The sequence below is a fragment of the Cetorhinus maximus genome, chromosome 22 (assembly GCF_964194155.1).
Source record: "Cetorhinus maximus chromosome 22, sCetMax3.hap1.1, whole genome shotgun sequence".
Taxonomy (NCBI): Eukaryota; Metazoa; Chordata; class Chondrichthyes; order Lamniformes; family Cetorhinidae; genus Cetorhinus; species Cetorhinus maximus.
The window spans coordinates 30,938,385-31,226,742 of record NC_135900.1 but is presented as its reverse complement, the minus strand read 5'-3'; the positions used below and the strand labels follow the sequence as shown (position 1 = coordinate 31,226,742).

Here is a 288,358-nt window from a genome sequence, read left to right as displayed (position 1 = left end):
AATCTTTTCCTTTGAGGTCCATTGGCGATAAGGATTATATTAAAATTAATTAAAATAATTGCATGGATAACTGGGAGAGTAAAATGTTGAATATTAATACAATGCTTAGCAAAGTTGGCACTTGAATATCAGGTTTCATTTCTTTGATATCACACTGGCAGAAATTGCTGATTTATTGGTTAATAGCACTGGAATCTAAATAAGATTCACAGATCATTGTAGTATATTTCTCACCTACATTATACAGCATGTGCTAGGAAATAACAATTACACAGATGCAATTTACATGTTTGTATATTGTTGTGTATTTGTGTTTGAACTTATTTATATTTAATTCTAAGCATGGTGCAAACAGCATTTAATAGCTTTTATTAATAGCTTTTATTCAAGATCTTGTACTGAAATAACTATAAAACGACAATGAAGAATCGGGATGAACTTCACATTGCACAGCTATGAAAAGCATGGAACAGCATTATTTAGGCATGGAAACACTAAAGTTAGTGGGTACGTTGCTAGGGGAAAGGGGAGTTGAATACAAAGCTTGTCAAATCAAAGCTAGGGGAGGTATTACAGTGTTTAATGGTTATCAGGTGACCCCACCAGCCTACTGAATTTATGAGAAGGATCAAGGGAGGTAAATCATTGAGACAATAAGTTAAAGTGGCTCTGACAGACTGGGCCCCCGATCTTGCTCTAATAACCTTACTCTCCGCTTAGCGAAAAGCTGTTTGTTGTTGTGATTGCAATTAATTCCTGTTTAAATCTTACCATACCATTATTAAATTTTAATTTTATTAAACAAGTAGCTCTGTTAGCAGGAATGCTCTCACTTACAGGAACAATTGTTTAGATGGAAATCAAGTACTTACCAAGTTCCACAGTTTGTTTAATAGGAGTGACCACTTAAATGGGGAGATTGTTTCTTGCAAGGGTGCATCCATTGTGTTATAACAAAAGTGTTGCCCATCAACCTGGAGCAAATTAATGTTATAAAGAACTTGTTTTATTTATATGTTGCTAGTTTCAAGTTAAATCATCCTAGGTCATTGATATCGAAAGGCCTTTGACAAGAACACATAATGCTTAATCAGTTCTCTTGATATTAAACAATGATATTAGAAGGACCTGTCCTTTCAAGAGGTCAATGTTCCTGTAGTGAGTAAGTGCACTATTTCTAAATAGTCTAAGCTTTGGGCTTGTTTGCTCTGATTTCTCCTTCCAAGAGACTGGAAAAATTCCAAATGCTTTTATTTGCTTGTAATTTGTGCCACTGCCCTTCAGACTCTCAGTAACATTCTAAATAAGCATTGAACATGACCTTTTAAATAATTAAACCCCTACAGTGTGATATATAGTTGGGTGTTTTTAATCTGCCAAAAATGTGGCCCAATTGGAATTTGAACTTTCATTCAATTATGATGTTTGCTAAGGTTAGATCTTCAAAGTCTCCTCCTGCTTTTATTTTTTGCTATCTAATTAGTTACCTTTGCCAAATCTCCCTGGCTATGCTTAAGCAGAATAAAATATTTCAGAGATCCCCGTTGCTCCTTAAAAGACTTGTACATTTGAATTAATCAACTTGTTTTCATTTGTTTGCAGAGAATGGGATAGAGAGTTAGCAACATCAAAGAAAAATCCCAAACTTGTCAATGCACTTCGCCGATGCTTTTTCTGGAGATTTTTGTTTTATGGAATCCTGCTTTATTTTGTGGTGAGATTTTGTTCACTAACAGATGCTACTAACTGAACAATGAAGTGTCAAATTGTTGTGAATTGCAGCAAAACTACTTGATGATTAAAATGCATTTTGCAACTGTGAAAATAATTTATGTCGCCTGATGAGAATGGATGATTCTGGAAGTACACAGCAAGTCAGTCAAGATCTAAAATCTGTGTGGATAGATTTGGGTAGAATCCCCTTTCTTGTCCAACTGAGCTGCTAATGTGCGATTTCTCTTTTCTGATTGTGTGGCCGGAATCTTCCTCTGCAGCAGGTTCCCCAGCGACGGGGCCGGCGAGCTATTGAAAGCTCCATCCACATCGGCGGGACTAGAAGATCCCGCCGGCGTGAAGGCTGGGCAACTGCGGCCTGTGTTTCCAATATTTTATTTGTAACTTTTATTTTATTTTTTCTCTTTAGTTATTCTCCTCCCTTCCATATACCATTGTGTACCTCTTTTACAATTTACCATGAAGTCAATGGTACAAACTGGGTGCCTATGCCATCAATGAACTAAAAGCAGCACACCAACATATAACATAATATTCAAGCTTGGTTACCACTTTTTTTCCTGTTATACTTTAAGATATATGTCACATCAATCAAAAACTGGCTAGAATTTCCCCTCAAGCTAATATTCTATATAAGGATTGAGAGAGTATGGATTTAATAAAATAAACATTGAGAAACAGATGCGTGCTTAACATGGATAATGGTTAGTTTATACTGTTTCTCTTTTAAGACTGACCCATGTCGGACAAAGGGGGTGAAAATTGGGCTTGGTGGCTCCCATTTATTGGGTGTTAAAAGTTCACTTAGTGCTCCAAAGTTACATCCGTGGCACATGGGATGAATCATGCTTGATGCCATTTTTGTGAGGGCATTAGCACAAATGCAGTGAATGCCTCTCAGAAGTAAGCAGAACAGGCAGACCATGACGTCAATAAGTGTGCATCGCTGATTGGACTCCAGCGCTGCAATTTTGGAGCTCAATGCTCCAGCTAATTCCCTCACTTAATCTCTCATGGCTGAACATGCATTCATCAGCAGGAGGGACCCCACAGCAGCGCTTTTTAAAAGGATCATCAACTACTTACAGGTTAGTTGGTAGTTGCTTTCCCCTGGTGGTTGCTTTGATTCTGCGGATGTTTAGAGCTTTCTATACATGTTTAAAGTTGAAAACATTTACAGGGAGTGGTGTTGGAGGTGCTGAACAAGTTTTTGCTGACCTCAAAGCTTCTGCGTAAACCAGCTGCTCCAAGATATGGATGCACTAGTACATATCTCCCTTTCAATACAGCACAACTGGGAAAATGAACAGAGCTCACGCAGAGCAGGACAAACTACTGGAAGAGTAAGGAGGAGGAGGAGGAGAAGGACAGGAGGCCAGATCTGTCCAGGGTGCTTATGGTTCAATTATCCACCTGAATCAGTGAGGAACAATGTGTCAGACATCCATACTTCAGTAAGGGTGTCCTCGCTGAAATCTGCTGCTGGCAGCACCCCAGGTGCAGCCTCAGAGCAGGGCAAGGACCACATTGCCAGTGACTGTGAATGCGACCATGATGATGAACTTTTATGTGTCTACCTCCTGCCATGCCCAATAACGATGTATTCCTAACTTGTTAGATACAAGCTCTATTTTTTAAAAGCAAAGGAAAAAACATGGAATAATGGACACTGTACTCTCCCAAAATCACTGTCAGAAAGTCAGATGACTACTGTTTGTCTTTTCTAAACAGACAAGAATTAATTCATGCCTGAACATTTTTCTCGAAAGTTATGAAAATATAAATGTCTGTGGGTGGAGTCCCTTCCCTTGAAAATAAATTCAAAATGCAAGATCATTTGTGGAATGTACAGCTCCTACTGTCTGGATGTTTGCTGAAACTTAAATTCAATGGTCACTCTAGACTCAGTGTCTGTGAACTCAAAACTTAAGAAGGGAGGTATGAAGAAGCCAGTATCACATGCAGGTGTGAATGGCTACCATTCATCCCCCATTGTCTAGCAATGTCTTCTAACTTCAAATCATTTGTGTGGACAATAGAAGTATTGATCATGTGGTCACATGATCGAAACTGACTTCAGATAACATATTATTCCAAGGGCTAGCCAGGGCAGTTCAGTCTGGGAGTGGCATTTTGTTGCTTTTACATTGCAGGTGTTGTATGAATAAATGGTTATTTTCTTTTCTGATTTAAACTTTCTAGAAAGCCTATTTCCTGCCGATTATTAAAAAATCATAATACCTAATAGGGTGATAAGAACACTCCCTCCAAAAATATACATCTTGTTGCGAACACCCAAGAAGTGAGAAAACAGGGGCAAAGTTATCCCACCATCACCTCTCTGCATCTGTCACACTCCTTCTACGCTGGAGCTGGAGATAATTGCAACTTCTCAACAGTTTGCAGTCCACTGATGTGTAAGGGGGGTCACTGAGGCTCCCTACTCAAGGAAAGCTAATTGCATTTTATTCTCTCTTGCCAAAGAACAGCAGGTAGAGCAAGTAGGTGGCTTCCAGATAATTGCAACCTTCCATATAATGCAGGGTGCAATTGACTGCACACACATCACTTTAAGTTGTCAAATCTTCCCTATATTTAAACTGAAAGGGCTGCCACTCCCTCAGCGTCCAGTTGGTGTGCGAACATATGCAACATATCATGCAAATGTTTGCTATCCTAGCATTAGTTAAGATGCCTTCATTCTGTACCAGTCCGCTGTGCCAGCTGAATTTCAGCCACCACAGCAAACCAAAGTGGGGGGCCGTGTGGGTGCTACTGAGCAAGAAGGCCTATTTGCTGATGATTCATGACTCTGATGCCCAACTCATGCACACATCTGCAGCATGCCTATGTCAGTCTGGAGAGCTCTGCGGTGTTTGGCAGAGCGCCTGTCAAGATTCATGGTGGTCTGCTCCATGCTGCTCAACATCACCATCATAAGGGCACAGCCCTTGGCATCAGCAAAATGATGTGCAGTTCAGGGGCACAAACATGAAGAAGAAGAAGTCTCCTTGAAGAAGTTATCCAACTGTGACACCAGCAACCACAACTCCAATTCTCCAGAACAGTCCCTCATCTTGCCTTCCCTCTCTCACTGATCATCCCATTGTCCTCTTGGCCACAATGCAAAAATAAAAGCTGCCATGAAAGAAACATACAAAACCAAATTTATAAATAAAATCATGCCAAATTGCATGCCACCATCAATAATTGCCCTTGTGTTTTTCCTTATAGCCTGTATTCCTTGTGTCTTTGCCTCATTCTCCTATCCAGTGTTACCCCAGTGGCTACAGTATGGCTGGCGAAAGGCTGTTGATGGGCTCGCAGGAAGCACTAGAGCAGCCCTGAGCCTAGAAGGCCTGGCTTTGGGCTGCACTATCTCGACATGGGCAGCAGCACTCTGGGCTGGCTGGCTAGCTGGCAGGCAACAGCAAGGGGCATTGGCAGAATGGCAAGGGTGGGAGAATACATGCTGTCTCCTGAGAGAGGACAGCAGGTTTGATCTCCATAGGCCACTGCCACTCCCCTGTGGTGGTGCCTCAGCTACCCTAGTAATCTTTCGGAGGGCAGATTGCTGGATTGCTGTGACACCCTTCAAGCCACGTTACACCTTTAATCCACAAACTTCACATCCTTAACAGAGTGAAAGGGAAATCTAGGGGTGAAGATTTGTAGATCTTTGCAGGTAGAAAAGGCTATAAAAAGGACAATAGGATTGGGCTTGTATGTGTAAGGCAAGCAAGGGAGTGATGTTGAATTTGTAGAAACATTTGTTAGTGCACCGTTGGAGAATTGTGTGCAGTTCTGTGCACTACATTATAGGAAGGATATTAAAGCCTTTGAAAAGCTGCAGCGGGTCTAAATTTAATGTATTTGTGCCCATTTTCTGGGGCTAGAACAGGTGCAATGAGAGCCAATCTAACAGGTCAGAGGCCCACACCAGTCTGCAAAGTTTTTAGACACCCCCAGAGGCTACTTGAAATGATCATGGGCTTTTTCAATATTATAAAGTGACTCCTGCACTAATTTCTGACGTGGATTGGTATATTCATTAACACTAGTCAGATCTTCACAAATACTTGTACTTTGTGACCTCAGAAGGAAAATGTGTTCTTCTCCAGGTCCATTTCAGGCCATTGTCAGCAGACCCTCACGCTCCTCTCAATTGCCTCCTTCCCACACACACTTGTGGGTTGTAAGGAATTTAGGTTGTGTTGTGTCTTTGATCTTCTGCTAAGAGGGGCTCAGATCTTAAATCTTAAGATAACTACAAAAGCTAGATTTGAGAACTCTTAATTATAGAGAGCTTGCCTGTTAGACCCAGTCTACATGAGCTGTCTATGATTGCACACAAACTGATGATATGATAAAAATACCAGTAACTGATTGAGTTTCCTTGGCATAATCTGTCTAGTCAATATGATAGCCTGTGGATTAGCTTGTGTACATTTTGTCTTAATAGTGAATTTTAGTATTATTTTTATAATTTTCCATTTGATTTCAACAGGAATTCACTAAAGCTGTACAGCCTCTCTGTCTTGGACGAATAATAGCATCATATAATGTCAAAAATACCTATGAGCGTGAAATAGCATACTACCTTGCCTTAGGACTCTGCCTGCTGTTTGTTGTGAGGACTCTCTTTCTACATCCTGCTGTCTTTGGTCTCCAACATCTGGGAATGAAGATGAGAATAGCACTGTTCAGTTTAATTTATAAAAAGGTACTAACATTCATTTGCATTTATGTAATTTTGTTTCATATATCTAGTCAGCTTGATTTGTAAGATAGGAGAAGGAGGGATTGGGAGATTGCCCATTCCTTCCTCCTGTCTAGTATCATTTGGTAGATTTTTCTAGAATACTTGGCTGCAATAGCAGTTCCATGGCACCGTCCTTACCTGGTTTCACCTAATATAGCCAGCACACCTCCTGTCCCACACAGTCACCTCAGGACTATTCCAAGGTTTCATCTTTCCTTTGTTACATATTGCTGCTTAATGGCAATATCATCAAGAGGAATGGATTCAGCTTCCATAAGTAACTTGACAACAGTAAGTTCTACCTCTCTGACACCATTCTTGATGCAATGACCTTAATAAGCTAATCAATTGTTTGTCCAACATCAAATCATGAATTTACAAGCGCTTTCTCCAACTCAAGGTCAGCAAGCCTAGAACCATCCTGTCTATCTCTGCATCCTACATTCAACCATCAGCAGACAATCTTACTGCCCTGTTTGACAGTGAACTGAACATCAGACCTCTGCTTTTATTTTGTAGGGATTCGCTTATGAAGAGTGATTATGTAGATAGGGCTTGTTCTCACTGGAAAAGAAAAGCTTGAAGGGGGATATCATTACTGTTTGTAGGTTTCTAAAAGGCTGAGTTAATGTAGACCACTTCAAGCTGTTTCATTTCGTCCAGACAGCGGAACCAAAGGACACAGTCTGTGATTGAAGAGGGATAAATTCAGAACTAATTTGCAGAAACAGTTACAGAACCAGCTGCCTACCGAGATATGGAAGTAAATCATTCAAATGCAAATTAGATACATTTCTTTCAGAAAGCAATAACTTACAATAGAATATACAGGTAATTTGAGACATTTGCATTGGACAATTCTTTTCATCCTTAACAGCTGCCTTTAATAGGCTAGTGAGTCAGAGTTTTTAAATAAATAACTGCGTGGAATTTTCCTGCTGGCGTTGGGTGTGTTCAGCAACGTGAGCGGACAATATGGCGAGAAGGCAGAAAATCAGCTTTACAACGTCGTGAAAGCAGTTTGCAATCGTTCGCTTTACCCGTCGATGGCGGACTGCATTTCCCACCGTCAGACATCGGGAACCTCATTGTAATACATCTGCACCTCATTATAAACTCAGCTTGCCGGAATCATCCCCCCACGCGGGATTGTTCGATCCCCCATGGAAAACACACTGATGTGCTTCACAACAGCATATAAACGGCGTGCACTTGGCAGGCTGCACTTTGAGGGGAACTCAGAGGTGAGTGCACAGTAACATTGCGCAGCATTCGCGAGTGTTGCCTGTTGGATGTCGAGGTTGAGGTGAGTTGAGGTGGAGGGGGCAAGGGCTGCCCTGCAGTTAATGGTGGTGCACAAGCACGTGTGGGGTGGGGGAGGGAGGGACCCAACCATGCATCAGGGAAACCTTGTATAAAGTGACTATTCCTCCACAGCTGAGACAGTTCAGACGCAGCCACATTGACATGCTTTGAGTCGGGCCTCTAGATTATCTGCCCACCCAAGCAAAGCAGAGGCATGAAAGTGTCACCAAATGCTCCAGAGCTTTTCACCCCTTGGGCACAGACTGCAAACTAATGAGCATTTTTGTGGACTGCAGAATAGTTGGACGACTGCACACGTTGTACAATCTCTTTGCTAAAGCTGACCTTGGAGCAGTCACTGGTGGAGGCACTCACAGCCCCTTGTAATGTCATAATCCCTGCTTGGACCAGTCTCCCCCTTGGTTAAGCTAACAGTGCAGCTTGCAGCATGGGTTAGGAGAATGCCTGTGCCTGAGCTGAGAGCACAGCATGCAGTCCAGTGGGCAAAGCTGCTGCCAATCAATCAGGTGGAGTGGGGCAGAGGAGGGTGATGTTTTGGGCAGCACACTAAACTCTGACCATCCAAGTGGTGGCCAGCACTCTCTGGGATGCGTTAAGGGGCCTTCAGACTTAACCAAGAGAGGTTCTTAGAACACCCAAGCTAACCCATTTGTCTCTCTCTTTCATCCTGCAGGAGGAGTACATCAGGAGCATGGAGCCTAGTGAACTAACTGTATGCCTCGTGGCATACAGAGAGCAAAGGTGACAGAGGAGAGAGTGATGGAGGAGTTTGACTGTGCAGACAAAGAAACAGCACCCTCAGGAAGAAGGGTTGGCTGGGGGGTCCCGCACATGCCTCTGAAGATCCACAGCGAGCAATCACTAGTCAGCACATAGTTAGACCTGGGTCTATAGATGCCACCTTTCATTCCTGCAGATGACCAAGAACAAGTGTCGCTGAAGACTAGGGAACTGGTCGGTCACATCTGCCAGCTACTGCAGGATTTGGTGCTAGGTGGACATGGAGGGCTTCCACTGCCAGTGGCTGGGAAAGTGACTGTGGCGCTCAATTTTTATGCCAGTGGCTCTTTTCGGGGTTCCACAGATGACCTCTGTGCGATATCGCAAGCTTCTACCCACAAATGCATCCATGAGGTCACAGATGCCATATCCACGAGGGCACACAACTTTGTGTATTTCGCCTGGGATCAGGAGAGCCAGGATGCAAGAGCAATTGGATTTGCCCAGATCTTGGGTTTCCCACAGGTGCAGGGTACTATCAAGTGCACTCACATGGCGCTCAGATCTCCATCACAACAGGTGGTCAACTATGTCAACCGCAAGGGTTTCCATTCGCCGAATGTGCAGCTGGTGTGCGACCACCACAAACACATCCTGCAGGTCTGCGCACAGTTTCCAGGGAGTGTCCACAACTCCTACATTTTCAGTCGGCCACAGATCCCTGGTTTCTGTCAGGGTCCACAGGGGCTTCAGGGATGGATCCTTGGGGACAAGGGCTACCTGCAGAGACCGTGGCTGATGACGCCTGTGTGGCGGCCTCAGACTGCAGCAGAGCGAAGGTTTAATGGAGGAGTAAACTGTTCGGGATGCTGAAAATGGGTTTCCGGTGCCTGGACCAGGCTGTGGAGCCCTGCAATACAGTCCACAGAGGGTGTCACGCATCATTGTCGCCTGCTGCACCCTTTACAACCTGGCAGAGGACCTGGTCGAGGAAGAGCTGGAGGTCTCCTCCGATGAGGAGGATGTTGATGGAGATGAGGGTGAGGAGGTCCTTGAAAGTGACGATGAAGGCGATGAAGGCGATGAGGCCATTGCACTGGTCAGATGAGGCAGGCGCACTTGGGAGACCCTCATAGCTGCTAGATTTGTGGAGGATGATGACGGCATGCAGCGAGCAGACACTACAGATCCTCACATTGCATCTGTGAATGCTTGACTCCATTCTGGCTGACGGCAGCGCACATACCCTCTGTGATAATGCTCCTGTAGTGGAGATTCAGTGGAGGCCTCAATAGTTGCTCGATCACAGGAGGATGTTGACAATATGCAGTGAGGACACTCCACAGATCTTCACATAGCCTCTGAGAATGTCTGACTCCTGTCTGGCCGAGGGCAGATCGCTTATGCTCTGTGGTCAGGGTCATATCATGGAGATGCAGCTGTGAAAATTTAAATGCACCTGATCCTTTGTCCACCTCCAGCACCTGACCCCTTCAGGAGCACAGCGTCACTGGTCACAGATGCTGACGAGATGGGTGCAAGCCCCACCTTAAAGGTGCTGACAGCACACAGAGAGAATGCCAGAACTCTGTGACGCTTGCCCATGACATTCTGGCAGCAATAACGAGCATTATTGAGGTGCAGGCAACACTAATGTGTCTAGGGAGTGTGAGGCTGGGCCATCACTTTGGCCTGAAGGCTGCACAAAGCACAGGGAAGAGGCCCTGGACTGAGACACCTGTCTCTATCTTGTGCAGGAGTGACATGAACACTGCTCATCAGAACAAGGAGCCTTAGACAACCACAGCCGAGGTAGAGACAGCCTGCTGACCGATACGCCCTGTCTGTGATTATCTTGGCAGGCGTCCTTTGGAGGGCCGAGACCTGGAGAGCCCCAGCCTGCTGTCAAGGTCCTGCTGTGTGGCAGTGGCACCCTCCTCGGCCTGTGGAGCTAGAACTACTGGGGTCACAGGAAGAGGGGATTCGATGGGCCAGGCACTCCTGGAGTCACCTGGGTGGATGGTCCTGGGGTGTGCAGCTGCTGATCCTCCTCCCTATGGGTGCCCAAGGGCCCCTGGCTGACTCATTGAGGAGAAGGGGAAGCTGGAGTGAGATGGTGCTGCTCCATACCCCTCTCACGTTGACACTGTTGGAGGCCAATTATGGCATCAGCAATGGAGCTCACCCCGCGCAGCAGTGCAGGAGTGACGTCCTGGACCAAGGCCCCCATGGCGGCTGCCATCCTACCAGTGTTGACCTCAGTGCATTGGCAAGCTGGCGCTATCACCTCAGCCTGAAGGTGGACAGACTCCTCCATCGTGCCTTGCAATCTGAGGAGTGCAGTGGACATCACTTCCTGTTGTTGCCTTTGCAGCTCCAGCAATTGAGATACGACCGAGTCCAGAGGTTCCTCATCTGACTCGGACACAGCAACCTTCTGCACTCCAACAGTCCTCCAAGTGCTGGAAACCTCGGAAGTCCCTGCTGCCGCGTGCTGTGGATCAGACAGTGCAATGTGCTCACCAGATTGTGATCCTGAGGCTACTCTAAAGGTAGGTCCCACTGAGGGGTGTGTCTCTGCACTGGTGGAGGGTGTGGGTGAGCACTGTGACAGGTCTTCAATGAAGGTGCCTTCAGATTCATCTTCAGAGGTTTCTTCAGGGCTTGAGTCGAGAACCGGGGTTGTGGACCCCTTGGATGTGTCTGCAAAAGCAAGGAGATAATTAGTGCATGGCAGTGGCCTGTGAAACAGGACACATCACTCACAGCATAATTGTCTAATGGATGTTGCACTGCTGGATCCTCACTTGGTAGAGCACTGCCGACCTCACCGTCAGCGCAGGAACGGTGCAGATCCTCGCTGGCCAGCTGGATGGATCTATTTTCAAAGTTTGTGAGGACCTTGCTTTCAAGTATTCCTCCAACAGTCTGCAAGCTCTCCCTCTTGTTGTGTGCCAGCTTGTCCTGCATGAATGGAGATGGAGAGAATGTAAGCAGCTGCTTAGGCCTGATGATAAGTTTGCCCAGCACGTGTGGATGGTGTGTGGCCCCAAGGATGGGATGAGGACAATGAAGGTGCCTATGAGAGAGTGAATGATGATGTCCCTTGAACTGGCAGTGAGTGAGGGCTCTGTGGATGTGTGATGGGTTTGTGAGTGTGAGTTGAGAGTGATGAGAAGAGTGAATTACCTTGGCAGAACGGAGGAGATCATTCATCCTTTTTTGGCACTGGGTGGCTGTCCACTTTTGCAGGACATTGGCGCTGACTACTGCTGCCACGGCCTCCCATGCTGGATTGGCGATGTTGCTGCCCATCCTGCTGGGTTGAGCGGGGAGAGGGGACATCACAATTGGCCTCCACTGCGTCCAAAAGGCGCTTGAGGGATGTGTCATTAATCTGGGGGACTGCAGTCTCCTTGCCTTTTGAGGCCATGTCTTCTGTGCAGCAGTCCTGGTCTGAAAGCACTGAGAGGTGTGCGCACGGATGCACTTTAAATATGGTGCCTGGCATGAGGAAGTGGCAAGGTGATGGTGTGGCAGGTGAATGAGAGCGCGTCCGCCTTCGAAATGGCGCGTTTCCCGGGAATGCGTAATTAATGCGGCAGGATTGGGATGATACAGTGTGAGAAGCTGTCATTGCGGCTGGCTGGTAAAACATCGTTTATTCTGCTTGCTACCACACAATGCAAATCTGGGCTGATTCCCCCCAGTATCTACCTACTGCCTTGAAGTTCAACAGACACAGCACTGCATAGACAGAGTACTCTGACACATTTCTACTTGTTTAATATAGCAGACAAAATTCTATAGAATTTGTGGGTGTCTCCCAATGTAGGGTATTATTCTGAGTCCTTTGCCAGCTCAGAAATTTCCTGGAGAACATTAACAAGCCTTTATATGACTTCAGTTTTCAAAAGTGAGGACAAGCTATATCAGTTTGGCCAACTGAACAGTGCCATTGAGCAAAGCTATCCTGTTGCAGGACGATTATAATCAACTCCTTTTAATGTATATTTAAAATTTTGAAATATATATTTATTATAATTTATATGTAATATAACCTTTATAACTAATATCTAAATTAAACAGTATTTTCCAAGTAAGTCCCTATATTAAATTGCGATCATGAAAACAACAACACTTTAAATGCCTGTTTTCCTAAATTTTCAATGTTCTTTCTCAACAGATCTTAAAAATGTCAAGCAGAGTGCTTGATAAAATTGACACTGGACAACTTGTTAGTCTCCTATCCAACAATCTCAACAAATTTGATGAGGTAGGTAAATAGTGTGTGCAATTCACATGTACAAAGAAAGGTTTGTTTTGCAGTAGCCCATTTTAATTGAAGATGCCATTCTGATTTTAATATACAGTGTGAACACAGGGTCAAATTTTCTTCTGCACTTCATAAAGAGGTAAAGCCTAAGCCTGGAACCATTGTCCATGCTGCTGAGTGATTTAGCATTCACATTTGATGACATTAATCTCAGTCCCAGCAAGAGTTCTCCTTATTAACCTAAAGCATTGTAATATGAACTTACCTTACTAATTAAATATGTACCCAATATTATTCATTACTAAATTCACTTTATCAGAACTTTCATTGGAAAATTGTCACTGTCCATTTCTGTAATAAAATCCCAAGTACCTGTAAGAAATATAACAGGGAGACCACTTTAAACATTGTGTCTCAGGTCATCCTAGGTAATGTATCAGCTTTTGTTAATAAGCTTAATTAGTGACTTCCTCAGGATCCTAGTTCTACCCTATCTTTTACCAAAATATTTCTTAATCTATTAAATATTTGCCCATGTAAATTTGTATACTAACAAAAAGACAAAGGCAGTGTTGGAAGAGCATACACATAGCAGTTGTGTATTTCTGTTGCTGCGTAATAAACTTACAAAAGTTTATTGTTCAGTTGATATAAAAATAGGTATAAAATATCACATTAAAAACACTACGTAAAGCATTGCAGTGCAACAGACTAGTTCAAAAAAGAACAATCAATCAGTAAATTAATGAATCAATTTATCAGCCATTTGATTAGTTGCAAAGTCCCAAACTAAATTTAATGCTCCAGCATCTCCCTGTCCTCCTTAAAAAGATTTTGGTTATCCCTCCTAATATCTTCTTACTGAGCTTGGTGGCTATTTTGTTGATTGCAGATGTATAAAGAACCTTGAGATGTTTTCCTACATTATTAATGTTGACATTTCTCCTTGAATTCTCCATTCCTGATACAAGGGATCAAATTACATAGGCACAAAAGCTCTCTCTCTCTCTCTCTCTCTATTCTCACTTTATTAACTTAATGGGTAGAATTTTAACCGCCAAGGGGAGGCGGGTTTGAGTGTGGGCTGAAGGGTAAAAGCTCTGGAGAGTGCCATTGAATCAGGAACCTGACATTGTCTTGCCCGCTTCAGGCTTTATTCTGGTGAGTTTGCAGCCAAGCAGGGAATCCTTGTAGAGCTGTTGGGTAAGTAAGTAAGATATTCCAAGAGGCAATTAATTCAGGAATTAACCCAGCTTTCTGGCTTTAATAACCAGTGCATGGGTTTCCCGAGCTGTGTGGAACTCAGCAGGGTGAACAACGCAAGGGCATAGTGAGGTGTGCTACTTTATTGAAACTGGCAGGCTGGGAAGTCTTGAAACAGTAAAACTGAGTAGCTGTAGCCCTGCTTAGGTTAAAGATTGGCCCTCGCATCACCTTCTGGGAGCGTGCTCTTACTATCTGACAGGTGATTTTCATTTTCTTTGGCTTTAGTTTTGGACTTTACTCACCTTGATCTGGTCTTCCCTACTGCCAACCTTCACTGCAGCATGGCAGCAACTTATGCAGCCCTCCTTTGGACCTCTGATGTAGAACAAAAGGAGCAGCACCAGCAATATCAACAGCAGCAGGGACAGCACCAGTAGCAGCACCAGCTGCCTGCTCCTCAGCCACATGTCACTCCACAGGGCAAGGGGACGGACATTGAGACCCAAGTGGAAGGAGGCTTGACCCCAAACACAGGGTCTAAAGGCAGAAGATCAGATCTCTTGACATGTTTGAGCACGAGTGCCTCAGGAGACTCAGGTTCTCATGGCAGATCACTGCTGACATTTGCAGCCTCCTGCAATAAGACCTCCTTCCCAGTGAACCAGGTGAGCACACATTGCTAGTGGCGGTCAAGGTGGCTGTCACTGGAAGGCCACCATAACCTTCCCATCCTGGTGATCTCCCTCCCTCTGGAATTCTTTTCTACCTTCTGCATGGAGAGAAGGCAGACAGTTGTGAGTGTGAGAAATGGACTGAGAAGAGGAGGCATTGACAACATTTGCAGAGGGTCACTGTAAGGGATGGGTGTGAGGTGGCACAAACATAAGGCTGAGTCGGAGAGTTGGCTGTTCAGATGGAGATGTGAGGAGGTGTCTCGACAAAGAGGAATGAGCTGAGCTATAAGGTGTGTTGATCTGAGGAGTTTGAGCAGGAGAATGCTGAGGAGGTAAGGATGTGGTTCATGGCACCTGAAAATGGGATGCCACTCACCTTTCCTACCCTCATGAGGTCCTTCAACATCTTGTGCGCTGCCTCCAGGTTTGCGGGACCGACTCCTGCTGCTCTCTTCCTTGACCACTTCCATCCATGCCTGCTTGTCTTCTTCCCATCTTTGGCAAACATCCTCTCAGTTTAGTTGTTCAAATCTCACAGCAGGTGAGAATTGGAGACCCAAGAACAGCCATCCCAGGTCTCATTCCCATTCCTGTAGTTGCTGAAGACTCACGGATCAATGTGCAGCTCCGCCATTCTGACCCTAATGGGGTCCCTTTAACTAGAAATCCTCCCTGACAGATTTGGCACATCATCCAACCTGCCCTCTCTGATTGGACAGGAAACCCGAAGCAGGATGTTAATACCCTGGCCATTCAAGAGCCATGGTGGATCCCACTACTGGACCAAATGGTCCCTGGCCTGCTATCGGCCTCACTGTTGCATGTTAAAGATAGTTTATTGTTGAAATAAGAAAAAATTTTCACCCATTCTCTCTGTCTACCATCCATTTCTTCATTTTATGCTTACTGTTTTTTGACAAGAATTGAATGGGCATTCAGGGCCCAAAACGCCAGTGGAAGTACAATGGAGCAGAAGTCTTTTCCATTTAGGAAGCCTGCTATAGACCCCACTTCAAATTGATTGCCTAGAATCATTAACATATCCAGGGCAGGCTACTGGTGCCTGTAACTATGAATGACATCTTCCCTGATAGTCAGAGGTTCCTTGTAGCATCAGGGAATTCACCAGGAGGCAGAAAGGGAAGAATTTCCTGGGGAATTTACCAGATGCAACCCCTTGATGGAGGGGGTAAGTGGAATATTTGAAACCTCTTCTGAACTGCAACAGAATCCAAGAAGAACTGTGTTTCACCCCATTTTCTCACCGCCTCTGGCATTTACCCTAAAAATGAACCTGGGCCTGGATCCACTGCCACTCACTACCATGGGTTATTCTAATGAATAGGCATTAAATGTCAGTTTATCCATTTGTGCTCTTAATTCCCTCGACAAACACATATTTGTCGTGGATTTATTTAGACCACATTGCCTGTGTGTAATACATGGACTTGTGCTTTTTTTTTTGCAGGGCTTGGCAGTTGTTCACTATGTCTGGATTGCACCAGTGCAAGTAGTTCTTTTAATGGGATTACTCTGGAATGAACTGACTGAATTTGCATTTTGCGGATTGGGATTCCTAATAATGCTTGCCCTTTTCCAAGCCTGGCTGGGGAAGAAGATGATGCAATACAGGTGACAAATTCTTTCAGTAATTATTAGCAAGAACTAATTGATTAACTGCAGTAAAATTTACAGTATAAATCATTCCTTTGTGCACGTTTTCATGGCTTTTATATGTACTTCTACACAAATGTCAGTTTAGCTCAGTTGGCACTCTTGCCTCTGAGCCAAAAGATTGTCCGCTATGACCTGAATGTATTATGCAGCTAGGGTGTTTTTGTGAAATACAGAGAGAATGCTACATTGGTAGAGATACCGCCTTTTGGACAAGGTGTCTGCCAGCTCAGATGGGCATAAAGATCCCATCGTCGGTTTTGAAGAAGAATTTGGTGTTCTTCCTATGTCCTGGTCAACATTTTTCCCTCAAACAACAGCAAAAAGAAATTAGCTGACCATATAGTTATTTATTGTTTGTGGATTTTGCTTCACACAACTTGGTTGCTGTGTCATCCTGCATGCCAACATTGACTGCACTTCAAAAGTAATCCATTGAGCATAAAGTACTTTGGAACGTAGTGAGCATGTAATAAAGAGCTATACACATAATACAAGTATTTTTCATCCACTCTGGTTCCAAAATCACAATCACAATGTAAAACAGCTATAATCGAATTCAGGATTCTACAGTCCTTTTCAGAATTGGGGCTTATAAACATATTCATTCAGTAGATATTTTGTTTTGAAGAACTGCCAAAACTCAACAGTCTATGCTTAAAAAACATGCTAAGTTTAACTAGTTTTGCTGGAGTGGGGCATCTTGCAGCATGCTCCGTTACTTAGACCTTACCCAACACCCTTCTACTCGAAACACTTCTGTGCTACAAGTGCAAGCATGGTGAGGCCAACAAGACAGCTGAAGCCTTGGTAATGGTGGGACCGACAACCTATTTCCATAACCAATGAGAGTTAAGTATTACAGAAGAAACAGAGGAATGGCAGAGAAGGAATTCGGGTGAATTAGAGTCAAATCAATTAGGTTAAGAGAGAGAGAGATAAAAGGTACAAAAAGGGGAATTAGGAAATAATATTAAAGTCTAAAATATAAATTTTAAAAACCTTGAATAACAATTTACTACCTGAAGGAATGAGATGCTACAGTTTCCATTATTCCCTTTCTATTGTTAGAGAGGTTGAGTGGCATTACAGGAGCATACACCTAGTTATTAAAAGGGTCCTTATGCTGTTAAGTGGCAGCCCAGACATTTTGTGGCAATTTTAATTGGTGATGAATGTACAAGTACAACAATCCCTTGAATCTCATGGGGCAGAATTTAGCCCTTGTTGGGTAGCCCCGGTGGGGGCGGTTGGGAAGCCGCCCGCCGCCCGAGATCGAGGCTGGAAGGTGATTTCACGATGGCGGGCCAATTAAGGCCCACCCAGCGTGAAGCGCGAGCGGAGGCACTCAGCGCTGCCTGTGCAGGCCGGGGGAGGAGGGCAAGTGGGGCGAGCGTGAACTTCACACATGGGTGTGAGTGCACACTTCAGAATCTCCCTGAGGTACAGAACTGCCTCAGGGAGATGAAGAGTTTTCAAAAATAAAAAGAATTGGAAAAATGTAATAAAATATGTGAGGATATATTATTAATTAAATTTTAAAACTTTTATTTGAGTTTTATTTGCTTTAGGGAACCTCATCCCGCTCACAGATAAGGTTTCCTAAAAATTGCAAAGGTCTCTTGGCCTTTTCTCCTGCCTGCCAACCTTAAGGTTGGACAGGCAGTGAAAAATGTAAATTAATAACCTTGTTAATGGTCTTAATAGGCCTTTTAATTGTCGGCGGGCATGCTGCCGACTCCGTTGCGCGCCTGCTGACTGAAATATCGTGCGACTGCGCATTGACGTCAGGACGCTTGCCTGATGTCAACGTGTGTCATTTTACCCTCCAGTGAGTCACACACGTGCCCACCTGCCGAGCTAAAAATTTTGCCCATGGGGAGGTTGACAGTGAGCTGCCATCTTTGTGTGGCTAACAGTGGAGTAGTGCAAATCGTCCAGGAACTCATAGCGATTCACAGCTCTTCTTCACCACAAATTATTGAACGATTTACACATTAATAACAGTATGCTCATTAAGCACCATTATTTTGCCAACAAATTTTGGCCCATGAATCAAACAATATCCTTAACCTAAGCATTACACTTTAAAATTAGATCTAATCGGAACTTTTTTTATTCTTACAACTTGGTCCAATGCTCATAGCTATTGGCAGTACTACAATGCCTAAAGATTATTCACTTTGGCTCCTCGAAGGGTATTTTATTCTGACTGGATAAATGATTATATTCCAATTTAAATCTCCTTGTGTAGTATTTCATGAGAAATGGCCATAAATAACATTCAGTTATAATAAATAATTCCCTATTCCCAATTGAAGAAAGTCATTTGTTTATTTAAAAGTTAAAAAAAAAAGCTGTAAAGACCCTTAGATCATTTGCCTCATTGTGGCATCAAAACCTCATATTTTCTCCCTGTGTTATTGGAAGTTAGCAATGGAGACTCTAAGGTGGCATAATTAATAATGTCAGACTTGAGCTTGTGCGTCACTGAAAGCAATTACAGAATGACGTGATAGGTGATTACATCTTGCAATGGTGGCAGTTCCTCTGCGTGTGGGCCAAATGTAAAATACCCCACCTTCACTGTGTGATTGAGGGGCTAAAATGAACCCAATTATTCAATTAAATACACTGCTGCAAGTCATGATGTTCTTCTGCTAATGACTCTTTCATTTATTAATGAGTCTCTGACGGACATAATTATAGCCTTAAGCCATTCCTGCATTTTCCGCTCTGTAGAATACCAATTTAAAGTGAAAATAATAATCCATTAAACTTGTCATTGATGAAATCCGATAAACATTTCAGGGTTTTGTTATTCACCAATGTGCGTGTTCATGATTAAACCTTCCTTTTTATTTCCATTTTTTGATGTATTTTTGTGCATAAAATGCTTGGAGTTCAGAGGCAAGATGAACTGGTGTCCCAATGAGCTATCACTGGGCAGCTCCAAGTAGAAGTGAATGACTGTCTAAACTGAGAAACAGAAGGAGAACTTAAGGGTGATCATACCTATGTTGCTGTAGTGCATCCAGTGTTCAGATACACAGCAGGTTTGGTAGAGGCTTGTAGCAGCCTGACTTCCTCTTTTCTTAGTTTAGAGTATGATGCATGGTGTGTGTCGGGTAGGAAGCGAGGTAAAGAGAAGGCAAAGACACATTGAAAGTAAAGGAAAACATAATTAAGTGATTCAGAACAGATCATACTGTATTAGTAAATACTATAAATATATTAGAAAATAATTGGTTACCTTTTTACAAATAAACAGAGACAAACGTGCAGGAAAAATAAACGAACGACTTGCAATCACCTCTGAAATTATCGATAATATCCAGTCAGTGAAGGTGTACTGCTGGGAAGATGCTATGGAAAAGATTATTGATAACATAAGGCAGTAAGTTACATTTTGATTCTGTTCTATAATGTACATTCAGAAAATATCTAGTTTCTGAATTAATGTATTTCATGGAAGTCAACTATTTTTGTCATGCTATTTAAACCTAATTAACCATAGACTGGTGGTAGGCTTTGGGCAGGCCATATTATTAATTTTTAGTCCATGCTCCATTTTCGAAACCATAGCCAACACTCAAATCAACAATAAAAAGTGTTCTTGTTGTGCTCTCTTGCTTATTATGTTATCATGAGTTTTACATAAAAAGGTCATTATGATGTTTCCAGCGTAATCTTTTTTGTGTTCATTCTAATCTGACAGGGTTGAACTAAAGCTGACCAGAAAAGTTGCCTACTGCAGATACTTCAGTAGTTCAGCTTTCTTTTTCTCAGGCTTCTTTGTTGTGTTTCTGTCTGTGGTGCCTTATGCTTTCACTCATACCATAAAACTGCGGAGGATATTCACCACCATTTCATACAACATTGTCCTTCGTATGACAGTCACCAGACAATTTCCATCTGCTATACAAACGTGGTATGATTCTTTGGGAGCTATACGTAAAATACAGGTATGTCAGTAGAATAATGCTGGGAAAGGAGTTTATAAAAATAACAATACCTCCAACATAAATACAAAATATATTTTCTACTTAATAATTCTGTGGTTAATATTCAGAACTCTTTTGTGGTTGTTGCTTTGACCAGAATAGGATGCAACTGTTCACCAATTGCTCATTTTATTATGTGAGCGCTATAAATGTATGACATTTACATACATTCATGCCTTTTTGTTTCAAACCAGCATAGTCAGTGTAAGTGTTTTCAGGCTTCCTCTAATCTAGATTTAAAATACTCTGCTAATTTATAGTGGAGCTCCCTCCAAGACTAGTGGGAAAGATTGTTATGAAAGGAAGATTACTTGCTTTGTGAAATGAGATTAAATTATTTCGATTGGTTAAACTATGCATCACTTTTTTTCAAAGTCTCAGGAGAGAAGTGTTTCCATGTATCCATCTAGTGATAAATAGCACTTATATAAATAAGATTGTTAATAATAGAAAAATAAAATGGATTGAAAGCATTTTATATTATAACAGGAATTAATCTGGTTTTCCAGCATTTTCTGGTTATATTTACTGTAGGAAATTCTCCACGCACCTCCTTGAAAGATAAACCACGCTTGGTTCCCATCAACCAAACTCCTGTCTTAACGTTTGCACTGTATGCTGCACAAACTAATCCTTTGGAATATTGCATGCATGGACCTTGATTTTTACTGAGTCGGTTTGACTTGAGACCCCTTTAAAAATGGTGGGCAGGTGGGTCCTGATTCCACAGTTCCCAGCCCCATTCCTAGGCTGTCTGGTTTTAGACAGTGCCTTTAAAGGGTGCAGCCTGGTTCCTGTTAGAACCCCCCTCACTTGGCCAGCTGTCTTGCAGAGATAGGCATATTCAACTCCTCTGCAATTTTCATGGAGTCGGGCCAGGGTTTTAAAGAGTTTTGGTTCATGGCCCCTCAGGGGAGCTCTGAACCTTTGTCTGCATGAGGCGGCTCTTTAAAAGGTGAGTTCAAAAAGTTCTCCTCATGCACCCCATGCCAGGCTGTGCACCCCCACACCCCCATGGCCCCTCATGTGCCCTATGCCAAGCTGTGCCCTTCCACCCACTCCCCAATGGCCCCTCATACCCCCAATGCCAAGATATAGCACTTCCATGCCAGCTGACCCACTATACACTGTATAGATTGAATTAACCCTATAGTGACAGTAGGATATGGAAAAAGAAGCTTTAAAAAAGAAATTCATTCATAACTTTCTACTATGTTAAAAAAAGAGCCATTTCACTTAGAAGGCTATGAAACTGTCAATCATCCAGATCCTTTAAAATATCAATAACAAAAAAAACCCGCAAGCCCTTGAAACCACCTAACCTTCCATAAATATACATTGTGAAATTGGCTGTAGAGATCAGAGTGCCCGAGCTGCCAATCAAGCAATGTTTTCCCTGGGGTGCAGCTGTTTCAGTTGTAATGGGTGTCTGGGGTCTCAGCTAAGCAGTCAATTTCACAAAGCTTATTTACACGCGGTTAAATGGTTTTTATTATTGAAGCTTTAAAGTGTCTGGATGATTTACACTTTTATTGTCTTCTAAGTGAAATGACATTTTTTAACATAGTAGAAAGTTATGAATGAATTACTTTTTTTAGAGCATTTTTTTTCACACATCCTACTGTCACTATAGGACTCATTGGTTCTATACAGTGTATGGGAATGGAAGTGCCATAGCTTGGCATTGGGGTATGAGGAGCCATACGGGATGGGTGGGGGCATGGGGAGGTGGGGTGAGGGGGTGTGAGGAGCAAAGGCTGGGGGATCTTTTTGTTTTTATTTTAAAGGAGAAAAAGTCCCATAGTACTGAGGCAGCCCTTTGAAACAACCCACCTTGACACTCGGCAACCCTTGTGGCTGTATCCAAATGTTTTCCTGGGTTGTTCCCTTGGCAATGAAGATCCCACATTCGCAGGCACTTTCTCCTGAGGCGGGTGGGCTGGGCCGGGAATTTTCCCAACTCCTGCTACCCGCCTCGAGGATGAACATTCAGGCCATGATGTTCAAATCCACTTAGAACAGAGAACTTAAGACTACAGTTATGCCACCATTTTCTTTTTTGATGGAAAGCTGGTGTGCCCTATCAATCAGTGATAGTTTCATGCTTTTAGTTCCAGGTTTTTAATTAATTGCATTTAACTTCCACCAGCTGCTGTGGTGGGACTTGAACCCATGCCCTACAAGTTTAGCCCGGGCCTCCAGATTACCAACCTAGTGACAGTATCATGACCTCACCGCCTCCCCAGCTCTGTAGCCTCCAGACTTTTCTCTAATGACATAAAGTATTAGTGGAGTTCTTTGCATGTGTTCAAGCTGGCACTGGCACTGATGGGATAACTACAGTCTAAGTATTACTTTCTGATAGAGCAGTTTGTAAAAATAATCACACCCGTGACTGAGTAAAGTTCATTTAAAATACATAACAATCAACTTTTACTATCATTTAAATTGTTGGATGCATACAATATAACTATAAATTAATTGAGCTATTTTCAAATTATGATTCAAACGATCTATCATACCCTGTTGTTCGTTTGTCAAATTCTGATTCTTACAGATGGATACAAAAATCGGCCAACTCAAACCATTGGCCATACCTAATCTTCAGATGTCAACAACCAAGGCTCAATAATAATTTTGTCTTTCAGGACTTCCTACATAAAGATGAACACAAGACTGTGGAATACAACCTAACAACAAAAGAGGTTGAGATGATAAATGTGACAGCTTCTTGGGATGAGGTTAGAATTAATTCTCTAAAGTATTTGGAATCTTTTGACAATTCCTGTAGATTTGTGATTATATAAACAGTGAGCCAACCAGTTTTTGCTTTGCAGCTCTTAAGCTGCCATATTGAGTAAGTTGAAGATCAAATTGGAACCCATTCCAACATACCATCATAAATTTTCCAATTAAATTATGTCCTCTATTGGCTGTCTGGCAGGAGGCAGAGAATGGGGATAAGGGGGTCCCTCTCAGGATGGCAGCCGGTGACTAGTGGAGTTCTGCAAAGGTCAGTGTTGGGACCACAACTTTTTACTTTATACATTAATGATCTAGGTGAAGGAACTGAGGGCATTCTGGCTAAGTTTGCAAATGATACAAAGATAGGTGGAGGGACAGGTAGTATTGAGGAGGCGGGGAGGCTGCAGAAGGATTTAGACAAGTTAGGAGAATGGGCAAAGAAGTGGCAGATGGAATACAATGTGGGGAAATGTGAGGTCATGCACTTTGGTAGGAAGAATAGAAGTATAGACTATTTTCTAAATGGGGGGAGAATTCAGAAATCTGGAGTGCAAAGGAACTTGGGAGTCCTAGTCCAGGATTCTCTTAAGGTAAACTTGCAGGTTGAGTTGGTAGTTAGGAAGGCAAACGCAATGTTGGCATTTATTTCGAGAGGACTAGAATATAAAAACAGGGATGTGCTGCTGAGGCTTTATAAGGCTCTGGTCAGACCACATTTAGAATATTGTGAGCAATTTTGGGCCCCGTATCTCAGGATGGATGTGCTGGCCCTGGAGAGGGTCCAGAGGAGGTTTACGAGAATGATCCCAGGAATGAAAGGCTTAACATATGAGGCACGTTTGAGGACTCTGGGTCTATACTCGATGGAGTTTAGAAGGATGAGGGGGGATTTATTGAAACTTACAGAATACTGAAAGCCCTGGATACAGTGGACGTGGGGAAGATGTTTCCATTAGTAGGAGAGACTAGGACCCGAGGGCACAGCCTCAGAGTAAAGGGAAGACCTTTTAGAACAGAGATGAAGAGAAACTTCTTTAGCCAGAGAGTGGTGAACCTATGGAATTCATTGTCACAGAAGGCTGTGGAGGCCAGGTCATTGAGTGTATTTAAGACCGAGATAGATAGGTTCTTGATTGGTAAGGGGATCAAAGGTTACAGGGAGAAGGCGGGAGAATGGGGTTGAGAAACTTATCAGCCATGGTTGAATGGCGGAGCAGACTCAATGGGCCGAATGGCCTAATTTCTGCTCCGATGTCTTATGGTCTTATGGTCTCTGTAAGTAATTCCTGGAATCCACCTAGGATTGCAGAAAACCCATTGTTAGAGGTTCAGCCCAGCACAAACTGCCCCCAGCTCAGCAACCCAATCATTGACTATAAAGGACTATAAAGCAAACCAACATGATCGTTTATATACAGAGCCTGACCCTATCACCCTCACTCCCATTTCTAGGCCTATTAGTCCCAGAAATTAAGAATGAACAAGTTGATTCAATGCCTTAACTTGCATTGCTCCCAGCACAAGCACATAAAGACCTACACCAGGATTTTCCCCTCGGTGATTTGGGGGTGGGGCCCGTTCACCAAGAGGAAAATGACGCTGGATGACGTCAGGAGAAACCCATGACATTATCCCGGTCCCTTTAAATATTCAGGAAGGCGGGCAGGCAGCGAAATCAGCTGTCCACCTGCCAACCTGTCAATGGTCAATTAAGGCCATTGACAGGCTAATTAACCTTGTTAAAGACCTGCCTGTCCAAGCTTAAGGCTGGCGGGCAGGCCAGGAACCCCAGTGGGCTCCAGATTATTCATGAAACTTCATTCACTGGCGGGATGAAGTTTCATGTCCGTTTTATAAAAATTTAATAAACTTTATGTGTTTCTTATTAACATGTCCCATCTCGTGTGACATTGTCACATGAGGGAGACATGTTAATAATTTTAATATTTCTCTATTTTTTTGACTTTTCTTACCTGTCAGTAAACTCCCTGAGACAGGACTTTGTCTCAGGGAGCAGTGCGCTCTTTCGTGCACATGCGTGAAAGAGCGCATTTTGACAGGTGGAGATTCCCTCCCCCCCGCACAGGAAGCGCATAGCCTTAATTGGCCCGCCCACTCAAAATGGCGGCGGGCCCCGTTTTGGCGGCGGGGGTCGGCTGTCCGCCCGCCGTCAAGCCGGTGGGGCCCACACGCCCACCAAGGGAAAAATTCTGCCCCTAGAAACTTGCATGCTACTATGAACTTTGCACAGATGCTGTACAAAGTATACAATGGGAAGAATTTTCTGTCGGCGAGCGGGGGCGGGGCCCACTCGCGGATGTGTAAAATGATGCGGGATGATGTCAGGTGGAACTCCCGACGTCAGCCTGTGTCATTTCCATTTTCAGGTCGGCGGGGGCGCAGCCGAATCAGCTGTGCACCCGCCGACCTGTCAATGGCCTATTGAGGCCATTGAGAAACTAATTACAATCATTAATGGACCTGCCCGTCCAACCTTAAAGTTGGCGGGCAGGCCGGGAGCCCTGGCAGGCTTCAGAAAAAGCACGAAACCTCATCCACGGGCGGGATGAGGTTTCATGAGGGTTTTAAAATTTTTAGTAAAGGTTTCAAAAAATGTTATGGACATGTCGCAACTCATGTGACAGCGTGATGTGAGGGGACATGGCAGGGAAACAGGGAAATTTTTCTAACATTCGTATTACAATTTTTAATTCGGAACCGATCTCCCTGAGGCAGCACTTAGCCTCAGGGAGATCAGTGCGCGCTTTCACGCACATGTGTGAAAGAGCGCACTCCCAGCTGAAGGTATTCCCCCCTGCCCGCACAGGGAGCGCATAGCGCTTCTTGACGGACATCACGCTGGGTGGGCCTTAATTGGCCCGCCCACGTAAAATGGCAGTGCGCCCCCGATCGGGGGCATCGATTGGAGGCGTACCCCCTCCCGCACTTCCACCCCAACGGGGAGAAAAGTTTTCCCAATAGCTTCATAAAATATATATATAAATTTACACTTTTAAAACTCCAATAAATTAAGAAAAAGGAATATCATTTGTTAATAATATTGCTTTACATTGATGCTTGTAGTGGATACCATAAATATACTAACCCAATTAGCAGTTGCAATGCCATTTATATACACTAAATCAAAAGTCAGGTCCACTCGCTGGATTAGCACTGTATTTCATGAGTCACTGACACACAGCTTCCAGTATGCAATAACTTGGGGCTGGGGCAAGATCCTTAGAGAAAGGTTAGGAGAAGTCTGTTAGTGCATGGAATGCTTTAGTAGTTGATGCAGACATCATTTTATATTTTAAAAGAAAATTAAATAAATATTTGAAACTGAAATGTAATATTAAGGTGTTCAGGGCTGAAAGGGTTAATGTGTGGGGCTGGACAAACAGTACCGCCCACATGATGATGTAAGAGAGAGTCACATGACTAAGAGTCCAGAAGGAGAATGCTCATGCCTTATACCGAGTAACACCTAGCCTTGTATATCTGTAAATAGTTCTGTTCCTCCAATAAACCAGTTACTGTTCAGACATATCTATGTCTCTGCAATCATTCCTTAGTCAGTAACATACAACTTGGTGTTGGCAGTGAAACACCCCAAAATCTCTGAATATCAACTTTAAAAAAGCAATAGTTAAGGGCCCTGAAATCTCTGAAAATCAACATTTAAAAAAAAGTTTGCAAGCCTGACCTGAAAGAAAGGCTCCAAAACTGAAGACTTCGGTAAGAGAGTTGAAAATCGCCAAAAGAAGCTCCATAGATGGTGTGGAGGCTGAGAGGCAAAGGAAAAAAAAATCAACTGTTCAGCTTACTAAGGACTACACAATAACATTTGGTGGTCCTTGAAAAATCCCGATCCAGCAACAGGTTCGAGGAACTTAGCCACAATCAAGGAAGATTGAGAAAAGCTTGAAAAAGGCTCAAAATCTTCGAATTAGCAGCGCAGTAAACAGGCAGCACCGGGAAGGGCAGGTCGATACACCCCACAGCCTCGAACCCGAGGTCGGCGCCATTACACATGGTAACCGTGTGGCAGCATTCGAAAATAATTGGCTGCTTAAAAACGATTCCCCCAGTGGGAGGAAACAGTGTACAGGGCTTAATAGTCACTTCCAGTGATAATTTAAAAAGCAAAGTTTAGGGTCAATTACCATTAAGGGTCAGCAAAGGTCGCAGGTATCAGAGAAAGGCTGATCAGTGCAGGAAAACTCCATTACTGCAACAGAGTTTTAAAAAATCCAGGCAGAAGTGCTAAGAGCTGAAAACAGTTATGGATTCCAAATTCACCATGCCAGATCGATTTGGTCGCATGAAAGGACCAGAACAGACATAAAATCGGGCATTATGGAGGAAGAGATTTTTAAGATTCAGAATTTCATCCAGTTTGAACAATAAATCAGAGGCTGAACAAGTCAATACATTATTTTACTCCATTGGAGCAATTGCTGATGACATGGTAGCAAGACAAGGCGGTAATGAAATTTTTCATCAAACAACGTCTTCCATCTTAAAAGGCCTCAAAGGGGTAATGTGCCACATGGATGAACTCCTGGTCCACAAAGCAACTGCCAAAGAACATGAGCTGAGACTTAAAGCTGTCTTGAACCATTTGCAAGAAGTAGGACTGACACATAACGATAACTGTGAATTCTCCAAAACATCCATTTGATTTTTAGGCCACATTGTGAGCAGCAAAGGCATAATGGCAAACCTGCAAAATATAAGGGCCATCAGTGAATTTCCAATCCGTCATCCATTCAAGACATTCAACAATTCCTGGTTATGGTAAACCAGCTGGCAAAATTCTTGTGAACCTGGCACAAGTCAAGGAGACCTTGAGACACCTATTGAAGAAGGCTCAAGTATGGTGTTGGGATGCACACCAGGAGCAAGCATTCTGCCAGATTAAAGGCATGCTGGTCCCACCAGACATCCTGGCTCACCACAACCCATCCCTATCAACCACAATCGATGATACCAACCACTGCTGATGCCTCATCTACAGGGCTAGGGGCAGTACTGTTTCAAAAGCAACTGAATGGGTGCCGTTGACCAGTCTCGGGTGCTATCTGACACAGAAATGAGATAAACGATTATAGGAAAGGAGGCTCTCACAGTCACATGGACTTGTGAGAAATTCTCAGCCTATATCATCGAGCTGAAAGTGAGACCACAAACCATTAGTTTCATTACTGGACAAAAAGGAACTTGCCTGAGGATCCAGAGATTCCGCTTGTTACTAATCCGTTTCACTTATGGGACAGTGTATGTTCAGAGCAAACTATAAACAACAGCGAACACATTGTTCAGGGCCACAGTCGACAATCCAGCAACACAGGGCATTAATCTGGTCAACCAAGTCGCATCCTATTCCCAGTTCGTGGCAACACAATTGCCAGCAAAATTCAAAAAGATACAACAAATACGCCAAGAGCAGATGCAGGATGAGGATCGCATCCACATCTGTCAATACGGCATGCGAGGTTGGCCACAGCAGCAACCCAGTGGAATGGTCATGAAAATATACTTCACACGACGAAAACACTTTGCTGTAATTGATGACCTGCTGGTATACGATGAACGGTTGGTAACTCCCGTCTCACCCTGACCAGAGCTTCTGCAAAGAATCCACCAGGGCCACATGGGCAGTACATATTGCAAAGCCTGAGCCCAGTCTGCTGTGTGGTGGCCGGGAATGTCAAGAGCGATAGAAGAGATGATTTCACAGTGCTAAGTGTGCACACTGCACAAACCAGACCAAAAGGAGCCCTTTATTCCCACTCAGTTCCCTACCAGACTGTGGAAAAATCTGGGAATAGATATATTTATCAATGGGAAATCCTTCCTTATCATTGTCAACTATTTCTCCAGGTGGATCGAGGTGAAGTATTTACACACAATGACCACAGGAGTCGATCATGAGGCCAAAGACAGAAGTCTTCACAACATGTGGCAATCTGGACCAGGTGGTGTCTGACAACTGCCCGCAATTTGCTAATGACTACTTCACCCATTTCGCTGAGTGCCATGGATTCCTACATCTCACCAGTTCCCTAAGGTATCCTCAATCCAATGGTGAAGCAGAAAAGGGTGTCTGCACTATTAAAACTCTCTTGAACAATGAGGATTTTCCAGTGGCACTTTTAACACACAGGTCTACTCCACTGCAATGTGGGGGGAAGGGCAATAAATGCTAGCCTAGCCAGTGACACCCTCATCCTGTAAATGAATTTTAAAAATGTGAATTGGCACCAACTGAACTGCTGATGGGCAGAACGCTTCGAACTCAGATCCCAAGGGCTAGCAGTCCGGAACTATCAGAACGTTTGGGAGCAAGAAGAGTCTAACTGAAAACAACAAGCCTCCACTTACAATAGAAAGTACCATACCAGAAACCTGCCCAAGCTGAAAAAAGGAGACAAGGTTTGGATAAAGGACCTAGGCAGAGAGGGCATCATTGTCCAAAGGGATGACAATCAACAATGATCTTACTTGATACATATCCCAGAAGGCACGACACAAAGGAACAACTTATCTTCATTCCTCAAAGAGAACCTTCCATTATACATTTGGGAGAACCAGATGTTGAAAGTCAAACTGAATGCACCAGATACTCCAAATCTTACTGAAGACCAACCAAGCCACAGCAAAGATGTCCAAAGGGAGACTACTGATCTACCAAGCCTCACAGGGAGAGTCATGAAACCTCCAGACTGATTAAACCTATGCATTCAGAGACCTGGTGGGGTGAAGAGGTAGTATGTAAGCATAAATGTAAAATACATTTGGACCAAGACTTGGGGGAGATGTAGTATTGGGGCTGAAAGGGTTAATGTGTGGGACTGGAGAAACAGTACCACCCACATGATGATGCAAGAGAGAGTCACATGATCAAGATTCTGGCAGGTGATGCCCATGGCTTAGAGTGAGTAGCACCTAGTCTTGTATGTCTGTAAATAGTTATGTTCCTCCAATAGTCAGACAGATCTATGTATCTGCAATGATTCCTAGTCAGTAACAACCAACATACAACAAGGAAGGTGTAGGACTATGAAAGACAGTAGTTAACATTTAAAATTTCACAGCAAACAGCTGGCGCAGACACTATAGATTACATCATATCCTTCTACATTTCTGTGGACATTTGCAATCTTCAGATTTACACCCTGTACAAATAATGTGCATTATGAGGAGGGACATATAACATGATTTACATCCCCACCTTTCCTCTTTAATCCCCACATCAGAAAGACAGAAGATAGCCAGTATGAGAGATGCACCTATTCATACAGGTGTATTAGGGATTAGGAGGAAGGATTCAGAAACTTTATTTGGGCAGAATAAGAGAAGTTTTGTTTTGTACATGATTCATGCTATTTCTGAGCTGGGTCCTGCTGGGATTAGGAGAAAAGGGATCATTCTTCAATGAAGAAATGATAAATGAAGGAATAATTAAGATATTTGTTTTTGCATTGCAACACTTTGAAGAAAAGCTATTAAAGGACCGCAAGCAATACCAAAGACTTTTTTTTTAAAAAACAAACAGGGAATTGGAGAATTGTTTGAAAAGGTAAAACAGAATGACTCCGAGCGTAAGATGGTGAATGGGGACGATGGACTGTTTTTCAGTAACTTCTCTCTGCATGTTACACCTGTCTTGAAAAACATCAGCTTTAAGTTAGAGAAAGGAGAACTGCTGGCAGTGGCTGGATCCACAGGATCTGGAAAGGTAAGAGATTAAATCTTTAATAATGCATTTATATTAGTAATGTGTCACTAGAGGTACCTCTGAAGGTAATGGTAAACTCAAAAAATAAGCAAGGCAGTTTTCATACACTTAAAAGCAGCATACACTATTAAACATGCCAATGTACTGGTTGCATGAAGCAGTGATAGTTGAAAACAGAACTGGACCCAGTGCCTGAAAGGGCTCTGCCAGCTCTTAAGACTACATTTAAAATGAGCCTTGAGTGTTGGAGATTCTCAGTTGATGAGGACAGATTCCATGTGTTTGCAGGTGGGGGGCCCTGCAAAAGTAATGCCACGCCATGGGTGTCATACCCACCACCCATCCACCCTATTGAAATATTACTAAATGGCGGGAAAGGCGTTGGGAGGTCCATCTGCCTGTGGGCCATCCAGTGGCCACTGGGATTTAAACAGTGGGAGCAGAGGCCGACTCCAAGCATCCACCCTGGCAGCTTTCACTGTGTGGGCTGGTGGTGAGTGGGGGGCCTCCTTAATGGGCCCCTGGGCTATCAAAGGCCCCCTGCCAGGTTCTTCCTCCCCCCCACCCCAGCCTGTCTACCCTGGCCCTCCCATCTTTCTCACCCCCTTCACTGGGGATTTCTAGCCTAAGCTCACCAAAATCTACTCCCCACTTGCCTTTAACTTTAGCTCCATGGCTCCTTGCTGTTGGGGACTGGATGCAGTGGCACTACTGGGAGCGGAGAACTGCCAACCATTTGGCCAGTAGCTCTCAGAAGCAGGACTTTCTGCCTAGCTGGGGGCAGAAGTCCCATCTTAAACAGCCCAGTGTTAAATGGCTGTGGGGCAACTCGCCAGAGTGGGAGTGGGCTTGCCGCCCCACCCCCAGCTTTTTTGCTGAGGGATGGGGACCCCAGCACATTTTTAAACCAAGCCCAGTATGTATATGTGACATGTATCATGGGAAATGCCATTTTCACTCTGTTCCCATGGAACTACAATACCCAGTGTATCTCTGTAAGCTTTAACGTATGACAACGCGGTGGAACCTGACTAAGGGACTATAGCTCTAGTTGATAAATTGGATGTATGGTAGAGATATGTGTCTCAAAAGTTTAAATTCAAGTTTTCACACTGCTCTGATGAAACTACAGTACTTAGAAAGACAATCAGGCAAAAAAAGATCAAAAGCAACTGATGCATGTGTATTTGCAAAAATACTGACAACCAATAAGTTTAATTTTTCCTGTGTTTTATAGTTTAAGCCATTAAATAAAATATCCAAACAGGAAGGATGGTTTAGGCTGAGTGTTTTTTGTGTCACTCAGGAGATTAACATTTGCACATGAGCTTCAGGCATTGGAACTGGAGTCAGCCAATCAGCCACATTCAATTCAGGGTAAGAGTCATTGGAAATCCAACAGTGGAATACCATGTCTCTGCAGCACTACATCAATGAAAACTTCAACAAGAATTGCATTCTAATGTAAACATAAGGGAATGAAAATACCTTTTATATTCAGGAAACTAAGTGAGAAAAAGGTAAAAAGTTTTATTGAGGAAGCAAGGAAGAACTAAAATAAAAATGTCATGCAAATATTGCAAATTCAAAGTTGGAAATAAATGTAAAAGATGGTGACTACTAGGAATAAGGGTTTAGTGAGAGAAAGGCTGTTACATGTAACTTAAGCAAGTTTCGTATAACAGAAAATTAAAAAGTATCACAAAATATCTCTGAAGCTTGTTTCAGTGAGATGCATAGGTCTAGAAATTGGTCTGTGCCATTTTTTGGGCATGGGATTCATGACACGTGACCTGCCTTGCCTTGCCTTGCCGTGGAGGTAAGTAGCATGGAAATTTGGTGCTGCCTCTTTCTTTATGTGATCGCAGCCTTGGTCCGAGCACACCCCATGCTGTCAACTGCCTGAGCGCTCAACAGGAAACCATGTAGTACATACTGATAGCATGTGTTGCAGCCAGCCTGCTCTTCTTAAAGGCAGTCGGACCTCTTAAAGGAAAGTTGCAGTGAACCACAGGAGGCTGTTGCTGAAGTTACTGCTGCAATTCTGAAAAAGGAAAATGGAGCCCCAGGGGAGAGAGGGGGATCCCAGGTTAATGAATGTGACACAGAAGGCAGCGAGGTGGACAGGAAGAGAGGTGCCATGGTTCCGTGGGGCCCAGAAGACCCACAAGGATCACACTCAGAAGGGACTGGGAGCAGGTGGCTAGGGAGATCAATTCCCAGAGTCCGAACCCAAGGACTTGGCAGCAGTGCCACAAGAGGTCTAATGACCTTATATGGTGGTTAAGGTCAGGGAATGCATCTTCACATGACATCTTCACATGACACCACCAACCTCTCAAATTGCTCGCGGCACCACACACCCATAATTCAGCCAGCAGACACTCCCTGACCCTCAGGATTCCTAACATCCAGATACTCCCCCTTGTTCTCACACACATGCCAGTGGTGCCAGACTCTCCCCATCTCCCAGTGCTTCCACATATTTCCAGCTATTCAGTTTTGGCAGGCATGTCATCCAAAAATAATGTAACACAATCATTGACATTCTGTTCTCTCACTTGCAAGACAAGGTGGCACCCAATAGAAGGGAGCTGAGCAGAAGCTGGTAGGTACAAGGACACATCTCATGAGCCCTAAGGAGGGAATCTCCACATCATGAGGGGGGCCCGCAACAGAACCTAAAGCATCTGACATCACTGAGAGAGTTGTGAGGTTATTCACTTTGGTAGTAAGAACTGAAAAGCAGAATGTTTTAAAAAGGCACGAAAGTTGCAAATGCTGATGTTCAGAGGGACTTGGGTGCACTCGTATAAAGAACACAGAAATTTAGCATGTAGGTGCAGCAAGCAGTTTTGGAAAGGCAAATGGCATGTTGGCCTTTATTACAAGGGGTTTGGAGTACAAGAATAAGGAAGTTGTGCTACAATTGTACAGGGCTTTGGTGAGACCACACTTGGAATACTGACTGCAATTTTGGTCTCCATATTGGAAAAATATACTTGCGTTGGAGGCAGTACAGCAAATGTACACTAGGTGGGTTTTTGGTGTGAGAGGGTTGCCCTCTGATGAAAGGCTGAGTAAATTGGGCCTATACTCTATTGAGCTTATCAGAATGTGAAGCAAACTCATTACTGCGTTGGAGGCAGTACAGCAAATGTTCACTAGGTGGGTTTTTGGTGTGAGAGGGTTGCTCTCTGATGAAAGGCTGAGTAAATTGGGCCTATACTCTATTGAGCTTATCAGAATGAGAAGCGATCTCATTAAAACAAACAAGATTCTGACAGGAATAAATACAGAAAATGCTGGTAAAACTCAGCAAGTTTGGCAGCATCTGTGGAGAGAGAGACAGAGTTAATGTTTTGAGTCTGTATGACTTCTTCAGAGCTCTGAGATCTGTTTCTCTCTCCACAGATGCTGCCAGACCCGGTGAGTTTTTTCAGCATTTTCTGTTTTTATTTCAGATTTCCAGCATCTGCAGTATTTTGCTTTTAAGGTTCTGACAGGACTTGACAGCATGAGCGCTGAGAGGTTGCTTTCCCTTGCTGGGGAATCTAGAACATTGGGGCAGCCTCAGGATTAAGGACTGATCATTTAGGACTGAGATGAAGAGAAGTTTCTCTAGTGAGAGAGTTGTGAACCTTAGGAATTGCCCATGCCTGGCTGTTATGAGTGCTCCAGTGCTCTGAAATAGGCAGATTTTTTGTGTCTCGTGCAATCAAAGGATATGAGAAGCGGGTGGGAAAATGGAGTTGAGGCAGAAGATCAGCAATGATCATATTGAATGGCAGAGCAGGCTCAATGGACTTTATGATCATCTCCTACTCCTGTTTCTTATTTTCTTATCAGAGCATTGAGGATGATGGTATGTTTGTGACTTATGCCCCTTCTCAACTTCCAGCTCACCCTTACCCTGCTATCTGACACAACAAACAGTCTGGTGATGGTGTAACCATGGACCTCTTGCTTTCTACCCCACCACCCCCGACCCCACACACCCCACCCCTCCCCTCACATCAACCTTTCCCTTTCTGCTTTCCTACTTTCAGACGCCAACAAACTGCTGCCTGCCCAGCCACAGCAGCTCCCAGGAGGAGGAAAGAGAGCAACAGCATAGCACTACTGAAGAGGTCGCGTCACTGGACCTGACACTTGCAGCCATCAGCTCAGATACTGGCACAGCACTTACCTTAGAGGCTCGTATAGAGGCAAAATCAGCATGTGGTGAGCCACTGGGCACAACTGGGCTGCAGTCTGACTGGGGGAAAGGATAATTTGTGTGCCAGTTCACCGGAGGGCAAGGTTGCAAATGAGTTCTGCTACTGAGGACTCAGATGAGGACCTCGATGGGGGAGCATACATGAGAAAGTTGTTGAGGATTCACACTGAGATGCTGGGAGCATTGGTTGGCTTCCCAGGCAGCCTTCCGTCACTGTCAAAGAACGTGGAGGAGTCCTGCTCCAACTTGGCAGAGGGCTTCGCCCAGACTCTTGGCACACTCGACTCTACCTGACTGTCGTGTTGCAGACCCAGAGGCACTGCAACTGCAGCCCCCATACTTGTTGTAGTCTTTGTGTGGACAGCTCTTCAAAGCCTCTGCCCTCCCTGGGAGGATGCAGCAACATGCCCTGCCAAATCCTGGAATTCACCACACCTCCAACGACACTACAGTACTCCCAGAGGTTTTGCAATGACAGGAGTGATTCCAGATTTCCTTACCTGCAAATTGGATGCTTGGTCCTTCCAATAATGCTCATTCTAGCCCCCTCTTGCACCTGAAAGTATGCTCTTTGGTGACTGACAAGTGAATACATTGAATGGACATGCACGGCCCAAGTTCACAAATAGAGCATCAAATCAGCTGATACAACTGAGTGACGTCACAAAAGCACCAATTCGAAGGTTTCTGGTGCATGTGGGAATGCCGTGTGGGCGCCCTTTCTAGCATGAGGGTGGCACGTGGGCTGCTATGGAAGCAGTTGAGGTGCAGTACTCTTCACTTGGAGGCCCTCCACCATCCACAAAGCTACAGATTTTGCACCCATAAAGTTTTTAACTTGTCTCAGTCATGCAATATCTTTAGGAAACTTGTGATATGTTGAGTGAATAGTAAGTGTTTTGGGTTTATTGGGTTTGCAATAGATGCTAGAATTGCACTCCAGGCTACCATTGAGCAATATCCAGAGCTTTCTACTACTCTTCTCCCAATATGTGATGATTTTCTATTGCACTGATGTCCTGTTGGTTCCGATTGTTGTAAGGCAGAGAGGAAAAAGCCCAAGTAAGTCGCTTTGGAGTTAGACTGCAGGTTCAAACAGCAGCTAAATTGAGAAATTACTTATTTTAACTCAAGCAATGGGGTTTTGTGCAATAATGCATTAACAGTTCTTATTTCTATCATGTCTTATTTAGAGCTCGCTTTTGATGATGATAATGGGAGAGTTGGAGCCATCAGAGGGTAAAATTAAACACAGTGGCAGAATCTCCTTCTCACCCCAGGTGCCTTGGATCATGCCTGGAACTATTAAGGAAAACATCATATTTGGACTTTCATATGATGAGTACAGATATACCAGTGTTATCAATGCATGCCAGCTTGAAGAGGTAAGCTTGTCCTTTAGCATTCATTAAAACAATGCATTGGAGTACAGACTGATATTTCATAATATTTTATTTATAATATATAGTGGCAAAAATGTTTTTACATAAAATGTTTTGCTGAGAAAAGAAACATGTGATCAAAACTTTTTGTCTTACACTCATACCACTGTAAAGGGAACAGGAATTTATATTACATGAGAAGAGAGTGCTAATTGGTTGGCAAGTGGACTCAGATTGGTAGAGGTATTGCCGTGGAGAATGCACCAATGAACAGTTAACTGCCAAGCTTTTGTTTAAATTCAAAACAGGCAAGTTGACTCTGATTGGTCAAGGCATTGCCATTGGGAATGAACCAGGGAATGGCTTTCCCATGAGCTTTTGTTTCATTGGAAGAGGTGCAATTCATGGGCATGCTCCTTCTGGCTGCAAAGGACAGGACCTTGTGTGTGAATATATGTAGCTTCTAGCATGTGTAAGTGAGCCACATGGTCAGCCTGACTGATAATCTTAAATTGGGATTGTCAGTGTTTTTTTTTAGCACAATCAAGATTGTTTAGCAAGTGCTGTCCAACCGCGGTATCACATCTAATGTTGGGCACTACGCTTTGAGTTTTCAAGCACTGGCTGGCTGGGTACACTGAGTACTTTGCCTGTTGCGAATAGCCGAAGAGACATGCTGTTTGATACAATCCACCAGTTGTTGGGACGTACGACCTACATACCTGGCATCACACCAGCACTGAAATTCATATTCCACATTACTCATTTGTGTGATAGGCTGAACATCTTTCTGGCTTGACAGCAACATTCTGTTAGCGGTGAATACCACTCGTGTTGCTACTGCATAGTAACAGCGTGAAACAGCTAGCTTCACCAGTTACTCAAATCTTTGAGGCACCTCACCTTTCCAGGGTAATCTGAGGTGGACTGAGCACTTTTCAGGTTGATGAGATAATAATGTGACCAATTGTTCATTCTTTTCTATGAATATCACCAAGCAGCGAGAAAATGACTCTCAAACCATTCCTCATACCAAAATTGACCAAAAACAGGATAAAACCCCTAAAATGAATTATAACACATTTCAGAGAGGAATACAAATCTATTCTGATTGAATAGTTCAGTTGACAGTTAATAGCTGCACAACCTTGACTCCAGTGAATTATGACATTTCCAGAATGCTTCCATTGGTTTCCCTGCCCCGTTGTCACCTCTGGGTACAAATTAATCTCCATAATGTCAGTTAAATAAGTAAGTTCATTGGTTTGGTTTGATCTTTGGTTTTCTTTCTGTAGCTTTTATAATAATAACATTTGTAGTTAAACAGTAGAAAGTCAGCTTCAAGCAGTTTTTTATATCACTGGTTTTATTGTCATTAACTCTTTGAGCGCTCTGTTTCTTTTATATAGGTAATTTTCATGTCTGTTACAAGGTATCTATTCTGTAAGATTTCCGTGTCAATGTTGCAAACAGAGGGTAAACATTAGCTGGAATTTTACACCCCCCCGCCCCCCCTGCCTTGCCCCCGCACTCCCTGCTCTGCCACCCGACAGGAGCAGGCTGCTAAGTGGGTGTGACGTAAAATTGGTTAACATGGCAGGAGGTACCTATGCACTTCTCCTGGAATTTTACCAGTAATGGGGTAGGTGTTGGGTGACCCATTCAGCCTTATATAACTGGGGCCCTTAAGTGGCTAATTCTTCCACCATTAAAAGTATTTTACTAGCGGTGGGGGGGCCCACACCAGGTGGCAAGTCCATCAGGTAACCTTGGCAGCCCGGCTGCGGACTTGGGGACTTTCCTCCTGTTTGGGCTTCTTGTGCTGAACAGATGATCACCCAATTACAGCCTTCCATTCTATCCCCTCCCCTCCCCCCCACCTTCGCCAGGACCTGCCTGACTGGCCCCGGTGAGACTGCGATACCTGCCTTCGTGGCTGGCCTCCAGCGACTCTTCTCGTGGAGGACTGGCTGCAGTCCCAGCTGTGGCCACCCCTCCAGTGGGGCTGCTGGGACAGGGGAGCTGCCAACCATCTGATTAGCTAGCGGCTCTTGGAGGTGGGACTTCTTTCAAGATGGGGCAGAAGCCATGACCTGAGCCAACTAACAGGCCTACGGCCTTTAAATCAGATCAGGGCTTCCTGAGCATATAGAGACGGGCTCACCTCTAACTTTTCAGCCAGGGGGCTACTGCCTCCGCAAAATATTTTGGCCAGAAAATAATTCTTAAAAAGTTAACAAGGCTCTTCTTATAGTATAAATGTTTTTTGTCTATTCACCTCCCACCCTTCTACAGGTCCATGAGCCAATGGGAGGGGAAGGGGCATAGATTGCTTCAGCACTACTAATGTGCATTTTCCACAATAGCACGAAGATTCAAACGAGATAGCAGTAAAGATGGAATGATTAAGGAATTAATGACACCATGCTTTGGTTCTCAAAGCCTGAAAACTGCAGAGAAAGGAAAGACTAAGTGATAGGAATATGTCCACCATTTTAAAGCTCAGGAGAGATGAGTTAGTTAGAGGACTGGATTTGTAGGATGGCGTATCTAAAGCTTAGAAGGAGCTATGACCACAGCATGGAATTGTAGAATCGTAGATTGATACAGCACAAATGGAGATCATTCAGCCTTTTGAACCTGTGTTGGCACTTTGTAGGGCCATCCAATTAGTAATATTGTCAATAAAAGAAAGATTGCAATGGAGAGAAAAGATAACTCTTTTCTTGGATCCTGTCCCAAACCTTCCCAAATATGACAACAGGATCCAAATCTTGGCAGACTTTAGCTGAAAAGGAATTGAGGGGGAAAAGAAATGTTTGGTAAAGAGAGGAAACCAGGGGTAGAATTTTGAGGTCAGCGGGCAGGTGCGATCGGCAGCTCTGGGATCGGCCGGGGAATGGGCCACCCACTGCGATCGGCCCCCAACCACGATTTCACACTGGCTGGCTCAGCGCTGCCAGGGTGGGGGTGGGAGGTGGGCGGGTGCTGACGTCAGCGCGGGCATGGACGAACTCTAAGAGAAAGCTTCCTGAAGGCAGAGAGCTGCCCCAGGGAGCTGAAAACCTGAAAAGCATTAAATAAAGCTTTGAAAATCAGGAATAAAATGTGCAAGCATCATAATCAGTCACCTGAACTTGTACATGATAAAAATGATGTCCGTAGATTTTTATTTTTATTTTATTTCTTCACAGAAACCTCATCCCGCTCTTGGATGAGGTTTCAAGAAAAATGTAAAGGCCGCCTGGCCGATTGGCCTGTCTGGCCAATTCACCCGTCTGCCAACTGTAAGGTTGGATGGGCAATGTAAAATTAAAGACAATCGCGCCATTTATGACCTTAATAGTCGGTGGGCGCTCTTCCGACTTTTGCGCGCGCCCACCAACCGAAATATCGCTTGAGCGCGGGATGATGTCAGGACGCTCACCCGACATCTTCTCGTGTGATTTCCCGTCCACTCGGGTTGGGCATGTGCCCGCCTGCTGAGCTAAAGATTCTGCCCCAGGTTTCAATTTTCGTGGTACTAGGCAAATATGGGTAGTAAATAAGGCTTTGGACAGCATCACCCATGTCCTAAGAACAAATAAAGAAAGACACATTCCCCATATTCAAGTCCTTAACCACCCCAACCACAATCCTCTCCCACCTGTCACAGGAAGGGTTAATATCAAATACCTCAAAGGCAAACAAAATGCTTCCTTTATCTAATCCCCACTTACTCATTTTCCACTCGCAATAAAAAAACTCAACCACACAATAATTTCCCAACCTCTCTAGCAATTCTGTTCTACACAGGGTGTGAAAATTAACCATAATCATATATAAAACCATAAAAGTAGGAAAATCACTTCTAGGTGATAAGATTGTCCAAGGTCAATTACTCTGCAGAAAACATGGAACTTCCTGTAGCAAACGGCATGTAAGATATTGGGCAGAATTTTGCTCTTGTTGGGTGGGCTCAGTAGGGGTGGTGGGGTCTGATTGGGGTCTGAAACGTGCACTGCAGTGCTGCCTGTGGGGGGGGGGAGGAGGAACGAGCGTGCAACTTTGCGCATGCGCGCGGGTGCCTGCAGGAAATGCTCCCTGAGGCACAGAGCTGCCTCAGGGAGTGAAGATTTTGAACAATGAAAATAATGAGTTTAAAATGTTTATAGCATGTCCCCTCATGTGACTCATGACCAGGGACATGTTAGAAATTCGCATCAAAATTTTAATTTTTTAAAAATTACTGAACAAAACCTCATCCCGCCCGTGGATTAGGTTTGGCAAAAAATCCAAAGGCCGCTTGGGCTTCTCGCCTGCCCGTCAGGTTGGACGGCCAGCGAAAAATTTAATTCAATTGGTACTTTAATGGCCTTAATAGGCCTGTTAATTGTTGGTGGGCGCGCTGCTGACCCCCAAGCACGCCTGCCAACCAAAATCTTGCGCAAGTGCGCGATGACATCGGTACACTCGCCTGACGTCATTGCGCGTCATTTTACGCTCGGTCGGGTCGGGCGCGCGTCCACCTGACGAGCGGAAAATTCTGCCCATTGAATGTAGGGGAACTGATGTGAGTGCAAAACAATCGCATTTGTTTTGTGCTTCATTCTGTTCTTACCAGATGCAATGGGGTAGAAATCTGTCCTGGGCAATGGTACAATATGGGCATTATTAAATCAGCCACCTGCAATATGCCTCACCCAATATTCAGTCAGGTTCCATTGTTTGAAGAGGGAGGAGAGACTGAAATGTGTCACAGGGTTCTTGAACCTCCAGGATCTACTTGAACTCACCTGCATTTAAAGATTAATCTCCTTGAAAACTGCTGCGAGTTCATAGAGGCATTAAAATTGTGTTCTATTTTCCATTTTCTTTGATCACTTTTATTTATTAGTCATAATAATGTGAAAGATGGGGGAAAAGGCTGTATCACCGACAGCTAAGACTCATCCAATTGGATAATTTGGGTAAGGGCAGAATTTTGCCTTTGATGGGCAGGCGGGCCCCACCGGCTCAGCGGCGGGCGGGCAGCCGATCGCCGCCGCCAAAACGGGCCCCGCCGCCATTTTGAGTGGGCCAATTAAGGCCCGCCCGGCAGGCCACCTGATGGGAAGCACTTCCTGTGCGGGGGTGGTGGGGAGGGATTCCCCAACTGTCAAAGTGCACTCTTTCGTGCATGAGCGTGAAAGAGCGCACAACTCCCTGAGACTAAGTGCTCTCTCAGGGAGATCACTGAAAGTGTTATATACTTAAAAAATAGAAAAATAAAAAAAATATTAACATGTCCTCCTCATGTGACAATGTCACATGAGATGGGACATGTTAATAAATATCACATAAAGTTTATTAAAGTTTTTTAAAACAGACATGAAACCTCATCCCGCCAGTGGATGAGGTTTCATTTTTTATCAGAAGCCCGCCGGGGCTCCTGGCCTGCCCGCCAGCCTTAAGGTTGGATGGCCAGGGCCTTTAATTGGCTTAATTGTCCTGTTAGTGGCCTCAATTGGCCATTGACAGGTCGGCGGGTGGACAGCTGATTTCGCTGTCCGCCCGCCTTCCTGAATATTTAAATGGACCGGGATGACATTGTGGGTTCCCTCGTCATTTTCGCGTCGGCGAGCGGGCCCCACCCCCAACTTACCGCCGGAAAAATTCTGGCTGAAGAGTCAGTTTGTTTCCTATTTGGTGTGCAAAGCTGATCACACGTGTGGATGCGTCAGGCAACCAGTTGTGGAATTGTAGGAGTGAGGTAGTTGGAAGCCAGAGGAAATGACAACCCTAGTGCATCACCACTATACAGCATGTTGTTGAGTTTTTGCATTATTTATTCCAGTGTTCCTATGTTGATATACTTTTGCATGAAGAAAGTGGCCTAGAATTTGGTCTGCAGGGAGCTTTGTGCAGGAAGGCTGTTGTGAGATTGGTAAACCCGGAAAAATGTCCAGCAGGATTCATCTGCAGGCCTCTCTTAAGTGAGGTACCCACCTACAGGTAGCCTGAGTGACAGGCTGGAGATCTCTCAGACAGGGAGCCTCCTTCAGAAGGCCAAAGCATGTGAGGGCAGGTAGGTGTATTTGGAGAGTGATAGAGATCATGGGTCAGGATGCGGCCCTGGACCATTCGGATGATGGAGAGGATGGGGTCCAATGGTGAGCTATGATGTCTGGATTGTTGGGAGCCCCCGATTGTGGAGAACAGATTGTATTCTGGTCTAGGACTGTCCAATTGCAGGGGGATGGTCTGATGATGGTCACAAGACCTGATAGTTGTATGGAGCAGGTGGTGTTCGCAGCGGGGGGATCCGATTCTGCTGGTGGGTGGGGAGCACACTGATCGCAGTAGGTGTGTGGATTTTACTGGTAGCTTGATGGGCCTGGAGGAAACACTCCTGCTCCTTCTGACCCCCAAGTAGTGCTGTAAAGGCACTTAGCTCATGAATTCAGCCCTTGTCGTCTCATTTAAGCTGCTGAGTATCCTGAGGTTTGTGAAAGCTGGCTGCTTGTGGTTAAAATTGAAAAAGCTAGGCAGCCGTATTATCATATTTAAATGATCAATCTGCTTCTTCTCTTGTTCTGCCTCCATTAAAAATGAAAATGGACAGCTTTCAGACAGGTTTGGTTCCAGTTCCAGACTTTTTACATCTTAACCTTTGACATGGCCCCAGCCAAGGGACTTAAGGTTCAGCCCAGTCTTCCTTTAAAATGCATTTATAACGATCTTGCTGTTTACTGTTTTCCACAATACTGTACATTTTTCCATGGCAATCATAAAGTACGAACAATTAAAGCAGTGAGAAACAGGCTCGTGGCGAATTAGTAGCCTGTTATTCACTGCTCCAGCTTTTATTTTCTATTGACTTGAAAAATATTGCCACGATTTTTAATTTCAAACTAAGTAAGAGTAACAATGAGACTAGGAAATGAGTCTCCAAAGAGCCTAGACTATTATTCTATGACCTTCAGTGGAAAGAAGATCAGACTTGGTAAACAAAATGGCTGCAGGTTCACTATGAGCCTGTTTCATGTTGCTGCTGTAGACAAATTTCACCCCCAGGGATTTCTCTGATGATTCCTGGCCAAGACCTGTGTGCCATGTGAATGAGAAGAATGCCTGGCTATTTATTTGATTGAAATTGGTGCAAGAAAGACGATTCATGTTGCATTGTTTCTGAGACTGTCACGCATCATGGATAGTTTTATGTCTTGGGTAAATGAGTTTGTTGGCCAGCCAAACTCTAGCCTTCCTATGTTCTCCTCAATTGCTGCTTGCAATCAATAATGGGGAGAGACTGATGTAAGAATAAGCAGTGATGGTTTTTTGAGACATAGGGCAGAGCACCAGATCATACATGCTCACTCAGAAACCTCCAGAACTAAACTTCCAGTTCCCAGTTGCCCACATTGTACAGTGATTTGTCAGTGTTGTCACATGATCAGTACACTTGCATTCTCTTAAAGGGACAGGGTACCTCACTTTACCACTGATAGCTTATACCAAACCTTCCCACCACTCATCACTTTAGATTCTGTAGAATATAAAAAATAAGTTGAACAGGTTAATTCAAAGATAGAAGAACTTAACCCCCATCAAATTGCTATTGGTGATATTAGTGAATGAACGGTTTGCATATCCACGGAACATTCCTCTGTCCACACTTGTAATAAAGATTTTAGCCTCTTTATTTTAAAAGTGTTAATGCCTCAAGCAAGGTAATATATTGTCAAGTGCCACACAAACTCATTAAGTGTTTGCTAATATTGTCAATAGTGTTTATTTGAGAATATTATGCCCATTAAATAAAAGACTAACAGGATTGGAAATTGTTTTGCCTAAAACAACTAATTAGTGTTGAGCTATCAGACAGTCAAATACATGCCTCCCTAGATAATATAAAATTTCCCTTCAACCAATCAGCTCTCAACTATTCACTCATATGGTTTAATATTCTGGGATAATTTTTGCCATTAAGCAAAATGATATGATGCACAGGTGAAAATATTAACAATGATACACATTTACAAATTAAAAATTAACTCATATCATCTGCTGGCGATGAAACAGAACATGGTAAGCCTATCCCAATGAAGGCAAAACAAAGGAGAACACTTACAATGGGCAGAGTGGCTCACCAAAGGTCATGTTAACCTGCAAACATTTATTTGAATGATAAGCTTATTTAAGTTAAATCAGGCATCTTCAACACCAAAAAAGGACTATACTTAACAATTTAAAAATCAAACACTGGCTCGCTATCTTTTTAAATCTAATTACTAATAATTGTTGCCACAAATGTATTTAACCATTCCAAATGGCTAAAATAATTAAAGCACAGTTATATTGATGAAAGCATGATTCCATTGAAGCCAAATATCAAAAATGCCTTTAAATTTTATTGCCATGTACTTAGTGTTCCTGGTGATACTTGATTTCAGGGAAATAAACCATAAAGCAGGGAAAAGGTGAAGGAAAGAAACAGGAAGAAGCCTGCGTAAATATAAACAATAATAACTGAGTTGCCTATAATAGGATTGAACAAACTGGAAAACCCTTTCTTCACAAATATTGCATAGTGATGCACCTCCATGCCACTTCTTTACATTAATAGTCTCTTCCATTTATCACCTAACTCTTATCCAATCTTGTTTACAATTACCTCTGCATGCAACAATGGTGTTCACATTGCATTCACTCAGTGCTCTTTGTCTTCGCTTTCAGTCTTCTCACTTTTTATGTCTTCAGTCTATGAGTTCACTATTCGAGTAAACTCGAATTGCATGCCTTCGTATACACTTATTAGTTGATGTTCGCTATCAATGACAGAGAGAGACCAACATAAGAACAAGCTGTGATTGTTTATTGCAACAGTGCGCTAAATCCTTGCATGCTCCCCAAACCACCTCCAGCTCTAGACTTACAGTCAACCAGTAGTCCGTGCTGTACATTGACTGTCACATGGTTAGTCCACTTGCATTCTCTTAAAAATACATGGTACTCCACTTTACCACATCACTGCAATGGCTGAATAGCTGCATATTGTTCTTCTCCATGCCCTTCGGTGGGGCAATGGAAATTTTAGTTTTTAGAATTCAAAGAGAAAGTTTAATCATCTACCTTACAAGTCTAACCAACAGCCAGCATCACCTGACCATTAATGGCTTCATTAGTCATTATTTATATCAACATTTTTAGTCTCACTATTGTCTCTGACCTTGAGTGGGACTCCTATATCTAGTCCATTGCTTAAGCTGCTCCCAACATGCTTAGGTTTCCTATTTTAAACACTTCTTCTCCCCTAAACAAGCCCATCCAAAATGTAATTACTGTTCCTTTATTTGAGAAGACGTTTGCAGCTCCTCATTCTCACTGCTTTCAGGATATAGCCAGCAACTAGTTTGCTCTTTGTTAGCTGATTCCTCTCTTAGCTTCTTTTTTGAGTGTACTTTGGTTATACTCTATCAATACCATTATGATCAGTGATCCTCTATTTCTATATTTCTATTTTGTTCCTTCTAGTGAACACTATCCTACATGCTCTGTCTTCCTCTGCACCCCACTGCGTTCAAGTCAGGGCTCGCTCCACATACTCCTTCTTTAACACATTCTTTCCAGCATCTCAAAATTTTGGAATGATCTGAGTTTTGCATTATTCCTACAATCCTTAGGTTTTTAAAACCAAAGTTTCCCATCACCAAAATACAGGCTGCCAATTTCCCTAATCTTTGCTTGTAACCTTTCAGCCTAGGTGGTGTTGTGCACAGTGGACCTTGGTCTTTCAGCTTAGTTTCTCCAAAAAAAAGACAATATATTTTTTCCCATATTATGCAATATAGAAACGGTTTTGATGTGATTAGATTTATTGCGAAAAGGGCCTGGATTGTAACTTTTTAAAATCCTTGAGAACTTTGGACCAAATAGGTAGTCACTCCATGTGACTTCCTTTTACAGTTTGAATTGCGTCCATGAGGCTGAGTCAAACATGTTGGCACACAATAAGAAAATCTTGGTGATGTCACAATATTGCACTCCAGACACCGTTCCCTGGATGCACATGACCGATATCAAAGTGAGAGTCTGAAATTTCTCTATATCCATGTTTGTACAGCAGTATCTCCAGTCATTCAGCTTTAAATGATCTCAGGTCCAGCCTTTGGGAAATGTAGTATTACCATTTTTCTTCTCGGAATTTATGATTTAGTTCATTAACAAACGAATCATTTAAGTTGATCATTTGTGCTTTGCTCTGAATCACAAGCAGTTCATTTTTTAAATTACTCTGACATGCAATATTCTTTTATGGTTGATGGTTTAATAATTGACAATGAAGAACAATGAGGCCTCAGAAAACTCTAACCATTGTGGCAAAATAATTCACAAGGAGCTGGGTTCATCAAGCAATAAGGCCGCTGTATCAATTAAGCCTTCATGTTTTCACACCATCTCCTCTATTTTGTGCTAGCCTGCATCATATGGGAAAAATTTTCCCCCCGTTGGTGGGGGGGGTGGTTGTGTGGGGGCGGACGTGAGCCCAGTTGGCACCCCTGATCGGATGCACGCCACCATTTTACATGGGCGGGCCAATTATGGCCCACCCAGTGTGACGCGCGTGCGGAAGCGCTGTGCGCTCCCTGTGCGGGCAGGGGGGGTGGGGGGGGGGTGGATTCCCTGAGTCGGGGCCTGCGGTCTTGCGTGCATGCGCGCAAAAGAGTGTAGAAATCTCCCTGAGGTATGGAGGTGCCTCAGGGAGATCAGTTTAAGTTCTGGAATATTTAATAAAGGTGAAAAAAAATTTTAAGAACATGTCCCCTCATGTGAAACTGTCACATGAGCTGGGACATGCCCATTAACTTTTTCAAAAAATTTTATTTAAATAATAAACCCTTCATGAAGCCTCATCCCGCCCGTGGATGAGGTTTCATGAAAAATGTGAAGGCTGCCTGGGCTCTTCGCCTGCCCGACAACCTTGAGGTTGGGCGGGCAGCATTCTTAACAACTTTAATTACTTTGTTAATGGCCTTAATAGGCCTTTGACAGTTCGGCGGGTGCACAATCTAAATGATGCGCGGTGATGTCGGGACGCCCGCCCAACCTCACTGCATCATTTTATGCGTCAGCGAGCGGACCCAGCCCGCGCTCGCCAACAGGAAAATTCTTCCCATAAAAAAATACAGTAATTCCTTGGCTGCTTAAAATGATTTTATCACTGAAAAGCAAGGACAGGCTGTTACTGAGCAAGTTATAAGAATCCCAATTTAAATGAATAAGTATTTAACACTGAATACAGAGCACACTTCCAAACGTGACCTAATGTGGAAATAAATCATAGCAAGTTAACATCAATAAAGCAATTTAGAATGCAATCTATTATAGGCTGTAAACAGAAAGGCTAGCCAAGAAAGAAAAGCATTATTATACAATATATATCGCCGTTCCTTCACTGTTGCTGGGTCAAATCGTGGAACTCCCTTCCTAACAGCACCATGGGTGTACCTACACCACATGGACTGCAGCGGTTCAAGAAAGCAGCTCACCACCACCTTCTCAAGGGCAACTAGGGATGGACAATAAATGCTGGCCCAGCCAGCGACACCCACATCCCGTGAATGAATGAAAAAAAATTTTTGCAAGTGGACACTTTTTGATCAATTAATTGTCATTTCTTGATGTGGTCATCAGTGTGTGAACTTCAAACACTTATTAAATATCTATTCATTTGATATGCCAGTTTTTGGCTTCAGGTTTTCGTACAATTTCCACACTTTATTTCTTCCTGTGATAGTCAAAGGTAAAAATTCACAACTCCTAAATTAAAGGTGTGCTTCACACCCACACAAAATATCCTGTAGCATGAAGGGCTTGGCTAAAATTTTCTGTCAAGAAACGGTGAGGCTAATAGCACTCATTGTTATTTATGTGCAAGTATCCCAGAAACTTCAGGTGAGAGACAGATGAGAACTTGGCTGTGAATATCGAAAGGTTGTTCTTTGAGTTGTGACACTCTGCCATTAGCATGGTGAAAACGATATCTCTCTGTCTGCCTCACCATTAGCATGAAGCTCCTGGATTTGCACATTAAATACAAGCTGAACTCTCTACGGGAAGTTTTGTTATTTTAAGTCTAACTATCCTTTTAACAATGTGTTAATTACTGCCAATCAATCTCTTTACCATTGAAAATTAACTGTTACAAACATGGAGTCTCAGTCCTTCAGGAATGAATAGTTGTTAGCGACTTCAATTTTCTTAATTGAAACTTTTCTTTTTCACTTTTTCTTTCCATCCTTTTCTCTCTTTTTCTCAATATAATCTTTCTTTCCTTCTCTTTATTTCTCTTTCTGCATCTGATTTGACATTGAATTCACCCATTCTAATTTACACGTCCTTCCCAATCCTTGTGTGGTTAATTTCACAATCCTTCAATCTGATTTGTTAAAGAGATACCAAGTTGCTTGCCTTGTTCACTCAGTACCAAATGTCCAGTTTCCCTAGTTGCATCATTATCAGCTTGCACTTCCAGTAACTTATCATGCAAAAAACTTAAAAGCCTTATCATGCAAGAACAAGTTTAACTAATGAAAGATGATGGAGTGCAGCCGGTACAGAGCGTAATTACTGCGAGTTTGGAGACCAGAGGCTGAATTTTCCGTTCGTTAGGCAGGCAGAGCTGACCCAATCGTGGGCGGGTGCGGACAATTAAGGCCCGCCCAGCGTGACGTCCGCAGGAAAGCGCTATGCACTTCCTGTGCGGGCGGGGGGGATTCCCTAAAATCGAGAGTGCGCTCTTTCTGCATGCACTCGAAAGAGCCCACTCATCTCCCTGAGGCTAAGTGCTGCCTCAGGGAGATCAGCTCTACTTTCGACAATATTAAAAATAGAGAGAAAAAAAAATTCCCTTACATGTCCCCTCATGTGACAATGTCACATGAGTTGGGACACGTTCATAATGTCCATAACAACTTTATTAAAATTTTTTAAACCCTACATGAAACCTCATCCCGCCGGTGGATGAGGTTTCATGTTTTTTCTATTTGCCGCTGGGGCTTCTGGCCTGCCCGCCAACTTTAAGGTTGGATGGGCAGGTCCTTTAATTGTTTAAATGATCCTGTCAATGGCCTTAATTGGCCATTGACAGGCCGGCGGGTGCGCAGCTGATTTAGCTTAGGACCACCTTCCTGAAAATTTAAATGGGGCGGGGTAATGTCGGGATTTTGACCTGACGTCATCCCGCGTCATTTTACGCTTCGGCAAGCGGGCCCCGCTTCCGCTCGCCGACGGTAAAATCCTGCCCCAGGAGTTGAAAAGCTGCATGAGAGGGCTGAGTTTGAAAAAAAAACCTAGGAGTGACATCGCGGGAGAAACACAACTTCATTGGCTGGTGAGAAACTGCTCTGAGGCAGTGTCTTTAAGTAGCCGAAAATTAGACTACACACCCTGTTTAAGGCAACAGTCCAAAAGAGATTTTAAATTTGGATAGGCAATCCAGCAAATTTACCACAGCACCCATACAACAGTGGAATTCCAAAGGCTTTTCTCCAACTTTGGTTACTGGACCCAGCAAAGCAAGGGAATACTCAATAAATGGGAGGATATCGAGGGGAGTAGAAGAAGTGAGAAACCTTGGAGCGCATGGCCAGGATTTTCCATGCCTGCCGGTGTCAGGCATGTTTGTTGGCGTGAGCGGACAATATGGCGCAATCAATTTCACGACAACATGTAACCAGTTTGCGATCTTCTGCTCAGCCCGCTAACAGAGGGCCATGTTCTATGCCATCAGACATCGGGAACCTCATTGTAATACATCAGCATATCATTATTAGGCATACCCGCCGGAATTATCCTCCCTCCGCTGGATTGTCTGCCCATGCTGGCGGGAAAACACGTCAGTGTAGAACACGTTTTGACAAGTGTGATGTGCAGAACTTGGGATTTACCCGCCAGGGCCTTGCTCACATCGTGGACATCCGAGGAGCAGAAGATGCTGGAGCCCAACAGCGACGGCACACTGGAGGAGTATCCATGGCATGCTGGGTGGATTCTCATGGGCATGGCTCTGCTGCGAAACAGCTCACGGAAGTTGGAAAGTCACCTTTGTTGCTCACAACAGATGATGGTCGAGGGGGTGGGAGAGGAAGGTGTAGGATCGGTTGGGAGAGGAAGAGGGGTCGGGGGTTGAGGTTGGGAGGGGGGAATGAAGGTGTCGGAGGGTGAGATTTGGAGGGGAGCGAATGAAGGTATTGAGGGGGTGAGGTTGGGAGGGGGGAATGAAGGTGTCGGGGGGAAATTGGGAAGGAGAGGGACAATGAGGAGAAGAGGGGGTAATGGGGGAGAAGATGGCAACTGGGAAGGTAGGTATAAGGGGGGTGGAAGATGTAAGGAAAGGAGTGTGGAGAGGGAAGGAGCGCAGAGAGGGGAGAGTTTCCAGGGGGAGGAAGGGTTTGCTGAGGGGAGGGTGTCCAGGGGGAGGAAGGGGTGTGGAGAGGGGAGGGTGTCCGGGGAGGGAGGGAGGGGTGTGGAGAGGGGCGGTTGTCCGGTGGGAGGGAGGGGTGCGGAGAGGGGAGGGAGTAAAGGTGGAGGAAGAAGTAAGAGTGGAGGAAGGAGTCAGGAAAGAGTTAGGAGTAAGGCTGGAGGAAGGAGTCAGGAGGGGGGAGGGACCAATGGTGGAGGAAGGAGTCAGGAAGGGGGAGGGACTAATGGGGGGGAGTCTGGGGGTGGGGGTGATAGGAGGACTGGCGTGGGGGAGGGAAGGGGTTCCAGGGGAGGAAGGGCTGCAAAGGGGGGAAGGGTTGCAGAGCGGGGGATGTGCAGTTGAACGTGCACGGGAGGGGTCAGATAGGTCCATGTCTGCCTCCTGGGGAGCGGACTGAGGGTGGGCGTGGTATGGAGGAAGGGTGAGAATAGCTGAGGGCAGAGTGAGGGTGTAGAGTGAGAGGATGGGGGGCAGACAGTAGCGACAGAAGGGACGGCGAGGGTGGTTGGTGGGGACCTGGAGGTAGACATGGACCCTGGGGGTGAGAAGGAGGAGGTCGGGGAGGTGAATATGGATGGGGGGTGGGATTTTTGGGAAGGAAGGGAACGTGCACGTTCACCTGGACATTTCCAAAAGAAAAGGGTTGTGGCTGATAGGTCATGAAGGGGAGGTGGAAAGTGATGCCGTTGGGGGGTCAACTACAATGGGGGAAAGGAAATGGGTGACTGGGGGAGGGGAAAAGACAGGGGAGCACGCAATGCAGTGAAACCAGACCACGTTTGTTGAATTGAAAGTGAACTGAGAGTTGTGGTGGGTGAGATCAGGTGCTACATGGGAGTGTGATCAGTGGATGGGCGGAGATGCAGGTCGGCTCAGATGGACAACTGAAAGTGAACCCCAGCAGGCAGCATTCAAAATGCACAGGACCTTGGAGATGAGTGTGAATCGTGAAGGATCCGTGTGCATGGGAGAGTGCTTGCACAAGGCTCCGACAGGCCCTGCCACACACACACTTCTTCCTCTAGAATCACTCGTGGGCCAGCTGTTCCCCTTGCGTTGAAGGGGCACAGGCAAAGGGGACTCAGAGGGAGAGGACAGTCTCTGAGATTCCTGAGTGGATGACGCAGGGGTGTCCAGTGTCACTCCTCCTCCTCTCGGGTGCCCGAGGGCCCCGTCCTGAGCCCTTGAGGGGAAGGAGCAGCTGGAGGGATGTCAAGGTGCCCTGTTTCCCTCTCGCATTGCCAATGCAGGAACTCACCCATGGCTCCCGTGATGGAGTGCAGGTCTGCACACATCTCTGCGTTCTGCTGGACCAGGGTCTCCATGGCATCTGCCATCATTCCCATGAAGGCCTCCATATGTGCACATGTGGGCACCACTGCATCAGAGAGCAAGCAGATGCACTCCTCCAACTTGCATGCCACTCTGTTGAGAGTTCTCAACAGCTCTACATGATGTTCCCCTGCCTTCTGCTGACTCTCCACGATGAGTTGGAAGGCCAAATCCAGAGGTTCAACATCTGACTCAGATCTCACAGATGCCTCCTCCCTAGCATGTCCTCCGAGTGCTGTGGAGCTCGGCTGAACCTGCTGTGGACACATGTCCGTGCAGTGACCACCGGGTTGTGAACCTGAGCCTGCTCTAGATTTAGGTCCCACTGAGATGTGTGACTGCGCTGGTGCAGGGTGTGGGTAAGGGCTGTGACGGGTCTTCCAGGCTGCTTATTTCCACCTCTTTATTGGAGGAGGTGTCCTCTTGGCTGAAGATGAGGATGTGGATGGGGCTGAGGGACAGGCTGGCTGAGGGTGTCAGTCCCTTGGTAGAGCTCCCTGTGAAGCAACATAGAGATCATTAGTCATGGCAGCAGAGTCAAAAGCAGGAGGGAGAGAGCACTCACAGTTGCGTTGAGGGAGGGATGATGGGGCGCAGGATCCTCAGGTGGGTGTTCACCACTGACCTCACTGTCGCCGCAGGCACGGTCCATGTCCTCATCAGTCAGCACGATAGCACGCTCCTCAAAGTGAGTGAAGGGTCTATTGTGGGCCACTCCATCCCCAGTCTGGGACCTCTCTCTGCTGTTGTGAGCCAGCTTCTCCTGCATGAAAACAGATGGAGAGAGTGTGAGCAGGAGGCATGGAACATTTGTGTGGTGAGCGGAGCCATGGACGGGATGAGGACATGAGCTCGAGAGGATATGAGCCTGATGGAGATGTGAGGGTGAGTGTGAGAGTTAGTGGTGTTGTCCCTTGAGGTGTGAGATCCCTGTGGATGTGAGATGGATTTGTGAGTGTGTGAGTTGCGAGTGATGAGCAGAGTCAGTTACCCTGGCGGAACGGATGAGACCACTCATCCTGTAGCGGCATTGGGTGGCTGTCCTGTTTTGCGGGGCATTGGCGCTGACCTCCTCCTGCCATGATGGATTGGTGATACCGCTGCCCATCCTGTGGACGGAGCGGGGGTAGAGGACGTTGTGGCAGACCTCCACAGCATCCAGAAGGACGCGTTAATGAAGCTTGGGGCTGCAGTCTTTTTGCCTTTCGTGGACATTTTCCCTTCAGCAGTCGTGGGCTGGAAGCACTGAGATGTGTGCGTGCAGTTGCACTTTAAATATGGCGCTCGGTGTGATGAAGCAGTGAGGTGATGGTGTGGCGGGTGAATGGAAGCCTGCCTGCCATGGAAACGGGCATGCATAAGTTTCCCGGGAATGCATAAGTAATGCGGCAGGTTAGGGATGTTAGGGCGTGAAAACCCGCCATTGAGGCTGGCAGGTAAAACATTGTTTTACCCACCCACTACTGCACTTAAGTGCAAACCTGGGACAATTCTGCCCCATGTCCACAGGTCCCTGAAGGTGGCAGGACAGGTGGATAAGGTGTTAAAGTAAGCATATGGAATGCTTTCCTTTATTGGACAAGATATTGAATACAAAGCAGGGATGCAATGCTCAAACTGTATAAAACGCTGATTAAGCTACATCTAGAATTTTGTGTACAGTTCTGGTCACCACATTACAGGAAGGTCATAATTGCTCTAGAGAGAGTGCAGAGGAGATTTACAAGAATGTTGCCAAGGTTTGAAAATAGCAGCTATAAGGAACGATTGGATAGGCTAGGGTTATTTTCCTTAGAATAGAGGAGGCTCAATTGAGGCGTACAAAATTATGAGGGGCCCAGATAGGGTAGACAGGAAAGACCTGTTTCCCCTAGCTGAGGGGTCAATTACCAGGGGGCATAGAATTCAGGTTATTGGTAGAAGGATTAGAGAGGACATGAGGAAAAGATTTCACACTAAGAGGGTGGTGGGTGTCTGGAATTCACTGCCTGAATTGGTGGTTGAGGCTGAAATGCTCAACTCATTTAAAAGGAAACTGGATCTGCAACTGAAGTGTTGTAACCTGCAAGGCTATGGACCAGGAAAGTGGGATTAAAATGAGCGGCTAGTTTCTTTTATTTTCTCTCTTTTGACCCTGCAGACATGATGGCCTGAATGGCCTCTTTCTATGCCTGAACTTTTCTATGGTTCTGAGATGCCTTTAGATGCCCTGCAATAGGAAATTATGGCCCATTATTATTTAATAGTAATCTGAATGCTACTGATTTACATTTCACTTTGTTATGTATATGTCCTTTCTATTTTATCATAGAAACATATAGAATAGTGCAGCACAGAAGGAGGCAATCTGTGCTGACTCTTTTGAAGAGCAATCAGCTAGTCCCACTGCCTGACTCTTTCCCTATATCCCTGTATTTTTTTTCTCTTTCAGGTACTTATCCAATTCCCTTATGGAAGTTAATATTAAATCTGTTTCCACAACCCTATCAGACAATTTGATTCCAAATCCAGAATACTGATAATGTAAAATTTTCTTCCCTTTTCTGCACCACTTTCTATTCTCTGGATAGGAGATTGGACCTCTAACCAGCTGCTAAGAGGTTGATGAGAATGGCCCAAAGAAACTATCCAATTTTCCCTGATTTTTCCTGTTGAACATTATCTTCCAATGGCACAGCTGAGGGTGTGAACACAGGAAACCCTGAGCATAAATCCACATGTTACTGCACTGCATTTATGTTGTACCAACATCCCACTTTGGCCAAATTGCTCACCTTGAATGTTATTCCAAGGAATTCAACATTGAACTGGATTGGATAGCCATTATTGGCATTTTAGTCAAACGAAAGTAACAAGGTCACATACCCAGTTGCTCAGAACATATCATTGAAAGTGACCACTTTCATTACTGCAAAATAAGGATTGCTGACACATTGGCTTTTCACTCTTTTCCCCTAGGATATCACAGTGTTTCCTAACAAGGATAAGACTGTTCTAGGAGATGGAGGGATTACTCTCAGTGGAGGTCAACGGGCAAGAATCTCCTTGGCAAGGTTGGTATTACAAATTAACATTGTAACAATAAGTTTTTTAAAAAGGGAGCTGATGTGTTTGATTGTGAAGTTCTTTCTACTGAGAAACTCATTGTTCCTGGTATGATCATCCTTTTATAATAGTACCCTCCACAGATGATTTATTTTATCAACAAGTAGGATATAACAGGAGCCTAGTCTTGACTGACAATTCTCTCATCAGGAGATTGCCTTTCCACTGTGGCTGATTCAGTCAGAATATTACAGAAGGTAAATGCATTTTGTTACGTGGCTATGGATCATTACAGGTTGATTCCTAAGACAGATTTAAGAATTTTAAAAATCGCATGTTTTTTGGAACCAATATAATAATTTGTATTTGTTTTTACTCTGAATGGTTTCCATTTTAAAATGCAGTCTCCTAGTGCGTGCCATGCTACATTTCACATTTGTGAAGTTGGGCAGGTCACCAATAACTGAACATTACTAGGAGCTGTACATGAGCAACATTATTAGTAGTATCACATTTTACAGTTGAAACCATTAAGAGTAAAAACAAATACAAATTATTATATCAGTTCCTAAGAAAACACGGGATTTTTAAAATTCTCAAATTTGCCTCAGTAATCATCCTGTAATAACCTAGAGCCATGTAATAAAATGCCTTCTGTAATATTCCGACTGAATCAGCCACAGTAAGGTAACTTTGTCCACCAAGTTACCTCTTTCAATCTGACTCAAGTGTATTGGAGCACCTGCATCTTATACTATAGCATTCCTCGCCTCAAGAAAATATTTGTAATTGTTTCTATTAAATACATATTTAGTGCCATAAAAATGAACAGGGAAAAATGCCGTCACATGGATTAAATTTGCTCTTTGAATAGTGTAAAGGCATGTACTATTGTAAAGCTGTTGCTGCTGTAGTATTACTAGCTACTTTTGGCCATCATAATGTTATTCACACTGTAGCTGATGAGGCTTCAACTCCATTCTGAGACAATAGTTTTCTCTGGTATTTATCTCAGCGAACACAGAGAGACAGGAAAGCATTTCATACAGTCCAAATGGCACTAATGTAAGAGTGAGGATTAACATTACTGAAGTCATTAAGGGATGCTAATGCAGTACTGTGTAACAATATATTCCCAAGTACAGTTTAATGTTGAGTCTGATGAACTGGGACAGTGCAGTAATTAATACAAGTGACTGAATACATTTTTTTTGATTGGTGTTCAGTAAGATAATGCTATAGTTTATGAACTAAAATCTATTCAGTCTGTACCTGCAGGCTGGCAACTAATTTTAGATTCCAGAAACAAGGTAGTGGTGTGTTCCCCAAAATAATCTAAGTGGTTAATGAGGATTTGTTATTGTGTGCAGTTTCTGACAATCTGTCACTGCTACCCTTGGAACAAATAAAAGAGCAGCATAGGGCTTCATCTGAGCAGCTCCTGACATGCTAGTGTTACAGGTCACAAAGTTAACTTTATTCAGGGAGTGCCTCAATCTCACAACTAGTGGGTTTCTTAGTTAGCACTAAAAATGTCAATAACACATTGTGGCTACATACAGTTTTTGCTTAAGGTCTAATGGAAGTTCCCATCAAAAAGTGTATAAGAGTCTAACAGATTGTTGTGTATGTGGACTGCTCAATGTTTTCAATGAACTGTAAATTAAAAGCCAAAAAGCATTAATCATAACATGTGATAGCTTCTCAATAGGTTATACTGCCCTTTCATGTTCTAGGTATTCCACAGTTATTTACTCACAGCAGGAGAATCATAAGCTATGGACAGAATCTTCTGGTCAACGTGCGGGGGTGGGCCCTGCACACCGATGCGTGAAATGACGCACGGTGACGTCAGGCGTGCGTCCCGACATCACTGCGCGTCATTCCGATCTTCAGTTCGGCAGGCGCACACCGGAGTTGGCTCTGCGCCTGCCGAACTGTCAAAGGCCTATTAAGGTCATTGATCAACTAATTGAAGTACTTGTCAGTACTTCTGACCTGTCCAACCTTAAGGTTGACAGGCAGGCGAAGAGCCCAGGCGTCCTTCGCATTTTTCATGGAATCTCATCTATGGGCCGGATGAGGTTTCATGAAGGGTTTATAACTTTAATAAAATATTTTTATTAAAATTCTAGGTTAATTATGACCTACAAATTTCGCCATCAAAAGGAAAAATTACTTCTTGAACAAGTAACCAGTCAATCATTGTTACATGAAAGAAATTAAAAATTGTATTTTTTAAGAACAGCAATATTTTTCTGCATTTATGGGTCAGAATTTATGGACCCCCCCCAGGCAGCAGATTGACGGAAGGGGTCCTCAACTGTCATGGCCCCTGGCTACTCGCCTGCCCCATTGCAATTTTACCAGTGACAGGAGAGCCATCAGGACTCCCGCCCACCCATGGGCCATAGAAATATATAAACATAGAAAAATAGAAGCAGGAGCAGGTCATTCGGCCCTATGAGCCTGCTCTGCCATTCAATATGATCACGGCTGATCCTCTATCACAATGCCATACTCCTGCTCTCTCCCCATGCCCCTTGAAGTCTTTAGAGTCTAGAAATCTATCTATTTTCTTCTTAAATATATTCAGCGACTTGGCCCCCACAGCCTTCTGTGGTAGAGAATTCCACAGGTTCACCACCCTCTGAGTGAAGAAGTTTCGCCTCATCTCAGTCCTAAATGGCCTACCCCATATCCTGAGATTGTGACTACTTGTTCTAGACCCCCCAGCCAGAGGAAACATCATTCCTGCATTCAGTCTGTCCAGCCCTGTCAGAATTTTATACACTTCAATGAGATCCTCTCTCATTCTTCTATACTCCAGTGAATACAGGCCTAGTCAGCCCAATCTCTCCTCAAACAACAACCCTGCCATCCCAGGAATCAGTCTGGTAACCTTTGCTGCACTTCTTCTATGGCAAGTATATCTTTATTTAGGTAAGGAGACCAAAACTGCACACAATACTCCAGGTGTGGTCTCACCAAAGACCTGTATAGCTGCCGTAAGACATCCTTGCTCCTGCAGTCAAGTCCTGTCCATAAGACCATAAGAAATAGGAGCAGAAGTAGGCCATTCAGCCCATAACGGTCTGCTCTGCCATTCAATGAGATCATGGCTGATCTGATGAGTCTTAACTCCACTTTCCCGCCTTTTCTCCATAACTCTTTATTCCCTTACTGATTAAAAATCAGCCATCTCAGCCTTGAACATACTTAACAACCCAGCCTCTACAGCCCTCTGCGGTAAAGAATTCCACAGATTGACTACCCTCTGAGAAAAGGAATTCCTCCTCATCTCTGTTTTAAATGGGTGGTCTCTTACTCTGAGATTATGCCCTCTGGTCCTAGACTCCTAGACTCCCCCACAAGGGGAAACAGCCTCCCAGCATCTACACTGTCAAGCCGCCTAAGAATCTTATATGTTTCAATAAGGCTACCTCTCATTCTTCTAAATTCTGATGAGTACAGGCCCAACCTACTCAACCTCTCCTTGCAGGAAAATCCCTCCATATCTGGGATTAACCTAGTGAACCTTCTCTGGGCTGCCTCCAATGCCAGTATATCTTTCCTTAGATAAGGGGACCAAAATAGTTCACAGTGTTCTAGGTGTGGTCTAACTACTGCCTTGTATAGTCTTAGCAAGACTTACATATTTTTATACTCCACTCCCTTTGAAATAAGGGCCAACATTCCAGTTGCCTTCCCTATTGCTTGTTGAACTTGTATGTTAGCTTTTTGTGATTCATGCGCAAGGACTCCCAAATCCCTCTGTGATGTAGCCTTCTGTAGTATTTCTCCATTTAAATAATATTCAGCTCCTCTATTCTTCCTGCCAAAGTGCATAACCTCACATTTTCCCACATTATATTCCATCTGTCACGTTTTTGCCCACTCACTTAACCTGTCTATATCCTTGTGTCATCCTCACTACTTGCCTTCCTACCTATTTTTGTATCATCGCAAATTTGGCGATAGTACATTCACTTCCTTCACCTAAGTCATTAATATATATTGTAAATATTTGAGGCCCCAGTACTGATCTCTGTGGCACTCTACTAGTTACAGGTTGCCATCCCAAAAATGCCCCCTTTATCCCAACTCCCTGTCTTCTATTAGTTAGCCAATCCTCTATCCATGCTAATATACTACTCCCAACACCATGGGCTCTTATCTTATTAAGTAGCCTTATGTGCAGTACCTTATCAAACGCCTTTTGGAAAACTAAATATATTACGTCTACTGGTTCCCCTTTATCTATCCTGCTTGCTACCTCCTCAAAGAATTCTACTAAATTTGGTAGGTATGATTTCCCCTTCATGAAGCCATTTTGACTCTGCTTGATTAGATTATGTATTTCTAAATGCTCTGTTATTATATCCTTTATAAAAGACTCCAACATTTTCCCAATGACAGATGTTAAGCTAACTGGCCTATAGTTACTTATTTTTTTTCTCCCTCCCTTTTTGAATAATGGTGTTAGATTGGCCGTTCTCCAATCCTCTGGGGCTTTGTCACATGAGGTGGGACATGATTTTTAATTTCAAAAGAAAGTTTTTATTTCATTTGTAATAGCTTTAGGAAACCTCATCCTGCTCGTGGATGAGGTTTCCTCAAAAAATGTAAAGGTTGCTTGGCCTTTTCGCCTGCCCGCCAACCGTTAGGTTGGACAGGCAGCATAAATTTCAAGTTAATTAGGTCTTAAAGGCTTTAATAGGCCTTTCAATTATTGGCGGACGGGCAGCCGACTCCAGCTTGAGCCCACCGAGCAAAGTATTGTGCGAATGCGCGATGACATCGGGACGCACGCCCGGCGTCATCATGCATCATATTACGTTCCGGCGTGTCGGGCATGCACGCCCGCCGAAGGTAAAATTCAGGCCAATTTCATCCTTGGTGGATGGCTGCGTATGTTAAGGTTGTTACTTCAGCTTTCCCATTATCATTTAGAGTGATGTGTTTTGACACAAGTATAGTTTGCTCTGAGGTTCCCCCAATGTGGGTGAGACAAAAAGATCTACCCTAAGATGAAATGTTAATGTGGCATATTTTAATAATTTTTTTTTTGAATTTCTGCTAATCGGGATACAAATCTAATATTTTGCTGCAGAAGCAGACTTAATCCTTGCAGATGGTGTACCATAAAACATGGAACCCAATCATGTTTACATAGAATATTTGCCTGGTGGCTAACTTTTCTACCATGCCTGTTTGTGTTGATGAATAGTATAATGTAATTCATCAATTAGTTTGCTGGCATTTTTATCAATCCACAATTGTGTTGAAATTGAAAATAAATTGGCCTGCCATTCATTTGCCCCAGCTTAGAGTCAACTTTGACTGTGTCAACCTCAGGCTGGATCAGTGATATAGGCATAAAATATGGCCAAAGTTTGCGGACAAGTTACAAAATCTTCCAAGTAGATAGTACCATCACTGATATCCACAAAGCTGAAGGGTGTGCTGAAGCAGTATACTAAGAAAATCCAGCATGTATCATTAGAGGCAGAGCAAGATATAAAAGACAACACTCAGACACAAGAATATGACTGAAGGAATCATTTAATACCACTGATATTCCGATGCACTCTTTAAATAGTCGGTTGAAAGCCATATGTGTGCAATGAATTGACCTAAGGACACCATCTTATTTTCTAATGTACTGGGTCATCAGTTGATAGCATATAAATCCATTTCTCTGACATGAGAAAGTTAATGCCAGATGTGCTCCTTTAGCTGAAATGATCGAGGAAAAGGTCAATTCCAATCTGACTGTTCCATATACAACGAAACCATGATGTTCAGCAAGCCTCAATGTGAGCTCTCACTTGAGCCCAATGCCTCTTCTCCTATAACCATGGCAGTATCTCTTGATCAGCTGGTCCTGGAAATTATTGTATAAGGCTACATGCATAAGGTTGATTCCAATCTTTTTATTGATCCAATCAACATCAGAAATATTAAGCTAGCACTGCATTTCCGTTTAGGGAATGCTTTCTTAGCAAATGTCAAGATTTCAAAAATTTCTATTTGGTATCATGAAGTTAAAAAACTCAACTGAACTGAAAATGTGCTTAGTAACTCCGGATTTATCACAGCCTTTTAAACACAAGTGGCTATTGTTTTGCTAAGTTTTATAAGACGAAATAGTGGTTAAAATCAACAAATTCACAGAAGTGATTGTTAAGACACTGCCATAGTTGCCAATTTACCAACAAACTGGTTGCTTGACTGTAACTTAATTTATCTGGGGTCATATAGGTTCTTCTCATTTTCAAGCCAAGCTATAAAAACATTATTGGCTAACCTGTCTATTCCTGTTTCTTCCTGTCTGTAGAGCACTATATAAAGATGCTGATCTGTATCTACTGGATTCACCTTTCAGTCATCTTGATGTAACTACAGAAAAGGACATATTTGAAAGGTATCTTGTAGAAACTAATAAACAAATACAACAATTCTCTGCAAATGTATTTAATGTCATTTTTTTAAACACAGAATGTAGTACCTATAAATAAATCGAATTATAATTGAGATGGGAGCTCTATAAATGTATCATTACAACGTGAACAAGGTACAGTGGTATTAATGAGATGTGACTTCCTTCAACAGTAGTCCACTTTACAAAGTAGCAGGAGAAATAGGATTCATAGGATTAGGTATTCCAATAAGGGTAGAAGATGACAACTTTGTTTGTGAACGGCAAATACTAATCTAACTCTGCTACACAGATAGGGTATACAGTTACTTTAAACTAAACATTTTATTTAATTTATTCAAATCTGTTAATAACTCACTTGCTCGAAAACGGTAAATTTCTTGCTGAAAGTAGTTACTTGGATTTTTAAAAAACATTTAAATTGGCCATTCCACCCATTCAATACTTTCTGAAAGATGGAAGTGGTGGACTTTAATACTGACGTTACAATAGTTCTGAATGGTTTTCTTTTTAGAGGTTAGTCTTCTGGTAGCCAAAAACAATATCGTGGTTTGGTAGATCTTTGACATGTTAGTTATGCAATAGTTTTCATCTGTGTTGCACTTACAGAAAGCTGGTTGTTTTATTAAATCAACAAGAATGAGCTGTGATATTATTTTCCAGTGTTCACTGATTGGGCCATTTCCAATTGAATTGGATTTCTATAAATTATTTGCAGATTTGGTCATTTCATATTTGACTGGCCTGTTGTTACTCCCCATACTATTCCAGGGCACTGCAGTTAATATGATAATCAGCAACAAATAAAGTTACCCGGAAAACTGATTATATGATCAGGAAATTGGAATAAAATAGTCAATTGTAAGATTGTTGCCTACCTTGCCTTCATTGTGTATATTTCAGCTGTTAAATTGCACCCTCAAACAAATGATATATAATCCATTCACTTTATGTCCAAGTACATCAATAAATACTCATAGCACAAACATGAAGCTTTAATTATACACAATTGCTTACATTTAGATTAATCTCTCAGAAATTTAATGAATTAATTCTAACTACTATGATGTAAATGGGCCAGATTATAACATATTTCTTTTTAATAGTTGTCTTTGTAAGCTGATGGTTAACAAAATTCGAATCCTGGTGACTTCAAAGTTGGAACACTTGAAGAAGGCAGATAAAATTCTGCTCTTGCACGAGGGGCACTGCTATTTCTACGGGACTTTTTCTGAGCTTCAGGGTGAAAAGCCTGACTTCAGTTCACAGCTGCTGGGTTCTGAGGGTTTCGATAGCTTTAGCGCTGAAAGAAGAAGCTCGATTCTCACTGAAACCCTTCGCCGGTGCTCCGTGTCCTCTGGAGATGGGGCAGGTTTGGGAAGCTTCAATGAAACTCGAAAAGCATCATTTAAGCAGCCACCAACAGAATTCAATGAGAAAAGAAAATCATCACTTATAATCAATCCAATAACATCAAACAAAAAATTTTCCCTCGTACAAACAGCTATGTCATACCCACAGGCGAATGGTATAGAAGATGCTGTCAGTGAGCCGAGTGAAAGGCATTTTTCTCTCATTCCAGAAAATGAACTGGGGGAACCCACACAGCCCCGGAGTAATATATTCAAAGGTGAGGTTCTATTTCAGGCACACAGACGACAATCTGTACTGGCACTCATGACTAAGTCTTCAGCATCTCCGAACAAGATTCATGCACGACACAGCACTGTACGCAAAATGTCTATGGCTTCTCAAACCAACTATAGTTCTTCTGAGATAGATATTTACTCAAGGCGCTTGTCTGAAGACGGAAATTTCGAAATTAGTGAAGAAATAAATGAAGAGGATCTAAAGGTATGTTAAAATACTCCAACACTTAAAGTTATAATTTGACATTTTCCATGTAAAACAACAAAGCCTCTCAATAGTCTTCCAAGAATCACAGCCAAATTTTTAAAAAAACACAACAAGCTAATATAAAAGAAACAAAATCCTGTTTAGAATATTGATGACCTCTACAAATTGGCTGCATGAAGAATTAGTACTTTTTAAAATATCAATTCATGGGATGTTAGCATTTAGTGCCCATCTCTAATTGCCCTTGAGAACGTGATCCTCTTTCGAGTTATCAACAGTCACAGATTGCAACTCTGTCGAGTACAATCACAGTTCTTGGTTTTCTGGGAGTGGGACATGAACCCACAACCCTCTGATTCAAAGGCGAGGGTGCTATGAACTGAGCCACAGCTAGTGGACTGACCACCTCCTTGTGTATAACTGAGTGTCTTGTAAGCCAATTCAGAGGCTAATTAAGAATCAACTACGTTGTTGTGGGCCTGGAGTCAAATATAAGCCAGATCAGGTAAAGTCACAGATTTTCATTCTAAAGGATGTTAGTGAGGCAAATTGGTTTTTATGACAATCTGCTTATTTCAAGGTCACCATTACTGATTTTATTTCCAGATTTAGTTAATTCATTTTGAATTCTCCTTGGGACATGAATGCGTGACTCTGCATTATTAATCCAGGTCTTTGGATTATTGATCCAGTAGCATAACCATTACAGTACCGTGCTCCTGCAGTACTGAGTTGAAGAGTCAAAAAACAAAAAACTGTATGTCAATGTTCCATCGCAAAACAAGAGTTCAGGATGGCCTGAAATATTTTAACAGGATTTTGTTTATGTTTTGTGTTGAACTTTAACAATTGACTTGGGATGGACGTATCAGGAAAACATTTAGAAACAATTCTTGAACAAAGATATATAGTTAGGAATAGAGTATAAGGAGCTTACAGGAACTATGTTATTTCACTGAATTCAATTTGCTTACATGTATCAATGCAGGACACATAGATTATGCCGTCTGTAGCAGAATCAATTCAAATTGTCTTAAGAAAGTAATAATGAACTTATTCTTCAAAGAAAGGCAATGAGTACGTTGTTTTTGTACTGTAAACATAACAGAGATATGTAAAGATAACATAAGCAGAGTTATTGGATTTGTTAATAGACTGGAACAGTACAGCACCTAAAGCTTTAATATAGAACTGCAACAGCAAATGTACCTCTTTTCTTTACATTGGTTCACAAAATGTTAATATTTTAAAGGCTTTTTCAACATTTAATGTTCATTTCAATCTCAGCAACTTTTGTTTGAAATTTCTATGTGTCTCTATCACAAGCCATTTATGCTGCTGATGTAAATGGCATTTATTTTAGCAGCAATTTTACAAATATTTACAACAAGCTAAATCTTGCTGTGATGATCTGGTATCTAGGTTATCTTAAAGTAGTTTGATCACAGGGTTCTAAAAGGTTTACTACAGCATGACTCAGTGTCAGTAATGCTGAAGCCACCAATGTTGGCAAGTTTTTCTCCTGTGTTGGTTTTATGTCACCATAATTGTGGCAAGGCTCTTTTGATTATTGCAACATAATGGAACTTTAATTACAACTACAAAAATGTTCCCCTTGTTTATCTAATCTAGTGTGTCCAATATGCTCCCAACTCACCCATCATATGTGGCAAATTGATGCTCTTCATCAGGTGAAAGATTTTAACCAGGAGGACATAAGGATCCTGTGGCTCCCCATTTGAATGAGGATGTTGTTCCAGATTCTGTCTGACACAATCCGTGGCTATGCCAAAAGTAATTTGAAAATCCCGCAGGACAAGCAATCCTTAACATCAAAAAACTGCAACCTAGCTCCATGAAAGCATGTGGTAAAGTTGCCCTCCCCTGCCCACCCCCTTGAAGGAAGTGAAAGCATGTTGAAATATTTTAGCTGCTGTACCATGGCTGGATGCTGTGTAGTGATTGGTTGCTGCTAAAAATATTCTTTGACAGAGCTGCTGTCACAGTGCAGCGCACTATTGTTCATCTTATGTCCTGTTCCTCAATCTCAGTTCATCTTTGGGAGATTGTTACAAGGTTCCCCTCATTCTTAGTGTATATTTTATACAATGTGACAAATATGGTGACCTGACTGTCACGAGTTTGGTGAGCATCGACATCCTATTGGACAACACGGGTCTAGACATCCCTTTGGTTAATTTCTAGTTGGACCTTACCTTGGGCACAAGAGGCATTATTTCTGCTAGTCTCAATGTAACTGAAGTGGAGGATAGCAGTGATGCAAATTTATGTCATTTAATTGCAATGTTAACATGATTTAACTAACACGCGACTCACATCCATGCAACAAAAGTAAGAGGTAAAGACGTGGAGGTAAATTTTCTGCTTTGGGTGCAATTGGTGATTCCAATGCAAATTGTGCACAAAGTTGCAACTGTTTTGAAAAGTGTTTCCCCCCTCCCCACCCCCACCCCCAACGCGAGTTTCTGTTCAATCTCATTTGCAAGCCACTGGGTGCAAAATCTGGAATGAGCCAGTGCAAATTAAAACATAACTTTTTAAAGTAACTTTTTGCTTTAAAATATTCCTTGGTAATATTCAAGAGCTTAAACTTGGTAAAGTTTGATCAATACAGCTGCAAATGGACTTATCACAAAAATGATCATTTTCAATCAGTGCACCTGATTTTTAAATGATTGAAAATGACTTTTGAAAAATGTACAAAACTATTTTCTAGTTAGATTGTGGTACAGTAGTCAGTTACTTAGCAAATTAAAAGAAAAACATTTAAAACCTTTTAAAAGTAGTGTACCCAAATGATCCGGCTTCATTCTGGAGGCCTGCCAACAAGTGCAATTAGCAGAAACTCCCAATGGTGATTAAGCTGATTTGGGGGCGTGGCTAGTTTTGTGGGTGGGGTCAACCTCTGGTGCAATGTTTTTGAAACAAGTGCAAAGGATTGTGGAAACTCGAGTTGCGTAAAACGCAAATTGCACTTAAGATTCCACTCTCTTCTGTGTCATTTTGAATGATTTGGGTGAAATTGCACTGAAAAGGACCAGCATAATTGAGCAGGAACTTTGCAAGGCAGACTTGATTTGAACTGACGTAATGCTATATGGGACCTGAATGTGTGGCAATGATTGTCAAGAATAAAAAAAACCCTTCACAGCATTGAGCTTTTTCATATTTCCATTCATCAAAAGCATTAAATTGATTGGGTTTTGTCATTTTTCATTTTTGTTCCTTCCTGTGAAATCATTCTGAGGTGCAAGAGGAAATGAAAAATAAATCCTTTATTTGTACTCATAAATATAAAGAATGCTAGTGCTGGAAAAACATTTTGGCCACTCAGTATCAGCATAAACATAAAATCATAAGAACAGGAGTAGTATTGAGCCCCTCAAACCTATTCCAACAATTAGTGAGATAATGGCTGACATGTCTTTTAACTCTAACCACCTGCCTTGGCTCTATAAAACATTGCTGTGCTAGATAAGACATGGATAGATAACAAGTAGCACTCCCTGCACTTTGCCTTACATAATGTGCCTTGACCTACCTTTATTCAGCAGCATCACATTCCACTAAAATGAGATTTTCTATTGTGAAATACAAATTTCAATTGGGAGACTTTTATGAAAAGCATAAATCAGTGAAAAATGTTTGTAAAACCAGTGTCATTCTTACACATTGTTTATAATACTAAATGACTGGTACACTTAACACACCTATTCCAATTCCCTCTTAAATGTCATTGCACACTTGGGTTTCCCTTTTGGCAAGTTTAATAGCCTTGGGCAGGTCACCTGAGCCAAACAATATAAACTAGCCAGAGTCTCCTTTTCATACCACTCAAGCATTCTACTGGCAGGTCAAGAAGTGACATTGACCCATCCATGGAGAAGTCCATTCTCACACCTTCCAAAGAAGAGTAGCATAGCGACTAAAAAGCTCACTTTGTGATGTGGTTGGGAAATAGTTTCAAAATGTCCTTTAAGTAATCCCTTTTCATCCCCTCCTTAATTGTGTACTATATGTATAATCAAAGCTTTAAGAACTGGCAAGTTTGCTACAGATTTAATGAGTATTTGCTCACGGAACTGGCAAACAAGGTGTCAGCTAAGTTCAAAGACGGTTCAACAATTAAAGAGCTTCTATGTTTAGATTCAAGGATGTGGCAAACACGTTACTGGGATTGAAATTAATCCTTCAAAAAAAAAGTAATTCTGCAATTTAAACATTGCTGAAACTGAAGAACTCAGTAATTATTGTCTAAATAGTATTTTATTTGTTGTTTGAGCACCTCTCTGTTTTGCTTTAGGAATGTTTTGTTGATGAAGAGGAAATCTGTAATGTTACCACCACATGGAGCACTTACCTCAGATATGTTACAATTAATCGCAGCTTGGTTTTTGTCCTCATCCTTTGCCTTGTTATATTTTTAGCAGAGGTAAGATAATAAGTAGAAATACAGTGGAAATAATGAGCTATTTATCTTTTCAGCGTTTTCCTTTTTCTCCATATAGTTCCATTTATTTAATGAAATGTAAACATATTTTATGCTCTGTACAAGGACAATTAATATAAATTGTCATCTTAAAACAGCCATTGAAAATAAATGCAGAACAATTAAAACCAAAAAGTATTTAACAGACCCTTTATGTTTGAGAGGGAGATGGGCCGTTTATCATTTAGATTATAATAAGCTCATGCACATCCGATGCAGTTTTGCATTTTTCACAACTTATATCATTGTGGTATGAATTTGTAACACAAAAAATGTTTTTCCAAACATCATTATTACATATTTCTCCTTTAAGTAAAGTTAGTACTTAAATTCTTACCCTTTGCATTTTACAAGTTTTGCACACCTGGATTTTTCGGAAAAAAAATTATTTTTGCGATGCCTTTGAAACTAGATACTGGAATAACCATGGAGGGCAAATTCAAAAATGCTGGATGCAACAATGGTAAAGGAGATTAATTATGTTAATTATTTTCCAATTAATTAACTGCAGAATGTTTTGAGCTAGAGTAATGCAGTAAAATTTGACCAGCAGGTTTAGATTGGAAGTCAGGAGTCTTTGCCTGGATACTATCTAGCCATTCACTCTGTCTCTGAACATTGACAGGCTGACATTTCATAGCTCATTATTATTGTTCCTTACTGCTGCCTCTGATGTCCGCCCTTCACTGATATATTTCGCTAGAACTCATTACAATACCTTTTGGCACTATTTTTCTGATTCATTTGAACAAGCTGTAGATGCAAAATTATTAAATCATTACCTTTGAAATGTTGCCTTCCACATATGACATTCAAGTTTTGCACCATATTCAGTTAATGCAGACATACATGAGGTGCAGCAGCAAATTAATAGAAGACCCTATTGAGGAAATGCTTGAACAAAGTAGATGTTGGATCTTCTTAATTTACCAACAAAAATGAAAGCCACGTTTAGAAATCCTGAAACTTTCTTAAAGTGAGATAGACAATCACTTTACCATTTTCTGGAAAATTCATCCTGTTGTACTTGCACAATTGATTATAGCAATAATAACATATATTTATATGGCACCTTTAACATAATAAAATGTCCCAAGGTGCTTTATAGGAGCATTATAAAGTAAAACTAGACACTGAGCCAACTATGAGAATATTAGGGAAGATGACCAAAAGCTTTGTCAAAGAAATAGGTTTTAAGGAATGTTCTAAAGGAAGAGAGAGAGAGTATCAGAGAAATTTAGGGAGGGAATTCAAGAGCTTGGAGCCTAGACAGCTGAAGGCACTGCCACCAATAGTGGAGTGATTAAAATCAAGAGGCCAGAATTAGATGAATACAGGGATCTGGCACATTTCTTGAGGGGTGGATTTGGTGGATTCAGGACATAAGAGTCTTTACGCTCACCTCCTGGATCAAGGTGCCTGCCTAAGGACCCTCCACGATCGATGGCCCGCCCTCAACAACTTGCCCTCTGAGAGCTATGACCTTTTCACGACCCTCATCAAGCCCCCATCCTCCCCCCACCACCACCACAAAGCCCTTATTTCCCACAAACCCATACTCGGGCACAAGGCCTCTGATCTCCCTGCACCCTGACCTCCCCATCCCTTGAGGTCAGCAGCCCCCAAAATCACTGCCCTCCCCGATTGACCCCCCTCTATGGATCTGGCCCACCACCCTTGGTCATGTGCCTGTCCCCTGATCAAACACAACTTCAGTTGACCCCACCTTGGCATATCCCCCCTCTTGACTGATCACTCACCCATCCCCAACCCTGATTAATCCCCATCGCAGGTTGACACCCTGTTCCCAGTGCAAACCTATATGTTAATGTGCTTGTCAGAAACCAGCTCCCTACCCAACTGAAGGTGCAGCTGTCAATCAGGCGGGGCCTCTGGTTGAGTAGCAATCCGCGATATCGGAAACACACTGCGGAGTTGAAAATCAACAGTATGCAGCTCAGGTCAGTAAAATTCTGCCCATTGTGTTTCAAAGCAGCACAAAACTCATCTTATAGAATGCACTAAAAACCCACTATTGCTTTGATTTGGCCACACAATAATTGTATCCACCAGCTTTTGATCCTGTTTTGGGGCTAGATTGAGGAATGTAACTGTGTGTAGTTTTATTATTAAGCTTTTGTTCATGAGCTAATAATAGCTGGTTTTAATGCAGACTGAACAGTGCTTAAAAATAGAATTTTACAGCATATAAACAGGCTATTCAGTCCACCAGGTTTATGCCATTATTCATGATCCACATGAACTTCCTCCCACCTTACTTCATCTCAGTGCATCAATGTATCTTTCTATTCATTTCTCCCTCATGTATTTAATATTTACCTTAAATGCATCTATGCTGTAAGATGCCCACAACTCATCCAAAAGGAAGCCTGGCAATATTTCACAGGGAAAGGAAAACAAAGTCACTGGCCTGACAGTTCTATTAAATCTATGTATGAATAAGTCCCTTTTGTGTTATGATGCCAGGATATTCCTGTTCCAAATAGCAATTGCTTGTTTCTCCTCATTGGTCATGAGGAGGAGAGGAAACAGTGCTGAATTACAACTCAGGCTCTATTCCAGACAGGTAGGTCAAGCGCAGGAAGCTCAGAGACACATGTAGGGCTTAACAACTAAACTTGAATTATTCACCCTACCTTATAAATGCATAATGTCAGCTACAAAGTAACCTGTAAGAACGTTTGTACACATTTTTAAAGTCTTCATCCAATTTCATAATCACTTTAGCCTTATCTGCTTTCTATTGTCTATTCTCCATGTAGCATCTTAAAAACACAAAAATGTAGGTAAGTAGAGTTTTAGGTTGCAGGAATTAAAAACTCAAAGATCTCACTAAGCAACCTATACATTTCTTGTGTGATTGTGTTGTCAACATTTCCAGTACATGGATCATATTTATTCTTAAAATTATCATTTAATGATTCATGCTTCCTTGGAGATGAAAACACCTCTCCACCAAAAACAGATTATTCCTGGTTATTCATTATTTACTGTTTATGGAATCAAGCTTTGTGCTAATGACCTGCTGCATTTTCACACATTAACAACTATTTCACCATCTCAAAAGTAATCCATTGGTTGGGATGTCCTAAGGACAGCAGATCTTAAGCACTGCACTCAGTGCAATTTTTTAATGTATGTTGGCAGTAGAGTCAGAACAGCAACATCTTGAGTTTTTATAGTGCCTTCAACAAAGTAAGATGTCCTGAGGCACTTTACAGGAGCCAATATCAAACAAAATTTGACACTGAGCCACATAAAGAGGTACTAGGGCAGCTGATCAAAGTGCTCATGTACACACGTGACAATCAAGAGTGGTTGTTCTTTTACACTCTCGCATATCCTGGAGTCTCTGAGACCAGGGGCTGAATAATACGGGGTGGGGGGTTGGCCGTGGTGGTGGATGGCACGCCCTCTCCCAGAAGCCATGTTGACGTGAAGCCGACTGAAAACAAGTCAATCAACCCCATAGCCATAAAGTGCTGCAGGTCTCATTAACCAGGGCTGGGTGGGACCTCCGCCCCCTCATTGAGGCAAATCAGATTGCCTGGCAGCTCTGTCAGATCTGGCAATGCCAGGAGGGCATCAGTGGCAGCTGCCAGGGTTGCAGGTGAGAAGTGGAGCCCAAGGCCTAGGATCCCTAAAGAAGGTAAGTGTGCTTACTTGAGCTGCGGGGGGGTTTGGGAGCATTAAGGGCAGGGGCAGTGGGTGGGAAGAGGGTGGGTTTAAGAGAGGGAGCGGGTAGAAACAAAGGGGGGTTCAGTCTAAGGGGGGGCTGCCCCGAGATTGGCTTAGGCCAACCCTCAAAGAGCGACTCTCCACCTTCCTTCCTGCCTTTAACCATTTCAGGTTAAAAATTGTGCTTCCCACTTCCAAACGTATATATGTGCAGTATATTATTAGTGTTAGAAACTAGAGACAGTTTTAAATAATTATAGTTTTTTTGTTAGGAATAAGCTATAGCTTTAAGTTATATATTGAGAAGGGCAAGTTTGGAATTTGGTTTCACTTTAGAATGGAGGCAGCAAGTCTGAATCTCTGGTTGTATGCCCTTTTTTATTCATTCATGGGATGTGGGCATGACTGGCTTGGCCAGCATGTATTATTCCTAGTTCAGAGGGCATTTAAGAGTCTCCAATGCCGGTGCAAGCGAGAAGGGAGCACCTAGACATAGCACCCGTAAATGTAAGTTTAAAGCACCTTAAGCACAAGAGGGACTGATCACAGGCGATCTTTTGTTCCCCCATTTTGTTTATCTTTTTTTAATAGTGTGAAGACCAACACCAGATATTGTTCCGTTCAATACTATGTGAGTTGCAACATTAAAGTACAGTTGCTTTTGTATTATTGGTCTGAATATGCTTCATTTGTTTTGTAGGTGCAGGGTAGGCCAGTATGTAATGCTGGACGTTGGTGGCTCGAAACTTTATTGCACAGGAACTGAGTGTATCTTGGGGGCCAAGGAAAGGGTTATTTCTGTGATCCAGGATGGAGGCGGCAGCCATGGCATGAGGTGGTAGTTCTTAGGCAGCCTAGCTGAAGGAGCGTTGGATCAAGGTGTCCCTGGTGTTCCTGCCTCCCTGGAGGTTACTGAGGTCTGCCTCCACACCCTCAGCGTTCTCCTCACCATGCTCCTCTTCTGACTCACAACTGGATTCATCATCTGTGGCCTGTGGAGCTGCATCAAGACCCTCTTCCTCCAGTGGGTCCACCCTTGCCAGTGCCAGTTTGTGGAGAGTGCAGCATGCAACCACTGTCAGTAACACCCACTCTGGGGAGTTATTACAGTGCACCCCCTGAATGGTCTAGGCATTGGAAGCGCATCTTGAAAAGACCTGTGGTTCTCTCTACCATTGCCCTTGTGATGGTGTGGCTCCTGTTGCACCGCTAACTGCCTCTGTTCTTGGGTGGCAGAGAGGCGTCATGAGCCACCTTTTCAAGGGATGGGCCTTGTCACCCAGCAGCCATCCATCCAGGGGCTGGAGCACTGAGGAGCCCCGGCACCTGGGAGTGTCTCAGGATATAAGCATCATGTGAGCTGCCAGGGTACCTTGCACAGACTTGCAGAATCTGCATCCAGTGGTCACACACTATCTGCACGTTCATGGAGTGGAAGCCTTTCCTGTTGACGAAGGCACCAGCTCACCCGCTGGTGCCTTGATGGCCACATGTGTGCAGTCGATGGCACCCTGGATGTGGGGGATCCCAGCAATCACTGCAAAGTCTCTGGCTCGCTCAGCCTGGCTGGCCTCGTCCATATGGAAATGAATGAAAGTAAATGCAAACCTGAACAGAGCTTCTGTCACCAGCTTGTTGCAATTGTGGACAGCTGATTGGGACACTCCACACAGATCCCCCACTGAGCCCTGGAAAGAGCCAGAGGCGTAGAAGTTGAGGGTCACTGTCTTCTGCAGCCCCTTCTGCCTTGGACTATCTACTGGCCCTGCGCCCCTTGTGCCTGCGCCTCTCCTCGCACAGGTCACTCCCTTGGAAGCTGCACTGGGACACGTGGCCTCCTCTCCCTTCTGTCCCTTGCTTTCTCCTCAGAGGAGGTGCCTCTAGCAGAGACCACAATCCTCATTAACAGGGAAACGGAAGGGTGTCTGATATCTGGAAGGGTCCACATGGTCCAAATCTTCAGGGAGTCTGGAAGACACCAATGAGTCTAGAAATGACACATGGAAATGCTAAGAATGAAGCCCCGATCAGAGATTAAGCTGCCAAGTCTCAATACACCACCAGCAGCAAGTTATCTCCAAAACTCCTCTCCTCACATTGACGATGCTGCTGACCCTTCTTATCCTGCCTGTGGATGAGGTTTTACAAATTGTAGGCTGCCTGCTTGCCCTTTTTGCCTGTGCGATGAGCAAAAAAATCACACGGGCAATGTTAAATCGCCGTCAGTTGGGTTGTCAAGGGCCTTAACTGGCCTGTTAATTAATGGCAGGCACGGCTCCGACTGCCGCGTGTGCCCTCCAAGCGAAATATCGCACGAGTGCGCGATGACGTTGGGATACTCGCCCGACGTCATCACACATCATTTTACGCTCGAGCGGGTCAGGAGCGCACCCGCCCACTCAGCGAAAAATCCTGGCCAATGGGTTGAAAATCAAGCAGATTCTGCAGTGGGTGGGTGATCCGCTCTGCCAATTTAACATCCTGCTGGTGAAGTTAACAGTAACTCTCTCAGTACCTTTGGTCATTTCTTCTCACTTTTTTCCCTCTTCCTCAACCCCTTGTAAAATGCCTTGTGTTGCTTTGTTGCATCAAAGTTTGTTGTTGGTGTGGAGTGCATACGAGAAACACTCTAAAAAAGATAAGACAGAGAGCTTGAATACTTTCACACACATCCAAGCAGCTGTTTAAAAGTAACAATGGCAAACCCCATTTAGATACTTCCCTGATTTCACTAATTGATGTTGTATGATGTTGTATGAGGCTGGATCACTTCATATATCATGACTCCAGTGGTTGCTGGGGCCACTGAAGAATTATGAATGGGCCGGTCCTTGACACTTGTGCCACTTAACGAAAACAAATTTCTTAAAAGCCTCCCAATGGGCATTAGGTCCCTAATGTACATATTCAAGGAACCTCGCATCTGTTTGCATGCCTAATATATGGGTCCTATGAATCTAACAGTAGAACCAACAACTGCACAGACTGGACACAGGTCATTCAACAGCTAAACTGATATGCTTTGCACCTGAAATATTTGTGCCATGCATAAGAATTTCTACCCTGATGTCTGCAAATTTATTGAATTTTTTTTAAAGAGAATGTTCCCTTTATTATGAAGGTTAAGAGGTGTATTTTTACTGATAATTGCTGATATACATTAGCAGTGCAAAATTCAACAGGAGACAAAAGAGCTTTTTGTTTGTGGTTTACAAAGAAATTGTTTTGTGTTCTCTGATACAATATAATAAGATTTTAATATCACCATTTTCATTGTTTCTCTGAAGGTGGCTGCCTCTTTGATTGGACTTTGGATAGTCAATGGGTAAGTGGAAATGAAGCTTGCAATTTGGGGAACATAATTGTACCTGTGTATTGTTTAGTGATTACATGTTATCAGCACATGACTTGGATGCTGTATGGACCAGACTACTAAACAGAAGTTGCTAAGACTTTACCAGACTAATTGTTTAATACAATAGCATGTACTGTCAGAAACTATTTCCTCAGACCAATTTTTAATATTTTACTTGAGCTCCTTGTAATCATTAATGCAAACCTCTGCCCTAAAAGAGAAACATGGCCAGTATATATGAGTCATCTGATTCAAAGTGCATTCCAGGAAAGTGCAGCTGTTCACTCCAATCTTGAGAAATGTAAGTGAATTAAATGCTTTATGCATTGTTAATACACTTTATTATGTCAGTGGCATTCTCCAGTCTGTACAAGTTCTAGATTTCCTTTGTGCTGGTTTCACATAAGGCTTCTATATTAAAAAGGTTTTATGCAATGTTACACATGCAAGTTCAACAGGGAAAAATCACCTCTGGTTTATTGTTCACTCTTTAATGTTCCAGTCAATTTATATGATGACTTATTGTAATGAGTATGCTTCCTGTTTCTAATCACCTTTCAGCAATAAACACTAACTTCAGTTATTCTCAATCATTTACAATAGTTACAATTGCTGCCTTTGTTTTGGCTCCTTTTAACCCGGTTCATGTTTTCTAAGCTCTCCTGCAATTCTTCAGTTTAACAATATTCGCATATGCCATTGTGAAATCCCAATATTCCTGATTGCTGCTCTGTTTCCAGTAACTTTATTAATGAAGAAATGCATGCACTCAGACAGTACATTATTAAATGTTGCATCTTGTGTTGTTAGAATGCTGAGCCTTTCCCTTCTCAAGTGGACAATTTTTAATTGACAGCATTCATTGGATAGAATAAGATAAGTGACACTTCAAAAGCTAAAACCTTTCTTTCACCTAATTTTTACATTTGCCAGATTCGGAAGAATAAGTTTGAGTTTGACCTTTTAATAAGCTAGGTTCTATTGGTATCCAGTGGGTGTTACACACAACATGCATAGAAACAATTAATAACAAGTGTTCATGTTCATCAAGGCTGAGCCTTTTGAGCCCTTTTCTTTCAATTGACTTTTGGCACAACGGTTGTATATTTAGCGCAATCCAACAAGTGACTTCAAACAATTTCCCTTTTTTCCCCATTGGCAGTGATAGTGATTGCAAAAGTGGCCCCCCTGTAATCTCCAGACACAGATCAATTAAACATAAAATAAGTATATAGAATATTTCACTACTGGCAGTGTGATTCCAGACCTCCCAAGCTGTGAATGAATTATGAAGGTTTCTCTCATGAGTGAAAGAACAAGAACAATTTGTTCCATAGGATTGGGTTAAGAGTTAAAATGGTTCCGGAACACGGAATGCTTTGCTGCATCATCCTCGAAATGTGTGTGTAAAATGGCCTTGACCTGGCCTCTGGAGCTGTGTTATTTTTAAAAATAAAATGCTTTTTGCGAGATAAAACAGCTCTTGTGCTTTTCCAGGTATTTTTGTTTTTGTTTCGGATTTCCAGCATCCGCAGTTTTTTGCTTTTATCTTATGCTGATGTGTTTGCTTCACATAAAGCAGTCTTTTCATTTTCAATCCCTTTGGGCTGAATCCTAACTTGCTAAAGTGATTAGAGTCATGTCAGAGATTAAAATGGAAAAAATCTGGAACAGGAACTGAACCCATCCACTTCCCATTTCAGTGGAAGTGGGATGAAGAGTGGGCAACCATTCCGCTTGCAGGAAGCAGGTTGGACATTTAAATATTACAATGAGGCCTCATGCCTTCACTTTAACAGACATCTATTTATAGGAGGCCAGGTTTCGCAGGTTTCCAGAGGCCAGGCAGCTGAAAGAAGGTGAGAGGGGCTGAATCCATGAGGCTTGTGCCTTTACAGTACTGCTTGTAGAACAGGAGTGTTTCCTCCAGGCCCAACAGGCTGCTAGGAAACCTCCTCTTTCTGCTCCCATCCTCACCCATACGCCCCACTATAGGAACCTCTGTCAGAGATACAAGCACTTCTATCAAATTGAAATACACAGCCTGCACAATATTTTCATGTGACTTCATATACCGTAGATGTCAGTGTATAAGTCTTGAAGGCTTGGAAAAACCCATCCAAAAACAGGGTCAACTTATACACTGAGTACAAAGGTGTGGGTGGCCACCATTTTGAAATGTCATTGGCCTCTGATGCAAAGAGTATGTGTCTTAAACTCATGCAGGTCTTCGCAATACAGCCTGTATCGCCTGCTTGATCCCTTGCCCCCAGTTATAAGGTACTGGTAAGTAAAATATGTATTTGTGAGATGAAAATATTACTGACTACTTATGCGAATATAGCATGTTGTGCTCAAAAAGGGGGGTTGATTTATACACCGAGTATATGCAAACGCATGATTTTTGATGCCTGAAAAATGGCATCATCGTATACACTGGGTCGATTTATATGCCACAATTTACGGTATTCAGATTGCTCAGTTTACTGTAAAGCTTTATGTAAATTGTGTAGATTCTATTTTTAACACTCATTTCTAGACATAACAGCTCATTTTAATTAATATTTTTTCTAAATGACGGTAATCTCCCTCGACCGCCATTAGATCTCTCCTGGCCACCATTTGCAACCTGACTCTCATTGGACCACCATCGCACCCCTCCCTACTACTATCTGCATCCTGAGCAACATTTGCTCCCCACTCCAAACGTAACCAGAATGCCCAGAGCACCATGGGACCCCTCTTAGTCAGGAACTGCACACATAATGTGGAAACACTGCGCAATTGAACACCCTCAATTGGAAGCCCCCAGACTCTTACTGGAAACACACTTTCACCCTGCAATTCAGAAGCAAAAGAGATTGTGATGCACCAGGGCAGAAGGCAGAGTCTTGCTGCCCATTGTCCTGCATGGGATTGGAGGAACTAAGTCTAAGTGTAAATCACTATATTATGCTAATATGGCAACAGTGTCATCATTTAGACATTAATATCATTTTCTGGCCTTTACTCCAGAAATACATGTCATAATATCAGCTGCATCAACTCAGTATTTAAAGTTGCTGTTATGCACTTCTTAATACAAAGTCATTTGAAGAAGAATTTTCAAGCGTGCTTTCAAATTGCATTTTGTTGGAAAACTTTGTACCTGTAGGCTACACAGATGATTTCCAATGCTGACTGAACTGCCAAACATACATCTTGCATTTATATGGCAACTGAGGATAGATTGAGCTGCCCTTTCAGATAACCGGTTCCTACTTCTCCTCTCCCAAACCCTGCAACCACATCTTGCTCACTCATGCTCTATGTATCACACAGTGCACTCTCCTCAAGCTCACTCTTAAAGTAACCCAGCAGGATATAGCTGAACTGGTGCTTTTCAAAATTAAGAGTCAACATATACTGTGAGGTGCTGGCACTCTCCAACTCTATAAAGCATAATTCAGGGCGGAAACATCCCAGATTCGTACACAGTAGCGGGCCGGGAAAAGAATGTTTTACCCACCGGCCACAATGGCGGCTTTTCACGCCACATCCCACCTCATTAATCATGCATTCCCAGGAAACACGCCGTTTCGATGGCTGGTGGCCTCCGATTTGGCCGCCATGCCATCACCTCACTGCTTCCTCACACCGAACATATGAACATACGAACAAGGAGCAGGAGTAGGCCATTCAGCCCCTCGAGCCTGCTCCACCATTTAATAAAATCTGATCTGATAGTAACCTGAAATCTGCACCCCGCTTACCCCCGATAACCTATCACCCCCTTGCTTACCAAGAATCCATCTCTGCTGGGTGTCATATTTAAAGTGCAGCCACACACACACCTCTGAGTGCTTCCAGCCCAAGGCTGCTGCACAGAAGACATGGCCTCGAAAGGCAAGAAGACTGCACACCACCCACCCCCCCTCCGCCCCGAATTAGTGACATGTCCCTGGAACACCACTGATATGTCTTCCACCCCCGCTCTGAGAGGGCAGTAACATCACCAATCCACCTTAGGAAGCAGTGGTAGTGGTGGTTAGTGCTAACGCCCTCCAAAAAAGGACAGCCACCCAGTGCTGAAAAAGGATGACTGATCTCCGTTTACCAGGGTAAGTCACTCTTTTCATCACTCTCAACTCACACACTCACAAACCCATCACACATCCACAGGGAGCTCACTCACTGCCAGTTCAAGGGACATCACCATTCACTCTCTCACACACACACCTTCATTGTCCTCATCCCTTCCATGGCACCACTCATCACCCACACATGCCAGGCATACTTATCATCTGACCTGGCAGGTGTCTTGCTAACACTCTCTCCATCTGTCTTCATGCAGGACAAGCTGGCACACAACAAGAGGGAGAGGTCGCAGACTGGTGGAGGAATATCTAAAATCAAGGTCCTCACGGACTTTGAGAGTAGAGTCATACAGCTGGCCGGCCAAGACCTGGACCGGTCCTGTGCTGACAGTGAGGTTGGCGCTGCTCTTCCAAGCCAGGATCCAGCAGTGCAACTTCCATCAGACAACCATGCTGTGAGTGATATGTCTTAGTTTCACTAAGCACTAATTATCTCTCCTTGCTTTTGCAGGCACATCTGTGAAACAGTCGAGGGAGTCCACGACCCAGGGCCTCCAAACAAGCCCCAAAGGCACCTCGGAAGAAGAATCTGATGACACCCTAATTGAAGACCCATCACAGCGCTCAGCCACACCCTGCACCAGAGCAGAGACACACACCTCTGTGGGATCTAGTTCTAGAGTAGCTTCGGGGTCACAATCTAGTGAGCACCTCGCACTGTCTGATCCACAGCAGCTGGAGGCAGTGACTTTCCAGGTTTCTGGCACTCGGAAGACTCCTGGGGGCCAGAAACCTGTTGAGCCCGAGTCAGATGATGATCCTCTGGACTCAGTCATACCTTAGTTGCTGGATCTGCAAAGGCAAGCTCAGAAACATCAGGAAGCAATGTCCGCTGCACTCCTCAGATTGCAAAGCACGATGGAGGAGTCAGTCCACCTTTAGTCTCAGGTGATGGTGCCAGCATGCTAGTGCACCAAGGTCAACACTGGTTGGATGGCGGCTGCCATGGTGACCTTGGTCCAGGACATCGGTCCTGCACTGCTGCGCAGGCTGAACTCCATCACTGACGCCATAGTTGACCTCCAGCAATGCCAATGCAAGAGGGGCGCAGGGCAGCTTGATCTCACTCCAGCTACCCCTTCTCCACAAGGAGTCATCCAGGAGCCTTCAGGCACTCAGAGGGAGTAGAATCAGCAGGTGCACATCCCGGGGCTTTTCACCCAGGTGACACCGGGAGCTTCCGACCCATCTGAATCCCCTCTTCCTGTGAGCCCAGCAGCTGCAGCTCCACAGGCCTAGGAGGGAGTCACTGCCACACAGCAGGACCTTGAAAGCAGGCCAGGGCCCTCCAGGTCTTGGCCCTCCAGAGGACACTCACCAACGTCATCACAGACAGAGCATCACAGTCAGCAGGCTGCCTCCACCTCCGCTGTGGATGTCCGGGGAGCACCAAGACGTAGAGGAAAGGTTAGGAAGGTTAAGATGATGTAGTTGCACAGCCTGGGCATGGGTGTTAATCATTTATACATAATGTTCACTATTGTAAATAAACTCCCAAGAATGTCTCCTTGCGGATGACTCCTTGTTCTGATGAGCAGTATTCTTAACACTCAGATGTGAAACCTTTCTGCACAAGATAAAAGCAGGTGTCTCAGTCCAGGGCCTCTTCCCTGTGCTTTGTGCAGCCTTCAGACCAAAGTGATGGTCCGGCCTCACACTCCCTGGACACATTACTGATGCCTGCACCTTGATGGTGCTCGTCATTGCTGCCAGAATATAGTGGGCAGGTGCTACAGAATTCTGTCATTCTCTCTGTGTGCTCTCAGCACCTTTAAGGTGGGGCTGGGCCCCATCTCTTCAGCACCTGTGACCAGTGACGCTATGCCCCTGAAGGGGTCAGGTGCTGAAGGCTGACAAAGGATCAGGTGCATTGAAAGTTTCATGGCTGCATCTCTATGATATGACCCTGATCACAGAGCGTAAGCGAGCTGCCTTCAGCCAGACATGAGTCAAACATTCACAGAGGCTATGTGAAGATCTATGGAGTGTCCTAACTGCACGTCGTCATCATCTTCCATGAATCTAGCAGCTATGAGGGCCTCCCAAGCATGCATGCCTGCCTCGCCTGGTCAGTGCAATGGTCTCATGACCATCATTCTTTCCTTCAAGGACCTCCTCACCATTATTCCCATCGACGTCCTCCTCATCGGAGGAGACCTGCAGCTCCTCCATCTCCTCCTCAGCTAGCTCCTCTCCCTGTTGCAGCGCCAGGTTGTAAAGAAGGCAGCAGGTGACGACGATGTGTGACACCCTCTGTGGACTATGTTGCAGGGCTCCACCAGACCGGTCCAGGCACCGGAACCTCATCTTCAGAATCTTGATGGTTTGCTCCACAAAGGTGCGAGTCACAGCATGAGTCGTAGGCCATCACACAGGTGTCATCAGCCACGTCCTCTGTGGATAGCCCTTGTCCCTGAGTAGCCATCCCTGCAGCTTCTGTGGGCCCTGGAACATCAGGGGTCTGAGACCAACTGAGAATGTAGGAGTCTTGGACACTCTCTGGGAACCATGCGCAGACTTGCGGGATACGTTTGTGGTGGTTGCACACCAGCTGAACATTCAGTGAGTGGAAACCCTCGTGGTTGTCATAAGTTGACCGCTTGTTGCCATGGAGATCTGAGCACCACATAAATGCAGTTGATGACCCCCTGCACCTGTGGGAAACCTGAAATCTGGGCAAGTCTGGATGCTTTGGCATCCTGGCTTTCCTGGTTCCAGGTGAAATGCACACTAAGTTGTGTGCCTTCGCAAAGATGGCATCCCTGACCTCATGGATGCATTTGTGGGTGGAGGCTTGCAATATCTCACAGATGTCATCTGTGGAGCCCTGAAAGGAGCCTCTGGCATAAAAATTGAGTGTCACTGTCACTTTCATGGCCACTGGCAGTGGATGCCCTCCATGCCCCTGTGGCACCAACAGGTGCAGCAGGTGGCAGATGTGACCGACCAGTTCCCTGGACATACACAGTCTTCTGTGACACTGGTTCTTGGTCATCTGCAGGAAGAAAGGCAGCGTCTATAGACCCTGGTTCTAGCTAGGCCCCGACCAGTGACGCCTTGCTGTGGCTTTTCAGCATGTGTATGGGAGCCCCAGCCGTCCCTTCTTCCTGAGGGTGCTGTTCTCTGCCCAGCCAGACACCTCCGTCACTCTCTTCTCCTTCGTCTCCACTCTCTATAAGCCATGATGCATACAGCTATGTCACCAGGCTCCATGCTACTGATGTACTCCTCCTGCAAGATGAAAGAGAGAGAGACATATGGGTTAGCATGGGTGTTCTAAGAACCTCTCTTGGTTAAGTCTGAAGGCCCCTTAATGCATCCCAGAGAGTGCTGTCCACCACTTGGATGGCCAAAGTTTGGTGTGCTGTATGGCTGCCCGACACCCCAACCAACTCTGCCCGACTCCACCTGACTGTTTGGCGGCAGCTTTGCCCATTGGACTGCATGCTGTGCTCTCAGCTCAGGTGCAGGCATTCTCCTAACCCACACTGCAAGGCTGCACTGTTAGCTTGAACCAGGGGAGAGACTGGTCCAAACCTGAATGATGACATTGTATAGGGCTGCGAGCACCTCCACCAGTGACTGCTCTACCCCCAGCTTTAGCAAGGAGATTGTACAACGTGTGCAGGTGTCCAACTGTTCTGCAGTCCACTAAAACACTCATTAGTTTGCAGTCTGTGCCCGAGGGGTGAAAAGCTCTGGAGCTTTTGGTGGAACTTTCAGTCCTCTGCGTTGCTTGAGTGGACAGGTAAGCTAGAGGCCCAACTCCAAGCACATCAATATGGCTGTGCCTGAACTGTGTTAGCTGTGGAGGAATGGTCACTTTATACAAGGTTCCCCTAATGTGTGGCTGCTTCCTCCACCCCCACGTGCTTATGCTCTACCATCAACCGCAGTGCAGCCCTTGTCTCCCCCCACCCTGTAACTCACCTCAACTGCAGGGCAGCCCTTGCCCTGGCACCGCACTGTCAGCTAGCCAGGAAATAGTGACTTGCCTGTGCCTTCGCCTGAATGTCTGGCACCTCAACCTTGAAGTCCAACAGGTGACCATCGCGGGCACTGCGCAACATTACCGTGCACTCACCTCTGAGTTCCCGTCAAAGTGCAGCTCGCCAGGTGCACACCTTATGCTGTTGTGAAACATGTTGGTTTGCAATCACACTAAGGTGCTTGGATGATCCAGCATGGAGGGGGAATGATTCTCGTGAGCTGGGCTTATAATGATATGCAGGTGTATTACAATGAAGTTCCTGATGGCAGGAAATGCAGACCACAATTGATGGGCAGAGCAGACAATTGCAAATTGGTTTCATGACGTTGTGAAACCAATGTTTCTCCTTTCACCCCCCCCCCTCCATATTGCCCGCCCATGCCTACCGTGACGCCTGACTGCAGTGGGCAAGGAACATTCTGCCCTTAGCTTCACATAGAAACAGAAAAGAAGAACGCATGTTACGAAGAATGTCCTTAGCTCAATGGTAGCATTCCAAATGGCATTGAGTCCCACGGCCCATCCCAGGACCGGAGCACATAAACTCAATAACAATGACTACATTTCAAAAATACTACATTGTCTGTGAATCAGTTTTGGATATCCTGAGGTTGTGAAAGATCCTATGCAAAGGCAAGTTCTTTTTTTCGATGATCTCTTGATGTCAACTCTTGAGATATAGTTTTTCATTAAATGATTAACATCAAATTGATTAAACAGCATATGGTTTTGTAGTAACTTGAGATGTAATATACCTTTAAGACAAGTATTGTACTGTAAGGTCACATGATCTTATTGTCCAATAGCAGAGTAGCACGGGCAACCTCTATGTGAGAGAGTCTTGAGTTAGTCACTGATGAGTGAAGACAGAGTTTTATGTTGTGAGCACACAAGTATAGTTGTAGAGTTAGATTGTAAATAAACAGCATGTGTTCATTCTAACAACAATCTCCGGATGTTCTCTGTCTCTGTACCGACTCAGTCACCCTGAATAAATCATACATCCCGATCCTTTAGCCCCTACAAACCAAGGATACTGGGTTCAACAAACGGACAATGAAAGTAAAAGCATGAAAAATAACGAAAAACAAGGTAAAAAGTGAGAGAGAAAAACAAATGAAACCAGAACAACTGAAATCCAGGCCATACCTCACACAATAGTTGTAAGTTAAAGAAAATTTCCTTCTGAGCATCAAATTAATTCCTAAGAGATACTGCAATTTGGAAGAGTAGAGCCATTCGATCCAACCTCGGACAACTGGTCTCACTATGTTGAACACCTCGTGTTCTTCTTCTAGGCGAACGACACTAGGGGAGGAGAAAAGGCGCACGATCCTTCTGTCCACGTGTGGAAGTAAGACATACGGGCTGATTCGAAACCTGTTGGTGCCCAGTGCCCCAGACTCCAAAGGTTTGGTGATTTAATGAACCTCATAAGAAATCATTACCAGCCCAAGCCGTCAGTGACCATACAAAGGTTTAAATTCAACTCAAGAATCAGAGCTGCAGGGGAGACAGTTGCTTCTTATGTAGCGAGTCTGAAGCAATTAAGTGAATATTGAGAGTTCGGTACTCTAATCAATGATATGCTTAGGGATCGGTTGATGTGCGACATAAATGAAAATGCTATCCAGAGGAGATTGTTGGCCGAAACAAATCTAGATTTTCTGAAAGCGCTGGAAATCGCTCTGGCAATGGAAGGTGCAGTGTGAGACTCAGAAGCCATTTGAGGAGCGCAAAATGGTGCTGTCCTCTATGCTGGGCGGGGAGCTTCAACCAAAAAGAGCCTGAAAGTGCAGAGCTTTGTTCCAAAGCAGGAAGCAGCCACTGATGGCAGACAAATTAAAAAGGGAATCTCAGCAGCAAAAGCATAGCATCGTGGTAACGGAGATGGAAGTAGAGAGCCCTGTAATGAAACACAATTTTAAAAGATTGAATGTTTCTTCTGCCATCGACATGGACACCTCATGAGACATTGTAAAGATGGAATCAGGCAGACTGTCAGACAGAGGCAAAAATCCAATGAGATAGACAGCATTGAAAAGCCTGCAGTAATTGATGCTGATATCTGTTCGCTGTATAATTTAAAGGCAGGAAGAACATAGCATATCTATGTAACCATGAGAGTGAATGAGAAGCCTATCAGACTGGAGGTGGATACTGGTGCAGCTACTGTGATGAACGGAGAGCATACTCTTCAATACTTGAATCATGGAGAACGTAAGCTGAATTTAGAAGAAACTGTAGAACAGCTAAAGACTTATTCAGGAGAAAGCATACAAATCAAGGGCGTATGTAAAGTCTCAGTAAATTATGAAGGTCAAACAGTAAGATTACCCTTGATGGTAGCAGCACGCAAGGGACCTAGTCTTCTCGGATGAAACTAGCTGAAAGAAATTAAATTGGAATGAAATGAAATCTTCCAACTAAGAAGTAATGGAATTTCACAGCTACTACAGAAATATGCCTCAGTTTTCAGGGAAGAACTTGGAAAAATTGAAGGTCTGTAAGCAAAAATTCATGTAGCTACCAAGGCAACACCAAGATTCATGAAGGCAAGACCAGTACCTTATGCAATGCGGGATAAGGTAGAAGCAGAACTGGAAAGATTAGAAAAACTGGGGGTGATACAACCAGTACAATTTCAGGGTGGGCAGCTCCAATTGTACCTGTTCTCAAATCTAACCAAAGCATTAGAATATGCGGGAACTATAAATTAACAGTCAATCAAGTTGCAAAATAAGATAGACACCCCATACCTAAAATTGAAGATTTATACACTAACTTTGTAGATGGAAAGGCTAACACGAAGTTAGATTTGAGTCATGCCTACCAGCAATTGGAATTAGAGCAGACATCCTGAAAGTTTATCAACATAAATACACATAAGGGATTTTATCAATACACCCGTTTACCATTTGGCATATCTTCTGCTTGCGCCATATTCCAAAGAACCATGGAAAGTTTGTTACAGGGACTGCCCCATGTTGTAGTTTATCTGGATGACGTTCTTATGACTGGACTCACAGAAAAGAACATTTGATGAACCTGGAGGAAATTCTAAAGTTTTTTTCGCAGGTTGCAGTGAGATTGAGAAAAGATAAGTGCACATTCCAGGCGAAAGAGGTAACTTACCTAGGTCACAATGTCGATTCACAAGGCCTACATCCACTTAAAGAAAAGGTGAAAGCAATTAAAGAATTCCAGAACTGAAGAATACAACCGAATTGAAATCATTCTTGGGCATGATTAACTACTATGGACGCTTCTTGCCTAACCTATTGACAGAACTGGCACCATTATATTGTTTGCTCAAGAAAAATCAGAGATGGTCATGGCAAACACCACCAGAAGAAGATTTCACAAAAGATAAAAAGTTGTTACAGTCATCTACACTTCTCGTACATTTTGATCCAGACAAAGAATTGATAATAACGTGTGATGAATCAGCTTATGGAGTGGGAGTGGTGCTTTCTCATCAAGTGCATGATGGATCAGAACGACCTATAGGTTATGCGTCAAGAACACTTATTACTGCAGAGAATAAGTACTCTCAAATTGAAAAAGAAGGCCTGGCAATCATTTTCGGTGTTAAAAAGTTTAATCAATTTGTGCAAGGTCGTCACTTTGCTATCATAACGGACCACAAGCCATCATTAGGGCTATTTGGGGAAGACAAGGCTATGCCCACTATAGCCTCGGCAAGAGTACAAAGGCGGGCGTTGAATTTGGCAGCGTATGAGTATACTTTTATTCATAGACTCAGAAGTCAAATTGTAAATGCAGATGCATTCAGTTGTTTACTCTTGAGATATAAGTTGAGGATGTTACAATTCCTCTAGAATACATCTTGTTATTAAACTTCCCGGACTCATTAGCGATATGTGCTAAACAAATTATAGGTTGGACGAACTGCGACCCAGTCTTATCCAAAGTGGGAAATCAAGTTCTTTCTGGTTGGGCACAAACGAGAATCTGATGAAATGAAACTGTATTTCCAGAAAAGATACGAGATAACCGTCCAAGGAGGTGTTTTATTGTGGGGAGCTCGTATAATTGTTCCTCTGAAAGGACGAAAACCATTGTTATCTGAGCTTCACAGTTCACATCCTGGAATTTCTAAAACGAAGACAATAGCATATAGCAACATGGTATTGTTTATGTGAAAACATTTCTACACCATCATTCTTCCAATGGACTCACTGAGAGAGTGGTTCAGACATTCAAACCTGGTATAAAGAAATTGTCTCGATATTCGATAGCGACTAAATTAGCACGATTTCTAATCCACTATCAAACCGCCCCTCATTCAACAACAGGTGTCACACCTGTGGAATTGTTGATGAAGCGCCATCTCCAATCAAGACTGAGCCTAGTTATGCCAAACTTGGGGGGAAGGTAGAAAGAAGGTAGGAAAATCAGAAAATGGGACATGATTGTCACAGTTGGAACAGAACATTTAATGTAGGAGAGAAAGTTTTTGTGAAAAATTTTAGAGAAGGACCAGCATGGCTGTTTGGTGAAATTAGCGCTGCTCTTTCCTACCATGTAAAAGTTGAGATCAAATAATAAGAAGACATGTGGAACACATTCGAAGTGGAGAAGCCAAATATCCAGAAGTGATTCCACCAGTTGTCGAGACTGAATCAACATTTCCTGTTGAAAGAACTCAACCAAGTACAAATGTATTGGATGGGCCGACTGTACCTGAAGGAGTCAAAGAAACAAATTTATAGGTACCTGCTGTAGAACCTGAAGTTCAGGTGACTTCAGTAAGGGAGACTCCAAAGCAAACTTCAGAAGCTGTAGAGTTGAGACATTCTTCATGCATAAGGAAACCCCCAGAGAGACTGACTTTGTAAATAATTGAACTGTCTAAATAACTTGATGTATTGAAAAATTGTAAAATGTATTTTTCAGTAAAGAGGGGGAGGGATGTAGTAACCTGCGATGTAATATACCTTTAAGACAAATATTGTAATGTAAGGTCACATGATCTTATTGTCCAATAGCAGAGTAGCGTGGGCTACCTCTATGTGAGAGAGTCTTGAGTTAGACACTGAAGAGTGAAGACAGAGTTTTATGTTGTGAGCACACAAGTATAGTTGTAGAGTTAGTTTGTAAATAAACAGCATGTGTTTATTCTAACAACTATCTCCGGATGTTCTCTGTCTCTGTACCGACTCAGTCACCCCGAACAAAGCGTGCAACCCTGACCCTTTAGCCACAGTAAACCAAGGGCACTGGATCCAACAGGTTTGCTTTCAGAGGATGAGTCAATAGGTTTGAAAAAAAGAACAGAGTTTGTCACAAGTCTTAAGCTGGATCCCAGTCTCCTACTTCCCCATTTCCTGCTCTCTCAGTACCTTTGAGGGAACCTACTTTTGTGTATGCATGATATTCAACTGAAGACAAGTGTTGAAAGGTTTGGCACATTGAAATTGCAAAAAGTACAGGGTTACCTATTTATCTGCATGACATAACTAATGGGTCTGATAATATAAACTTGTATTAAGCAGGTGGAATGATTTGTCATGGGGAAAGCATTGACAATGCTAGAGTAGGAACAGTGAAAGGAACTGCTGTGAATTGTACCCTACTCTATTAGAAGCTTTCCAAGTGTTATAAGACTGTGTATGGAAGGCAACTGCACATGTCAGCTGGGATATGTTGTCCCATCCATTGGTTGGAAAGTCAGGGGCTAGCCTGCCGCAGCCAGTCATGGGACCCCCAACCCCATTTTACATGCAGTAGGCAATTGACTACCTGCAGTCAGGGAACTTGACCCTTTAAGGGGCAAGGCTCTACGCCCAAGAGCTGCCAGCCAGTTGGATGGCTGGCAGCACTTCTGTCCTAGCAGCGCCAGAGGGAGCAGTGGCCACTGCTCGGACTGCAATCAGGCAGCAGCAGCAAGGATAGAAGGTGGCCCTGCAACTCAGGTAAATGGGGTTGGACTCACTGAGAAGGATCCTGGTGAAGGGGATGCATTTGTGAGGGCAGTGGGAGGTGCTACCAGGTGGCCCTCTGTGCCTCACTGGATGTCAGATCAGGAGGCACCCCACCAAAGCCGCAAGGAAACTGCCAGGCTACACCAGCAGAGGCCAGAATGTGATGGGCATGCCACCTCTCACCCTACCATCGGCTGCTTCGCCTGCCTCCCAATACTCTTCCTGGGGGCCCTGTGAAGTCCCAGCCATCATGTGCAATTGATACAGCAACATCCTGCATTTACATAGTGCCTTTAACACAGTGAAAAGACCCCAAGAAATTTCACAAGAGCATTATCAAACAGAATCTGACACCAAGCCACATAAGGAGATATTAGGGCAAAAGGGGGACACCAGGTAGGGGCAAAGTCATGGAGGGGTCTGAAAAAAAGCCGTTGGCAGACTTGGAGACAATGAAGATCAGCAAGTACAGGAGTGAGGGGTGAATAGGACTTTGTGAGTTAGGAAATAGACAGCCAAGTTTTGCATGGGCTCAAGTTTATGGAGTTTGTAAGTTAGGAGGCCAGCCATAAGAACACTGGAATAACTTTAATATAAGGTTTTGGTAGAGTTTCTTACTTTTGCAAAGTTCATGGGAAGGCTCATGGATGGCCTTCCCACCACCCCCCCACCCTGCCAATTGAGCCCCTTAAGTGGGCAATTAATGCTCACTTAAGGGTTTCACCTCGCTGCCACTGGTATTCATCCAACAGCTGGTAGGGGACTTGCTAGCTAGGAAACCCAAAAATAAATCCCTTTTGGGGTTGCTGGAGGCTTCTAAAGGAGTCTCTCATTCAAAGGTACTCAGTACCTGATTGACGGACCTAGCACTGGGGAGGGGGGCCCATTGAGAGCCACCCCCTGCCCTTGCTGCTTTCTCCCTCGTCCCTCGCAATGCCTACCCCGTGAGTCCCCTCTAGCCATCACTCACCTGTGGCTTGGGTACCTCAGCTATCCTGGGCCTTGGGGGGGTGCATAGCTGACATCTCCCACCACTCCCACTAGCACTGCCTGCAATCACAGCTGCCGGCCACTGATTGGCCTGCAGCCCTCGAGGGGTGGGATTTCCACCCTGGGGACCTTGGTCCCAGGAAAGGTCCACCCAGTTAATTATCTGATTGGCGCTTGTGGTAATCTGAGGTGTAATACACCTTTAAGAGAATGTGTACTGATTGACCACATGACTGTAAGACTGTAGCTGTGTAGCGTGGACTACCATGTTAATGTTAGTCTAGAGTAAGGCATGGTTGGAGAAGCACATATCATGTCAGTGCTCTGTTGTCTGTGTAAATAAATAGCATGTGCCTCATTTTATTTGGGCCCTGCGTCTGCAGTATATTGTAATCGACTCAACTGCCGACAGATAAACGTGCAACCGGTTCACAAGCAAAGTGACCCCATAGTAGAACATAACAACTTGTGGCAGGCCTCCCGAAAAGGCCAAGCCGGTAGGCAAAACCCCTGATGCCTACATTAAACTCTGTCCCTTGACTTTAAAAATATCACTTAAAAGATAAATTTTTATAGCTGTCTTTGTTCCCGAAATGGTAAAGCAGATGTTTACATTTCTGCACATGTACTGTATTTTTAGTAGTATTAATGTTTTTATTCCAGGGTACTATTGGACTTGCTTGCAATGTTGAATTACTAAGGAAATTTAAGAATGATCAGGAAATTCAGGAATGGTTGAAGCTCCTGTCACACTCTTTCATAACTTGCCTTTCACTCCTAATGCCTTAAGCAAATGTTAAAGGCTATATTCAAAGCTAGTGTAGTTTTAGCCATTTTTGACCACTAAATTGTATATATTTCATCATGACAATTTAGGCTGATTCAGTTCAAATGAATTCACCACTCTTGGGTTATACCCTCATCACAATTTCAGAATGAACACAGCAAAAGGTTGATAGGTTAAAAAAAAGGAGTTAGTGATATTCAGCAATCAATCTGTCAAGCAAAAAAGTACATCTTTCTCAGTTATTCTGTATGTTTGCTTGTTTCAGATTAGCAGAAGACACTGGCTCACAAACCAATGGCTCCTCAAAGGACCTCTCCCACCTTACTGTATTTTCTAAATTTATTACCAATGGCAGCTATTATTATATATTTTACATCTACGTGGGACTTGCAGACAGCTTCCTTGCACTCGGTGTTATTCGAGGACTGCCTCTGGTCCACACTCTTGTTACAGTCTCCAAGGACCTGCATCAACGAATGCTGCACTCAGTTCTCCAAGCACCCATGACTGTCTTCAACCAAATGAAAGCAGGTATTAATTTTGTGGAATAACTCATGTCTATAAGCATTAATTCCATTTTTGGAAGTAAAGTTTGGATTTTATTTGCCAGAATTTTGTTCAATGAAGTACGAACGTGAAGAAAGGTAGTCCTTCGATGAGAGCTATTTGTAATTCATGGAAATCTGACATTCAGACATGTGCGATACTTTGTTGAGAGAATAAAAGGCTAGCCCTTAATGTGTTTGGTAGCATGTTATTTTTACCACAGTGAGTGTCATTGTTTTAGTGTGCTGTTTTACCTGATACATGAAACATGCATCAGACATTTAAAATAATTTGTTTTATCTTACTGAATGAGGTTGGGTTTTAAGGAAAACTTCAGTGGAATCTACTGCACTGAAACTTTTAATTATCTTTGCTTCTTGTAGTATTTTTGTCATAGCTTTTAAATGAAGCAAGAATAGTCAAAAATTGCTTTGCCGTCAAATTTTAAGACTGTATCACTTGGATCCTTTGCTGTTGTTCTTCTCTAATTTTCATACAGGCCCCATAGGTTTCACTATGCTGGACTAGTGCAAATAGTTTCAAAATTAATAAAATAACATCAAAAGAAATTTGTGCCAGCAAATAGGATTAAAAATTGGACTTTCTCCTCTGCAAGAGGTTAACTTGACAATAAATTTAAGAAGCTGATTGATTTGATGGTTTGAATTTGATTATTAATTAGCTTTAGCCGTGCTTTATCTTCTACATTTACCACAAATCTACCAGGGTCTAGAGGGCAGAACGTAAGATAATGGACATGTAAATTAAACATAACATTTACAGCTAAATTAAGCTATTCGCAAGGCATAAGTGTCACATGTGTTGGCAAGTCTGCCTTTTATTTCTGTGGCCTTGAATTAAACTGAAAAGGAGTTAAAGTTGAAAGCTGTAGCAATTTAAAGCATTCTGGAGTGAATGTGCATTCAAAATCAGAATGCATAAATCTACATGTAACAAAAAACACATTATAGAATGACAACGTGGGGGACTTCTGTACTACAAATGATGCGTGTCTCTTATCTGACTTTGGTGAATTTGCAACTATAGTTGAATCTGACAAAGGCTACACAATTCAGTGATAAGCTGCACCTTTCTACAGATTTTTGTGACTTTGGAAGGAATGTCATTTGGACTTGAAGGATGGTGTGTTGCCAAATGATGCACTTTCACTTGAATCAGAAGGTTGTGAATTCAAGTCCCATTCCAAACATTAGTACATAATCTAGGCTGATATATTAGAGTAGTATTGAGGGAATATTGTATTGTTGGAGTTGCTGACTTTTCGATTAAATATTAAACACCCATCCTGTCTGCCTGCTCAGCTGGATGTTAAAGACCCTACGGCACTATTTGAAGAAGAGCTGGAACTCTCACAGTGTTCTGGGCAACATTTCTCCCTTAATTTAACAACACCAAAAATAGATTGTCTGGTCATTCATTCATTTGCGGCTTGCAAAACATTACTGTGCGCAAACTGGCTGCTTTTTTTGGCTAGATAATAATGTAGCTGCTGGGTCACCAATTTATCACCTGTCTTGCTTGTCTTGTCTTCCATCTGTCCTTGTTCCAAGGATTGGCTGCACTATGAAAAATCTTTCTTCATTGATTTCTATTCTGCACTGCCCTCCGCTGCAGTGAGGGCAGCAGTGAATATCATCTGTACAATAAACTTTCCATCGGCACACCCTATAATGCCAACACATTAGAAGTGGATTCATAAACATTTAGCTACATTGGAAGGGCTTGTGTTGATAATCCTTCCCTTGGTCAAGGTACTTTTCTTACCCTCTCAAATGTCTATTATTCTTTGATGGAATGTGTGCATAGGCATAATATTTAAAACAACCAGGATAAAACAGAGAAAAAACTGGTAACTTTCAAGGCAACAAAATAATTACTTTTGCTCAAATAAAGTTGTTTCAGATAATTCTTTATAGCTTTTTTTTTAAATTGCAGGCAGAATTCTAAATCGATTCATCAAAGATACTGCCATAATAGATGACATGTTGCCACTCACCGTCTTTGACTTCGTGCAGGTCAGCGAATTTAAGATGAACTTCTTTCTAATGTCTCATTAATTTCTGTGTGCCAAAAATTGGTTTTATATCTAGAACATGTATGAAGTTCTGGGCACAGTAGTTTTTATGGTTATGTTATTCCGCTAGAAATCCAGAGGTTTGGACTAACTATCCACAGAATGTGAGTTCAGGTCCCATCGTAATAATTTGAGAATTTGTATTCAGCTTAGAAAATATGAAATAAAAAATCTGGTATTAATAAAAGTGCCCATGAAGCTGCCAGATTGTCATAAAAAACATATGTGCATCATTAATGCCCTTTAGAAAGGAAACTTGCTGTCCTTACCTGGCCTGCCCTATAGTCATACATATAAATAAAAGCAAACTACTGCAGATACTGAAGATCTGAGTTTTTTTTAAAAAGTGCTGGAAAAACTCAGCAGGTCTGGCAGCATCTGTGAAGAGAGAAACAGGGTTAACATTTCGAGTCCAGTTGAAACTGGAGAGGCAGAAATGTGTTGGGTTTTATGCTGTTGAAACTAACTCTGTTAAGCTGTTAACACCTACTCTGGACCAATGCTGTCTTCATTTTATACTACCATTCCCACTCTCTTTCCTTTTGTTTCATGACATCTTTGTAATTTCATCTGCCCTGCCCTCTAGCCTATCCCTGACCTTCCCATTTTGCTCCACCTGATCTTCTCCTTTTCTCAACAATATAAAATCCATCACATTTCTGCCTCTTCAGTTTGAAGGAGAGTCATATTGTACCCAAAACATTAACTCTGTTTCTCTGTCCACAGATGCTGCCAGACCTTCTGAGCTTTTCCAGAACTTTTTGTTTTTATTTATATTTTCAATTCTTCAGCAATCTGGTTGACTGTTAATTGCCCTCTGAAGTGACCCAGCAAGCCACTCAGTTGTATTAAACCTGTACATAGAATAAAAAGAATCACCACATGGACAGCATTATGTTTAAGGGTTCTCTAAACTAAGCTACTGAGAAACCCATGCAAACCCACCCTCTTTGCCTGGTATGAAGTGCACACATTCTTCGTGTATCGAGGCAACCCATTTAACCTTAGTCCAGAAAGCTTTGGAAAAGAGAAAGGTCAGGTCACCAAAATACCCAATAATACCCCAGTTCTCTCAATGCCATACTTTGCATATCACTTGCCACTTTGTACTTTCAAGTAAGGAGAAAATTAATGAACACAGGAGAAGATGAGGAAGAATTAAAGATAGAGAAACAGTCAAGAAGAGAAAGAGAGACAGAAGCAGAAGAAGACAGAGAGAATCAACAACATGGAGAAATCAGGAGAAAGAGCGTGACCATATTCACTGACACAACATAAGCCTAGGCCACTTGAGGTTGACAAGTGATGAATAAGACTGAACTCACATTTCATCTGGGTATTTTGTTGAAAGCAAGGAGACTAGTGTATATCTGATGTTAGCACTTGGGGCATTACATGAAGTATTTATATGTTACATATTTATGAATGGGTGGATTCTGTTTTAGAATTCCTAAAGTAGAGTATATTAGGAGGACCTGTATGCACATGCAGCATCCTGGAGTGGGAGAATGAAAGTTTTATTCTGATGTCACTGATTTTCGATCTTAACAGAGCTATTATGAGCAGAACCTTCTCACAAGAGGAAGGTAGATATCAGACAGGGAGTGTTCAACAAATCAAACCTGGATCATCCTTTTGGAAAAGAGCAGTATTACCAGAGATATGGAAGCAGGCTATTCATTCTACTTCTTGGACACTGGAGCATAATCTCTGGTGAACACCAAAGTGGGAAAGCTAGGGACATTCTGACTCTTTGGCTCTTATTATTTGTACAAGGTGTATAGTTTTGATTGATAAATTGCTAGAGGTTTAATGGTTTTGCATTCCATTTACAGTTGATACTGATTGTTGTGGGGGCCATCTGTGTGGTATCTGTGCTACAACCCTACACTCTATTGGCTGCAATTCCAGTGGCAGTTATTTTCATCATGTTGAGGGCCTACTTTCTGCGCACGTCACAGCAGCTCAAGCAACTGGAGTCTGAAGGTAAGCACATATAGAGCAGATACAAACCTCTCATTAAGAAATATTCTGCAGTGAAAATGAAAATAATATGAAACAAAATCATGGATGGAGCCTGTCTCTTTTCGGACTCCAGAGTACAGACTCAAATCCAGGCACTCTTGGCTATTAGGTGAGAAACAAGGCTATTTTTCAGTGGTTTGTCTTTATAATCAGTAGAATCACCATGGGAGCCATACAATTAACTGGGAGATTTGTAAACTTAGTTCTGTATAATTTACCTGTGCTCTGACTCTTGAAAAAACAGCTAGAAGATCCGCTCTACAGGGTCTTATATCCATTCCTTATTGTTGTAAAGATATGTTTAGTGTCTCACTAAGAGTTCTGGAGACTTGTATAATTAAATATAAACCATTTATTGTTAACCCATAACTATGTATATATCTCAGGTACTGACATGCATGGGTGCTGCCTCCATGCTGGGTCCTTCCAGACTTTACTCCACAGCCTACTATCATGTGGCCCTATACATCATATCGTGGACGGTACTATTCTCCAGTCCCACAATAATCCCTGCTCTGCCTAACACCTTTATACCACAGTGGCATGCTGCTACCCCTTAAAAGCAGATACAACATCCCCCTTTTTCTAAAAAAAATCCCTCCCTTCCAATGAAGTATAACTATCTACAATACTTTACTTGCTACCCCTTCTCCCCCACTCAAGTCTCTGACTTTATAAATTCAGATGGTGTTGAGGCTTGACAATTCTTCCACATCTTGATCTGTCATGTTTAGAGGAATAGTAGTCTCAGTTGCTTTGGGTTGACTTTGCTGTGTTTCCAGTACTTGATTGTCTCCATTTGATTTGCTTTATGTGCTCCTTTGAGGTGCGTTTCTCTTTATCGACTGCCCATCTGCTTTGTTCAGACACCATGTGTTTGTCCCGTTCCTTCTGAAGAGAATGTGCACTTCATTCATTCCTAGAGTGGACTTGGAATTTCTTTATCTGTGGGGTCCACCGTGTTCTAGCTGGCCGTTGACGTTTCACCAAAGGAACCTTTCTTTACACTTGTTGCACAATTTCAACCAAATATTTGTTACTCTCTTATTTTCCAATCCTTTTGCAAGCTTTCGAATCTTTTCATTCAGCTCAGCAACCACTCTGGTGAGTTCAGTTGTCTTTGTTTCAGAGTTATCTGTGAGATCCTTATACACACTTAACACCTTCACCTGGGCATTCAGTTCCTTTTGGAGTCCTTCTTCCGTAGTCACTGACTGCTCCTTAGATTCTTCCAATTCACTTGCTAGATCATCAATCTGTTTCTTGGAATTTTCTTTTTCTGCTTTTAAAGTCTGGATTTGCTCTTCCATACTGCTCATTTCATCTTTCATATTCTTCAAATTGGATCGATATTCAAGCATTTCATTGCTCTTTTCATGATGAAGTTCCAATATTTCATCAAACTCATTTCCGTACGCGAAAGTTGGTTCTCTACAATGACCAGTTTTTCCTTAGCAGAGCCTGATTCATGTGTGCTATCCTTCGAGGTCACATTATTTCACTTTACTCCTGCTAATTCTTTCTGAGACTCCTCACACTGCTTTGTGAGAACTTCTACTTTTCCTTGCAACTGTTCACCTTTTTCTTGACATTCTAGGTTCTTGATTTTCATTTCAGCCATATCATTTTTCAATAACTTAGTGGTTCTCGGTATGTTTGAGGCATCCAGTGATTCTTCTTCTAGTTCCATGAGCTTCAGCATCAGGTTTACATTTTCCCATCTTATTTGTATCTTTTCTTTCTCTTCCTGCAGCAGAGCTTTGTCCTTGTCCTTCATTTTGGTTTTACTGTTGGCCAGGTCTGCCTCTGCTGAAGTCTTAATTTGTTTCAGTTCTGTAATCATGCTTCTCATGGCCTCATTATCAGCTTGCAGCTTGGAAAGTTCTACAGCTTTTCCTTTCAATGCCTCCTTTTCCATTCAGCTGGTTCTTCAGTTCTTCAGTCTCTTTCTTGTACCTTTTGGCTTCCTCCTGGAATACTGAACATTGCTGAGTCTTCTCTGCCAACTGGTCCTTCAGTTTTTTCAGAGTGGCGTTAATTTATTTTGCTTCTCTTTGTAATTTTCTAGAGGAGCAAACTCTGACCAAAGGGATCTTTTAAAATGTGAAGATCCTTCAACAGGTTTTCCTTTTTTTTGTGAAGCTCGATTGCTTCGTCTTGAGTTTTCTTGTAATTCGGCAGCATATCCTCAAGTTTCTTCTACTGTTCTTACATTCTGCTATTTAAGATAGTCTTCATTTCTTCATTCTGCTGAAGGGTTACGTACTCTTTTTGCATTTGATCTGGAAGGACAATAAGTTGTTCTTTCAACTGTTTATTTTTTCGGTGACCTTTTGTCAACTCACACTATGCTTTAGTGCATTGATTTGTTGCTACTGATAGTTCTAATGCAGCTTTTTCTGAAGTAGTATTCAACACCCTTTTTAGCTCCCCAGGTTTTCCCATGGCTACACGTTGATTCTTCAAAGAGTCTTTCAGGGTTACAACTTCTTTGAGTGCCTTTTCTATCTGCTTTTGTGCCTGGCTGTTGTACATTTGGTTGAATTTTCTCAACTCTTGCTTCTATTTGCCAACTGTGGAATTGAGGGTCATTTTTTACTCCTGGTACATTTGTGTCATCTCTGAAATACGTTTGTTCAAATCTCAAACAGCTTGCTTAAGTGAAGACTTCAGCTTACCGTGCATTTTCAAAGGTATATACTCAGCTTGAATCTTGGCTCTTCAAATCTTCCAGTTCAGCTTTGAAGGGAGCATTTTCCTGTGGAGTAGCTTTACTCTCTTTTTGCAGGTTTTGTTTCTTTTGGGTTACCTTAGATAGTTTTCCTTCATTCACAGCCATCTGCTCACTCCACATAGCATTTTGGGTATTTTTAAGTCTTTTGGCTGTTTCTCAGCCTTTTCTTTCTTCTGCACTAAACTCTTCAGCTTGTGCACTTCATTGTACTGACATAGTCTGCGACCATCTTGTGGTTTGCTTGAGTATCATCTCCCTTGCTCTGGGGTCTCCTGTGTCTCTCACTCTGGGGTTTTCTGTTTCCCTTGCTTTGGGGTCTTCTGCCTCCCTCGCTCTGAGATCTTCCATGGCCTGGGGTCACCTTACCCCTTCAGTGCTTTGTTGGAGGTGTTCTAGACCTTTTAAGGTCTGTTCTTTCCACATATACCAAACAAGTAGAGAAACTCATTAACTTGTACTTCTTCTAATTTCTTACTTAATCCTATATACTCTTGTAATCTAAAAAATTTCTTCTTCAAGACTCTTAATATTGGGTCTGGTTTAGCCTTTGCTATAGCCAAAATGGGTCTGGTGGTTTTAATTTTCTCTCCATAGCTGTTTTTAATATTTTTTTGTAGCTACTGCTTAAAATGTCATTGCCCTTTTAAGAATATCTGTGCAGGAACTGGTTTTTTATCTCTTTTCAAGATGACTCTGCAACTATTATTTTTTTTTCTCAGAACTTACCGTACCTTGTCAGGTTTGGTGGGCTCCTGCTTCAATCCCAGGCCTTTTTTAAAAAAAATTCTGTGCAGCACAAGAAAAAGCTTATAAAACTGCAGCAATTTGCTCCTCCAAGCTGTGAAAATCACTTTTCAGGGTGATTCTTACCCTTTTTTCCCCCTGCTATTTTAAAAAAAACTTCCCTTTTTTAACTTCAATCCAGCTCGGCCACCTCGTGTTATGGTGCCGGCTGTAGACCCCTCTGCTGCAGCTCTCCCTCAGCTGCCCTCTGGATGTGCTGATCCTGAGACCACCGTTTATCTTAAAAGGTAAGTTCAGCTCTTTTTTTGTATTTTGCTCACCCTTCTTCTGAACTGGTTATGCCTCTTGGACTCTGCCTTCATTCATGTCTGCTCTTCATCTACACAGTGGATTGCTCTTTACAGTGGATTCTTCTTGTTTCACCTTTTTTTCCTTTTTAAAAAAATTTGCTCAGCCATTTTTTAATGATCAGGCCAGTTTCCTTGACTCTGCCTTTTTTTGATCATGTCTGGCCATGGACCTCCATGTGCTCTGGTGGAGCCCTTCAGTCTCCACGTCTGTAATGGAGCTTTTTATTTAGGCAATCTCCAACTGTGTCCTCAATTTCTTTTTATGTGATCTCCAACTGTGTCTTCAATTTAGGCACTCTATACTCAGGTCAGGCTTCAGTTCCTTTATTACTTCATGCTTTGAGAATCTGGATTTCTTCTCCAACTGCTTTGAGACTTTAGGGTCCATCCTTCATGCCTACCATGTTGTGAAGGCTCATTTAGTGTCACTAAGAGATCTGGATACTTGTATGTTTAAACATAAACCATTTATTGTTGATCCATAACTGTGAAAATGTTCCAGATACTGACATGCATGGGTGCTGCCTCCAACCTGGGCCCTTCTGGACTTTACGCCACAGTCCACTATCATGTGACTCTATACATCATATTGTGGATGACATTCCAGTCCCACATTAACCCTTGCTCTGCCTAACACCTTTATACTACAATGGCATGCTGCTACCCCTTAAAGGCAGATAAAACACTTATAATGCTAATATTTTATTCTGTGGTAATATTCTGAGTATATTATCTGAAAAAGGTGTTCTGTTAGTACTCCATTAATTTTCTGTGTAGTTTTTTTTTAACAACAAAATCACCCAATAATCAATTTTACATTTTAACAGACATTTAAACAGGTGAGAACATATTGTATTGCTTATCCTATTCACCCTAATCTCTTCTACAATCAATTCTCTATATTTGGGACTTGCAATGTCCAGACACAATGAAAATACTGCAAGCTGAGATAACCCATTTTATAACCACCAGAGAGGGAGGAGGTTTTTTTCTCATCAGCCTGTGTAGCCTATTCCACTGGACAATCCTAATCACCTTTAAAAGTTTCCATATTTACTATATATACATACATATATTTCTAATAATTCTGCTACTTTTTTTCCAGCTGGCACACTTCACATTTAAGGTACCCTATCCCCCACACTCAATGATATTAATTGTTTGTCAGACGCGGGTGAGTCTCTTTGTGGCTTTCAGTAGATCAGCAGTGCATAAATAGTGCAGGAAATTATTTTGGCAGGAAAATCAGGCAGAAGCTATGAAAATGCTTCCCTGAACTCCCTTGTGCTTTATGAACATTTCCATGATCTACCCGTTGAGTTCTAGCTGATATTATTTGCATATATCAAAATGAATGCCAGTGGCAGCTTCTAGATATAGTGCAAGATGCCAAGTTCGAGTCCTTAATCATGGTGCACTATGATGGGTTGGTTATCCAAGTTTTGATTTAAGACGGGATGAACTAAAAGGAAGAGAGCTCAGTCTAGGAAAGGAATAAGAGAAAGATGGTCCTTTGTTTTATCTGACCTGTCCTGGTGAGGTTATTTATTTTCCTCAGCACTGGTCTGCAGTTCATTGTCAGAGATACCTCTGCAGATATGTGGGAACGCCATCACCTCCATGTTCCCCTCCAAGTCATACACCCACCCTGACTCGGACATACATCACCATTCCTTCATTATTGCTAGGTCAAATTCCTCAAACTCCCTACTTGTGAGAGTACCTTCACAAATGGACTGCAGCACCACATTCTCAACAAAAACTAAGAATAGGCAATATATGTCAACCTTTCTAGTGACTTCCATATTCAGAGAATAAAATAGAATTAAAATGTCATATTTACTCAAGGAGGACTTGAAAGTCTGCATTAGAAAAATTCTGTGTTCTTTTGTATCTGGATACCACATCCTGATGCCTCTGATATAGCTAACTATATCAGAGGCTCCTGCTTGAGGCATTTTTGAAAAGTATGATAAAAATATCAATGAGAAATTATCTAAGCGCCAATTGAGTGAGCCAAACAATGCTTCTTACTTATCTGGTTATTCCACAGTCTGGTGCTGAGATGTGCAGCTTGAGATGCCTTTTTAAAAGGCTGTTTTTGAATATATTTGAACAGTGTACATGCATTTTATATGAGATTTACGTCAATGATTCCTCCAGTGATAATGCAAGTGAGTTGACCCTGTAAAGTATGTAAGTACCTCTGCTGATTGCCAGTGGGTGCAAAAGAAATGTTAATAGTATAATTGCAATGTACCATGTGGAAATTCTCCCCCATAGTCTTGGCATTAATCCACCATTGGAGGCTGTGCTAATAACAATATCTGTATTTACATCTGTTTTGTTACAGCTCGCAGCCCTATTTTCAGCCATCTCATCACATCCTTGAGAGGACTGTGGACAGTAAGAGCATTTGGACGACAATCTTACTTTGAAACACTTTTTCACAAGGCTCTGAACCTTCACACTGCAAACTGGTTTCTCTACCTCTCAACACTGCGTTGGTTCCAGATGAGGATTGATATTATATTTGTCCTCTTCTTTATTGCAATTACTTTTATCTCCATAGCAACACACAGTAAGTTGAGATAAAAAGAAAACATGCAGCACATCCATCAACACCAAAGAGTAATGGTTGGTTAATGTTTCATGTGTGGGCCTTTCATCAGAAGCCCTTGTGACCAAGCTTAATTGATGTAATTTTTCTTTATAATTCTTGTATAATTGAAGCACTGACTGAATGTTAAATAATGTAGGTGGGATATAATATCTGGAAGAGGCCCTTAACTCTTCTTAGCCCTTAAATTCCTTACCTCAACCTTTTTAAATAATGTATACATACCAGTCAATATTGGCCTCAAAGGTCCAGAGGGTAGCACATCTTTGTACTGAGAGCACCCTTTGTCACCTGCCCTCTGACCCTCCAAAATTCATGGGGTATTATGTCTTTAGCAAGCTCATGCTAATGTGACTGAAAAGCTCAGTTGAAGAGTCCCAAAGCTGGAAGAGTCCATCCCCTCAAAAACAGCTTGCAGCTAACCCTGTGCTCCCCATTATAAAGTAATCACCATTAAATCATTTTAATCTTTGAGGTCCAGGTCATGATCATGGAGGATGGCCCTACATTAATCCATTGGTTGCCCAGTAGCATCAACCAAATTCCAAAAATAATTCCATGGAATTTGCAGTCCCCACCCTACCCTATTTTCCTTATGGTGATGCCCTTAGAATAGTTATGGTGGCTCAACCCCCAATAAGCCTTCCTGAAAACTTGGGCTCAAAGCTGAGTCCAAGCCCAGTTTCTGGCCATGTCAGTGAAATCTCAACGAACTTATGGTCACCCATTTTCAGGAACATTAACCTAAGTCATTTCTCTTAAAATTTAATGTGTATAACATACTGGTAAATAGATAGGTACTACCTGAAATTTTTGCACCATATTTTGTGCCTATTTATATAATTTTCTTGCCTAAAATGACTATTTCAGTAAAGTGATGGAAGGGGAGTTCAACAGTGCTATCAAGCGGCACTTGCTTAGCAATAACCTGCTCACTGATGCTCATTTTGGGTTCCACCTGGGCCACTCATTACAGCCTTGGTTCAAACTTGGACAAAAGAACTGAACTCCAGAGGTAAGATGAGAGTGACTGCCCTTGACATCAAGGCTGCATTTGACTGAGTATGGCATCAAGGAGCCATAGAAAACTGGAGTCAATGGGAATCAGGGGGAATACTCTCTGCTGGTTGGAGTCATGCCTAGGACAATGGAAGATGGTTATGGTTGTTGGAGGTCAAACATCTCAGTTCCAGGACATCACTGCAGGAGTTCCCTCAGGTAGTGTCCTAGGCCCAACCATCTTCAGCTGCCTCATCAATGACCTTCCTTCCATCATAAGGTCAGAAGTGGGGAAGTTCACTGATGATTGCATAATGTTCTGCACCATTCACAACTTCTCAGATACTGAAGCAGTCCATGTCCAAATGCAACAAAACCTGGACAACATACAAGCTTGGGCTGACAAGTGGCAAGTTACATTTGCACCACACAAGTGCCAGACAATGACCATCTCCAACAAGAGTGAATCGAACCATCACCCCTTGACATTCAATGGCATTACCATCACTGAATCCCCCACTATCAACATCCTGGGGGTTGCCATTGACCAGAAACTGAACTGGACTAGCCATATAAATACTGTTGCTACAAGAGCAGATCAGAGGCTAGGAATCCTGCAACAAGTAACTCACCTCCTGACTCCCCAAAGTCTGACCACAAGGCACAAGTCAGGAGTGTGATGGAATACTCTCCCCTTGCCTGGATGAGTGCAGCTCCAACAACACTCAAGAAGCTTGATACCATCCAGGACAAAGCAGCCCGCTTGATTGGCAGCCCATCCATAAAATTCACTCCCTCCACCACCGACGCACAATAGCAGCAGTGTGTACCACCTACAAGATGCACTGCAGAAACACACCGAGTCTCCTTAGACAGCGCCTTCCAAACCCACAACCACTACCATCTAGAAGGACAAGGCCAGCAGATACACGGGAACACCACCACCTGGAAGTTCCCCTCAAAGCCACTCACCACCCTGACGTGGAAATATAATCTCCGTTCCTTCACTGTCGCTGGGTCAAAATCCTGGAACTCCCTCCCTTACAGCGCTGTGGGTGTACCTACACCACAGGGACTGCAACAGTTCAAGAAGGCAGCTCACCACCACCTTCTCAAGCGCAACTAGGAATGGGCAATAAATGCTGGCCTAGCCAGCGAAGCCCACATCACTTGAATGAATATGAAAAAATTCAGACTGTTATGCTTACCTTCATATGTAAATAAGAGTTGGATGTGGCTGGTTCAATAAATATTGAAACAAGGCTTTAACAATAACTTACTTTTCGTGTATAGAATGATACTTAGAATGATGCAGCACAGAAAGAGGTCGTTTGGCCCACCTTGCCTAAAGCACATTTAACATGGTTCAACATCCTGAGGCAAAAGTGTATTCAGACAAAAAGACAGTCCAAACAAGGACATATTAGAAGGGGTGACTAAAAGATTAGTCAACATAATAGATTGAAGCTAGGTCTTAAAGGAAGGGATAGGCTTAGAGGTGGTGAGGTTTAGGGAATTCCAGAGTTTTATGAATTTACGAATCAATTGTTTTCTTTAGATGTCGGGGAAGGAAAAGTTGGAATTATCCTCACCTTAGCCATGAACATCACAAGCACTCTGCAGTGGGCTGTCAATTCAAGCATAGACGTGGATAGTCTGGTAAAGAATATTCAGAATATGCTTTTGTTTTTGGATATGTTTAATGATTCATGAAGTCATATTGTAATTTAATGCACTGGTCAAATGATGCTATAATGAGCCATTGGCAAGGTTATGTTGAAAGACTCGTTTCCTGCTGAAAATCTAAAATGCCTGTGAAAACACAGCAAAAACACATGTTCAGTAGTCCTACTTTTAGGTAAAAATTAGCAACATTATAGATGTCAAGCAAGGCCTGGTACCTCTCCACATGGAGAGAAAAATCATAGAAAGTCATAACATTGCGCACATCCAAGTAACTGGTTGTAGAAACACAGAAAAATAGAAGAAGTAGGTCATTTGGCCCTTCGAGCCTGCTCCGCTATTCTACATGGTCATGGCTGATCCTCTATCTCAATGCCGTACTCCTGCACTCTCCCCATGCCTCTTCACGCTTTTAGCGTCCAGAAATCTGTTTCCTTCTTAAATATATTCAGTGACTTGGCCTCCACAGCCTTCTGCGGTAGAGAATTCCATAGGTTCACCACTCTCTGAGTGAAGAAGCTTCTCCTCGTCACAGTCCTAAATGGTCTACACCATATCCTGAAGCTGTGACCCCTTGTTCCAGACTCCCCAGCCGGAGGAAATATCCTCCCTGCATCCAGTCTGTCCATCCCTGTCAGAATTTTATATGTTTCAATGAGATCTCCTCTCATTCTTATAAACTCGTGAATAGAGGCCTAGTTGGCCCAATCTCTCCTCATACAATAATCCTGCCATCCCAGGAATCAGTCTGGCGAACCTTTCTGCACTCCCTCTATGGCGAGTATATCCTTTCTTAGGTAAGGAGACCAAAACTGCACCCAATACTCCAAGTGTGGTCTCACCAAGGCCCTGTATAGCTGCAGTAAGACTTCCTTGCTCCTGATAGATATTGGGGAATACCTGAGTGAAGATCACCCATACACCTTCCCAGCAGACAAAATGGAAAAAAGAAGAAAAGTACCTTTTGAATTTTAAAGAGGGCATCAAACTATGAAAAAAAATGGTCAAATCCTGAGGAATATGATTTTACAATGGGCTGATTTTACAAAGTCTGTTATCTATTATGTGAAGCCAGGGAGATGACCAACAATTATACAAAATAATCATATTGAGCTGCTCTTGATGAATGTCAGCTGTACATTGATTGGCATTGATGATACCATTTGTAATAAAAACATTTTCAGTTGACTTATGACCATGTATGTTACGGGTTCTATCTGAGAGGTTCAAAGTCAAGAACTTCCAGCCTTTACAAGTCACCATGATTCAATATTGTCAAATGGTTCTTAAGAACTGATCACTTCGACCCCCAAGTTGAATTATACCTCCCATTGCATACCTGTTTATAGTACTTTACAGCAAATTACTTACAAACTCAAAAAATAAAATTTGCTGAATAATTGAATTTGGTGAATTTTTTACAAACTTAAACAATGGTCAATCATAATTGAGGACCAATGGAATCTTTAAGCTTGTACATTTATATTGACCCTTAAAAATGTTCTTCCCTTCAGATGAGGTCTGTAAGTCGTGTTTTTAAATATGTTGACATACCCCCGGAAGGATTTGAAACCAAGGACCAAAATAATCTCAACAACCCCTCGGATGTGCTTGTAATTGAAAACAAGTACCTCACCAATGAATGGCCATCTGGAGGCCAAATGATGGTGAATAACCTCACAGCCAAGTATACCAATGATGGGCGCCCAGTGCTGCAGAACCTTTCCTTCTCTGTAAATGCAGGACAACGGGTAAGGAGTAAATACATCCATTACAATGCAAGAATTATCTCTTAAACCAATGTTCTTTCATGGCATTATAGAATCATAGAATAAAGAATTAAGCCATTCAGCCCATAGTACCTGGCTGGCTCTTTGAAAGAGCAGTCATGCTCAGAAACACGTCCCACTTTTTATCCATATCCCTCAAAGTTTTTCATCCTCAAGTACTGTCGCTTTTTAAATTATTTATGGAATCAACTTCCATCACATTTTCAGGTACAAAATGTACACCACTGAGTGAGAAACACTCTTCTCATCTTCTCTCTAGCTCCTTTGCCAATAATTTTGAAACTATGGCCCACTTGCCAAAGGAAATAAGTTTTTTTCCTATCTACCCTATCTAAACCTCTCATCATCTTGTACACTTCAATTAGATAACCTCTTAACCTTCTTTGCTCCCAGGAGAACTGTCCTAACTTTTTCAACCCTTCCCCATAACTGAAGTCCCTCATCCCTGGTAAACCTCCTCTGTACCTTTTCTAGGGCCTTTAAATCTTTCCTGAAGTGTGATGTCCAGAATTGTCCACAATATTATAGCTGAGGCCTAAACAGTGATTTATAGAGTTCTAACATGATATCTTTGCTTTCATATTCCATTCCTCAATTTATAAACACTAGTAACCCATATACTTTTTTATCCCCCTTATCAACTTGTGGTACCATCTTTAAAAATTTTTATATATGGACACCAATGTTTCTCTGCTTATCTATGCTTTTCAAAATCATGCCATTTTTGTATACTCTTTCAACATTAATCCTCCCAAAGTAAATCACTTCACACTTCTCTGTATTCTCCATCTGCCATGCTTCTACCCGTTTCACCATCCCATCTGTGTCATCCTGGAGCCTATAACTACCCTCAGCACCAAGTTTCATATAATCTGCAAACTTTATCATGCTGATCCATACAACTGAGTCTAAGTTCTTTACAAAAATTGCAAAGCATAATTGACTCAAAACTGACCCTAGGGAACACCACTGGCAAATCTCCTCCCAGTATCGAGAATATCCAACACTCAATACCCTTTTCTTTGTGTCACTGAGCCAATTTTGTATCCCTAACCCCAGTTTCCCCTTAATCCCATGGATTTTCATCTTTTTAATAATCTTTGTGTGTCAGGTGCGGCTCACTTGGTAGCATTCTTGCATCTGAGTGGGTTCAAGTCCTACTCTAGAAACTTGGAGGGGAATTTTCTCCCCATCGGGGGTGGGGTTGTGTGGGAGCGGGTGTGGACGGGCACACAGCTGATTGCCGCCCGCGATTGGCTGGGCGCTGCCATTTTATGTGGGCGGGCCAATTAAGGCCTGCCCAGCATGACGCACACCCGGAAGCACTGAGCACTCCAAGTGGGGGATGGGCAGTTGCCTGAGTCGGGGCCTGTGCTCTTTCACGCATGAAAGAACACAGAAGTCTCCCTGAGGCACAGAGCTGCCTCAGGGAGGTTAGTTTAAGTTTTAAAAATTTTAATAAAGGTAAAAAAAATTTTTTAGGACATGTCCCCTCATGTGAAACTGTCACAAGAGCTGGAGCATGTCTATGAATTTTATTTGAAAATTTTTCAAACCTTTAAAAACCTTCATGAGACCTCATCCTGAGGTTCCATGAAAAATGCGAAGGCCGCCTGGGCTCTTCGCCTGCCCGCCAACCTTAAGGTTGGATGGACAGCTCAGTTTATTGTTTTAATTGATAGTTAACTGGCCTTAATAGGCCTTTGACAGTTCGGCAGGCGCACAGCCGATTCGGGTGAGCAGCCGCCGAACTGAAAATCTGAATGACGCGCGGTGAAGTTGGGGTGCACGGCCAACATCACCGCACGTCATTTTACACCACAGCAAGCCGGCCCTGCCCCCGCTCGCCGACCCGAAGATTCTGTCCTTGAGCACAAATATCAAGGCTGATGCTCCAGTGCTGTACTAAGGGAGTATTGCTCTGGCAGAGATTCCATCTTGCTGCTTGACCTCTAAGATAGACTTGTGGCACTATTTCGAAGAAGAGGAGAGAGGAGGGGAGTTATTCCCAGGGTCCTGGCCAATATTTATCCTTCAGCCAACAGCACAAAGCAGACTGTCCGGTCATCATCACATTGCTGTTTGTGGGAGCTTGCTTTGCACAAATTGGCCGCCATTATTCATACATTACTACAGTCATTACTTCAAAAGTACTTCATTGGCTGTAAAGCACTTTGGAATGTCCAGAGGTTGCGAAAGACATTGTATAATGCAAGTCAATCTTTCTTTCTTTCTTTAATAAGCCTCCTGTATGGTACTTTGTTGGCTGCCTTTCTTGTTCAACCTTCTCTGTTACCTCAGCAAAGGATTCTATCAAGTTAGTGAGACATAATTTGTATTTAATAAATCCATTCTGGCTCTTCTTAATAAACTCATGCCTTTCCAAATTAAAGTTTATTTTTCCCCTGATAGCGCTTTTAAGTAACTTCACCACCACTGAAGTTAGGTTGACTGGCCTGTAGCTTCCTGGTTTATCCCACTCCCGTTTCTCAAATAGTGATGAAACATTAATTTATCCAGTATAAAATGAGGATCGAGAGGTTGTGACCAATGCCTCTGCTGTTTTTACCTTTGCTTCTTTCAGCAACCTAGGATGTATTATTCCATCTAGACCAGGTGGCTTACCAACTTGCAATATTACAATTTTTTTAGTATGTCTTCTCTATGTGTCCTGTCAATACAAGACCCAGACTCCTTTAAAACAGGCTGCGGCCAGCAGGAGTCCTTACGAGTTCTTCAGTAATTATATCCTGTTATTTGGCAGTTTTTATGTAACCATGTTGAAAACTGATGCAAGATTTGGGTTCGCTATTAGAATTATAGAGTTATTTCACATAAATAGTAAGTAAATAGTCATGAGTCTATTTTATTATAAAATCTAATGGCACCTGTAAGCGATAGGTTCCAAGATGTTTCCTTGCAGCAGTTATTTATCATAACAGTTGTTTGATGAATCACTTCTGAAACACAGTAAAGCGCTAGAAGTGATTTGCTCTGCGACAAAATGTAGTTGCATTGTTACCATATCGTACCTACCTCTTTAAATAGGTCCAGCCCATTTACCTGTGTTAGTTTAGTTCTGTTTTTTGAGCACTGTGCTCTGGATACAACAGGTTGGACTGCTGGGACGGACAGGTGCTGGAAAAAGCACATTACTTTCTGCTCTTCTGCGTCTCTTGTCTACTGAGGGGGAAATCCTGATTGATGGGATATCCTGGAATTCAGTCTCCTTGCAGAAGTGGAGAAAAGCATTCGGCGTCATTCCACAGGTAATGCATTCTAAAATGCAGGCAGTTGCAAAGACTTTTGAATAGAAGATGTACCGCATATCAGTGATGGTCACTCATTGATTTTCTTTCATTAATATGAACGCAATGATATTGGATATTGTGTAATGATTCTTCCTAGACTGAGGATAAAGATTAAAGCAGTTTTCAAATTCAAGGAGAAAATTTGAATTATTTTCCTTTCTTAAGAGCTGTTTCAAGAATTTGGGATTTTCATCAGCTTCCAGCAGATGTTCATTTAAAATGATACACACAAAAGTTCTGGAACAGTATTAGGATTTGGCGCATGAGTCCAGGTCATGCTATGCTATGACAGGACTGGATTTGTCTCTCAAGCTTGGATCTGTAGAGGCTTTCCATGGGGTCCAGGACACAGGGCCAGCCTTACAAGTTGGCAATGTGAGCAATCTTAGGAACATAAGGAATAGGAGTAGGCCATTTGGCCCCTCGAGCCTTCTGCGCCATTCAACTAGGTCATGCCGACCTACCTCAAGGCCACTTACCCCATATCCCTTGATATCTTTAATATCTAGAAATATAACAATCCCTGTCTTGAATATATTCAACAACTGACCCTCCACAGCCCTCTGATGTGGAGAATTCCAAAGATTCACCACCCTCTGAGTGAAGAACTTCCTCCTTATCTCAGTCCTAAAAGGCCTACCTCTTATTCTGAGACCGTGTTTTCTGGTTCTAGACCCCACAGCCAGCGAAACATTATTTAGGACATTGTGCTCAAAAGGAATGAATGAGTAGTGGCTGGAGGCATGCTCTGCTCTACATGCTCTTCCTGCTCTGTACATGTTCCTGCTCTGCGCATGCTTCTCCTTATCTGTGCGTGCTCCTGCTCTCTGCATGCTCCTCCTGCTCTGTGTATGCTCCTCCTCCTCTGTGCATGCTCCTGCTCTGTGCATGCTCCTGCTCTCCCTCACTACCATAGTGCTCGCTGCTTGCATTTCTCCTCCCCCCCCCACCCCCGGTGTTCCGGCTCCTCCCCGCTGTGTTCCGGCTCCTCCCCGCTGTGTTCCGGCTCCTCCCCGCTGTGTTCCTGCTCCTCCCCGCTGTGTTCCGGCTCCTCCCCGCTGTGTTCCGGCTCCTCCCCGCTATGTTCCGGCAACTCCCCTCCATGTTCCTGCTCTCCCCCCCCCATGCTCTTACTCCCCCCTTCCTGTGTTCCTGCTCACTGCCCCCCAACCCCACCCCACGCTCCTGCTCCCTCTGTGCTCCAGCTGTCTTGGCCTTTTTTCTCCCTTCATGCTTAGCTCCTTGCACCCGCATCCCCACCCTCCACCCTGCTGCTGTTCTCCACTTGCTCCCCGGGTGCTTTCTCTGTGCTCTGATCTCCCCATGCTCCTGTTCGCTCTCCATGCTCTTCTTCCTCCCGCCTCCTGCTCTTTCTACACTCCTGCCCTTCCAAAGATAGACAGTCTCTGCAGTGAGAAGCAGGCACACCCATTTCATTGATAGCTGTAAGTAAATACCTGATTACTTAAAATTATTAATATTATCTTTATATGCAGCAGCTTCATGTTATGAGCATTATACAGTGTTATGATTTAAATGGGAGGTTCGTTATTACTAATCCATTTGAAAATGTGTCCTTCAACCAAACAAGTTTGAGAACCACTGGCTAAACAATAGAGAATGAATCGAAAGGCCTTCTGTTTTTCCAACCTTCTCATCCTGTGATGACACATTGATGATGATATCCATCAAAACAGTAATAAACGTGTACAAAATCCCTCAGAAAAACAACTGTCATTCAATATTCCACCTTACAGAAAGTCTTTGTGTTCTCTGGGACTTTCCGGAAGAACTTGGATCCTTATGAACAGTGGAGTGATGAGGAGATCTGGAATGTCACTGAAGAGGTAAACCATATGTCACTTTGTAGGGTGATAGTTATAAATACAGCACATCATTCACCACCCTGGATGGACTGAAACAACTGTGATGCCAATATGCCAAATTTCAGAATAAATAATTGTAATTTAATTGAATTTTTTCACATTACAAAAAACATTCTTTACATCAAATTGAAAAATAACTAAGACATTGGAAAGTACACTCCAAAGTTCACAACATGATTACTCATGATTTCTTTGTATTCTGCATACATCTGTTGTGTTCACATTGAGCAAACTGCCTTCTATTTTAACCAGCATGTGAATTCAAGCTATTTGCTGTAGATTGATTTTTTCTTACACAAGTAATATCAAAGTCAGAAGTCTTAATCTAGCATTGATTGTTTGTTTCCTAATATATTTTTCCACAAAAAGAAAAGTATTTCACTTTCTCCTAATTCCTGTTTGAAGGTTTTGACTCTTTGTTGGGGCATGGTTGCCTGATTGTTATCCAGCAACTCACTCAAATGACCTTTGACCCTTGGCAATGCCTATTGCCCAAACTATTTTCCACTTTGGGGCATCGTAGAATCATAGGTGGTTATGGAACAGAAAGAGGGCATTTGGCTTGTTGCGTCAATGCCAGTTCTCTGCCCTTTCCCCAATGCTTATCCAATTCCCCTTTGAAAGTCATGATCGAATCTGCCTCCACCACAGTCACAGACCACTCCCTGTGTAGAAATGTTTTTCTTTATGTCACTATTGGTTCTTTGGTCAATCACCTTAAATTAATGTCCCACAGTTCTTGACCTTCCACCAATGGGAACAATTACTATCTATTCTGTGCAAACCCCTCTTGATTTTGAACAACTCCATCAAAACTCCTCTCAATCTTATCTTCTCCAAGAAGAACAATTCCAACTTCTCCAATCTATCCATATAATTGAAGTCCCTCATCCCTGGGACCATTCTCATGAACCTTTTCTGCACTCTCTCTAAAGCCTTCACATCCTTCTTAAAGTGCAGTGCCCAGAATTTCAGAATTGGACACAGTACTCCAGTTGAGGCTGAACTAGTGTTTTATACAGGCTGATTATAGGTGAGTTTAACTCTGTTCTGACCTGATACCTACACATGTGCATTTCCAGCAGAGTTGTTAAACAGAAATAATTATTAGGAGTTGGGGCTGATTTTTCTCTAACCCAGGGATTCTGACTCCATAGCTACTGCTGTCCTGACTGAGAGTAGACAACTCAACATAAGAAATAGGAGTAGGAATGGACCATTCTGCCCCTCGAACCTACTCTGCCATTCAATACAATCATATCTCAATTCCACTTCCCTGCCCACTCCCTTTGTTCCTTGATTCTTTGAGAGATCAGGGGCTCTATTTTCAATACAGGGTCAGGAACCTGACATCTGGAACATTGCTGGGTCCCCACCCCATGTCGTGTCAGTGTCATTGGCGTGTCTAGATTTTAAAATAAAAATGGCCTACTAGACCTGGGGGCAAGTTTGGCACCCAATTACTGGTGCTGGAAGCAGCCTGGGGGCATGACCTGGTAACGGACGGCATTTGAAAATGCGAGTGGCCGCTAAGACTGGGCTTGCCATTTGCTGAGGAGATGGCACAGGGGGTTCCCAGAGGCCAGCACCCATGGGTGGTGCCAAGATTCCCAGATTGCTCTGTTGAGGCATTAACCAAGGCAGTCAGTGAGAGATGAGAGATATTGTTCCTGGCTTCTGGCAGAAGAAATCCTCCCAGAGACACTAGAAGGAGCTGAATGGAGGTGGCGACAGAGGTCAGCAGTAGAGGAGTAATCAGAAAGACATGGGTACAGTGTCAAAAGAGATTCAATTCAGATATGAAAATATCTGTAAAAATAAGTGGCAAGTGACACCTGGATGAAAGCCTCTAGCTCTCTATATAGCATGCACACAGGTCGAACAAACTGAGCGACCATAATTCTCCCTTACATTGTCAGAGCAAGTGGCCAGCTGCATTACTGAGAAGTCAGCCATCCTCACATACAGGACACAACTGAAAAGGGAGAATGACTGAGGAACACAACAGCTCATGTCAATGTCATGCTGGGATAGGTGAGGGAGGCCAGGCTACTCACGCTGCAGGAAAAGGCCTTGCACAACAGTCACGAGATATCTCGAATGGGTGGGGATGTCACATACCTGGACAACCTGACACCGAGGAAGGAGGCAGTACTGGACATTGTGAGCGTGCCATTATGTCAGGCCTTGGACAACGGCAAGACAAGAGACTGTGAAGAGCAGCCTCCTCCATTGTACCTGCATCCGGCTAAGATGCCTGTGGCTTCCATCCTCATCACAAAGGTGCCCATGGCGGCCACCCACAGGCAGCTACTCTTAAAGTCACTGCACAGACAGCCCGTCACAGGGCACTGTGGCATGGGTAGTTCCTGACTCCGAATGGCTGAGGAGGTGAGGGGTGATGCCTGTGCCCTCTCAGGGTTGGCCCCCACATCAGCTTTTTTCACCCTTTCATGGCGCTCTGGAATGCTGAATGGGGTCATCAGCTGGGATACAGCTGGCATCCACTCCAAACATCTCTGTGTCATCAGAGACACTGAGCAGTTCATGCTATAGAGACTCTCACTCTTTCTATGTGTGTCAGCACCCTGGTGCTGCATGCACCCAGACAGTTGCTATATATGGCTCTCCAAGAGGGTGGCCATTCTCTCATGCATGCAAATCCCTGAGCCATTACCAGACTTGCGCTGCATGGACCCCTCCATTGTCTGCTCATGGCTCTACAATGCTTCAGAGATCTCTGACCATCGTAACTCATCTGACCCTCCATGTTGTGACACCCAAGGATCAGCAACTTTACCCACTGGAGCATGGCTATGTCTGTCCTCTGTCCTCCAGAGGGAACTACCCACCGCTCACTCTACTTCACTCTTCTCCTTCTGCTCACTGGTAAGGTAGCACTCACCCAGTGCTCCCCATTCTAATCTTGATTTAGGCACAGCCCAGGTGAATGTATCTGTGCTGGTGGATGGTGTGGAGTCACGATGTGATGGTTTGGCCTCTGAGGAGAATATCCCCTTGCCGAGGAGGCCGGTGACAACTGTGCAGGACCGCTCTGCCCAGCCTCTGCTGCTGGCCCTGTGGGAGATACGAGAAAGTTGTGATGAGGACTCGAGCTACTCAACAAGTGTTTCAGAACAACCAATCCAATAGATGACAGCAGGTTGAAGAGTCACGGCACACATTGGGCAGGAGTTTTCTCCATGCTATTCCAAGTCAGGAACTACCCATGCCACAGTGCCCTGTGACAGGCTGTCCCTGCAGTGACGTTAAGAGTAGCTGCCTGTGGGTGGCCCCCATGGGCACCTTTGTGATGAGGATGGAAGCCACGGGCATCTCAGCCGGATGGAGGTACAATGGAGGAGGCTGCCTCCACCTTATTCTCAGCTACAGTGGGGAGCATCGTGTAGGGGTGGGCATGAATGCAAGGTGTTCCACTGTTAGCTGCCTATGATGGCCTCAGTGGTCTTCCTCCAATGCCCGGCATCTTAGCCAGATGCAGGTACAATGGAGGAGGCTGCTCTTCACAGTCTCCTTTCTTGCCATTGTCCAAGGCCTGGCATAATGGCACGTTCGCAATGTCCAATACTGTCTCCTTCATCGGTGTCAGGTTGTCCAGATTTGCGACATCACCTCCCCCTCCCTGTCCTCCTTCAAGAAAGAGTAGTGTTCCAGGTCCTTCCCTCCATCCATCCTCCTTGTATTGTCATGTTGTGCAGCATGCAGCAGATGACCACAGTACAAGACACCCTGGCCTACTCATACTGGAGGACACCATCCCACCAGTCGAGTTGACAAAAGTGTTGCTTGATCACGTAGATGGTCTGTTCAATGCAGGTTCATGTTCATAGATGGATCTGGTTGCAATGCCTCTCTGCTTCTGTGTCTGAGTACCAGGCAGGGATAAGGAGCAACCTCTTTGGGGAATGGATAACCCTTAACCCCCAACCACCACCCACAGAATCTGGATGTTGGCCTGAAGGGGTGTGTAATCTGGCAGGATGAAGGAATCATGACAGCTGCTTAGGAACTGAACACACACTTGCAAGATGTCATAGACCACCTGGACCTTCAAAGGTGGAAACCTTCTCATTTCAGGAATCTGGCTGGCTGGGTTGTTGGTGTCTTGAAATCGAATGGGTAAAATTGATGACCCTTAGACCTGGGGGAACCCATCAATGGCAGCAAAGTCCAATGCCTCTTGTGCCTGCGCTGGACAATCTGTTGCAAAATGGATGTTGGCCTTTGCCCTCCAAAAGAGGACATCTGTGACCAGCCTGAGGAAATGGTGAGCTGTCGACTAGAAGTTTCTACCCAAGTCCACAGCTGATTCCTGGAATGACCTGGAAACATAAACATTCACGGCGAAGGTATCCTTACAGCTGCAGATAGGGGACGGCCATGGGCGCCATGAAGTATCAGAGTGCAAATGTCTTAGACTATCTGCTGGATAGGCGCAGCCTCCAATGGGACTGGTATTCTGTCATTTGTAGGCAGCTGACTCTTGGGTGGTACACCCAATGTCTTGGGTAGCACCTTCTTCTCTTTGCAGACCCAGTCCGTGCTCCTCTGACCTTCTCCTGACCAGGACACTACATCTGCTGAACGTCCTCCTCATTACCCTGTCCAAAGTCAGAATAGCCTGCTCTGATTTTAACTGCCTCAGCTGGCACTCATTCATTCAACAGGGCTTCTTCTATCAACCTCTGCTGCCCAGGTGGTGCCATCAGCCTCACGTCTCTCTCACGATTCCTACTACCCACTGTTCAGAAATACAAACTTCTCAGTGCCAGCGATGGCAGCTCTGTGCCATTGCTTGAGCAGCTGAGCATTATTCCTTGTTTCTTAAATATGTTATGGACAGGAGGGGGATTAATTTCGAACAGCCCTGATTTCTCTTCTCGTTACGTGTCCGTAAACAGAAAGATGTTTTTTGATTTCTGATTTCCCCCTTTATAAGTGGTGACATGTTTTGCCCAACTCTTCAGTCTGGAGTTATACAGTCTTCTAATAAAAACTCCACAGTAAACTCGAGATAAGGTAAAGTAAGAGGATTGATTTATATTACACACACACAAAACGTGGTAAGAGGTTTCGCAATGCCTGCCCCTTTTTTGCACTCAAAACAATAAAAGAGAGATAAAGGAAAGAAAGGCATACAGGACAAGACCATGATAAAAATAAGAGTTGTGGTTTCACGTGAGTCCAGATTCCAGAATCAAAAGATCCAGTGGGGTATTTCTTCAGAGGTTAGCAGACTGAAACTGTTGCAGGGTGATCCCGAATTTCCAGAAGCGAGGACTTGCCGCGATGGGAGAAGGCACCTAGAAATGAATTAGTATGGAAGGCACAGATACAGAAGTTCCAACGTTCCAGTAGTTCACAGTGTAGATGAGGGCCAGGCACTTCACCTGGACAGAGCACTTTCTGCTGATACCTGTTAGATAATAAAATGGTAGACCGCCTAGGTTCAGTTCCACACGGCAATATTACAGGTTCTAGCAGCTTGGGGGAGGTCATGTGACATTCCCCCTCCCCCTCACTTCTCCTGGGTGTTGGACAAAAGATGTATTTTTCCAGGTCTGGAATCTTGAGGTGTTTAATAGAGGAGTCAGGGTCCCTTTTGTCCTTTGCAGACATACCGTCTCCATTGGCTGGAGCTCTTCCTTAGAAATGTAAAGGGGGGTTGGTGCATTTCTTTGGAATTTGATTGTTGGCAGTCACAGAGGGCATTAGCACCTCTTTATAGATAACAAGGACCCTGCTGGTTTCTGAAAGTTAGACATTTCTCTGTTATGAGTCATGTCTACCCAGGGTAAAGCCTTGTCCATTTTTTAAATAAAAATAATAATTTTACAAAGTAGCCAGGCTGACGTAGGTACACACACACATACATATATATATATATATATATATATATATGTGTATTTTCCTTCATGCCTTCTGGCCAGGTCAAATATGTTGACCAGTGCATTCATTAACCCTTGTCATTCCCTGTTGTGTGCACAACAGCTGCACTCTGGGCGCATCCCCATACCTGTCGATTGAAAATTTCAAACTGCTTCTCTGAGGCCTGTTCATGAGCTCAACAACCAGTGAATTGGAGAAATGTGGATTCCTGGCTCTCTCTCCCCCCACCCTACCCCCCAACCAACCCCTCAAAGCCCATGCTTAGAAATTTCTTTCACATTTCAGGGGCATTAGGATCCAGCAATGCCATCCAGGGACACAATTTTCAGTGCTAGAACCTACCTGCCAATGGAAACCAGCCCCTAAATCGATCATAATAGAAACAAAAGGTGCTAGAATAACTCAGCAGGTCTGGCAACATCTGTAGTGAGAAAAACAGAGTTAATGTGCCCAGTACAATATGATTCTTCTTCAGAAGTGAAGAGAGGCAGAAATGCCGTGTGTTTTATGCTATTGAGAAAAGAGGGAGGGTGAGAAAGAAATGACAGGTGGCCCTGTGGGAGGGTGGGTGGGATTTGGGGAAAGAGGATAGAGAATTTTTTTTAAAAAAAAGTAGAAATAAATAAATAAAAATAAACAAATCAAAAAATAAAAATAAATTTTAAAATTCGATTTAAAAAAGGGGTAAAGATGGAGGAGAGGGTTCATGCTGAAGTTGCTGAACTCAACGGTAAGTACAGAAAGCTGTAAATTGCCTAGTCGGAAGATGAGAGACTTTAACAGCACCTCATCTTCCAACTAGGCACTTTACAGCCTTATGGATTTAACATTGAGTTCAACAACATCAGACCATGAACTCTCTCCTCCACCTTTACCTCTTTTCTAATCCAACTTTTTTTAAAATTGATTTTTATTTCATTTATCCATTTATATACATTTTATTTTTTTATCGTTTTCTATACTTTTTTATGCTCTTACCCCAACCCCCATTCCACCTCCACCACCCCCCTGCACTCCTCCTCCCCCCCCCCCACCCACCCCCCCCCCCCCCCCCCCCCCCCCCCCTCCCCCCCTCACCGCCCTTTCTCTCCACAGATGCTGTTAGACCTGCTGTGTTTTTCCAGCATTTTCTGTTTTTGTTTCAGATTTCCAGCATCCGCAGTATTTTGCTTTTACTAAATTTCTGTGTTCATTTACAGGTACATGCAGGTCTCTCTGAATATCAACATTTAACAGTTTCATGCCTTTTAAAAAATATTGTTTGCTATTCTGATTAGCAAAATGAATACCCTCACAATTCCCCACATTATACTCCATCATCTTGCTGCCCACTCAATTAACCTGCCGATGTCTCTTTGCAGCCTCTTTGTGTCCTCCTCCCAACATACATTCCAACTAACTTTGCATTGTTAGCAAACTTAAATATGTTACTCTTGATCTCTTCATCTAAGTAATTAATATAGATTGTAAATAGCTGAACCCCCATCACGATCATTGTGGCATTACATTAGTCACAGCCTGCCAAATAGAAAATGCCCCATTTATTCCTACTGCCTGCTTCCTGTCCATTAACCAATCCTCCATTCATGCTAAAATATTACTCCTAACACCATGAGCACTTAACTTGTATTCTAACCTTTTGTGCGGCATCTTATCGAATGTCTTTTGGAAATCCAAGTACATGACCTCTACTGGCCCCCTTTATCTATTCTACTCATGACATCCTCAGACAACTCTATAATAAAATTTTAGACATGAATTCTTTTTCATAAAACCAAGTTGCTGTTTTCTATTCAAACAACACAGACCAAGGATCCAACTTTCCTAGTCCATGTGGCTGAGCTACTCACTGGATAATGAATTATTTTATGACAGAAATTCCCTTGCAAATATTATATTTGCTTATCACAACGCAGCCTGATAAATCCAAATCACATTGTAAAAATCATAGATTTAAATAAAAACAAAAAATGCTGTAAAAACTGAGCAGGTCTGGCAGCATCTGTGGAGAGAGAAACAGGGTTAACACTTTGAGTCCGTATGACTTCTTCAGAGCTAAAGAGAAGCAGAAATGTGATGGATTTTATGCTGTTTAAGAGGGGGTGGAGCAGGTGGAGCAAGACAGAAGGTCAGGGGTAGGCGGGAGCTAAGGAGAGATTGACAAAGATGTTGTGGGCACAAGACTAAGGGAGTGTTAACAGTAGTGTTAAAGACTAAAGAAGTTGCTGATAGTGGCATAAAGGTAAGAGCAGAATGTGTTAATAGCAGAACAAGGGTCAGCACTCTGTGACAGCACAACATAGAAATCAATACCACATGGCCCTGTGTGGGGTGGGTCAGGAGGGTTGGTTTGGGGGAAAAGGAATTTAAAGAATGAATAAATAAATTTTTAAAAATTAAAATTAATATAAAAAAACAGAAAAAAACTATTGGATTAAAAAGGGGGTAAAGGTGGAGGAGAGAGTTCATGGTCTGAAGTTGTTGAACTCAATGTTAAGTCCAGAAGGCTGTAAAGTGCCAAATAGAAAGATGAGGTGCTGTTCCTCCAGTTTGCATTGGGCTTCACTGGAACATTGCAGTAGGCCAAGGATGGACATGTGGGCATGAGAGCAGGATGGTGTGTTGAAATCGCAAGTGACAGGAAGGTCTGGGCCATGCTTGCGGACTGAGCAAAGTTGTTCCGCAAAGCAGTCACCCAGTCTGCATCTAGTCTCCCTGGTGTAGAGCGGATCGTGTTGGGAGCAGTGAATAGTAGACCGAATTGAAGGAGGTGCAATTGAAGTGCTGCTTCGCCTGAAAGGAGCTTTTTTTTTTGAGTTTTAATTTAATTTATTTATTTAACTCCTTTCCCCCAATCCACCCCAGAGGGCCATCTGTTACTGGGTTCTATGTTGTGCTTTCACGGAGAGTTGACCCTTGTTCTGCCACTAACACATTCTGCTCTTACCTTTATACCATTATCAGCACTTTCTTTAGCCTTTACCACTGCTGTTAACATTCCCTTTGTCTTGTGCGCATGACATCTTTGTCAATCACTCCTTAGCTCCTGCCTATCCTTGGCCATCTATCTTGCTCCATCTGCCCGACCCCCTCTTAAACAGTATAAAATCTATTACATATCTACTTCTCTTTAGCTCTAAAGAACAGTCATAATACGGACTCGAAACATTAACTCTGTTCCTCTCTCCACAGATGCTGCCAGACCTGCTGCGTTTTTGCAGCATTTTTTTTGTTGTTTTTATTCCAGATTTCCAGCATCTGTAGTATTTTGCTTTCATCATAGATTTAAATGTCAGTTTTCATATGAAAAATGCAGTGAAATTAAAAACAGGATAAAATTCTTTGAAATAACAGCTTAGTTTGTTATTTTCTGATGCTTGTACTTTCAGATGGGGGATTATCAGAAAATAAGATTAGGATTCTTTAAGAACAAAAACATACTGCAAAAAATATATATTTTTGATTAGATTCTAAGTTGGCTCAATATTGGTGTGAAATGTGAAATGTAGATAATAAATTGGTATTTCAGGTATCAATTGATGAGACAGTGCAAAAGTAGAAAAGAAATTAGGACATGCAATAAGAAGAGGGGGCTCACACTTGTATGAGTGCCAAAGGAGCAAAACAAATGAGTAACAAAAGAATTATCATAGTAGTTTGAGAGCAGTACGATGTGTGGTGCAAAATATTTTGACTTCATGAGCTTGGGTGCACTTGACCGTTATCTGGATACAACCCTTTTGAGAACAGAACCGTGACGGACGCTGAATCTGGCTGAGGAGCTGAGCTTAACCCTGGCAAGGAGCTCAAGCATGGCAAGAAACTCATGAAAACTCAAGCTTTTTCCATTGAAGTTTGCAATTGTTTCTCTGTCCAACTGTGCACCATGATACAGTGTTATACAAAAAAATCCATAGGCCCAATGGAGCAAAATAAAGACAATCCTTATGAGGGAATCTATACATTGCCAGGAGATTCAGGGAGGACAGCGAAATACAAATGAATCTTCTTTGAATTAAAGGGATGCATTCAGATTTCGTATGAACCTGCCATAGTTCTCTCTGTCGCAATCTGAGTTTAGATCCATTGTTTTTAATCTTCCGATTCTGGAAAGGTCCCAACAGATTAGAAAACCGCGAATGTGATGCCTTATTCAAGAAAGGAGGGAGACCGAAAGCAGGAAACTAGAGATGAGTTAGCCTAACATATGTCCTTGGGAAAATGCTGGAATCCATTATTAAGGAAGTAGCAGGCAATTTGGAAAAATAAATAATACAATCAAGCAGAGTCAACATGGTTTTATGAAAGGGAATTGTGTCTGACAAATTTATGAGTTCTGTGAGGATGTAATGAACAGGGTGGGTAAAGAGGAACCCACCACCCCCTGCCCCCCAAGCAAACTCTCCGCTCGTCCCCCACCCCTCTCCAGTAGATGTCATGTTTTTGGTTTTCCAAAAAACCATTCAATAAGGTGCCACATAAGATGAGATAAGAGCTCTTGGTGTTTGGGGTATTAAATTAGCTTTGGATAGAGGATTAACTAACTAATAGAAAACAGAAGAGATAGATGAATCATTTTCAGGCTGGCAAATTGTAACTAGTGGAGTGCCACAGTGATCAATGCTGGGGCCTCAACTGCTTATAATCTATATTAATAATTCGGATGAAGGGACCAAGTGTATTGTAGCAAAATTTTTCGACCATCCAAAATAGGTCGGAAAGCAAGCTGTGAGGAGGATACAAAGAGTCTGTAAAGGAATATGGATAGGCTAAGTGAGTGGGAAAACATTTGGCAATGGAATATGATGTGGGAAAATGTGAGATCATGACTTTGGTAGGAAGAATAGAAAAGCAAACTATTAGCATGCAGGCACAGCAAGTAATTTGGAAGACAAATAGAATGTTGGCCTTTATTGCAAGGGGGATGAGTATGAAAGTAGGGCTTGCTACAGTTGTTCGAGGCATTGATGAGGCCACACCTAGTTCAATTTTAGTCTTCTTATTTAAGGAGGGAGATGTTTACATTGGAGTCAGTTCAGAGGGGTTTCACTAGGTTGGTTACTGGGATGAAAGAGTTGTCTTATGAGGAAAGGTTGAACAGATTGAGTTATACTCATTGGAGTTTAGAAGAATGAGAGGTGATCTTATTGAAACATATGGAAGAGCTGACAGGATAGATGTTTGTGGAAGATTCTAGAACTAGGGACCATAGTTTCAGAATAAGGGGTCGCTCATTTAAGATGGAGATGAGGAGGAATTTCTTCTCTGAGGGTTGTGAATCTTTGGAATTCACTAATCCAGAGAGCTGTGGAGGCTGTCACTGGATATGTTCAAGGCTGAGATAGATTCTTGAATTATAGGGAAGTCAAGGATTATGGGGAACAGCAGGAAAGTGGGGTTGAGGCCAAGATCAGATCAGCCATGATCTTATTGAATGGCAGAGTAGGCTCATGGGTTCGAATGGCCAACTCCTGCTCCTGTTTCTTATGTTCTTATTAACGAGTTCTACAGACTGGCTTACTGATGCTAATTATATTACTGCAGGTTGGCTTGAAATCAATGATTGAGCAATTTCCAGATAATCTTAACTTTGTTTTGGTGGATGGTGGCTATATTCTCAGCAATGGCCACAAACAACTCATGTGTTTGGCTCGATCCATTCTCAGCAAGGCCAAAATCCTACTTCTGGATGAACCTACTGCTCATCTGGACCCTGTGTAAGTTTGAGCTACAAAGTGTGAATAGATTGAAACAATGATGACTCCAAGTAGCCAATTCGCTCCTAAACGATAATAAATAATAAACATTCTTTTTGCTCATTTTTGGATTGCATTCATTTTGAAGTTCAAATATTAAGAACTGCTAAATGGTTGATATACCAGAGTTGTTTCTCTGCTCCTGAAAATAATTTTGTACCATTATTTCCAATTTCATTTTGTAGTTTCTAATTGATAACTGACATGAAGGGGAGGCAGTGGCATAACGGTATTGTCACTGGACTAGTACTCCAGAGACCCAGGTTAATTCTGTGGGAATCTGGGTTTTATTTCTACCATGTTAGATGGTGAAAGTAAAAAATCTGGAATCCAATGATGACCATAAAACCATTGTCGATTGTCGTAAAAACCCATCTGGTTCACTAACACCCTTTAGGGAAGGAAATCTGCCATCTTTACCTGGTCTGGCCTATATGTAACTTCAAGACCCACAGTAATGTGGTTGACTCTTAAGTGCCCTCTGGAGTGGCCTAGCAAGCCACTCAGGGCAATTAGGGATGGGCAATAAATGCTGGCACAGCCAGTGACGCCCATATCCCATGAATGAATTAAAAAATATATAACTAACTGTACATAGAAGAATGATAATTCTCAAAGGATTGTACCTATTATTTTATATCTAATCCATTGTATTAAGAGATTCTTCAGTTAATTAAGATTTACCAGCAAAGATGAGTTTATATTACATTAGATAAAACATGAAAAATTCCAAACTGAATTTTCTCTTCTTTTTTGTGATAGAACATTCCAAATTATAAGGAAAACGCTTAAACATACATTTTCAAACTGTACTGTTATACTCTCAGAACACAGAGTGGAAGCTCTCCTCGAATGTCAGCAATTTCTGGTATGTTCTTTTGTTTGTCTTCTATCCCTTGTCGTTGGCTTGGGTGACATTTTTACATGAACCATGGTGTGCAGCATGTATTGACGCAGAGGTGGAGCAGTGTTTGGCAGGAAGAGGAAAGTTTGGCCTAGCCATTAGACCTTGGGAAGGATATCACTACTGATATCTATCAGATCAGTGAAAAAGACAGGAAATAAAATTTGATGCAGCACACTTTCCTGAAAGACTTGTGCATTCATCCGGACCAACATTTTTATCACCACCCAAAGTATGTGTCTTCTAAAGCAGCTGTATATCCAATTCATAAGTCAACTGTTATGCCACGAGAGAACAATTTCTCAATGGGTCACCTTTAGTAATCACTTTACGGGATTAAAAGATTGCCAAAAAGTGCTGTTTTAGAGAAAATAAATAATTCATTTTAAACAAATCTTGTGAGAAAATGAGAGCTTTTCACTCTCAACCCAGCTGCAGTTTGTGTCCTTGTTTGACAATATCTGTCTCATTTTTTTGGCAACAGCAATCAATTGAAAGTGCTGTTAGTAAAATAATATATTAGACTTTAATTGATTAAAACCAGAGTTAAATTATGTGAAGATGACTTGTAATGGACCTCTATTGTCTAACATTTGATCATATGTTAAATTTCATTTTAGGTAATTGAAGGATGTTCAGTTAAACAGTTTGATGCTCTGCAGAAACTTTTAACTGAAGCAAGCCTTTTCAAGCAGGTTTTTGGACACTTGGACCGTGCAAAGCTATTTACCGCTCACAGAAGGAACTCGAGCAAAAGAAAAACACGGCCAAAAATAAGTGCCTTACAAGAAGAGGCAGAGGAAGACCTCCAAGAAACAAGGTTATGAAGCTACAAAGAACAAAATGCACAAAATACTCATGAGCAGTTCCCAACAGAGAACTGTGACAACTGTATCTACAGCACAGAACTCTTCATTACTCTTAGAAACTGCTAGCTAAATAAAGGTACCCTGATCAAGGCTTTTATCCAACCTTCAAGTATTCTGGGGTCAAGAGTGTAATTACATATCTGGATTGAAGTTAATCCATATTATATACTGGATGACTGCACATGGAACTTAATGTAGGAAAACAGTTCAACAAAATTCCATTGGCTTGGCAAAGTTCTTTTAAAATTAAGGGCTTCTCTATTAAGAGCCAACTGTCTTCCATTGCTGTCAGTACAGGAGCTTTTTGTCAGTTACTAGTGTGACGACATCTCTGTTAATGGTCATAGTTGGGTTTAAAGAAGTCAAAATAGTCAGTGCTGGCACCAAACTACGAGTTTTACACTTTATACACAATATTTGCTAATGGTGTATCATGATATTCATTTATGTGCCACTCTACATAACTAAGCATGAGAAGGAACAAAATGATTGCAAAGGAGGGGATGCATTGTAAAGTTGTTCTTTGTGTTGCTCTAAGCCTTATATTTAAACTATAATTCAGAAAGTAATATGTAGAAGGCTTGAGATAACTTTGTATTTTTGAACATTTATTCCAAATTATTAACCCTGCCTAAGGCTATGGTAGCATTTTGTATCAATATGAAATACAAGATTACAATTTTATATTTATAGTGATTGTTAGAGAGTATTCTGTAGTCATTCAAACCCCTCCCACAAAGGCATAGCAATTTAGATTCTACGAGATATATAGTTTTGCAGAACTTTTTAAAAGATTTGTTCTTGGTTTGTGAATATTAGTAGCAAGGCCAACATTTATTGCCCATCTGAAATGTCCTCTATAAAGTGGTGGTGAGTCTGCTTCTTGAATCATTGCAGTCCATATGGTGAAGGTGCACCCACAGTGTTGTTTGATCAGAAGTTCCAAGATTTTGACCCAACGACCACAAAAGAACAGTGATATACGTCCAAGTCAGGAAGGTGTGTGACTTGGAGGAGATGATGTTCCCATGCACCCATTTCCTTCATTCTTCCGGGTGGTGGTTGTCGCTGGAACTGTTTATTTAAAATGTTTTACAAAAATTAAAATGGAGTAACGTTACTCATCTTCCTGTTTTATAGCTGTTCCATTGATGGAAAATATGATGTTATAAACTAAAATGATGACTGTGTAACAAATTTCCATGTGGAAAACAAAAAACTCGTATCAGGAAAATGTCTCCACTCATTTAATATAAAATTGTCTTCACAGTTCAAGCTTAACCTTTAACAGCAATAGTTTTTTTAGTACTTTATTACCTTTGAACAGTAATAATCTTAAGTCGTGTTCAGTATTTTAAAAGAAAAGAACTTAATCTCTTGCACTGTAAACAAATGTATACTTTTTATACAACTTCAATCAATATTTTAAAAATAACTTGTGGTTTCTTAATGCTAGGAATTCTTCACTTAAAATTATTTGAATTCAAATGGTAAACTATTATAATGCAAAGAATAATTTCTTTCTCAATTCTACAATTAAACTTAGAACTGCCTACAGATTTGGCTTAATGCAAATATGTCAGAAGCAAGTAAATAGCCATGTTTTGTTTGAAATTACTTGTGTCATTGAGTGACCAACACATTCTGCAAAAATCATGCCTAAGTAATTAGTATATGTTGGGAAATTTAATCACTTTGAAGAGATACTATTGTTTATGTGAAACAAAAATTGTGTGAAATAAAAATGTTTCAATAACACATACGTTACATAATTATTTCATTTTAACTCTGGAGTAACTATGCAAATCATATCTGATTCACATACTGTGTATATATAGTCTTGTTTGACCAAATGCTTCAAATATCCAAATCTAAACAGTTTTGAGAAAAAAAAGACTGGAAACGTAACTTTCAACCAACCCAAGTAATCAGTGCTGGCTGCTTCTAACTATTTTCTCTTTATCAAGATCTTTAATGAATATTTATTGTAGGAAAGAAATTTGAATTTTTAAGTCAGCTGGCTTGTAATTCACAGGTTAGTTATGCAACCCTTTAAAAATATGGGTGCTACCTTAGCCACTTGGCCAATATTTGTATACTGAGTAATGTAAAAGTGAACATTATATTGCTATTTATAAAGTTAATTCTTTCATAAAATGAATATAAACTGCAAACTTCAAAATAGATTGTCAGTCTTTAATATGAAGGAAGTGCAGGAATGAAGCACTTACGAGTCATTTTCTGTGATTTATTCTAACCTATATAATGATGACCAGAAGTTCAAGCTGAAAAGAGGATGGAAGGAATTTGAATTTAGTGCCTTTTAAAACCTCATAACATCCTAAAGTATTTTATAGCTAAGTGTGGTTAATGACATAATCTAAGGAGATGCTGCAGCCAATTTGCATGCAGCAAGGTTCCAAAAGCAGCAATGAGATAATGCCCAAATATGCTTGAGAGTGTTGGTTGAGGGATAGCTTTTGGCCAGGGTCCTAGGACAATTTCCCTGCTCTTTGAATAGTGCCATAGGATCTTTTCATCTATCAGAGATGGCAGATGGGCTTCAGTTTAATGCCTCATTTGAAAGATGGCACCTCCAATTTCCTTAGTAATATACTGAAATGTCAGCCAAGATTGTGTTCAAGTCTCCAGAATAGGTCTTGAACTCAAGACCTTTAACTCAGAAGTGAGATTGCTGCCACTGAAAGTTGAAACTGCTGAATTGCTGAAAGGATTTAAACTCTGTTCTTGTATTACATACTGCTTATATTAAAATCACTTCTCTGTCATTTCAAGCATTAACAAAGCGTTACGCCATTTCCAAAGATTTCCATAATTAAACATTTACTTGTATTTAACTGATGCCAAATTTCAGCACATTGATTTTAATGCGCCGCATCAAAATGGAGCTTATGTCAAAGTACTCAATAATTTAAAAGTATATACATTTGAATTTGACTTTCTAAAAATGGATTTTATTTATAATCCTACTCAACATGGGATTATGTTTCTGTGTATGTAAATTCATTACAAAACGTTCAGCTGGTTTAATGGAGTAGTATGTTTAATATACAGGTATGCACATACATAGGCGAGACGTGTCTAGTGCTGAGACAGACTAATATTATGCAGTACACAGCATTGTTTTTGAAAAGAACAAACTGCCAACCGGAAATATTCTGTGATTTTGCATATCTCTCAATCCAGCCCTTCTCCTGAAATGCATCTAATTACTTCAATTTGATTTATACTGTCTGCTTTAAGTACCTTCCCTTGTAGCTTACTTTAACGTTCAATTGGTCTTTGGGTGCAAAAATTCTGATCAATTTTTTCATGTATGTTTGCTGCTATTGAACCACTCACCATGGTGAACACCATTAAAAAAATTTTTTTTGAAGTGCATGGAATAATTACAGGAAAACATTAGAAAAATGCAATTCCTATTTTCAACAGTAGAATTTCAGGAAATGGCAAATAGTGGAAAAATGTTGTTTGAAGGTAAATGGGTAAAATTAAACAATTGTGTATTTTTGCTATATTCATTTCACTTTCCTCATATCAAATTAGTTCTCAAACATGTCCCCAGTTTGAACACCTATAAGAATTAGGAACAGCAGTAAGCCACTTGAGCCTGTTACACAATTCAATCCGATCATGGTTGATCTGAACCCTTGAAACTTTTAACAAAGATTGTTTGGTCATGGAAATTGAAGTTAACATGCGCAGCATTTTGGGAGAGTGTGTTCCATATTTCTACTACTCATCACCATCAATCCAAGAAATTAATCATGGTTTAATGGAGGGTGTTACAGGGCATGCCAAGAGCAGCACCGGCCATGTCTTAGAATGAAACAATCTAGGGGAGTGACCACATAAGGTCACATGCATACAAAGCACTAAATGCAGCAAGGTATAGCCAGAGGTCCAACAAATTTGGGCACTTGTGGTAAGAGGTGACAGGAGAGCGTTGGCAGTGAATAGAAGAAAGACTAGCATCTAAATAGCACCTTTCACTCAATGCAGGATGACTCAGTGCACTTAGTGCACTGAGTCATCCTGCATTGAGTGAAAGGTGCTATTTAGATGCTAGTCTTTCTTCTATTCACTGCCAACACTCTCCTGTCACCTCTTACCACAAGTGCCCAAATTTGTTGGACCTCTGTCTATACCTTGCTGCATTTAGTGCTTTGTATGCATGTGGCCTTATGTGGTCACTCCCCTAGATTAGTGTTTCATTAGGTAGTTTTGGAGTGTAGTTGCTGTTGCAATGTAGGAAACATGATAGCCAATTTGTGTACAGCAAACTCCCATAAGTAGCAATGTGATTAAGACTAGATAATTTGTTTCAGTGAAGTTGGTTGAGGAATAAATGTTGGCCAGGACACCAAGACACCTGGTATTCTTTAAAGTAATGCCATGGGAGGGAAATGGGGCCTCACTTTGACATCACATCTGAAAGACAACACTTCTGACAATGCAGCATTCCTTCAGTACTTGCATCGGAGTGTCAGCCTAGATTTGTAGTCAATTTTCTGAAGTGGGACTGAAAGTATGGTTTTGAGGTGATTGTGGTGGGTGATTGGTGCTCGATTGTATGAGAAGTGCAATGATCTAACACCGTAATGGAAAATGTTTGGGAATGTGAAAGTATTGGGGTTCGCTTTGTCTCCCTCCCCAAATCTTTTTTCCTCCGTCCCTCAACCTCAATATTTCTCTTTCTCCCTTGATTTGTCTCCCTGATTTTTCTTTGTTGAATTGTAATACATGGTAGGTACAAACTAAATTCACCCCAGAGCACCATAACTGGTCTGAAGTCCAAACATATTTAATTAAACCTGGAAAGAAATTCTTCTAAGGATGTTAATTATTGTTACTCAAACCTCTCCAGCACCAAAATTATTACAAATGTGGAGTCTCAAACCTTCAGGTTTTAATATCTGTGCAGCTGAAAAAGAGCTTTCCAGTCCCACCTTCCAGTTCTTGCTCTGTAGGTTAAGGCACCTCAAGTGCGTATCCAATTTTTTATTTAAATACAATTAGGGTTTTTGTATCTATCACCTATTCAGGCAGTCAATTGCAGACCCCCCCACCACCCTCTGGGTGAAAATACTCAACTCCTTCTAATCCTTCCAGCAATTACTTGAAATCTATGCCCCTGGTTATTAACTCTCTGCTAATGGAAATAGGTCCTTCCTATCCACTCTATTTAGGCCTCTTATAATTTTATACATCTTAATTACATCTCTCCTCAGCCTCCTCTCTTCCAATCAAATAGCCCTGGCTATCCAATCTTTCATCATAGTTAAAATTCTTCATTCCTGGCAACATCCTGGTTAATCTCCTCAGTACCCTCTAGTCGATCATATTCTTCCTGTAATGCCAGAACTACACGCACTACTCTACCTGCAGTCTAATTACTGTTTTACTACAATACTAGCATAACACCCCTGCTCTCATACTCTGCAACTTGGTGGATAAAGGCAAGTGTCCTCAATGCCTTCTTGACCACCTTATCTGTTGTATGTTGGTTGTGACTGGCTAAGGAATGACTGCCGAGACATTGATATCACTGAAGTATAACTGGTTTATTGGATAAAGATAACTATATACAGAACTAGGTGTTACTATAAGCATTCTCCTCCTCAATGCTTGGTTATGTGTCTCTTACATCATCATGTGGGTGGTACTGTTTCCCCAGTACCACACATTAATCCTTTCAACCATGATCACTCTAACACTACATTATTCCAAATTTCCTCTTTCTCTACACTTCTCTGAAGGCGACCATTTATTGTGTATTCCTTTGCCTTGTTTTCCCATTCCAAATGCATTACCTCACAGTGCATTCGATTTGCCCCCTTGACCAGTCCATTGATATCTTCCTGCAGGCTAAGGCTTTCTTCCTCACTATTAACCACCTGGCCAATTTTTTGTATCATATGCAAACTCCTTAATCATGTGCTGTATATTTAAATCCAAATTATTGATTATATACTACAAAAAGCAGAAGACCCAGTACTGAGCCTTGAGGAACTTCAGCAGCCTTCCAGTCACAAAAAGATTGAGCATGACTCTAATTCCTACCACTGAACCAATTTTAGATTCAACTTGCCACTTTTCCTTGGAACCCCATGAGCTTTTAACTTACTGATCAGTCTGCCATGTGGGACCTTATCAAAAGCTTTGCTAAAATTCATGTAGACTACATCAAATGTGTTACCCTCATCGACCCTCCTTACTGCTTCCTCAAAAAATTCAATCAAGTTATTCAGAGGTGATCTTCCCGTAACAAATCCATGGTGACTGTGCTTGACTAATCTGTGCCTCTCTGAACAATGTATACTGTGCATCAGGATTTTTTCCAAAAATTTGCTCACCACCAAGGTTAGGCTGATTGGCCTTTAATTGCTTGGTCCATCCTTTCCTCCCCTTTTAAACACTGTACAATGTTAGGAGTCCTCCAGCATCATGCCAGAGAGGATTGGAAAATGATAGTCAAAGCCTCTGCTATTTCTTCCCTTAGCAACTAGTGTAACATTTCATCTGGGCCTGGGTATTTATCCACTTTCAGGGATGCTAAACACCTTAATATTTCCTCCCTCACTATATTCCATCCAAAACTTCACATTTCTCCTCACCAATTATGGCTGCTTTGTCCCTCTCTTTTGCTTCTGCAAACTATTCATCAAGAATCATGCCCATGTCTTTCACCTTCACTAATCCTTCTTTGGGTGTCCTCTTCACATATTTATAAAACACCTTTGGGTTTTCTTTGATTTTACTTGCCAATATTTTTGCATACTCTCTTTTCTTTCTTGGTTTCTTTTATAATTCCACCCCTGCACTTTCTATTCTCCTCTCCTCTAGGCTATCTGCAGTATTGAGCTCTTGGACACAGGGTTTCTTAGTTTGCCTTAACCCACTTCTTATGCTGCTTGACATACAGGGCAGGTGGGTGAGGGGGGGGGAGACAGATTTGGGAGTCCCACCCTTTCCCTTTGTGGGAATCTAATTGTTCTGAATCTTCTTTAGCTCCTCCTCGACTGCTTTCCACTATTCCGACACTGATTTTCCTTCAAGTAGCTGTTTCCAGTCCACTTTAGACAAATCACATCTCAATTTAATAAAATTAGCTTTTTGTCAATTTAAAACTTTTACTCTTGGTCTATCTTTATCCTTTTTCATAACTATTCTAAATCTAACTGAATTATGATAACTAACTACGGAAGTGTTCTCGAATGGGTATCTTGTCCAATCCCCAGATTAATTTCTAAAATTCAGTCCAAACCTTTCCCTTCTCTTGTTGGGTTTGCTATGTACTGACTAAAAAGGTTCTCCTGGATATATTTTAAGAATTCGAAAACCTCTGTACCTCTTACACTGAATTTATCCTAAGTTAATAACAGGGCAATTGAAATCCCCTAATATTACCGCCCTCTTGTTCCAGCACCTTTTCAGCAATTTGCCTTCATATTTGTTCTTCTATCTCCCTCTGACTGTTTGGGTCTCTATAATATACTCCCAACAATGCAACTGCTGCTTTTTTCTACTCGGTTCAACTCATATGACTTAATTTGATGTTCCTTCTAGCATATCATCCATCCTCACAGCTGTGATTCTTTCTTTATCCAATATTGCGACCGCTTCTCCTTTTCTATTCCCCCCATCCCTCTTTATGCCATCTGAAATCCCTGTAACCAAGAATGCTGAGCTGCCATTTCTTCCCTACTTTAGGCCACTTTTCAGTAATAGCTATGAAATCATGCTTCTAAGAGTTTATTTGTGCCCTCAGCTCATCTACCTTATTCACTAGACTCCTTGCACTCACCAAACAACTCCCTTGCTGCCTATTTTCTAACCTTCCATACCCCCTTACAAATTTTATGCCTACACTTAGGTTCCATCCTGCTGCCAGGCTGGTTTAAACTCTCTCCAGCAGCACCCAGCAAACATCCCTACCAAGGCACTGGTCCCTGTTGATGTGCAAGCTCATCTGATAAAACCTAACTAATGGCGGACATGATTTGATTCACTCCGACAGCAAACTATGGCCCATCATAAATTCAAAAACATTTTTACTTTAAGGTAGCCCCAGTTGCTGAGAGTTCTCTGAAAGCTAAAGCATAAAACAGCTTGAGGTCATTATCTACAATATGTGTCAGTCAAGAGGAGTGATACTGCTTGGCTTTCCGCTACAACCAAATTGTTGGGCAACCTAAGCTATTTCAAAGAAAACCATGGCAGAGAACAAATGAGATTCAATCAATACAGACAGCAGAATCAAAACCTCACCCAAAACTTTGATTTAAAATGAATGCTCTGATCACGTACCTGTTGCAACTCACTGCTAAAAACAATTTTTAACTCGGGTAAAGCAAGAAAGCATTCTTTTAAAAGGATGATACTTCTTTCATCTGTTTCTGTAGCGAGATTCTGTATGAACCGTGATCTTTATCCAGACATACATATAGAAATGAGTGCAACTGCGGATTTGCGACTGTGTGTGACATATTTTAAAAAAAACATACCAAGAGAATTCCATTAAAACATTTAATATGGCTTCTTGTTTTGAAGGAAAATCAGCATTTTCATTGACATTTATTGCCACATTCTATTCACTGAATAACATCCAATGAAAAGATGTTTTATTATATTAAAAATGTAAATACATTTGTGTATACTGTACATATCATGCCATGGATACGAGCTATGTACCACATGGTTCTTCTCACTTCATAATATATATACTTCTGTGGAAAAACCCTGAATAACAACAATGTATTAACAACAATTGCAAATGTTTATATGTGCAACAAACCATTTGCTTTCTGTATAAATTCTCTCTTCTCTTGGCAAAAAAACAGCCATTTGTAGGTACACAACCCAAGTATTCAATAAAACTGAAAGGCAACAACTAAAAACTAGTGCTTTGTCATAGCACTAACAACATTCAATATATAGTCACTGTGGTCCCAAATAAACATATAGCAATAAAGAAAAACTTTACATTTTGTTTAATATATTACAGATCTGTGGTTCATACGTATATTGTTAAATTGAAGACTTTGTGAAAAAGCCGTCAAACATAATTATATTCTTATTTTTTATTGGCTTCATGTAGAGTTTTGCAGAGGTTCCAAACCTCCTTGGTTGTATTGTTATTTGATTCTAAATGCCTTGTATTACTGTTGCTGCGGTGAATACGGTGTGTGGTATTCAGAAGTACAGGTAGATGCGACTTCACTCTTGAGCTGTCCGATTTGCTCGCTTTTTTAATGCTGCTATTTGACATGGGTGTGCCATTTTTTAAAGTACAGTCAGGAGCCTGGAAAACCAACAGACTATTAATGTTTTCTGAATAAAACAATTTTACCACATATCTCCAAAATAAGGCATGGGCATATGCCTTTAAAACATGCTACCTTTAAAAACATGCTAAATTGTCACTATTTCTGTGCATTTAACATCCTTCGGCCAAACATTTGGCTGAACAGTTTTTACAGCTTTGGTTTGATGTTGGGGGGGGTGGTGCGGTGGTGCAGTGAATAATGTGGTGGAATAAAATTGCAATCATTCTGATCTTGTTCCAAGTGCTGCTATAATACCACAAGAATTGGTAAATGTGTGGCATACCACGGTAACTTGAGTCGACTACTGGCCACTACCAAGCCTTGAAATTACAGGCTACATCCATATACTAACAATTGTCAAAATTCTGCAGGAAATTTTACATTGTAGTCAGTCTAATAAACTGAGCAAAATACACTCTAGATATACAGCAAACAAAGTATATAGTGCAATGTAGACATCAGTTATTTTTAAATGTGGAAGCAGTCATAGCAGAAATCCATAAAAAAGACCTAACTGTTTATTTAAAGATGAAATGTACTCAGGGTTATATAACCAGATTTTTTACATTCTCTTAATAAAACAGCACACTTAAAATTAACTAAGTTTTGAAGAAGGGTCCACATTCTAATCAGTTCTCCCCCCAGAAGCTGTCTGATTGGCTAAGTACATCCAACATTTTCTATTTTTTGTTTGAAATATTGAAGTTAACCACTGCTATGAAGAATCATTCTCAACGAATGAAATTGTTAAGTTTGTCTCTCTCTCTGATGAGAATATCTCCATAGAGATAGCAAACTGAAATTCTATCAATTGTAATTGCTGGTATGCAAATATTTGCAAATTATTCCAGTAAGGAATAAATTGCTGGAAATAGTTACACATCTGGTATAATAACTCTGAAATGGTAGAACATAGCCATGTTGTTCAGTAATTTAACAATTGCCACTATTACCAATTGTCACTAAACAAAATTTCACACCCACCTAGTTCACTATTGTCCTAGAGGAAGGAAATCTGCCCTCTTTACCTGGTCTGGCCTACATGTGACTCCAGACCAACAGCAATGTAGTTGACTCTTAACTGCCTTCTGAAATGGACTTGCAAGCGGAATCAAGGATGGGCAATAAATGCTGACCTTGCCAGTGACACCCACATCCCATCAAAGAATAAAAAAAAGAGTTTAATAGCCTTGTAATTTTGGAAAGATTTTGAAATCTTAAAATTAAAAAAAATGAAGCCTGGTGCAAGGATTTGTCTTTTAAACAGGATATGTTATCACCATCAATTTCCTCCACACTCCCCAGATCAGCGTGCAGCAGATTACCCATTCCCAAGTTTCCACCTATGCTGTTCCATCTTTCAATAACAGGAGATGCACAAATAATAGTGTAGTTTAATTTACCCTTCACTGTCCTCTTTCCCTTAGAAATGCAACTCAGTCCCACTGCAAGCCACCCCATATGAACCACTCAAGATTAGGAAGTCACTGTGAGTTAATTTTGCAGTGAAGAATGGGGTGAATCCATTGCACAAGCAGCATAGTTGAATGCTGAGCCACTACTTAAAGGTTAAGTCACCCTGTCCATTTTATAGGTCATCCGCAAAGACTCAAAGGGCTCAATCTGCCACTTGGACAATTTCCTTCTACTTTATCTCTACTAGCTGAGGATATGCATCAAATATCTCCCTAAAACAGTGAAAAATGAAGAACCTCAGATTCCAGCCTCATATTACCTGTGGTGCTGGTAACTGAGCAGCATGATGATCTTTTAGCATCTTTAGGGATGGCTGATCACTCTGAGACTCAGGAATCAGAAATAGAAGATCCCTTGACATGTCAATCTGTGACAGAAAAGATGTCAATTTTAAAGTTTACAGAAATCACAACTGCAGATATCCACTTCAAAATACGAATCCTAAGGTTCAACCATCTTAACCAGTCGATTCGGTGGATTGTGAAACATTTTCTAAATAAGAGTAAATTGTTACAGGAATTTATTTAGAAATCAATGCATAACAGAAATTACTATTTTTTTTAAGGAGGCCACCATTATTGTACTTATCAACTTCTTGAGCATTCAACTTAGTCAAGAAAATCAACATTCGCCATGTGTTATGTTTACATGAAGTTCAGCTTTGACATACATTAGAAGTTAAAAAGTAGTTTCAGAACACCACCTTTCCAGATGTATGCCAAATAGTAATTTTAACATTATGAAGTGATTGCTATATTTAGTTCAAACAACAGGAGTTGAATGAAAATTAATGCATATTAAAGTTTAAGCAGCCAACACCAACTTTGGGTCTAACTTTGAGTTGGCTTCACAGTAAGGAGGAGGAAATCAACAAACAAGACAGATGCATTTATATCATCGTATTCCCAGAATGTCTCAGGATTATTTTGGAAGCATGGTCACTGTTAGCAGCTTAAGGAGGTACTAATTTGCACACAGTTTGAACTCGCAGACAGTAACAAAGACAAATGACCTGTTAAATAATGTTTTCAGTGTTGCTGGTTAAAGGAACACTGTTGGCAAGGACAATTAGAAAATTCAAAGAATTATTCAGCACAGAAGGAGCCTTGTGGCTCATCATGTCTGTGCCAGCACTTTGGTAAAGCTATCCGACAAGTCCAATTTCCTCACTCTATCCACATAGTCCAATAATATTTTTTCTATTGAGTATTTATCCAATTCTCTTTTGAAAGTTACTTTTGAATCAGCTTCCACCACTCTTTCAGACAGGGCATTCCATATGACAACAACTTACTATTTAAAAATGTTTCCTCATGTTCTTTCTGGTTCTTTTGCCAATTACCTTGAATCTGTCTCCTCTGGTCACTGATACATTTGTCACAGGAGTCAGTTTTTCCTTATTTACTCTATAAAATCTTTCACTATTTTGAACACCTCCACCAAATCTCCTCTTAACCTTCTTTGGTCTAAGGGAAACACTCTCTCCAGAAAACTGAAATCTCTCATCATTAATGCCATTCCTGTAAATCCCTTCTGCACCCTCTTTCAGGCCTTGATATCTTTCCTAAAATGCAATGCCCAGAAGCAGACACAATACCCGAGCTGAGGCCTAACAGTGTATTATGAAGGTTTAACATAATTTCCTTGCTTTTGTACTCTATACCTCTATTAATGAACCAAGGGATCCCATAAGCCTTTTTAACAACCTTCTCAACTTGTCTTGCTACCTTCAAGGATTTGTGCACATGCATCCTGAGGTCTCTGTGTAGCTTCACCCCCTTTAAAATAATGCTATGGAATCTTTCATATCCAACTGAAGTGGCAAATAGGGCCCCTTAACATATTATTTAAAAGACAGCACCTCCAACAATGCACCACTCATTCACTGCTGCATTGGATAGATTAAGCAGTCAAGACTTTTAGTGGAGCTGAAACCCAAGCCTCCCTGGCAGATGTCAGAGTACTGCTAACTGAGCCAAGTGGGTAAAACTTTTGAATCATTCAATTCATATACATTAGAATTGATATACGGTGGCCAACCCAAACAGGTTACCATTGAGGCCAGTTTAGCTAGATCACTACGAAGTCCACTTGAACAGTGATCCTACCTTGCTTATATCAGACTCAGATTTGCTTAAGCACATACTCTGGAGCTCCTCGATTATGTCAATATCTTCACTGGTGTATAGAGACAACCCTTGTTCTAGATCTGCAGTCTTCAGTGGACCACTCTCTAGGGAACTTGAAATTAAAAAAAGGTTAAATGTTTTAAGTCATTTAAGAAGTTAAAAACATTCATAAAAATTTTCAAAGATATGTTCATTTTGCTTTGAAAGGTCACTCAATTAATTGATCTTAAATTTACAATTATGAAAGAAAGATGACCTATGCATTGTAGCATGAATATTCAAGAATGTCAGATCTTTGGGCCTACAACTCCTGGCTTAAATATTGGATGTAATATAAATTCTAATTTTCAGAAGGAATTCTGGGGGAAAAAAATCCCTCAAATCTCAATGTAAACTCGTCAGTCACATGTATCCTGTTGTTCTTATATCTTCAGTACAACTGATACCACCTACTAGTGTGTTTTGAGAAGGTGACATATGAAGAGGAGAAATGCAGTGAACGTGGCGTACATGGATTTTCAGAATGTTTTTGACAAAATACCATACAGGGAGACTATTACAGAAAATTAAGAGGTATGAACTGAGAAGTAGATCAGCAAGTTAGATTATAAACTGGTTACAAAGAAGGAAACACAGACTAGGAGTTCCTCCAGACCTATCTTTTCCTTTTTACTTGACCCATTACCACCCTTTTTGCCTTTCACCATCATGCCTTTTGTCATTTCATCTCTCCTGTTTTCTACCCTATTACAACCACCGAAATCTTGCCTTGCCTTTGTACATGCTTGAAACCAGTTACCATCTATAACACTTATATCACTCTGAAGAAGGTCATTGACCGGAAACATTAACTTTGTTCCTCTCTCCACAGATGCTGCCTGACCTGCTGAGCATTTCCCGATATTAAACTGAGAGTCTGGGGAAGTGGTTAGAAATGTACCCACAAGTTGGACAGGTTGGGGGTATTTTCCTTAGAACAAAGAAGGCTGAGAGGTGATTTGATTGAGGTGTACAAAATTATGAGGGGAATAGATAGAGTGGACAGGATAAAATTGTTTCCCTTGATGGAGAATTCTAGAACCAGGGGACATAGATTCAAGATAAGTGGCAGAAGGTGTAGGGGGGACATGAGGAAGAACTTTTTTTTTACACAGAGGGTAGTGGGTGTCTGGAATTCGCTGCCCAAGTTGGTAGTAGAGGCAGAAACTTTAAACTCTTTTAAAAAGTACCTGGATCTGCACCATAAGTGCTGTAAGCTGCAGGGCTATGGGCTGGGTGCAGGAAGGTGGGATTATAAAGGGCACCTGGGTGTCCTCAGGCTGGCATGGACAAGATGGGCCAAATGGCCTCCTTCTGTGCTGTAACTTTTCTATGGTTCTAAGTTCTGTTCTGGGCCCTCACTATGTACAATAATAATTTGTGAGTTCGAATAGTGAGTTCGAGTGAATGGTGTATAAATATACAGATACTGAAATTTGAGACAGAGGAATTGAGGGTCAAAAGGAGTGACATGGGGTTATAGATAATAACATGGAATGGGCAATAAACTAGCAGATGGAATTCAATGTCAATAAATGAGAGGTGATGCATTTATCTTTTCTGTCAACATGCAGCAATTACGCTTTGAATGGGGAGAACTTCTGTGGCCTGGAAGAGCACTGGGATTTGGGAAATTAGATTCAAAAAGTTAAGAGCTCACTTCAAGTGGAAAAGGAAGGGCAGGCTGCTAACCCCTTCACCATTCACAGATTCACTGGCAGACATCTAAACTAACCTGACTACCAGCCTCTCCCAGTGCATGATGGGTACACATGAATAGGTTTAGCCCACTATAGCAAACATGGAAGTCTTGTAGCGCAGTGGGTCGTGTCCCTACCTCTGAGGCAGAAGCTCCAGGTCCGAGTTCTACCATATATCTTGATGGCCAAAGGAAGTCGGTCACACTGTGGCCAAATACGTTGAATATCAACCCGCAAATCCTTCCAACACAATTCCTTGTCAGCCATGTGATGGAATGAAAGCTAGAGCCTATACCATCACTATCCATAGCTTCAGTCTACAACACACATGTAAAAGCACATGTTGCCAGAGCAACTCAGACTCCAAGTGAACTGTAATACAGCACAACCACTAAAACAAATGTGGACGTTTCATTAGGCTTTCAGAGCCACAAACTTCAGCCCGTCCAAAACTATGTAAACTGAAGGTCATTCAAGGCTCTGCCACCTATATTGTAACTCCCACCAAGTCCCATTCACCTATCACCCAGTGCTCACTGATCTGCACCGGCTCCCAGTTGAGCAACACTTTGATGTTAATATGTTTGTCCTTGTTTTAGAATTCATCCTTAGCCTTGCCCCTCCCTTTCTCTGTAATCTTTCTAGTCCGACAGCCCTCAGACATATCTGCGCTCCACCAATTCTGGTCTCTTGCACATCCCCGATTTTAATCATTCCACCGCTGGTGGTCTTGGCTTCAGTTGCTAAGAACCTAAGCTCTGGAATTCTCTCCCTAAACCTCTACCTCTCTTTCTTTCTTTAAGATGCTCCTTATAACCTTGTTCTTTTACTAAGCTTTCTATCATCTGTCATAAAATCTCCTTATGTAGCTCAGTGTCAAATTTTGTTTGATAATACTTCTGCAAAGTAATGGGGAATGTTTTACTATATTAAAGCTGCTATATAAATGCAAACTGCTACTGAAACGACAAATTGCTTAATAGCCGCTGATCTTTATGCAAGGATAATTGGCTTATTCACATATCAACCCCACTCCCCTGTTCAGTGGTTACAGCTTGTGCACCCAACAGTACTGTGGGTGCACCTCACCACATAGACTGCAGTGGTTCAAGAAGGCAGTTCACCGCCACCTTCTCAAGGCAATTCGGGCTGGGCAGCAAATGCTGGCCTAGCCAGCGGCACTCTCATCCCGTGAAAGAATTTTTAAAGATCTCTTTCTTTTAATACACAATGCTTGAACACAACACAATAAGGTGGTTAAAACTATTTAGGTTTCTTGGGTTTATAAATGGATAAATAGCATATAAAAGCAAAGAGATCATGCTAGAACTTCTTAAATCATCGATTAAATCTTCCCTCGCGTGTTGTGGACAATTCTAGGCATCTCTCTTCAGGAAATATATAAAGATCTTAGAAAAGGTAAAGAGGTGATTTACCAGAATCTTAACCAATGATGAGAGACTTCAGTTATGAGAGGTTGGAAATATTAGGACTGCTCTCTTTGAAACAGATAATAAAAGAGGTGACCTAATAGAGGTTTTGAAGATGACTAGAGGTTTTGAGTGGGTAGAGAGAGAACAATTATTCCCTCTGGTGAGTGGATCAATAACTGGAGGACATAGATTCCAAATCATCGGTAAGAGATTAGGATGGGAGATGATTTTTTTTTCTTCCAACAGAGAGCTGTCGGAATCTGGAACTCCACCTGAAAAGGTGGTGGAAGCCGATTCCATAAATAATTTTAAAAGCAGTTAGACAGGTACTTGAAGATGAAGTAGGGTGAAGCAAGGCACGACAGAGCAAATGACCTTCTTCTGTGCTGTAAGTTTCTATGATTCGATCCTGAATATGATACTTGCCATGCACTCTCTGAAACAAACACCATGTTTTCAGAAAACACCCACCTCCCCTCTCAATCTATCCATACCACCAATTCCCTTTGCTAAATCAAACTTTGAGCAGCAGCCATATGGCCATTGGAAAGTAAAGTTAATTAAATGGGCAACTTTCATCGTTGCTTGGAATTCTCTTTAATCAGTTTTAGTATTAACCTTCCTGTTGGTTTGCTTTTTTTGTTTGGAAAATTTGTAGAGCTTACGCTGGATTTGTTTTGGTACTTTTAGGGTGGTAAGATTTTAACTTCTGTTATTCATTTCAACTGAAAATGTGTTGATTTTAAAATTAATATTCATTATGAGTAGCAAGAGATAACACAGGCCATAGACATAGCCCCAAATTACTTTTGTCGCTGGGGCACCACAAGACTTGACTTAAAATCATGGAACAAATTATCTGGTGAAATAAATTTCCCCATTTGTCTGGGCAATGATCAGCATCAAGCCTCAACAAATGAAAGTTAACTGCTCTGGACTGAGAACATTGTGATCCTCTATATTACTCCAACAACACAGCTTTTCACCTAAAGGTCACCTACTCAAGCTGCATCAAATAGAATTCTCATCATCCTAAATCTAATCTCTGACCCTTCAAAGATAATAACTGCAATTATTCAGCATATTATTTAACAGACTTGTAAGACGACTGGAGCAGAACTTCAAAGACAAGGCTGGCTAAACAATTTACTTGTGACAATCTAATGCCATCAAGAAGACACCCGTTATTTACATTTTTTTAAAAACTGGCATGACTGAATTCTGCTATTCACCAAGCATCTTACCTATACACATCACTTTATAATTAAGAGTGCTCTAATTGCAGGGCTGTAGTATGTGATGATTTATTCTATCCATTCAGTATTTGATCCGCTGTTAACTACTGTTTACAAAACTGACAGGCCAGTATGGAGAAAACTTGCTTAAAATTGACATTAATTAATTATCTAAAAATGAGAAAAATTATGACAAGATATTTGGTTTTGAATGTTCACAAAAAATTAAATCATAAAATGCTAACATTAAATCCAATAGTAGAAAGCAACTAAATTATGTATGGTTTATCTATTTCATTAAAACAGTGGAGAACAGAATTTTGCTAAATGCTTGTCAATACCTTCGCTGATAAAAACTTACTGCAATTTCACCTGTGTGTTCAACTTGTTGAGGCTTTTTGGCAATTCTGGCATTATCTGAATACCTACTCAGAGGAAAACAATACATTATGCACACTGCATATCAGAGGCAGATCACAGTTCAGTCATTTTGCCATTTTTACCTTGGATTTCATATCTTGGATTTTTTTTTCTTAGAGTGCAAATGTATTTTGGATATCACTATAAAAATCTGATCACACATTTTCCTTTACGGAAAAAAAACTTTATTTACTTTCCTCGCCTGTCAAATCCTGCACACACAGACTTTCCTGCTTCCCAGCACCATGCATGTAATAACTGTTACCACTGGTGACACAGATTGCATTTAATGACTGCAGTGGATCAGTCACTTTTGAAACAAAACATAGTAATGCCTCATTGAAGCGAGAACTTAAAGACAAGTTAAATGCATCTGCAAAGTCCAATAAGGCTATTGTGCACTTGATAGCTTTTACATGTGTTGAGAATTTAAGGAATTAGAAGGTATTAAAAAGGAATCAAAACAATTCACAATTAATTACTTTTAAAAACTCTACAATATCCCACAATGGCAAATAAATGAAGGTTCTGATCATTTGGCTTTGGTTACATTCAGCGAATGAGAAATGTTGACCAGAACACCAACAGACCTTTTTGCTCCTCTTTGAACAGAGTCATGTTGCAATCACTTGAGTGGACAGATAAGGCTTTTATTTAACGTTTCAACCAAAGCACGTCTTTAAGTGCCATGGTTGACTTTGCATTGTTTCCCATATGTACTTTTTAGAAACCAAAATAAAGCAGGAAGTAAAATCCATAACATGAATAACTAAATATTTTAAGAGTCCTGATTAATATTTGCGTACTGTGGTATTGAATATATTTTCTTGAGCTTTTACAATAAATTGTATGGTACTGTAATGCACCTTACCTTCTCTTTGCCCTTCAAATTTGTTCCATGACTGAGACACTGAATGGGTAGACTTCTTGCGAGGGCCAGTGCTCACTTTTCTCCAAGCATTGCTGTCAACTCTCTTGCTGGTTTTGTAATTGGATATCATGGTTAAAGGAAAACTCCATCCTTGGAATTCTGGTGCATATTCTTCGAACTCTGTAATCGAATGTCTCAATTAACAGATATGGTTCTTTCAGACATTCTAATATACCTGAACGATTAACAATCAGTCACTGTGCAAAAAGATTTATCATTTCCAATTTACCTTTAATTCACTTTTTTTTTTAATGAAGTCAAAAGAACATTGCATTCCTTCTCAGCCTTCAGGTACTCTCAACAGCGTGAAGAATTTCCTAGCTGAAAAAGGGAGGTGGCCTGTCCTTGGTTTTTGTCCACACAAGCAGTCTGACTGCAGTTTGGTACAACTCATTGGTCAATTTTTGTACTCAGTGCCACTTCCAGACAAAAAAGAAAGTCATCGGCTCAGTTTATGAGTAACACTTCTTTTAAAAAATGATAAAAAATGTCAAAAATGGTCACAATAAATGTCAGTCACCCTAAAAGTAATTTATTGTACAGGACATACATTTGAAAGTTCGTAAACATGTGCATAAATGTTTCTCAGTGGAAGTTGTTAGAAGATTGTTTTGTACTTCATTCATGGTGCACCTACACTTTATGCAGGTATGGTCAATTATTTGACACTAACTTGTTTGTCGTCTCAGTATGAAGTTCAGCATATGCTTAAAAACTAGGCAGGCCAGATACCAATTATGTTGAAGTATCAGCACTTGGTTGTTAGTGATGGATAAGTGTTTTTTGCCTTTTAACACTCCTGGTTCAGTTAGCTCAGCCAACATCTATATAGATCAGAAAGGTCAAGTTTAATTCTCAACGTTTGCAGAATTTGCTGATCTTGACCGCGGCAGTTAGACAATTAGTGTCAGTGATCCTGGGGTTGGGAGTGAAGAAATCAGTCAAGGTTCCCATTTCTGATTGCTAGTACAGTGCCACATGCTGGGCAGTGAGGTGTGGATGGAGTTGGGGTCTCAGTTTTGATGCCTTAATGGTGAAATAGCCTACCACTCATGTTTGAGGTAAGACATGAAGAATGGCCACTTGAGCAATGTATTACAGTGTAACCATCACCTTAGCAGCAACAACAGAGTCTTTGAATGTCGCAAAACACTCCAAAGTGCTTCGCAAGAGCATCAAACAAAATTTGATACCGAACCACATAAAGAAATATTAGGTCAGGTGATCAAAAGCTTGGTCAGATATTGGATTTAAGGGTGACATAAAGGAGAAAAGAGAGGTATAGAGGCTGAGGTGTCAGGAGGGTATTCCAGATCTTAGGGCCCTGGCAACTGAAAGCATGGCCACCAGAAAGAATTAAAGAATTAAAATCACGGATGCTCAAGAGGCCAGAATTGGAGGAGCACAGATCTCTTGGAGGGTTATAGGGTTGGAAGAGGTTAGAGAGATAAAGGGGGGCAGGGGGGGGTTGTGGTGAGGCCATGGAAAGATTTGAAAAGAAGGATGAGAATTTTAAATTTGGGGTGCAGTTTAACGGGGAGCCAATGTAGGTCAGTTAGCGAGCATGGGGTGATGGGTAAATTGGATTTAGCATTAGATAGGACATGGGCAGCAGTTTTGGATGACCTCAAGTTCATGGAGCGTAGACCTGGAGGTTGGTCAGGAGTGTGTTGGAATAGTCAAATTTAGAGGTGACAAAAGCATAAAATGCTTTCAGGAAGGGAAGGAAGGAAATTGATGGAGGAGGAAGAAAAAACAGCAAAAATAAAATTCACATTGGATGGGTATAGCTTTTGCATAAAATGGATATTGTACATCCCAAAAGAATTAAGCCCACTGCAAAAATGGTACACAGCATCACTCAGCAGCTATCTTGACGCTGGATTTAGCCTGCAGCACAATGACAAACACTTTGGATGTTCCTAATAAATAAATACATGATGTTGTATGATATCAAGTTGTGATAAAAAGCATTTTCCTCATATCCAGATTGCAATCTCAAAATTTTATCAATCACAATTGAACAGCAAGGCTAAGAAAGCAATCGCTTTCTAATTTGTTTGCATTTTATTTTGGAAATATTTGGCTTATTAAAAAGAAAAAGCTTGATCAAATTGTTTTGATGAACTTTTTCAGAGCTCAGCAGAGTTTCAAAAATATATGGATTTTAAGGTTGCTAGGGAAAAACATGGAGTGTCAGAGGGCAGCATGCTTTGTATTTTGAGCGCACATTCTGTGCAGGCCATTGCTCAATAACTCAGGTCTAAAGGTCACTGCAGTTTTGTGGTAATAATATGACAATAATAATCTCAAAATAAAACAAATTCACAATTCAGTCTGCTTTATATACTGTATACATATTATTAGACCAAGTTCTTTCAAAAGATAGGATTATGCTATAGTCAGACTGTTTGCAACTTTTTGTTCTCCACATTACCTTGTCTGGAAAGTGAGCAGCCATGTAGCACAGCTTTATTGAGCAGAATGCTCAGTGCAGCCTTGACTACAGCCTGTTGCCCCTGATTAAGGATCTTATTTACAGGTGGCCCTTGCCTAGAAGGTCTCTTCGCTGAGGCTCTGGAAAGTATGGCTTCTTCTGCTCTTGGAGCAATGACATTATTCCATAAGTTAGCCATCCATCTGCACATTCAAGAAAAATGGACTTTCAAGATACAAAAAAAGTGTACAAAAACAAAAATACACAAGCAACAATTTTGTGAGAATATCTTCCCCTCCAAACTCCCCTTTAAGTCATGCACAATCCTCATGTGAACATATCACTGTTTCTTCATTATCACTGGTCAGGTAATCTAAGAGACAGGGGCACAGTCTCAAGAAAAGGGGACAATCATTTAGTACTGAGGCGAGGAGAAATTACTTCACTTAAAGGGTTGCGAATCTTTGGAATTCTCTAACCCAGAGGGCTGCGGATGCTCCATTGTTGAATACATTTAAAGCTGAGGCAGGCAGATTTTTTGGTCTCTCAAGGAATCAAGGGATGTTGGGACCAGGTGGGAAAATGGAGTTAAAACCCAAAATAAACCAAGATTGCACTGAATGGTGGAGCAGTCTCAACAGGCCATATGGTCTATCTCTGCTCCTACTTGTGTTCTGCTGCTGAATGTATTTTCAGCTATGCAAGGTTTAGAGAGGACATTAACTGGAGTGTTGAGCTCCAATATGTCACTGTTGGCATCAAATCTGTGTTACACACTGATTAATGTCATAGACTGCCTACTCTCCACACTCTCAGGGGATGCACCCTACGCATGCATTAATGCCCTAATAAAAATGGCATTCAGGGCAACTAGTTCCAGAAGTATGTGCATACATCCTGCATGCTATTTTGGAGACAAAACAACACCAAAGCTGCCAAAAAATTGGATGCTAAGGGTCTTCAAAACCAAATGTTTTGTCTGGTCATGGAACTTTATATTTGGATAATGTTTCTCAGTCTCAGGCCAAAAAGTATCTATCACCAGCTTTCTCCCTCTTTCATAAAAAAGAATATTTGATAAGATCAGATGGTAGAGGCATGCTGATTTCTGCATCAACAACCTGTTTACTGTTTCTCTGTGCATTGCAAAAGATTGGCTCTCCTTTTTGAAAAAAAATTGAAACGATGCAGAAAACATTAAAAAATAGACAATCAGGGAACTTTTTTTGTCGAAGCTTTTCATCTTGCACTCTTCAGGATAATTTGCAAGAAAATGTCAATGTCGGGGGAAGCAACATATGTATATTGTATGAGGGATTGCTGATTGGTTGGCAAGTGGACTCTGATTGTTAGAGATGGTGCCATGGAGAATGCGCCAGTTGATGGTGACAGACAGTTAACTGCCAAGCATCGTTTGAAATTTAAACCAGGGAGTTTGACTCTAATTGGTCAAGGCATTGCATTGGGGAATGAACCAGCGAACGGCTGTCACTTATTTTGCTTAGCTAAAACAGGCGCAATGTGTGTATATGTTCTTTCTGTCTGCAAAGAACAGAGCCCTGTGTATTATTATATGTAGCTTCTAGTACACGCAAACGTGCCACACTGTGAGCCTGACTGACAATCTTAAATTGTTTGCCAGCATAATTCTTAGCACACTGAGGATGATTTAGCAAATTTTGTCCAATCACAGAATCACATCTAATGTTGGACACTGTGTTTTGCATGCATAAACTAGTAGGGTACTGTCTATACCTTGCCCGTTGCGAACAGCAGAAGGGACATGCAGTTTGATACGATCTGCCAGTCTTTAGGATGTACATTCTATATACCTAGCATCGCACTGGCACTGAAATTCATACACCACATTGTTCATTTGTGTGATAGACAGAACTTCTTTTTGGTTTGATGGCAGCATCCTGTTAGTAGCAGCGAGTGGTATTCGCCACTATGCATTAGCAACACACACACACTTTATGCATAAAAGCACAGAAACTCTTTGATACCTCCAGGTCAATAACTTCGTGACACTCTTCGATAAGTCACATAATTGAGTTCATGCATTTCCTTTATAGGACAATATTTGTACATGTATTTGGTGTTTTTAGTTCAGAAAGTTCTCAGGCAGCTTAACATACACTAATTAGAAATTTTGATATCCACATATTATAAGCTGCACAGATACGAAGATGCATCAGAGAAGTTAAAAATGGCAAAAAATTTCAGGTTCAAGATACATATAACACAACCAAACTCCACTCCAGCAATTTGTGATTATAGTTCTTGTAGCACCCTCCTACCCATGCAATTTCCTCTATGTTTCCAAAGGTGACATGTAAGGGAAACAGGATGAGAGAGATTGTTTTCAAATTGAAAAAATCTTCCACATTAGAAGAACTAAACCCATAGATAAAGAAACCTACTTCATTATAGGCTGAACCTGGCCTGGTAAGATTGGACAGGAAAAGAAATCTCTTGGTCCCATCAGTGCCTCAGGTGTTCCTAAGCGAGACAAGTAGGAATTCAGCTGGCGCCAAACTGTGCATACCCACTGCACAGCCTTACATGTTGGATCAGTTGGAGGCGGTAGCTGTCCTTGGAACTGTAAAATATTACCGTTATTTCCTTTTAAATATGTCACCATGCAGAGAAATTAAGATAGACATAAAAATTATTTGATCAGAATGCCAATTATCATTTGCTGCAAATCAATAATCTGGTTAATCATATTTCATTGCATTTGGGTATGACTTTCCCCGCCCGCACCCTCGTGTCAATTTCTTGCTTTTGACTCTGCTAGGGGAATGGGCACTGTGCAGGGAATTTGCAGCAGGCGGGGAAGCACTTGGAGCAGGTGACAGCTCAACCCAACCCAGTCCAGCCTCCGCGACAGACACCTGCTCCTGGCATCTCCTGTGCCTGAAGGAAGTTGCATGTGATTAAAGTTTCCATTTTTATTTTTCACTGGTATTGATTTCCATCGGCACTGGTTTGGTACCTCACCCCAAGTTGGTGCCCTTGAGTCCAGACACTCAATGTGAGCAAATTAGTTCACCACAGAAACATGAATCAAGCCAGCTCCAGTCCTCATCTGCATTCTAAAATGTACAGCAATGAGAATGATGGCTGACCTTCCAATCAGAGGTGGTAAGGTAAGATAATTGTGGTGCAACTAAGGTTTGCCTGTTTGGTATTAGGTAGCTTAGCAGGAACCAGAGACTGAATCCAGGGTCCCCTTGACCTGTAGGAAATCACTGCCTTAACAGATGAGTTACTGTGGTAGCCCAGGGCATGATTTTAAAGTCTCCTCCCTCATCCCCCAGCATAGTTCAGTTGAAAAGCAGATGTGTTTTAGGCTTATAATTCAACAAAACTTTGTGAACTCCCTCAAAGACACTTAATACTGCACCAGATCTACAAATATACAAATTAGCTCTCAAGACCCGTAATTTGAAGTAAGGACTAATTTAGGTGGTTCAGATTGCCCGTTACTTTCAGTTGTGTTGCAAGTTGAAATAACGGGAGTGAAATTGATCTACATCAGCAGCCCAGAACAGACAACTGGTTTTTCAACGCATCAGTTGATATTTTCCATTGACTTGGAAAATATTGCCAAGGCTTTGAATTTCAGATCAAGCAAAAGCAACATTGAGACTGAGAAATAAGACTCCAAAGAGAGTTTGAACTATTGTCCTGTGAACTTCAGCAGAAAGAAGATCAGGTGAAAAATTGGTTGCTGATTTACTTTTGAGTCTGTTTTGCATGGTTGGCATAGTTCCATTTCACCACAGGTCATTCTAATTAGAAATGTATCTGATTGTAATATTAAACAACACATTTTACTTCTGATCAGCAACAGCTATTTATGATTCAGCTGGGTTTATCTATATCCGTTTACCAGAAATTAAGGCATTTTGTGGATGAGTTTAGATTAGATTTTTAAGTTTTCCAATTCCTGCTTTTCAAATACTCAGTAATGAAATGTGGATAGGAGGTCTAAATTAAGATAAATTACACTCATAATTTGCTGTCCTGGATATACTCAACAGATGAACAACAGTTAACACCTGATAAATTGATCTAATTAACGTGCAGTAGATGTAAAATAAAAATAAAAATAACCACGATGGTTCCCTTTTCAGAAAATTTGTAAACACAACTATAAAGTCAGCTCAACTCCTATTTTTATAATCTAAATTTATACTGAAACATATCAGCAAGATTACCTGTCAGAGCAATGCTTTCTTACCTTGTGAATAATTTGTCTCTTCAGGAACCTTTGAAGCAATCCACTAATAGGTTCCACATCCCAACGAAGCTGAACCCATCGAAAATGTTGCTGCACCATCAAGTCTGAACTCTGAAGTCTCATCTTTGCCATTGTGCCTATCAAAAAACTATTTTCTTGGAAATAGTAGGTATCTGAAGTCCCATCAACTGTAAATCAGAAGTACCAAAAAGAGTCAAGCAACAGTTAGTTTCTCGTCTGTGCAATAAGTGCCTCAAAACAGTTGAATGAATCTTCTTACTATTGAGAAGGAACAAAGAACTACACTACTTCAGCACCATTATAATATTAAAAGGCTCCTGTCTATTTCAAGCATTAGCAACATGGAAAACTGAGATCCATGTTTTAAATAATTTCCTTTACTTTCAATCTTCTGGTCAGGAATCAAAGATGCAGAACTTGGTTCAATAGAAAATGTAATTTACCCAAAATTAGATTTCAACATGCTTTTTTTTAATCTAAATGTTTTCAGAGCTAACAGTCTACTTCCCTACTTCTAGTAACCTTTCATTCCTGTCCTATCCCTAGGTGTATCTGAAGTGCAAGGCTTCTGTCAATTTTACAGAATTGGCATCTGCCAATATGAAATAAATACTGTTCATTTTATGAGCTCCCAACTGCAATTCCTCCTTTATATCTGCATTCCATTTCCTCTCCAACCCACATTTGGAGCATGAAACAATCAGACATGGAGTTTAAAATGACTGAAACTCAATCAGAAATTAAAGTGAAGTTTTATGACCAGAGTCAAATTGAGAACCTACAATAGGACTAGTAGGCTGCCCCTCTCTTTGTTAGTGTTGTTTCGTTTTCCAAATTGCTGCTCTTATAATGGGAATAGGTGTACAGACAGTAGCAAGCTTTTTAAATGTAAAAAGCAAATAGAAGTGAAACTTCCATTATTTACACTTCAATTATTAGGCACATATTGGCATGCTCTTGCTCCTAATTCATATGTTCGTATGTTCATATATTTGCAGGACAGAGTACAAAACAAGATAACATATGTTAGACTTCATCTTGTTGACAGGTTCACGTAATTAATAAGGCTAAGTTAACTGTACTGTACACAAGCTGAGTGATGAAAAGTCTTAATTTGTATGTATTATTGGAATGTTAAGAGTCTTTAAGTTGGCATTTAAGTGCCAAAATACTGTAATGTAGCCTTAAGAAAGAACATGTGGAGTTATAGCTAGAGCACTTTTGCACATTTGAGCTCCAGTGAATCTAGCATTAGCAGTAAACAAGCCAAAATTGGGATGCTGATTGGCTAGAAGGATGGCCTGAGGGCTAGAATTGTAAATAAAGGGTACAAGTTAAGATTAATTTGTTGTAGGGAAGCCAGAAGCAGTCCTGCCATTGGTCAAGAATTTTAAAGATAGGGTACAAGCTAAGGTGAATTTGTTGTAGGGAATCCAGAAGCACTCTACCCATTGGTCAAGAATTGCAAATATTTGGTTAGATGTTATTAGTTGTGTTGGCACAGGTGCACAACTTGGGCTGAATGCTGCAAAAGTTGCCTGCAAAAAGAGTACAAAAACAGGACACTTACTTACAGAGAAAGTTAGCAGTCAATAGTAGGGCACTTGCTAGGAAGTTAGCATTTGTGTAAGACAATCGATGGGTAATTGCCATAGGTTGGGGATTGCTGTAAGAATCCAGAAGTGACTAATGAAATTCTCACCGGGGTTAGGGTTTGTCATAAGAAATCCAGATCAGATTAGAATCTAGTACTAGGGCTAAACTATAATTGTCTTAAGAAAAAGTGAACAGTCTTTGTCAGGAAGCTGCTTTCAGCTAGAGAGAGAGAGAGAGAGCGCGAGAGACGGAGAGAAAAAGAGAGAGACGGAGAGAGAGAGAGAGAGCGATGGAAAGAGAGAGGGTGAGAGACGGAAAGAGAGAGAACTCAGCATGCAGCTGTGAAATATGCAGCTACAGCAGTTAAGGTAGACTGGGAAATTGGAGTTGAAGTCTTAAAGCTGCAAAAGGCATTTTACATGTATGTTAGCATTACACTGACTCAGTTAAAATCTCAAAACATCATGAGTCAAGAGACCAGGTTCAACGAACCAAGAGGAGAAGACCCCAGAAGCCCCAGGATCCACAGGAAAGAGAATGTGTTATGTCATGCCTCGTAGAATGTTAAGTATTAATCTGTGTTGTTAGTTTGCATTCTAAATTAGTGATTGTCCTGTTTTCTAATAAGGCTATTCCCAGACAAGAATTTTCTTACTCTGGAATTTAATATCGCATCCAAGTCACAACACGTACTTCTTTTGTTACTCGCAGTCATTTTTCTTGAAGAATAGAAGTGCATGTTATGTTTGTAATTTGTTCTGCACTTATCCACAATCCCATGGCTGTGACCTAGATATACCATTTGTATTTGAAAGACAAAAATGCAAGGACCCTTAATTAACTGCCAACTTCCATTATCAAAAGGGGATAGGGAAGAGAGCAATTTATGTCTGACTCTCCATTCTGTATCACTTATGCCCCATGTGCCTATTTAAAGAAATCCTACAAATACACATTATTTTTGTGTACAATTACACATTGCTAGATGCATTTAAAATAATCAAGGTGGGATTACAGAGCAGTAATTTACATGCTGACTATGAACATTTTCCATCTAGGTTAAGATAGTTTCCAGCTAAGATCTGATCTCGGGATTTTGCCAATGGGCCTTTAGTGGCTTAAAGGATGTGCTTATGAAACAATTTTTACCACGTGCCTATGATATATTTCTGATATATATATATTTCTTTCTTTCTATTTTTGCAATAGAATATATTTGGCAGAATTTAGAACCGTTGGAACAGTTTTTAAATAGCTTCTTTGGATTTTCTATAGGTGTCCCTTGCTTTTCTCACGAATATGACACATGAAGAACTCCACATTTTAAGTTACAACGTAAATTTACAGACTTAGAAAAGCATAAATATTCTCAAAAGCAAAACACACTGATTCATATCAGAGTGATCCCCTGTGCTTTGCAGGAATGTTTAATTAGAACATATATCTCTGCAGCAACCACAGCACAAGTAACTAATGATTTGCAAATATTTGGCTTAATAAGATACAATAAACCCACTTGAAAAGTACAGTACATGCAATAAAATTGTTCCAGCACAAGGACTTCTTGATTTATTTTTCAATGTGGTATGGCAATGTTCACAAGACATTAGATGAATGGGTGAAGTATTCTGAAATCGAATTCTGACAGAAGTGTGGCAACTGTTGAGTCAGTTCAATTATAGTTAAGGATAATGATTATATAAACAAAATTAGTTTTGATTTCACTTTTTTTGAATTGGGCCCACTGCAATTGTGTAAAATCATTTCTGTGGCGGGAGGTGGCTGTGCATTTTAAAATTCTGCATAACTTTAGAATCACATGTAACTCCTGTAAAACAACTCGAGATAGTTCTTTCACATCACTTAACAATGCTTACAAAGCTAGTCATTTTTATATTTCTAGTACACTTTAATGGACACTAGTGAGTAAAGTCATCCTTGTTCATTGCAAATGTATAAAGTATAGAATTTCATTGCTTTTAAAATTGCATTTTTTATGAAGTATTTTCACTGGAGGTGTAGTGAGACTTTCCAGGGAGGAGTAGAGGAGAGGGTTTGGTGATAGTGGAGGTCACCACTGGGCCTGAAGAAATGTTAGCTGGATACATTTAATAAATGGCCACACCTGCATGATTGCAATCCAGTAAAGAGTGAACCTTGATTCTGTTTTCCTGCAACTGGGGACAAGCTTTCACGTGTGGTCATTAGGGTTCATATTCCATTGACAATAATCGTCATTGACAAGCTGCAGCTTAAACTGGGCTCAAGGCCTATGTGTGCCGCTCCATACAGCCGGGACTCTAAATGGTTCAACACCCTGCTCCTCCTGCTAGAGGGAATAACTGTAGCAATGACTTGGACAATAGTTACAAATGAAAATACTCTCAAAGTAAAGGAAGGGATCATGTGACAACTGAATTCCTCCTGGTGCATGTCTACTTGTTGCTGCTCAAGGGCCTCAACCACCACTTGAAGTAGCTGGTGGCATGCTGCACACACCATTAGGATACATTCAATGCCCACAGAGCAAGATGATAATTAGTGACAGGGAATATCTTGGGCACGTTTGATTTACAGCCTTGATTCTAGGCCAAAATGTGGCAATTCTTATTGTAGGAAGGTTTTATTTCTAAATGTATATCATCTGTTTCTTGTGCCATAACCAGCATGCCACAGATTGAGCCTGATCTGGTGCTGTGTTTACACTACAAGTAACAGTTTGATGATAATACCATTATTACTATGTATGTTATGTCAGTCATTTACTTCTTTAAAAATATTGGACGGATCTTTCAACTTCATTAGGGCTGCAAAACTGGCAGTGGTGTTGCTCAGTGATATTTAATAAACTCAGTGGAAAGCAAAACTGAGTGGGAAGTTTCGTGGGCGGTCAAGATACTACTGCTGGTTCTGCACCCTGGTCAAGGATGAAAGTTCCATCCAGTTTCTCAGAAAGTGGTTGGCAATCATAAGACATGAAAAGCGGAACAGGAGCTTAGCAAAATATAATTTGGGAAATTATAGTCTAAAAAATAATCTCATCAATTTTACCAAATTTTCAGAGATTTTTTTTTAAATGGCTTTCTTTTTAAAGATTGTGTTATGATTAGTGAACAAATATTTTAAGTGGTTTTCAGAAGCTAGAATCTTACCGCACATGCAAATGACAAACAAGTTGATTGTAGTTTTCAAGAAACTTTTTAAAAAAATGTAAATCTGCGACACCAAAATGAAAAATAAACACATGCTGACTTAATTTTGATTGACACAATAGCAATCTGGGGCATCTTGAATTCAGGAGAGGGAAACAACATGTGACACCAGCCATCTGCAAATTCACGATGACATTTTCACGTACATGTTCAGCATGTGCTGCCTTCAGAATATGGCAATCTAGGTCAATCTCCTACAGTGTGAATGACGAGCAGCTGCTTCCGTTGTGACAAGAGATAAACTAAATCCGAGTTTTTCAGCTCATTTGATGACACATCTTATTGTTGTGAAAAGATTGCATTACAAAATAGTTAGCCCCAAACCCTGAAACTGCAAGTTGGTGGTTTGTCACTTATGCTTAGGAATTTTTTTTTTCTATTTACAATTCAGTGAACATAAATAGACAATGGTACTTTACCATGTTGGAAAGTGAAAGGGTTTGCTGCACCCCGGTTTTCTAGCGCATCCAGTAGCTCACCCAGAAATTCTGAAAGTGAAGTAGCTGTCTCCAGGTTTTCTATTAGGACGACAGTAGCCTTTTCAGTAACAGCAGACTGTCTCAAAGGAACCAGGATACCTAGAACATGTTAACAGCAATGTTCAAAAACTAGCACTGTACTTTGGTGAAGGTTTTTTATGTCATTTCAAGAAAAAGGGTTGCACGTAATTTCAGATTCAGAGACTAAAGATAAGCAAAACAGGAGGTAAACAGAATTATCCCAACTGTTAAAATTCTCACTAACATTGAAAAATTAGCGAAACATTCAAAGGGTTTTTTCTGTAATCAGAAGTCAAGTTCAACGCAGTTTTATAACTCAAACAGAACACCGTTATTAGTACCTGTATGGTAGCACAGAACTTGAGCATTGCTGTAAAAAGACATTTTGTTGAAGCTTTTTGTCTTGCACTCATCAGGGCAATCACAAGAATACCAATGTCAGGTGAAGCAACAACTTTACACTATGTGAGAAGAGAATGCTGGTTGGTTGGCAAGTGGACTCTGATTGGTAGAGGTATTGCCATGGAGAATGCACCAGTTAATGGTGACTGACAGTTAACTGCCAAGCATTGTTGAAATTTAAACCAAGCAGCTTGACTCTCATTGGTCAAGGCATTGCTCTGAGGAATGAACCAGCAAATGGCTATCACATATTTTGAAACAGGCACAACATACGTACATTGTTGCTTCCCCTGACATTGGTATTCTTGTGATTGTCCTGATTAGTGCAAGACGAAAAGCTTCAACAAAATATATTTTTCAGCAATGCTTTTATTGTTGTTTTTATTACTTGCTACAGTAAAATATGAATGCCTGTGTCTTAACAAACTAATACTAGGACACAATTTTTTCTTCATACATAGCCCTCAGAAATCTGGCAGTTGTATTCACTGTCTGATCGCCTGTACGATGTTAGATTTAGAGCTCAATATTCTCCCCACCATGCTTTAAGAGGCAAGAGCATGGGACATTAACCAGCATTAATAGTACAAATAAATGATCAATCAGAAAATTTCTACTAAGGCACAACTGAAATCAGATGCTAACACGTGACAAATTATGCAGCTAGACCAATTGTATCAACCTGCTGTACAACATATTGAAATGCTCCTTAAAATGGTCCTTCAAGAACACTGCTGTATAGAATCTTAGCCCACGATGAAAAGTTAGTGAATAAAACTGTTCTAAATGTCAGTACATCACAGTATGAATGAGAACGTTGAATTGAATACAAACAAAATTCTGATAATATCACAGGGTACATATTACCAGATCCATTTTATCAGGTAGATCCACGATTAAGTGATGGATCTATGGAAATGAAATCATGGAAAAACATGAAGGCAAAATTAAAACAATGAGAAAGGAGGACTGCAAGCATGCTTTGCAGTAAGTTTGAGATGAATTAATCAAGGTTATTCTCATGCCAGAGTAGTCAGTGGGAAAACAGTACAGCAAGTCAAATTAGTGTGTGAACTCAATGTTTTACTGACTACTTCACACTATGTAATCTCAAACTAAATATGGTTGAGTAAGAGCATTTGGTTCATTTTAGTCCAATCTAGAAAAACCAATACTCCTCCACACACAGCATTCAGTTGACTGGAATGACTGAGTTTTTGCCTTTATTGCCCTTCCCAGATTTTCAACTTCCTAACAGGTGTCCTAAATCTGTTTTCACCAGTTTGTTCCCCTTTATCCAACCACCAAAGTTTACCTGGAAGTAATGCACTAATAATAATTTTCCACTATCACTTAATATCTCAAATACCTCAGTTTCTGTTTTCCTATTTCAAGGTTGAAGAGCCTAAGTCCCTCAAGTTTCTCTCACACCTTAACCTTGGCACTAGGGAATCAGCCTAAATCTTCACCGTACTGCTGCCAAGCCCTGAAAATTTCCTCATGCCTTCGTGACCACAAAGTTTGACATCGCACCCAAGTTGCAGTCTGAATAGACCACTGTGCGGCCAACATGACCACCTTGCAATCAAATGATATAGCAATATAATTCAGGATTCTATTGCTGTGAAATTTGATTAATCCTGAAAACGGGCATGAGGATCACCATGTGCGATTAACAAGATCTTCTGACGCTGCATTCTATCTGGAGGGGACTTTCCTAGCGAACTCAAGCAGGTAGCCATAGCAGTCAATAACAGGACCCAAGCCCCAAACATGTGGATGCAATGCTACAAGACCTTCAATTGCTATATCCTACCAATTGCACCATTAGCCCCTCACACTGCTCAATTCACTGCGAGTTAACACTGCTTGGAGGACTGCACCAGAAGTGTTACATGCTCTGCGGACACCAATTTAGACCTCTCTGGCCACTCATAGCATCCCTCCCAAAAAAGGCTCAATGCATGTGAATTTTGTGTGCGAATTTGTTAATTGCTATTTCATACTGGCCTTCGTCATATGTACTGAGTTTAGTATACTCATAGATCTCCTTCAACTTCATTCTTATCTGACTCATTATTGTGTTTACCAGCCAGTCTTTCTTTCTGACATGTAGTACTTCATGTTCATCTATTCTGAATTGAATTTGCCACCATTCATTCAATTGAGATATTTTATCACTCATTTCATCAAAGTGATTTAAGCAAGGAGAATTAGAATATTGAGTGGGTTCCATTCAGATTTCAAACAAAATAGATTACACAGAAGTGCTTAAGAAATAGTTGATTATTTAGTAAGAAATTAATTTAAAATAGCATGGTAAGCAGTTTTAACTGCAATAGGTAAACAACCTTTAGCTCACCCATAGTTACAAGTAGGTTCAGTTTCCCTTTCACTCATTCTTCACTATTAAAGATACCTTTTGCCATCAGTTGGTGATGTTGGTCTCAGTAAAATGCCAGATGGGCATCTTGTTCCATTGAATTGTTGGAGAGCATAGAAAATGGCACCACAATAATAGGCTATTCATGAGTTTCTTTTTGATGATCTTGACAAATTAACAAAACCCAAACGAAGGGAACATTTTCAGCTTTATTACAGATCTAACAGAGTCCTACAAAAGGGCAGGAAAGAGTGATACAGTGGCACAGTATGATATTGTACCACCACGTAGTGCAGAATTAATGTAAGCTTTCTATAATGAGCAATTCATTACAAGCAAGGGAAAAAGCTGAAGGATGTGTCAATATGGGTTACTTATATTTGGGGCACCCTATAAAATGCAGCCCTGTTGTGATTCAAACTAGATTGATAAAATTAAATGATTTAATGGAGAACACAAAACATATTTCTCCAAGACAATTTTGAGTATGTAGTAAATTATGAAGACAGTCTCAACTGTCAAATGTTCGAAGCAAATCCAAAATAGTCTTAACTTTAAATTTGTGGTATCAATCTGCAATTTACACCAAATCTTTTGGAGAAATCGGATTTTTTTTGCAAATCAAAACTGCCTAATTTGAACTTGCAATGTAATTTTGCTTCTTGTGTCAAGTGTAGGTTTTAACCACTGCCAGGTTTACTTTTATAGGCCAGGATTCTCAAACTACTTTGAGTAACACAAGGGCTTTTCTCTTGTAGCTTTGTATGCCCCACAAATTCCAGTGGTTTACTAGAGAATTGTAACAGCTTGCATCAGTTTCTTTTCCCTCTCTTAATTGGCTCCCAAAAAATTGCAAGAGCAGACATCAGTCAAGGTGTAAAAAGGAAGAAATAAAAACAGCAATTGCTGGAGATACTCAGTAGGACTGGCAGCATCTGTGGAAAAGAGAAACGCTTTCTCTTAATGTTAATGCTTCTGTTAATGTTTCAGGTCTGCGGCCTTTCATCAGAAACCAGACTTGCTCAGTATTTCCAGCGTTTTCTGTTTTCATTTCAGATTTCCAGGGTCTGCAGTATTATGCTAATGTAAAGAGAATGATCTTTGTTCTCAGGGGCAAAACGTAGATAGTGGAACTACTGATTTTAGGCAGCACTGCCATATCAACAAGCAGCATAATTCACCCTTATCAAAGACTGTGGGCGGATTTTCCGGTCCTGCCCACTGTCAGGATTGTCTGGTCCCACCAAAAATCAATGGATCTTTGGCTGGACCGCTGCATCGCCCGCGGCGAGTCTCACCATGGCAGGCCAGAAAATCCCAGCTTATGTTGTATAACTACCCCAATAGACAAAACTCAATTTCAGAACACTAAACGAACTAGAGACTGTGTGCTTCAATATCCAAACAGCTTTAAATGGTAACTGCATTCTACTGAATATTATGGGGGTTATTTATTTTACACTTTCTGGTATAAGTTGCATGGGGCGGGTGTCCACTGAGAGCCACGACCCTGCCCTTGCTGCTCACCCTGACCCAGCCCCCTGCAACCACCCCGTAATCCTCCTCTTGCCACTCACCTGGGGCGTAGGTGCCTCAGCGATTCTTGGCGTCAGGTGGGTACATTGCTGGCAGCAGCCACCTCTGCCCTGGTGGCGCAGCTATGCAATGAAGAGTTGCTGGCCTCTGATTGGCCGGCAGCTCTTGGTGGGTGGGACTTCCACCTCCTATGATCCTTGATACTGGGAAAGGCCCGCCGCTGCCCAGTTGTGCTTGATTAGCACTTCATTCAGTGGGCCATCCCAAAAAGAGGCAACGCAATGCTCTTGCTGGCTCTCCAGCTGGAAAATGAAACCACCCCGTCTGTTGCCTACATTAAATTCTGTCCCTTATGCCTACTGATTACTAATCTGCCCTTTCTTTCCAACACTTGAGTGTTGTGATGGCCCATGTGTTTTTGGGGGGAAAAAATCTATTTTTTATATTGGGGTAATGGTCCCTTTAAGAACTAGGTTCATCCATGAAATCATTTCTGGGGAAGCATTTTTGCTTCCAGTAATTATCATGTGACCAAGAATGCCTGGGAGATAAATAATTTAAAAAAGGGTCAATACAAAATTAATTATCGGGGTGAGTTGATTGTGTGTATTGCTCTGGTCTCAAGCAAGGATTTTTTTTTTTCAGTTTAGAGCAAGCTTGCTGCAGGAAACATCTTTTTCAAGCACAGTTCAGTTGAAATTCTGTGTGCTGGCTAAAAGCGTTTAAACCTCTTGTTAATTGAAGAAGTCCTTACAGTGATTTGGACTTCTGGGATAGCCAAGTTGAGAAAAGAGTGAGAGAGTTTTAGATGCAAGACTCCACAGTTAAAGAATACCAAAACCAGGAGATTTCTGACCCGAGGTGGCTGCACCTAAGACGCTAACGACGCCAGTGTTGAACAGGGAGTCTACAACCATAGCCGGAAATAAGTGGAAGGCCCAAGAAACCTCACCCCTTGTACAATTCTTTGAAGTAGTACTCCGAACAAGTGGGTAACCTTCCAATTTTTGATAAGTATCCGACTTGGTTTTTTGGGCTGTAAATCAAATGGGTGTAGAAGGAAAGTGAAGAAGTTCCATTTGAAGTATAAGTGTAGTTATTCATATTCCTGTTCTTTGATTTTTGTGTAGTAAAATTATTTTAGTTTAATTCATGAACCTTGTGACTTCATTCTTTAAGTAAATACCTAGGTTTTCAGATTTCAAAAAAACATTACTGTCCCTATAGAGATCATAATGTGCATTGCCAGATAACTTCACACTTATTTCTTAATCATTTTGCCTAACTCTCATCAGTGCCAATTCCCTCAGCTTCTCCCTTGCACGAGGCGTCTAGTAACGTTCTATAACGTTAAAGGTGCTGCTATTTCTGCGTATTATAACTTGCTACAAACAGATCTTCATTTTACCTCCATTATGTCACTAGAGCAGAACCTGCCATCATGTTAGGGAATTATGCAAAATGGCTGCTTGCAGACCACCTCCAGTGGTTTTGAAGCTTAAAATGGTTTGAAGGGGTGACTGTAAGACAGTAAGGTTGAGGTCGTACTTCTTTCTGGCCTGAGAATGAAGTTATACAGCTGGCTGCCCCTGACTTCAATTCCACATTGGTATGAGGCACTCCTGTGGAGATGTACCGAGAAAAACTCAGCTATATATAGCATGGAGCAAAGCTCAGATATATATGGTTTGGCAGAGAGGTATACTTCATACTGTATCAAGTCTCCTAAGATCGCTTACACCACTTTACTCCAAAGTCAGATTCTGGAATTATACTTTCATGTTTGTCTCACTGGAAAATATGACAAAGTAACACTAAGCAAAATGTATGGCTATAACCTTTTAGAACATTTAGGGTTACGCAAATTGTAATTGAAGTGAATCCAGAAATAAATTCATAATGATAGAATATTCATATAAGAAAAAAAAAGACCCTGTCATGCCCTCAGGATGGCCCAAAACTCATCATAATGAAAATACAAAAGCAAAATACCACAAATATTGGAAACCTGAAATAAAGGCAGAAAATGCTGGAGATGCTCTGCAGGTCTGGCAGCATTTGTAGAGAAAGAAACAAAGTTAATGTTTCGGGTTGATGTTCTTTCATAAAAGTTTCTCTTTCCCTAGATGATATCAGACATGGCGACTCTTTTCAGCATTTGCTGGTGTTATCACAGGCAATGAAGCATACTTGTTAAGTGTAGTCGTTATCATGTAAGGAAACAAAGCAAGGTCCCACAAATAGTAAGGAGATAAACGACCAGATAATCTGTTTTAGGTGGTGCTGATTGAGGCAAGAATGTTGGCCATGACAACTGCTTTTGTTTGACAGTGCCATATAATCTTTTACACCCACCTGAATGGCCAAATGGCACCTTAGCAAGTCTTATTTAAAGGACAGCATCTTCAATACATTATGGGGGTCTCAGCCTGGATTATATGCTTAAGTCTCTGGAGTGAGGCTTGTTCCCACAACCATCGCATTTAGAAGCAACAGTGCTACCATTGAGCCAAGTCTGAAAGCTACTTTACTTCAGATGAATAGGAATTCTACTCCAGACTATAATACAATATAGGTTATATATAGTGGCTAAACTCTATGGGGTTGAATTCCTACAAACAAGTGGATACACTTCTCACAAATCCTTTTGTTAGTAAGCATCTTCATTTTTTACAGCAAACAAGCACAGCCAAACTCAACGAGTTTCTCTTGGCAGTTTCTTAACAAGTTCATTTCTACAGTCCCAATTATGGACCTCTTACCACTTTGAATAAATAGCTCCACCAGCTGGTCCTTTGATGAACTTGCTTCCATCTCAATTTGTATGATTTCACAACTGGAACCAACAGCTTCTTGCTTGTGCTATGGAGAATTGCAAAATGTGGACTAATTAACTTCAAACTGTAGCTTCCAGGTCAGTCAAGCAAGATTCAAACACCACCCGACTTAAAGCCTTTAATGCAGTGTTCCCTTAGGTGGCTATGGATTTTAAGCCCAATGGACTGAATGGAATTTTGAAACAATTGCAAATCCATACACTGCAGAATATGGCTCTTTGGTCAAATCAGAAATGATGCTTCTTAATGCAGTATATTAAGGATAACACATCAATGCCTGGTTCAGATGATGGTAAAGCCTAGGTGAAATTTAAGGTCTTTATGACTGCCACCCAAACCCCCAATTTCATTTCTACATTGTGTGAATTTGTCGTTTGGATCCAACACCCATAACTGTCAGCATTTGTATTATCTAGTGATTCATTTTATATCATTTTCTCCTGCTCTGTCACAGCTGCAAATATCACTGTCTAGTGGCAATTTTCAGCAAGCTCCATTTGGTCATGCATTAATTACACCTGTCACTAGGGAAGGTCCCGCAGTACCACCACTGACAAGATGCATAATTAGAACATATGGGCCTCAAGTTTCCTTTTAGATTTGGGCACAAATTATACTAGTTTTAAGAAATGTTTCTCCCTCAAGTTATGTAAAATCTGTTACAATCAGTGCAATTGAGCAGTGTTTTCTAACACATTATTTTTAAATAAATATATTAAGGAATGTTTTTAAAGCAAAAATTAAGACTTGGTGCAGTTTGATTAATATAGCTGAAAATGGGTTTATCACAAAAAAAAAGCATGTTAAATCATAGCACCTAAGTCCACCACCTGTGAGTAAGCAGCTTCTAAATAACTGAAAATGTTTTTTTTTAAAGAAAACTATCCTGAACCATCTAATTATATTGGTGTGCAGTAGTCAGGTTTATCGCAAGTTAAAAAAAATAACATGCAAAAGCTTTAAAAATGTGATTATCAGTGCCCTCGTGCTTAAAAATAGTTTAATTTTAAGAGGTCCCTTGAAGGCCTACGAATTGGTGCTACGAGCAGAAACATGCAATGGCGATTAATTCAATATGGGGGCATGGCCAGTTTTTTTTAGCCTGGGGCCAGTCTCTCGTGTGATTTTTTTTAAAACCAGCACCAGCACACAAAAAAAACGACACGAGATGAATACTAACTTGCGCTTAAAATTCCCCGATCTTTTGCATTGGTTTTACGATTCCAGGAATATGTTGCAGAAATAAACAACAACGCAACCTAGCTGAAACTCTTCAGCCAACAAGGTTGCATAGGCAGTTTCATTATAAATCTGGATATAATAATTACAATGGAAACACACACGTGAAAATGACAAGCTTAAATGAAAATGACAACAGAATGCATAAATTTAAAATGAAGATTCAATTACAGCTGTAAGCCATGATTCAGATTCCCACAGCCTCTAATCCTGTTTCACTTGAGCACATTATCTGTGTACAACAGCAGGGATGACCAGCAAATTCAAAATAGATTGCGACAAAACACAAAATAAGTGACTCCACAGGGATCCGATACTTTGTTGGAATGCTACAGATCTACTCTCCTGTGAACACAGCTTTAAATGTCTGTTAACTCGTGGCTATGGTTTCAAAAATATCGATTGAGCAAGATGGAAGAGGAGAGGGTATTTCACCACCAGGTTTTAAAATAAGATTTTTAATAACTGCCTAAATAAACCAGTCCATTTTAAAAAAAATCTTACTGTAGACAAAGTAGAATGTAAAGTGCTTAAACCCTATAGCTAATTCTAGTTATTTACCTTAATACCGTTTGCTATTTGATGTGCGATATGATCTTGGCAACTTCCTACTGGCCCATGAAAAATTACATTATGATACTGTTCAACCTGTTGACAACAATTTCAAAAAAACATACACAATTAAATTAAAGATCATCAGTAATTTATAAAGCTGTATACCAGAACTATATGCAAAGATTAGGAGAACTAATTAATAAACACAAAAATAAATGCTGCAAATGCACAGGTCTCACTGAATGTATGTGCAAAAACAAGTTGATTTAACATGAAGACCATCTGTCAGAATGAACCGTACCAAATTAATCTCATTTTTCAGATTTCCACCTCTGCCTCTTTGTACCTCAAGAGCAGCAATTGATATGCACAATATAACTGCATTAAACAGTTATTTTCAGCACATGGAGAGGACAGCTAGGAATTTTGGAAATATTCCAAGATCTTTTCACTCATATATTTAAGTAGGCTTAACACTGCAGTGTGGGAAAAATGTATCTCGACAGTGATTCCCAAATATCACAGTAAAAGTGTCATGAAGAGACTACAGTTTTAGAAATATATTAAATATGTGTGGTGCACCATTAAGAAATGTTGAAATTAAAAGGCAGCAAAGGAATACTCTTCATGTACATGATGAACATACAACTTGGCAGGTCACATAACATTATAGACATTATATCTTCTTGACAATACTAACTGTATACAACCTCAGTACACAATTAAATACTGATTCCTTATATTGGTGTATATATATATACACCAAAATTTGGTGGATTCATTAAGCTAGTTGCGCCATGAAATATTACTGTACTGTCACAAGAAGAAGAAACATAAGCAATATCAAGATGAGCAATACAAATGGAGCAGATAAGCTCATAAGTGTCAATGATTGTTTCTCCATTAGCAGAGGAAGCTCCCTGGTAGCTTTTCCCTTTCCTTTGCCTGTACATTATAATTGTGCACTACATTTATCTAGTGAGCCACCAGAAATGCAGAGTTGCCAACCTTTCCAAATTGCTCTGGTGTCACCAGGAATAACAAATTAATCTGCCAGGTATTGCAGAAGATTTGCGATTCCAACTCCTGAGGCAGTGGGAAACAGTTCATGGGTGCATTAGGCAAATTTCCCATTTTTCTGTCCTACTTACTAGTGAACAAAATAAAAATTAGGCTCATAATGAGGAAAGACACTTAACTACAAGGGCCTAAACGTCATACGCTAAATGCAATAACATTTGTTAACTACGGATAAGTGTCACATGATCAAACATTTTAATCAAGGATTGTGACCTACACTCAAATCGAGAGTTGGAAGCTCCTATAGGAGTCTTGCAGCTTTTTTCTAATACCAGGTTTAACATTTACTGTTGAACATAGCACACTAAACTCCATTCAACAAGACTTGTTTTTGCTGTTTTTTTCCTTTTTTCATCCATTTTCATCTTCATTTTACAATATTCTATTGTACCTTTTATGTTTTTCAATCATGTCACAGATGATCTTTTTATCATCCATCAGTCTTCCAGTGGGCAACTGACAGGTCATTCAACCCCTTTGTACGACTGGATTGTATTTGATACTTTCCTGTCTTTCTCATCTTCCAGCATTTCTATAATGTATATTGATCTGTTAAAGGTTTCACACTAGGGCTGAAAGCACTGGTTGGAAGTATTACTGGTGGTTTTAATCACAGAAATAGACTGAATAAAAAAGTATTTTTTCATAACCATTAAACTTTACGAAAGGGTTTATTGGTGAGGCTCCTTCTGTTAGCTTGGGTGTCATATTATCGATAGGTTAAGTGTTGCACCATGATAAGCAGATCAAAGTACACAGATGAAACAGCAAACAATATAAAGCCAATAAAAACAGAAAATGCTGAACATACACAGCAGGTCAGGTAGCATCAACAGTCAAAGAAAAGTGATGTTATAACATTGCGTGTGCATACGAGACTCGCCAACCGTCCAGGGCTATCCTCGAGTCTCCAGAAATTAAAGATTTATCTCCTGGACGTTGCTATGATTAATCAGGAGAAAAATCACAGGCTATGTAGAAAACTTGAACATTATTGCACTTTTTGTGATGGCCATTTTGAAATGTTTTGTAACGTTCTTTCAGATATTTTACGAATGAAGTATATTTTTTCAAAAAAAAGAGTATCTGTTGGTGCGGGGTGGTGAGAGTGAGGGAGAAGCCCGAGACTAGGAGCAAACAGACATCTTTGCTTCCTCACTCGCTCTCCCGCACACCACACAATCCCCCTCACGCATGTTCCTTTCCTTCCCCCACGCACACACACACACTCCCTACACCCCCCCAACCAGCCAACCCCACACACATGCTCCTTCGCTCCCCCACACACTCACCCGCTGCCCCCCCGCACTCACGCTCCCCCACACCCGCTCCCCCCCCGCACTCACGCTCCCCCACACCCGCTCCCCCCCGGACTCACGCTCACCCGCTCCCACCCGCTCCCACCCGCACTCACGCTCACCCGCTCCTCCACACCCTCACGCTCACCCGCTCCCCCCTGCACTCACGCTCACCCGCTCCCCCACACCCTCACGCTCACCCGCTCCCCCCTGCACTCACGCTCATCCGCTACCCCCTGCACTCACGCTCACCCGCTCACACCCGCACTCACGCTCACCCGCTCCCCTCCGCACTCACGCTCACCCGCTCCCACCCGCACTCACGCTCACCCGCTACCCCCTGCACTCATGCTCACCCGCTCCCACCCGCACTCACGCTCACCCGCTCCCCTCCGCACTCACGCTCACCCGCTCCCACCCGCACTCACGCTCACCCGCTACTCCCTGCACTCATGCTCACCCGCTCCCACCCGCACTCACGCTCACCCACTACCCCCTGTACTCACGCTCACCTGCTCCCACCCGCACTCACCCGCTACCCCCTGCCCTCACTCTCACCCGCACTCACGCTCACCCGCTCCCCCCTGCACTCACGCTCACCCGCTCCCCCCTGCACTCACGCTCACCCGCTCCCCCCTGCACTCACGCTCACCCGCTCCCCCCTGCACTCATGCTCACCCGCTCCCCCCTGCACTCACTCTCACCCGTACTCACGCTCACCCGCTCCGCCCTGCACTCACGGTCACCCGTTCCCACCCGCACTCACGCTCACCCGCTCCCCTCCGCACTCACGCTCACCCGCTCCCCCCCGTACTCACGCTCACCCGCTCCCCCCTGCACTCACGCTCACCCGCACCCCCCCGCACCCGCTCCCACCTGCACTCACGCTCACCCGCTCCGCCCTGCACTCACGGTCACCCGCTCCCACCTGCACTCACGCTCACCCGCTCCCCCCTGCACTCACGCTCACCCGCTCCCACCTGCACTCACGCTCACCCACTCCCCCCTGCACTCACGCTCACCCGCACCCCCCCCCCGCACTCACGCTCACCCGCAACCCCCCCGCACTCATGCTCACCCGCTCCCCACTGCACTCACACTCACCCGCTCCCCCTGCACTCACGCTCACCCGCTCCCCCCTGCACTCACGCTCACCCGCTCCCCCTGCACTCATGCTCACCCGCTCCCCCTGCACTCACGCTCACCCGCTCCCCCTGCACTCACGCTCACCCACTCCCAGCCGTACTCACGCTCACCCGGTCCCACCCGCTCTCACCCGCTCCCCCACACCCGCTCCCACCCGCACTCACGCTCACCCGCTCCCCCACACCCTCACTCACGCTCACCCGCTCCCACCCGCACTCACGCTCACCCGCTCCCCCACACCCTCACGCTCACCCGCTCCCCCTCGCACTCACCCGCTCCCACCCGCACTCACCCGCTCCCCCACACCCTCACCTGCTCCCCCCCGCACTCACGCTCACCTGCTCCCCCCTGCACTCACCCGCTCCCACCCGCACTCACGCTCACCCACACTCACCCGCTCCCCCACACCTGCTCCCCTCTGCACTCACACTCACCCGCTCCCACCCGCACTCATTCATGCTCGCTCGCTCCCCCCACCCACACACCCCCAGACACACTCACTCCCCCCCCACCCAACACACACACACACGCCAGTCAGCCTCTTCCCGACCCCACCCCATCCTTCTTCCAGCCTGGGACTCTGCAGCATCTCACTCCCGGATTTCAGAGGCAGCCTCTTCTCTGTTGGACCCCGACATTCGAAATGAAACCTTATCCGCTGGTTTTCGCTGCTCCTCCAATCACAGGAAATGTTTATTTCCTACATTTGCTGTTGATAGGCTCACTAGCCTATCAGCATCAAAGGCAGGAGAGGACTAGCCTGTGTTTGGAGGAGCAGCTGCTTGCAAAATCTTCCACTCCAACATACCTGTTTGACTGGCATTTTGGTAACTGTCTCCGGGGGCCACATAGCGGGACTTTGGGGGCCAAGTCCAACCCATGGGCCCTGGTTGGACAAGCTTGTGATAAAACAACCAGGAATATGTTCGACCAGAGTTATAGAATTGCAGAAAGGTTATAACAGAGGCAGTGGCCATTCAGCCCATTGTGTCTATACTGGCACTCTGCAAAAACTACTCAACTAGTTCCACTCTCCAGCCCTCTCCCTGTAGCCCTGCAAATTTTCTCTCTTCAGGAAAATTTCTCTCTTCCAATTCCCTTTTGAATGCCATGATTGAATATTTATCCATCACACTCTCTAGCAGTGCAGTCCAGGTCCTCACCAGTCACTGCTAAAAGTGTTTTTCCTCATCTTGTCGTTGGCTCTTTAGTCAATCACCTAAAATCAGTGCCCTTTCTTCCCATTGGCAAAAGTGTCGAGAAGCAATTTCTCTAACTACATTGTTTTACAAAAATTGTTACAAATCCCTCATGATTCTGAACATCTCCATCAAATTTCCCCTCAACCTTCATTTCTACAAGGAAAACAACCCCAACTTCTCCAATCTATCTGAACTCCCTGGGACCAATCTTGTAAATCTTGTCTGCACCCTCTCTAAAGTTTTTGCATTCTTCCTAAAGGAATGTCCGTAACTCTAGTTGAGGTGGAACCAATGTTTTATAAAGGTTCATCATTATTTCCTTGCTTTTGTACTCTATGCCTCTATTTATAACACCCAGTATTTTGTATGCTTTATTAACCACTTCTTCCTCAGCCTGCCCTGCCACCTTCAATGATTTATGCACATATACTTCCAGGTCCTTCTGCTCCTACACCCCCTTTAGAATTGTATCCTTTACTTCATATTGCCTAACCCTGTTCTTCCAACCAAAATGTATCACTTCACACTTCTCTACAATAAATTTCATCCACATGTGTCTGCTCATTCCATCAACCTGTCTACATCCACTTGAAGTCTATCATTATCTTCCTCACAGTTCACAATGTTTCCAAGCCTTGTGCCATCTGAAAATTCTGAAATTGTGACCTGTGCACTCAAGTGCAGGTTGTTAACATATATCAAGAAAAGCAATGATCCTACTCCAATCCACAGTATTGCTTCCTCCAGTCCAAAAAAAATGTTGATCAATACTCTGCTGTCTGTCTCTCAGCCAACTTCTTATCCATGCTACCATGCTTCCAAAATCTACAACACTTCCATAATCTTTTCCCAAGTTTTTGGTAAGGCTCTTTAATTATTGAGAACCTGATAATTATTGAAGGAGAAATGAATTTCAGTGCAGGCTTTCTTCCCAAAATATTATGTCCTCTTCACTATAATCTTCGCTTGTACTTGTCAGATCAGAAGATAATGATACGTAATACAATTTGTTTACAATCTCCAGAAAGCTTCATGGACAGGGAACAAAAGATGCTCGAGTAGAAAAGGCTGTAATTTAACAGAGGGGTTCAGGAGGATTCAAACTGAGAGTACAACTTGATGAGTGTAAATTACAGTTATAAACCGGAGATTAAACGTGCCTTCTGACCAATCATTACAATATATATCGGTTGGACTTCTTCACAAAATGAACAAATTACCATAATATCTGAGCTATGGAGAGTCATTATTTTACAAGTAACGCTTTTACTACAGAATAATTGCATCAAAGGAACCGTCCGCGTGGCCAAAATTACAGGGGATTAAGAGACCGTTAGGTGTCAGAAGCAACTCAGGAATTTCAAAGCAGCTTTTTAACATCTGATAGATATATCAGTTACTTAGTAAGCGATCTAATTATGATTATTTAAGTAAATTCACCCAAAAATCATACATTCAATCAAGTAAAATTATGCCATGTATTTGTGTATGAAGGGGGATCCTGCACAAGAGGAAACAGCATAGCAACATCAAAATGGATCTTTCTTTAAATCCACTATCAATAAATCTGCTAGTTAAACTTATCTATTAAAAGAATTGAAACATAAACCTCAGTGTCAAGATCAGCCAATTTTCAGCAGTAACTATATCAGTTTCTGTAGCTTGATATATGGCCACAATACTACAGCTGGTACACTAAAACATTCTATGTAATCCTCAAGATCAAATTGCAGTTTCTGCTAGCTTAAAACCACAATTTATCAGTAACAAATCTTGGAAAATTTTCACAAAAATTTGAATCTATACAACATATTTAACATGGAAAACACTTTAAGTTGCTGCAGAGGCACAATCAAAAAAATGGATGCTGACACAAAGGAGGAAATATTAAGAATAGTGACCAAAAGCTTGGTCTGGAAGGAAAGTTTTAGAGAGTATCTTATAAAAGAAAAGGATGTGGAGAGGCAGAGGGACTGAGGGAGAGATGAACTATAAAAGCAATCATATTACCTGGTAACAACCTTTCATAATTTTAAACATTTCCATCATATTTTCCCATAATTTGCATTCTTTGAAGGAAAAATGTCTCAATTGTTCAAGTTTCTTCATATTTTTATTTCTTCATACTAGGTAGCAAGATTGGATCAGGGGAATGGGACTGACTGGATTGCTCTACAGAGAGCTGGCATGAGCTCAATGGGTTGAATGGCCTCCTATGCCGTCCTACCTCTATAACGCTAGGCCAGTGGGAAGGCTTGTCATGAGATTTCACGCAACACCACTGGTTCTACTCATTATTTCCAAAAACTGGAAGTTTGGTCTTTTAAATTCAATATTTTTGGGGCAGAGTGACTAAGTAATGATCACATTTTCTGATTTCTTAGATCTCAGTTGAAGCCCATTTAGTTTAGTGAGATGAAATCTCTTCATTTTTTTTTTCATCTGCCTATTCAATCTAATCTTGAATGTTGATGTAGTTTCTAACTCTGGAAGTGAATTCAACAGCCTCATAACACTAAAGAAGCTTCTCCTGCCCGCTGTTATAAACTTCTCATATCCAATCTTGTGTCTATGGCCTCTCATTTAACTTCTCATGGACTGGAAATTGTTTGATTCTGTCTATGGATTTCATCATTTCATAATTTTAAACATAGTCATCATATTTTCCCAAAATTTCTTTGAAGGGAAAAATGCCTCAATTTTTCTAGTTTCTTCATGTTTTTATTTATTCATACTAAGCAGCATCTTGGTGAATCCGCACCGTATCCCCTCTCTAAAACTTCTATATTCTTCTTAGAATGTGGGGCCCAATACAGTTCTCTGAGGTCTTAAAATTTTGTATTAAAAATAAGGAACCACTTGCATCCATCTAGCGATTTCCATGATTGCAGTGCCTCGCAGCCAATCAATTTCTTTTGTATTATGGACAAATGATTATTTCTTAGCTTTTATATGTCTTGTGAACCTGATCACCCAAATGCCTCTTTATGTCCATTGTACCAGCCTGCTTCAGTTCAAAATATAATTACTTCTGGTTTTGTTTAATCAAAACAATCTTTTGTTAACTGACATTAAATTCCATCTGTCACTTTGTAGCTCATTCCCCATTTTGTTCAATATCCCTTCGCAACTTCTTTAGTCTTTGGGTTTAACTACACCTTCTATTTTGCAACAAGGGGGAAGCAATGGCAAAGTGGTATTGTCGCTGGACTAGTAATCCAGAGACTCAGGGTAATGCTCTGGGGACCCAAGTTCGAATCCTGCCACAGCAGAAGGTAGAATTTGAGTTCAATAAAAATCTGGACTTAAAACAACCATTGTCAATTATTGTAAAGACCCATCTGGTTCACTAATGTCATTTAGGGAAGGAAATCTGCTGTCCTTACGTGGGTCTGGCCACAATGTGGATGACTCTTAAATGAACGAGGGCAATTTGGAATGTGTTATAAATGCTTGTCTAGTCAGTGATGCCCACATCCCGTGAATGAATAAAAAAAAACCTTTAAATTTTAAAAATCTGATATGCAGTAATCTCATCCTTAATTAAAATTTCCCTATGCCAGCAGTTAACCTAACCAGCTTGTAGTTTCCCTTTCTTAAAAACAGATAATGTATTGGTTGCCTTCAGTCCTCCTGCAGGCACTCACACTCAGCAGAGCCCTGAATTACAAATGTCAGAGCCTAAGCAATTTCTTCCTTCATCTCTCAATATTCGAGAATACATCTCATCACCTTGCCTTCCTTTAGCCTCACCAACTTGCCTTTTATCCATCATAATGCCAATCATCATACTCTCAGGATTTACTTGCTCTCTGATATTTGTGAAGTCAAGTGACATGCTCACTTACAAGGATTCACAGCAGCAGATGTCTACTACCTAACATTGATGTGGAAAGTTAGCTCACATACAGATTATTGGAATCTACTTTCTACAAGAGAGACTACAGGGGGCTGAATTTGCTTGATATATTATACACTTCTCTCAACAATTGCAGCATGACTTAGGGCATCTTTGCGAATAAAATTTTTCTCCAGTTGATCTTTCAAATGCCAGTTTGTAAGGAAATACATTAGAAAATCACAAACTAACCCTTGGAACAGCTCCAGGGGTCAGTACTTGACACTTCAATTTTTTACACAGAATCACCTTCAACATTATCATTTGAGAATTTGTCTGACCAATTGCTTTTACCAAAGCTTTGCAAACAAAATATGTGTTTTCAAATCAAAACTGTTGAAATTTAGCATATTTTAAATTCAAGAAAAGCACTATAACATCATTCTGCAGACTAAACAAGTAATTCCAACATACCAGCCTGAGGTAGTTCTGAAGTATACAGACAGGGATCAGAGAGGCATAAGCCATGCTGTCAAGGCAGCCTTCCTGCAGACCTGTTAAAAATGAAGTGTTAATACAATGAAAATATATCCTCAAAGATACATATACATTCGCAAATTAACCAGTTTTAGACTATGAAAAAATTAACAAAATGTTCAAGAGAACAAAATTATAGAAGCACGAAGTTAATAGAAATGACAACATTGATATCAAGTCAAGAATAGGAAAGATTTTATCAATGTTCACTACTTGTGCGAAGTTTCATCTACTGGTCACACAGCATAAATCAAGGGTGCCCCATGCAAGATTTTCTCTCTATTTGCTTAAATGGACAGAAAATTACTTCAGTGTGCACAAGGTTTCATGACTTGTGTGGCTGATAGGTTAGGTTTCCCATTGTTTGCCAACATTTGTAAAATTGGCACTGATGATCCCCATCTTGATGAAACTCAAGTGGCTATTAGTGATCCTAATAGGGATTTTGCAAATGTCATTGGATCTGATAAATTCATACAACACCACTGCAAATTCACCTTCATAAAATCTTTGGATGGGATATAAATGTTATGCGTCATCCTATTATAACTCACGCACAAGTAAATTGTGCTAACTGAAAATAGTACATTTGTAAATATTTTACAGACCACCAAATAGATCTTCACCTCAAAAGACCTGCCCTGTTGAAAAAGTGTTTCGGAACCCTGCCATTGCTATAACTAAACTGTATGGAATGGCTAACGAAGAACAAAAGATTAACCAATGCTTGGCTTTAGGAAATCCCCAATATTAGGGAAAGTGTCAAAAATTCTATTTGTTTGTACTGCACCGAAAATGTTCTGTAATTGTTAAACTAAACACAGATGCATCACATGGTTTTATGGATTCATCCACCTTTGGGACCTGCTAACGTAATAAAATGAAAATCTTTATACTCTTTTCAATGTCTAGAATGTGCTTAAAAAAAGTGTCAAACTGCCACATGAGCACAAAAGTCTTCTACACCACTGTCCAAAGCATCTGTTGCCCAGAGTAGGAGTTTGATCCTAGATCTAATTCTTACCATACCTGACAATTACATCCCCCATCCTAACATGCATATAATTCACTTAAATTCAAGCAAATATACACAAAGATGCATACATTTAACTAATTGGGAAGTACAGTGAATATATAGAAGAGTTACAAATTCTAAGTATAAAAACATTTTTTCTAAAACAGACAGAAAGAATAACCAAAATTAAATATTTAATCATTTTAAGCACAAGGTTTGTGCTTATTGCTGAATATGAAATTAGAGTAGCTTGCTCACATTGGAGGCACGATTGGCTGAATAACCATTCTGTGCGATAACTTCCATGATGCAATCTTATGATTTTTATCAGTAAAACAGTAAACAGCTTGGATAGCAATAATTGTTCTACATAATGTAATAGCAACAGAATTAGTCTAACCATTCAAGAATACTGTAACAAAGTTATTTTGGCTCCAATTTACCAGTGACCAAGGAGAGGACAACAAAAATTGTCCAGGTTTCCAAATTTCATCACCTGTGGGGGAAAGAAAGAAAGATAGATTTGGGTCACATTGTCACAATTCAGTAACAAACCTCCTCACTACCTGTATGTTACTCATCTGCAATGACCCCAAAGCATTAAGAAACAAAGGATGCATCACACTTGGATAAGTGACAGCCAGATACATCCTACCATATTGCCAGAGGATTCATCTATACTGCGCACAGAGCTCTGAAGAAGGGTCATACAGACTTGAAACGTTAAATCTGTTTCTCTCTCCATGCTGTCAGGCCTGCTGAGTTTTTCCAGCATTTTCTGTTTTTATTTGAGGCTTGTTTATACAGTGTTGTAAAATAGCGCAATGGCACAAGCATGCCAATTTCAGACCAGCTGCTATATACTCAAACCCACCAAATCCCCTTTTTATTATTCATTGGGCAACTGAAAGAACAGTCCTTTATGTTGTCTCATATCTTCATACTCCTGTAGGCCCACTGGACCTGGTCTGCTGTAGATACATAGAGCAGAGGCAAACGATGATATAAAGTAGGGAGGTTCATTTGGCATTGATCTCCTAAAGTTCAATTTTTATGGTAGAAGGGCTATTGATTCAGCGAGTGGAACCCACACTATACACATTATAGGCGAGATCATAAAATACTTAAAGAGGAAATGTATTTGTTTAAAACTAGGTCACAAAGGGTCACAATTGTAACTACATCTAGAAAGAGTAGAAAATTGCAGTCATGCATTAAAGCCATGAAAGCATGGAAAAGTGAGGGATGGTGTAAACAATACCAGTATATACATCTTCTAGTATACACTCTGCGCAACGAGCATCAGGTTTCAAGCACAGGTTGCAGCATAGCAGTTCTTGTGTCAATGATTAAATATCACAAAGCAAAACATTAAAAGTTTCATTTCTCTTTATCTCATTTTACTACTCAAATTTTGGAACCGAGTATTATTAAATAAGCAAGAACAACTTACATTTATATAGCACCGTAACATAGTAAAAAGTCACAGGGTGCTTTACAAGAGTGTCAGCAAACAAAATTTGACACAGACATAAAAGGAGATATATTAAGAATAAAGGGCTTGGGAACAGGAGTAGACCATTCAGCCCTTCGAGTCTGCTCCACCATTCAATAAGATCATGGCTGATCTGGTTGTGCTCTCAACACCACATTCTTGTCTGACCCCCATAACCTTCGACTCCCTTGTCTATCAAAAATCTGTCTAACTCTGCCTTGAATAAACTCAATGACCCAGGCTCCACTGCTTTCTGGGGAAGAGAATTCCACATACTAACGGCCCTTTGAGAGAAAAAAATTCTCATCTTCGCCCTAAACAGTAGACCTCTTATTCTTGAACTGTGTGCCCCGGTTCTAGTCTCTCCTATAAGGGGAAACATCCTCCAGGTATCTACCCTATCAAATCCCTCAGGGTCTTACATGTTTCAACAAGGTCATCTCTCATTCTTCTAAACTCCAATGGGTACTGTATTATAGCTATGTATACCACATAGAGGTGCTGTGTCTTTAAGGTACACAGTGGTTACATCGCCATGACATTGGAGCATGTGATGCAACAGTATAAAACCTCAAAGCCCTTTTGTCAATTAGTTAGTACAGCGTGGTCTAACATAGCAGTCACTCCAGTTGAGCACAGTGTAACCGTTTAGCATGTGCAACCAGTTCGTATGTACATAGAATACGTGATAGTAGCTCAGACACTACATGTAAAATATACGTTGCTGCACATGTTTAATTTGTTTAATAAGCCGTCTGCGATTTATACTACTTCGAACCCATCCTCTCTTCTATGTTACTTCAGATAACATAAAGACGATAACACAACAGGTGTAGGCCCAACCTGTCCAACTTTTCTCCATAAGATAAACCCCTCATCCCACAAATGAGTTGAGTGAACCTTCTCTGAACTGCTTCAAATGCAATTACATTTTTTTTCAAACAAGGATACCAGAGCCATGCACAGTACTCTAGATGTGGTCTCACCAAGGCCTTGTACAGTTGCAGTAAAACTTTTCTTTTATATTCCACTCCTCTTGCAATAAATGCTAACATTCCATTTGCCTTCCTAATCACTGCATACTAACTTTTTGTGATTCGTGTGCCAGGACACCCAGGTCCCTTAGTACCACAGAGTTCTGTAATCTCTCTCCGTTTAAATCGTATATTGTTTTTCTATTCTTCCTGCTAGAGTGGGCAAGTTCACATTTTTCTACATCAAACTCCATCTGCCAAATTTTTGCCCACTCACTTGGCCTGTCTATATCCCTTTGCAGACACTGTACCTCCTTTTGACTAGTTATTTTCCTACCTATGTTGCTGTCTTTAGTAAATTTAGCTACCACACATTCGGTCCCTTCATCCAAATAATTTATGTATATTGTAAATAGTTGAGGCCCCAGAACTGACCCCTGAGGCACTCTACTAGTTACAGCTTGCCAACCTGAAAAAGACCCATTTATCCCTACTCTCTGCTTCATGTTATCTAACCAATCCTTTATCCATGATAATATGCTACCCCCTACATCATGTGCTCTTATCTTGTGCAGTAACCTCTGATGTGGCACCTTATCAAATGCCTTCTGGAAATCCAAGTACACCACATCTACAGGTTCTCCATCGTCCACCTTGCTTGTTATTTCCTCAAAAACTCTAATAAATTTTTCCCTTTCACAAGCCAATGCTAACCCTGCCTGATCCCATTATGATTTTCTAAGTATCCCGCTATAACGTCCTTAATAACGGATTCTAGCAATTTCCCTATGACAGATGTTAGGCTAACTGCCCTGTAGTTTCATGCTTTCTGTCTCCCTCCTTTCTCGAATAAAGGTGTTACATTAACTATTTTCCAATCCAATGAGGCCCTTCCAAAATCTAAGGAACTTTGGAAGATTATAGCCAATGCATCTACTATCTCTGCAGCCACTTCTTTTAAAACTCTAGTATGCAGGCCGCCTTGTCCTGGGGACTTTTCAGCCTTGATTGTTTTAAGTCCCTCCCTCCCATTCACCTCTTGGATTTCAAGTATCTTTGGGAAGTTTTCTAAGTCTTCTGCAGTGAAGGCAGTCACAAAATACCTGTTCAATGACTCCGTCATATTCTTGTTTTCCATTACCAATTCCCCAGACACTCACTCTAGAGAAGCAACACTAGCTTTAGTTACTCATTTCCTATTTAAATACTTTGAGAAACTCTGACTATCTGTTTTTATATTACTAGCTAACTTTCCCTCACTCTTCTTTCTCCCTCGCTATTATGGTTTTTTTTAGACATTCGTTGCTGGTTCTTAAAATTTGACCAATCCTCTGATCTACCACTAATCTTTGCAGATTTCGACAATGCTTCTTTCAATCTGTACTATCCATAACTTCCTTATTTAGCCATGGATGATGCATCCTTCTCAAAGAGCCTTTCTTTCTCACAAGAATAAATGTTTCCTGAGAGTTATTAGGTATCTCCTTAAAAGTCTCCCACTGGATCTCTACCGCCCTATCTTTTAACCTAGCTTCCCAATTCACATTAGCTAGATCTGCTTTCATACCCTTATAAATTACCTTTATTCAGGTTTTAAACACTAGTCTTAGACTCACACTTCTCTCTTTCAAACAGAACATGAAATTCTATCATGACTGCTGTCGCCAAGAGGCTCCTTCGCTATGAGGTTATTAATTAATTAATCCTGTCTCCAGGTCCAGAATAGCCTGCTCCTGGTTGGCTCTGGAATGTGCTGCTCTAAGGAGTTGTCCTGAATACACTCTATGAACTCATATTCCAGGCTACCTTTGCCAATTTGATTTGCCCGATCTACATGTAGATTAAAGTCACCCATGATATCAGGACAAGCAATCAAAAGCTTGGTCAAAAAATCAAAGTTTTAAGAAGCAATTTAGAGGAGGAAAGGGAGGCAGAGAGGTGGAAAGGTTTAAAGAGTCAATTAAATAACAACGTTGAGACAGCTGAAGGCTACTGCTGGAGTGATGAAAATTCGGAATGTGCAAAAGGCCAGAATTGGAAGAGCGGAGGGCCGTTTAGCCCAGAATCAGACAGTTAGCAACTTTATACAAGTATCTGTTCCTTTTAATCCTTCTGTGAAACAAGGTTATTTAAACATCAATCATTTTTCAGCTGCTATAATTGAATATATACCTATCTCAACAGCAGATATGCCACTTGAAATAAAGCTGTATTCAGTATTATTCAGAAATGTTGAAGCCTCTGATGATTCCCATCCATTCATGACAGTTTTGAAGTGGTTCTTAAGTGTCACTGTCACAGCTTTAGATAAGTCATCCCAGGTAGTCAGTTTGCGGATGATCAGACTGCCAATTGTAATATTATTTTCAATATGTTCTGTACTGCTACAAACCTTTTCACTATGTTTCATGGAAATCTGCAGCAGTACCTTGTGAGCATCTGTGGGACAAAATGCACAAGTAAGGGAAGGTAATCAAACTGCGTTTATGCACTTACATTAGACCACATATAAGAGGAGACGTCATACGATTGCTACAATCACTACAAAGCTGAATTCTTGAATTAAAAGCAAACGTCTTCTGCTAAGAAACTGAAAAGCCTCAGAAATATGCTGCTAGGCTAACATTTATTGTCCAGCCCTAATTGCCCTTGAGGTGGTCATAAATGAGCTGCCTTCTTGAACCGCTGCAGTCCATGTGCTGCAGGTACATCCACAGTGCTGTTAGGGAGGAAGTTCCAGGGTTTTGACCCAGTGATAGTGAAAGCTTGTTTCCACTGGAATTTAGAAGAGTGAGGGTCACTTTATTGAAGTATATAAGATCCTGAATGGTCTTGACAAGGTGGACGTGGAAAGGATGTTTCCTCTTGTGGGTGAGTCCAGAACTAGGGGCCACTGTTTTAAAATAAAATAAAATAACAGGGGTTGCTCTTTTAGAACAGAGATGAGGAAAATATTTTTTCTCTCAAGAGGGTTGTGCGACTTTGGAACACTCTGCCTCAGAAGGTGGTGGAGGCAGGGTGTTTGAATATTTTTAAGGCGGAGTTAGACAGATTCTTGTTATGCAAGGGAATCAAGAGTTATTGGGGGTAGATGGGAATGTGGAATTTGAAACACAAGCAGATCAGCCGTGGTCTTATTGAATGGCGGAGCAGGCTTGAGTGAATGGCCTACTCCTGCTCTTGTGTTCTCAACTATGTTCTTATGGGCAACTAGTGCCAGCATCAAGTGTTCCTAAGGTCAAGAATAATAGACAGATTCATGTTCCTTCTTCAGAATCCTGACCAAGTCCACTATCTTAACCTTCAAAACATGACTGTGGTACTGGGAATGTGCATCTTATTTCACTTAGAAATTCAAGTATCTTGTGTGCATATGGTAAGTAAATTAGTCAGAAGCAGGGGGAAGGGAGGAAGGTTCCTCCCTGCACTAGCAAGTAGATATAGCTGTTATTAATTCAGACATTGACCTGCATGAACTCCTTTCTGGAATGCCAGCACATCCCCAGCTGTTATACTTGACAGTAGCATGGAGTTGCTGCATTGTCAGACTGATCAGTATGGGTGCCTGGAGGCAGATCAGCTGAGTGGCATAACATAGCAGCAAGAATTCAGCATAAAATCCTGATATAGTTGAACAGAGAATAAGTGTGCCTGATCCGTGGCTACTCACTATAGCTGAAAACGTCTAAGAAACTGGCGTGAAATACTGCCTTTTGGTTTACAAAGATGCATCATTTTTTTCAGTTACATTTAAACAAAGCACAACATAGCCTTGTTCCCGCTCAATTCCAAGTGAAAACCTATCTTCAAGTAATGTTACAACAAATCTTTGCGCTTCATGTGAAAAGAATGACTGCACAGTTATAATCATCAAAAATTCTCATAAATCACTAACACAGGTTAAATTCTGAAAGTCCTAAAACTGGACAAGTCAATGTTATTTTTTTTAAACTAAAGGTCTTGTATCTACCACAAAGCATGCAAAGTTCAGCACAGACCAAAAAACAGAGTTTCCCAAAGAAAAGGACTTGCAGTGTGGTAATATTCTCTGCATTGGATTGTTGCAGGTACATAAATCAAACAACTGGATTTTAAAATCATTTCAGGGTGATTCAAAGCATAATCAGATACAATATGCATATTTCCTGTATTTGCATAAGTATTTAAGCCCACCTCTAGGAAACACTGTGTCACACCACATGTTAAACAAAACAAGGCACTTCACAATCACTACAGTACAAAGAAAATTCCACAATTCTAAACAGCATGCAACGGAGGCTTAATTACCAAAGTATGTTGAAATCATTTTGTTTGCGTGGATCATCCTTTTCAAAATAATAGAAACTGCATCAATATATTTGGATACAATGTAACAGCAATAAATAAGTGCATGGATGACAAACTAAGAGCATCTTTGAGGCAATGCCACAATTAACGATTTGAGGGCTGCAGTAGCATTCTGCATAATGCTCTAAAACATTACAAGGTTTTGAATGGGCGGATCAGGACTGCTTGCAGTTTGAATTCTGTCATTTCCTGCATTTTTTTTTATATAAAAATACTATTTTACACAGAACTAGGTAATTGGGGTAATTAGATAATTAGCCATTGTCCATGAGGCATTTCGGTTAGGGAGAGACAATTGGTTATCTCACTCGAGGGGCACCACTCAGCATAAAGCATGGGGCAAGACAAGCCTTCATGAAGTACCACAGGTGGTACTGGGATTGAACCTGCGCCACTGGCATCATTCTGCACCACAAGCTAGCCATCTAGACAAATGAGCTAAACAAACCCCACATAGATATATGCAATGGCATAAATGCCTGACTCTAGAGACAAAAATAAATTATGTTCACGAGTGAACTTCATTTTAAATGCCTTCTCAACAAAACAGAATATGAATGTGTCATAAGTTCCTGCTACTAACAATACAAAGCAATCCCTACATAAGAAAACAGTGAATTAAAGTGAAAGGAAAATGAATCCCAAGGGAATTTCCTTTGCCAAGTTACTACAGTTATACTCTGATACATATTTAATACTCGCAAGCTATTTTATTTTACTCACTCCAATTTTCCAGCAGATGTTTGCAGTCATCTGTGGCCACATCGTGCACAGTCCGTTGACAATTATCTTTTCTATCTGGGTCTAAGCCTTTGTGGCAGCACAGCACTTCTAGGCAATTCTGAAGCAGGAAAAGGGAGACAAACAATTTGTAGTAAGGGAGCTCCATTTGAGGTGGCATACAACCTCTCTCCAAGCAATTTCAGGACTGGAAAAGTTAGAAGGCTAATGAGAGAGATTCTTTTCTCTTTTTACTTCAACCGTTAAACGCTTACATTGAAACTTGATCACAATCTCTCTACGTGATCATCTCCATTGCAAATCTGCAACAGTGCGAAAAACCAAGTTTTTTTCCATTTCAATTATATTTGACTATACCCTATTGGTGAATTTTGAAAACCTTACAAAAGTATTTTCCAAGCTACCCCTTCTACATTGTTCCTTTCATGAGAAAATTTTATATAATCTTTCCTAATTACATCTTAATATCCCAGCCACAATTGAGCATGACTTCCTGAGCAGGAGAATATTAACAAACCTGAAAGATCTTCCAATACAAGTTAGATGACATGTCCAATTAACCTCTTAATACAATAAAAGCCACCATTTCTAGCTTCATTATTGATGAACCTTAACAACAGAATATCTCCCTCTAATTCAGCTTCTATTGCTTCAATTTTTGTTTGTTTGTGTTCCTCCCCATTGCAGGTGCTTCATCAAGGATTCTAACCAATGGACTTTTAACAGGCTACCAGGAAGTTTGCGACTTTGACCAGACACGTTTTTTTATAAGAACAGTTTAGGCCTTCCAGCACCTCAAGCCTGTTCTGCCAATCAATTGGAAAATCTGCATCTCAATTCCACGTGTCCACCGTCATTCCGTAGCTCTTATTATTCTTGCCTAACAAAAATCCACCAATCTCAGTTCTGACATTTTCAATTGACCCAGCTTCAAAAGGTTTTTGGGGGGAAAGTTCCAGATTTCCACACCCTTTGTATGAAGTGTCACCCCTGGACAGCCTAGATCTAATTTTAAGATTATACCCCTTTGTTCTCAACTTGCAACCAGAGGAAATATTGGCCCAGATATTCTGGTTTACGGATTGTTAGAGGCCGGACCTATGGCCCAACATATGCATCGGGACCCTGCAGAAGTCCCGATGTTCTGACCCTTCATGGGATTTGCCCAGGAAATTTGAACTTACGATGTGCAATTCCCCTGTTCCCTAGGACCCTCCGCAAAAGTCTTTAACTCTGAGTTAGAGTCAGAGGCTTCGGATAGTTCCATGGGTTTACTTGGATAGTTACCCAAGAAATGTTAGGTCTAGCTCTTGAGCAACTACCGAATTGACCCCCCCCCCACCCCCACAAATCACTAACACCGAGATGCCTCAACACCCGACCTGACTACTGCCCCCAGACCCCTCCCCAACCATCCTCCCAACACGTCCTGACTATCCCCCGAATCCCTGACCTGTTAACCCAACCCCCGAATACCCAGTGACCCCTAACTGTCCCTCAACGCAACCACCCATCTACCCCTCCTGACCTATCCTCCATGACAAACTTGCCACCTCACCTACCTGCCATTTTACCCACCTGCCATGCTAACCACTTACCCCACCCTACCATTCACTCATTCATTCACTTGCCGATGCACTAACATTCATACACGCATTCATCCATTCACTTACATTCACATTGGTCCTGTGGACTTACCAAATGGCAGCTAGTGCCGTAAAAAGGGGGCGCATCTTGCCCATGGGATGCTGCACTCCGCATTTATAGAGAAGCCAGGCTTGGAAGACTCAGCAAGAAATGCAGAGCTGCGTCGGGGCATGGAAAGTTTGAGCGGAGTGGCAATCCAACGATAATTGCAACTCTGCGGAAGAGTCAGGCCAAGTTCTCTCCATTGATCTTATCATTTTAGGCACTTAATTTAAATCATTCTTCATCTTCTACATTGTCTATGCAACCTGTCTTCATAATTTAACCCTTTTAGCCCCAGTACCATTCTCATGAATCTGTGCTGCACCCCTCCAAGAACAATACATCCTTCCTGAGATAGTCTCGCCAAAATTGAATTCAGTATTTCAGATAGGGTCTAAGCAAAGTTCTGTACAGCTGTAACATACCTTCCACTCCTTTGTGTTACAGCCCTCTTAGGATAAAGGTCAATATTCTATTAGCCTTTTAAGTTATTTTTTGTACTTATTCACTAATGTATAGTGATTTCTATACTTGGGCATTAAAATCTGGTTATCCTCAGTTCTCAGCATCTCGCCATTTAGAAAATACTCTTGATCGATCTTTCTTCAGTCCAAAATGGATGATCTCACATTTCCCATATTGAATTCTGTCACAATTAGCCTCCCCTTCTACGAGTAAATATTTGTCATCCACTCTACACTTCCCTGCTAACAAAGACAAGATTGACTGTGGATGGGGCGATTTGTAAAATCCTTCAAACCTGTTCCAAATTCACCAAGAATGCAATAGTCAAACAGAAATGGAAAAATCTTCATAATTTTTCCATCTTTAACAAGATATTGTTAGTATGTTAACAATACAACACTCACATACTGTTTGAGAAAGGAGGGAATAATTTATTGCAGGAGAACAGAACAGTTGAATTCACTTGGGACTAATGGCTGAATTTATAACTTTTGGTTAAGTTTTACTGGAACAGGACCTCCATGCTATAAACAGTTATTCGGATAATCTAATCATTACAAATTGCAAATATTTGAACAGGTATCTGTATTTTTATAGTGAACTATGCATTTTGTTAAAGGGATTTAAGATGACACAAAACTTAGTAAAGCCGTAGACAGTGATGAGGTTATAGCTTTCAGGATGGCACACAGGTTGCTGAAATGGACAAAGGCAACATAGAGAAGCGTGAAATGATGGACTTTGAGAGCACTAATATGGAAAGACAACGTACTATAAATGGAACAATTCTGAAATGTGTAGATGGGGAGAGAGACCGTGGCCAAAAATCCTTAAAGGTGGAAGGGCAACTTGATAAGGCGGTTAAAAAACACATACGGGTTACTTGGGTTTATAGGGGAATGGAATATAGAAGCCAAGAGATCATGCCAGGAATTTATAAATCACTGGTTAGTCCTCAGCTGGAGTATGGTTGGCAATTCTGGGCACCACACTTCAGGAAGGCCTTAGAAAGTGAACAGGTAAGGTTTAACAGGTTGTTAGTAGGGCAGAGGGACTTCAGTTGTGTGCAGAGGCTGGAAAAGCTAGGGTTATTCTCCTGGGAGCCAAGGAGGTTAGAGGTGGCCTAACAGAGGCTTACAAGATGATGAAAATGATGAGACATTTTGAGAGAGTAGATAGAAAATAATTGTTCCCTCTTGCAAATGGGTCAATAATAGGAAATCTTAGATTCAAATTAACCAGTAAAAAGTCCAGAGGGAGATGAGGAGAAACGTTTCCACTTGTCATGATCTGGAACATTGCACCTGAAAAGGTGGTGGAAGCTGATTCCATAAATAATTTTAAAAGAGTAAATAGGTACTTGAGGATGAGAAATTTAGAGGCTTATGGGTGAGGATGTGGGTCTAAGCACAACCATTCTCTCAAGGGGCCAACACAGGCACAGTGGGCTGAATGGCATCCTTATGTGCTGTAAGTTTCTATGATAGTATTGTTTAAAATATAATCTAAATGGGAGTTAAGGGCAGAGATTTAACAACAACTATATTTTTCTAAACTAATTAACAAACTTCTAGCTGGAAACAAGTGTGTGGTCAGCCACATGATGACAATCATTAATTACTTCCTTGAAACATAAACTTCCATTTTGTGGTTCCAGTGCACTGGGAGCACCAGATGACACTCATCCTTCACATTCACAATTCAAGTGAGCAAAACTACCTCTGGCATTGCCGATGTTTACGGGAATCTGTTAAGTGCTTATGATTTTGCAGTACAGGGCTCAGAGAATTTAACCTTGAACATAACATGATCAGCTCCTGTTCATCTTAAAGATTTTACACTTATAAAATTACAATATGTGGAATAGAAATAGCTTAATGTATTGGGAAATGCTGATTTAAATTAGGGTGTGAACTTGGCAGACACACTACTGCAATATAATGTTACAAAACAGACCTTAAAACCTTTAGATGCTGCAATATGGGCAGCCGTCCAACCTTCTTTGTCAGCATGGTTGATTAGGTCAGCTGAAATCATGTGCTCCACTGTGGATTTATCGCTCCCTTCTGCACATTCAGGGTCTATGGAGCCCGATTTGTGCACTGAATCATCAGCAAACCTTCTGTCCCCAGATACTTGATGATACATGAGAAGCTTTAGGCAATCTACGTGACCAGAGCTCACAGCTGCATGAAAGGGTGCCCAGCCATTCTAAGAGGAAAGAAAAAAGTCTCTTACTCAATTTCTGTTAACTGAAGGTCATCCTAATTAGTCAACTAGGAAACTGCCAATACTCACAAATTGAAAATTAAAATTGATTGTGCCACATAACATTGAAATTAACATGTTAACTGCATTTATTTTCAAACGAAAACCACTGAAAAAGACTTACATAAAGACACTGCACAAAATTGCCAAATGTAAGCAGTTTGCACTACAGAACTAAACGATAATATTGCTCAAGCAATGACCATGAAATGAAAAGCTAAATGTGACTGAAAGACAGGAACTGTAAAATAATCTTATTTGGAAGTAAGATCTCTAAGTAAGAACACCTTGGACAGTATACAATCCTGGAGTAACTATATTATTTTCACTTGTTCTGGTTAGATTTCCAATTTTCTATGATAATGAATTTCATAATTTCCAATTTGCCAACTCCAAATACATCTTGGTCTTGTAAACTAACAAACCTTCACTAGTCAAGCCATTTCAGGTAATTATCAGGCAACAAGCTCACCAAAAGAAACAAAAATTATCACTATAAATGAGGTGATGAGCTTCATTTTTCTAAGTTTATACTGTGGAATTAGAATTATGTGGTATTTTAGAAATACTTAAACTTGATAATATATATTCTAATAATATTAGAAGACAGTACTAATGTTGCACAGTAAGTATACAGGAGAAGCAGACAAAATATTCCAAGCATCACTATTCTAATAACAATTTGAAATATGGTCTTCTCATTGGTGAAATCCTAGATGTGCTAAAATCAAAATGTGTGCTCTGTGTCAGAGCTTAACTGTGACAACAAAAGGCCATCCATGCTTCACCCAACAGCTTTTCAAAATACAAAGTCAAGGGCTGCTTGAATAATATTATATGCAATCTCACAGCTGATCGTCAAAGCTATAAAACTGCAGCTCATTGACGCAGCATTTATTTTTCGGTTTGTAACTTCCTCTTTAATGATTAAGATGAAGGCAACCATTGGGGCTTATTCTCATTTGAGTGCCAAATATATCACCTTCCCGCGATAACTCTGATCTCCAGCTAAACAGACTTTCATCTAAAGGAATGCAGTTCTTGATACTGCAGCGCTTCCCCAGTACAGCAATGGATTGACAATCTAAACTCTGCATATCAACTGGGAATAATATTTATGAAATATCTTAAAATCTAACCAATGTTGTAAAAAATGTAAAACTAACATTTTTTTCATTTGACTTTAAAACAATCTTGGTCTTAACTATGCTACAAAATTCCATACCCATTATTGTACAATGCAACTTCAATATCACATTTAGCAAAAGCAAAATGTTGCAGATGTTGGAAATCTAAAACAAAAACAGAAAATGCTGGAAATACCCAGCAAGTCTGGCAGCATCAATGGACAGAGAAACATCTGATGAGAGGTCACAACCTGAAATGTTAACTCCGTTTCTCTCTCCAGGCATGCTGCCAGACCTGCTGAGTGTTTCTAGCATTTTCTGCCCACATTTAGCAAAGTTGTTTTTTAACCAGTTTAGGATGTTTTGATCATTTACAGCAGGTTTACTGCCACTGGAAATTGTTTATTTTTTTCAGTGCACAATCTAAACCTATGCAAAAAATACTGTGAATTTCAAAAAGGTCATCCTCTCCTGTTGTCACGATTGTAATGGGTTAGTTTCATGTGCTCAGCAAGCAAAGTAACTATTTAAAACTGTGGTACATCTTTTCCAATGATCACCCTTGTCAAATAAAATGACTGAAGAGCTCCATATAAGCATATCAATGAAGTAAAGGGGTCATCATTAAACTACTGCAAAGCTTATATACTAAATAATACCAAATAGCAGGCAATTGAGACAGAAATTTAAAAAACAATGAAGGAAGGATTTTACTTCTATATTGCTGAATAGAGAGACAAGTTGCTGGAAATTTTCATCTTGCACCCATCAAGACAAATGCTACAATGCCAAATTTCAAATAATCACAACAATTTATACTACAGGAAAATAGGGTGATGATTGGTTGACAAGTTGACCGTGATTGACCGAGGCATTGCCATGGAGAAAGCAATGGGGAACCATAGGCTCCTCAAGCTCCCAGGTAATTCAAAAAAGCTGCAAAGCTTGAACATATTCCTTTTGTTTATTCCTTTTTATTATCTTAAATTGGATGTCAGTGTAGCTATTAACACACTCAGTATTGCTCAGCAAACCCTGCCAATAGTGGAATCACATCTAACAGTAGATGTTTTGTTTTGGATTTTGCAAGTAGAGATTGGTTGAGTATGATCTGTACTTTGCCTATTATAAAAAACCGAAAGAACATGCCATTTGATTTGATCAGCCAATTGCTGGGATGCACAGCTTAGGTATGTGGCATTGCACCAGCACTGAAATTCATACACGATGTTACTCAATTGCGAGGTAAACAAAACCAATTTAAGATGAGCCAGAGAGCCTGTAATGCGGCTCATTTACACTTGCTAGAAGCAACATACATTCATATGCAGGGTCCCATTTCCTGCAAACAAAAGAAATATGCTCAAGCCTTGTGTTTTTTTAAATTACCTGGGAGCTTGGGGAGCCTACATTTCCCCGCTACTTTTTCCATGGCAATGTCACAGTCAATCAGCATCGACTTGCCAATTAATCAGCACCCTTTTCTATTGTAGTATAAATTGTGTGATCGTTTCAAATTTGCCACTCTTGTCTTTGCCCTGATGAGTGCAAGACAAAAAGCTTTGGCAACGTGTATTTCTTTTCACCAATATTCAAGTTCTGTACTACCCAGCGACTGATTTTACTTCAATTTTGTAACGAATTTAAAGCATAAACTGAGGACAAGAGCATTGATTTGTTGATCATGCAAGAGCATGATTTTTGGATTTTTTTTTTGGAGAATATGAACAACTTTTAATATTTCAAATGCTCATAATCAGAAATGGCACACAGCTGCTTATTTCCTGTACTTACAACAGTCATTATACTACAATCCGCTCCAGCTTCCAATAAGGTAAGTGTACATTCAACATGTCCATTTATACATGACAGATAAAGGGGAGTCTGACCTCCTTCAGCAGCATAATTTATATTTGCACCATAAGCAATAAGCACTTCAGTGCACCTGTAAAAGAATGAAAAAATAAATTTTAAAAACTGATTAATAGATATTTACATTTCTTAGCAAATGATTCGACACTAATGTCTTTCCAGGATAGAAGCATTGTCGCCTTTTGATAGCACAACACTTCATTGATGTGCTATGGATTAATTAAAAAAAAATATACCCCCACGAGTGGTAAGTCAAGGATCTCCTTCCTGATTTTTCACACACAGGGTTCATTATCTGTGGCACGCATCACCGTGAAACAACATGCATTTTCAGGGCAGTTACCTGGAGGGAGGGTGAGGGAAGAGGAAGGAGAGGGAAGAGGAGCTTACCCTAATCTATCCTTATTCAATTCCTAATGCTCAGATTGAGTGCAACGTTGCCAGAAACTGTGGAGAACACGTTATGTACTTTTGTATGGGAGAGATGCGCGTTACAAGAACAGGGTAGAAATTGGCAGCACGTATTTAGTAAAAATATACTGCATTATCAAAGAGCACACACATTTTATGATGATTTGGCATTGCGCTACACAGTTAAGTTGAAAAACCATCAAAAGGGATGGTTACGGGCATTCCCTAAACTAAAATGAAAAGGGGCAACATTTAAATACATGGGCTAGAAATTGGGTCAGGCCTGGATCGGGGCACGATCCTGATACTGCGGCTGCTGTTTATGAACCTGGTGGCAGAGTCCTGACAAGCCGACATGACAGACTCATTTATTTATTATTGGCAAGTTGCGGGCAACAGCCGTAGCCCCAGAAACAGCTTGCCGGTCACAGAGGGGGGCCAGCTTGAATGCGAGTCTGGAGGGGTGGGTCAGGCGGTGAGCTCCCGCTTCTACTGGCTGAACAATACGTAAAAAAGCTAAAACTTACTTTACGGATGGTACACTCATCTGGGCCCTTTAAAGACTACTAATTTCGCTTCGAAACGCCTGAAGGAATTGACCACAGCGTGCACAGAGCATCCTGCAGTCTCGCATTTGAATTTTGTAAAAGGGACCAGAAACAGGCTTTAGGCCCATTGCATATGCAAACCTGGGGCCATGGAGAAGTCTTAACCTTTAAGGTAGTGGTGCATTTCTAGTGTATACAAGCTTGCACCGCAGTCATATTGGATCTATAGACAAATCTTAATTCTGTAAATTGGAGGCAGCACAATCCAATTTAGGCCAAGAAATCTCAATTTCTTGTGTTCACATAAAATGAAAATTTAGATCTTACCCAACATGGCCCTGTGCAGCAGCTGCACACAGTGGTGTGAATAAATTCTTTCCAACAGCATCAACCTGTGCTCCTGAGGTCAGCAGCAATGTTACAGATTCTACAGAGAAACAGGTTTTAAAATTTAGAAAAAAATATATAAACTTGTACACAAGGATTCAAAACCGTGTTACACATAAACCATGGCTTGGATTTTGCGATCAGTGGCAAACCAGTAGTGCTCAAGGATGACCTCTAAGGAAGCTCGAGTGACCTCTGTGGTGATCTCAATGTCATTTTGAATCTGGCACCAAGGTAAGGAGATCGCTGGGTACCCAGCAAGGTAAGCAGTAAATCACATTGGAGGATACTCAGAGGGCAAACCAGGAAGTGAAATGCATTAAATTTTTCACTTCTAATTAAGAATTTTAGAGAGCGCAAAATAAATGATTGGGACATATACATAGGATGCTGGTGGAAGCTGAAATATTAAATAGTGAAATATCCAAAAAAAAAATCAAATGTGAATTATGAAAAAAATTGACATATTATGTTTTCAAGGCCAGTAAAGCTGTTCAACAGAATTATGAACATAGTAAGCTATTAAAAACTCAGTTACACCTCATTCAACAAGGTGCAAATTTTAGCTCAATGATTTGTATTTAATTGCAGTCTTGGGGGTGGTGGTGTTTCGGCGGGGTGGTGGTGGTTGGGGGGGAGATGGTGGTGGTTGGGGTTTGGGGGGGGCGGTGTGGTTGTGAACAGCAAAGCATTGGAAAAGTATAGAATAACTGATAGTAACATGTGGATCTCTGCATTTAACTGCATGTGTGGACTGCAAAATCTGGGGCCATATGATACATAATTCTGAAAGAAGATGTTGGCATATTTCAGATATAATGCGAGTCTGGTTTTGAAAATTGCTGGGTGGGAAATTAACAAGCCTGTTGTACTCTGTCTGCCTGCAGCATACCAAATCACCATGGAATGTATTGTCTAGTGGGGCAAAAAGAAATGTGCAACAGTTATTACTTCATAAAAATATTAACTTATTTGGTAAGGTTTCTTCAACTGCAAAATAGTCAACCAATGGGAAATATTGATACAAATCACTGTAGCCATAAATATATTAATAGCACTGAAGTTAAAAGAACCGACAGCTATTATTCAGTTGTTATGTGTTGAAAGGACTCCTTTTCGCTCTTCACCCCTCTGGGTTTTGAAATGCAATCATTATTAAGTGTACTACCTGGCTTGCCATAGTCATGTGGCCTCTGCCACGAGGGAATGTCTGGGTGCAGCCATCATACATTCAGTCAATAAAGATTTACAATGATGAAGGGCTGAAGCAGTACAGCTGCCCTTAAACTTGAAACATGGCGTCAAGAGATAAAACAGATTTTTGAATCCTGCAAATGCTGCTGAGAAGACAATGAGAACCCAGGTACAAGAAAATGTTCAAATCTGCAAAAAAAAACACCACTGGAAAAGGACAAAGAAAAAGTAAACAAAGGCTGCAAGTAAATTACTGAGCGAGTAAAGTGGCTGCAGTAAATTTTCCAATCCCATCTCCAGTAAAATTGAAAGGTGAAATGTGACAGAAATGGCAGTTTTTCCATATACAATGGTAAAACTATGAGATTGCAGCAGACTTCATTAACAGGCCTGAACCAATAAGAGTAGCCACACTCCGAACGCTGCTGGGGAGGGACTGCTACAAAGTGTGTACCACCCTAAATCTAACCAACCATCAAAGAAAAAAGACGGCAGAGATTTTGAAAGCCTTGAGCGAATGCTTAGAACCCTGGGTGAATGTTACATATGATCTGCAGTGTCTTCAACACGACACCTCAGGGTGAAAACAAGGCTATTGAACAACACATGATGCCAATAACAAAGCTTGAGAATCATGTGAATTCAGACAGCTAAAAGATGATCTGATTAAAGATAAATTAGTCCTAGGCATATGAGACCCCTTGGTGAGAGCAAGTCTACTAAAAAATGAGAAACTGACTCTAAAGAAAGTGACAGAAATACAGAAGTTGTGAAACGTTAGATAGAGCACATGTATGGCAGATCAGACCAAGAGACACATTGTGCTGAGAGACATTTCAGGCCAAAAGAGCAGAGCAATCGCAGACAAAGGGAAGGATATAAGTACTGTGGAGAACATCATACAAAAGAAAAGGATTACCCAGCATGCGGAAAGCAGTGTTTTAAATGCAAGAAGCTGAATCATTTCACGCACAAGTGTTTGACTGGAAAGAAGCAACATAGCCCTATTATACACACGGCCACTCGAGAGATATCAGCCAGGAGAGCCTGATGAAGAACTATACACCATATAAGAGGCTGGTTCAATCAAGTCTATAGGATAAATGGTTTGTGACTGTTACAATGATGACCACAGAGGGAGAGTATCAAGCGAACAAGTACTACCAGAAAGACACAGGTGCATCATGCAACATGATGACCTTCACAGATCTTTGTGAAGTGGCTCAATATGGCAATCCAAAAAAAGAAGCCCTCAAAAGTAAGATTCAGGCTATCTGATGGCACAATACTCATACCGAGGGGACAAGTTAGTCTGACAGCCCAATGCAATGGCAAGAAGGGAGATTTAAAGTTCAAGATCATAGATGGGACACAACAGCCATTCATCTCAGCTGAATCAAGTCTAAAGCTTGGGCTGGTAATGCTAAACATGCCAACAGAGAAAGGGCAGCAAAAGACCCCAGAGAGAAAGCGATAGAAAACCCCAGAGAGGGGGAAACAAAAGACTTCAGAGCAAGGTGACAATATTTAAGTAAACCGCAAGATGGTTGCTGACACCGTCAGTGCAGTGAAATGCATGAGCTGAAGGTAGATTAAGCAGTTTTGCATGAAAATGAACACATTAGAGCTGAATTGGAAGTTTAAAGGGCAAGATTCAAGTTGAGTATAAACCTTTGAACACGCACGATAAACTGAAGTCTTCAACGAACCAAGCCGTGCGAGATTTGAACCAACAAATTTCAGAGACGGCACAAAGGTACCAGGAGGAAATAAAAACCCTCAATTCCACAGTTGGCAACTCAAAGCAGGAGTTGAAAAAAACTCAACCAAATATATTGCCAGGCAAAATGGCAAGCAGAAACATCAAGTAAAGAAGTTGCAACCCTGAAAGACACCATACTGAGTGCAGAACTACCACACGTCCCCCCAACAACTGCAATGGAACAAGTTACCATGGCAACAAGTACCATGGGAATGACTCTCTCCAGACAAGGAACATCACCCAGACGAACTGCCAATGTTAACTCTCCCTCGTCCCATTAAGAGATGGGCATGATTTAAAGACAAGGTGTGCAATGCATGTGCAGTGACTAACTAGTAGAACAAAACAGTTGTTAAATGCATGAGAACAGTGGGTGTACAGTGGGTAACTTGGGTAACTCTCAGTCACACATGAGCATGCATGCAAATATGTCTTCAGTTTGTTAAGAGAAGGGGGATGTTTGGATCTTTCGTTCGGTATGAAAAGGAAGGTGTTTGGTGTTTTGAAAAACATTACTAATTGTATAACCTGGCTTGCTATAGTCATGTGACCTCTGCCATAGGGGAATGTCTGGGGGCAGCCATGATACATTCAGTTCAATAAAGATTTAGTGATGAAGCACTGAAGAAGCACAGCTGTCCTTAAATTTGAAACACACTCTACAAAGAACTCTAAATGTTTTCAGATCTGACCAACTGCTCCAGCATAGTTGCGGGCATGTTAAACCATAATGCAATTATAGCTTGTTTTTGCTGCAGTTGCAGAGCAATGACACCTTCAGGGTACAAAAATGGTGGATGCTGTGCTCGAAATTACACTTCCAACAATGCACACAGAGTAACATTCATATTCTAGGCTTTTTGTAACAACTTAAATTTCCCACCCTGTGCAGCTCCTGTCCAATAAAATAGTGCAGACCAAGCAATCTAAATTTTAACAATAAGGAATTGACTTTAAATCTTTTAATATTGACAGTCAATCTGTTCTTTTTAGATGTACACATGCTGCAAGGCATCTCTGGTCATGGCTTTTAATCCAAATAGTAGTTACAATAGTCATCCATTCACAAATCAATGCGCTCCAAAGAGAATAAATCAATTATATATAATTTTCCATTCCATTTACACCCTCATCATCAGGGTGGGCAAATGACCTTTTCACAGGCCAACAACAACTTGTATTTGTGGTGCCTTTAACATAATAGAAGGTCTCAATGCCTTTGCCAATGATACAAGCCTAAGAAAAGCAGGAATGTAATGCAACTAGCTATTTCTAAGTAATTTTGCGTCTGGTATCACATTATATTCCAATGGTGATCTTTTCTTCCATCATAACATTGGCAGTCTTTAGGCATAAGAACACAAGAAACAGGAGTAGTCAGCATTCGGCCCCTCAAGCCTGCCTCGCCATTCAATAAAATCATGGCTGATCTGCCACAGGCTTCAACTCCTCTTTTGTACCAGCTCCCCATAGTCCGCAACTCCCCAATATTTCAAAAATCTGTCTACTTCCTCTCTAAATACCTTCAGTGATCTAGCCTCCACAACTCTCTGGGATAGAGAATTCCAGACATTCACTAGCCTCTGAGAAGAAATTCCTTCGCATCTCGGTTTTCAATGAGTGTCCCCTTAGTCTGTAACTATGTCCCCTAGTTCGAGAATTCCCCCACTAGTGGAAACATCTTCTCAACATCTGGAGGCAGGAGAGTGGACTTGTGTATGACCTACAGCTCTCCATCGCAGAGTGCTGACATAGCTTTTGAGAACTGGTAAGCCATGGTCTTGGGAAAATTACAGTAAAATTGTGGAGACTTGTCTTCATTTCTTGTGGTAAAACTGCGGGCCACCATTTATTAATCTCATTTCTTCTCCAGATCGCAGTGCCATTCCTCCATCCCCTTTTTCAAGCTACACAACCATTTTCTTCCCTCAATTCATGTTGGAGTTCTTAGGAACAGGAGTAACCCCTTGAGCCCTTCAATCTATTACCAATTAGATCATACCTTTTATCCATTTCTCTTGATACCCTTACCTGACAAAAATCTATTTTCTCAAGTATTGAAAATTTCAATTGATTCAGTATCCATAGCCTTTTGGAAAGCTAGCTTCAGATTTTCACTATCCTTTGTGTGAAAAAATTGCTTCTCGATTTCAAGCCTAAATACACTAGCTCCAGTTTTACTTCTGTGACTTTAACCAGAATTCATCCACCAGAGAAAATAGTTCTTTTGCATCCACTCTGTGGAATATATTTCAAATACCTCATTTAGATCTCCCCTCAACCTTCTAAACACAAGGGTATAAAAGCTTTATGCAGTTTATGAAACCATTGTAATCTAACCTTTTAAGTCGCAGTATCATTCTGATGAACCTACACTGCAACCACTTCAAAGCCATTATATCAGTATTCGAGTTTGGGTCTGACCAAGTTGTATTGTGGTTATGCACCTAATTCACTTACAGGATAACAGTTCAGCAACATGTCAACAAAGGATGTGAACCAATATTCTGATTATTTTTCCTTTTTGAAGTGTAACGCAAAAGCAGATTCCAATATATTGAGGTAATACATTTTATCAGGAATGTGAAAAGCCACATGATTGATATATTGGTATTGTTGCAGTTATACTAACCACATACATTTTGAGTGTTAATTGATTTTAACTGTTTAAAAATCGCTAAATTCATCAATTATTCAGCCACAATCCGGACAAAATAATAGCAGCAAAACTGCATTATTGCCAGGAACCAGTGTGAAATCAGTGATGTGCTGGCCACCTCAGCAAGAGGTACGTGGCTTATTTTAATAATGAATGGAGAGCTGTTAGCATCCTGCATACTATTGATTGGCAGCTCACTGACTGGGGGAAAAAGCCTCTTCAAGGGGAGGTGCCGTTAGGCTTCCATAAGTTTATTTATCTTTAGACAGAGAAAAATGACAAACAGAGGGTAGTGGAAACAGTCATCCACCCCCTCTATTGGAGGTGTTGGTGCAGGAAGTCACCAGGAGGAGGGAGCTATTACTTCCAACAGATGGCAGAAGGGTACCTACGCCAGTTATTCAGTGACAATGGTGAGAAGTGACAGAGAAGGTGAATGCTAAGGAGCAGGCTGTAATGCCAATGTGAATTCAATGATTTTACCACAGCAAAATTCCTCGTCTCTCACTTGCTCTTTCTTTAATCCTGCAATACCTATAGTCCCAGCATTCACAAGGTTTCCATCACTTTCCTCCAATCACAACAGCCTACTTCCCTTATCCTCCTTCTGCTGTAACTGCCACATACTACACCTTCTACTTTCCTCACAATCATTCCCCATATCAGGAAGACATACAGGAGGGGGGAAACTATTGATCTATGGCCGCTCGGCATTCAAAGAAGCTGCTAAGGGTACTGTAGACAAGGGGACATGTCAGGTCTGGGGGGGTCATGCTCTGAAGTGAATTCTCTTCCTCAAAAGGTGGTTGAGGCAGAGTCCTTGAGTATCTTTAAGGCAGGGGTAGATAGGTTCTTGATAAGCAATGGGGTGAAAGGTTATCAGGGGTATACAGGAATGTGGAGTTAAAGTTAAAATCAGACCAGTTATGATCTTATTGAATGATGGAGCTCGAGGCTTGAGGGACCAAGTGGCCTACTCTTGCTCGCAACTCATATGTTCGTATGTAACAGGTGAGGCCCTTGTATAGACAAAGTGCTAAAGCAGCAAAGGTCACTTTCCAGAACTTTCCATAAAATATCTCAGCCACAGAAGGCAAATAAAATCCTACAGGCTGATTAGCAGTTTACAATGATTAACCAGAGACTTATCTGAGTGCAGCTCTTCAAATATTCTGATGCTGCAGTCAGCAGGCAGGTTGCAAGAATCACTGGGCTGGCCTAGAAGACAGTAAATCTAATTTTGCGTATTTCTATTCCCTCAATACTCCATTCAGACAGCTATCTAGGACAACTAAAAGTTGCTAAGACCAATATGATGACTGCTAAAATTTCATGGGTTACCACTAGCCAAAATTTGTCTCCACTGCGCTCATCTTGTGCATTGAAAGCAGGTGCAACTCAGCCCAACTTCTCCTTAAATTTATTCAGGACCCCAAATTAGATCTCACTGTTTGTATTTGTGTTCTTTAAAATTAAGCATCCATGTAACCTGAGTTTGAAATAAGTGAAGCTCACAAAGGTTAGTAGAAAGAAAATGCTCCTTGAAATATTTATAAAGTAATTTATAAATGTAATGCAACCATTATCCTATTCAAATAATTTTACCCATCTTGGCATATGTTCTGCTATCATGTAGCCTCCCATTTTGCAACTGATACTGATAGATACAGTAATATACATATTTTTAAAAGTCTTCCTTTTTAAAAGAAGTGTGCAGATAAAGGATAACTGATTTGTTTTTCCAGAGAATAATTTCAAAAACAACCATCACTACTAATCTACAGACATCACCAGAACAGATCAGTGGAGTTAGCCAAAGACAGTGATGGCAAAAAATGAATTTACCAATTGAGTAAGGCTGCTGGAAACAAGCAACATTTCTCAAAATCACAAATCCTTTTTTAAAAAATGGTTTGGGACACTATAATGTATAGAATGTGTGATCTGTGAATGCTAAAGCTGCTGGTCTCAGACCTGTTTGTTTCCCCTCGTTCATACTGCTTACCCTTTTTTAAGAGTTGAATTCATATCCAGGAGAATGCTTTCTTCTCCTGGCTTATGAATTTTAAGACATTTTAAGACACAGGTATTCATGCTCAACACACTGTGAAAATCCAGGACAAGTTTCAGATGTGTCCAGGAGATTCCTCCCACTATGAAATTTTAAAATTTAGTTTGGCATTGCACCAAACTTGGGAGGGGCATCTGCCCGAGGGAATTACGTATCACTTGCAGCTGAAATCAGGTTGGGAGCATACTTCAGAATTCAATTTTCTTCTATTGTTAAGTGATATAGCTGAATAGTAATAAAGGTCATTACACTGTGAGACAATACAATCAGTAGGAAGCTTCAGCCTTGGCAGTCATCCAGTACTGTCAACTTCTATCACTGTAAGGATGAATGATGTAACATGCTGGAATAAGGGACAGAATTCTGAAATACATTCTTTATGATGAGCTTGAGGTCCCCATTCCATCATAAAATCTACTTGAAGATTTATTATTACCATTAGCAGGTAAAGAGGATAACAGCAATTGTGCAGGGATACAGGCAATTTAAGATTAGGGCCATGCAATTTCTGGTCTGTTGAACACATTACAAAAATATTTTCTATTATCCTGTATTAATGCCCATTCTCTTTGCTAATCAGATCATGTGATACTAATCATCTACATCCTGTTTTCATCAAGTGAGGTGATTAGCTAGGAGAGGGTAAATGTGCAATCCAAAGTCAGAGTTCACAACCAGCCTTTTTTTTTAAGTTACAAAATTAGCCTCCAGTTTAAAAATATGATTTAATTAGACTTTTTATAGTGAACAAAATGGTAAATATATGTATTCATCTTTGTCAATGTCAAAATGATCCATGTATATACATATATTTGTTGTACTGATATCAGAGCATAAAAATCCTCTTAACTGAAGAACATAAATAATCAAAGGCTAGGAAGGATTCCCTATATAACTTCAGGTACTGATTCAAGTGTCAAGATAGTTCTCAAAATATTAAAAGGACTGATTAAGGTAGATCACAGACACACAGTCCACACATACCAAGGACAAAATCTGCTAACAAATCAGCAGGAGGATCTGGCATTTACACCATCCTAGAATGTGATTTCTACCTCTGTTTTAAATTATACACTGCATCTTCTAAAAAGGTGTTAGAGTGAAATTAATAACAGCAAGTATGAGATGTAACATGGGTAATACAATAATAATGGGTGACTTTAATTTACATATAAATTGGGTAAACCCGCTAATGCTGTGGAGGATGAATTCCTGGAGTGTGTATGAAATGGGTTTCTAGGGCAGCATGTTGAGGAACCAACTAGGGATCAGGCTGTTTTACATTTAGCATTATGTAATGAGAAAGAGCTGATTAATAACCTTGCTGCAAAGGAACCATTAGGAAGCAGTGATCATAAATATGATAAGAGTTTTACATTAATTTAAAAGTGATATAGTTCATTCTGAAACTAAGGTCCTAAATCTCAACAAAGGAAATTATGAAGGTATGAAGGACAAGTTGGCTATGGTAGACTGGGAAAATACATTAAAAGATTTGACAGTAGACAGGCAATAACTAGTAGTTAAAGAAGTATTACATGGTCTACAACAAATATACATTCCTCTAAGACACAAAAAAACTAAAAGGAAAGGTGAGGTGAATTAACCCTAGCTAACAAAATAATTTAAAGATTGCATTAGATCAAAGGAAAAGGCTTATAAGGTTGCCAGATAAAGTGGTAAGCCTGAGGATTGAAAGCAATTTAGAATCTAGCAAAGGATGGCCAATAAACTGATAAAGAAAAGGAAAACAGAATATGAAAGCAAGCTAGCAAGTAACATAGAGGCAGGTTGTCAAAGCTTCTTTAGGTATGTGAAAAGAAAAAAATTAGCAAGGACAAATGTGGGTCCATTACAGGCAGAGACAGGAGAATTTATAATAGAGAATAGGGAAATGACAGAGAAACTACACATTTACTTTATGCCTTCCTTCATGGAGGAAGATACAGAAAATCTCCCAGAAATACTAAGGAACCAAGGAACTTGTGAAAATGAGGAACTGAAAGAAATAAGTATTAATAAAGAGGCTGTACTCGAAAAATTAATTGGATTGAAGACTGCTAAATCCCCTGGACCTGACAAGCTACATCCCAGAATGTTGAAGGTGGTGGTTATGGAGATAGTGATGCATTGATGGTTATCTTTCAAAATTCTACAGATTCTGGAAAGGTTCCTGCAGGTTGGAAAGTAGCAAATATAACCCCACTATTTAAGGGAGGGAAAAGAGAAAAAGGAGAACTACAAACCTGTTAGTTTGATGTCAGTAGTGGGAAAAATGTTAGAATCTGTTATAAAGGATGTGATAACTGGAAACTTAGAAAATAATTATCTGATTGGGCAGAGTCAACATGGATTTATGAAAGAGAAATCATGTTCGACAAATCTGTCGGGAGTTTTTTGGGGATACTACTTGTAGCATAGATAAAGGAGAACCAGTGGATGTATTTGGATTTTCAGAAAGCTTTTGATAAGGTCCCACAGAGGGGGTTAATAAACAAAATTAGAGCGCATGGGATTGGGGGTAATATACTGCTATGAAAATTGGTGAACAGACAGAAACCAGAAACAGTAGGAATAAATGGGTCATTCTCCTGGAATACTCCCCACTTGCCTGGATGAGTGCAGCTCCCACAACACTCAAGGAGCTTGACACCATCCAGGACAAAGCAGCCCGCTTGATTGGCACCACATCCACAAACATTCACTCACTCCACCACCATCGCACAGTAGCAGCAGTGTGTACCATCTACAAGATGCACTGCAGGAATTCACCAAGGCTCCTTAGACAGCACCTTCCAAACCCATGACCACTACCATCTAGAAGGACAAGGGCAACAGATAGATGGGAACACCACCATCTAGAAGTTCCCCTCTAAGTCACTCACCATCCTGACTTGGAAATATATTGCTGTTCTTTCACTGTCACTGAGTCAAAATCCTGGAACTCCCTTACTAACAGCATTGCAGGTGTACCTCCATCACATGGCACTGTAGCAGTTCAAGAAGGCAGCTCACCACCACCTTCTCAAGGGCAACTAGGGATGGGCAATAAATGCTGGCCCAGCCAGCGAAGCCCACATCCCATGAATGAAATTCTCACCGCAAGGATCAGTGCTTGGGCCACAGTTGTTCACAATCTATATAAATGATTTGGATGTGGGGACCAAATGTTATATTTCAAAATTTGCTGAAGACACAAAACCAAGAGGGAATGCGAGTTCTGAAGAGATTGCAAGGAGGCTTCAATAGGACTTGGACAAGCTAAGTGAATGGACAAGGAGATGACAGATGGAATATAATGTGAGTAAGTGTGAAGTTATCCACTTTGGTAGAAAAAACAAAGAATGAGTATTTCTTGAATGGTAAGAGGTTGGGAATTGTTGATATCCAAAGGGACCTGGGCGTCCTTGTTCATTGTAACATAGCAAATAGAAGCAGGAGTAGGTCATTCGGCCCTTCAAGCCTGCTCCGCCATTCAATATGACCATGGCTGATCCTCTACCTCAACACCATACTCTTGTTCTCTCCCCATACCCCTTGACACCTTTAGAATCTAGCAATGTATTTCCTTCTTAAATATATTCAGTGACTTGGCCTCCACAGCCTTCCGTGGTAGGGAATTCCACAGGCTCACCACTTCTCCTCATCTCAGCCCTAAATGGCCTACCCCATATCCTGAGATTATGACCCCTTATCCCAGATCCGCCCAGCCAGAGAAAACATCATCCCTGCATCCAGCCCTGTCAGAATTTTACACTTTTCAATGAGATTGCTCTCATTCTTCTAAACTCTAGTGAATACAGGCCTAGTCGGCCCAATCTCTCCTCAAATAACAATCCTGCCGTCCCAGGAATCAGTCTGGTGAACCTTCACTGCACTCCCTCTATGGCAAGTGTATCCTTTCTCAGGTAAGGAGACCAAAACTGCACACAATACTCCAGGTGTGGTCTCACCAAGGCCCTGTATCGCTGCAGTAAGACATCCTTGCTCCTGTACTCAAGTTCTCTCACAATGAAGGTCAACATACCATTTACCTTCTTAACTGCTTACTGCACCTGCATACTTGCTTTCAATGATTAGTGCACAGGGACACCCAGGTCCCTTTGTACATCAACATTTCCCAATCTATCACCATTTAAATAATATTCCGCCATTCTGTTTTTCCTACCAAAGTAGATAACTTCACACTTATCCACGTTATACTGCATCTGCCATGTATTTGCCCACTCACTCAACTTGTCTAAATCGCCTTGTAGCCTCTTAACATCCTCCTTACCACTCACGTTCCCACCTAGTTCTGTGTCGTCAGCAAACTTGGAAATATTACATTTGGTTCCCTTATCCAAAACATTGATATATATTGTGAATAGCTGGGGTCCAAGCACTGATCCCTGCGGTACCCCAATAGTCACCACCTGCTATTACAAAAAAGACCCATTTATTCCTACTCTTGTTCTCTGTCTAAGCAATTCTCAATTCCAAGATGGAGGTACACCTGCAGTGCTGTTAGCAAGGGAGTTCCAGGATTTTGACTCAGTGACAGTGAAAGAACAGCAATATATTTCCAATGCCAATGTATTACAGCTAATCCCATGTGCTTTAATTTTGCACACAAACATCTTATGTGGGACTTTATCAAAAGCTTTCTGAAAGTCCAAATACACCACATCCACTATATTCTGCTAGTTACATCATCAAAAAACTCCAGTAGGCTTGTCAAACATGATTTCTCTTTCATAAATCCATGTTGACTTTGTTTAATCTCACTGATATTTTCTAAGTGTTCTGTTATCACATCCTTTATAATAGACTCTAGCATTTCCCCTACCACTGATGTAGGCTAACCTGTCTGTAATTCTGTTTTTTCCCTCCCTCCTTTTGTAAATAGTGGGATTACATTTGCCACCTTCCAATCTGCCGGGACTGTTCCAGAATCTACAGAATTTTGGAAGGTCACAACCAATGCATCCACTATTTCCATGGCCACCTCCTTTAGTACCATGGGATGTAGATTATCAGACCCTGGGGATTATTGGCTTTCAGTCCCATTAATTTTTTAGTAATACCAATTTCCTTTAATTCCTCCTTCTCACTCAAACCTTGGTTCCCTAGCATTTCTGGGGAGCTATTTGTGTCTTCCTCCATGAAGACAGAAAGTAGTTGTTTAATTGCTCTGCCATTTCCTTGCTCTCTATTATAAATTATCCCGTTTTGGACTGTAAGGGACCTACATTTGTCTTCGCCAACCTTTTTCTTCTTACATACTTTCAGAAGCTTTTACAGTCCTCTTTTATGTTTCTTGCAAGTTTACTCTCATACTCTATTTTTCTCCTCCTAATCAATCTCTTGGTCCTCCTTTCCTAAATTCTAAACTGTTCCCAATCCTCAGACTTGCTACTTTTTCTAGCAACTTTACATAACTTCTCTTTGGATCTAATACTATCCCTAATTTAGATATTCAGTTCCCAGCCTTGGTCACCCTGCAGCCATGTTTCCGTAATCGCAATCATATCGTACCTGTTTACATCTATTTGCACCGTTAATTCATCTGCCTTATTGCGAATGCTCCGTGCATTCAGATGCAGTACCTGTAGACTTGTCTTTTAAACATTTTTACACTTTTTTTATACTATGGCTCTATTTGCTATTAGCTCCTGTTTCCTCAGCCTTCCACTTTTGCTTTTTACTTTTCTGTCTTTCATTTCTATCTTTGTTTCCCTCTCTTTTGACTCCCCACTCAGGTTCCCACCCCCCTGCCACTCTAGTTTAAACCCTCCCCCACAGTACTAACGAATACCCCTGCGAGGATATTGGTCCCGGTCCTGCTGGGTGCAACCCATCCAGCTTGTATGGGTCCCATCTTCCCCAGAATCAGTCCCAATGCCGCAGGAATCTAAATCCCTCCCTCCTATACCATCTCTCCAGCCACACATTCATCTGGTCTATTCGCCAATTCCTGATCTCACTAGCAGGTGGCTCTGGGAGTAATCCTCAGATTACTACCTTCGAGGTCCTGCTTTTCAACTTATTTCCTAGCTCCCTATATTCTGCTTTCAGGACCTCATCACTCTTTTTACCTACATTGTTGGTACCGATATGGACCATGACCTCTGGCTGTTCACCCTCCCCCCATCAGAATGTACTGCAACCGCTCAGTGACATCCTTGACCCTGGCACCAGGGAGGCAACACACCATCCAGGTGTCACGTCTGCGGCTGTAGAAACATCTACCTGTTCCCCTTACAATAGAATCCCCTATCACTATTGCTCTCCCACTCTTTTTTCACCCTCTCTTGTACAGCTGAGCCACTCGTGGTGCCACGGGCTTGGCTTTCGCTGCATTCCCCTGAGAAACCATGTCCCCCAGCAGTATCCAAAATGGAAAATCTGTTAGTGAGGGAGATGGACCCGTGGGACTCCTGCACTACCTGCCTAGTGCTTTTACTCTGTCTGGCTGTCACCATTCCCTTTCTGCCTGTGTGCTCTTTACCTGCCGTGTGACCACCTCACTGTACATGCTATCTACGAAGATCTCAGCACCTGAGGATGCTCCACAGTGACTCCAGCCACTGCTCCAGATCTGACACAGTGATTTCAAGCAGCTGCAGCTAGAGACACTTCTTGCACACGTGGTCACCATGGACACTGGAAGTGTCTCTGACTTCCCACATCACACAGGAGCAGCATTCCATGTGACCAAGCTGCCCTGCCATGACTTACCCTTAAATTACTCCCTTTACTTTTACTTCCTCTAGTTTAGAGAATATTAAGGACAGTTGAAATACTCACCAAGTCCTACTTACCAAGACCGTTAAAAGCTAGCATGCAGGTGCAACAAGCAATTGGGAAGGCAAATGGTATGTTGGCCTTCATCACAAGGGGATTTGAGCACAGGAGTAAAGATGTCTTGCTGCAATAGTGTAGAGCCCAGGTGAGACCACACCTGGAGTATTGTGTACAGTTTTGGCCTCCTTATCTTAAGAAAGCATGTACTTGCCATGGAGGGAGTGCAATGGACGTTCACCAGACTAATCCCTGGGGTGGCAGGGCTGTCTTATGAGGAAAGGTTGAGGAAACTGGACCTGTATTCTCCAGAGTTTCGAAGAATGAGAAATTCTCTCATTGAAACTTGCAAAACATTCTTACAGGGTGCGACAGGGTAGATATGAATGAGATGTTTCTCCTGGCTGGTGAATCTAAAACCGGGGGACAGAGTCTCAGAATAAGGGGGCAGGCCATTTAAGGCTGGGATGAGGAGGAATTTCTTCACTCAAAGGGTGATGAATCTTTGGAATTCTCTACCCCAAAGGGCTGTGAAAGTTCAATCATTGAGCATGTTCAAGACAGAAATCGATTGATTTCTGAATACTAATGAGATCAAGGAATATGGTGGGGATAGTGGGGAAAAAATGTTGTACAGGTAGATGATCAGCCATGGGATGGAATTGTCCCAGATTTGCACAAAGTGCGGTAGCGGCCGGGAATAAGGTCGTTTTACCCTCTGGTCGCAATGGCAGGTTTTCACGCCATATCATCCCATTCCCGCCTCATTAGTTATGCAGCCACAGGAAACATGCCGTCTCACTGGCGGAGGCCTCCGATTTGCCCCCTATGCCGATACCTCGCTGCTTCCTCACGCTGGGCACCATTCTTAAACTGCAGCCACGTGCACACTCTCAATGTTTTGCAGCCAGGACTGATCTGGCCCCAAAAGCCAAGAAGAGTGCAGTCCCCCGATTCAGTAACGCAGCCCCCTGGATGCCGTGGAGGCCCGCCGCCATGTCCTCGACCCCTGCGCTGGCCACAGGAGGCCCTTCAGTCTTCACTGCTCCGGTTTCGAAGGTGGTGGCAGAGGTGGCCAGTGCCAATGTTGCACACAAGACGTTGGCCATCCAGTGCAGAAAACAGATGAATTATCTCATCTGTGCCGCCAGGCACTCTCACACTCAAGACCATCATACATTCAATGGCATCTCACTCACTGCCAGCTCAAGGGACATCACTACTCACACACACACACCCTCACGTCTCCATCTGGCCTCATCTCCTCTGCAGATTGCCTTCTCACAGCCCTCACTATCTTGGGGTCACTTGCACAGATCAACATGTGCCCCCATACACACACCCTGGGAAAACCGCTTTCCCAGTCCAGCCCTCACCCTGCAGCCTCTTTCCTTGCCTGAGGCCGCTTTTCCCCCTTCCCCAAGCAAGCCCTAGCCCAGCAGCCATTGAAAAGCCACCCCCGCCTTACCGCTGGTCTGGTAGGTAAAAACCTGCCTGTGAGCCCCCTAAAAGTGAAGAGGTGCTGCCTGCGAAGCCTGGCGCTGATGACTGCGAGTGCTGCCCGAAGCAAAGTCCTGAGTGAAGTTCAGCTCACCAGGTGCATGTCGCTCAAGTACAGTTGTGCATGCCCAGATGACCCAATGTGGGGGGACGATTCTGGCAAGCAGAGCTTATTACGAGATGCTAAAATATAGAAATTAGGTTCCCGATGTGTAGCAACAGGAACGTGACCTGCCATTGATGGGTGGAGCGGATGATCGCAAACTTGTTTCACAGTGGTGTGAAACTGATTTTTGGCTTCTTGCCATAGTGTTCCCCCCTCCGCCCACCATTCCAGCCATGATTTGTTTGAATGGTGGAACAGGCTCAACGGGCTGAATAGCCCGGAACGGCCTGTTCCTATGTTCTTATTTTTCAGGTCATTATTTGTCTCTTGCACTTCTTAAGAGGAGGCTACAGCTAAATTAATTATACATGCATGACTTTTGAAAGACCGATATTTTGTTTGCTGTACTTAGATCGGGCTGTTCTTTTACGCTATTGATATTTTCAATACTGAATTTCATCGCTGTTATCACATATTGTATTGCATTAGTACTCCTGATTTTAACTATCCTCAATAAAGGACCCTGCAAAATTCTAGTGTGGCCAGACATTTCTTGTCATAAAGCTTACTTCCTCTTGTTATGATTCACAGTCATGCTTTTATGTTAACATTCACGACTGTATAACGCTATATCAATATTCCATTCATTTACTGAGGTGAGGAGAAATTACTTCACTCAAAAGGTTGTGAATCTTTGGAATTTTCTACCCCAGCAGGTTGTGGATGCTCCATCGTTGAATACATTTAAGGCTGGGATTGACAAACTTTTGGTGTCTCAGGAAATTAAAGGGATATGGGGAGAGGGCAGGAAAATGGAGTTGAAGCCCAAGATCGGCCATGATCATATTGAATGGCAGAGCAGGATCGACAGGTCATATGGCCTACTCCTGCTTCTACTTCTTGGGAAGAATTTTCCCGTTGGCAAGCGGGGGCAGGGCCCGCTCGCCAACACGTAAAATGACGTGCGGCGAGGTTGGGCGGGCATGCCGACATCACCGCGCATCATTTAGATTGTCAGCTCGACAGGCGTGCAGCCATGTCAGCTGCGCGCCCGCCGAACTGTCAAAGGCCTATTAAGGCCATTAACAAAGTAATTAAAGCTGTTAAGAATGCTGCCCGTCCGACCTTATGGTTGGCGGGCAGGCTAAGAGCCTAGGCAGCCTTCGCATTTTTCATGAAACCTCATCCACGGGCGGGATGAGGTTTCATGAAGTGTTTATTGATTACATAAAATCTTTTGAAAAAATTAATGGACATGTCCCAGCTCGTGTGACAGTTTCACATGAGGGGACATGTCCTTAACGTTTTTTTTTAACCTTCATTACATTTTAAAAAGCTTAAACTAATCTCCCTGAGGCACGGTTTCTGCACTCTTTCGCGCGCATGCGCGACACCAGAGCGCGAGCCCCGACTCAGGGAATCGCCCCCCCCCACAACATCGGGAGCGCACAGTGCTTCCAGATACGCGTCATGCTGGGCGGGCCTTAATTGGCCCGCCGACGTAAAGTGGTGGCACGCACCCGATCGAGGGTGCCACTCGGGTTCGCGCTCGCTCCTGCCCGCCCCTGCACATTTCCCCCCCACCCCCGATGGGGGAAAATTTCTGCCCCTTGTGTTCGTTCAATTTTGTTATGTTGACTGTTGCAATGTAATTCTAAGTTCTAACACTAGGTGGCTAAATGAAGTCTCTCCTCCAACAATGACACGATTGGTATATAAAATAAAAATATTCATCAACTAACCATGGGATATGCCACAGGATATAAATAATGTTACTTCAAATATGCATTTCAAAAAACTTGTTCCCAAAATACTATTTGGGACAAGATTTTCACAGTGTGCCATTTAGAGCATTAGAGTAAACATGCACAAAAGTAAATCAACAGTAACTCTCTCCAATATATTCCTACAATTTTTGTTTTAAAAATTTCAGAGGCACTTCTGCCACAATGATCAGCTGCAACAAACTATTTTAAATTATAATTTTTTTCTGTGCTTTTTTTCAAAAGAAAATGTTTAAATAGCACGTTAATGACATAGCTGAGGAAAACAGCTAGTAGAGCTTACTATAATAATGGTGTCCAAGAAATGAATGAACAGCAGGAGATCATTCGAAAATTCTGATTCTGGGGTACAGCAGGAGCTGACATTTCAACCTTGCACGTCAATTCTATTGCAAACATTGCCAAGCTCATTAACTCTTCTAGGTCAATTTACCTCGGTGATGTACTATTTAGCATAATCTGTCTATACATTTGAGTGTCTTATATTTGATTTGTACCCAATATGTTCATTATGGGTGGAATAACACTTGATTTATCTGTCAGGGCCTGGGGAGAGAAGTATGCTGAATGGGATTCCTTTTAAGTGAATGTAAAATTTGAATCAGTAAACATTTAAACACCACAGTGTACTTCGTTGTCTCAAAAAGCTACCCCTTGCAATAAAAATATAATCCCTCAAAAAAATAATAACATGCCTTACAATTTTGGGAAATCTTGATGTGCACATTTTGTTCCTATGGCCCACCCTTGAGGTCACATTTTTATGCCTGCCTTCACAGGACTCCCCTTTCATATTAGCCTCAGCCTGCATTTTTGTTATATTTTGAACCTCCTGTTTTAACGTTGACCGTTGTGTTATATTTTGGAGCAAATATGATCTCCCTGTGCTGTGCACACATATCTTTCTTTGCCCACAATAAACCAGAGTTTCTCAGTGCCGATGCTTTGAACAAGACCAACATGCCCTGGCCTTATGTGACATGCTAATTATTTCCAGGGCGGTCTCCATGTCTACATGACACTTCCAGACAAGAATTATATTTCTAAGTAAATGCTACTTAAAGAGAATTTCTACTCATTTCCTTACCTCAGGCACAAAAAACATACTTAAAAGAAGTAGAACTCCACTCAACCTGTATCTGTAGCAATTATACAGTAATTTGCCGGTAAGCTTATTTTATTTGTTACTTTGATGTTACTTGTTCAAAGTTTCTGTGAATATTCAAAATTGTTAAAGGCTACTATTAACTTTATCAATGTAACACAAGTTTTTTATATTTTAAGTATACTTTAAACATTGATCGTAATAAGACTTTATAGTTTTAGGGGTTTAAAATTAACTTTATCCATTTCCAATCTGTTTAAGTGCTTATCCCCTTGCAACAAGACTGAACTTTGAAATCTTCTTGTCCTTGATGACTTGAGGCTTCAGGCTCCGCAAACCATGCCAGCTGTACAGCCATTCTTTTCCTAACAAAACTGAAACCAAGTTTTGTCTGTCATAGTGTTGCAGAGTCCTTGCAACCTCTCAGGTCATAGAACCAAAGATGACTCTTGCTTCAACCTAACACAATGTGAACAATATCCGTCTGCACATCAGTTGTTTTTAAAATAGGTGCTAAGCAATAATGAGATTTCCCATTGGTACTTATTGCACCCATGCTTCAGACTTACATAGCCACAAAATCGATGAGTGTGATGCCAAGAGAGACCTACCTGCCTATTCTGAAGCAAGGGGGAAATGAAAAATGCCCCAAAATGTGCATTTATTTTTGGAACAGATTAATTATCCTAATGATGAAGATGTATCATTCAATCTGAATGATTTAAGTTTCTTTTTGGCATGGGTAAATTATAATGATTGCACAATACAAGAATTTAATAGTGTGTTATGTATAATACCACAAAAGATTATTTCTAGGGTTGGAGCTAAAATAGTAATGTCACAAGATGAAACGATCAGAGTAGGTATCTGCATCATAAATTGTGCTTAAATCTGTTTAAGTATTATTTAAATATATTTCATTGTTAATTAGTTAAAATTGTAAATCTTAAAACTGTTTAAGATGTTATTTTCAGTACAGCGCAGTCATGAAAATTAAAATTTAAAAGTTTGCAACTAGTAATCAAAATAAAATAAATTTACCTGTATATCCATTTTTAGCAGCAGAATACAAGGCAGACGAACCTTCCTCATCAGGATGATTAATATCAATTCCATCTTCATTTAGCAGCATTGACAATAAAGTGACATTTCCCTGGGCAGCAGCTTGGTGAAGCAGAGTGGACCTGCCACCCAGGGGGACAGGACCACCAGACATTAACGAAGGAATTAGGGAGGGAGACCTGCCTGTGAGTTAAAGTGAAAAATTTATAGGGGGAAGGAATAGTGAATAAAATCTGTTTGCATGCACGAAGACTACAACACAGAGGTGAAAAAGAACAAACATGTTACAATTCATGATCACTGTGTTTTTATTTACTCAATATGGCTTATTTATTGGAAAAATATAACCAACCTTTTATTTTAAAAATAGGCTAGTATATTTTACAACACACTGGGATTATTAAAATGGATGTATTTTTTAATTGTATATTAATATGTTCATTTTAAACAGTAGCAATATTGGAATTGAAGATTAAACAATGAAAGTTACATTATTCAAAATAAATTTTTAAAAGATCTATTCTAGCAATCATACTTCAATTGCTTCTATGGTAAAGTAAAGAGGTCATAGTAATGGAACTGTTAAGTTTAATTATTTTCACATTTTCTTTCAAACCATAAGTACCATATAAAATAAAAAGATGTTTTATAATGTATATTTGTCAGAACTAAAGTGGATGAAAGTGTTATTGCTTTTATTTAAGCGATTAGCTCTTCAGGATTGAAATGAAGAAAATACCATTAAAAAAAATCTAATGACATTGTACATACAAGAACACTTAATGGTAAACTTAGTCGTTAATGTGTTAATTGTATACCCAGCGGCAATTATTCTGAAAATTATATACATATTTTAATTATTTTAAAATCTAATCAATAGAAAAATTAATTATGTAAAAATCAGGATATTCATTTTAATTGTGGCATACAACTTGAAGATTATGTACTGGATCTTCAATGCACCCCTAATATATTTATAAATAGTACTTGGAGGTGCCCACATTAAAAAAGTTAATAGCACACAGTTAGACATTTATTTCACACCATTAATCTGTTCATTTGGTGGTAAGTTTGCTAAATGAGTGAAGCTTAATGCACAATGTACGGAAGGCTTTGTGAACCCTTCCTTGAACAGAAGGCTGCAAAAAAAGAAAAAGGAAATTGTTTTTAACTAACCCCATCACACATTCTTTAAACGGGCATTTACAAAAACCAATGACAAATTGTTATAACAAATAAAGCAAAGTAGGTGAAGGCCAGCAGATTGCAACAAGTTCAATTTTTATTTGCAATCATTTGTGTGCCTGGCTTTTATGATTATTAAACAGTATTTCTGAATTTCAATACGATTCAAGATACAGTACACCTAGTATTTTAAGATATGTTATAACGATAATCCACCTTCACGATTATCCTATTATATTTCAATTTGTGAATGAGAAAGGAAAGCATGTTCAGAAGTGTAAAATAAATGCAGTGTGCAAAGGGTTAATGAAAATAGTGACTGCATATGGCTGATTGGTTAGAATATAAGTATGACAGTGTTAGTGCTCAATAGCATAAAGGGACAAAAGGTATTACAATTTTACATTCAGAGTCATTTATAATGCAAAGAGTTAAAAGCTGCATGGACTATCATTTTTACAGTTACTAAGGTGGAAGCTTCTTAAGGTATCGCATGACATGCACTGATCACAAGGTCTCAGGGATAGAAATACAATCGCTGGCATCAGCATCAGTGAGTGATAGAGCTGGTTAATTTAAGATCCAATAAGTCATTGTTTTTCTTTATCCTTAATGCCAATTAATATTGGACATAGTACAATCATAGCATGGACACTGATCAAGTATTTTTCAAGAAGGCTAGTGAAACACGGAACTGAATCACTTAAAAAAATGAGGTAGAAAAATATTTATATAAAATTCCAAATCTTTATCTGAAAATGTGTGATCATTTAAAAAAAACAAAATTCTAAAGATCTGAATCCCCATTTTCCACATTATTGGATCCCCTTCGCCTATAGTATTAAGTACATGACTCAAGGTTGGCAGATGCTTCCATTGGAGAGTGGAGGTCTCTGCTGGATCATTAGTCTACTGAGGCCCAGATGAACCTGTCTTCTTTAAGCAGCACAGTTCCATGAAAAAAGTTATGAAAATGCTACTCAGGAGCTAGAAGGTATCACACATGAAGAAATTAAGCTCTTTGTTTATATTTATGCTATTGTACAATGGATTTTTAAAATATTTATTCATGAAGATGATAGTCCTTTTAGGTGAAGACTTAGCAAATTTATAGCCAAGGTGAAATCTGCGACAATGTAAGTAAATGTGGAAACAATTCAATATTCACTAGCGGTCTTTCATAATAAATAAGCGCAAAAAGGTATTATTTTGGGGAAAAAAAGCTGTTCACATAATTTATAGGTTCTTTCAGAATTGTTCATCATATTATTGCATTTATGTGAACACCTAAAACTAACCAATTCAAAAAGCTTGTATTGATTTGAACAATATTTTAACTTGTGTTTTAACTGAATTGGTTTTTGATTATGGGTGAACAAAATAAATAAATATCTTGAAAGACATTTTGCATTATCCTCAGATTTGTTGTAGTGGAAGGAAGAATTGAGATAGTATTCCAATCCCTTTACCTGATGATGTGATCAGTAGATTGTCTGTGTCACATGGTCTAGTGGATGAGGTTCTTTTGGTTGTACTAGCAAGGTCAATGGAGGTGCGAGAGGCGATGGTGGTGATGATGAGGGAACATTCTGAACATGCTGTTTGGTTCAGCTCTGGGGATAAGGAAGGCCGAGCACCCACCTGAGATGCAGCCACGGCAGGGACGGCACAGCCAGTAGATGCTATATCCACCGCTGGCTTAGGTGGCAATTGTGGCAATGCTGTCTTTGAAAGAATCTCCTCGTTAGTTCCCTTAACTCCTGGATGTGGACTGGACGAGGACGAGGCCATGGTTCTTCCTTCAATCCGAGTATTAAACCCAACAGTTGGGGAACGACTCCCATCCATAAAAACTTTTAATGGTGGATGGGGAGAAGATGGAGTCTGTGACAATCCTGGTTTTTTGGGAGGAATGGGTGGTGGATTTCCTCGGTCAACTCTTGCACCCGTGGGAGATTTTAATCCAGCAGGGGAGACACTCAAAGAACTGGTAATTTTACCAACAACCTGTGGATAAGATGAACCCTCGCCTGCTGCTGGGTGTGCCAATCCAGGTTTTAAGTTACTAACAGTAAGATTTCGGTTTTCTGTGCCAAATGGAGATGCACTGTTTATACATGGAGGCTTTACTATGCTTGGTGGGCCCGTGAATCTTGAAAGAACCTGGCTGACAGTGTTCCGAGCCAGCTGTTTGGCAGGAGAATTATCTCGATTAGTGGGAGATAAATCCCGTGATGGGGATCCTGTTACAACACTGCCAAGTTTTTCCTGATCCACAGTTTGCGCTTGAAATTTAAATCGAGCAGCCTGAATCCTTGGGCTCAATCCTGGTTGCAAAGTTGTGCAAGTACTTGGTGAACTTAAACTCTGCATAGTTGCTCCTGGTGAAGAGCATGGTGATGATGTTCCTGAAGGAGGAGGAGAGGGAACTACAGTATTGCTTAGCACAAGGGATGTACCACCCACCAAGTGTGGTAATGCCCCAGACAAAGGACCAGGACTGGTGCTGACTGATGGTCCATTCTCCAAATTAGAAGGAACAACTTTGGTTTGTGTTGTGGATACAATCTCTTCTGAATTAATTGTTGCTAGTAGTTTATCACTGATTGGCTTTACAAAAGCTGTGTTGCTAGACATGTTCAGTTTTGTGCCCCCCACTGATAGCGGATTTATGGTAGAAGGTTTCACAGGTACTGTTAAAGTTGTCTTCTTAGTGTTATTTTCACTGGCAATATCAACAGAAGTTTCTGTTTGGGAAGCAACGGACAACATTGTTTGCTTACCATATCCAATAGCCATGTCTTTATTTAAATTACTGGTCAATGAAGTAGTTCCATCTTCTTTTGTACAATTAAGCTCAATCATTTTCTTGAAACTTTCAACTTCTAATCTTAGATCTTTGGTGCGGTTTTCCTCACGGTTAAGTTTGGCACGCAGCTGTTCCCTTTCAATGTCAAACTCAGAGAGTTGTTTTTCCATTTTTGCCTCCATCTGTAGGCTCTTCTTTTTCTCAGCCATCAATTCCTCCTCCAGTTGACTGGTCTTCTTTTGCTCTTCATCAAGAGTTTTGGTGATCTCTGCTAGTGTCTGACTTTCATCTACTACTTTGCCAGCAAGCTGTTTGCACTCTTTTACTAGCATCAATACAAGTTGTTTATTTTTGATTCGTTCTTCCTCAAACTGCATGGACAACTTTTTATTCTCTGCCTCAAGTTGTTTTAATTGAGATTTCTCAAACTCCACCTGGAAAGAGTTCATAAAAATCAATTAGCATCCAAGAAGCTTTTCCCATAAGATATTGACATTAATAGGCTTTAAACTTTACCTACTTTAACTGGCTCTCTGTCATGCCTATAATCTATATTTTTGTCTGTAGGTTTATCAGATTCGCTATTACTTCATGAGGTATTTTTAAATCAGTGAACTTCAGATTCAACATCAAACACTTTGAGTGGTTCAATAAACAAAACAAAAACTAAGACTCTGAATAGGTATTTGCAATAAGAATCAACTGTGCCATACTATAACAAGAAATTTACATATTAAACATAGTTTAAAAGGAAAACTCCTAGGCATGGTCTTTTTCAAACTGTTTTCCGGGATGCTGAATAAATTTGAGGAGATAGACAGATTTTTAATTAGTAACGGGTTGAAAGGTTATAGGGAGAGGGCGGGAAATTAGAGTTGAGGCCGAAATGAGATCAGCCATGATCGTATTGAATGGCGGGGCAGGCTCGAGGGGCTGAATTGCCTACTCCTAGTTCTTATGTTCTTTGATGAACAAATTATTGGTGTTACATTGCAGTTTCAATATAATGAGCAAGCATGCTTGTATCCTGTAACTATGCCAATTATGATTTTAAAAAGTTGGAGGACTTATTGAAGATGGACAGTAAAGGAAAGATATAAATCTCTCGTTCACTACCCTTAAAATTTCAGGTTTTAAGATGAATATTGTACCGTATTAATTTTCCATTGCAAATATTTAGATACTTGCAGATTGAGCTCGAGTCAATCTTGATTTAACACAGCTGACACACATTGACAGATAAAATCACATTATTTAGATAAATAAAACTGTAGTCTCAGACTTTGTATATTTACATACAGTGCTTGCGTATCTTTTGTTTCCCTTTTTTCCCCCTCTTGTGTTCTATCTTGACCCACAGGTTTTATCTCCAAAACATAATGCCCTTCAAAGGGGATAGAGAGATTTCTATCCTTTGTGGGGAAGATCCCTTGTGGGGAAGAGACCATCAACACAAGACAGCCACCAAGAAATCTAATAGGGAATTCAGAAGAAACTTCTTTACGAAAGAGTGGTAAGAATGTGGAACTCGCTACCACCGGGAATGGTTGAAGTGAATAGTATAGATGCATTTAAGGGGAAGCTAAACAAGCATTTGAGCGAGAAGGATTAAGATGGTAGATTTAGATGGAAAAGATGGGAGGAGGCTCGAGTGGAACATAAACACCAGCATGGACTGGTTGGACCAAATAGCCCATTTCTGTGCCATATATCCTATGTAAAAAGAATACGGGTCAAAAATTTAATTGCATTATTTTTAACTGTAACATTTGGCTGCAGGAGCCTGTGAGTAGTGCTCTGAATACTCAATACCTTATCAGTAAGGGAGCACTATTAAGTACTTTCACTCAACAAACATGCACCAAAAAATAAAATAAATAAAACACAGCCATGCTCAAAGATTAAGAATAGTGGCAGCAATACTATGTTCAACTAAATGTTTAAATGCTGGCATATTGCTGCCAAAAATTAAATTAAGAATTAAGTCCACATTAGAATAATGTAATTAATTTGATATTTTGTGGAGACGATTTGATCAGGTTGTGCTCTCATTTCAGTTGCATTCTGTTGCTCTGCAATTTTCTATTTTACAAAAATAGAGATGTTCTACCTCCAAGGATTGGAACTCTTGCAAGGCCAAATTAATTAATGGACATAAGAACACACTATATCATCACTTTGAGTGGAATATGAAAGAGACAGATCAAATACCAAATCTAAATTGTACTTAGTTTAGATGTGGGATATTAAGAGGGCAGAAAAAAATATATGCACACATTTAGGGGTGCATAGAAGATAGATTTTAACTGTAGATTTTTTTTTTAAAGATGTAAAAGAGTTCTTTTAAATGCTTAATTCAATACAATTGCTGATAGGGAAATAGTTTCACTGTGGAACAGTTTCATATAACTCTACAATATCAATGGAAAACATTCCAGGCCAAAGCAAGGCTAATTTATAAACGCTGCTAGCAGGAAATTGCTGGTAAAGTCTTTGGATAGCTTTTGAAACATTCAAAAAAAAGCATAAACCACACATTCTATTAAAATTTAATCTGTAATAACCCATGTAAAGTTAATGCTTACAGAATTGATAACAGATTATTATTGAATGGAACTGGATTCATCAATGAATCAGAACATAGCAGAGCAAAATCTAAAAAATAACAAGAAGGTAAATGACCAGTTAATATGCTTCTGGTGATAGTGTTAGAGAAAGAAATGCTGGTCAGGGCATTAGGAGAACTCCTAGTATTTCTGTGAAACCGTGGCATGTGATCAATCTACTAACAAAGAGTTGAAATTGTACCAGTTCCTTCTTCAGTAAATAGGGGACTGCACATGGTTGGGGACAGAGGGCGAAGAACTGACAAAGTGAACAAATAAATTGAGTAAAAAATTTAGGTTGGGAAAGCATAACCTAAAGATCCATAGTTCATCCAATCAAACAATCTGCACAAAATATTTAACTATTAGATTTTAGTATGGCTTAAATTTTCATTGTACGTTGTTTCCATTTATAAAATTAATCACAACACATCCCTACAGGCATTTTATCGGGGAACTACTCCTATTCAAAGCATATATAATTGCTGTTTGTCATAATTCTGTATCCCTGTTATGAATACTGTTCACATTTGACACATTAAGCACATGGTATACAGATATGAAAAAAAGATCAGTTTCAGATGTCAAGTAGCTGATCAAGTTATGCTGAGTCTTCAGCTAAGAGCAACTTTATCTGGCACACACCACTATTGTAAATTATTACCGTAGCAAAGGTTTCCTTTCATTCAAATTCTCGAGAATACTAAATGGCTTTTGCAACATTCTAATCAAAGCCTTAAATCATTCCAATCAGCCAACTCAAAAGTTAGTTGCTATAATTTCAAGCAAGTCTTATTTTCACACCTGCTGTAAAAGCCGCTCACGCTCTTTCTCTAGCATGTATGTAACATCATCTCCCTGGGCTGCATCTTGGGCATGTTTATGCCTCTCCTCTTCAAAGTCCAAGATGACCTAACAAATGAAAAGTAATGACACACTCTGTGAAACCCTTTTCCTGATTTTATAAATAGGGCTCAACTTAAATGATCCATGAATTCTGGCCTAATTATGAACAGCATGGCTGTGTTTTGTTCTGGCAACCTCCAAGAACAAACATGTCTCTAACTCCACTTCTTTTTTTGAAGAACTCAAAGGTTGATATTTAAAGGCTTTGGATTTGCAGGACAGAGTAACGGATTTGCTACATTACTCTTCCAATTGAGACATTTCAAAACCAACAATGATTTAATTTGCGCTGATAACTGGCTGGAAATGAAAACCATTTAGGTAAAGCCTACCACCTACCTTTCGATGTCGAATTTCAGCTGCAGCCAACTGTGCAGACATTCCCTCCTGCATCTTTTTGCAGCGACCCATGACTATTTCCAATATGGATAGGGGACTGGTGCAGATGGACGGCTTATCTTTGCTGCCATCACCACCACCTGCTTCATAGTCTCTCTGGAGAGCCAGGAAAGGATCGCTGAGGTTAAACCTCCCATACCGTTCCTGGATAAAGACATCCTTTCGGCGAGACTGAAATGATGACAAATTAAATTGCATTAGCAGAAAACCCAGAAACAGAACTTTTAGATTTACTACATATCGTGCCTATTTGAGGACACACCAATAAAAGAAACAGCATTGTCATATGGGGTATCTTATTTTTGATACATTTTCAATAGGAGTATTTTGCTTTAGCAATTTATGTATTTATAAACTGTATCTATTACATAACCAATGCTAAATGTCAGGTAACTTTTCCATTTCAATATTTTTCAGTACATTACTCCTTACGTGATGTTCTACATTGATCCTAATTACTTGGTCAATTTGCTTGGAGGCAATAATAAATGTGATATTCAAAATCCAGACATTACATGCAATTGTCAGTTTTTTTTTTAAAAAAGCAAATGTGAATGACATCATGATTCTCTTTTCGGAAGGTACTTGGACTAATCACACTCATGGGTGAATCAGTCTGGGTAAATCAGTCTAGAAAATACCCACAACTGATGCTCAGCTTTGAATTTTTAACGGCTTGTATGTTCCCTGCCGTGCTGTTAACATTCAGTTCTCACCAGTGTGCTCTTAAATAGTCATCCATACATTTGTTTTTCATTTTTTTAAAACTGGGATTCATGAAGCCTGAACTAATTTTTAATGAAAATACCTGTTTTTTTCTCCATAATTAACAGCCTACTAAAGAAAACATAGGAATACACAGCTTTAAAATGTATGATCTCCAAGAGATTTTGTAAACTAATTAGAATGACTTGGTTTTCATTTATGGAAGAATTTTAGGCCCATGATGTTAAAACAACTTTATGAGGAAAAAAAAAAAATTCTACAGTCCACTTAGGGATACAATACCTCCATTTACTAATTTTAAGAAAAATGTAGACTTGGACATCACTTGTTACTCATGCACTTTTCTGCATAGATCAGATGATGAAGGAGAATGTGCCCTTTGATGGCCTGTTGCTTATATGAATTTATACAGAGAAGATGTAAAGTGGAGGACATCTGAAATAAATGGATTCTTTCAAGAGCACAATATTAAACTCAGGGCCATGAAGGCTCGAAACGTTAACTGATTTCTTCTCCACCGATGCTGCCAGACCTGCTGAGTTTTTCCAGGTAATTCTGTTTTTGTGTTCATTAGTGACAATGCTGAAATCGTAACATTTTATTCTCTTCTTCACCTCCCCACCCACCCACCCTGCACCCCTACCCCATCTCAATGAATTCTGTCTTAAGCTGTGTTAAGTTTAGTCTTGCCATTCTTGGGATTCGTAATTCATAGATACAGAGTTTCTTTTACTCTACGCCCTCTACCCTCACACAAGCTTCAATTTTAGTCAGTAAATCAACCAGATTGTCAACCCCTCGTTTACAATTTGACTCAAAGTAGCAGAGATTTAATAATCCTAGACTGCCACGGACACTAAAAACAGATTTTAAAACAGAGAAAAATGTGGCCCAGGCATTAACTAGAATTTGCAATGATAATTTGCAATGGCTCAAGTAGAAGGAAAATAACCCATATCAATTTTATTCTTAGATCTAACTTGCCTATAAGTTTGGTTTAAAATCACGTGATGAAAGTTCTCAGTTCTCCAATACCTATATGATCAGTGAACTTTTAGCCATGCAGATCAACTGTATTTTAAAACAAAGCACTTCAACATGGATAAAAAAATCCTAAAATATGATAATTGAGTGAGGACAGAGTCATGTCCAGCTTTGTTGAACTCATATGCCCTCTATGGCCCAAAGAACCAATTAAGTCTGTTCAAGTTCTTATATGAAGACTGACTACACATGCTGCTACTCAAATGAGATCATCAATGTTTGTTAAATGAAAATAAAGTTTAATAAATGAGCACGTTTGATGGATGGAAAAATCACCCCCATGTGTTTGGAACCTATACATCCTTGTAAATCAATCTTCACTCCCCCCAACCCTGCAACCACACAAGGTTCCATTTTTCTTTAATAGTTATAGAAAATTACACACCTTTCTTCTACAACCATAATCTTCCATACTTGCGGCAGATGTTAGTGTCTAAACTTCAAAATCTAATGGTACCCTGAAACATTATATTCCTTCTGACAACAACAGTAAAAGAGGTGGATTATACTGCAGTCTGATCATCAATAACTAGTCGTTTGCAAACATTTTCACTGTGGACAAAATTCTGTGTTTAGGACCATCTCTTTTTTGTAACAGGGTTATCACACTGCCTGCTGGGCTATGTTGTGGACATCTGGCATTTTCATGGTTGCTAAGTGAATTCCAGACCTCTAATCTCTCCCTGACACTGTGCAGGCTTCCCTCCTGACATCATTAAGAAACAAAGAAGCCAGTCAACCAGTTCAGTCCAGATGTTTAAACATAGCTTTCATGAGCTGTAAAAACCAAGAAACTGACAGCCTTCAATAGCATTCGCATCTATCTGGAAACAATTCTTCAATATTATTGTACACCCATTAGCACATATTACAGAAAACATATCAATATGCATATAGAGGTGCACACAATACTTTGGTTCAGGTAGAATGCCTCAAATATAATTTTATATGAACTATTAAGCTAAGCTCAGGCAAACGTTTGCTGTTAATTTAATATGGAGGGTGCAACCAATTTTTTTTCCCAAAAAAAATTAACGAATTTGTATTTGAATGTATGTAGAATAATATAGAAAACTTGTTCACTGATGGTGTCGATAAAAGTAGAAACAGAAAAGATCCAGCAGTACTGGGAATTATGTTACTGGGCTAGTAATCAGGAGGCCTGGATTAATGATCAGTTCATATCCAACCACGGCATCTGGGGAATTTTAATTCAGCTAATTAAATAAATCTGGCAGAAAAAGCTGGTGTCAGTAATGGTACATTAGCTCCTGGATTGTTGTAAAAGCCCATCTCTGGTTCACTAAATCTGCTGCCCTTAACTCCAGGCCCACAGTCATGTTGATTCTTAACTGAACTGAAGTGGCCTAGCAAGTCATCACCAAACATTATACGAAGTATAACAGTGAAAAAAAAGGAACGACCAATACCCCAGCATCGACCTAGGCTTTGGATTCGAACATCCAGTTCACTTGACCCTGCAAAGTCCTCCTCACTAATACCTGGGGACTTGAGCCAAAATTGGGATAGCTGTCCCAAAGACTAAATCAAGCAACAGCCTGAAATAGTCATGCTCACAGCCAATGTCCAAGACTCTTCCCCAATATGCCTTGTCACATTGGGAGGATAAATCCACCAGAGGTGGTGATACAATGTAATACAGTTGAGTGAGTGAGTGACCCTGGGGATCCTCAACATTGACTCCAGACCCCTTGCAGTCTTTAGCATCAGGTCAAACAAGGGCAAAGGAACCTCTTTTTTTATTATTTGTTCATGGGATGTGGGAGTCGCTGGCTCGGCCAGCATTTATTGCTCATCCCTAATTTTTTTGCTGTGGGTCTGGAGTCACATATAGGCCAGACCAGGTAAGGATGGCAGATTTTCTTCCCTAAAGGACATTAGTGAGCCAGATGGGTTTTTACAACAATCAGCAATGGTTTCATGATTATCATCAGATTTAGCGAATTCAAATTTCACCATCTGCCATGGTGGGGTTCGAACCTGGGTCCCCAGGGCATTAACCTGGGTCTCTGGAATACTAGTCCAATGACAATACCACTATGCCACCATCTCCCCCCTCTTGCTGATTACCACCTACCACCCTCCCTCAGCTGATGAATCAGTGCTCCTCCATGCTGAACACTACTTGGAAGAAGCACTTAGAGGAGCAAAGGCAGAGAATGTACTCTGGTTGGGGGACTTCAATATCCATCACCAATGATGGTTTGGCAGCATCATTATTGACCTAGCTGGTTGAGTTTTGAAGGACATGTCTGTCAAATTGGGGCTTGGAGCAGGTGGTGAAAACACCAAAACACCAAATGGATGCATTTTCACAAAACTGACCTGACACAGATGCATATGTCCATGATAGCACTAGCAGGAATAGTCGCTGTTGGTATTTCTGGAGACATTATTCCATCTTTTTACTGAGGAAACCCCCCACTGCTGTGGAAGATGTCATTGTCAGTGCTATCAAGTGGCACTTACTCACATGTTCACTGATGTTGGATTTTTGCCAGGACCACTCACCTTCAGGCCTCATTACAGCCTTGGTTCAAACATGGACAGAAGGCAGAACTCCAGAGGTGAGGTGAGAGTCGCTGCCCTTGACATCAAGGCAACATTTGATTAAGTGTGGCATCAAGGAGCAGTAGTAATACTGGAGTCAATGGGATTCAGGGAAAAATCTCCGTTGGTTGGAGTTATGCCTTGTACAAAGTAAGATGATTGTGATTGTTGGAGGCCAATCTTGTCAGCATCAGAACATTGTTGCAGGAGTTCCATGGGTCTTTCTAATAGGTCCAACCATCTTTAGCTGCTTCATCAATAACCCTTCCTCCATCATTAAGCTCAGAAGTGGGGATGTTCACTGATGACAGCATAGCGTGCAATTCCATGCACAACTCTTGGTTGTGAAGTAATCTATGTTTGCATGCAGTAAGACCTAAACAACATTGAGACTTGAACTGACAAGAAACAATAACAGAATGCTTTGCTATTGACCTCCCTTTCTAAGGGTTTCCAAATAGTACTAAAATGTGCTAATTTCCATGCATTTCTAAATGCCATTGTCTTCAAACACAACTCAAAAATCTGTTAGGAAATAGAGATAGTTTAAGTAAGTTATATTTGTATGTGTGTGTGTTTAGGAATAAGGTATATCTTTAAGTTCAAATTTTTTTTATTTGTGGGTCAAAAAGTGAATCCTGGGATCTAGTTTCATTTCTGAGTGGAGACAGCTGGTCTAAAGCTTTGTTTGTATACCTGCATTTCTAATGAGATTTTTACGACTCTTGAAGGAGCGTTAAAGCCAACAAGAGTCGAGAAAGATCTATACTGTTGCTTAGCAACAGGGGTCCAGAGAGGGCAAGGGCAAAGGCGCACACACACAAAAAACTATGAAAACACAGTGAGTTCTGTTGGAAGCAACTGCCAGAGAGACTGGACAGCAGAGTGACAGAAAGCAAATCCCACACTGAAGTTGAAGCCAGGATTCCACAGAGACTGGATACTGGGAGAGGGAACTTCAGGGAGAGCAGATTTCCCAAAGGACTGAAAGGTCCCAAGGTCAAAGAGTGAGACAGAAAGGAGGGGTCCCAACAAGAACTTCTAGTCAAAGGAACAGCAAGAGTCTGGAAAAAGGTCCTGTTCTGTTTAAGTGAAAGTAAGGAGCAGAGACGAAGGCTCCAAGCTTAAAGAGAAGAAAAGGAAGCAGATCTAAAGCAAAAATGGCTTATGAGAAGTCAGAAGGTCCAAACAGACAGATGAAGGTCTGTAACTTTTTACGATGGGTATGTGAAGCGGCGGCATACTGTTGACACAGTTGAGTCAGTGAAAGAGAAAGTGCATGGAAGAAACATGCATGGGACAATCCAGGGGAGAGGAACATCGGAAGGAGAGTTTGAAACCCTGGAGGTGGACCCTTATGGAAGGCACCTGAGAGAAAGCATCGGTTTGGGAAAAGATTCCAGAGCGAGATCTTTGAGAGTGGAGATTGGTAACCCCCGTGTGAAAGACAGAGTTCAGCGAGACTGGTTGGCCCACGGTGTGACAAGCGTCTGGGGGGAGTTGATGAGAGATCCATCGCATCTGTTTGGGTGGCATCTGTCACTAGGTTTCAAAGTGTAGTGTACCTGACCACAGGTCACCTATTGGTTTACATGGACTGTGTACTTACTGTGAACATTAGAGTATAAGATAGCTTCTGTAACTTGTGGTATCCTTACAAATCTGTATATATCTATGAAGGTATAGTTGTGAGTGAAGGAGTATTGTAATATAGTTCATCCTTTCTGGTTTAATAAATGTTTTATTCTTTTGTTAAAAGTATATCAGCTGACTCCTGTGACTCTGTTCAGTAGCCACTCTCCACGTAGCTAAAAAAAAAATTAGGATTACCAAGCCGTGTTCCTCCCTGGAACACTCCTTGTCTAGCAGTAGCATCAACTAGGATCAGAACAAATCACAATGAACGGTTTCTTTGGTGGGAAACTTACCTAGTTCTAATGAATTTTGAAAAGGACAACAGCAGTGGCTTTCTTGATCAACTAGGATCAAGCAGGCAGCACCCTGTACAGTCAGATCAATTTCAGATATTAGTCCACAAGCACATTTTGCGTAGAAACAATTTTGGAGGTTGACATTAACAAAAATTGTAATAAACAAACACAATTATGTTTTTTAGTCCAGTGAAAATTACCAAACAGATAAGACTGCCATTTCAGTGTGGCCCATATACACTTAAAACAACGCACTGTCTTGTCTTCAACAGAATCCACAAATGGGAACTCAGTTACAATCAATTAGATTTGATTTGGACAGTTAAAAAACACACTTATCCAAGTGCAATACCAATGAAGTGCAGCAAAGTTGGACATACTTCATTGGATAATTAACATGGTATCACTTGATTTTTGGGAGTATTCATGCCTAGGTACTTTGCACATCAATACCATAGACAATTTAGACTTGGATTTCACCTTATGCCATATTTTACACTTCATCCATTATTCAAAAACCTTTCCATTGGTACCATTGTCCTCAATACTCCCTGGATGTTTAATCACCAGAAATAAAAAAAATTGTTTCAGTTGCTAGATAGTACAGAACTTGAAAAAGAGAGTCATATTGCTGAAATTTTTTGCCTTACACCCATCAGGACAAACACAAGAATGCCAAATTTCAAAAGATAACAATTTATACCACAGGAGAAAAAGATGCCGAATGGTTTGCAAACCGACTCTGATTGGCTGAGATTTGCCATGGAAAAAGCAACAGTGAACTATAGGCTCCCCATGCTTCTGGGTAATTCAAAAAAAAAAGGTGCAAAGCTTGAACATATTCCTTTTGTCTGCAGAGAATGGGTCCCTGCATACGAATGCATATCACTTCTAGCAAGCATAAATGATCATCTTTATGAACCTGACTATTCCAAATTGGCAGTTAGTGTAGCTAATAGCGCACTCAGGTTTGTTCAGCAAGTGTTGCTAAATCACATCTCACAGTAGACATTTTGTTTTGGATTTTCCAAGCATAGGCTGGTTGGGTATGGTTTTATCCCTGCCTAGTATGAGCTACCAGAGGAATATGTTGTTTGATTCGATCAGCCAATTGTTGAGATGTATGGCCTATGTACTTGGAATCACACCAGCACTTCAATTCATATACAACATTACTCAATTGTGTGGTAAGAAAGCCTTTTTGGATGACAGCAATATCCTGTTAGTGAAAAATGCCATTAATATTGCCACTGCATAGTAACAGCTTGCTTAAACTGTTGTTCAATTTTTTGAGATACTTTGCCTTTCCAGGGTAATTTGAAGTATATTGGGCACTTTTCAGACTTGAAAATGGCAGCCTTTGGCCCACTGCGAGTTTGCACAATACTCAGCGAGTAATGACTGGATCAGGATAGCCACTGTCCTACAGGGCAACTTTGATGCACTTTATTTCAGCGTCAACCTTGCAAGGTGAGCAAATGGGTCAGGGCCCTATGTACAAGGTTGTTGATTATGGAGCTATATGAATCCCAATGTGTATATTGACCAGTGAAAGTAGGCTTGGGTAGACAACAGTGGAGAAACCATTAGTGGATTTCACAACTAGCATGTTGAGGACTATTGCATCTCAAAAGTGAATCTGAGCATGGGGTGGTGTAGCCACGGGATCCCTTCTAGGTCAAGCACTCGCTAACATTTTCGTTGGTTTCCACGAGAGACACGGTTTTGATGGAATGAGCCCTCACCTCCTACTCCAAGCATATTTCCGACACATGGATGATATGTTCGCGATCTTTGAATCTGCAGCGGCATGTAACAATTTCCTTACACAGCTTAATACACTTCATTTACAGGATGGAAAACTGGAGCAGGAATTATCAAAATTCCCCCTTCCTGCTGTGTAACACCTCCTTTTGGCAGGCTTAGTGTTAACATGGGAGCAGGATCTCAGAGATTAACTACCAAACTCTTGGTCAAGGATTGACAAGAAAAAACTTCAAGGACTTGGGCAAAACAGAAGAAAATGTGATTGGACGGTTATAAATAATTTTTCTGAAAACTCTTTTTACAAACTGGGACATCAGCACCATTGCCATCAGCGCAGGAGACATTACGTTTGTATTCCTGCCACTGAGTGGAAAGCTCTGGGTACTTACCTTATTTTTAATGTTCAATATTGGGGAATTAACCTAGAATTTGTTTCATTGGGAAACAGTAATTTTCTGCTTAACTGGGTAACAGTTATGATACTGAACTATCAATCTTGGCGTCAAATACAAATATGTGAAATAGAATTTAATAAACCTAGTAATCTGCAGTCAGCACCTGAAAGAATGTGAACAAGAAAGCTGCTGATACAAGCTTCAAAACCAACTGATTCATTGAAGCCTTTCAATGAAGGACCTATCCAAATTATATGCAATTCCAATCCTGCATTCAAAGACCCTTTGAACTAGGAAACCACACAACTGCAAGGCTCATCAGGACAAGGAAGCCAATAAATAAAGCTCATCAGCATTATTCTCACACCAAGGACATTTTTTTGAAAAATCTAAACTGTTACTGTAACAGATTGATAACATGAAAGATAGTACAGGAAGAGACACCCCACCATGATTTTCTCATGAAAATGTTGTGAAATATTTACAAGTGTTCAATTAAAAGTTTTTCACAAGATCATAACTCTCCAAAACACATCATCATAACAGACTCAGATTTCAATCACCTTTGGTGTTAAATCGGCTGAGTAAACACAGCAAATAATGATAGGATTGCTAAGCAGTTCCTAATTTCACATTCAGAGAGGCTGATATGCAAAATGGAAAATCACATCAGTGGAGTTGGAGGTTAGGCTGAGGATCTTTGTTGGGGCAAAGTGAAAGGAGTTTTGTGTGGCTTGGGAGTGCTTCAGATAGGAAAAGTGTCATTCCTCCGCACTGACATCCCTCACCTTGATGAGCATAAGAAGTTGACATCAACCAAAACCGTTCAGTATTTAGCCTTCCCCTCTCTCTCTCCCCTAACTTACACCATATCTGTTCTTATGGAATCCTTTTTATCAGTTCTTTGTTCTCTTCTTTCAGTTTCTGCTACTTACAAAGTTTGGCTCGTCACAAGCTAAAAAAGTCACCCTAAGAGGATTATAGCTGATTCAAATCAAATGGCCTTCGCCTACTCCTATTTCTTACATAGCATGGGGATTGAAGGATATTGCTAAAGGACTTAGATCAACCAAAATGGGCAGCGTGTTAGAACAGAATTTATCTATTTCTAAAATGTGTGTGTGAAGACAGACCTTGGTGGGGATAGTGACCAACATCATCAATTGAGAGTAATGAAGCAAATCTGCTTCTCTTGTTGAATTGCTTTTCAACAACCAAAAAACCCAAGCTGTCATCGTTTAGGTTGCTTTTGATCAATTTTCCGCAGAAGGGATTTGGAAAAAGACGTATTTTAAATGTTTGTTTAAAGGAGGAAGAATTCATATGAGTTTAAGGAAAACTGAGTTCACCCCTGTGCTTATTGACCTACAATGGCTTCTGGCTAAGTGACGTTTTGACTTCAAAATTCTCATCCTTGTTTTCGAATCCTTTCCTGACCTTGTCCCTCTCTACCTCTATCTTCTCTAACCCCACAAACCTCCGAGATGCCTGTGCCTTTCTAATTTTGGCCTCCTGTGCAATCCCAAATTATAATTGTACCACCACTGGTGGCCATGCCTTCAGGTGCCTAGTACCCAAGCTCTAGAATTCCCTCCTTAAGCCTCTCTGCTTCCCTACCTCACTTTCCTCCTTTAAGTCACTCCTTAAGACATACCTCTCCTCCAAGCTTTTAATCATCTGACCTAGCATCTCATGTGGCTCTGTCATACTTTGTTTTATGTGCTCCTGTGAAGCATCTTGGGAAGTTTCATTAATTTAAAGGCATTATACAAATATAAGTTGTTGGTGATTAAAATACTAATGAGTCAATCTTTGATGCTGTTTCCCCATATATTGTAAATGATAAGCAATTCAGTAATCAACAACCAATAAATATTCATTATGCTAGAAAAATGTTCTGCTCACTTTTAGCAATGAACAGGGTAGGCTAACAAAAAAGGCACAGGCAGTCCATTGATTTAAAATAAAATAGAGCTGCAAGGGCAGTCAGGCAACAAAAGTAGTGAGAAGGTTGGAATCGAATTAAATTAAGTCGAGCAAGTCTACTTGGTGATGTGTGGAAGCAGTGTGTGTTCACTACTTTTATATTATTATATGTAAAAAGTTTGTGCTGATTGAGCAGAATCTGATCATAACTGTTGCTCTGTATGCTGCCATGCTGTAAAATAAAACAACTCAATGTTTGGCCTCAACTTATCAAATATTTCCTTGCTCTGACTTCAAAGAGGTCAAAGAACAAGTGCAAACGCCCCACTCAAGGAACTGAGCACATAAGTGAGGTTTACACTTCAGTCCAGCGCCGGCAGGGGTAGTCAACAGCCAATGCCCCATTAGCCTCCCAAGTAGATGCAGAGATTCAATGACACAGCCCAAGGAAAAGTAGAGGAGTTTTTCTGATAGGTTGGCTAAAATTTATCTCTCAACAATCACCACCAAAAACAGATTATCTGGTCACTCATCATTTTGCTGTCATGGACTCTGCTCTATATGAAGTGGCTGTGCTACCTTCAAACTAACAGTGGCTACACTTCAAATTCATTGGTTGTAACCTGCTTTGGGATATCTGGAGGATGTTAAAAGTGCTATACAAGTACAACTTTGTTTTTTACTTTATTTGAAGAGGTAAAAGTGTAACAGTCAGAATTATTTGAGTTTATGCGATATAATTTTGTCTAAATCTTATGTTCCACATAGTTGTGGGCATTGTTGTGATGAGAGTCATGTAATATTGTCTGATGGAATTCTCTACAATTGTCTGTATGAGTGCAGCTCCAACAACACTTCAGAAGCTTGACATCTTCCAGGACAAAGCAACTCACTTGATTGGCACCCCATCCACTACCTTAAACATTTACTCCCTCCACCACCACCGATGCACAGTAGCAGTGGTGTGTACCATCTACAAGATGCACTGCAGCAACTCACCAAGGTTCCTTCCAAACCCTGGACCTCTGCCATCTAGAAGGACAAGGGCCGCAGGAACACCATCACCTGCAAGTTCCCCTCCAAGTCACTCACCATCCTGGCATAGAACCAGATTGCCATTCCTCTACTGTCACCGAGTCAAAATCCTGGAACTCCCTTCCTAACAGCACTGTGGGCATTCCTGCAACATGGGCTGCAGCAATTCAAGAAGACAGCTCATCGCACCTTCTCGAGGGCAATTAGGGATGGGCAATAAATGCTGGCCTAGTCAGCGACGCCAACATCCTGTGATGGAATAAAGAAAATTGCTGTCTACCCATTTATGCCTGTAAAATTTGTAACGAGCGAACTCAGGTAGAGAAAGAAATGAAAATAAAGCAAGCTATGACCTCTTGAGAATTCCTGATTTTGCTGGACTGTTTAAAAAAATATTATACACAGAAGTCAGGTAATGCACTCACTGTATATTTCACTTCGTTTCTAATCACAACCAAACATACAATAGGCAGAACAATTTGCATTTAAAAATATTCCTAATTTAAATCATGTTTACAAACAGTGATTTTATAATCTACAAGGGTTTATAGAGAAGCCATTACTTTCACAGTTCTCTTCCACCATGTACTATATTCAAGACAGTCTGCAGTTAACAATGCACTACTTACATTGAAAAGAACTGAGGTAAGGGAATGATGCTTAAAAATTACTCAGTTGAAAAGAAAATCATCTAAAAGCTTTTTATTCTACAGCTAACAAAAAAATTGTACAGCTTTTAAATGCTCACTTCCATCAGATTTTATTTTAAACACACTCATTTTCCAAACATCGTGCCTTCAAATTATAGCTTAGAATATGAAATAAATTAAGATATTATGATAGGTGCTATCCACAAAGTGACTCGAGCACTGCCCTAAACAGAGAAACAATTTCAGTAGTTTTCTTTATAATGATTTCAGGTTGATATCATTGCATGTATTTGTAAGGCACATGCAATTATTTCAACCCCTTTCTTTTGCAAACAAGATATTTATTTTTATATTATATATTTTTATTATATATCATTACTTGATTGAAACATACAAGATCCTGAGGGGTCTTGACAGGGTGGATGTGGAGAGGATGCTTCCTCGGGTGGGAGAATCTAGAACTGGGGGGGGAAATCACTGTTTAAAAATAAAGGGTTGCCCAGTTAAGACAGAGATGAGGAGAATTTTTTGCTCTAAGGGTTGTGAGTCTTTGGAACTCTTCTTCAAAAGGCAGTGGAAGCAGCATCTCTGAATATTTTTAAGACAGAGCTAGATAGATTCTTGATAAGCAAGGGGGCAAAGATTATCAGGGGTAGGTGGGAATGTGGAGTTGAGGTTACAGTCAGATCAGCTATGATCTTACTGAATAGTGGAAGCTCCAGTGGCCTACTCCTGCTCCTAATCTGTATGTTCGTATGTTCAGTGAAAATTCACCTCAGTTGGTAGTTAGTCTGATGCTAGCAAAGAAACCAAGATACTCCAACGCACAGATACTGCACCTCAAAACTGGAATTCCCCCCACCGCCCCCCACCCCCCACCCATCCCCCCCCCTGCGCACACACACACACACACACACACACACACACACACACAATAACCTTCCCTTAGTCTGCTGACAGAGCAGTACTAAACTTCCCTGCAGGATCAGGGAGACAGGTTCAAACTGAGGAGGATTAGGAGCAAAACCCCTGAGGTCCATGTTGGCAGAAAAAGATGCTGCAGGAGCATCTCAGATATTTGTGTTAATTGGAGGCCAGTGACCGCTGTTGAAGTCTGATCTGCACAGGCTTGGACACAGTTAAAAGCTGGACAACCTTCGCCAGGGGGCTCCACATCAGCATTGTGATCTTGTGGAGGCCTTGACAGCCATCTTACAGCTGATGCCCATAGCAACCCCTCCCTATACAAGCCCCAACCCACTCAAACATTAGACATGCTCCCTGAAGGACATACCCCACATATTGTACCACCTTCTTCCTCTGATACCTCTCCAAGTTGTCCATACTAATAAAGAACAGGTGAATGCCATTGCATAGGACACCATAATCCTTTCTCCTACTTAATGCATAGAAAGAGATGAAGGTCATGAAAGTAATTGCATTTAGACACGAATACTGGGTGAAAAAAATGGCATTAAAAAACTGCCAAAATATAAGTAGAAAAGAAAAAAATCTAATAACAATTTGAAGATTACAGGGGTGAACCTTCATAGCTTTAATTGTCTTTTTGTTCAGTGACTCTGAGCCATGGAACTTAAGTCAAAAATCACTTTAGTCTTTTTTAAATTCATTCTTGGACTATCTCCCTAGAGAAGGTGGTGAGTCACCTTCGTGAACTGCTGCAGTACACCTAATGTGGGTACATCCAAAGTTCTATCAGGGAGGGAGTTCTAGGATTTTGACCCAGTGACAGTGAAGGAATGGCGATATAGTCCCAAATCAGGATGGTGTGCAACTTGGAGGGGAACTCGCTGATGGCAGCTTTCTCATTCGTCTGCTGCCCTTGTCCTTCTAGGTGGTGGAGGTCGTGGATTTGGAAAATGCTGTCAAAGGAGCCTTGACAAGTTGCTGAAGTGCGCCTTGTATATGGTACACATTGCTGCCATGTGGTGGAGGGAGTGAATGTTTAAGATGGCGCATATTGCCAATCAAGGTTTTATCTTGGATGGTTTTGAGCATTGAGTATTTATGGAGCTACACTCATCCAAGCTAAGTATTTCAGTGAGAAAATTAGTGTAAATCCAGGAAATTTGCGATCAGCCATGACCGCAATGGTGAGAGGAGCTATGATAATGAATTTTGCTCGGTTTTTACAAAGGTATTGGAAGCCCCATGGAATTATGGTGCAGTACAACCGATGACAACTCACTCACACTCCTTATTTCCAGGACTCTTTTATGTTTGAGTAATGGCTCATGCCATTGCTGCGTCATTGCTACATTATATTTTACTTCTGGATAAATTTTCTCAAAGCTTTGGCATGTACAGGACCAAAAAGGCCATCTAGGTCTTAAGGTCCACCCTAAAGTCCAAAAAAAAACATTTTCCTTCTGAATGACTTCCCTTAAAAATTATCAATCTAGCGACCGCCCTCTTCAATTTAGCAGATTCCACATCCTAAGCAGTCCACAGTATTTACTCACCACCTATTACGTAATTAAATGTCACCATTCACATGCCCTTCCTCATCTAAACTTAGTCTTATGCTCCCTTGTTGAACTTGTGACTGCAGACAAATTACAGTCAAACAAGGAAATAACTGGCAAAAGAATATAATGTTTAAGTGATTAAAATACCCATGCAGAAATTATTTCTCTATCCTTGCCAAAGGCAGCTGTTCCTGTTAAATGAATGAAACATTCATATGAATCGCAATAGTGTACTAGAATTTAGACAGATTTTTGATTGACAAGGCTACAAAAGATTATGGGGGGGTGGGGGGTGCAGGAAGCTGGAGTTAAGGCCACAAATCAGATCAGCCATGATCTTGTTGAATGGCACAGCAGACTCGAGGGGCCAAATGGCCTACTCATGCTCCTAATTCTTATCTAAAAGTCTGGATTTATTTATTTAAACTAAGAGTGATGTGTTAAGCTTTTCTTGACAATCAATTTGCTAAGTTTTTTTGGAAAACATTTTTGCCAAGGCATGAAAATCGTCTACTGGCTAATTCAAATAATTTTCAATTCATCAGAAGCTCCAACTCAAGCTCGTTCGGCAATCAGTACGTTAAGATGTGAGAATAGCCGCAACAAGTGCTAATGCTGAAGTTCTGTCGTGCTTTTAACTTAGTTAAATACTGTGCTCTGTTGCCAGACTTGATCCATTTTTTCATTAAGGGTATTATTACAAAAAGATTTCATTTAAAAGTAGTTAAGATTTGTTGTGCTGCTAAGATGTCTACCATAATGAAGCAAATGACATAAACACACTTTCAGTTATCTATAACAACAGTGTAACTGTTTTAAGGTACGATAATTTCAATTGAGTTGGCATTCCAATTTAGCTCCTCACAAAATTAATACAACAGTTAAAATGGATAGAAGAATAGAATGATTCGTGAATAAAATTACTTGGAAAAATCTTCATTCATTTTGCAATGCATTAATATTCAGTACCCAGTGAGCCTTCTTTCCAATTTCCAAAGGTCTCTCCTCCTTGCTGAAATATCTAACCCGAGAAACTAATTTAGACTGCTTTTGCTGTACCCTCCCAGAAACTATGATACCCTTAATGCTAATAGAGAAAAGTATGCAGTACTCCAGGATCTGTGGAAACTTAATATCACTTGTTCTGAACTATGAATTTTTGCCAGATTAAACACTCAGATCTTACTTATATTTTTCTTCCATAGACTGCACTGATGGTCATAGCATTCAAATCTCCACTGCTTCCAAGCTCCAGGCCTGTGTTATGCAGTTTCATTTAATTTATATTCACATTGTTTGTTTTCATGTATAACCTCATCAATCAATAATTATTCACATTAAATAACATTTGTTACCTGTCAGCATTACTGTTAACCTATCAGTCCACAGTTATCTTTAAATACTTCCCAAGATAAACCAATGTGTAAAAAGGGAAATGCATCATCTTGAACGACAGAAATAGAGTTTAGTTAATTATTCTTTACACTCAAAACCGAATGACCGTCATCTTTGAAAAAATAAAGTAGTACAACATTTGAGCCCAAAATGTAGAGCAGTCTGAAGGACAGATGTCCTGTCCTCCAGCAGGGTTGTGTTAAGTGGCAAAAATTGAACTGGGAATCAATGGATTCATGCTATTTGGAAAAGGAACGTTTTAATTAAAACAGGCAAGTATCCTTGCTGTGTCAGAAGATCATCTGTGAAATGCTCGAATTAAATTTAATAAATTAGTTGAATCTCTAAAGCACAGCTAAAATTTTCATTCCAACTAAATTTGGACCTATACCTGAGGCTTCACACAAGCATATGCATCAATTGCCAGGTCAGGCTGGGAATTCTGCTGCAAGTAGCTCAGCTCCTGATTCCCCAAAGCCTGTCCACCATCCACAGGGCTCAAGTCAGGAGTGTAATGGAATATTCTCCACCTGTCTGGATGAATGCAGCTCCAACAACACTCAAGAAGCTCAACACCATCTAGGACAAAGCAGCCTGCTTGAATGGCACCCCATCCACCACCTTCAGCATTCACTGCCTCCACCTCTGACACAGAGTGGCAGCAATGTGTACCATCTACAAGATGCACTGCAGCAATTCACCAAGGCTTCTTCAACAGCACCTTCCAATCTTGCAACCTCTACCACCTAGAAGGACAAGGGCAACAGATGCATGGGAACACCACCACTTGCAAGTTCCCCTCCAAGCCACACACTATCCTGACTTGGAACTGTATCACCATTCATTCGTTGTCACCGAGTCAAAATCCTGGATCTCCCTTTCTAACAACACTGCGGGTGTACCTACACCATGTGGACTGCAGCAATTCAAGGCAGCGGCTCACCACTACCTTCTCTATTAGGGATGGCCAATAATTGCTGGTCTAGCCAGTGATGCCCATAACTTGTGAAAGAATAGATTTTCAAAAATTGCCCAAGGCTTTCCAGGTAATTCTGTTTTTGTATAGGTATATATATTCTATTGCACAAGAAATTTGGTCATTTACACAATTCTATTAAAGGTTATTTGAATTAGCATGTTACGTTGGAGCTAAAGATAGGGTCTTTTCGCCACAGTACCGCAATGAAGCGTCACAACCCTGAAATGTTAAGTCTGCTTCTCTCTCCACAGATGCTGCCAGACCTCCTGAGTATTAACAGCATTTTCTGTTTTTATACTATGATTATCTTCCCCTGCAGAAGGAACAGCAACTGCCAGAACACGCCAGCATTCACAATTGCAAAACTGACTCACAGCTCTTGACACAGAGTAGAACTTTAACTAATATTACTTGGCATCAATTCATAGAATTGTATTTCTGCTTTCCTCAGCTGAAAAGCATTGGGCAAATTTTAATGATGAACTCTGATAAATTGTATAAGAATGCAAGTGGCCATTCGCCCCATCCCAGGTCACTCCTCTCGTCGTTTTCTCATACCTAAGGGCTCTCTCTGTTATTCCTGCTGACAGATGGTAACAAAAATTTATTTTGGAATGTCTGAAAGTTGGCTAATATAAAAAGCAGCTTTTAACTACTATATAAAAGCAAAATATTGCAAATGTTGAAAATCTAAATAAAAATTGAAAAATTCTGGAAATACTCAACAGGTCTGGCAGCATCTGTGGAGAGCAAAACGGCATTAACATTTCAAATTAGTGACCTTTCACAGAGCTCATTTAACCATCAACTGCATTAATAAAGGGTTCATGGGGCTCTATGAAAATGGAACATGCAGATATGTAGAGTAATGGATTTGTTGAATATTCTCAACATAACAGTTCTACAATGGAAGCATTACCTAAATAAGTGGCAATGGGTTATAATATCACGTAATGAACTCAATATGTGTAATTGGTTAATGTTTGAATTTTTTTTATTTGTCCTTTGCCTCCATTTGAAATTTCCCCCAGGCCACGTTTTATTTGTTAGAAAAATGTTCCAAGTGAATGTATTACCCCTTGGATAAATTAATTTTCAATGATGACAGCCATAACATGGGAAATTATTGGTGTCAGCTGCTTTATGAATTATTGTTTAAACAATAATGTTTAAACAATTATTGTTTATATGGGGGGAACAACCCCATATCATTTGCCTCTCCTTGAAATATCTAATATTTCAGTCATTTAATTAAACAGAACATTGGTTGAAAATTCATGATTGTGCACAACTCCAAGAGATATCTTTTTCCTTTCAGTCAGTCACATTTATTAACACGCACTTTGAATTTGTAGTTCTTGAAACCAGTACAAACATTTCCAGTACAAATCCACCTAAGTGACAAGGTTGACCCTTATCTGATGTCTCAGAATAAAAACTTGAAACTCTCTCTAACTATCTAATTCCCTTTATTTTGCCTCTCATAATTTATCCACAAGTCTACTGGCTTCACAATCATGCGGATTTGTTTCTAGTTCTGTTACAAAACTGTTCTGTGGCCTTTATTTCATTGTGTAATCTATTCAAGCTTATGCCCCTACTTGTACCTTCGTGTCTGTCAATACTACTACTGCAACATCGCCCTCTTGCACTATTGGAAGTTCTTTCTCCTGTTCATGATCATTTTCTGACACAAGAATCAATTCTGGACTCACTATCATTACTGCCCTTTCTTACTTTCCACTTGTTCACCCTATTCTGTCACTTCATGGACCTTGCTTCTTGGCCATCATCCTGAATATTCAACAAATATTTAAACTTGTCAGTGAGTTTTCCTACACGTCCCAAAATTGGCACATCCCTCCAATCAATAGATCCCTCTCTGGATATACATCACAGGAGTACCCACTCTAGGCATTTGGCTTTTGTATGTGAGCGCTCTGTCATGTGTACCATGATCACTCACATTACCACTATCCAGCCTTTGATTTAACACATTCTGTTCCTCAGGAGCCTCATTACAAAACTTGAGCATTTGAGGTACAAAGTGCCTTGTTTACTTCTATCAGCTGCTCAGAGTGCAAGACTTCATCGGTCAATGCATGACCCCTTTCACAAGTTCACTGTTGAAAGAACTTTCAGTCTGGCATTCATGACCATGATACTCATATTTTCATATATCTCTAAACTCGTTATTAGAATATTCCTCTCCATTATCAGTCAGAAACTTTCATGGTGTTCCAAATCTAGTTCCTATCCATTGCCCCATGATCTTGTCTATATTAATACTTTGCCCCTTACTGAGTGCAGTTGTAGAGACACTAAATCTGGTTGCAAGGTTTATAAAATGTAAGATAAAAATACTTTGGTCTTTGTCCCATAACCTTAGATCAATGGCAACTACTTAGTCACGTGCCAATGAAAGGTGTATAATAGAACCTTGCAGTGCACTCCAATACTTTGTACAGACTTTACAATTCTCACTGATCTCTTCTATTAGCATCATATACACTTCATCAATCACAACTGAATTTTTAGCATGATTTTTAACCTTTGACAAGTAAGGTGAGCAAGTTGTCTATGTGTCTTGAAGACAATGAGATTTTTTTTTCCACTTTTGTTCTTATCACCTGATACCATTACTGTGTCTAAAGCTCTGATGAGAAACATTAGGTTTTGTTAAGGGAATACCAATGATGTCCTAACTGGGTAAACTGCAGATCAACCGACTTTTCAAGATGATTGCCTGATCATGCACCAAGTCAAGTTTCATTTATGTCTTTTTCACAGAAGGTTTACTCAACAGCACACGTATCTTACAAGAGACTTCATCAGTACTTATAAAATGGTTTACTGAACCTAATTTATGTGGAAATGCAATTCTCTTGTTAGTGTCTAGTGACCTCAATGTGTTGTTGTCACCAAACTGAAAGCCAGTAGTACTTCTATATTCTTTAACCTTGTGTTGATCCTCAACACTAGTGAATCAAAGTAACATTTTAGCCAATCTGTTCCAGATACTGTTGTAGTACAAGCACTATCGAATGTTGCATGTTTAAAGGCATCTATGACTACATTCATCATAGGACTAAAATTCCTGTGACCAGTACATTTTGTTCAGATTCAACATTACCTTCATCATTAGAATTATCCTCTTCATGTGTCATTCTGAAGAACCTATTAACTGTTCTTTGGGCATTCTTGGGGTTCAATTGTCTATTATTATTGTGTCCTCTGATGTAATAGCCAGGTCTGTTAATGATGCTTTCAATCTTATTCTGCTTGTCTTCAATTTTTCCATTATATCAATGCCAGTATCTAGCATTATTCTGAAATCTGTTAATCATTGAGTCTTCTAACCTTACTGCCACCATGGAATGCCTCATTTGTTCCATGAACGCTGTGCGAAATTACTTATTCTCTCAGAATTTTCTTAAAGTAGCAGACATCTGAGCCAGAGTCTCCAGAGAATCGAAAAGCAATTAGAACCAGTAGCCTATCCATATGAGACACCCAAGTACAATGCAGCAATTTAAATGCCAGTACCAATCCTGGGGTCCCAAAATTAACAGGTTGTATAAAAGATTAGTGAAATTTAAAGTTCATGCTTCCATGGAATGACCATCTGTCTTTCAAAATCTATCCAACTGTGGCCATGCCGCACAGGCATTTAACAGATTGTCTTGTAGATACAACCAGACCCTTGAATACAAGGCCCATACATCACTTTCCATGTCACAAAGTACTTTACTTCTCATTTTATTTCTTGTTGTAAGTGACAACACCAAGGTCATCATCTTGTTTCTCTTTGGTGGAGTTGTAACCCCTGTCCTTCTTCCACTGACTCCAAGAATATCAGAAGGTAATCTGGTTTATACTTGCTTTCTACCATTTTTGAAGGTGACTAGTAGGGTTTTATTTGTGTGTGTATGCGCGTGCGTGCGCTTGTGTATTTTTTTCCTTTCCAACCTTCACCTTTGGGCAGCATCCTATGCTACTATGTTGTAACTCAGAAAGCCTGGTGGTAAAGGATAGAACTGGAGCTAATCTTTGCACACTTTTATGGGCTTTCATTTGGAGATACACATTACAAACATGCACCTTCAAACCCAAGCTTAGTTTCAGTCTGTTCCAATTTATAGGAGCACATGTATAACCTCAGTCAGTGCCCATCATCTTTATACAATTAAGCACTATTAATATACAATTAACAACCACTACTCTTTCAAAAGAGACAGCACAGGCATGATGGGCTGAATGGCCACTTTTTATAATTCCATGTATTAACAAATCCACAATCTCAGCTCAGCATTACCTTGGCCTGGAGCAGGCTCCAAGGGCTTTAATGGCTTACTCCTGCCCCGGTGAATTAGCGCTGGGACTATGAGAAACATTCGCACAGAATGCACCAGTCATTCATGGTTTTGCCCAGCTGAAGTTATGCTGAAGTTTCCATGCCAACCTTTAGCAAAGACCTGAACGCTTAATCGCCCATGAATCAACGCAATTAAGCAGAGTGATTGAAGGTAATCAATTTGTGACTGGAGCAGGGCCAATGAAATCTCAAGGTGCTGAGAGAGAAGGGAAAGAGAAGTTAAAAAGAATCCGCTTCACAGTGAGTTTGAAGATCACAAGGCCAGACTGTGGCTGCAATTAACCGCTGGCCATTGCTGGTTTCAATTAATGAGTTACTCTAGCAGAACAGTACACACCTGTGTGGTTTCAACCGATTGCTGGTCCCAGGGATTGTGCCTCAAGGATAGATAAATTGACTTCAATTTAAACTAACTGCTACAGCAGGAGAAACAGACCTGATTCGATAGTGTCAACTGACTGCTGGTGACTGCAGGTCAGGTATTTAACACCAGATTCATATGAGCACCTGAGAATCTGGGTGCAATGTGATGAACATCCCTCAAAGAGTGTAAATTGGCATGAACTCACCATTCCAAATCGGAGGTGCGGCCAGTTTGTGGGCGGGGACTGTTTCAGGCAAACCAACTTTTTAACCAGCATAAAAGATGGTGGGTACTCCAGCATAAAATGCCTATGGGTGTAATTCACGTGCACTTAAAGTTTCACAATCTTTGGCGCTATTTGATTTGATTTTGCAGATTAAGCTGATACCTGGGTGGAAACCATAATGAATCTCTTAGGCCTTCATGTAAAGGAGAGACAAGGTGCTTCTTCAAAAGTTATGAAGGGTGGAGTGGGAGACGGGAACAGCAGCCTGGGCTAAATGCACAACTGCAAGGAGACGGCTTCAAGTCAGGTACCACCTGGAAGCAGTTTATCATTGTCTTCTTGACCCAGGGGAATGTGAAAGCTTGACAACAGAAGGAAGGGGGAAAGAGAACAAAATGGCAATTTAAAAAGGTCAGCCTGCAAAAAAGCCATTTAGTCCATTTCAAAATGCTATACTGCAAGTATGGAGACAAATTTTCTAAAGTAAAATTATAAAATCGATATAAATGATGCAAGATAGTTCCTAGTCAAGCAGACTACCAAATCATTTGCTACCACCTGCAATATGATGACCTGTTCTCCATGCAAAAAGTAACCTAATCCAAGCTGTGTAAACAAATATGTATAAATATGTGAAGCTGGCAAGTCAAATGCATTTAAAAAAAATAATTGCTCAGTTGCTAGAATGCGTACAATGTCAACCATTAGGTCACAAACACCATGTGTAACGTAGGATTAGAAAAAAAAACAATCTCAGTAAATTGCAACTCATGAATAAAATTGAGTTCTAATAAACAAATCAATTTGTTCATAAATTTTATATGGTGACCACTGTTTCTAAAAGCTGCAGATATAGAACCATATTGCAATCTCAATAATCACGAATAAAGCAGTTTAATTTCAGTTAGGCAGTGTGGCCAAAACCATCTCCACTAGTATTCAGCAGCCCTCACCTTTTGACAATAATTCGCTGGCCCAGACTTTACGGTCAGAAACTAACTGATAGCACTTGCTGCTGTTCTCAAAGAAATCTACCAATCTAGCATCACAACCCCAGTAGAGACCAAAAAGTATATTTGAATTTCTAGTCACTGACTGGAAGGATCACACAAGATTTCAAGTTAAGACTTTTACTGTAATAGATAAACTGAAAGCAACATTGTCTGAACACTATTTCAGTCGACAATTTATACTCTGAACCACAGAAAGATCCCCCTTTAACTTTAAAAAGATTGAAAATCCCCCTCCAGTGCTATATTTTACTCTGTCCCTTAAGTGGACACTTCATTCTCCAGAAACAAGTTCAAAACTATCCTCAGCTCCCAATGGCTTGTTTCTTTTTCCCTTTCCCAACTAGATAACTTCTAATCTCCAAACTGACATTCACAGTGAGGGTTACCCTGGAGATTCTTTACTCGAGCCAAAGCTAGGCGAATCTTCCAGTCTTGTTTAAATCCTCTCAAACTTGGTCTCTTCAATGTGAGCATGTGCTCCCATCCACCTACTATGTGGTGAACAATAGAGACTGCTTGCCTCTATCTCTCTGCTTGCTCACTCTCCCCCTTTCTCTCAGATTCTTTGCAAACTGACCCATTTGAGAGGTTCAGGGATATTTTAAGAAAACCCTATAAGTCGATTGTACACTTGTTTTCAATGGCTTGTTCCCCTCTGAAAGCCATTTTCCTGGTAATGTGAATCACATGGGCCAAGTAGAAATGTTAACTATCTTCTAAACCCCAAACTCCATTCCATCTTAAATTAAATTAAAATAAGCAGTTTAAAGTGTAACGGCTCATAAAGCCTGGCATTCCTAACACCTCCCTGTGAGACTTGGAGACTAACAGTCTACCCACAGTTATCATAGATGCCTTTGTCATTGTCCACAGGTGAACGACTTGCCCTTTCATCCCAGTAAAACAACCTGGGCCACTCTTTAACCTTTAACAACGAAGCCACTCAAGCTTGCTGGCAGAATTCAATACAGGTTACATTACCCCCTTCATTCCTCCATTTTACCTTAAATTAAGCAGACAAACCCAAAACAAACTTATAAACTTCAATCTTTGTAACACTAGCAATATCTGAGACAAAAATTCACCCTTCGCAATATTAATTTGATTCTGGGGATCTCTGGCATCCAGCAACAGCGATGTCATCAATGTGACTGTCTATTTAGCCTGCTTGAAGAAATCTCTCAGACAACAAATCATGAAGTGAAATGCACTAAATATCCTTCACTTTTTAATCATTTTACAAACAGTGAAATAAAGATTGAGGCATGCACATGGGAATAAGGTGGGAGCCGAAATATCAAACAAACTTGAAAAAAAAGTATTAAAACCGATGAACTTTCTACCATAAAGTAGAAAATGGATATTCCACAAATACAAAATTAATTTTCCAGGGCTAGAGAGGTTGTTCAGCAGTCATTAAAACTTAGTATGCCATTAAAAACCTAGTTACACCTCATTCAACAAAGCATAGCATCTTTACATTGAGGTTAGAGTGTAAAAATTGGAAATTCACATCAATTCAAGTGGTTCCTAAAGATTTCCATCTGCGGAGACTTCAACAGTGCACCTAGTGGAGGAGCAGGGAACCATCACAATAACAATTGGATTTCTATTCAAACTGTACATGGGCAAATGCCTGCAGCAGCTGTCAGTTTCATAGATGTAACGACAGTGAACAATACCAGTTTTGCTGTCATTACAATGGCAAAATCTGGACTGTTCATTGTCAAGTACATGAGTCACATGACAACATTGGTACAAAAAGAAGCCTATGTTGTGGCCAGATGTATCAGATTGACCTGAATGATTAGGAAAAACAATAAAAAATCTTTAGAAAAGCCAAAAGTGTAATGTTAAAATACACAAAGGGAATACAATGAAATGCACATAGTAGAGTTAACATTGAGTATTTGCATTGGTTTCTCCAGGGCAATTCACCCACAATCGGCAAACCAGTGCAATAGTACAAAGGAATTTCAAGCACAGTTAATTGAGTTTCCATGAAGCTTTGCATTGGATAGGCTGGCCCTGCCACAAAACTATCCATGTCGTTAGATCAAATTAATCACCATGGTAAGTTTCCACTGATTGCGGTCATCCACAAGCCTTCGAGAAGGCTCTTAAAACTAAGATTTTTTTCTTGGTACAAAGACACTAAAAGGCACCTATTAAAAGTTTTGAAATCATAAAAATGTTTAATTTACTAAGAAACTGACTAGGGTGCACTACTGCAACTGAAAGTAAATGCTTCTATATAATTTCTAAAGTCATTTAAAATCAGGTTAATCAGTGTCTGATCCACTACCTTTGAGTAAAAATGCTTATTTTGTGAAAAACTCATTTTTAACTGTAATAATAAAACTTCGCCAGGTTACTACCCTTAAATAGGCCAAGGAATTCTTCTTTAATTCAAAGGAAATAAAATAATTACTTAAGGACCTAAATTATACAATTGTTGGATAAAACTGTAACAGAAAAATGGGCTACCTTTAAAGAGGATATCTTTCAGGTGCAGTCAAGGAACATTAAGAGGGAAAGGTAGGACAAACAAAACCAGAGCACCCATGGTGAAAAAAATAAAAAGAGAGCAAGATGAAGCAGAGAAAAGAGCATATGACAGATGATAATACAAGTGAGAAACCAGACTGAATATAGAAAGTTCAGAGGGGAAGTGAATAAAGAAATAAGAGAAGAAAACAGAGAATATGAGAAGAGACTAGTAGCAAGTGGAATCAAAGTTCTTCCGATTTTGCACCTACATGGCACTAAAGCTGTCACACCAGCACTTATTCTGACTACAGATTTTACATCAATGCTGTGCATTAAGTTGAATGGTTTAGTAGCAACGCCAAAGCTCCATAAAGACAGCTTAAATTCTATTCAAACAGTTCATATATGTTGCTAAATAAATCCTTGGATGTAACATAGAAAGGCTTTTTTATACTTTTTTCCTTTCTTCATTTTTGTACCTAGTCAGCCGTTTGGCAGGTAATGGTGAGGAGGAGTTGGCATTCACATTGCTGAGACTTTGACATATGTCAGCCTGCAACCAGTGATTAGGGGGTGGGTGATGTCTCCTCCAATGCACGGGTAGTACCTGATTTTGGCTTAACACTCCTGCCGAGGCACAGCTGAGACCCAGAGAATGCCATGTAGAGAATTACACAACCCAACCCAGTCACAACCCAAACTCTAAAGTACAGTGATTTAGACAGCCAATATGTTGTGCCACGTGACCTACTCTCTTAGTGCTTAGATTGTGAGGGGAAAACTTTCCTCAGTCTTTCCTTTGCAATTTTTTATAAATAGAAAACCTGCAAACATAGACTGCTAAGTTTTATTGTAACGTTTGCAACCAAAAAGTAGCAATATAGATCACTGTCTTTACTTAAAAATTGTTCAAAAAGGTTAAACTAATACTTAGCTTCTTTCCATCACAAATCATCTTCTCAAACCAACCTCCCCACCAACAATAAGTGTGAGAAACTCATAGTGCATGGACATGTTACAAAGATTGAGACCATCCACTCAGATACCTCTGCTGCTTTGTTCCCTTCCGGTTCACTGGGAGACAAACTTCCTCAAAGGTTCACTCCTTCCCCCACCCTAATCCTGAATTTGCATCCTTCTCTCTTTTCTCTCCTTTCACACCCTTTCTGAAATCATCTTGTGCATAAGACCCACCTATTTCTCTGAGCTCTATTCCTCCTGATCAGTTCACCACCCAACGTCCCTTCCTGACTCCCATGTTAGCTGATACTGTTAACGGTTTTCCCTCTTCCAGTACTGTTCCCCTCAACTTCAAATCTGCGATCATCACCCTTCTCCTCAACCCTTGGTCATTCTGTGTCATGAAGAGATATTAATGTATATAATGTTATTGGATTTTTTTTCAAATAGAGGTTTAGTCTCTGTGTGTTAATTGGATTAAAGCGGGTGCTTTGACAAATAGCAGTTTTGAGGTGTAAACAGAAAGGTAGAAGGTACATTTGCATTTTGTTGAATAGAGCATTCAAGAGTGGGAGTGAAATCTTGCACCTCGTTAGGAGACACCAAGCAAATATTACTAATAAAATTGGTACTATGAAAGGGGTTCAAAGGGCCTGGTGATACAATGAGAATTTACATTAAAAGAGAAAGGCTGGGTATAACAGAAAGCAGTTTTGTGTGTGCAGGTCAGAGGCATGTAAGATCTAAGCCTGTAAGCCTACCGCTGTGTCTGCGAAGGAACCAAATTGAAAGGAACCTCATTTTGAATTCATAAGGTGAAAAATGCTTTGCTTGGTGCCTGTTTAAGTCTATTGGTTATTGTTGCCTTAATGGAGATTAATTTGGGAATGTGTTATAAGTTATGATAGTAGTAATCTGTAGCCTTGTGTATGTGTTTAATTTGTTCTAACTTAATAAATGTTTAATTTAATTTGATATAAAAACCTCTCGAGAACTGGTGGTCTTGTTCCTGAATTTAGAGCTGCAACTGAAAACATACCAATTGAAAATAAAGGTTACGAAAGTTGTTTAAAAGTTCCCTCTGGGAACTTTATCAACTGCTGTATACTTTAATAAAAACAAAAAACTACTGCGTATGCTGGAAATCCAAAACAAAAACAGAATTACCTGGAAAAACTCAGCAGGTCTGGCAGCATCGGCGGAGCCTACCGACTCCCACAGCTACCTCGACTACAGCTCCTCACACCCCCCTTCCTGTAAGGACTCCATCCCATTCTCTCAGATCCTTTGCTTCCGTCGTATCTGTTCTGATGATGCTACCTTCAAAAACAGTTCCTCTGACATGTCCTCCTTCTTCCTTAACCGAGGTTTTCCACCCACGGTCGTTGACAGGGCCCTCAACCGTGTCCGGCCCATCTCCCGCGCATCCACCCTCACGCCTTCTCCTCCCTCCCAGAAACATGATAGGGTCCCCCTTGTCCTCACTTATCACCCCACCAGCCTCCGCATTCAAAGGATCATCCTCCGCCATTTCCGCCAACTCCAGCATGATGCCACCACCAAACACATCTTCCCTTCACCCCCCCCCCGGCGGCATTCCGCAGGGATCGTTCCCTCTGGGACACCCTAGTCCACTCCTCCATCACCCCCTACTCCTCAACCCCCACCTATGGCACCTCCCCATGCCCACGCAGAAGATGCAACACCTGCCCCTTCACTTCCTCTCTCCTCACCGTCCAAGGGCCCAAACACTCCTTTCAAGTGAAACAGCATTTCACTTGCATTTCCCCTTAGTCTACTGCATTCGTTGCTCCCAATGCGGTCTCCTCTACACTGGACAGACCAAACGTAAACTGGGCGACCGCTTTGCAGAACACCTGCGGTCTGTCCACAAGAAAGACTCAAACCTCCCTGTCGCTTGCCATTTTAACACTCCACCCTGCTCTCTTGCCCACATGTCTGTCCTTGGCTTGCTGCATTGTTACAGTGAAGCCCAACGCAAACTGGAGGAACAGCACCTCATCTTCCGACTAGGCACTTTACAGCCTTCCGGACTGAATATTGAATTCAACAACTTTAGATCTTGAACTCCCTCCTCCATCCCCACCCCCTTTCCGTTTCTTCCCCCTCCCTTTTGTTTTTTTCCAATAATTTATATAGATTTTTCTTTTCCCACCTATTTCCATTATTTTTAAATCTATACCTGTAATGCCCTGTCAGTCTTTCCACCCCACCCCCACTAGAGCTGTACCTTGAGTGTCCTGCCATCCATTCTTAGTTAGCACATTCTCTTAGATAATATCACTACCTTTAACACCTCTCTGTTCCTTTGTCTGTAACATCTTTTGATTATCTGCTCCTATCACTGCTTGCTTGTCCCTACAACCAACACCCCCCCACCCCCACCTTAAACCAGCTTATATTTCACCCTCCTCCTGATATTGCTCAGTTCTGTTGAAGGGTCATGAGGACTCGAAACGTCAACTCTTTTCTTCTCCGCTGTATACTTTATCCTTGCTGACTACCAGCTCCATCTCCAACCTACCCTTCCCTCTTCAAACTCCTTATAAGTGTTATTGCCTCCCAAATCCATGTCCATCTTTCTTGGACTTGCATGTTTGAATTCCTCCAATAAGGTTTTCACCCTGCAATAGAACTGAAACGGCTCCTACCAAAGTCAGCAAACTCAAGGCCATTAAGTTCTACTGCCTGTGTCATAACTTGCACCAAGTCCCGCTCACCCATAACCCGTGCTCACTGACCCATGATGGCTCCTAGAACATAAGAACTAGGAGCAGGAGTAGGCAATTCAGCCCCTCAAGCCTGCCCCGCCATTCAATACAATCATGGCTGATCTAATTTCAGCCTCAACTCCAATTTCCCACCCTCTCCCCATAACCTTTCAATCCGTTGCTAATTAAAAATCTGTCTATCTCCTCCTTAAATTTATTCAGCATCCCGGCATCCACTGCACTCTGAGGTAGTGAATTCCACAGGTTCACGACCCTTTTGAGAAAAGTAATTCCTCATCTCTGATTTAAATCTACCACCCCTTAGCCTAAAACTATGCCCTATCGTTCTAGAATGCCCCACAAAGGGAAACATCTGCTCCACGTCTACATTGTCTATCCCCTCTATCCTGGTTAAACAATGCCTCAATTTTAAAATTCTCATCCTTATATTCAAATCGCTTCATAGCCTCAGCCCTCCCTGTCTCAGTAAGCTACAGCAACCTCACAGTTGCCCCCTGAGATCACAGTGCTCTGCCATTTCTGGCCTCCTGAGCATTCAGATTTTAATTGCTCCACCACTGGCAGTTATAGAGAGCCAAGTGCACAAGCCTCTCCCCACAGTACATAGGGCTTGCTGATGAAGAGGGTATGTAGTGCCTTCCTGTGGTAACATAAGTAAACTGGGTACCTCATGGACCAAGGCTGGACTACAGATTCGGGCACAGAGCATGCCTGGTCCCCAGATGCATGACATACAGGCCCACCAGATGTGGTTACACCCTGGTGCCCATGAACCAGACCCCCAGCTATGGTTAAATAGTTCCACTGCCTTGTGGGCTTCTAGGAAAAGAAGGCGGCTAAGGGAGTAAACCTCGACAGAAAATCCGGGATGGAGTCTCAGGTGTCATCAATCAGGCATCTTTCCTGCAACAGAGCTGGTACTAAACAGTACTGGTTCCATTCTTTCCTTTGGATAACACTAGCAATACCATGAAGGGGGCCCTGATGCTTGAGCCACTCAGGGTCTCCATACTATTTGCCCAGGGCTGCGCCATGAGAGGACACTTCAGCTTCATGGTTTACATTGGCACAACACGGGAAGCAACAGTTACAGGTTATAAGCTCTCGCTCAATTGGCATAGGGCACAAGTGCCAAGGGTTACTTCCGATGGTAAGAGAGATCATTGTGTCTCACTGGTTAGCTACTACCTGCCTCAAGCTGGGCAGCCCCCAGTCAGTTAGGTGCTGTCCTGCCACAGCCTGTTTGCTTCAATGGGTGTTTGGAGTTTAGAGAGTCATCTCTTAACAGGTAGATTGCTAGTCTATTGACCAGGCAAGGCATCACCAGTATTTTGCATCGCAAGCTGGGATTTAAGGACCATGCATCCTGCCCTTACCGACGACCTTCTGTAGGTTGATGGTGCGTGCAAGACAGCTGTAATCAACAAAAAACTTACAAGACTCAATGTGGACATTGCTGCGTTGCAAGAAACTAGGCTCGCTCAAAGTGGACCACTTAAAAGAGAAACACTACATTCCTTTCTGGAAGGGGAAAACTCAAGTGGCAACACGTGACCACTGAGTGGGTTTTGCAATAAAACACACTCCACTCACGATGACTGAATCCCCCAGAGAAGGCTCAGACAAACTTTGCTCGTCAACAAGCATGGGCCCAGTTAACTTCATGTATATCTCATGAGGCTCCTGCATTACCATCAGAATTCCCAGCACTGAGAGACTCTACCTTCTAGGAGGCTTCAACACAATAGCAGATACTGACCACACAGCTTGGCCAATGTGCCTAGGACACCAGGGAATTGGCAAGATGAACGAAAATGAACAGAGGTTGCTAGAACTATGCTGTTACAATGGACTGTGTGTGATGAACAGCTACTTCCAAACCAAGTGGTGCCACAAGGTGTACTGGAGACATCCAAGATCACATCACTGGCATCAGCTAGATTTCATCTTCACCAGACATACCCATGCTCAACAGTGTCCCCATCGCTCATAGCTATCATAGCGCTGACTACTCCCTGGTGTGTATCAAGACTTCAGCCAAGGGAAACGATACCACTCCAAAAACGTCATCCTCAGATCAACAGTTCCATGTCACTGACTCAGAAAGGAGCCAGGGGTATCTCAACATCCTCAATCAGGCTCTTTTCAGACAACAACACCCAAGGCCAGAGACAGTAGTGTCAAAGTGGGATCATCTGTGTAACACCATCTTTCACTCTGCACTCACTGTGTATGAGAAAAGAGATTAGAGGAACACTGATTGGTTTGCAGCTTACTAGACTGAAATGGAGCCAGTTACCACAACCAAGAGGAGAGCCCTCTAACTATAAGCAAGCCCCCAGCAAACAAAATCGAGATGCTCTCAGAGCTAACAGAAACAAGTCTCAGCAGACTGCTGGGCAATGCGCTCAATACTGGTTGAAACTCTACAACAACATACAATCTGCCACTGAATCTGGGGATGCTAAAGGGATGTATGAACGAATCAAGAAAGCAACCAGCAACCAAATCCACCTTGAAGACAAAGATAGGGATGATCATCGCTGAACTTAGCAAGCAGACAGAAAGGTGGGTGCAGAACTATCTCGAATTTTACATAATGAAGAGCATTGTCACTGAAGAAGCCCTCAGCGCTAATCAAAAGTTTATTGTCATTGAGGAGCTAGACAGCGAGCCCATGATAGAAGAACTCTCAACAAGGTCACTGATTGTCTTGCCAGTGGTAATGCCCCAGGGAACGATAGCATTCCACCCAAAATCATCAAAAGTGGAAAACCAGCACAGCTGCAGCATCTCCATCAGCTTCTGTCCCTCTGCTGGAAGGAATGATTTGTGCCTCAAGACATGCGTGATACAAATATTGTCATCTTGTACAAAGAGGGGATAGCAGTGACTGCAACAATTATCGAGGCATCTCTTTGTTAAGTATTGTGGAGAAGGTCTCTGTTCACGTTGCTCTGACCAGATTGCAGACCCTGGCATCACGCATCTATCCTGAGTCTCAGTGCGGCTTCAGAGCTGGCAGGTCAACAGCTGAAATGATTTTCTCACTTCGGCAGTTACGGGAGAACTGTCACAAACAGCACAGACCACTCGACATAAGACCACTCGACATAAGACCATAAGACAGAGGAGCAGAAATTAGGCCATTCGGCCCATCGAGTCTGCTCCGCCATTCAATCATGGCTGATAAGTTTCTTAACCCCATTCTCCTGCCTACTCCCCATAACCTTTGATCCCCTTACCAATCAAGAACCTATCTATCTCGGCCTTCATAGTCCTCACCAAGGCCTTCAACCTTGTCAGCAGAGGCAGACACTTTAAACTGATGCAGAATATAGGCTGCCCGCCTGGACTCCTGGGCATCATTTCTTCTTTCCATGAGATCATGCAGTTTTGTCAGTTACAATGGAACATCATCGGAGGCTTTCAAGATCAGCAGTGGGGTAAAGCAGAGCTGTGTCCTGGCGCTAAATCCCTTTGGCATATTTTCTCCATGCTGCTGTTGTGTGCCTTTGGCGACTCAAATGAGGATGTCTACCTGCATGCCAGAGCCGACGGCAAGCTGTTCAATATTGCGCACCAGGACCAACGTGCGTAATGTCCTCTTTTATGAGTTGCGGCTTGCTGATGACCCTGCACTGGCATTGCATATTGAAGTTCACTTGCAACAGCTTGTAGATTAGTTCTCCCGGGCCTACAACAAGTTTGGACTGACAATCAGCATCAAGGAGACCAAAGTTATGGGCCTAGACTCCACCTTCCATCAACTTCGACAACCTCTCTCTCTCTGGAGGTTGCTGACAGCTTCACATCCCTTGGATCAACAATTACTAGCACTTGATGCCAAAATCAGCACCAAGGCTGCAGTTGCCATATCAAAATTGAGAAGCTGAGGGTGGACCAACAGAAAATGAACCAAAAATACAAAGCTCTGCGATGTACCAGGCTTCTGTTCTCAGCTCCCTCCTTTACAGTATCGAGGCATGGACAGTTTATGCAAGCCAAGAAAAGCGGCTGAATAGCTTCCGCCTCCTTCCTCAGGCAAATATTGGGCATCCTCTGGCAAGAAATGACCAGATGGTGGAAAGAGAACCCACTGGAAGGAAAAGAACGTCAGTCAACCTGGGCCATGCTATTCAGCTGTGCCAGCTGCGGAAGGGACTGCCACTCAGGAAGCGGCCTCTACAGCCACAACAGACAGTGTTCAATTCAGAAGTGATACAGTCACCCTGGGCACAGTCCATCGCCTCCCGAGACAGATGCCAATAACCACTGAAAATCATGCGTTTGGATGCCAAGGCCCTAAGCTCTGGAATTCCCTCCCTAAACCTCTCTTTCTCCCTTTAAGACACTTCTTAAAACCCATTTCTTTGACCCTGCTTTTGATTATCTGGCCTAATAATTCCAGATGGGGCCCGGTGTTAAATTTTACTTAATAACACTTGTAAAGCACCTTGGAATGTTTTATTACATTAAAGGCACTATATAAATGCAAGCTGCTGTTGTTTAATTAGTCTGTACACTCAATTAGCTGTAAACACGGATATTGAATTCTGGCTATACTGTAGGAATGCTACTTGATTGGAAGTGTTTGAACATCATTATTGTCAGCAGAAAAATGTGAGACTGGAAAATATCACTCAAGATGAAAGCACAGTCTTACACACAACAGGCACTTCAGTTCTAAACTGATCTTTTAATTTGGACAGTTGCAGCTGGTTTCAAGCAACTTGCTGTAAGCTGTGTCAGTTACATTTGGCACCAAGTCTAGCGTGGCGCTTTTGGCAGAACATCAAAATTGCTAATTTTAAATCGCATTGGCCAACTTGGATCATGCTTTGTTGGTATCTACAATATCAATCCAAATTGCAGTTTAAAGATAGGTAGAAATTATTCACACCTATTCAAAGTGACTAGGTTCTATTCTCAGTTACCAATTAGGATTCAATTTGCCCATTATTTCGATCCCAACATAAAATCCATCCTTTGCCAATTTCACACACCTCTCTGGTCTTTCACTCAGACTGAAAAAGATCATCAAATACCTTGTTTTCTGGAAAAACTCAGTCTACTGCATTCGTTGCTCCCAATGCAGTTTCCTCTACATTGGAGAGATCAAACACAGACTGGGTGACCGCTTTGTGGAACACCTTCGGTCTGTCCGCAAGCATGACCCAGACCTCCCTGTCGCTTGCCATTTCAACACTCCACCCTGCTCTCATGCCCACATGTCCGTCCTTGGCTTGCTGCATTGTTCCAGTGAAGCTCAACGCAAACTGGAGGAACAGCACCTCATCTTTCGACTAGACACTGAATATTCCAGACTGAATATTGAGTTCAACAATTTTAGATCATGAACTCTCTCCTCCATCCCCACCCCATTTCCGATCCCCCTCCATTTTTTCCCCCAATAATTTACATAGATTTTTCTTTTCCCACCTATTTCCATTATTTTTAAATGTATTTCCATCCATTGTTTTATCTCTACCTTTTAGCCTATTTCGATCCCTTCCCTTCCCCCCACCCCACCCCCATTAGGGCTATCTGTACCTTGCTTGTCCTGCTTTCTACCCTTAATTAGCACATTCCTTAGATAATATCACCACCTTCAACATCTCTTTGTCCTTTTGTCTATGACATCTTTTGGCTATCTCCACCTATCACTGACCCTCTATCCAGCTCTACATCTCCGCCCCCAAACCAGCTTATATTTCACCTCTTTTCTATTTTTACTTAGTTCTGTTGAAGAGTCATAACACGTTAACTGTGTTTCTCTCCGCAGATGCTGCCAGACCTGCTGAGTTTTTCCAGGTATTTTTATTTTTGTTTTGGAGATTTCCAGCATCCGGAGTTTTTTGCTTTTATCTTAGTGTTTAATTGACTGCCACTTCTCTTCAAGGAATGCCTACCTTGAAGAAGTATTGCTCTTCTCTCCGACAGGATTTCCGTATCTCTCTTTTGCCTTGTTCACCTTCGTTGCTTTCCATTTCTCCCCTGGTGTTTGACAAGGTGTTTACTAAAACCCGCTTTCACAGCCATATTTCCTTCCTCAGTGACTGTCTCTGTCTCCGACTTACCCCACGTGGATTTCAACTGAAGTTCCATCCCTCATGTTTCGAACCCACCCAGAATTACAGGTATCTCCGGGACATACAACGCTCCTCGGACTGCTGTCCCCGTCGCATTCTGAGATCCACACTCAGTGCCATGTGCCTCCATATGAACACACTCGACCTCTCCCTCCAACAGCACCACCGCACGCTATTTCTAAGCTGCGCATGCCCCCAGTTTCATTTTATTCTTCATCTCATCCGACGCGTCAACAAGAAACTTTGTCTTTTTCTTTCAGTGTAAAGGAACGCAAGCTCCAACAACTCATCGACACCATTGCCCATCCAGGACCCTCCACCCCTGCCTGTCCCTCTGTCCCCATCCCATCTTCCAATCCCAGTCCCAGCCATGTATTCACCATACCCCCTGACCTTCCCCTCTCCGATGCTGAACGTTCTGTGCTCAGCAAAGGACTTAGTTTCATACCCTTACGCCCTCATCTCAATGAATTTCGGGCTCAGCACGATGCTGAACTCTTCTTCCGCTGCCTTCGTCTCCGTGCTCACTTCTTTGGGCAGGAGTCCTCTCCCCGTTCAATGGATCCTTTTACCGGCCTCCAATATTCTCCCTCCAACTGGACCCCTCCCTCTGGATTCTTACCTTCTTTTGATCTTTTCATTAAGAACTGTCGGCGTGACATTAGTCGTCTCAATTTCTCTGCTCCTCTCACCCATTCTAACCTGTCTCTCTCTGAACTTGCTGCAGTCCGTACTCTCAGGTCCAACCCTGACATTATCATCAAACCCGCTGACAAGGGTGGTTCTGTTGTTGTCTGGCGCACTGACCTCTACCTAGCAGAGGCTGAGCGTCAACTCGCAGGCAGTTCCTCCTACCTCCCCCTGGACCATGATCCCACCACTGAACATCAAGCCATTGTTTCCCGGACTGTCACTGACCTCATCTCCTCTGGAGATCTTCCTACCACAGCTTCCAACCTGATAGTCTCCCAACCTCGGACGGCCCGCTTCAACCTCCTACCCAAAATCCACAAACAGGACTGTCCCGGCAGACCGATCGTGTCAGCCTGTTCCTGCCCCACGGAACTCATTTCTTGCTATCTTGACTCCCTTCTCTCTCCCCTTGTCCAGTCCCTTCCCACCTACATCCGTGATTCCTCTGACACCCTACATCATATCAACAATTTCCAGTTCCCTGGCCCCAACCGCCTCCTCTTCACCATGGACGTCCGATCCCTCTACACCTCCATCCCCCACCAGGATGGTCTGATGGCTCTCCGCTTCTTCCTCGAACAGAGGCCTGAACAATCCCCATCCACCACTACTCTCCTCCGTCTGGCTGAACTTGTTCTCACAGTGAACAATTTCTCCTTAAACTCCTCTCACATCCTCCAAATAAAAGGTGTGGCTATGGGTACCCGCATGGGCCCTAGTTATGCCTGTCTCTTTATTGGGTATGTGGAACATTCCTTGTTCCAGTCCTACTCCGGCCCCCTCCCACAACTCTATCTCCGGTACATCGATGATTACTTCGGTGCCGCTTCATGCTTTCGTCTGGACCTGGAAAAATAATTTCCACCCCTCCATCATTTTCACATGGTCCATCTCTGACACTTCCCTTCCTTAACCTCTCTGTCTCAATTTCTGGTGATAGACTGTCCACCAATATTCATTATAAGCGTACCGCCTCCCACAGCTACCTTGACTACAGCTCCTCACACCCCGCTTCCTGTAAAGACTCCATCCCATTCTCTCAGTTCCTTTGCCTCCGTCGCATCTGTTCTGATGATGCCACTTTCAAACACAGTTCCTCTGACATGCCTTCCTTCTTCCTTAATCAAGGTTTTCCACCCACGGTGGTTGACAGGGCCCTCAACCGTGTCCAGCCCATCTCCCGCGCATCTGCCCTCACACCTTCCTCTCCCTCCCAGAACCATGATAGGTTCCCCCTTGTCTCACTTATCATCCCACCAGCCTTCGCATTCAAAGGATCATCCTGCGTCATTTCCGCCAACTCCAGCAGGATGCCACCACCAAACACATCTTCCCTTCACCCCCACCCGGCGGCATTCCGCAGGGATCGTTCCCTCCGGGACACCCTGGTCCACTCCTCCATCACCCCCTACGCCTCAACCTCCTCCCATGGCACCTTCCCATGCAACCGCAGAAGGTGCAACACCTGCCCCTTTATTTCCCCTCTCCTCACCATCCAAGGGCCCAAACACTCATTTCAAGTGAAGCAGCATTTCACTTGCACTTCCCTCAATTTAGTCTACTGCATTCGTTGCTCCCAATGCGGTTTCCTCTACATTGGAGACACCAAACGCAGACTGGGTGACCGCTTTGCAGAACACCTTCGGTCTGTCCGCAAGCATGACCCAGACCTCCCTGTTGCTTGCCATTTCAACACTCCACCCTGCTCTCATGCCCACATGTCCGTCCTTGGCCGGCTGCATTGTTCCAGTGAAGCTCAACGCAAACTGGAGGAACAGCACCTCATCTTCCGACTAGGCACTTTACAGCCTTCCGGACTGAATATTGAGTTCAACAATTTTAGATCATGAACTCTCTCCTCCATCCCCACCCCCTTTCCGATCCCCCCCTTTTTTTCCCCAATAACTTATATAGATTTTTCTTTTCCCACCTATTTCCATTATTTTTAAATGTATTTCCATCCATTGTTTTATCTCTACCTTTTAGCCTATTTTGATCCCTTCCCCCCACCCCACCCCCATTAGGGCTATCTGTACCTTGCTTGTTCTGCTTTCTACCCTTAATTAGCACATTCCTTAGATAATATCACCACCTTCAACACCTCTTTGTCCTTTTGTCTGTGACATCTTTTGATTATCTCCACCTATCACTGGCCCTCTATCCAGCTCTACATCCCCGCCCCCCAAACCAGCTTATATTTCACCTCTTTTCTACTTTTACTTAGTTCTGTTGAAGAGTCATACGGACTCGAAACCTTAACTGTGTTCCCCTCCACAGATGCTGCCAGACCTGCTGAGTTTTTCCAGGTATTTTTATTTTTGTTTTGGATTTCCAGCATCCGCAGTTTTTTGCTTTTACCTTGTTTTCTGACCTGTTTGACTCAATGCTTTAAACCTTCACGCCTAACCATAAAAACCACGCATGCAACACTGCCTGCCTCTACCTCTGCATCAACTCTGCAATGCTAATATGCTCATCAATGCACCCATCACCCCTGGACTTGATTATCTTGATGCCATTACTTTTTGGCTTCCCATTCTTCACTCTCCATAAACTCCAACTTGTCCAATATGCATATAGTCTTGGCCTGTCCACACTATAACTCACTTACTCATCAGTCTCATCCTAAAATAACTCCCAGCTCCCTGCACATCTTGCTTTCATTCTCGGCATGTGGGGGACATTGGTATTTACTGCCCACCCCTACTTGGCAATATAACTGAGAGACATGCTAGCCTTCACAGTGGTGTGGGACTGAGAGTCAAATATATGCCAGACAGAGGAAGGGCAGGAGATTTCCTTCCCTAAAGGACATCAATGTACCAGTTCGGTATTTATGAGAATCTTACAGCTTCATCATCACATTTTATTGATAACAGTTTTTTAACGCCAGATTTTTAAAACTAAATTCAAATTTCCAAACTTCTTTGGTGGTAATTCAACTCAAATACTGTGGATTGTTAACCACAATCATTGGTTCCTTCACTCTGATCTCTCTTCTTATCCCCTTCAATGCACCATTAGCATCAGAGTCTTAAGCCAGATTCATCTCTCATTCTGAAATCCCCTGAAACTCATGCCCCTCTCACCTTCTGTCTCCTCTTTTAAAAGCATTCTCAAATCCCACATTTTAAGTATGCTTTAAGGTCCCTTTCATAAACTTGGCACCTGTTGCTCCGTTCCCATTTGTGAAGCACCTCAAGACATTTTCTCGGTTAAAGGCATTATGTAAATGCAACCTGCTATTTGTCATATGTGAGTGGGAGGGTTCAGACACAAACATATCCCCTGAAATGTTAAACAAAAATAGGAAATGCTGGAAATACTCAGCAGGTCAGGCATCTTCTGTGGCGAGAGAAACCATTTCAGGTCAATGGCCTTTCATCGGAACTGTTTCTCTCTCCAAAGATGCAGCCTGACCTGCTGAGTGTTTGCAGCATTTTCTGTTTTTATTTCATATTTCGAGCATCTGCAAAATATCGCTTTGGTCTCCTGGAATGTTACCCTGCCCAAAGAGTAATGAAGACATTTAAATTTTTAACTGAATGCTTATCATCCTAACGTTTTGCTAGATTTTTTTTTTTAACAAATCCAATAATCATGCAACGATCCGGGTGAAGAAGCCCACCACAATTCTCATTTAAATAAAATCCTTTGTAACAGTTATTTCCATCAGTAAGGAGGAGCAGTACTGAACTCCACTTAAAGCAGCTTAAGTTTGAATTCCAATCATTCTCCTCAAAGAATGACTTTTACTGCCTACCATCCAGGTCACTACATAGATCACTTTCCAGAAACAGAATGCGCACAGCATCCTCCCAGAGACACCCATGCTGCTCTTCCAGTGGAAGAATGTTCCCTCTTTGCTGTTGCATATCAATCAGTTTAAGAAAATAAAAGAAACCCTACAGTCTCCTGAATTCTACGAGATAGGATTTATTAATTTAAAGCCTTATGGCGTTCAAGCCAGATCCTCTCAATGCAGTCTCATTTATTTTTAATGTAGTTTATGCATATAACATTGGCTAATACAGCTAATTGAAACCTTTTATATACTCGGCTTGATTTCCGTTTTTGGTAGTCAAACCATCTTTCCTTGGAAAAGAACAGAATGCTCATAAATGTATGAAGAATAACTAATCACATTACAAAACAAAATGATAGAAAACCCCAATGATATTCAGAAAGTGGTACATTACAGATAACCTATAATCCTATAATAAGTCTTATGCTGGTAGTGTAAGAACCAGGTAGCTGGAGTAAATGCTGCCTTCACTATTTAGTCAATTCTAATTTTGGACAATATTGACAATACAGAAAACTGATATATATGCTTTCTTAAAATAGCCATTGCAGTTCTATGAAATTCTTAAACCAGACAAAATGCCACATTTAAAACAAGAAAGCATACAAGAAAGTGAGTAGGCTTATTTGGTCTGTTCTTTTCAATAGTAAGTGTACAATTTGCACACCCAATGGCTTCACTTATGCAAGGCCCTCAGTGGTAAGTAACCACATGTAAACCCCCCCAAAAGGATAACCTTCCCAAAGAAAATCAAATAAAGTCTACATTGCATTACCTTGAATGACTGCATTCTATATGGGGATATAGGGGCATTTCCTTATTCCCAGCAGGACTAGAATTCAGTATGGCATTTGATCCCCATGCCTGTACTGATTAGAATCACAATCACATCCCTAAATCAAATATGCACCCATCTCCTTTGCAAAAAAGTTAGATTATCATAGAATTAATTACTTTTCCACATATCCATTGTTCCGTTGGGAAACAAATAGGCTTTCCGAAAAGATTACCAATTGTATCTAGCAACTGTCTGTTCACTCTGCAGCTAAACTCCCACTGCCCAACCTACAACAGTCAGTGACAGAAAGAAATATTTCCTGTTAGAACCTGACATTTTAAGCTTGGTAAGACTAAAGCTAAACACTAGGTCTGTGAAAGCATACTGCTGTGTTTCTGAAGGAAAAGCTAGTTCCCTTCAGGAAACGACTACACCCAGATACAGTCAACTTAACTGTGTTTAGACATTACTAGCCTGTGGACATAACTATGCACTCTCCTCTTGTGCTAGATCAGAGACAAAAATGAATTTCATTATGCTTTATAAATAGTATTACTGGTATTCTTAATGCATTTCTTTAGTAGTATTATTTCAAATACAAATGAACACAAAGCAAACCTCAAATTAGTTTTACCAGACTCAGGCTGGAGACTGTGCAAGTATACTTGTTCATCATTCCTTCAAGAATATAAAATAACTGAAACAGATTTGGGTACATTACCCACACCCCAAATATTAATTTTTCCATTTTCATACAGAATTTTCTCAGGCACCTTTCACAACTTCAGGATATCCTGAAATGCTTCACAGCCAGAGGTATTTTTGAAATGTAATCTTTGTTGTCATGTAGGAAACACGGCAGCTAATTTGTGCACAGAAAGCTCCCATAACAGCGATGTAATAACGACCAAATAATCTGTCTTTGTGATGTTGGCCGGGATGTTGGGGATAACTCCCCTGCTCTTCTTTGAAATAGTGCCATGGGATTTTTTATGGCCACCTGAGGGGCAAATGGGGCCCTCGGTATAATGTCTCATCTGAAAGACAGCATCTCCAACAGTGCGGCATTCCCTTAGTACAGCACTGGAATATCAACCTAAATGTGTGTGTTCAAATCCTGGAGTGGGACTTGAACCCCCAACCTTCTGATTTGTTACCAACTGAGCTATGACTGACACCTATTTTTTTCAAAGTTACTAACCACAGTCAACTCCTGCCTGACATAAGTCAACTTTTCAGTCTAAAAATTTGAAAGAAATTCAATTCCTGAAACTTGTATTGTGCTTGACTTCATTCCTGTGACTCGGATATTCCTGTACCAGTGCCAGAGCAAAATTTGGAGAGTATTAATTATCTGTCAACTTCTGTTATTTACCAGTTGAAGAGAGGAGCCATTATGATAATGGAAGCTCCACAGAAAAATATTGTCTGTAATGAAGTGGGAGGAAAATGGTTGCTCGAGGTTAACAGGGTGCACCAACCCCCTCAACTACAGCTGAATGTGAAATTTATAAAATGAAGGTATGATCCAGGAGCACTATTGTGAAGCGTGTACGTGCTGCAAACGCATAACCACCCAGCTTTAAAATGATAGAATTCAATGGGAAATAGTGAGGGCATCAATCTGAAGGAAAGTTTATGTATAATTTTCCTGTAACTGATAAAAATTGCTTTTTATGCACAGACAGCCCCCTTTTTTTTTAAAAGAAATAGAAACCAGTCTGATGGACTTTGAAGAGCTAAGTCAAACCAAAAAACCTTTGTTCTCCAGCATGGCAGCTGTGAAACCACCAACATCCAAGACCTACAATATAAATTAAACAGATGCAAGGTGCATTACAAATCATTGTATTTGCAACACCTGCCTGTGAGATGCACTGCAATCTACCATCTGTGCAAACTGAGTTATCATTTATGTGGTTAACTCCCCAACCAAATCATGCATGATCTAGCCTACTGGTCATGTTAAAAGCAGAATAATTATAAAATAAATATAATTGTTACAGTGTTTATTTCCTTACTGTTGGAATTGTAGTAACTATCTTCCTGACATTAATAATACATTTTCAATGATTTATTGCCTTTAGATAGGCGTAGATTAAGATAGTTTTATTATATTGACAGTTACTCATGTCACCTTCAAGACAAGATCTTACCACAAATACATTCAAAAACAGTTTGAACATAATGCTGAGCAAGCTACTGGAGTTAGTCGGGAATATTTACTCCAAGTTCCTTAATTGACAAATACATTGAGCGGAGGTGGTGGGGGGGCATGCGGGGTAGAAGCATGAGTTGGCATTTAAAACAAAAAAACAAGCAGAATAGTACTTATGCTGTTGAACTGAATTTTCTACAATAAACCATTGAAAACACATTTTGTCCTCCAGCAATATTCATGTGCAATGAATGGAAAAAAAAATAACTGATGTGGTAATTTGTATAGGGTTTGCCAGTTTATTTATTTTGCTGAATTTAGCATTCAAGTGCAGCACCGGCAGTCTAAGGGAAAAGTTTTTTTTGCACTCGTGAGTCAGCCCTGAGCATCCACATGTCGGGTAAAGAGATGGATGCAGAATGAAGCTCCAGCCAAGCAACGGAACCCACTGACCACCCCACAACTAGTGTGACATTTCTAGTTGTAACCTATCTCAGTTACCTCATCTGACCCTCCTAGGCTCTAAAATGACACAAATACATCTTCCAGTTGGATATATCCAATAACGCCCTCATAAAACATCCCCACTCATGACCTACCTAACTGGCAGCTCTTGGGAGATAATTAATGACACAGATTTTGCTGTAGACAGGCACCTCATGATGTGGGCATTTAAAACACAAAAAAGCAGAATAGTATATACGCTGAAGTGAATTTTCTAATTAGACCTTTTTCCTTCACCCTTCAGCTCGAAACGTTTCTGCGCTGTAAGTGCAAGTTGATAATGGTGTAGTGAGGGAATGGGATATCTGGGACCTCAGTGAGCAACAGGACCAACTGTCTATCATCTTAACCAAAGAGATTTAAGAACAGAGAAGGAAACAGAGGAACAGCAAAGAAGAAATATGAGTTAGAGTCAAATCAGTTACAGAAAGAGAAATGAGTGAAAGAAAGTAAGATTGGAGTAAGACAGAGACAGAATGGAAAAGTAAGAAAACCCAGTAAAAAATTTTAAATTAGTATTTCTACAAACCTAATAACTGAAGAGTCATACGGACTCAAAATGTTAACTGTGTTCCTCTCCGCAGATGCTGTCAGGCCTGCTGAGTTTTTCCAGGTATTTTTGTTTTTGTTTCTAATAATTGAATACTTGTAGCAGGAGACCTCAGTTTAAATTGTTCCCTTTTTAGGCAGGAGAAGCTAATTGGAATTGCAGTACCATAAATCTCAGTAAAAGGTCCTGACAACATTCTAGGGCAAGTTTAATAGTCAATTAAAACACAAATTCAGCAACTTTATGAAACTCACAGGGAGGATGACAGTGAGCTGCTTTATTCAACGGAGCTAATGATGGGGGGGGGTGAAAAATTGCCTAGCAGCACGTGTTGAGATTCACAATTCATGGGATACTTCTGCCTCGCCACAACTGCTGCATAGCTGCCTCGCAGTGATCTTGGGGTTCTCTGTTGAATCAAACTTGTGTCCAGAAGTAAAAGGACATTATTTGAACCATTGTACGCCCTATTTTCAGGTATTCAAATTTTAGACACAATAACTTCACTTGGTTTCAAAAATGGGTGCCCAATCTGATTACAAGAAACAAGTTCTCTCTTTTAATGGAGTAACACTGCCCATCATTAACTCTAATTAAACTACAGCCAAAGATTGGTTTCTAAAGGCTGTGTTCACTTTGTGGTGTTGTGACATAGTAAGTGGTCGCACAGAGATATAAATATCATTCTAAGGAGTACTCAATAGAAAAGCTATGCATTGCCAGGTTTTAATCAGATATCACATGATATAATGATTTTGAACAGGAGACTCCCTTCCTGCTCTCTCAAACACACCCCACTGAACTGGAGACCATCCATTTTCCCCTAGCCCCCATGTTCTCTGACACCACTAACAGCTCCTAATCTCCTCAGTTACAGACCCTCCTTTTCAAATTTGCAATCATCACCACATTACCTACCCCACTTCTAAAAATGCACCCTTGGCCAGCTGACCTGCAGTATTTCTTGCCCTGTCTGTGGCCTTCCTCACGGCTGACCACACCATTCTCCTCCAACACCTTTCTTCTGATGTCCAACTGAGTGGGACTACCCTTGTCTTGTTCCATTCCTGCCTACAGAGTCATAGTCAGGTGTCTTCTCCCCACCATAGCATGGTTATGTCTGGAGTCCTCCAAGGATCAATCTTTGGCTTCTCTGATTTCTCATCTAAATACTGGCCCTCTGCAACATCATCCAAAAACACAACATCAGGTCTCACATGTGTATTAACATTTATCTCAGTACCACCTCTCTCGATCTATTCATTGTTTCAAGGCTGTTAGACTGCTTATCTGAAATCCAGTCTTTTTGAGACATAATTTCCTTCAATTAAACACCGGGCCCGGCCACCTAGTCTATCTCACTTCCTTGGCCACTGTCTCAGGCTGAACCAGACTGTTTCACAACCTCAGTATTCTATTTGCCTAAAGGCTGATTTTCTGACCCCATATCCTTTCCATCAACAGGACTGCCTACCTTGTAATTTCACTTGCCTCTGCCTCACATCAGCTTGCTTGCCACCGACACCCTCATCCACACTTCTATTGCCTCCAGACTGAGCTATTCCAATGCTTTTCTGGAGAACCTCTGTTATCCTCAATAAATTGAAGCTCATCTAAAACTCTAGAATCCATATCATAACATCAAGCTCTACTCACCCATAGCTCCTGTGCTCACTGACCCACATTTTTCTGGTACACCAAAGCATCATTTTAAAAATTTCAACCTTGTGTTCAAGTACCTCAGAGGCCTAACTATTCCCCATTTCAGTAACATCTTCTATTCTGACAACATTGAGAACTTCAATTTTGTCCCACCAATTCTGACCTCTTGACATTCCTCTATATTATTCACCCACCAATGGTGGCTATTTCTTCAGTTGTTTAGGCCCTTCCTCAACTTCTCCACTTCTCTCTCACCCTTTAAGATGCTCCTTAAAATCCATCTTTTTCAGCAAGCTTTTGATCACTTCATGTCATTGGTCCAGTGCCAATTTTTGTCCGATCACACTCTTGTAAAGAAGCTTAGGAAAGTTTACTACATTAAAGGCAGGTTGTTGTTGCTGATCTAACATCGCTTCACTACATTTATCTGCACATATTCGGGGTAAAGAGATTTGCAAAATTTTATTCATACTTTTGACCAATTCTCATCTTTAAGGTGTTGATATACTCTTGAGGGTGTATAGGGATTCTCATAGAAACATAGAAAATAGGAGTAGGTCATTCGGCCTTTTGAGCCTGCTCCACCATTCAATACGATCATGGCTGATTCCCTATCTCAGCACCATACTCCCGCTCTCTCCCCTTACCCCTTGATGCCTTAAGATTCTAGGAATCTATCTACTTCCTTCTTAAATATATTCAGTGACTTGGCCTCCACAGCCTTTTGTGGCAGAGAATTCCACAGGTTCATCATCATCTAAGTAAAGAAATTTCTCATCTCAATGCTAAATGAAATACCCGGTATCCTGAGACTATGACCCTTTGTTCCAGACACCCCAGCCAGAAGAAACACCATCACTGCATCCAGTCTGTCCAGCCCTGTCAGAATTTTATACATTTCAATGAGATCCCCCCTCATTCTTCTCAACTCCAGTGAATAGAGGCCTTGTCGACCCAATCTCTCCTCATATGACAATCCTGTCATCTCAGGAATTGGACTGGTGAACCTTTACTGCACTCCCTCTATGGTAAGTATATCCTTACTTCGGCAAGGAGACCAAATTGCACACACGCATTGTTCTATATGTTCTTATAATGAAAACCAACCATGTATATACTATTCACCCACGTAGATGCAACACTAAAGGGTTATCAAGGCCTAGTTAACTTAGCATTGCATCAACTTTTGTTTTTTAAATTCTTTCACGGAATGTGGGTGTCGCTGGCAAAACCAGTTGTTAAAAAATGTAAGAATTGCTGCACTACAATAAGAGATTAAGTATGCAGATGCTGATCAAACTGCAATTAAGTTTACTTGCATTCTTGAATTTTACATTTATTTAATATAGAAAACTTAATAGAAAATTAAAATTAAAGGTAACTGGAAGCTTACGGTCATGTCTGCAGTCTGAAATGGAGGTGTTCTGCAAAGCAATCTCCCATTTTGCGTTCGTTTGTCCACATTGTGAGCAGCAAATACACTAAGCTGAATTGAAGGAAGCACAAGTAAATCGCTACTTCACCCAACATTTGGGGCCCTAGAAGGTGTGAAGGAGGAGGGTAAAGTAAATGTGTTGCATCTCCTGTGCTTGCATGGGAGGGTGCCGTGGAAAAGGGAGACTGTGTCGGGAGTGACTAAAGACTGAAGCCAGGAACCGTTTTTTTTTGAAGGGGGGGGGGTTCCCCTTCAATCATCATCAACGGTTGTCTGTCATTTAATTCACCACCCCACTCTACACTGTTCTAATGAAGCTCAAAGCAAGATCAAGGAACAGCACCCCATCATTTGATCGGGCACTTTACAACCTTCCAGATCCATTACTGGCTTCAATAATTTCAGATCATAACCTTTGCGCCTATTTTTTTTTCCACATCAGCAGCAGTTGGTAGTGATTCGGCTATTTCCAATTGCACCTCCTCTAGACACATCTGTTTCTTTACTTGTACCAATGCCATCCTCTTGTGCCCTGCAACTATCATCCTTTTTGTCATGTCATTTCTCCTGCCTTCCAACCTGTCACAGACCTTCTTTCACATCTCCCCCTTTCCCTGCCTCTGTACTTGCTTAAAACCTGTTACTGCTCTAACATTTTCTAGTCCTGACAAAAAGGTCATCAACCTTAAACAGGAACTCTTTTTCTCTCTTTGCAGTTAATGGCAGGCTTGCTGAGTATTTCCAGCAATTTCTGTTCTTGTCACTGTAATCAGTCATTGCTTTAGTATAAAGTAAAAATATCTTTATTTTGGTGCAGGAACCCTACAGTAGTTCTAAACAGATCAGTCACTATTGATTGCAGCTGGACAGTATAATAATATACAAACTTCTGCAAGAATAGTCCTTTTGGCCTTTTAGGCAAGCCCGGGGAAAAATGATGATAAAAGGCCTTTTCAAAAGAAACTGCCAAAAATAAATTAACTGGCTTACAGGAAAATCTCGTGTACTTCTTGAATTTAAAAAAAAATGTAGAAGAATGCAAATGCAGCTGAAAACACAGGTATATTTAAGTTTAGTGGGCTGTTTAAAATGAAGAACGTTCTCCAGAGAAAATTCTTCAGAAATGATTGGGATTAATGCATACAGAATGTTTCAATCCATTTAATTCACCCCATCACAGACTAAAACCCCAGCATTTCCAGCAATTTCCTAATATGGTATGAACTGGATATTCAGCTATTTGGATTTTGTTCCGACAGAAAAAAAACTGACTGTGCAAGCCATCTAAATTCCAGATATATTGTTAATGTTAAAGCTTTCTGCAGCACCTTTAGTAATAATTCATGTAATACATAATATTGTGCTTCATTTCTCAGATCAGTGTATAGGTACTTGTACATTTATAGAAATTGACTGAAGATTGTACTGGCCAAGATACAATTTCCTCCTTTCTCCTTAAAATAAAAGTATCAAGTGATATTGAAATTCAACAAATCAGTACAAAATACACAATATATTTTACAACTGCATTACCCAATTTATGCTACTACAGTACATTCATATGTATTCTCTTGTGGTAAAGGCAAATACTGTACCAGTATGTTATTAGTAAGCAAACCCATACATATTTTTCTTCAGGACCAGAATGTTTTGATACCACCAGATCTTGTGTCCTTAGATGCACTCCAAACTTTTCCATCCCTGATACACTACACTAACTGGCTTAACTCTGAAGGGTGATATGTTGAAATATTTTGACAGGTGATACTTAGTCATAGTTAAGTTTAGTGCTGTGTTCACTTCACAATTTTTTGAAAGAAACTTAATATAGTTATGGGATCATACCAATGACATCTTGCACAATCACAATCTTTTTCAGACTAAGAAAACTCTCAACAAGGACAGAATTGTCAGCTTATATTTATCTAAAAAAGATTGCTCTAAAGGTACATATAGATTTTTCACATATAGGCCAAACTGGGTAAGGATCATAGGCTGCCTTTGCCAAAGGGCTTGAGTGAACCAGATAGGTTTTCATGCCAATCCAATAGCTACATGATGACTTATGCTGATACCAACTTTTTATTTTCTTCTAAAAAAGAAATTCAAATTCAGGAACTGCTGGATTATTAGTCCAGCAACATAACACCGGACTGCTATAACCTGTATCGTTTTCCAGGGAGATAACTCTAAGGTATGCGGTCAGAAGGTAAGAACACTGTTAGTACAGCTAAAATTTACCTGTGGTAAATAGTTTCATGCTCTTGCAATTTTTAATCAAAATCAACTAAACACCTTCATTACAAAATGCCAAAATCTTCATTCATCATATATAACACTTACAGTTCTGAAACAGTTATACAATTAGAAAAGCGCTTCTACTCTAAAGTAACAACTTTTAGTTTTCATTAAAATGTCTAACATAATTGTAGAAAAATTAGCATAGATGCAATCACAATGCCATAATTACTGGAATTGTCTGGCAGCAGGATGTACAAGAGGCAGTTTTAATATTCAGTCAATAAACACCAAATCTTTTGTTGTTTAATCTGCTGTTGCAGACAAGCTGGCATGATTAATGAGATGGCATTATATATTACAATACAACCGAGATCACACAGTATTCATTCACTGACTGCTACATCCTACTAATTCTAAGTGGCCTATATTTTGGAAATGACCATATATAGTGCCAGACACCCAAGAGAGCTGGTTTATCTACCAGCACACCAGATGGTTTGAGCTGCTTTTCCTTCTGCTTTCCCTTAAACACAACCAGTTTTGCTACAGCTTTCAATAGCCTAATATACCAATCATCTGTCCCAATGTAGTGCTCAGACATGAGTATCACCAGGATTTATAAAGCAACTCATGGATTAAACAACAATACAATTTGCTGTTATTATGCGCTTAAATTTCAACATTACTTATCTATTTAAAATAGGAACAAGATGACTATTCAAAGTTTTGCTGTAATATAATATAGGTTATCAGTTCTCTTTCTTGCAGGCGTTAGAACTGTTATTTATAGCTTACAACATATGGTCAGATTATTTGAGCAACTAATAAGAGTTTGTTAACTTTGATCAAAGTAAAGCTGGACAAATTAAGCTGTAATTTCCTACTGAGAAGCTCATATTTGCTCTATCCAAGTAAAACGGTAGCAAAGTGGTTTTTGTACTGGACTAGTAATCAGGCCTAGATTAGTGATCCAGAGACACAAGTTCAAATCCCACCGTGGCAGCTGTGGAATTTAAATACAATTCATTGAATAAAACTGGTATAAAAAACTAGTATCGTGATCATGAAAGTGCAAGTCCTGACCCGACAGAGGTACACCCAGCCCAGTCCTCCTCACCAACATCTGGTTGCTTTGGCTAAAATTGGGAAAGCTGTCTCACAGAGTAGTTAAGTAACAGCCTGACATGGTCATACTAAAGAATCATCTCTTACGACCAATGTCCCAGACTTCTCCATCAACATCTCTATCTGACTGACAGGGCAAACCCACCAGAGTTGCCAAAACAATGAGTGGCCCTGGAAGTTCTGAAAATATCTTCAGACCCCATGAAGTCCCTTGGCATCAGGTTAAACATGGGAAAGAAGCCTTTGGCTGAATACCATCTACTACCCGCACTCAGCTAATGGCTCAGGGCTCCTCCATGCTGAACACTACTTAGAAGGAACACTGAGGGTAGCAAGGGCGTAGGCTGTAGTCTGAATGGGGGGACTTCAACGTCCATCACTTGGAGTGGCTCAATAGCACCACTACTGACCAAGCTGGCAGAGTCCTGAAGGACATGGCTATAGCTGCAAGACTGGGCCTGCAGCAGATGATGAGAGAAGCAACACAAGGGGAAAATTTACTGGGCTTGGTCCTTACCAATCTACCTGATGCAGATGTATCTATCCATGACAGTACACAGTTCTTGTGGGATCCATCTTCAAACTGAGGATACACTTCATTATGTTGTGTGGCATTACCACAGTGCTAAATGGGATAGATTCAGAAGAGATCTAGCAACTCAAAACTGGGTGCTCTGTGGGCTTAGCAGCAGCAGGATCCCACCACAATACATTAGCGCAAGTCCAGGTATATTACTTATTCTACAATTACCATCAAGCCAGGAGACCAAACCTGGGACAACGAGGAGTGTATGAGAGCATGCCAGCAGCAGCAGGTGTACCTAAAATTGAGATGCCAATGTGGCAAATGCATGCTTTTTCTGCTGTTAGCATGCATGCTATAGACAGGGATAAGCGATTTCACAAAAAAATGGATGAGATCAAAGTTCTGCAGTCTTGCCACATCCAGCCATGAAGGTGGTGGACAATTAAACAAACAATGGGAGGAAGCGACTCCATATACATCACCATCCTCAAAGATGGCAGAACCCAGCAGCTGATTGCAAAAGACAAGGCATTCACAATCGCCTTCAGCCAGAAGTTCCAAGTGGATTATCAATCTCGCCCATCTCCTGAGATTCTCAACATCACAGATGCCAGTCTTCAACCAATTTGATTCACTCTACATAATAACAAGAAACGGATAAGTGCACTGGATACAGCCAAGGATATGGGGCCCTCACAACATCCCGGCCATAGCACTTAAGACATGTGCTTCAGAACTATCCGTGCCCCTAGACAAGTTGCTCCAATACAGTTACAACACTGGCATCTACCCGACAAAGTGGAAAATTTCCCAGTATGTCCTGTCAACAAAAAAACAGGACAAATCCAATTCGGCTAATTACTGTTTCTACTATCTACTCAAAATAATCAAAAAGGTAATGCTATCAAGCAGCATTTTACTAACCTGCTCACCATGTTTTGTATTCTGACCAGACCACTCCACTCCACTCCAGACCTCATTATAGCCTTGTTCCAAACATGGACAATAATGCTGAATTCCAGACGCGAAGTGGGAATACTTCCCTTGACATCAAGGCAGCATTTGACTGAGTGTGGCATCAAGGAGCCTAACCAAAATTGCAGCCAATAGGAATCGCGGGAAAATTCTCCATTGACTAGAGAATTTTCTCCCCCATTGGGAGGAGACAATAGCGCAGCGGTATTGTCCTTGGACTAGTAATCCAGAGACCCAGGGTAATGCTCGCCACGGCAGATGGTGGAATTTGATTTCAATAAATATCTGGAATTAAAAGTCTAGTGATGACCATTACACCATTGTCAATTGTTATAAAAACCCATCTGGCTCATCAATGTCCTTCAGGGAAGGAAATCTGCCGTCCTTACCTGGTCGGGCCTACACGTGACTCCAGACCCACAGCAATGTGGTTGGCTCTTAAATGCCCACTGAACAAAGGCAATTAGGGATGGGCAATAAATGCTGGCCTAGCCAGTGACACCCACATCCCATGAATGAATTTTTAAAAAAATCTAGCACAAAGGAAGACGGTTATGGTTGTTGCAGGATAATCACCTCGATCCAGGCCATCACTGCATGAGTTCCTCAGGGCAATGTCCTAGGTTCAATGACCTTGCCTCCATCATAAAGTGAAAATTGATGGCTACAGTGCGTTCAATTCTAATCGTAACTCCTCACATAATGAAGCGGTCCATGTCTGCATGCAGCAAGATCTGGATAAAATTCAAGCTTCAGATGATAAGTGGCAATTGGCATTCGTGTCACACAAATGCCAGGCAATGACCATCTCCAACAAGAGAATCTGATCACCTCTCTTTAACATTCAACGGCACCGCCATTGTCGAATCCCCCACCATCAACACCCTGGGGGGGGGTCACCATTGACCAGAAACTTAACTGGATCAGGCATACAAATGCTGTGGCTACAGGTAGTACAGGGACTGGGCATTTTACAATGAGTGACTCGTTTCCCAATTCCACAAAGCCGTTCCATCATCTACAAGGCACAAGGAGTGTGACTGCAAACACTCTACTTGCCCAGATGACTACAGTTCCAATAGCACTCAAGAAGCTCGACACCATTTGAGGAAAAATAGCCTGCTTAATTGCATCCCGTCCACCAAGTATTTATTCCTTCCACCACCACAGCAGCATGGCTGGCATGTATACTATGCACAAGATGCACTGTAGCAGCTCGCCAAGGTTTCTTTAACAGCACTTCCAAATCTGCAAGCTCTACCACCTAGGGGAACAAGGGCAGCAGGCGCATGGGCACACAATTTTGTCTGCAATTTCGCCTCCCAGCCAAACGCTGCCCTTATTTGAAAAAGGTATCGCCACTGCTTCATCATCGTGGGGTCAAAATCTTGGAATTCCCTTCCCTAACAGCGCTGTGGTATACCACAGTCACGCCCCACAAACGAATTAGAATAAAAACAATATCAGGTAGAAAGTACATAATCCAAATGGCATGGGTGTGCCACCTGTAGCCCAAAGTCCAAATCATGTCACATGTCTTGACAAAATGACCATGACAGCCCAGGTAACTCAGCCTTTTTTCATACTATATTTCTTAATTGTTGTATTGTCCTATTTCAAGAGGTTGATTTAACAGTAGTACCTCATTAGTTGAGAAATCCTAACACCAAGATCTGGTAGTAATAGCAACCTGAACTCTATTGAAACATGGATTTAAACTTCACATATGGATCCCAAGATTCTGTGGTACACATTTATGCAGTCCATGACGAAAAATACTTGGACACCTGTTATAGGCTTTTCAGCTACAATTCTGACTCTTCTTGTAAGATATTCTGCAGCTTTCCACAGTTACATACAAACTTCTGTAATGGTATGATCTCTGTACGTTCAGGAACATTTGCATTTTCATGGTATAAACAGTTACCAAGATTCCTAGTGAAGCAACCACTGTTTTCAAATTTGAAATACATGCAAATTAATAGGAATATGAAATTAAACTTTAGCTGTTACATCCTGAGGTTCCATGGTATGTACCTGATACTTTATTTTATAATGGGAAAGCTTTTGTCATATGATGCAAGCCATAAGTACAATAATTTTTTATAAGCAGTAATAAGGATTGCCACAGAAAATGCATCAAGTTGAACTGTTTTATGAACTCCCAAGTGGAACTAGAGACGCCGTAAATGCTATTTTCAAATGGTTAGAAACTCTGCAGAGCTTGTATTTCACTTCAATTCAGTAACACAACAGCTATCAGATGAGTCCAGGCTCTACTCTTCTCATAGTACAAACAAACCTAACGAAAAACACAAACAACATCCTCTTATGTCTGTGACTTGATGCACAATCGTGCAGCTGTACCTTTGAGTGCCCCACACCCCAAAAGCACTATCTTAGCTGCCCCTTTCTTCCTCATCTCCATGGTACTCCTAATGACATCATCCATAGACATGTGGTCCATTGTCAAAGCTAAGCTTAAAATACCCAACGCTACTTATTCATCACTCCTCTTGACCTTCTCCATGCTGTCAAGACTTCTACTGAACATCAAACACACAATGACTCTCAATTTCCTCCTGCTCAACATTGGACTCATGATAATCTTGGTGTCTTTTTTCACTTTGGATTGAACTTTAAACACCGTACCCTATCCATCACTAAGAACATTTACTTCCATATCTGCAATGTTGTCAGTTGCTCATGAACACAACTAACCCAAAGCTACCCTTACCAGCCGCCCAATTCTCACCCAATTTACCATAAATGCTGCCACACATAATCCTGTCCTGCATGACTTCCCACTCACCCATCACTTCCTCCTTACTGACTTACATAGATGCCACAACCCTAGTACAGTTAGTCCTAATCCTAACCTTCAATTATAAATTCATCCAAAGCCAATCCCCACTCTTCCACTGTAATTTCCTATAGCACAACTTCTCTTCCCAAAAGTTCACTCTGCTGATTGCAGCTTTTTATGCATCACCCCTTCACCTTAAGATTCATGACAGAGCCTTTGGCCACCTCCTTCAAGTTCCCTAAACTTTCCTTCTTCACACTCTACCTTTAAAAGCCTGAACCCTTTAAATCAAGCATTGCCTTCCTTCCTAGCTCAGCACCCATTATGCCTGCTATGGAAGTGATTTTATGTTAAATGAGCTACATCAATACAAGTAGTTGTGTTGATGATGATACCAGAATCTGATACACATGTAGTAAGCTTTTCTTTGGAAGTGGTGCGTCAGCATGTCTGAAGGATGCCAAGTATTCTGAATAAGTTTCTCAGCAACCAAACACCTGTTGAACATCTCACTAAAAAAGATATTTCCCAAATACTTTTAGCTGCCAAGCTACTTTCCCAACATGTTATTCTTTTTTTCATTCCTCCTCTGCAAATTCCAAGATCTGAACATCTGACCAGTCTGACTGCGACTCCTGATGTGAGTGTGTTTATTTACTTCCAGCCTGCCCAATCCCACTGCATTACTTCCTTTTTTTGCCAGCTGGTCCATTGTTGTTGCATTACTTCCTCCTGACTTGTCTTCGTTTGCTGCATCATTTATTTGCAGTTGTCCCAATCCTGCTGCATTACCCAATTCCAGCTGGTCTATTCCCACTCAATTATTTATTTCCTGCCAACCCTTTCATGTTGCATTTATTTGCTTCAAGCCAGCCCACACCAGCTGCAATGTTCACACCATTTGGGCTCAGTTACTTCTGGCCAGCCTGAAACACCATGATGCACAATGTTTTCTAACTCTAGCATCTCACCGTTAGGAAAGAACACGCCCTTTAACTCTCTTTGAGCAACATCACAGGAAGTCTACGAGGATATATTTTAAATCTTCATTAAATATATAACGATTAAGCACACTATTACAACAGGATTGTAATGATTAGTCTCAACCAAACAAATGCATTCTCAGGCCTATCTGATTAAATTAGGTACTTCTTCATACTCACTTCCCCTCAAGCTCGAATGAAAATCTCTTTCATTTAGCATATTGTATTTCAATAATGGTTAATCTTGCTTCTAGTAGCTACTTCTCTGACCTTCTTAAGCCAGAAATCTCCTTCAGAGTATGCAAGCATGCTGGACTAATGTGTCATTTTTCTTCCCCTTTTTTTTGGTTACAATTTTACTGGCTATATATTTATGTTTTTAATTCTCTATTCCTAATGAATGGGACATATATCTGCCAATCGTAAAACATGGTAATACTAATATTGCCATATTGACTGCAATTTGTTTTTACTGTAAATGGTATCTACTGGATTAATCTATCTGGCTTTATCCTAACCCTAGTGCACAGCAGGGAGTGATCTCTGTCACTGTCAGTGCTGTGGTAGATGCATGTGTTGAGAATGCTGTTCAAGGAGTCACATTTGGTGATGATCAGGTCCAGCTAATGACAATGCCCTGACCTTGGATGTCTCTAGGTCACCTTGTGGTATGGTTTGTTCTGAAAGAGGGTGTTAGTTAAAAAAACTCATGGTGGCAGCAAAGCTCAAGTAATCTCTGTCCATTCTCATTTATCTTTCTGAGGCCACGATGTCCGAGGTAGGAGGGCCACGCCTCATGGTCCATGCCCACTCTTGCGTTAAATCCCCTAGAAGGTAAAGATGTTCTGACTTGGGGATTCTGTTGATAGCAGTGTCTATCACGCTTCACCTCTGCAATGGAGCATAGATATTCATGAGGTTAATTGGCCCTATTTGAGTTGAGAGGCTTTGCTGCCACCATGAGTTTTTTTAACTAACACCCTCTTTCAGAACAAACCATGCCACAAGGTGACCTAGAGACATCCAAGGTCAGGGCATTGTCATTAGCTGGACCTGATCATCACCAAATGTGAAGCTGCTCAACGTGATCCATGACAACATGATGGGCAAGGTCAGCTATGATGCAGCATCACTGGATCCACAGTGGGGTCAATCAGGGTTGTGTTCTGGCACCAACACTCATTGGCATATTCTTCTCTTTGCTGCTGTCATATGCCTTCGGGTCATCAATAGAAGATGTCTACTTACATACCAACCAGACAGAAAGCTATTCACCCTTGCTTGCCAGATATTCAAGACAAAAGATGCCCTAAGTCCTCATCAGAAAGTTGCTCTATGCTGATGAAGCCATACTAGCACTCCATACCGAGGAACACCTTCAGCCCCAAATGGACAGACTCTCTCACACTTGTCGAGTTTACTTTGACCATCAGCATCATGAAGGCAAATATCATGGTCCAGGATGTTTCCATACCACCATCAATCAGCATTGACAATGTGACACAGGAGGCTGTTGACAGCTTCACATACCTAGGCTTCACAATAACAAGCAACGTCATTTGATGCTGAAATCAACACAAGGATTGAAAAAGCTGCAGCTGTTATATTCAAGCTGAGTAAGAGGGTGTGGAAAAACAGCGACCTGACTGAGAATACCAAACTGCGAGTCTATCAAGCCTGTGTCCTCAGCGCACTCCTCTACAGTAGTAAGACCTGGACAACATATGCTGAGCAGGAGAAAAGACTGAACCAGCTTCAATCTTCGCTGCCTCCGACGTATCCTCAGCATCTCTTGGCAGGATAAGGTCACCATCTCAGAGGTCCTGCAGTGCGTTAATCCCATCAGCGTACTTACATTGCTAAGCAAATGACATCTGCGCTGGCTCAGCCACGTTCATCGGATGGATGATAGCCGTAAACCCAAGAACCTCTGTATGTGAATCAGCCAATGGGTTATGACCTGCTGTGCGTCCATGCCTCTGCAACAAGTAGGCTGCAAGTGAGATATGAAGATGCCGGACGTTGACATTGACATCTGGGAAACAGTCACTGACAGCCGTAACCTCTGGCTGCTGACTGCTTGGAAGGGCATTGGAAGAGGCAAGCAGAAATGAGAAGCTCAGCTGGCTGAGAAGCAGGCCCAGAGAAAACAGAGCCCAGGAATTATGCGCCTTCTCAGCCCACCTTCTACCTCTGTAGCAAACGCAGCAGATGCTGCCATGCCAGCGTGGGGCTCCTGAGCCACACGAGGTGATGCTTAACACAGAGTTGACCACCACGGCACAAACCATCGTCTTACAAGACGTAAGGCTGCCACCATGTACAATCTATTTGGTGTTTACTACATTTGTTTAATGCTGAAATTATATTATTGAGAATGGTACTCAATTTTCAGGGAGACAATTCTATTGTCATTCAAATTTGATCGGACCGAAGTTAATTTCTCCCTTTTCTTCCCTTCCCACCCCCTCGAGCAGAGCATTATTTTCGCTGCCAGAAATCAGAACACCTCTGCTTTAGCATATTAAAGTAGGTCATTCTTCTGATTTAAATTATCCCACCTACAGACGCGCTGGCAGACTATTTCCATATCAATTCCTGATGTGGTTGCACTAAACAGAATCTCTTCAAGTAGAATGGAGACAAGGCCACAGGAAAGGCGGTTTACATATTAGTAACAAGCTCCTTTCATCTACGAGTAATAAATTAAATCTCCTACAAAACTGTGAAACTCCTGAATTTCCAAGATATTAGTCACGACACTGTCAGAAAATCCCGCTGTGCTAACTTTACAAGCAAATAAATTCTTGTGGAACTCATTGTACCCATGTCAATAACAACTGACATAAACTGCTTTTTTCCTCTCTATAATTTATCCTTCTTGGGTACAGTCATCAACTTACACGAATGGTTTCATTTCTCAATGCTGTAATGTCCATTATGCCCACTATTTTTGGACAGCAAATATTGTCTGCACATAAATCAGTCAGAAGACAAAATCAGTGGCTCCAAAAAAGAACAGCCAATAACATGACTAATACTTAATGGGAATGGGGTTCACGTTTTATAGCTTTCAAAACAAAAACACAAGATCTTAGCGAGTCACAATGATGTAACACCCTATTTACAGGTATGAATGCAAGGGTTCTAGTTTTCCATATCAAAATGCCCTATGTTACCTGGGTAAAAAAAAAGTGGACATGACAGCAAACCACTTCCCCGGAGAATGAATTCAAGTTGCACACAAGCAAAGTTAGAATCAACTTCTATATATAATCTGAACTATGACATGTGACTCGATGTCAATGAACTTCTGATGACTAAGAGATCACCACAGAACATGTCTACCACCACAAACCTGCAATTGTGAAGCAAACAAAATATGAGTTGAAGAACTGCTGGATCTATTAAAGGTCATAAATTGATATGCATTTGATTATGCCTAGCTGAGTAAAACACAAACCGTAGACACGATTGATGTCATCCTCTAAAATCTGATTAGCTGTAGCAGCTTTAGTTTAAAAGGTATGCAGCAATTTTTCTCTAGATTTTACATTAACTGTATTAGCCAGATATCTGCAATTGCAAATTGCCACATGATACTAATCGTGCCCATCCTGGAGGAGAGGGAAAAATCTAGAAGTTTTAGTTCAAAACTCAAGACACAATGTTATATATTAATTTCTGAAATACATCTACCACACTTCAACCAAAGCAAATACAAATTCCTGTGTCGTGCAACAAAACAGTATTTAAAAAGAAAGCCAGTCATTTTCTACCGGACTCATCTGGCCCTGCGAAGGCCTGGAATTTACAAACAGTTGCCAATCTACAGAGCAACTTCTAATTCACCTAAGGGTGGCTATTTACTGTAAGAATTTGAAGTGACAAACAGCTAAATCCTAGTAGCAAAAATTAAATTTGAGTTGAAATCTAGCTGATTTTTTTTAAAAGGAGGCATCTGACAAGGTTTTACGCAAGAGATCAGCAAAAATTAAAGCAGGCCAAATTAGAGGTAATCTTGCAGCACTGTTTGTAATTGGTTGGGAAGTAGGAGACAGAGATTGGGGATAATGGAAATGTGCTGATTGGTGGAATGTGGCAAGTGATGTTCCTCAGGAATCTGTACTAGGGCCTCACCTTTTCATTATATACATAATCAATGCCTTGGATGAAGGAAGAGAAAGTTGTTTATTCAAGTTTACAGATGGCAGTAAATTAGAAGCACATTGTGCAGATGGGAGCAGGAAGTTACAAGGGAAGGCAGACAAAGTGAGTAGGCAGATGTATTTCAAAGTGGGGAAGTGTGAAAATATCATCCAAAGGAAGACAAAACATAATATATTCTTCATGATGAGACACTGTGGAATTGTGGGCAGCTTTGGATATCCACAGACAGAAGTAACCAAAAATTAATGGATAGCACAATAAAGTAATCAGAAAAGTTAATGCCTTTATCTGAAGAGGGCTAGAATAAAAAAAAAGAGAAAATTAGGCTTCAATTTTACAGAATCGTGGTCAGGTACCATCTGATGTGCTGCATTCAGTTTTGGGCATTATACCTTCAGAAAGATATACTGAACCTGGGAGTGTGTACAGTACAGATTTATCAGAATGGTTTCAGCTTAAAGAGGACAAGTTGTCCTTTATTCCCTTGAGTTTAGAAGGATAAAGGGTGACCCATATGAGATTCTTAAAATGACAAAAGGATTCCAGACCAAGGGGTTCCAATTTTAAACTTAGAGCTAAACCATTCAGGATTGAAATCAGGAAGAACTTTTTTCCCCACACAAAAGTAGTGGAAATCTGAAATTCTCCTTCCCAGAAGGCTGTGGACATTAGGTCAATTGAAATTTTCAAACCATGTTCGATGGTTTTTGTTAGGGAAAGGTTTCAAAAGGATAAGGAAGAAAAAGTGGACAAATGAAGGTACAGAGAAGCAATGGTCTGATTAGATGGAATGTCATCTAGGGGTCAAACATCCTAATTCTGTTTTTATATTCCTATTGTGTCAAAATGGTTTAGTGCATTTTTTCTTATAGTCTATCCACGATATTAAACTCCTGTTCTTATAAAATAGTGTACCTTCATATTACGAAGGAGCAGTGCCTCTGGTGGTGGGCCAATAATGAATCTCAGTGCTTCACAGGTTAGCAAATCCAAAATAAAGTACAATTTAAAAATGTTGTCAAGTGTGTCTTATTTATTTTACAACAAAAACTTGTATTTATATACTGCCTTTAATATAGAAAAAAATGTCCTAAGGTGCTTTACAAAAGCATGATCAGACAAAAAGTGGCAGTTGTGTCAGTTGATGTCATCAGTGAGATTTCTTTTTAAAAGTCCAATTCAGTCCACTGCAGTCCAGGTAACTAATCATATTAACCTTTCATTGCTGGGAGGTAAATTTGGTTCCAGACAAATGAGCTAAAACCTTTTCTCATTGTTCGAGGCAAGAATCTTCGATTAGAGATTTTTCAATAGGTTCAAACCAAATCCTAATGGCAGACCACAAGCAAGCTTTAAATTGTATACACTTCCAAATGTACCCCACATTATTCTGCCCTCCTTCCTATCCATATGCATTGCTAGCATATTTCTAGGCAAGACTTGGGGGGCAGACACACGCTGAAAAGTTGGTGCCTACAAGTTAACATTACACATTAAGAGAAAGTATGCATTTACACCTTGCACTTTCTTCAGACATTCCAAAGCACTTCACAGAAAACAAACTACTTTTGAAATGCAGTAACTATCACTATGCAGGAAAATACAGTATCTGATTCGTGCACAAGGTCACAAACAGCAAAGGAGATAAGTCACCAGTTAATTTGTTTTGGTATTGTTGGTTGCGGGCAGAATATTGATCACGTCACTGGGTCAACTACCTATTCTGCATATACTGCCAATCAGATTTTGTTTTAAAATGAACTTGCACCTGAACAGATGGATGGCATCGATTTAAAATTTCATCCCAAAGACCCCATCTCTAATAGTACTGCACTCCTTTACTATTGTACTGCCAACTTAGTATATACCCTTATGTTCTGCAGCTGGATTTTATTTCACATGATATCTTTTAACATCTAAAACACCAGAGAAAAAAGTGCTATTTGGGTTTATCAACATTCAACAGACCAACCTGGCCATTATTTCTTTTAAAGCTCTTAACATCCACCCTCCCTCATCTGAGATACCCCACCAACAGCACTGCCACAATTCATACAGATATATTGCTCCAGTTTCCCCCAGATTACAGAAAGTATCTACTATCAGAAACTCACTACATCACAGAGATACTCACCCCACCTCCATACCTTTTCCAGAAGGCAATGTCTTTTTGGTGTGTTTCATGTTACTGGACCTGGCTACTGTTTCTATTCTATGCTGCTAATTTGCTCTCTCTGCTGGGAGCAGGGACCATGCAAGACCAGGCAATCGGATTTGCAGCAGAGTCTGGTCTTGGAGCGAAGCAATAGCGGCATCAGAAACAAAGTGCAGTCAGGACTATCATTAAGATGATCAGTAAATGATGGGCATTGATTTCACAGACCAATCCTGTAGAGCAACAAATTAACTGCTGCACCACCGTGTGCTTCAACAAGGTCCACTCCTCCATCACCCCCTAAACCTCAACCCACTCCCACGGCACCTTCCCATGCAACCGCAGAAGGTGCAACACCTGCCCCTTTACTTCCCCTCTCCTCACCGTCCAAGGGCCCAAACACTCCTTTCAAGTGAAGCAGCATTTCACTGGCACTTCCCTCAATTTAGTCTATACATTTGTTGCACCCAATGCGGTTTCCTCTACATTGGAGAGACCAAACGCAGACTGGGTGGCTGCTTTGCGGAACACCTTCGGTCTGTCCACAAGCATGACCCAGATCTCCCTTGCCATTTCAATACACCACCCTGCTCTCATGCCCACATGTCTGTCCTTGGCCTGCTGCAATGTTCCAGTGAAGCTCAACGCAAACTGGAGGAACAGCACCTCATCTTCCGACTAGGCACTTTACAGCCTTCCGGACTTAATATTGAGTTCAACAACTTCAGATCGTGAACTCTCTCCTCCATCCCCACCTCCTTTCCGATCCCCCCTTTTCCAATAATTTATAATTTAAAAAAAATATATTTTTCTTTTCCCACATATTTTAAAATTTATTTCGATATATTGTTTTATCTCCACCTTTTAGCCCATTTCGATCCCTTCCCCCCCACCCCCCCACCACTAGGGCCATCTGCCACTTGCTTGTCCTGCTTTCTACCCTTAATGCCCCCGTTAGCACATTCCTTAGATAATATCACCACCGTCAACGCTCCTTTGTCCTTTTGTTTATGACATCTTTGGCAATCTCTTCTTTGCCTCCACCTATCACTGGCCCTCTATCCAGCTCTACATGTCCCACCCCACTCTACCAGCTTATATTTCACCTCATTTCTCTATTTCCTTAGTTCTGATGAAGAGTCATACGGACTCAAAACGTTAACCGTGTTCCTCTCCGCAGATGCTGTCAGACCTGCTGAGTTTTTCCAGCTATTTTTGTTTTTGTTTCAGATTTCCAGCATCCACAGTATTTTGCTTTAATCAACAACTGATTTCCCCACCAACACCCCCAGCACACCTACCCAATCCCCGCAATTGAAAATGTAACCATTTGCATATGCCATTACCTGGTAGGCATGGTCAGTGCCCATCATTTGATAATCTCACTGTGAGACTATAGGATGCTAATTGACAAAACTTGTACTGGTCCGTCACAGGGTTGCAGTTAATTGAGCATAGTAAATAGAACTTTACTGTGCAGCGGAGTTGCATTATGCTTGACTTGAGAATACCAAAAGGGCAAATTTGTTCTGACCTCAGCAAAGACACCTCTCATTTTTGCAGAAATATTTACAGAATGAAATTCAAATTTCCCCCAAAATGATTTGAAGAAAATAGATGAGAAAATATACCAGTTTATAAATGAGTGAAAACTGGAAATTGTAAACTCCAATAGCTTTGTAAATCACAAGTGAATAGTGACCCAGTTTCAGTGCTAAGTATAGAATATTTAATAGGCCATTTAAATAATGCATTTTCATAATCTGCAGATATTTCATTATCTAGCTGCAATACAATTAGATGGACTCATTCTATGAACATAATGTTACATTTCAAAAGTCCCTGTACAAGTGGAATAAGTTCATAACTCCAACAAGCACAATTTATGTAACAATTCAGTTATACCACTGTTCTCCAGCCTCTTTCCCCATTTCAATACTCTGAAATTTTATGCAAAAGACAATGTCCAACTACAATGTGATGTCACTTGACAATTACGCCTCTCACTGATATATTTGTGTCTTCAGTATAATCAATAATCCTCAATATACATTGAGGGATTCTTCTGGTCCCAAATAATTTATTTTATATGTTCTTATCAACTGTTCTTATTTTAAGGAGTCCTCATGCAGTAATTGCAATAATCATGCATTTTTTGAGCTAAAATGTACACATCAGTATCAAGTTATATACACCATGAAAGAACCCCTATAGAAACAATACAAAGTAACTATTAAATAGCCCAAATAATGACCTGAATTTAATTGGTTGTCACCAAGTGTTATCACTGAGCAATTTTCCAGCAAACAATGAATCCATATTCAGAATTATTGATAAATAGGAACACATTGTGGCTAGGAGCAGATTACTATAAGCATCAGGACGAGAAGGGTATGGAACAAACAAAATATACTCTCAAGAACAATGTTAACCATATTCTAAAAGAAAGTCTTGTAAATAAGTATGTTTAAGATAGTCAGGCACTCAGCAAGAACATTTATGCCTCTGATCAACATAACTCAGTTTCAAATGTATTCATGATAGGCAATGCAGCAAATTGTCACTCTGAGCAATCACAGATTTGTAGCCTCCTAAAAGAAATTTGAACAAAATTGTAAGCACTCTTCACTGCCCTAAAGTGAATTGCCTCCTAATTTGAAGCTGTAGTGTTTGTAAGCATATGCAACCAAGACACATTAGCTTTGCTTCATTTCCTTCCCAAATATGGTGGTTTGTGCATACTTAACTATATAATTCCCAAATGATCCATAACATTATGGCATTCGTGGAGTGCATAATCCAATGCAATATGAGTATACAACAGTCATCATGTAGAAAAATTCCCATAGCACTTCACAGGAAATGAGGTAAAGGGGATAGGATGGGAGCAGAGGAGACTAAGATGGATGACCAAAGGCTGTTTGAAAAGCAAACCTCTGAAACTTAGGAGAGAAGTGGAGAGGTGGAGCATTTTTGGGACGAAGCCTCTGGCATTAGGACCAAGGCAAATGAGGCCGTCCCACTGCTGGTCGGACAAGGTGGTGGTGGTGGTGGGTGCTTTTGTCGGGGGGGGGGGGGGGGGGGCAGAATTCTGCTGACAGAGTCCCCAACTTGAAAAATTAACTCTTTCTTTCACCACAGAAGCTGCCAGACCTGCTGAGTAATTCCAGAATTTTCTGTTTTTACTTTAAATTTCACATGTTAAGGGACAGGGCCCCGATGTCCATTAACAAGATGGGAAGGATGGGCATGCAGGCTGAGCATTGAATGTAAATACTTAATTTGAAAATGAATAACAACAGTTGAACATTCAGTCTCTTTCACCACAGCACTGTCCTATAATTATGCACATCAGCAATTTGTCCCAGTGAAAATATGTCAAAAGTGGTCTTCGGTACTGGTATAAATACAACTGCCCCTTCAATTCCTACCTTAATAACATTAACTGTGAAATATAAGACAACAGCTCCTTTAAAAATATTATCTGTTGACCTATAAAGCTGTCTTGTAGGTGTGGATGACAAACTAGTTCAAGTTGCATCCATGTGACAAACTGAAAGTTTAAAGGTAAACAAACTAGTCTCATTTAAAATTTTAAGTACTGAAGGCACTTGGAATCTGATGCTTACAAATTATTTATTTCAGGAAAATAAGAAAGAATGGATGCTGTTTTAAGCTGCAGAAACTGAGCTGTTTTTACACTGAGTCAAAACATATCTTGTAGCTGAAAAAGTTACCAGTTTAACACTTCCATATATTAAAGACAAGATTGGTGCCAAAGTACAGTACTGCAAACTATTTTATTTGAATGCACAGAAAAATACTGTCAGAAGGAGGGGGAAAAAATAGGACAACCATAGTTGTCCTACATTTGGAGTCTCAGTTTAATGTGGGTCACCAACATTGCCACCTTGGCTTCTTAAAGAGCTAAATATAAACTAAAATATATTTAATCTGATTCAGGTGTGTAACAGGAAATAATTTTAAGAAATTCAAAGCATCACGCTAGAAAGAGTAGCTTATTGGAGTACCTTTGGATCATGAAAGAGCCAAAGTACAACAGGCAGGATGTAGTTATGATGACATGCATATTGCCCAATATTCTTTCAATATATCTTTCAATATGGCTTTTAAATGATTTCTGCACAACTTGGACTATATACAGGGTAAGTACAATCTCAAAATGACTTGAAACCAACATTATGAAGTTTTTTTTTAAAAAGATCCAATATATACTGTTTTCCTATACTGACATTAAAGCTTTTAATAGAATCATTGAATTTTACAGTACAGAAGGCGGAAGTGAGCTCACTGTGCTTGCATCAGTTCTCTGAACAAACAATCCACCGTCCCATTCCCCTATTCTTTCACCATACACATTATTATTTGTCAAGTAGTTAGCCATTTTTAAAAGTTATGATGAATGGTGATTCCGACACAATTTATAGAAGAACATTTCACTTCCAGCAACCCTCTCCATGACAAAAGCACATAACCACTCCCTTTGCTTTTTAGAAACTATCTTAAATTTATGTTCTAAAGTTTCAGTCCCACCAACCTACATAAACATTTAAAAAATAATTTACTGAACCCTTTATAATTATGAACACCATCAGTTTTCCTCTTAACCTTCACTGCCCTGCTATAAAAAGGCACTTTCTCTAATTCCTCATAACAAATGCCTCTCAAATTGGTATAATTTTAATGAATCTCATATATCCACTCCACAGTCTTGAGATCCTTTCTTTCTTAGGTGCACAAAACTAGACACAGTATTCTAATTGTAATCCAACCAGTGGGTTTAGCATTACCACTTTGGTTTTACATTACCTCCTGACTTATGAAACTAAGAATCCATATGTTTTAACAGCTTTATCAATTGGCCCTAACAATTTTAAATAATTCATTTCCACCCACAGACTTCTTGAGCTTTCACTCTATCACATCAGTGCAACACTTTTGATTTGTAGGAGTGCAGCTTAGTGGTAAATCTTCCAGAAAGTATTTAGCCCTGACATCAAACTGTACAGTAAAGCAAACAGAATTGCTGCATAATCTAATAATGACAGCATGCATTTACTGTATAGCATCAGCATAAGAGAGGAAGTCACTAAAACTGCTAATATCCATCAACTTATCATTTGCCAATTTGAATATTCCTAACTGGAAATTCTAACAGCATCCTGACGTTTTTTTTTAAGTGAAAGGATAATATTATCACACATTTGCACCAAGAAATATGGGGGGTGGGGACTATCAGTTGAAAAAGGAAAGTCTATCACTTACCCTTAACGTTTCTATCACCAGATCTCTGGCTTCCAGCTCTCCTTCAAGGATGCTGAGGAGAGTCAGTAGTTCTGGTTTACTGAGATTGTCCATGTCAAATTCAGACTTCTGTAAATGTAGGAATATATATAAAATTTGAAAAAGTCACACAAATAAATCAAGTTCTGAATGACAACACAAAGCATGATTTGCAGCTCTGACAATGTTTTAGCTAAAGACCGTAACAATTTACAATCATTGTGTGGACGGTATAAAACACGTAAAACATCAATTCCTTAAGGTGGAGAGTCTCGATTTTCCTATAGAGCTCTTTACCTTAAGGTAGCCGAGTGTTCTCATCAATCACAATTAAACCTCAATTACCATCCAACGTAAAGGGAAATAATGTTCGGGCAAATAATAATATCTTCGATACAATCGAACGTTGCCTTATTGAACCGAACAAGATAAATGGGTAGAGACTCTGGCTCGGATTTCAGCTGCATGAAAGCCATCCTCGGGGTTTTGTTCAGGACAAACAAAGTGTTGCGGGGCCAGCAAAAAAAAAAAGAACCCTTGGCGTGTGGGTGGAATTTTTTTTCTCCCCCCTTCGCTCCCAAAAAAAAAATCCTAAATCGATTTTTAATATCATAAACGTAGCGCTTTTTCACTTTAAAAAGAGAAAGCAAAATGCTCAGAGACTGCATTGTGTGCCAGAATCTAATCTAAATCGAGCAGCGCCTTTAGACACACTTCGAAAGGAGAGAAGCGAAAATAAATTGAGTATCGAAGGTAGAAGAACCACACGGTTACATTTTGCAGTCCGAGCGCGAGGCCGCTTCCAGCACCAACTTACACAGGGAACGGATACATTGTATTCAGAGTTTATGCAGCTACATTCTAGACAGTGAACCTCACAATGGGAGCGGGCTTTTCCCTCATTTATTGCACATATCTCTCTCTCTATCGGCACGGCTGAGTCAGCGGTGCAGGTTGCTCACTCGACTTTACCTGGCAGCTGTTGGAGGCTCGTTCCTCGGACGGAGGGTCGCCGCTGTCCGGCCGCAGCTCCCTCTCAGTCGCCATCTTGCCTTGTGAGAGGAAAAGGGGGGGCTGAGGGGGTGGAGATGGGGGGGGAGACAGACAGACAGACAGACGGAGCGCCAACAACCAGACAGGGGGCAGTGACCACCAGCAGAAAAAAAAACCCCGAGCCCATTCACAGCAACCGAGAGAGAGAGAGGGACCCGCACAACCCGAACACACAGAGAGTACACAAAACGAACACAGAAAGAGACTTCACAAACCGAACCCAGAGAGACTGCACAAACCAAATCCAAAGAGAGAAAGAGACTGCAAACACCAAACCTAGAGAGAGAGAGAGAAACTGTACAAACCAGAGATATAGAGACAGGGGAAACTAGAGAGAGAGAGACTGTACAACCCGAACCCAGAAAAATAGAGACTGCACAAACCAAACCTAGAGAGACTGCAAAAAATAAACCCAGAGACTGCAATAATTAAACCTAGAGAGAGAGTGACTGCACAGACCAACCCTAAAGAGAGATTGCAAAGAAACAAACCTAGAGAAAGAGACTGCACAATTACCAAACCTAAAGAAAGAGACTGCAAAAACAATACAGAGTGTTTACAAATCAAACCCAGAGATTGGGGCTAGAACCTAGACTGATCCACTCACACTGAAAAAAAAACACAAACTGGGCAACACCACCGAGGAAAGAAGCTAATTAAAATTATTGCAGGATTGAGGGGACACTGTTCAACACAATCGGGCAAGCTGAAAGAATCTGATGAATCAGTGCTCCTCTATGTCGAACACCACTTGGAGGAAGCACTGAGGGTGGCAAGAGCGCAGAATATACTCTGGGGTGGGGGACTTCGATGTCCATCATCAAGACTGGCTCGGTAGCACCACTACTGACCAAGCTGGCCGAGTTCTAAATAACATAGCTGCTAGGCTGGGTCTGTGGCACGTAGTGAGGGAACCAACAAGGGGGAAAAGCATACTTGACCTCATCCTCACTGACCTACTTGGCGGGCGCAGATGC

General features: G+C 41.3%; 2 protein-coding genes across 4 annotated transcripts in view; one reads left to right on the top strand and one right to left on the bottom strand.

The window, feature by feature from the left end:
* cftr (CF transmembrane conductance regulator) overlaps positions 1-126,960 on the top strand; it is a 144,865-nt gene extending 17,905 nt beyond the window's left edge. The window contains exons 3-27 of the mRNA XM_078568011.1: positions 1,603-1,714; positions 6,242-6,457; positions 12,729-12,818; positions 16,167-16,330; positions 19,644-19,769; positions 20,091-20,337; positions 23,025-23,117; positions 30,683-30,865; positions 36,278-36,469; positions 55,203-55,297; positions 61,630-61,716; positions 62,838-63,585; positions 67,913-68,041; positions 75,085-75,122; positions 91,270-91,535; positions 93,507-93,586; positions 95,481-95,631; positions 101,852-102,079; positions 104,676-104,776; positions 106,315-106,551; positions 109,704-109,859; positions 111,659-111,748; positions 123,242-123,414; positions 124,216-124,321; positions 124,978-126,960. Of these exons, the coding sequence (XP_078424137.1) occupies positions 1,603-1,714; positions 6,242-6,457; positions 12,729-12,818; positions 16,167-16,330; positions 19,644-19,769; positions 20,091-20,337; positions 23,025-23,117; positions 30,683-30,865; positions 36,278-36,469; positions 55,203-55,297; positions 61,630-61,716; positions 62,838-63,585; positions 67,913-68,041; positions 75,085-75,122; positions 91,270-91,535; positions 93,507-93,586; positions 95,481-95,631; positions 101,852-102,079; positions 104,676-104,776; positions 106,315-106,551; positions 109,704-109,859; positions 111,659-111,748; positions 123,242-123,414; positions 124,216-124,321; positions 124,978-125,184 (4,315 nt within the window). The 3' untranslated portion in view covers positions 125,185-126,960. The remainder of the gene's footprint in view (positions 1-1,602; positions 1,715-6,241; positions 6,458-12,728; positions 12,819-16,166; positions 16,331-19,643; positions 19,770-20,090; positions 20,338-23,024; positions 23,118-30,682; positions 30,866-36,277; positions 36,470-55,202; positions 55,298-61,629; positions 61,717-62,837; positions 63,586-67,912; positions 68,042-75,084; positions 75,123-91,269; positions 91,536-93,506; positions 93,587-95,480; positions 95,632-101,851; positions 102,080-104,675; positions 104,777-106,314; positions 106,552-109,703; positions 109,860-111,658; positions 111,749-123,241; positions 123,415-124,215; positions 124,322-124,977) is intronic.
* A 6,802-nt stretch (positions 126,961-133,762) lies between these two features.
* cttnbp2 (cortactin binding protein 2) lies at positions 133,763-287,571 on the bottom strand. Of its 3 annotated transcripts, none has more exons than XM_078568007.1 (24): positions 287,301-287,571; positions 286,311-286,418; positions 219,218-219,448; positions 218,777-218,884; positions 214,027-215,800; positions 211,352-211,555; positions 191,287-191,386; positions 189,923-190,073; positions 186,690-186,944; positions 182,562-182,679; positions 179,664-179,930; positions 175,423-175,518; positions 173,945-174,024; positions 164,913-164,999; positions 163,038-163,137; positions 155,874-156,032; positions 150,626-150,813; positions 148,800-148,978; positions 146,377-146,579; positions 143,880-144,059; positions 142,950-143,013; positions 138,161-138,293; positions 136,312-136,419; positions 133,763-134,551 (listed from the first exon to the last, which is right to left on the bottom strand). In XM_078568007.1, exons 1-24 carry the CDS (start codon positions 287,373-287,375, stop codon positions 134,324-134,326), a joined length of 5,196 nt encoding a protein of 1,731 aa, XP_078424133.1. In that variant the 5' UTR covers positions 287,376-287,571; the 3' UTR covers positions 133,763-134,323. The 3 variants fall into 3 exon arrangements, with proteins under 3 accessions (XP_078424133.1, XP_078424134.1, XP_078424135.1); XM_078568008.1 differs by lacking the exon at positions 287,301-287,571 and adding an exon at positions 286,626-286,811; XM_078568009.1 differs by lacking the exon at positions 218,777-218,884 and having other exon boundaries at positions 287,301-287,388.
* Positions 287,572-288,358: the final 787 nt, after the last annotated feature.

Bases quoted from the DNA above. Each gene is read 5' to 3' on its own strand.
- cttnbp2 (XM_078568007.1), bottom strand. From the start codon at position 287,375: ATGGCGACTGAGAGGGAGCTGCGGCCGGACAGCGGCGACCCTCCGTCC. The intron at 218,885-219,217 runs GTAGGTGGTAGG...TTCATTTGTTAG, and splicing joins CTGAAATTCGACATCGAAAG to GTCATCTTGGACTTTGAAGA. The intron at 211,556-214,026 runs GTAAAGGGATTG...TTTAACTCACAG, and splicing joins TCTACTGATCACATCATCAG to GCAGGTCTCCCTCCCTAATT.